We start from the raw sequence: 275299 nt of genomic DNA on the forward strand, positions 1-275299 counted from the left end.
ACGGAGCTACGGCCGGAACCAGGCGAGGAGTTGGAACGGGGGGCTGGTTCTTGATCAGGGTGGCTTGCAACGGGGTGTCACTGCCATCCTTGTCCACACTTGTCGCGGATAGTGGACGAGAGAGGTCGGTGATGGGTGAAATGGATATGATGCGAGGAATCGAACAGAGGTGGTCGGGATACGACGGATTTGGCTGGCGACGAGCTGTGCTCGAAGGAGCGATGGAGCTCTGGAGGTAGAGGGTGGCTTTGTTCTGGAGGCAGGTCCAATTACAATGACGTGGCAAATTTTGGGGAGTAGTTTTTAGCGTTCTGCTGTGACTTTACATGTTTTTAGGAAAAAAATTTTAGTATAGCTTCTAATACGTCGTTTTAGTTTAAACTCTCTTGCAGTCGCCCATTCCGTATGTCATTTAAGGTCTCACGTGTGATCCTCTGTCCATTTCTTTTTTTTCCTTTTCCTTTTTCCCTTTTATCTTCTCCTCGCCGGACATCCTCCACAGCTCGAAATCCTCCTCCACGCCAGCCTCCTCCGGTCCTCTCCCCACCGGCTGGCTCGCCGGAGGAGCTCCCGCAGTCGCGCACTGGAGCTGCCCGCCGGAAAATCTCCAGCGGCCGCCCGCCCGAGCTGCTTGCGCCGCCGCCCGTCGGAGTCCCTCGCGGGGCCGCCCGCCGAGAAGCTCCCGCGGCCTCCCGCCCGAGCTGCTTGCGCCGCCGCCCGTCAGAGATCCTCGCGGGGCCGCCCGCCGGAGCAGCTCGCGCGGTCGCCTGCGGTGCCCCAGGTTTTCTTTCCGCCCCGCCGTCCTCGTCCCCGGTCCCTCCTCCGCGCGCCAGCTTCCTCCGTCGTGCGGCTGGTCTCGAGCTCCCGCGCGGACAACGAAGACGGCGCATCACGCCATGGATGCGGGCCGCTCGTTTTCGAGGGACGGGTCGTCCCGCGAATATTCGCTCGGGGACGTTCGGTTCGGACGTTTGATGAGTATTAAATCTTTACCTATTATTATTAAAGTAAGTAACGTTTCTGCCTGGATTTTTCGTCCGTGGTCATTTTGCAAAAAAAATCCTGACGTTTCGTGAAATCAACCCGCAGTCCACTTTGGAAGAGACGGGGGGCTCGGTTGCTAAAAAGTGCAAAGGGAGGGTGTTAAAGGTGAAAGAGCTTCTCTTTCTTAGAAACAGACATCCCAGCGCCCGTATCCGCCTTCCCCCTCCCTCCCCTTTCGCCGGCCATCTTCGGGGGAGGATGTAACGCACGCCGCCCCCCGCCCCCCGGCCCGCCTGCTTCACCCACGGATCTGCGCCGTCGCCGATCCGAGGGCTCCATCGCTCCCCCCCTCTCGCCCCTCCTCCGTCCCCTTCCGCCGCCCATCTTGTTGGAGCTCCCAATTCGGGGGAGAAGGTATCGCACGCCGCCGTCCTGCCCCCCCCCCCCCCCCACGGATCTGCGCCGTCGCCGATCGGAGGGCCCCATCGCCCCCCCTCCTCGCTGCCTTCCCCCCCTCCCCGCAGCCTCCCCCCTGGTGAGCGGCGCGCGGGGTGGGAGATGGACGGCGGCATGTGGCAGCTGGGCACGGCTGGAGAAGCATCTCCTCCTCCTCCACTTCCAGGAGGAGTCTCCCGCCCGTCGAGAATGGCCACGGGCATGATGGTGCCTCCGTCGCCTCCAGGAGCTCCTCCGCCTCCATCTCCGGGAAGTCTGCGCGGCTTCCGATTTGGATCTGAATCGAGGCTGACTCGGGGCCAGACTCCAGGAGAGTTCGCTGCCCAACCGGATCTGAATCGAGGCGTAATCGGATCGGAATCAAGGTTGCGGTTTTACCTGTATATACATAGCTGCGGGGTCGGGCATCTTGGACGTGTTTGTGCCAGACTGCCAGTAGCCCAGGTCCTCCTCGCCGTCGCGAAAGTGCTCAGCAACACGCGCATAGATCCCCTCCATCGACGCCAACAACTCGTGTGGCCTAGCGTGTTCGGCTTCTTACTCTTCTTCCACAAAAGGTACGTAAGCATTTACTTAATACGAAGCTATTTGGCCTTTAAATTCTGTCAAGCTTTTTTCCCTCGTCAAGCTTTTTTCCCTCTTTGAATTTTGGCATGAATCATCAACTGCTACATAATAGATGAGTTTTCTGAGTAATTGTGATTATCTGGTACTTAATCATGATATTTCTGAGTTCAAGATAACTCTATGTAGTTTATGCCATGTATTCCATGTCTCTTTGTTCTGTCAAAGTTTTTTGGAAACAAACATTAATCGATGAAATCTTAATTATAAAAAGAAATCAATGAAATCTTGAGTACAAAGGCTTTCCATAAGTTTAAGGCAACACATGTTATTTCATAGAATTGTTGGATGTGTTTTACTTAACAAAAATCAACCTGTTATATCTGTCTCCCAAATGTGTCCCAAGTCCATTGATCACCAATAGTTTCCTCTTAGGCCATGATTCCATTGTCTATATGTTTTCAATTTTGTTACTGAATAGAGTTTTTTCAATTTTGCTGCTTTTGCAGAAAATGGATTCTTATAACATTGAATCAAGCATTGCTGATGGTTTAGATTCTCGACCCTTAAAGAAAGCAAAATGTGAACAGTTGAATGATTGCGATCTATCACCATCGCCTCCATCATCCACCTCTCTGGCATCATCATGTGATAACATTGAATCAAGCAATGTTTATGATTTAGATGCTCGACCCTTGAAGGAAGAAAAATGTGAACAGATGAATGATCTTGACATATCACTGTCGCCTCCATCAGCAACCACCCTGCCATCATCATCTCCGGTTAGTGTTTTTCTTGTTCATTTAATTTAGTGGTTTGGTTAATGATTTGACATTTTTATGTTTTTTTTTCAAGGAAAAGATCCTTATATTATTGATTCAATTGTAGCCGAGAAAGTGTCATGTTCTGATTGGATTGACTTTGAATCAGATAATGACAGAAGAATTCTATTAGACGACGAGAAACATCAAAATCATCATGAACAATTCAAAGTTGATCAAACATATGACTATCTCCCACAAGGTATGTTTCTATGATTTTTTTTTCACTGTGTTGTTGTTTTGAACTTTTAACATCACCATAAATTTTTTGATTACTTGCAGATTATGAAATGACAGACCTGGACTACTGTGCTCTAATAACAATAGAAACATCTTTGGAATGTGATATACTTGTGAAGATAGATGACATCTTTGTCACACAATCTCAATTGTCATGCTTGCTAGATCCAAAAAAATTCCTAAATGATGATGTAAGTACTTAAAGTGAATGCTCTTCGATTAACATTTTTTTCTTTTGTAATAAATGTTTTTTATTTGAATCTTTGTAGGTCATCAGCGCGTATATATGTTGCATAAAGTATCAAGCCCATTTAGAAAGTAGGAATGATGTTAAATTTTATTTTGAGAATCCCTTTATTTCTGTAATGCTAAAAAGGGATGGCAAGCTTGGTGTAGGTCAAGATGGTAACCATATCACAAAGATTGTGAGAAACTATCTAAAGCATGAAATGGTAATTTCTATCTCTATAATTGACATGTTTTAAGGTTTGTAGATTTTAATTTCTAACTGTTCATGTCTTGTACTAATTCAATTTTTCATTTTAGGTTCTAATTCCAATAAATATCAAAGAAACACATTGGTATTTGGCTATTATTAACACACAGAAGTGTGAAATACAAGTACTTGACTCGTTGTGTTGGGACTCCAACCGAGGTGATCTCGCCGAAACGGTCAGTTTCTACAGCATTCATACTTCTTTGATATTATAAATTGATCCTACATTAAAATGTATTTTTTCTGTTATTAATAATTGAACAGCTGCAAGGACTACAATTTCATTTGGACATAATTGGAAGGCAACAAAACTTGATTAGCCATAACTGGAAAGACCTCCAGGTTATTTCATGGATAATCACAGAACAACTACAAGAGCCAATGCAGAAAGATGGGTATGTTGCTAAAATATATGCTAACATATATAAGATTATTTATTTTCTTGTTTGGAGTACTCATTGTTTTTTAACCATGCAGCTCATCTTGTGGACTGTTCATGCTCAAGTTTATGGAATACTGGACTGGAGATTCACGATCTCATCCTATTACACAGGTTTTTGTTTTTTATCTTATGGAATAATATAAAGTCAATGACATGCTAATTTTTTACAAGTTCTAATAATGATTGCTACCATGCAGGAAGATATTAATTGTTTTAGGTATAAGTTAGCAGGCATACTATTATGTTGGAAAACAAACACAACACAAACAACTCCTCAAAATATCTCATTGTTGGGAAGTTCAGATGACCAAAAAGAACCCAAGGCAACAGATTCTTTATTAGAGGAAACAAAATACCAATCATTAATGTCTATTCTTTCTAAGATCAGTGAAAATGAGTTAGTTGGCGGCCTTTGTGACTACATCAAATCAATTAATTGTCCAGAGACCTTGCAGTAAGAACCTTCTTATTACTACTGTGTATTTTTTATTAATAGAATAATACAATGTACAACATAAGTATTCCATTTTGTTATTCTATTGAACTTATGATGATCAGATGTTGCATGCTGCATTGCCCCTTGTTATGAACCGAATGGATATAAACTTTGTAGAGCTACTGTGGGTCTTGCTTGTACATATCAGGGACCTTTTAGCCAAAATTTTGTGCAAGTTAACTGTTTCATGGTAATTTGGCTGTGTGTTCCCATATACCATGTTGCAAGTTTCTGGTGTACTGTTCCTCCTGTCATATTTTGTTAATAAGACAATTTTTCTTTGTCTGGACTGTGTAAAGCCATCTTTTTGTCTTAATGCAGAAAAGTATGGGTGAGAAACTCCAAGCCATATTCCATTAGCTTGACTGTCAGGAAGCTGCAAGAAATTCTGAAGGAAGATCTGCCCATGGACCGTGATTGTTTGAATTTGGTTATTCGAAAATTCATGTTTGACGACATCCAAATGATGAAGAAAACCAAAGGAACAATATCAAAGCATTATCTAGACACGAGGTTTTGGGTATGTTCTTATAATCATAATATAAATATATTCTTTTTTTTCCTCAGGTTTTTAACCACTATTTTATTTCACAGATGATTACTGATTTTGGACGACACCCAAACTTCCGTAAAAAGTTAGATGTGGAACAACTCGCAGAAACCGTTTGTAGCTGGCCTGGTGTTAATTATAGTGTTTCAAGATGCAAATTGGTAGACATCACTTCCCTATACCTATAAGCACAGTTCTTGCGATTATAGCTACTAGCCTTCTTGTACATTTTAATGCTCTTGCTCTTGTTCTAACAAATAGCATTTTGCATATTCTTATACCAATAGTACAATTCAATAAAACCTTTATTCTGTTTATACTAAACCAAGATACAAGAACCGTCTATATTTTAGACCCTACTCCACTTGACCCTGTTTACAAATACAACTCAAATGCAAGATATGTGAAGAAACTTTTATGTATTGCTGAATTCTTGCCAAAAGCCATGTCAAAAGTATGCCCTGGCTCTAGATGGACTGAGGATGTTTTCCTATGGCGTCAAATAATCTTATCTGATGTTCCTATCGAAAACAGGTAAGCATTCTTATAAGCACTGTTCAGATGTGGTAGCTTAGGATTGAGTTGAAGTTTGATTTATAAGCACCTGGGTAACACTGCATGTAGATTCTTGAATTTTGAAGGCCAGTTCAGTTTAGCTTTCTGCAGTTATTTATATTTTCATTGCTTTATCCTGAATTTGCTTGTGTCTGTATGCATTTTGGCTGCTATGATATGCTTCATATGCTAGAAGTGGATTTTGGTTTGGCCTGTGCACTCTGTCGCATAAAATCCTGAGTGTATGAGCACATGTATAACACTGCAACCCAAGGCCAATTCAATTTATCACTTCAGCTCTTCATATTTTGTAGCAAACTTCTCGGACAAAAAGGAAATCAAATCATTGTTTTGATGGACCTATGAAGTAACTATTTGGTTTATTGTATGATTGGTTATATTCTCCACCCAAAACATGCACATCTGTTTAAGCAAAAGTAGTTCAATCTTCAGTGTCGAACATATTATGAAAATATATGTATTAGAATACTCACTGATGTTCTTGATGTTCTTATCTTATCAGGGAACTATCCGGTTATCTTGTTTCTCTCTTCATGTGCATATGGAAAGATGAAGAACTACGGTTGCCAATTTTAAAGGTTAGTTTCATAAGAACTTGAAATATTGCTATTTATTATTTACACACTTGTATGACGCTAATTATTAATTGTTTGCATACATATATGCATGTACAGGATGGCTACGAACTAAGAAAGCAATTTATGGCACAACTATTAACTTACAAGGAGAATGAATGTGAAGACAATATGCCTGCCGGTGTTCGAGACTTTCTTAGGTGTATCAATGCTACTCAAAGTTAGAAATAGTTTTGCAAGCACAGAGAATGTATGAGATCATGTTGAAACGGTCTATTATTACCGTTGGACCTTTTTGTTTATAGGAATATTTATTATTCACTCATTTCTAATATGTATCATCAGCTCAGTGAGATGTTGGATTTGTTGAACTGATATGTATACCATACTGGTCCTTACATGCAAAGTAACTCTATCTTGATGAAAGCTCTTAGTTCAGGAGAAGCCAAGTTCCCCCTTTCTTTGATCTATCTGATGTACTTAGAGTTGCCTTTGGTTCTTGTTGAAACTTGAGTGCGAGCTGCTTTAGCACCATTGACCAGTAGACCTGAAAAGGCAATCACCAGGAGGCTAGGATCATACTGTTGGATCCAAAATAAAGAAGGGAGAACTTCTGAAGTGTCTTTTTTTGTCTGTTGACTCATACATGGAGCATTTTATCTTATTAATTTAGAGCAACTGACCTCTTGATTTTCTACTGAAAAACTGTAAAAGTGCCATGATGATTTTAACAGCTTCGGTCCATTTGCTTCCATCAATCTCCCCAGGTTCGTTTGCTTACTGTCAATCCTGCAACAACCAAAACGCTTATGCTATTAATTAATGCATGTCTAGAGCCTGTCAATCTCACTGAATTGGTTAGGAACACATCACTAAGAAATGATGCTATCAGCTGCTTGATACACGCTTGAAATTTGCAGTGCATGTTACATCACACAATAGTCAAGGCCGTTCAACCAAATCAACAATAGCATCAAGATTCACTTAGCCGGCTACCTGGGCTGCTGTAGGAGCTGTTGTATCCCGTGTCCTTGGTGGCTTCGAATGGCCTTGAGGGGCCAAGCGCTGCCGCGTGGGAGTCTGCTGCTTCAGGCCTCGAGCGCTAGCGCTGGTCGGCGTTGGACGGCGAACACCAAAATTGCCACATCTAACCCCAGCCTCCCCCTCCCCCTGCCAAATCGGCATCACCGCCGGACTCTGCTAACCCCGCGCCCTTCTCTGTTTGCCGCCGCTCCGTTCAGCTCTGTTCAAAACCAGGGGCCGACGAGCCCGGTGCTGCCATCGGGGATTTCTGATCCGCTAGCGTCGCCGCGATGGAGCCTTCTCTATACCCCAGATATCTCCCGTTTAGCCGCTGGCACCGGCTCCCCTTGAGTTCCTCTCACCGTCCTCGCATCGCCGCCGCACGCATCCTCCGGAGATTCGGGCGCCGTGGCGGCACCTGCGCATCACGCCGCCGCTCCGTCCGCATCCGGGACCGGCGGCCGGTTCCCACCCCATCGGTCCCCGGAGCTGGACGGCAGCACGAGGCAGCTTTTCATGGCTGGAGGAGCCTCTCCTCCTCCACTTCCAGGAGGAGGCTCCCGGCCGTCGAGAATGGCCACGGCCACGACGCCGCCACCGTCGCCTCCAGGAGGTCCTCATGTCCACCGACGAGATCCCGCCGTCCTCCGATGTCGACGCCATCATCCTCCGGTTCCTACGGCACTTCAGGGACCCGCCCGACGCCGGCCGTGTCGACGGATTGCCAGCAGAGCTCGATTCCGAAACGGATTGGAATCGAGGCTGACTCGGGGACAGACTGCCAGGAGAGTTTGCAGCCGAACCGTATTGGAATCGAGACAGACTCGGATCGGAATCAAGGTTGCGTTCCTACCTCTATACATAGCTGCGGGGTTGTGGCCAGGAGCCCAGGACATCCTCGCCATCGATAATACTCAGCAACAAGCACAAGCTTCTTACTCTACTTCCACAAAAGGTACGATAGGAGCAGTTTTCCAATTCCAAAAACAGGATCATGTGGCTAAGAAATACATTGATCAAAAGGTCAAGTTAGATGTAAGTAGCACTTTTTATCCTGTTCTCTGTTTGTTATATTTTTTCTGCATCTGTTTCATGTTGGAGTTGACACCTGTTTGCATTTTAGAGTGGGACAAAAACAGAAGATTATTTAGAGAATCTTGATAAGGCTCTCAATGTAACCTGTACATTTTGATAGTATCTTAATCTTTTTGAGTTCACCTATAATATCAGTGGTTATATATGTGTTGCTTTAACGGAAGTCCTCATGTGTGCATTTTTTTTTACTGTGAATGTGATATTTTGCATGACTCGTTGCGTCAAGGATCTGGACTGCAGAATATGATATTTGAGTTGCATATTTCTGTATGCTTCATATTACATTATATTGTATAATAGTTGGGAAATTAGATGTATGGTGTGATGATATCACCAGGCACTGATGCTATTAATACTATATTTACACGGTGCTTTGCATGCTTAGACCCTGACCAGCCAATTATAGCGGCCCATGTTGCTTAGGATGGTTAACTAAACCAATGATCAACTTTCGTGAGTACAGGTGAAAAACCGTATTGTATGACTAAGGCTCATTTCTTTTGAAGCCAATATAGACACTGCCTATTCTGGTGTTTGAACGTATCTGAATGCATATAGTTTCAGCCTATTCCTTACCCAAGACTGAAGTGCAGATGCACAACACTGAACTAAGAATTGGTTGGAGAGAATTAGGAATGAGCACCTCATCAACTTGTGGGCTTATGGGAGAACCATGATGGACCCTTATTTCAGCACTGACAGTTGCTGTTTTACCGTTTAGGATGCCAGGAATTATGAAAAAGTTCTCAGCAGTGATCCAGTCATAGATCGAGCTAACAATATAGTATGCCTTTTTGTAGTTTGAAGAAAAACTAAATTTTGATTAATTTATGGAACTTTAAACCATGAGGATTCAATTCTGCTGGTAGAAAAAAAATCCATAATTCTAGATCTAAAATGGGTGTATTTCTACCTTCTGTTAATAAGATGGATTAAATAGCTATGTACAGCTGGAGAAAGGGAATCAACTGAAGGAGCTCTCTTGATGGCAGTTTGTGGACTTCAGGTTCAGCTGATTAGTTACAACCTGTGTTGAGCTTGAGAGGGCTGCAACCATAAAATTGCTCAAAAAACAACCCCATCAATTTCCATTACTTGTAACGAGAATATCAGAGTTTAGCAGTAATGAAGAACCAAACCAAAAAATGATCTGCATTGAAGTCTGAAAGCTTCTTACAAATAAGAATTACCAGAAATTAACAGCTGATTCAGGTGTTCTCCTATAAATTTCTGGTTTTTTCCCATGGCCAGGCTGATACCTGAATATTGGCCAGACTGTAGCATTTGTAATGTGGATAACTTGTAGGTTTTCTGTAAGTTGCCATGTGAGTTCTACCAACAATCGAGTCTTTGCACATCTTGCTTGTATGCCAGAAACAAGTTGTAAAATGTCATGGACTTGAGTGATAAAATAGAAGCTGTTTTCCAATTCCAAAAACGCAGGGAGCTACTGTGTATCCAATTCATAATGCAGTTAAGATCTTTTTTTTGTCTTTCAAAACAAATAATTAGATCATGTGGTACCAGTTGGCAATATGAAATGAGCAAAGCTAATATTTTTGAAATATTGCGTATCCTGAAAACTTGAAGGTTCCATTCAAAAAAGGCAACCTGTTGTTCCCAGAATTTCTTTCCATGATACAACAACATGCCATGGTTTTCCTTACTGATTTACTCGATGAACCTAGGCTAATTCGTTCGTTTCAATCAAGTTTATGTAACAGATTGCATAATAGATATCCTCTCTGAATTTAAGCAATCCCCTTTCATGCTACTTGCAGACAACTCACAAGAAAAGATTGTAAAGCTGCAATAATTGCTTGTCCGTGGACTTCTTACTGGATCACCTTCTCAACATAGCACACACATATAGTTGTCTCCAGCGAGCACCGTATAATCAATGACAACTCTTGGTATGTTGAATATGATTCAAATCTTTTTCAAACCATTAAACACAGAATTAATGTTTCTCGGTCTCATATATTTTCATAATATTATGTATATCTCTTTGCAGAAAAACCATTTGAATCAACATCGCAACTCTTGGATCCCAAAGAGCAGAGAAGGAAAAGAGATAGAGATAGGTATGCACGGATGACTGATCAAGAAAAGCAGGAAAAACTCAAAAAACGTCGTGAAGCCTATCATCAACAAAAAAGAACAAGTACAAATTCAACTCAGATCCAAAAAAAATGCTCAGAGGTGACTGATCAAGAAAAGCAGCAAAAAATACAGAAAAAATGCATGCATGAGAAGGAAAGATATGCAAACATGCAACCAAACCAAAAGAAAGCAAAGTTACAACAAGATTCCGTTAACCGTGCACGACGACGTAACACTCTAAGCAAGAATTCAATTGCAATGGAGAACCCTGCAAATATCGTAACAGATGAAGACTATTCTACGAACACCAAAGTCATAGATGATCTACAATCTAAAAAACAGCCAACAAACATGAAGGAAGGTAATACTCCTAATTGCATATATGACTCTCACAATCAGATAAAACATGCATCAATTTTTACAATGATAACAATCTTTCATGGACAGATATCCCCTATTCAATGTGTCCAGCCACCAAGGATGGAGAAGAACCAAATGAATCAATCATTGATGATGAACCATATGGTAAGGATATATAGTAAATTTATATTCTCATGCAATAGAAAATAGCATATAATTCACATATTTCTATGCAGATGACGATGGAGTTGTATATGAAGAAGACACTGATGAGGAGGATAACATAATTTCTGGTCAAGGTATGATAAACACGTTAAAATATTTTCACATCACAATGTGAGTATTGCTCTAATTTTTTTAATCCTACAAATCATAGCAGAATGGGAAGATATGGAGGTACAAATAAATGAAAATGAGTCAACCGTTCCCGAGCATTCAAACATCAATGATCCATATGACCTCGTCTATAGTAACATACCAGACAACACACACAAGCTGAAACCTGTTCAAAATTGCAAATATTGCGATGCAAAAAAATTTCACCACGAACCTGAAGGCCTATGCTGTCGAAAAGGACAAATAAAACTTGCAAATCTTGAGACACCACATCAGCTCATGAGACTATGGACGAGCAATGACTCTGATGCAATACATTTTCGAAAGAATATAAGGTTTTTCAATGGCCACTTCTCATTTACTTCTCTATACTGTCGCCTCGATAGAGATACAACTACAATGAGAAATAGCGGTATTTACACCTTCCGAGCACATGGTCAAATCTATCACAACATACGCTCATTTGGAAAAGATGGTTCAGATCCTAAGCATCTAGAACTCTACTTCTATGATGATGATCCAACCCTAGAGCATCGTTACCGCTATTGCCGCAAGGAAATGTATGAACAAGACAAACATGTATTACTCATTATAACCAATACTCTACGCAACAATCCATACTCTGAACAATTTAGGACTTTGGGACAGGAAGAAAACCTTGAGGAGTACAGAGTGATGTTGAACCTTGACCAAAGATTGGACCAAAGGACATACAACGCACCAATCACATCAGAGGTAGCTGCAATTTGGGTTGAAGGAAATGAACGGAGGAATACTTTTGACAGAAATGTAATACTACATGGGAACAACAACGAAATACAAGGAATCCGATCATACGCTAGATGCTACGATCCATTGTCTTATCCTCTGTTCTTTCCAAGAGGTGAATTGGGATGGCATGCCGATATCCCAAAGGTTGGAATTACTACGGAAGATGTAAAGAAAGCTCGTGCTAATCAAAATAACAAAAACAATGACCCAGGTAACTAATTCAAATATTAGCCTTCATAGTTACATATACTAATTAAATAATTGCCTATGTCGTTAACAATCAATTCTATTTGTCCAACACAGATTCAAGTGGTAGATTGTGGGTAACCATGAGAGAATACTACTGCTATAAATTTCATGTGCGACCAAACATATTTAACCCAATACTATACGACGGACGACTTTTCCAACAATTCGCCGTGGATACATACATCAAAATTGAGAGCTCACGACTGGACTTCATATGGAATCATCAGAAAGAGATAAGGGCGGATCTATACCAAGGCCTTCTAGATAGCATTCATGCAGGACAAGACAGGGGAGATGCGGTCGGAAAACGGACAGTGCTTTCATCATCATTTATTGGGGGTCCTCGAGACAAGATGCGTCGGTACCTAGACGCTATGGCTTTAGTTAGAAAATATGGGAAACCGGACATATTCCTCACGATGACATGCAATCCCAACTGGGAAGAGATCACGAATGAACTTGAGTTTGGTCAAACACCACAAGATCGCCCTGATCTTGTTGTTCGTGTTTTCAGAGCAAAACTAGAAGAAATGAAAAAGGAGTTGTTAGAAGAGCACATCCTAGGCAAGGTGAAGGCCTATACCTATGTTGTAGAGTTCCAAAAGAGAGGTCTACCGCACGCTCATTTCTTGCTTATAATGACCGGAAAATATAAGCTTACTTGTCCAGAGCAATATGATAGACTAATCTCGGCGGAGCTCCCAAACAAACAAAAGTACCCAGAGTTGTACAAGATGGTTATCAAACATATGATGCATGGACCTTGCGGTACATTGAATAAGAACTGTGCATGCATGAAGAATCGAAAATCATGCAAGAACTATTATCCAAGGCCATTTAACGCTACTACCATTCAAGGCAAGGATTCTTACCCATTATACAGGCGACGTGATGACGGCCACAATGAAATAGTCCGAGGGCACAAACTAGATAACAGGTGGGTAGTCCCATACAACCCTTACCTCCTACAAATGTTCAATTGCCATATAAATGTCGAGGTATGCTCAAGCATCAAAGCTGTCAAATACCTATACAAATACATCTACAAGGGGCATGACCGTGCGTCTGTATGTGTAAATGGGACAAGTGAAAAAGAAGACATCGATGAGATTAGACAATACAGAGACGCGATATGGGTGACACCACCAGAGGCACTATGGAGGATATATGGCTTCGAACTAAGCAAGACAAATCCTCCAGTCATGCAATTGCAGCTTCATCTTCCAAACATGCACATGGTTTCATACCATGGAAAAAAAGAAATAACGGAAGTTATCAACCGCGAAGGTGTTGAGAAGTCAATGCTAACGGCATACTTCGAAGCAAACAAAATACACGAAAAAGCACGAGGCATTCTGTACCGTGATTTTCCAGAACATTATACTTGGCAAACCCAAGGGAAGTTTTGGCAACAGAGGAAAAGGAAAACGTTGTACCAGGTTGGGAGAATCGTCTCAGCACATCTAGCCGAAGGAGAAAGATACTATCTTCGAGTTCTCCTGAACCATGTGAAAGGCACAACCTGCTACGAAGACCTACGAACAGTTGATGGCCAAATATTGCCATCATTTCGTGAAGCTGCAGAGAGAAGGAGCCTCATTGAGGCAGACAACACGTTAGATGATTGCCTGACGGAAGCAGAGTTATTTCGGATGCCATCCTCGCTGCGAAGGCTATTTGCAACAATTCTTGTGTTTTGTGAGCCCCACGACATCCGTGCACTATGGAACAATCACATCGAGGCAATGTCGGAAGACTATCGACGAAACTGCAAAAATGCAAAAATGGTCGAACAGATGGTATTAATCAATATTAGAGAAATGTTGCAATCGATGGGAAAAGACATACGATCATTTCCTCTTCCAGAGATCAACGAGAAAAATGACACAAAAGACAATACACCTAGGGAGATCACCGAGGAAGCCAACATCGAGGTGGACCCTGAGGACATGGAATTGCCTAAACACCTAAATGACGAGCAAAAGGCCGCCTACAATGAAATTCTAACAGCAATTGATAGAGATGAAGGAGGGCTATTCTTCGTAGATGGACCGGGAGGAACTGGGAAAACTTTTCTATACAGGGCATTGCTTGCAACAGTCCGTGGACAAGGAAAAATAGCTTTAGCAACAGCAACCTCTGGTGTCGCTGCTTCCATAATGCCCGGAGGAAGGACAGGGCACTCAAGGTTCAAAATACCATTAAGGATAGATGATGGGGCTATTTGTTCATTCACAAAACAAAGTGGGACAGCCAAGCTACTTCAGGCAGCATCGCTAATCATTTGGAACGAAGCATCGATGACTAAGAGGCAGGCAATAGAGGCACTGGACAAAAGCATGCGTGACATAATGGATATACCAAATCTTCCATTCGGTGGGAAAACAGTGGTATTTGGGGGAGATTTTAGACAAGTTCTGCCGGTTGTACGAAAGGGTACAAGATCACAAATAGTAGATGCCTCACTACGCAGATCTGAACTCTGGAATTGCATGCGTCACATGAAGCTTGTGCGCAACATGAGGGCTCAAAATGACCCATGGTTTGCAGAATACCTATTGCGCATCGGCAATGGCATTGAGGAGACAAACGATAAAGGCGAGATATGTCTGCCCAAAAATATATGTATTCCACGCACAATGGATGATTCCGGACTTGATAGACTCATCGACAACGTCTACCAAATGAACAACACTTGCCTGGAGGATCCAAATTACATCACATCAAGAGCCATTTTATCCACGCGTAATGACTGTGTAGACCGCATAAATCTGAAAATGATTGAACGATTCCAAGGAGAAGAGATGGTCTATCACAGCTTCGATAGTGTAGAAGATGACCCACATAACTACTATCCCCCGGAATTCCTAAACACACTAACCCCAAATGGACTACCACCACATATGCTGAAGCTCAAGATTAACTGTCCAATAATACTACTCAGAAATATCGACCCAGCTAATGGACTATGCAATGGCACAAGATTGGTGGTACGAGGATTCCAGAAAAATGCAATCGATGCAGAGATTGTACTAGGACAACATTATGGGACATGAGTTTTCTTGCCCCGAATCCCGCTGTGCCCCTCTGATGATGAGATGTTCCCATTCCGTTTCAAGAGAAAACAATTTCCTGTAAGACTAAGTTTCGCAATGACAATAAACAAAGCACAAGGACAAACAATACCAAATGTAGGCATCTACCTGCCTGAACCGGTTTTCTCTCACGGTCAATTATATGTCGCGCTTTCTAGAGCAACAACGGCCAAGAACATAAAGATACTAACAGCTGAAAATGATGATGAAGATGAGGACAACAAGCAGGACAACAAAATTGAGCAATCAGAGAAAAATAAGAAAAGGAAAAAAAGGAAGACAAAAGGCGACATGTCAGATAAGAAAGAGGTCAATCAAAAAGACACAACAGATAGATACACGAAGAATATAGTGTATTCAGAGGTCCTCACCAAATAGGTACTGAGCTTTTTGTAAGTTCTATGAGAAATTACTCATGATGGTTTTATGCATGTGTGGACTAACTAAAGTTGATATTTATTATTTCTGTTACAAATAGGCGATTCTCCTGCAAGCAACAACAAAACAACAAACTTTCTGAAAGGTATGCCTTGATTGCTGTACTCGGATTCCTATGGATTTCCTTGCTGTCAAAAAAAGAACTGAAATTGCTATGGATTTGCTTGCTGTCCAGGAAAAAGACAATTGGTGGGAACTATGTAAAGATGCACAAAAACATAGGAATATACTTTCCCTGTCCAATTAACATGTTCATTTTCTGTATTCAATAAAGCTGACAAAGCGTAGGCAAGCAAAAGAGATACTGTCGTTGGATGGTGTATGAATTAGAGACTTTTGCAGAGGTATGTAATCTACAGTTATTTTGATATAATCGAACTGTGACAGTGATGGTAGTGAGCTTAGAAATGTTTTGTTTTATTTTATATGACTAGCAGAGAACTGATTATTCTATATACTGAATTCATTCAGGTTCTAAAGACTTCCTAGAACTCATCAAAAGTGCATTTGTGGTGGGGCCCTGGAAGATTAGAAGTATATCAGTTTGAACTCTAATTTGTGTTCATGTATCATGCAACCTTTATTTTGTGAAGTTTTGCTGAAGACAGGAGTATGTGTCCATCATAGAAATCGAACTACGTTTCCTATGCTTAGGATTGTATAAAAAACTATGGTGTCAGGCCAAGGCTTCGGTGCATTACTATGAAGCTTGGTGGGCAAATGGGCATGTAAGTTATCAATGTGTTTGCTAAATGCAGCATTATCATATAACAAATGGATTCCTCCCATCTAGCTTTATTAATTATAGATCTTTCTTTCAACTGATGAATTCCATTGCAACAATATATGGCATGATATTCGGATACTTTTTTTTGTTGTTGGAACTGCATGCTACTCTGTCACCATAATTTTCTGACTGTTATCCTGTGACCTCTACTCTGCTTATTATTCTCAGGAGAAGGATGTCACTTCATATAGCTCAAGTAATCAGATGGAAAAGAAGCCCAACAGATGAGGTCTGGCTAACTCCTCTTTTCTTATAGTCTGACTTCATATAGCTGTGTACTTAGTTTATTTTATTTCTGACTAACTCCTCTTTTCTTATAGTCTGACTCATGGAACTAAGCACTCAACTTTTGACTTCTGCATAACTTCAGAATGCTGCTTGCTTGGACAATGAGATAAAATATGACCAAGATTTCGACTATCATTATTTTGGTTTTAAGACACTTCAGAGGTCTTATCTGTTGAAACCTGGTGGAAAGGTCAACGAAAGGCCGCAGGATATGTTCATGAGAGTTTCTGTTGGCATACATAAGGATGATATTGAATCGGCTGTCAGAACATACCACATGATGTCTCAGCGCTGGTTCACTCATGCTTCCCCGACCCTTTTCAATGCTGGCACTACAAGGCCCCAGGTACTGCAGTGCCACCTTCAATCAAAAATGTTTTCAGTGTGGAGTGTGGGCTGTTAACTTATGCATTTAATCTCATCCTTCTATTTAATGTTGCGCAGCTAAGTAGCTGCTTCCTTATCTGCATGAAAGATGATAGTATTGAGGGAATTTATGATACTCCCTCAGAATGCGCTACGATAAGCAAATGCACTGGAGGAATTGGTGTCTCAATTCACAACATTCAAGCTACTGGGAGCTACATTCGAGGAACAAATGGTACTTCTAATGGAATTGTTTTCAATGATACTGCCTGTTATGTTGATCAAGGTGGAGGCAAGAGAAAAGGTAGGTACCATCAGTAAGTCAGCCAGGTCCTATTTACATGATTGCTGAGGATTTCTTACAAATACCTTTCGTTAGGTGCATTTGCTGTTTATTTGGAGCCCAACATCTTGATATCTTTGAGTTTCTTGATATAAGAAAGAACCATGGAAAGATAAAAGCTCTTGAACAATAGCACACATTCTTGAAAATTGCCAGCTGCGATTGAATACATTTTGACAATTGATTACTGTCGAAGACACACTGTATAAGAATTGCACTATATATAAGCGCTTGGCATGCTATTACATTAGATTGCCTCATCTGTGAAAAGTTTTTTATGTGACATTTATACGAGGAGAATCGTGTAAGGGATCTTTTCTATGCTATGTGGGTTCCTGATCTGTTCATGGGAAAGGTACAACGCAATGAACTGTGGTCACTGTTTTGTCCCAATGAAGCTCTAGGTTTGGCCGATTGCGATTGCTAGAGAGATGAGTTTCAGAATCTGTACGATAAATATGAAAGAGAGGTAAGCTGGATGCTGCACCTGTATATACAATTTTTTCAAGGTGACCAAAGATATATAATAACCCAGTTATGTGATTTCAGGGCAAGGCAAAGAAAGTGGTTATTATCCCCGTTGAGAATGCAAGGAGGTCAAATATAAGGCCCAGGCCAATTGGGATAGGTGTTTAAGGATTGGCAAATACTTTTATTCTACTTGGAATGCCATGAATTGGTGATTGGCGAGGAGATATTTCCGGGCTCGCGAATGGCGGACTGGTGATTGTGTAGCGAAGCTAACATATTACGAACAATTGAATAATAACGTGAGAGCAAGTAAAGACCCGTAGCAACGCACGGGCATTTCTGCTAGTATAGATTAATTATAAAATTAATGGTACAGATGGAGTCTAATTCGCGAGTCGAATCTATTAAACCTAATTAGTCTATGATTTGACAATATGGTGCTATAGTAATCATTTGCTAATGAATAAATTCGTCACGAATTAGTACAAGATTCTGCAATTAGTTTTATAATTAGCTCATATTTAATTCTTTTTAATTAGTATTTAAATATCCGATATGACACTTTAGTGGTGAGAGCAGACCGACGTACGAGGAAAAATGGGAGGACCGGATGACGTAAAAAATCAGTCTTAGTTTGTTTTTAAAAAAGTAGAGATTCTTGCGAATCTCACACTTCGTTAAAAAAAAATCTCGCCACACAAATTGCACAAACAAAAGGAGAAGGCGCCCTTGGGGATAGTCGTAGGCGTAAACTGCTGTCCGTCAGGCATGACGTAATCGACGGAACGCGAAACGGCGTTCTTATAAAAACCAACCCCGCCCCGTCACGCCTCGTCGGTCGTCAGCTCGTCATCGCGCGGGTAGCTGCCGCCGCCGTCGACGGCTCGACGCCGCGTTCGCGAACGTTCCGGTCGCCTACAAATATCCGGCATCCAAGGCCGGCGCGCCGACGAGGCCAACCGAACTCACTCGCATCTGGAAGCGACCCGACCCGGTTTCCCCTTCCTCCACCAGCTGATTCACGCGCTCGACGACGGGAAGCGTCTGTCTAGGTGCGTCCTTGGTTGCTCAATCGCTCCCACCCTCAAATTCGCTCGCTCTTTGTTTGTTCGTCTTAGTCGGATCAGCGGCAGTATCTATGGCTCAAATTGGCCCGGATGGTTGTTTCTGGGAGTTGAATTTCGCCATTTCGGTCAAATTGGGGGGCTAGCTTTGGGCAATAATTATTTTGTGGGGAGGTTTGGGCAACAATTTTGCTCGAGGGATTGGTGAAATGTCTTACGGTGGCGCTTCCTCCCTACCCTACTGTGACGCAAAGGTGGATTATGCTGTCAAATTGTTTGTGGCCCCCCTACTGTGATTCCAAGGTAGATTAGGTTTTGATGTGGCTATGCATCCTATTAGCAGTGGCAATCGCCCCTCTTTTGGATGGGTGAAGGCTTGATAATCCACAAACTCCTCGTTTTGCTAGTGACAAAATGTGTGAAGTTGGAAGCAGTCTAATAGTAATATCTGTATTGCTAAAAAAAACCTCGACCAGTGGGAGAGACGTCCCCCTGATTTTGTCTTAAGAAAATTTGCCGCGACTCGAACCTGAATATCTGGATTGCTCAACTTGGTTCATGATTGAGCCCGTGGTGTTTGTTAGATTCTCTTGAGATTTCGAGCTTTCTTTCATGCCTAAGTCTCTAGCTTCCTTGCCATAACTTGATAATTAGCATTACCACATTCTTTTGGATGATCTATGAAATTGATAGCATAAGGTGGTCTTGTATCAGGAACAAGATGGAAGAGAGCAGAATAGCTCGAATTTCAGTCACCTGGAGGGGCAGACAGCTTGATGTGGATGCAGATCCAAGTTGTACTGTGAAAGAATTTGGGCAACTGCTGCAGGATTTGACCAGTGTTAAACCAGAGACATTGAAGCTCATTGTACCACAATCTACTAGCAAAGGCTCCAAGTTAATCACACCATTTTCGGATCCTCATTCAAGCTTGTCACTGAATGAAGCAGCTATCAGCGAGGTAAGATGTGGCTAGCGTGCAATATTTCACCCACTCATTGCCAATGTGGCTTGCTAGTGGATATTGTAATGGCAGCTGGCTATCGGAATCATTACGACTGGTTTTTTTTCTTATTACAGGGAAAACCTATCAGAATGATGGGTGTTTTTGATGATGAAATCGAGGAAGTATCTGACAATGGAAAAAGGCCAGATCTACGTATAATTGGATTTGATGAGGAAGAACAACGGCTTAGGCAACGATCATCAGGCAGGCCACAGATATCACTCAAACTTCCTCAGGGACAATATATCTTCTGTGATTTTCGTACACTTCACTTACCTGGGATTGAGGTTAGTCAACCCCCTCCTCCACCTGCTCTGAAGGCTACAAGAAATAGATCCCTTCAATAACAATCACTGAAACATACTTCAGATGTTCCAGAGTTCCTTTACAGTGCCCTGCTTGAATTATGCACACTCTTCCCCTCAATCAGTTGATCTGAGCAGAATGCATTTTTAGTGTTGGCTAATGGTTTGGGGAGCTACATCAGTGTGTATTTTTTGCTGAAAGTTCTGCCTAGGACCGCTTGCAAAGACTGAAAGCTGAACACAAAATTGTTCTAATTGTTCTAGTGTCCAATATAAAATAGTGTTGGTTATAAAACCTTTTCCATTTCATGCCACTATCTCTCTAGGGCATGCTAGTAGAAGACTACACATCTCTAATATGTATGATCCTGGATGTGCAATCAGTCAGTTCTGACTTAAGCTGTTGTACCTGTTTAATTTCTTTTTCTCTGCCAGCTGAATCCTCCACCTTCAGAAGCTCTGAAAAGGATGCACATGCTTGCATGTGACCCTGGTATAATTGCGATCATGAACAAGGTAATGATCTTCAAGAAGTAATCCTATCTCTTAATGGACTTTCATCCTTTTCTGACTTTGCTATTGGTGTTTTCAGCATAAATGGCGAGTTGGAATCATGACCGAAATGGCTCCTGTCGGATATGTAGGCGTCAGTCCGAAATGCATTTTAGGCTTCAATAAGGTGAACATAAGCCATTACAATATGTATATTATAGAAAAATTAGTCGGGCATTAGTTTCTGAAAATATACCTGTGCTTATTATTCATGCATGCAGAACATGGGAGAGGAAATATCTCTTCGCCTACGAACTGATGACTTGAAGGGATTCAGGAAGTATGAAAGTATCAAGAAGACTCTACTTCATGAACTTGTGTGTAATTTTTTGCTTCGCTAAAGATCTCCTTACGATTTTTTAAGTTCACTGTATTTGGGTCTTATGGCTATTTTTCAATTCCAGGCACATATGGTGCATTCTGAGCACGATGCAAACTTTTTTGCTCTTAATAAGCAGGTAATTTTTCCTAGATGCTCCCATCATGTTCGGTTGCCATATCTTTACAGGTCATTTTATTCAATCTTAAATCAGCTTTTAATTTCTGGCAGTTGAATGAGGAGGCTGCTTCCTTGGACTGGACCAAGTCTACAGGTCATATGTTGAGTGGTCGCAAAATCTTTGATTCTTATGAAGATGAATTTGTTCTGGAACCAGGGATAGCTGCTGCTGGTCACAGGCTCGGGGGAGAGTCAAGTTCGCTGGCTAGTGCTCGTGCATTGTCAGGGGCTGCTGCTTATCAACGTTTCTTGAATGCATCTGCAAAGGAGTATCATGTATCAGGCACTGAAATTAAATATAGTCCAGATGTTGTTCCTCAAGATTTTGTTCAGGAAACTGTGAAGGTAGAGCCAGATCCAGATGATGCTATGCATGTTGATTTAGCAATTGTGACATCAGGGTCTCTGGATTCTAGGTTGTTGGCAGAACAGCATACCATTGGCTACTCTGAGCCTGATCCTAATGATGTTGGCAAGCAAAGTTCTGTTGGTTGCCTAGAACCTGATCCTGATGACTCCTCAAATGTTGATATTCTGAACCAGGAGCTGAGGTTTGATGGAAGACAGCATAGCGAACCTGATCCTGATGATGGTACAAATGAATTTGTTCTGGAATATGGAAACAAGATGGAAGTGGATAGTGAACTGACAAACAACATCACAGTTTTGAAGTCTGAACCTGACCCTGATGATTCCTCAAACGCCATGTTGGTCATTGATGGGAAGCAGGGTGGAGAACCTGATCCTGATGATACTACTTGTCTAGTTTCAAAATCTGGAGATGAGACGGAAGTTATAACAGCTCAGCGTAGAAGCTCCGCAGTTTTGAAGTCAGAACCTGATCCTAACGATTGTATTGGTGATTTAAAAAGCAATGAGCTGCAAATGATTGAAGAACCAGTGGCAGCGCTCTGCGCTCGACTCCAGAAGTCCATTGAAATGCTCCGATTGCAAGCAACACCTGCAGAGGCAGACTCCGCTATTCAAACACTCTTTAAGATTATCAAGAATGTGATAGAGCACCCAAATGATATTAAGTATAAGAGATTGCGTAAGGTATAGTTGTCTGTTCTCATTTCTCATTGTTCTTGCAAACTGTCATGTATCGTTCATATATTCCTGCAAATTTTTGATGAATTTTCCTCGTTTGCCACATTTGCAGTCCAATCCACATTTCCAAAGGAGTGTAGCGAACTATAAAGGTATTACTGTTAGATCCACCAGTTGTCACTGCTTTCTAGAGTCTTGAATTGTATTGCATACTGATTGTTTAATCTCTTTTTACTCCAAAACCAGCTGCCATGGAGGTTCTTGAATTGATCGGCTTCTGCGAGGATGTTGTCTCAGATGAGATTGGGCGTGCAGAGACTTACCTGGTATTGAAAAGGAACGATCCTGGATTGCTATGGTTGGCAAAGTCCTCTCTTGAAGTCACTCTGGCTTGATAAAAATTTATATATACTCCATCCTTGCTATTTTCTTTTGTGGATACACTGGGCAAGAGAACTAGGCATTGTTATCATGTACTGTTTTCTTGTATAGGCACTGTTGTATACCTGTATATGAACACACAAGAACAGAATGCTGATTGCAACTTTTAACTTTCTACTCTTTGTTTTGACTGGATGGCTTGCATGTACTCCCATGTGATGTACTGATGAAACCTAACCACACGCCAGCAAGCCAGCAAGGTACCAAGATTGACTGATTGAGGATTTCATTGTACATGCAGCTTTGAATTGGCAGGTCATGCTGCAGTCAAAAATAGTCAGGAGGAGCAATCTTTTCAATGTGGCTGAGCTTCTTATACCTCCATCTCTTCTCCTCTTGATATGCAAACACTTGCTACTAATAATGCATTTATTATGAAGTGTCTAGTTGCCTCTTGCTGTCTTGCAACACTTCAACATGCATCTTTCTTTGAGAGGGATAGAAGAAAGGAATGGTGTAAATGCTAGCCATTCTTAGAGAGCCTTCTCGAACAGCAAAGACCTGCCGGTCTTCCTCCATTTTGATTTTTCAGTTTTCTCCATTTAAATACTGGGTTCGGGTCCTCGGATGATTTGAAGCAACCTTGGTTGCTGCTTCTTTTCATCGCCCTTTCCAGTTTGTTTTAAAATCCTGAGGAAGACAGGCTGGCAGCTCGTTGTCCGGGCAATCTGCGTCTCTTCCCGTCCGCAGATTGTGGTTGACGTTGCCTACATTTGGACCATCTTGGCATCCTGCCTGAACCATAGGATTCTGAGAAAATTTTTAGGAATTCCGTTTCATCTATTCTGGACTGACCACATTTACTTTATGCGTAACAGGAGAAATGGGCAGCCGACGAAATGTTGTATTAAAATCAGTGTTGTATTGATACCATGCAGAGATAGAACCTTTGAATTTGTACGTCTGATACAGAAGCATACCTTTTTGTACCGGTACTAAATAGGATATGCAAGCCGTGCTATACTGCAGCAAAATCAGTAGCACTGCATCAGGATCCAATGAAACTGGCCTTGTGTGCTGCTTGGAGCCTCTGTTAATTCTTTTTTCAAAGAAGGTGATGACAGTTGGCTACTTGCAGTCACGAAAATGCTCATAATTCTTATGGTGTGGGCTCAAAACCCAGAAAATCATTGTTCGAAAAAACCCCCAGAAAATCACGTCAGAATATACATACAAATATCCCAACCAATTAAATTGTTGGCAGAATCGAACTCCGGGCACCAAACACGAGAAGCAAATTGCTCTAACAATTGGTTAGGAGAAACCCAGTTCTTGCAGCAAACTGAATAGTGAATTGCATTAACACAGATTACAAGTTTCTTGAAACATGAAAAATATACGGACTAAAAGGCCAAATATTTCTAGAAGGAAACAATAGCGACCGCTTTTGGTTGCTATGTGCTAGTAGAAATTGATATAGGTCCTGTTTATCTCCGCTTATCTGGGCAAGCAGGATTGTCTGGTAAGCCTGAAATACTCCTGAGGCGGATGATAGCTAAAATGTCCCGAGTAGTAAAGCGTCGTGCATGCCGGAACAGGATTTCATCGAGGATTACCTCGCCGACAACATCATTTCCTCTTCCATGCTGTATTGTCTGCTTGTCTCGACATCAAGTCCTTCCATGATTGACATGTAACGAGCTGCAGTTTGATCCCTATCGTTCCTCCTTGAAGTAGTATTATGATGGGCATATTTCTTTGTAATAACTCTCAAGTTTTCAAGTGTTATCTCAACTTCCCTCGATGTTGAGCGATCTTCTCCATTCAATTTTGTGCACGTTGCCGCTAATGTGACAACTTCATGAACTTGTTCACCCTCCTCCTCCGGTATTTGAGGGTCTATTATGTCAACCAGGTTTCTTTCAGTAAGTAATGATGCAAAATGTGAAACAAGATCGTCACCATCGTCAGATCGGTAGACAAATGGTTTTTTTCTAGTAAGCAATTCTATAAGAAGAACACCAGAACTAAAAACATCACTCTTTTCCCCTGGACGGCTGTAGTCACTCCGGTTTGATCAATCGAGATATACTTTGAAGCTCCGAAGTCTGATATCTTTGCCGTTAAATTATCATCAAGAAGTATGTTAGATGACTTGATATCTCTATGGAGTATTGGAGTTGATGCAGCTGAATGTAGATAGGCCACTGCTTTAGAAATTTCGAGGGCAATCCTTAATCGGTCATCCCATGATATTGATACCGGTCCTTCAACATGAAGATCTTGGGGGCGCAGTTTTGGAGGCTGACCGGGCGGAAGTCCGTTGCCACTATGACGAACTCTTTCTTCGGGAGCAAGACGACGCAGGCGCGGTTCACAGCATCCATGTCTGCGCTCCCGCCATGGAAGTCCCTGAGGAAGTTCATGACCGCCTCCCCCACCACTAGCCAGAACGAGCGGAAGAAGGCCGGCCCAAAGCCATCCGGCCCAGGGCTCCGCATGCTCCACAGCGCCCCCTTAGCTTCCTCCTCCGTGAACAGCTCATCAAGCCATGCCAGCCCTGGAACGGGGGAAGCACCGCCACCACGTCAAAGTCGCTTTATCGTGTCTTGCCTAGTCCCCAGGAGCTCGGAGTAGAAGATATGCAACACACGCTCCTTGCCCTCGTGAGTGTACACAGGCACACCATTGCTGTGGAGGACGGCGATATGGTTGTGCCGGAGACGGGCGGAGGCAGAGGCATGGAAGAACCTGGTGTTCTCGTCTCCAAGCTTACATACCTTGAACGTGTAGCGCTGCTTCCAGTAGATGGCGAGGGCCTGATTTGCAGCAGAGAGCTTCACCTCGACCAGGTTGCGGAGCAAGTGCTCGCCGGCGGTGAGGCGGCGGCGCTCTTCCAGGAGATCCAGGAGGGCGAGCACAATGCGGTAGTTGGAGATCACCGTGGTGAGCCGCCTGCGCTCCCTGGCCCATTTCTTCCTCTCGGCCCGTACCCATTTCAGCGAGCGGACCCGGCGCTGTACAGGTCGGGCATCTTGGTTCTATGGCCTAACCCAGACATCCGCGACCAAGTTGCGATATTGGGCCGCGAAGGCCTAGGTCTTCTCATAGCGGAAGACAGAAGACGCCGGCACCTGGGAAGACGCCGCCACGACGATGGGGACATGGTCCGACACCGGCCTAGGCAGGGAGCTGAGGATGGAGTTAAAGAGGAGGGAGCCCCAGGCGGCGTTGATGAAGGCCCTGTCCAGACGCATCAGAGTGGGCGCGGCGATTGCTCCAGACGCCATAGCACGGGTAAAGATCTGGAAAGTTGCATTCGTTGACCTCTGAAGGAAGCGCAAGTCAGTAACCTACTAGATCAGGCTGGGAAAAGAAAAAAAAACAAAAGTACCACTGCTTCATTACCACGACATCCTTGGGTAACATAAGGATTGCCTTGGTAGCCCTCAGCGCACTGGCAGTGGTTCTTGCAAAAGCTATGGCTGCTGCGGCACGCAGGCGAGGACGCGTTGCCGTGGCACGTCGTGTGGTTAATCCTCCAGTTGAGCACCGCAGGGAGCGTCCACATCTCGTTAACCTTTAGAAGCAGGTCGGGGTCAGTGCTGAACTCGTCCTCCACTACATAGAACCAGCTTGGCTCTCCGTTCATCTGGAAAGCCTGGAACCTGTAGGAGCTTCGTTCCAGTAAGATCTTCGCCTGGCAGCAGTAGGCGCCGGAGCAGTCGGCGGAGCCGAGCATGGCGCCCGTGAACAGCTGGTTGCAGAACGTCGAGCAGGTGCTCACTGTTCGGTTGTGATCGCCCAGGAGGACGGCTCGGTCATCGCACCCCATTGCCAGCAGCCTGTTCCTCCTCGGCGCCAGAGTGTAAAGCCCGCCCTCCCCGAGAGCGCTGCTCCACGTGCCATTTGCGGTGGCCACGGCGCCGGTGGTGGGAGTACCTGCAGGAGTATCAGAAAAGTCGACGTAGCTGCCGTTGGTGCGTACCGTGCTGTTTGCGATGGAGACCTCGAGCACCTGCACGGTGCCGTCGCCGAGGAACAGCTTGTGCGCCCGGCGGGAGCGGTCGCAAGTCAGGTTGAAGCCGGGCTTGAGGTAGCAGCCGGGCTCCACGCCGAACGGGTACGGGATGCTGATGTCGCCGCATCTCCTGGTGCAGCCGTCCGGCGCTACTACCTCGGCCGCCGCCGCCGCCGCCGCGCCCAACAGCAGCGCTGCGGCCACAGCCACCGCGAATAGCGCCGCTCTCCTGCTCGTCGCCGGCCGACCGCCCTCGTCTCCACGCATGCGCGGCGCGACCATGCACTACTGTTGCTACTACCTCAGTATCTCGCTCTAGCTCCACAAGCTTTCTGGATGGTGATGGTATTTCTTCCAGCTTGTATCAGTTCACCCTTTTCGGGCCGCCCCGCCCCCACCCCCCACCCACCCCAACTAAAATTAGGTGGAGACGGTATGCAAAACGCTCGGATGTACGTCCCGTGGGATCGGACGGAGGACATGAAGAGGCATCGGCTCGGGGTGGCTATTTTTCCTCCTCGCGGCTCCGCTTCGCGCTCGCTCGGCTCAGCCTGCGTCGCTCTCCTCCTTGCCTCACAGGAGCTGATTGCGCCTAGAAAATAGATCGAGCCGCCACTTCCACCTCCTTCGTCCTCCTCCTACACCGCCGTTGCGCCGCGGGTTGCCCTCTTGTTTCGCCGCATCAACTACTACCCAAGCGGCCTCTTGGTCTTGGACGTAGACAACAAAGGCGTGCCTGTAGCTTGACACCACGGTCATCGGAGCCACGGGCAGCCTGCCGTCGTGGAAGCCGGTGACGTAGGTCCTACCTGTACCTACATCAACAACGATGATCATAGAGCACATCTAAGCCTTGTCGTACCTAGGGCCATGCTGGATGCTGCCCGGACCTTGTCATCGTTGCCGTCCCCCTCATCGGGCTCTCCCTAATATGAAATATGTTCATGTATTTATGTATATATAAGCTATCTTTATTTAACTAATCATGCTTACAAAGTACATGGATGTTTTGTGTGAAATTTCAGGACTATGGGTGATGCAATTGAGAATGGGCACCGCCACTTTGAGAATGCGCACTGCCAATTTGAGAATTTTAGTTTGTAAAGTAGATAAGCCTTCATTGTTCCGTGCCAAAATTTCTGGCAATGACATAGAGAATTGCAAAGTTGCTTGTTCCTTATTTACATGGCTGCTCTGAGTTAAAGATCTCTGAACTGTTCAGTTTGTAACTATGGTGTTTTAACTATGGTGTTTCGGTAGGTTATTGAATTATCAAGCACTAAGGGAGCATCTTCTGCCATAAGTCCAATATGCACTGATATGCAGTGATGTCAAACAATGTTTCTCTATGTTGTCAAATGTGAGCTGATGCAAAAGGATGGCTTTTGAGCCTGATGCTGTTTGGAAGATCAAGTTAGCTCATGCACTCGAGGTTGACTGCATGAAGATCAAGTTTAACAAGAGGAGGCTGCTGAGCATATGTTCGGTATAAGGATTCACCTCAAAAGGAGGCTGTAGAGTACTGTTATCAGATTTTATCAGATTGTACGGTGTAGTTATCAAATTGTCCAATGTATTAAAAAATAAGATTATTCTGAAATAAACATGGATGTTCTAAAAAATTGAGTTTGACTATCATTTGGATATTCTGAAATACAAGTATGTAAAAAAATAAAAGCAAGACTGATTCTGATGCAACATAATGCATCAAGTAAAATTTATTATTACACCATAATAAAATCTAGGGCAAATAACAAAATCCCACATGCAAAGTGGAAACTTTAACAGCTTAGCACAGTTACATATTTTCATGATTAGATCTGTAACGCCCGCAGAAATCACTAACTAAAATCACCCGTTAAAAACCGTCTTTAAAATCTTTTTACCGCTGAGCTCCCGGAAATCGGAAATCTCCCCGGCGATTTCGCCGTCCCGGTACCCTTGCCGACCCCACCTATCCTTTTTATCTGTGCCCGCGAATCTCGCCGCGTGCCGGTGTCAGACGCCGTGCGCGTGCTCCGACCGCGTGCCGCGAGTGCCGCCGGTCTCTCCCTTTTTCTTTCTCTTTTCCTCCCCCTTTTCCCTTTTCTTTTTCCTCCTTCTTCTTTCTTCCTCTTCCTTCTTCTTCTTCTTCCTCCCTCCTTCTCTCTCCTTCTCTTCCTTCTTCCTGGCACCACCCGTCCGGCCCCAGCTCTTAACTCCCGGCGCCACTGGCGCCACTCCGCCCGGCCTCGCGCGCCAGGGGCACGCTGCCCGGCCTCGCACGCCAGGGGCCCGCCGCCCGGCCGGTGCCACCACGCCGCCCCTCGGGCCGTGCGCCCGACCCAGGCCCCGGTTGCCTGCGCCGCCCGCTCCGGCGTCCGGCCGTCCCGGCCCCGCGCGCCGTCCCCTCCACGCCGGCCTCCTTCGGCCCCGCGCCATACCCCCGCTGCCGGCCCCTACCCCCTCCTCTCTCGCCCGGCACGGCACCGGTGCCGTGCCGGCCATCGCCGGCCGCCGCCCGGACCCCCACCCCCGCACGCCTTGGACCGCCCCTCGCCGGCCTATAAAAGGGGGCGAGCACCTCGGCCACCACCATCACAACCTTCACATCATCCGCCGCCGCCTCCCTGCACAACCGCCGCCGCCCCCTTGCCGCCACCACCGCCCGCAGGCGCCGGCGCCCCTGCCCCTCCTTCGACGACGTCGCCCGAGGTGAGGCAAAATGGGGCCTCCACCCCATCCTCCGCCGCCCGGCCCTCGGCCGCCGCCGGCGCAGCCCCGCCGGCCGGCCGCCGCCGGCCACTCCCCCCCCTCTCTCTTCCTCTGGTTCATGGAAGAAGAAGGAGCCAAAACTCTAAGAATTCCGATCTAACCCTCAAGTTTCCCCAAATTACACATAAGCCCCTCCACTTCCGAAAGAAATTACAAATAGGTCCCTGGTTTATTAAAAATCAGCCCTAACCCTCCATTTAAGCCCCTAATCAATGTTTAACCCGTCATTTCATGCGCCAAACTCCCTCCAATTAATCCCAAATTTTACCACGTCATCCTCCAGAATACTTTCGCCGATCCATATCCAAATTTCCCAAAAATAATCCCTCTATCTATTTTCCGTTCGCGTTTCCTGTTCGGAGCTCACGGTTAAAAATCGTTTCCTCTTTTATTTATTTGTGTGTCTGTTTGTGTGTGCCGTAGATCGCGGATTGCCCGAGGAGGAGCCCGAGGAAGAGTTTGACCGCGAACCCGAGCCCGAGGACCAGTACCGCGAGCCGGAACTCCCGGAAGGCTTTGAAGACGGCAAGTCCAATCTCACCCTTTGATGCATACTTAATACCTAGTTTTTCAAACACAACCTATTGGCCTGTTTTACAAAATGCATATTATTTTATCGCAAGATATGGTTGGATAGCCACCCCTTGATTGTTATGAACATTCCTTGTTGTCCTATGTTTATCTCTAAATACGACTTGCTCTGTTTAGATGATAACCACTGCTAGAACGCTTAGGAACTTGTTACTCAACTACAATCATTATTACAATGGTGTTTTCGGAAAATAAATGTGTGTGTGTGTCCAAGTAAGAGGAATGGCTTTTGGGTTCGGGAAAAAGGATGTGTAGACGGGATGGATAGGTGTTCCTTGTGTGGGATGCCACGTTGTTGTGCTCGTACCTTGGTGGTTGAGTAATGTCGGGAGATATCCATCCTATCATAATTAAGGACCGAGTTGATGTGTCATCTTGCCTAATTCCACTATCGTGCAACCACTCGACCGTTGTATGGGCAACGGCTTAGCATAAATCCCACTAGCTGGATGGTTAGTCCTCCGGGGTGCTGGTGAGCAACGGAAACCCATGGGAAAGGAGTAAGATCTTGGTGACTTGAGTCCCGGTCACGGTCTCCTGAATGAGCCGTGGACCCCTTGGGTGTTCCGTGAGAACTAGCCAGTCTTAGCTAAGGTGGGTAATGGCTTTGTTAGGATCCGTACCGTCACTAAGGTGATTGTGCTACGGTACCCTACTTGTGGGAAAAGTGTACACCCTCTGCAGAGTTAAAACCTATCCGGGTAGCCGTGTCCACGGTATTGGACGAATTACGGCTTGGTCACATAACTAGTGTTTGGGCAAGGATGTCATGAGTGTGTGTGTGTGTGTGTGTGTGTGTGGAATTTCAGAAGAGTCCGGCACTTGTGCCGTGCGCTATGACGGGCGGGGAGTCCGATAGCGATAAAAGCTTGGATCCTTTGTGTAGGATCAACCCCACTCAGTATTTCGGGTATTAAAAGGAGATTTTACAAAAACCCTTTCGAAAACGATCCCCTGCATGTGTTAAAAATTAGCTTTTCCGCAAAATAAACCCTAGCCTACCCTTGTTATACTTGTGCATAAACTTGCTTGTATCCCCCTCCGTGGATGGGGTTGGACTTGTTGAGTACGTTAGTACTCACCCTTGCTTCATTGCTACAGAGGAAGACCCTGAGTTCGTCGCAGAAGACCTCGAGTAGAGGTTGTGTCCGCACCCGACGCTGCCTGTGGTGTTGCCCTGCCCAAGATGCTGCTGCTGCCGTGTAGTCCCGAGTGCTGTCTTTTGGCAGTCGCTTGGTTAGCCGCCGTTGTTTATTTACTGTTTATCGCTGCGTGGCTTTCACGCCCACTCCCTCGGGAGTTGTACGGTAACTGAATTATCTGTCGAATAAATGTGTTATCAGCCTCCTGGGACTGATATTTGTATCACATTTAGTCTCTACTTATGTGGGGACGCTTCAGGTGGTATCAGAGCCGTCGTTGGCTGTAGGACGCGACCTTAGGACCAGATTAGCCCATTTTGACCAAAACAAAAGAATTACAAAATTTCTTCCTACCTTTGCTCTATTGTAAAACTAATTTGTGCCCCGGATCTTTCCAGATGGCCGAGGAAGGATGGGTCAACAGCCACTGCCTGGAGGAGTCTGGTTTTCCCAGATTGTTGTTCGCCTGCATGGACCGCCTTGGGGTTTATGAGCGTCCGGAGTACACCAGCAGGGAGTACGAGGACCGCGGGACCCCTCGGTGTGAGATGATTATCTACATCGGGCGGAGTAGCCGCTACCCGGACGTCCAGCCATGGAATGTGACTGCCACTGGCTTCCGGCACAAGGATACTTATCAAGTGGCAGCCCGGAAGGCCCTCCGTTTCCTGTGCCAGATTTATGAGAGGCACATTGGCCGCACTCCGATGAGGTTCTACCCGCCTGTCAAGAAAAACCGCCCGGTTTGGCTGGCCCGGGTACGGACCTTGGAAGGACGTGGACAGCGCGAGGATGACCCCACTGTGCTGCATATGGCTGCCTACCTTCTCACCTTGGATGAGCTCTACGACGAGCAGGCTGCTAAGTTGAAGCAGCAAACCCGTAGGGCTGAGGACGCAGAAGTTATGGTGAGGAGGCTCCAGGTGAAGTTAGCCGCCGCCGAAGCCCGAGCCGCGGCCGCTCAAAGCAATGAGGCCATTGCCGTTGAGGCTCTCAAGGAGGCTGAGGATCGGCACTCCAAGGAACTGAAGGATGCCCACCTCACCATTCGTGCCAGAAGGAGGATGGTGGCCATCGAGGACGACGAGGCCCCGATCCTTGAAGGAATTCCCATTGCCCCAGGGCCCAGTAAGCGGAAAAGCCCGGATGCCACCCCGGCACCACCACCTTCAGAAAGGGACTCCGAGGTGTCGGATGGAGTGGTTCCCAAGACCCCTCCCACGGGTGGGACTCTGAAGGACGAGGTGCTGGCCCTTCTCCTTCCGATAGAAGATCACTCAGTCCAGGGAGAAGACTCGCCCCGCGAGTAGTATGCCCAGCCAGTATTGCCCAAGGAATGAAGCCGTCATGGTCCGCAGTTTAGAGTTGTACCCTCCAGTTGTGTTGTTGTAACCGGTCGTGTAGTGCGTGTTTTGGCCTTACCCCCAGCAGTGTTGTACCCCCCCGTGGCAAAATAAATAAAATCGTTTGTGTTTGTTGCTTGTTAGTCTGTGTGTTTGTCGACAGGAGGTGGATTCTGTCTCTTCGAAAATACGAAATAACCACTTTAAAGATCACTAAAATCCAAATCATACTCTCATAAAAGTCTCACTCAATCTGCAGATGCCGCCCAAGCGTGCCACCAGGACTTCCCCAAGCCAGGCCCATGCCACCCCCAGTGCAGAGAGGCAGCCAGAAAGGCAAGAACCGCCTCCGGCAGCACTTCCTGAGGAGCAGGAAGTGAGCCAGCCTGAAGGAAGGGGAGAAAGTCAGGTGGGGACACAGCAGCCACCACCCCCACCGGTTATTGATCTGGTTCAAGTAATGAACAACCAGACCCTTCTACTGGAAGCACTAGCCAACGCCATTACTCGCCAGAGGCCCCGCGGGCAGAACATGAATGAGAAGTTGACGGACTTCCTCCGGACCAAGCCACCCACTTTTGGCGGGTCTGTTAACCCTCTGGACGCAGATGACTGGCTGCGTGTCATCCAGAGGAAGCTGGAGCCATTTGGTTGTGAGGGCAGGGACAAAGTTCTCTTGGCTGCCCACCAGCTCACTGGAACTGCCCTAGCTTGGTGGGAGAACTACTGCTCTGCCGCCCAGGATGCCTCTACTATCACCTGGGATGAGTTCGTGACGGAATTCCGTCGCTACCACATCCCCGCCGCCACCATGAAGCGCAAGGCGGATGAGTTCCGTGAACTCCGCCAGGGCAACCGATCTGTGGAGGAGTACACCTTCCAGTTCATGGAGCTGGCCCGTTATGCTCCAGAAGAGGTGGACAAGGATGAGAAGAAGTAGGACATGTTCAAGAAAGGCTTGAACGCGGAGCTGAGAACCCTGCTTACTCCCCAGATCTACCCCGACTTCAACACCTTGATGAACATGGCCATCTTGATTGAGAGGGCCAAGGCAGAAGAGCGGAGGGACAACAAGCGTCGGTTCCTGGAAAACAAGGCGCACCAGCAGGATCGATTTCAGAAACCAAGGAGCTTCGGTCACCCCTTGCCCAGATCCCAAGCTCCCATGCATTATCGGACCCAGTCCCAAGCATCTGGTTCGCATCAGACTGCTGTCCCATTCAGGAGCCAGAACTCTATCAAGGCCCCACAAAGCAGCGCCAGCCAGGTCACCAGCAATGGTAGAGCATGCTTCAACTGCAGAGAGCCAGGGCATTTCATCGCCAACTGCCCCTATGCCAACAAGCCAGCAGCATCAGCCTTGTCCAACTTGGTAGCTGGGCCCAGGGCCACATTGACAGGAGCCAACCGTGTGCCAGCCCGCAGCAGTGGCAACCCCAGTAACAACAACAGCCAGCAGATGAGGCCGCCCCAGCAGTCATTCGGACGAGCCCGCGTCAACCACATCGGCGCGCAGGAGGCTCGCGAAGCTCAGGGCGTGGTACTCGGTGAGTTCCTAGTCAGCTCAGTCTTGGCAACAGTACTTTTTGATTCTGGGGCATCACATTCCTTCATATCCTCAAGTTTTGTGGAGAAACATCATATACCTACAGTACTACTAAAGTTACCCCTATTAACCCGGACCCCTGGAGCCGACATTCAGTGTCGACTAGGCTGTTCCCGGGTAAGGATCAATTTAAGTGGGGTAGAATTTCTAGCGGATCTAGTAGTACTTAAGTCTAAGGGGATAGATGTGATCCTTGGAATGGATTGGTTAAGCCTGCACGACGGTCATATAGGGTGTGCTGATAAAGTGGTGCACTTGACCAATCGAAATGGTGTGCAAGTGACCTGTCACACTAAGGGAAGTGGCCCAGACCCCATGGTGTTCAGCATGGAGACCAAGACCATAGAAGAAGTTCCGGTAGTGAGTGAATACCCGGACGTCTTTCCTGAGGAACTACCTGGAATGCCCCCTGACAGAGACATAGAGTTCGTAATTGACCTTGTCCCCGGAACCTCCCCTATAGCCAAGAGACCCTATAGAATGGCAGCCTCAGAGTTAGCCGAGCTGAAGAAACAGTTGGGAGAGTTACAACAGAGTGGCTTTATCAGGCCCAGCTCATCCCCGTGGGGAGCCCCCGTGCTTTTTGTCAAGAAGAAAGATGGGAGTATGAGGATGTGCGTGGATTATCGTGCATTAAATGAGGTCACCATTAAGAACAAGTACCCCCTCCCTAGAATAGATGACTTGTTTGACCAACTAAAGGAAGCCAAGTATTTCTCCAAGATAGATCTGAGATCGGGATATCATCAGCTCAAGATCAAGGAGAGCGACATTCCGAAGACTGCCTTTGTCACCCGCTATGGTCAATTTGAGTTTACAGTGATGTCCTTTGGATTAACCAATGCACCTGCTTACTTCATGAACCTCATGAACAAGGTGTTTATGGACGAATTAGATAAGTTTGTCGTAGTCTTTATTGACGACATACTTATCTATTCCAAGAGTGTTCAAGAACATGAACACCACTTACGGGTGGTCTTGGAAAAATTGAGAACCCACCGACTCTATGCTAAATTCAGCAAGTGCGAATTTTGGCTTGAGAAAGTGGCATTCCTTGGTCATATCTTGACCGCGGAAGGAGTAGCAGTTGATCCTGAGAAGGTGGAAGCCGTCTCCAACTGGCAGCAGCCCACTAATGTTAGTGAAATCAGGAGTTTCCTGGGTTTAGCTGGATATTATCGGAGGTTTATTGAGGGATTCTCCAAGATAGCCCGTCCCATGACAGAGTTGCTCAGAAAGGACAAGAAGTTCACCTGGACCGAGTCATGTGAGCGGAGTTTCCAGGAGCTGAAGAGAAGGTTGACAACAGCCCCAGTGCTGACCTTGCCAGATATCCAGCGAGACTTCGTCATCTACTGCGATGCATCTCGACAAGGATTAGGCTGTGTCCTCATGCAGGATGGGAAGGTCGTGGCATATGCTTCCCGACAGCTTAAGCCCCATGAGCAGAACTACCCAACCCATGACTTAGAATTTGCAGCCGTAGTGCACGCCCTCAAGATCTGGAGACATTATCTGATTGGGAATAAGTGTGAAATCTACACCGACCATAAAAGCCTAAAGTACATCTTTACCCAACCCGATCTGAACTTAAGGCAGAGGAGGTGGCTAGAGCTGGTAAAGGACTACAATCTGGAAATCCATTACCACCCCGGCAAAGCTAATGTTGTAGCTGATGCCCTAAGCAGAAAGTCCTATGGACAGCCCGGACCCGAGGATGCCCGACTACGAGAGGAAATGGCCCGGTTGAATGTGCATATCGTTCCCCAGAATGCTAGTCGTAGGCTAAGTGTCCAGCCCACATTGGAGGATAAAATCCGAGAAGCCCAGGGTTCAGACCAAGATCTAGTAAAAATCCGCAAGCAGACAGGAGAAAATAAAGCCCCGGATTTCAGGGTAGATGACAAGGGAACCTTGTGGTATAAGAATAGAATTTGTGTCCCTAAGGACGGGGAATTCCGGCAGACCATCATGGATGAAGCCCATAACTCAGCATACTCCATTCACCCCGGATCCACCAAGATGTACATGGACTTAAAACAGAAATACTGGTGGAACGGGATGAAGGCAGACATAGCTCAGTTTGTCGCCCGGTGTGATATCTGCCAAAGAGTCAAGGCCGAGCACCAGAAGCCAGCCGGTTTGCTACAACCCTTGCCTATCCCGGTTTGGAAGTGGGACGAGATTGGCATGGATTTTGTAGTGGGCTTACCCAGAACCCAGAAAGGGAACGACTCCATATGGGTAATAGTGGACCGACTCACCAAGGTTGCTCACTATCTGCCCGTACGGACCACTTACGGTGGAGAAAAACTGGCTCGACTCTACATCGACAACATAGTGAAGTTGCACGGTGTGCCCAGCCGGATCGTCTCAGATAGAGGAACGCAGTTCACCTCTAGGTTTTGGAGGAGCTTACACAAAGCCATGGGCACCAAACTGGATTTTAGTTCAGCTTATCACCCCCAGACCGATGGCCAAACCGAACGGGTAAATCAGATCATGGAGGATATGTTAAGAGCGTGTGTCCTCACCTATGGAAAGGATTGGGAACAAAGTCTACCCTATGCAGAATTCTCATACAACAATAGTTACCAAGCCAGTCTAGGCATGTCACCATTTGAGGCCCTTTATGGTAGAAAGTGTCGGACCCCTTTGATGTGGTCAGAAGTCGGAGAGCGTTCCCTGGTCGGACCAGCTTTTATCAAGGAAGCAGAAGACCGTGTAGCAGAAATCCGGGAAAAGTTAAAGGCTGCACAGTCTAGACAGAAGAGCTACTCTGACAAAAGAAGACGAGAATTGTGCTTCAATGAGGGAGATTTTGTCTACCTCAAGGTATCCCCGATTCGGGGTACGCGAAGGTTTCAGGTGCAAGGAAAGCTAGCCCCTCGGTACATTGGACCTTACCAGGTGTTAAAGAGAGTGGGAGCCGTAGCATACCGTATCCAACTGCCCGAAGAAATGTCGGATATACACCCGGTATTCCATGTCTCCCAGCTAAGAAAGTGCTTGAGAGTACCGGAGGAACAAGTACCGGTAGAAACAATAGACCTGCAAAAGGACCTTAGGTATCAAGAAGTACCTGTCAAGATTTTAGACACTGTCACCAGAAGGACAAGGAATACAGCAGTCCGGATCTGCAGAGTACAGTGGAGCAGGCATGGCGAAGAAGAGGCCACGTGGGAACGCGAGGACGCGTTAAAGAAGGAATTTCCCCATCTCTTCAGGACTCAGTCGAATCTCGAGGACGAGATTCAATTTAAGTGGGGTAGGTTTGTAACGCCCGCAGAAATCACTAACTAAAATCACCCGTTAAAAACCGTCTTTAAAATCTTTTTACCGCTGAGCTCCCGGAAATCGGAAATCTCCCCGGCGATTTCGCCGTCCCGGTACCCTTGCCGACCCCACCTATCCTTTTTATCTGTGCCCGCGAATCTCGCCGCGTGCCGGTGTCAGACGCCGTGCGCGTGCTCCGACCGCGTGCCGCGAGTGCCGCCGGTCTCTCCCTTTTTCTTTCTCTTTTCCTCCCCTTTTCCCTTTTCTTTTTCCTCCTTCTTCTTTCTTCCTCTTCCTTCTTCTTCTTCTTCCTCCCTCCTTCTCTCTCCTTCTCTTCCTTCTTCCTGGCACCACCCGTCCGGCCCCAGCTCTTAACTCCCGGCGCCACTGGCGCCACTCCGCCCGGCCTCGCGCGCCAGGGGCACGCTGCCCGGCCTCGCACGCCAGGGGCCCGCCACCCGGCCGGTGCCACCACGCCGCCCCTCGGGCCGTGCGCCCGACCCAGGCCCCGGTTGCCTGCGCCGCCCGCTCCGGCGTCCGGCCGTCCCGGCCCCGCGCGCCGTCCCCTCCACGCCGGCCTCCTTCGGCCCCGCGCCATACCCCCGCTGCCGGCCCCTACCCCCTCCTCTCTCGCCCGGCACGGCACCGGTGCCGTGCCGGCCATCGCCGGCCGCCGCCCGGACCCCCACCCCCGCACGCCTTGGACCGCCCCTCGCCGGCCTATAAAAGGGGGCGAGCACCTCGGCCACCACCATCACAACCTTCACATCATCCGCCGCCGCCTCCCTGCACAACCGCCGCCGCCCCCTTGCCGCCACCACCGCCCGCAGGCGCCGGCGCCCCTGCCCCTCCTTCGACGACGTCGCCCGAGGTGAGGCAAAATGGGGCCTCCACCCCATCCTCCGCCGCCCGGCCCTCGGCCGCCGCCGGCGCAGCCCCGCCGGCCGGCCGCCGCCGGCCACTCCCCCCCCCCCTCTCTCTTCCTCTGGTTCATGGAAGAAGAAGGAGCCAAAACTCTAAGAATTCCGATCTAACCCTCAAGTTTCCCCAAATTACACATAAGCCCCTCCACTTCCGAAAGAAATTACAAATAGGTCCCTGGTTTATTAAAAATCAGCCCTAACCCTCCATTTAAGCCCCTAATCAATGTTTAACCCGTCATTTCATGCGCCAAACTCCCTCCAATTAATCCCAAATTTTACCACGTCATCCTCCAGAATACTTTCGCCGATCCATATCCAAATTTCCCAAAAATAATCCCTCTATCTATTTTCCGTTCGCGTTTCCTGTTCGGAGCTCACGGTTAAAAATCGTTTCCTCTTTTATTTATTTGTGTGTCTGTTTGTGTGTGCCGTAGATCGCGGATTGCCCGAGGAGGAGCCCGAGGAAGAGTTTGACCGCGAACCCGAGCCCGAGGACCAGTACCGCGAGCCAGAACTCCCGGAAGGCTTTGAAGACGGCAAGTCCAATCTCACCCTTTGATGCATACTTAATACCTAGTTTTTCAAACACAACCTATTGGCCTGTTTTACAAAATGCATATTATTTTATCGCAAGACATGGTTGGATAGCCACCCCTTGATTGTTATGAACATTCCTTGTTGTCCTATGTTTATCTCTAAATACGACTTGCTCTGTTTAGATGATAACCACTGCTAGAACGCTTAGGAACTTGTTACTCAACTACAATCATTATTACAATGGTGTTTTCGGAAAATAAATGTGTGTGTGTGTCCAAGTAAGAGGAATGGCTTTTGGGTTCGGGAAAAAGGATGTGTAGACGGGATGGATAGGTGTTCCTTGTGTGGGATGCCACGTTGTTGTGCTCGTACCTTGGTGGTTGAGTAATGTCGGGAGATATCCATCCTGTCATAATTAAGGACCGAGTTGATGTGTCATCTTGCCTAATTCCACTATCGTGCAACCACTCGACCGTTGTATGGGCAACGGCTTAGCATAAATCCCACTAGCTGGATGGTTAGTCCTCCGGGGTGCTGGTGAGCAACGGAAACCCATGGGAAAGGAGTAAGATCTTGGTGACTTGAGTCCCGGTCACGGTCTCCTGAATGAGCCGTGGACCCCTTGGGTGTTCCGTGAGAACTAGCCAGTCTTAGCTAAGGTGGGTAATGGCTTTGTTAGGATCCGTACCGTCACTAAGGTGATTGTGCTACGGTACCCTACTTGTGGGAAAAGTGTACACCCTCTGCAGAGTTAAAACCTATCCGGGTAGCCGTGTCCACGGTATTGGACGAATTACGGCTTGGTCACATAACTAGTGTTTGGGCAAGGATGTCATGAGTGTGTGTGTGTGTGTGTGTGTGGAATTTCAGAAGAGTCCGGCACTTGTGCCGTGCGCTATGACGGGCGGGGAGTCCGATAGCGATAAAAGCTTGGATCCTTTGTGTAGGATCAACCCCACTCAGTATTTCGGGTATTAAAAGGAGACTTTACAAAAACCCTTTCGAAAACGATCCCCTGCATGTGTTAAAAATTAGCTTTTCCGCAAAATAAACCCTAGCCTACCCTTGTTATACTTGTGCATAAACTTGCTTGTATCCCCCTCCGTGGATGGGGTTGGACTTGTTGAGTACGTTAGTACTCACCCTTGCTTCATTGCTACAGAGGAAGACCCTGAGTTCGTCGCAGAAGACCTCGAGTAGAGGTTGTGTCCGCACCCGACGCTGCCTGTGGTGTTGCCCTGCCCAAGATGCTGCTGCTGCCGTGTAGTCCCGAGTGCTGTCTTTTGGCAGTCGCTTGGTTAGCCGCCGTTGTTTATTTACTGTTTATCGCTGCGTGGCTTTCACGCCCACTCCCTCGGGAGTTGTACGGTAACTGAATTATCTGTCGAATAAATGTGTTATCAGCCTCCTGGGACTGATATTTGTATCACATTTAGTCTCTACTTATGTGGGGACGCTTCAAGATCCTCCAGCGAAATTTAATTTCCTAACTGCTGACTACAATGTGGCGCCTTGATCAACTCCAAGTAACAAACTTGCCTTCTTGCATATATGGGGCAGACATGGTAGAAAAATTTCCAATCATATTAAAGTGTGGCATTGTCGCATTACCATATCCACCTTAGATCAACGGAGTAGACACGATAGAAGAATTAAGATCCTGTGTCATATTAAATGTGCCATATTAAATGTGCGTATAAGTAAATAAATTGTGAAAAGGGTATAATTAGTCTGAATCATGTAGAGTAATTGCTTTGGATCAGCATCTCCATCTCCATTTTCTGCAGCAGTATTTGGATCCTCTCCTGCAGTTGACAAAAAATGAACATAAAAAAATTATTATAGAAGCAACCATAAGGGAAGAAAAACCATCTTGGTAGGATCACTACCTTTCTTCTTAGAACTTTTCTTCTTTGATTTCACTGTCTTCTTTTCAACCACATTTTTGAACCATGCATTCTTTGTGCCTTTTACCACCTGAGGAACTCTAAAAGATATTACACCATTCAATGAGCCTGTGTCACATTCATTCGGAATTAGAGGAACCTCATTTGATTTTTCTTGCATCTTGCTAAGAGAAGTATATGCTTCCAAGTCCAACTTCTCTATAGCTTTCTCCAAATCATCAAGAAGCTCTCTTGATATTGAACACTTCAATGCAATGGTTGTAGCTTTTCGAGAGGTAAGTGCAGCACGTGCTTTCAAATCTTCCTCCTCACTTCCTTGTTTGTCGATATAAAATCCCCTTTTTGCATATTTTGTCTATCTGTTTAGAATATATTCCGATGGCAAACTATACACTCCATTTATATTGAAGACTCTAAGGGCATGCTTGCACAATATACCTATACGACATGGATACCATTTTCAGCAAATTGTATAAAAAAATTACATTACAAATTGAAATGCATATACGTATGGCTTCAAACTTTCTGCAAGAACATGTAATGATAGAATCTACACTGTTGAACACTACTGTTGCTCCATGATCGGATTGCATGTATGTGACAAAAGAATGTCAAGTTGGTCTGTTCAGTTTGTAGAAATTTATGAGACAATGATAATTGTTTTTTAAATTCATCCTCAAACTCAGAATACATCCTTCTTATGTATGATTCCGCTGCGGTGTTCAGCATAGGTAAATCTGGGGCGTAAGTAACCACATCCTTTCGGCGTGAATTAAAGTCTTCATCCAACTCATTTTTGCGAACTAACTAAAACCTTCTCACATTCTACAAGGAGTTCCGAAAGACTGAGTTTCCTATGAAATCTTTTCTTAAATACATTGTTCATGCCTTCACTCCTTTGAGTCGAGGTCATATCTGCTGTAAAAGCATCACGGTACACAACTGCCTAATTGGCCCTCAAATCATATAGGTTTCTCATCCAAGAGTTATCCTCTAGGTTATATTTAGATAGCAACTCATTCCACTTCTCGATGAAGTAAGCCTTCGATCTATCTTCATACACACATCTCTTAAAATCAGGTAAAAACTTATTATCTAACTCGTGAATTGTGAATTACATGCCCGAGATGTTGAGTAGTATTTAAGTAAATGTGCCACAAACGAAGGTAATGGCTTGTATTTGGGAATACATAAGCAATTGCTCCAGCCATGGTCATGTGATCAGTGAAAATTGTCCTTGGATGCTTGCCTGACATTGCTGTTAGGGAGGTTTCAAAGAGCCAAACAAATGATTCAATAGATTCATTAAATATCAATGCAACCCCAAAGATTATCGTCTGCTTGTGATGATTTGTTCCAAGGATTGGAGCAAAAGGCATCTCAAACTTATTAGTCTGAAAGGTAGTGTCAGATGACACAACATCACCAAAGCATTTGTAGTCCATAATAGACTGACCATCTGCCCCAAAAAGATTTGCTATCCGACCATCTTTCTAATCTACATGAATGGCAAAAAAAATGTAGGATCCTATAACTGCTTGTTTCTCAGGTATTCTACCACTGTCTGTGCATCATTGACTTCTAACGTCCAATCTCATTATTGCAATCCATTTTTGCGAATGGCACTTTGTCAGCTCCTTCATAAAACTGATTCATGAACTCATACACCTGGGCTGACTTCATCTCGGCTTCTCGTATCTAGCCAATTAGCATCCTGTCTACTTCAGTGACACGTTGTTGGGATCTCAGCTTGTGCAACTTATCTGGACTAGCAAGATGATGATTATGTTCAGTTACAATCTTTTGCACTGTCTAAATCCCTTCTTTGCTGACACTAAAGTGAACACGAGCATCATAACCCGTTCTTGTAGTGTCTTTTGATGACTCGGTTTGCCGATATCCTTGGCTACTGCAAACTATATATTTCTGAGATATACTACCATTTACTTGACACTTTGTATTGCTCTTTCTAACACTGAACCTAACCTTACCGACATAGGTGTTATACATCTCAACGGCTTCTTCCTCTTATCCAAAACTCATTCCAACTTTAGGAGTGATCCTAACTTTATCTGCCACCTGTTGTAAAATGAGATGATGATTAATTATTCAGGCATGTTATGCATAATCGTACCAAAATAGATAAGTAACATGCGATGTTTTTGTATTATCGTATAAATGAACATGCGATGACCCTACCTGTGATGGCTGCCCTCTGTAGACCCTATGACCACCGTCAGCGATTGCATCATCCTCATGCGCATCTGAGGTTGCCTGCTGTGAGCCTGTATCATGTGCTAGGACACAGGGGGGAGCAACCACGGATGACTCCTCCCGACCCCCTCCTCCTAGCATGGAAGATAGGGTGTCATTGGACTTCGTGACGGGGAATGCCCTCATCTGCGTGTTTCTTCTTCCTTTTCTCCGGCTACTTCATCCCCAAGGACAGCATCCCGAGGTACCGGGTGTTCATGTACTACGTGTCCATGTACAGGTACCCGCTGGACCTGCTGCTCATCAACGAGTACGGGGGCAGCGTGACGGGCAAGTGTGTCGCCTGGGTAGGAGGAGATCACGGTGGTGGTGGGGGTAGATGGAGGAGGCGGCGGCTCGCAGATACGTGAGGGCTACCGTATGCACAGTATGACCAGATGGGGTGTTGTGTGGTGAGGCTGTCGAAAACCCTCGCTCTATTCTACTGCCGAGCCGACTCTCCGAGTCTTGGAGCCGAGCCGAGCCGCGTCCTCGCACGGCGCAAGAGCTGAGCACTGCAGCACCCTCCGACTCTTCGAGTCAGTTGCGTGCGTCGGATGGAAGGGGCGCACACATGCCGTTCATTCAGGGATAAGATGCACGGATGCGTTTTGCATACCATCTCCACCCAATTTTCTTCCCAAAAGTGGGGGAGGATTTGATGGGGATGGTCCCCAAATCCCCCTCCGTGAGAACCAGCCCGGATGGTTGCCGCGTGGCAATGGATTGGATCCGACGCTCGCGCTGGCTCACTTTGCTGCTCTCCATGGCCCGCTTGCTCGGCTCAGCAATCAGCTCACATGCGGAATTTCATCTGGCTCCCAACCCCTGGAGCCGTTCACGTCAGTAAGGTCGGAAGCCAGACGTTGCCGCCATGGGAGCACAAGCCTCTCCGAACGTCGCAGCAGCAGCCACCGCCATGACAGGAGTTCAGAAGAGAGATAGAGGTCTCAACAGTCCACTCGTCGCCTGCCCTTGCACACCACGGAGCAGACAACGCAGGTAGGGCGTCTTATTCTCTGATCATTATGATTTTTCAGGTCATCGATTTGCCCGAACTCAAATGCCGTACCAAGATAAAAGCTTAAGCAATGCTCATAAGCAGTACTTCATCGATATGCAACAACTCAAATGTTACTTGCAAAATCGACCGTAAAACAAAACCAATAACCTACATCCAACAGCAGTCCTGCCTTCCAAACCCAAGAAAACATAAGCAGCAGTTGCAGATCCAACAGCCCTGCCTTTCAATTTCAAGAAAACATAAGCAGCAGTTGCTTATCAACATGTGTACACACAATTTGCTCATGTGGTCTCTGGTCTGCATCAACTCAAGATAACATCAATTGTGTCAGGAACAAGAAAAAACAAACGGCAAAAAATCGAGGAGTATGGCAGGAAACATCAGCTGTAATTCACCGATATGCAAGATCCTGATACATGTGCCTCCAGGTAGAAACGTCCATTGATTGACGTCGCGGCCTCCGGTGAAATTTTTTTTGATGCAGGCGAGGAAAAACAACGCGAGCGTCGCTGGATCTTTGGGATCGGTTGTGCCGACCATAGGGGTAAATCTAACTCCATTTGCTATTAGTTTTGGATGCGTCAATAAATTGGGCATCAGTTTATGTTAGGGGATTCCTATTTGCTACTCGAGTGTTTCAACGCCGCCTGACACTCGATTTTTTTTCTTCTCCACGCGCGGACGTGGCCTGCATCGTCCGAGTCTCCGAGATGCCGTCTTCTTCGTCTCCGGCGAGGGCACTGGCGGGTTGGGCTGGGGATTCGACTTCGGACCGGGGTTGAGGTTCCATTTGTTGCCGGCGGACTTAGAGGAGAGGGTCCGCGGCGGCAGGCCGGCTCGGCGGTGGTGGCGGGCGCGGGGGCGGCGAGGCAAGGCAGCGGGGACGCCGCGCGGCAGGGCGGCGGTGGACATCCGGTGGGCGGGATTGGGGCGGGGGCGAAGACCACGAGAATGAGGGTGGCGTCGGCGGCGGGAGGGGTAGCAAGGCGGCTGCCGGCGCGGGGCTCCGGCGAGACCCTATCCCGGCGCAGCAGGGGGCGGCGCCACGTGGGGCGGGGGCGGCGGGGCAGGACAGAGGAAGAAGGTGGAAGTAACTGGAGGTAGAAGATGAGCACACCAGCTGGAGGTAGAAGACGACCGTGCTTCGTTGGATCTTCATCCAAGGGTGTCAAAATTCGAGTGTACAGCTCCTTTGAAACACTCGCGCACAGTATAGACAGCCCCTTATGTTATTATTGGAGCTGGTTTTTTTTTGTTTCTTCCCCAAACTGATTTTTGCAATTTTATTTTAGGCACTATGCTCTTATATACTTGTATATGGATTAGAATTTTTTTTTTGAAAAACTTCATGTGGTCTATGCGTTCCACAGCTTATTGGGCTCTCTCGTCTAGTTATAGTTGCTTGGCGCGCGTGGGCTGTCCGTATTTCTGTTGTTGGGCTGCTGCTGATTTCAGGATGAAGCTTACGAACGGATAGATAGATAGGGAGCCCCAAAAGAAGGCACAAGGCGGTTCTGCGCCGATCGTCGGTCGGGGTATAAGGCCGACCCCTACCGTCCTACGCTCGCTTCGCCACTGGCCCACTGCTCTCTTCTTCTTCCTCCCGAGCGCCGCCCTTCTCCTGGCTCCATTGCCTCCACCGCCACCACGCTAGCGCCGGCGCGCCCCGCCGACGACATCCACTGCCGCCTCGCTGGCGCCGGGGACGTCCCCGGCGCCGGCGCTGCCGCAGACGACCTCAACCGCCGCCTCGTCCTCTCTCCGCCGCCTTGACCTCGCCGGATCCGCCTAGGAAATGGGAATACCACCCTCCGAAATCCTGGTTCCGCCACTACCGACGCCGGGCCCCGTCCCGGCCGTGGAGGTGCCGGCTGCTCCCGCCGTTCCGACCAAGTCGCGCTGGGACGCGGAGATCAAGGTCTACTCCCGCAAGTACCCCCGCAAAACCCCTAAACCTCCTCCTCCAGAACCAGGCCCCGTCCGCTCTCCAGCTCCCGCCCCCGCCCCTGCCCCTGCCCCCGCAGCAGCCCCTGCCTCCGCCCCCGCCTCCGCCCCCACCCCTAACCCTAATCCCCTTTCCGAAACCCTATCCTCGATTCGCCGCTCCATCCGCCGCGCGGAGGCCGGGGGCGCTGCGGCGCGGCCCGATCCGGTTGCGGCTGCCTCGCCTCCCGCCCCGACGCTGCCTGGGGAACGCGGTGCCTCCACCGGGGACCCCTCGTCGGGGCAGAACCGGGACGGCGGCGGCGCCGTTCCCAATGGCCACGGCGTCGACCGGGCGGCCCTTGCGGCTGAGAAGGCCGAGAAGGCAAGGAAGCGCAGGGTGAGGAGTGAGCTGCGGCGGCGGCTGGCGGGGGAGCTCGACCAGGTGCGGGTGCTATCCGAGCGCCTTAAGGATGCCGCCGAGGCCCTGACACAGCAGGAGGCTTCCGCGCCCGCGCTTTTGCCCCTGGTGGTGGTGCCGCAGCAGCAGGTGATGGACGCTGGGTACGTGCAGTCGCAGTTCTCAGCTGGTGATATGGTGATGCCCTTGTCTGCGCAGTTCACTGCTGCGGTTCCACCTGTCCGCTCTCTGCTGCGCAGGCCACTAACCGTTTCGGTAGTTCATAATGAAGCCTTTGAGATGGAGAAACGGACGCCTAAGGCTAATCAATTATACCAAAAGTCCGAGTTTTTGCTTGCCAATGATAGAATCCCACCCTCAGATTCACATGGGCGCAAGAAATCCAAGCACCACAAGAAGAAACACAGGTCCCTAGGATCCCGTGGCGCAGACTTTGATGCCGAGCGGAGGTTATACTCTCATGCATTCAAGAAGTCCTCATCTCTTCTGAGCCGGCTAATGAAGCACAAGTTTGGGTGGGTGTTCAACAACCCTGTCGATCCAGTTGCACTTGGTTTGCATGACTATTTTACAATTATTAAGCACCCAATGGATCTTGGCACGATAAGGGCGCGGCTTAGCCAGGGGCAGTACAGGAACCCAAAGGAGTTCGCTGATGATGTGCGGCTCACTTTCCATAATGCAATGACATATAACCCGAGGGGACAGGATGTGCACTTCATGGCAGAGCAGTTGTCAGAAATTTTTGAGGCACAGTGGCCTGAGATTGAGGCTGAGGTTAACTATCTCGCATCCTGTCCTCCATTGCCAAAGAAGTTTCCACCTCCACCGATTGACTTGCGCTACCTAGAGAGGTCGGATTCCATGAAACACCATATGGCGTTGGACTCTTCAAGGCCAATCAGTCATACTCCCACTTATAGCCGGACTCCATCAATGAAGAAACCAAGGGCAAAAGATCCAAATAAGAGGGACATGACAATAGATGAGAAGCGTAAGCTTAGCGAGAACCTCCAGAATTTGCCTCCGGAGAAACTTGATGCTCTTGTACAAGTCATTAAGAACAAGAATCTATCAGTTAGGCAGCATGAGGATGAGATTGAGGTTGAAATTGATAGCATGGATGCTGAGACACTTTGGGAGCTTGACAGGTTTGTAGCTAACTACAAGAAGAACCTGAGCAAGCAAAAGAGAAAGGCTGAGCGTGCAATGCTTGCCAGACAAGATGCTGAATTGCGTGCACAGCACTTTGTACAACAACCACAACCAGTATGAGCACTGTCATTCATTTTTAGCAATAGTACTATTGTTTTAAGCAGAACTATTATCAGTACTGAAAACTACTGTTTCATGTTTTGCAGACTCAGTTCACCCAAGAACCTAATGTTGGTGAAAAATCTCCGAAGCAAATTGAGAAAGGTTAGCTCTATTTTCTATCTTAAAAACACATTACAAGAGAACAAATTTAAAATTTTGTTGCAAACAGATTCTATTGCAGGTGAGCAACAGGCAACGTCTGCGCTAGAGCAAAATGGTGAGAATAGACAAAATGCGAGTAGTTCAAGCAATTCAAGCAGCTCCAGCAGTGATTCAGGATCGTCTTCTAGTGGTAATACTTCCCTCAACTTCCCTTGCTGACGTTAAGCTCATAACTGCTGCATGAAGCTTAGTAGTAATTATATGTACGGACATAGCCTGATCACCTACCATTCTTCTGGCAGACTCAGATAGTGATAGCTCCTCTTCAGATGGATCCGATGCTGGCAAATCTTCTTGAGGTATAAGGTAAGTTATGACGATTTTGTGCTGTTACTGCTGTACGTATTTACCTTTCATGCAGTACTCCTGTTGCAAATAATATTGAAAGAGGTAGGTAGTATTTGTACTATGTTGGGTTCCAGTGTTCCACTAGTTTCAAGACAATCTTGACAAGATAGTGTTCAATTTGGCAAAGCTTCATGTCTTCTGTTGATAAGCCTAGAACAGAAGCTGGGGATTGTTTTATGGTCATAGCCCTGGAGCAAGCACCGTGGTTGCTCTCTTGGCAGTTGGCACTACTAAGTACTAACCAGGCTGTGCTTTGTGGCCATGGCAGCAGATGCATGCCTTTTTTACCTGAGAGACCAGGGGCAGATGCATGCCTCATTGGCAATTTGATGTATTTGTGACAACATTGTTGCACCACGCGGTCTCAACCATTGCTGTTTTGCGTAGTCTCCCTGTTTTACCCACTGTCAGCAAAGCTTCACTCTGTTGCCATTATCATTCCTACTAGAATACAACCATGGATTCCACTCTGTCCTGTATAGTGTATTGCAGGCTTAGCTTCAGAACTTTGTATTAACATCAAGAACAAGAGCCTCACCCACAGATCAGTGTACCCCCTATCCATAAACCCTGGCCGTAGGCACAAAACAGCTGACTGTTACTATATTAGATGAATATACAATAAATGCATGCAATCAGCTGCATCGTTGAACATTCCCTTATTCAAGAGAAGCCTCCAGTGGCTCACTGGCTTTATTTATTCGAGCTAGCTGATATCGCGCTAAGCTGCTGAGTTGGCATTACTTTAGAGATCCTCCATCTGCTTTTATGGTAGTTAATCTATTTTTTTGGATGGGATCATAGTATGCCTTGCTGGATGGGCAAATAGCATTACGAGACATTTCCAATTTTACAGTGTAACAAAAGACTTGGTTTGTATTTTTTTTAAAAGAAATCCTTCAGAAATGAAAATCGGAGCCAAATTTAGTTGTTGTAAGGACTTCTCTTGGCATATGGACAGTTGACTATTCTTTATTGGAATTTGGGACATCTGTAGGAGAGGTTCTTCCTGTTTACAGGAAATGCAACATAATTTGCATTAAGCAAACTTAACAAGATTCTTTCTTTCTTTTTATGAGATATACACACTTTGTGATGCCAGAGCCTGTTTTATGAGGTCTCCTAAGGTTCTGTTTGATATTACATTGACTTTTCCAAAACAATCTCTTCCTAATTTTTGGATTTGCCTTTGTGCCGCCATAGCCTCAAAATCCTACTGCAGTTGACAGATTCCTCTAAGTAGTTAGTAATTAGATTCCAAGCGTAACACATCGCATCAATCACAAACTGGTCTAATGTTACAAATTAACCTGGCTGATCCCTTCTAGTGTCAAATAAGATTTGAATAATGTCACAAACTGGTCTAATGTTACACCTGCCAGCCATGTTGGGTCTGAAGTTTTGACATTATGATTTGAATAAGATTTATGTTTACATGGATAGCTTGTCATTTATGGAGATGGGATAAGCAGTTTTGTTCAGAAGCATATTTGGATGTTTGTGTAATCGATGTCGTTATTTCGTACATAATGTAAAAGAAAATCATAAGGTTATTATCGTCATAAGCCATGCAGGTATGACAATCGTTGTCTATCGTAAACCTGAGCAAGTGCTTGCACATCTTAACAGTTAGTCTCATACCATATTTTGTGTCTCCAGAGGTGGACTAGAAATATAGATGTTTTCAGAGCCAATTCTGTAATGGAACAAAGTTCATCCTGTCCTTTTCTTGTTCATCTTAGAGAGTGGATGGCTAATGTTCTATGGACTACCTTTTCCCCACTTGTTTTATTGAGCGCTCTTGCAACGTTTCTACTATTTACCTGAGGCCATTCCTGTTGTAATGTGGGTTACCTTGTTTCCATTCGCAGGTTCAGAGGTTGCTCGAGCAGACAGTAACTGTCTAATTAGCATTTGACATGACAATGGCTCCGTAAGGTTGTACATGTTTAGGAAAACCCCCTGTAGTTTAAGTAGCTTTGTATGTGGATTCACCCGCTGAAGGCAGTAACTTGTAGGTTCCAGGGTATACCGCCTAACAAGACTGGGCTTGTTGCTGACACTCCTTTGTCACTGTACACCGTTGTTGCTAGGAGCCCCCTGGCTGGCTCAGTAGTCTGTACATTAGCGGCATCTTAGTTTTGTTTAGCTGTGTTGATTGAAGTATGTAGGAAGGTAGTTGCTGTCTTGTGCAGAATAGCAGGTAATGCTCAGCTCCAAGTCATTTTGATTGACGTTGCTGTGAATTCGTTTGTTGATGCCTGCTGACAGAGTTTGTTGGTGCAGCTGGTGTTAGCATCATGATTTTATTTTGCGGGTGGTGTTAGCATCACGTTCCTGTTTCAAATGTTACGGAGTGGGGTTCTTTTTTTCCTTTTTTTTTTCCCTTTGCGGGCATATGTTCCGGAGTTTTTGTTTGAAAGATGATAAGAGATGATGGTTGAGCTTTATGGGTCGGTAACAGGGAGGCTCATTGTGGGCCCTAAACACATGCTGTTCATTGTGCAGTAGCCCAACGTGCAACCCGGGCCAACCGAGCCATACCACACGACGCGCACTCTCCCATCCAAGCCGGCGGGAAGCCGTCGGCCGCCGCAGACTCGCCGCCCCGGGGCGGAAACACGCGCTACCCCTATTCATCCCCTTCGCCGCTCTCTGGGATGCTCTCTCGACTCAATTCCACCCCGGGGGCGGCGGAAGCGCAACACGCCGGTGGGATTCGCTACCACCAAGCGGCATCCTCGGGCTGCAGCTGCAACAGCAAGCGAATGCCTCAGTGCTTTAGTTGAGTCTACGCTGCGCCGGCGCCGGCGGTGTGGGGTGGGGAGGATGGTAATGCAGGGGTGATGAGGAGGAGGCTCGCGGTGTTCGTTTATGGCGGTGGCTCGAACTAACAATGATACCCGGAGTTCATTTACCAGTGATGTTTTTTCTTTGAGGTGTTGTGTTGTTTCTTCAATTGTAACGAAGTAGCTTTTGCGAGAGGGATAGAAGAAGGGGGTACTGCAAATGGTAGCCATTATTTTAGAACCCTCTCGAACAGCAAGGTTCCATGGCATCTTCGGTCTTCCTCCACTTTGATTTTAAATTTCTTCATTTAAATGTTGGGTTTGTCTTGTTGGATGATCCTTTGCTAATTTGCTGCTTGAATTCATCCAGCATCATCATTCCAAATTTACTTTCAATTCTGAGGAAGATGGGTGCACATCGTCCAGCCAAGCTGCATTTCATTTACTAGTTTGCAGATTGTGTTCGTCGATGCCTACATTTCAGTGTCCAAATTATACCACATTGCACTCGCACTGCCACATGTCATTGCATGAGCAAGCAGGATACTGAAAACCATTCAGCTGCATTGTCTCAACTCAAGAATACAGAAACGTACAGCATTCTGCTTTTTACTCCTTGGTCCTTCCAGGCTTACAGCAGGCTGGGAAAAAAAATAATACCATGTGATGTTCGATTAGCAAACATTAAGCACATCACTACTTTCTGTAGAGCATTCATGGAAGGAGCTATACAAAAATCAGCAATATAACAAATGCATTTGCCAAAATATTTTCAGAACAATTGAGAGCAAAATCATGTAAGCTCATCATTGTTCATGACCGCATAAGTTCATCGGGGGTAGTTTGCTGACAAAACTATTTCGTCTTCCATTGTGTATTGTCTGCTTGCTTCCTTGTTAACCCTTTCAATTGACATGCAGTGAACCAGAGTATTATGCTCATTATATTCCCTTGGTGTCGTAGTACATGGAATCTGCTTCTTCTTAACTAGTAAGTTTTCAAGTCTCATCTCAGCTTCTCTCATTGTAGGTCGGTCTTCTCTCCTCAATTTAGTACACATTGCCGCTAGTATTGCTACTTCATAGACTACTGCAACTTCATCCTCCATGATTTGAGGGTCTATGAGGCCAACCAGTTTGCCTTCCGTGAGTAGTGAGATAAAATGTGAAACAAGACCATCCCCATCATCGGTCCGATAGACAAATGGTTTCTTTCTTGTGAGTAGTTCTACAAGAAGTACACCAAAACTGAAGACATCACTCTTATCTGTTAGTCGGCCAGTATAATAGTATTCTGGATCAAGGTAACCGATTGTTCCTTGAAATGCTGTAGTGATCCCTGTTTTGTCAACTGGTATATATCGAGAAGCTCCAAAGTCGGATACTTTTGCAACTAAACTTTCATCAAGTAGTATGTTGGCAGACTTAATATCTCTATGAAATATTGGCATTGAAGTAGCTGAATGTAAATAGGATAGTGCTCTGGCAACTTCCATCGCAATCCTCATCCGATCATCCCATGGTAGTGATATAGGTCATTCAACATGAAGATGATGATAAAGGGTTCCATTTGAAATGAACTCATAAACTAGTAATGGGACTTCTGTCTCAAGGCAGCATCCTAATAGCTTCACCACATTTCTGTGGTTTACTTGAGAAAGAACTGCAACTTCATTTATGAATTCATCGATTTTTTTTGTACCACTATCTTAGACTTCTTAATTGCCACAACATGCAGATCTAAAATTCCTTTAAATACAATACCATGCCCTCCACCACCAACCACACGAGCTTTATCAAAATTATTTGTGGCCTTCTCTAGCTCTTCTAAAGTAATTATCATCCTTTCACCAATGTCTGCCTTATGTGTTAGCAATTGCTGCAATAGTAAGCCATGATTTTGGCTGAAATATTTCTCTTTCATCTTCTTCACCTTCCTCTCCTTGATTTTTCGAATTATGAAGGGACTACCAAATGCTAGAAGCAAAAGACTTGTGCCACCAGAGACTCCTAGCCCGATGCCTAAACCTGAAACTGAAAAATGAAACGTGGGAGGGGGGGGGGGGGGGGGGGGGGGGTGTTGTTCAAAATCATGCATTTCGTGCAAGCGAACAGATGAAGTTGGAAGGAATTAGTAACAGGTTCACAAAGTGGCTTGTCACCTGCGGATGAGTTCTTGTATGCAACACATCCCAATTTTCTGGAAGCATTTCCATGTGTTCCAATAGGACATTGGCACTGGAAAGTTCCAGGCAAGTTTAAGCAGATGCCGTAGCACGAGTGGCCTTCCTGGTCCAGACACTCGTTTATGTCTACAATAGTAAATATACAACAGTCATTGATGCGAGCATACGCATATTAGGAAGCAAAGTAACAAATTAAAACAAGAATTAATATACTAGTTGCGGAGGTATGAATATTGTAAGTGTAAGACCATCAATCTGGTTTGCATTCTTGTACGTACCTTGGCATCCATTTGGAACAGAAGCATTTCCATAATAGCCAGGATGGCACTGGCAACTGAAACTCCCATTGTAATTCTCGCAGTGGCCATAACATGGGTATATGTCTGGAAAACGGCATTCGTCGATATCTAGGTACGCACAAAGCCATTGATTTGATTAGGAGGGAATTAATGTTAAGTACTCTACAGTACTAACTAGCTCTGTACTATGCAGATTCATCGTATCATGTATAGGGATATGGTACTACTTGGTACCTCGGCATCCATCCTGGACGTAAGGGTTGCCTTGATAACCATCATCGCAGCTGCACCGACGCCCACGACTGCCAATATTGTACTGTGCTTCTAGGCAGAAACTGTCGGTGCTGCGGCATTCATCGACGGTGGTGTCGTTTCTATATACAGAACCACATCCTGCATTGCTGATTACCCAATCTAGCGTGGCCGGGAGCGCTTCAGGAAAGTGGCCATAAACAACGCCACTCATCTCGTCTGTGTAGCTAAAACCCTGATCAACCAAGTACACGGAACTTGCAAGAGCATAAACTGACCCGTTGAGCTTGTTGATCTGGATGTCGTAGAAATCGTAGCCCAGAACGATGTCTGCCTGGCAGCAGCCGACGCCTGTGCAGGCGCTGCTTCTTTTCTCGACGACTATCCGCCGGTCGGTATCGAGCGGGCAGACAGCGGCGCAAGAAGCGATCAAGCTGTTGTCGTCTCCGCCTCGGAGCTCGACCTGGGCGCCGCAGCCTACCAGCGCCACGCTGCTCCGTGACTCCGACAGGAAGAACGGCCCGCCCCGTGGAAGGCCCCCGCCCCATGGCCCGCTCGCGGTGCTGACACCCACATCGACCGTGTACATCAACTGGCTGCTGTTGATGCGCACCGTGCCGTCGGGGACGGAGATCTCCAGCACCTGCACGGTGCCGTCGCCGAGGAACAGCTGCGGCGGCTGGTAGGAGCTGTCGCAAGTGAGGTTGAACCAGGCGGCGTGGTAGCACCCAGGCTCGACGCCGAATGGGTACGGGATGTCAATGTCGCCGCAGCTCCTGGTGCAGTTACTCCCTGTCCCAGGCCCATCAGGCCTGATGGCGGCCGCAGGAACTGGTGCCGCGCCAGCGAACGGCGGGGGCAGCAGCAGCAGCAGCGAGCCAACTACGGCAGCCAAAGCTATAAATCCTCTACTACCTGCCTTCTTCATGTGTGCGTGTACGGTCAAATGATTTCTCTTCTGGAGCCTTTTCCAGCACAGCAACTATATCTCGTCCGGTCAAGGACACAGAGTTATTACTACTCCCTCCGTCCCAAAAAAGACAGCATAGGGAGTACAATGCTTACCTCCATGAAAGCATGGGCAGTATGGCGCTGTTGTCGTCTTGGCTCAGGAGCGTCAACCCTCTGCTGCCCTGCAGACTGCAGAGCAGCACAACTGCACTAGGGACGGTTTGATACAAGCAGCGACGATTTGGTAATCGGGAGCTAATATGAGGCAGAGACCAGAGAGAGTAGTAGAAGCCAGCAAGGTAGGAGTGGTGTAGTGGTGGGTGTGGCCGTGTGGGGACGGTTAGTCTTGGCCTCTTGGGGTCGTTGGCTCGTTGCCTTTCAGTGAGAGAAGAACGCGCGCTGACTTAGACTTGACTAACCCGGTTTTGCTAATCATGGCGGCTCCCCGGTTTTTCAGTTTTCATTCGCAATTGGGTCTCATCAGAGACCTCGTGCGGCGACTGGTCAAGCTTGTACGCGGCCGGGTGTGTCTCCACCAGCTCCCCGGCGCCGGTCTTGCGGCGACTGGCCAAGCTGCACGCAGCCAGGACTGCAACTAAGTCCATCGGATGACAGCCAGCGGCACAGTTGCATTAGCGGACAGCCGCAAAACCCGCTTAATCAACCTGCACCGCCTGCGAAGCTAGGGGTAACTGTGCTAGACCTGCACGGCGCATGGAGCTTAGGAGATGACTTCGACATGGCAGTTCCGCGCATCGCGCATGGGCACTACGAGAGGGATGGCGCAGTGCTCACCGAGTCACCGGGCATGGCTGAGGCCAGCGCGGACGGTGACCGCGAGGTGTGAGCACATGGTCATCGGCTCAGACCGTTGGCCTTTACGAGCGCCTGCTTCCCTCTCCATCAGGGCAGCTCCACTGCACAAATCGATTTGAAGGCTAGGGTCCGATTTTAGTTTTACACGGTTCAGTAGTTCCAGTGTACACGAATCCCACAGTTGAGTAGAAACAAGAACAGTAAGTAGGTTATGCGAAGATATCATCCTTTTTCTGGAATATGCCTTAGCATGTATTTTAGTAAGCGATACAAAATCTTAATAGGTAGAAGCTGCTAGGGCGGTTAAAAAAACCCACCAAACTAGTGGCAGTCCTCTCCTTGGACTACTACTCCATTGTCCTCTCCCATGACCTGCGGATCCTATTACGTCCACCAGGTCAATATTTTTCAGTAGTGAGACATGATGAGAAATGAGGCTACCATCATTATTGAACCTATAGACGAAAGATTTCTTTAAAGTGATCAACTGTATAAGCAGAACACTTAAACTGAAAACCCCACCCGGTGTTTGTCAGTCGGCCTGTGTGATGGCACATTGGATTCAAATAACCAAATGTTAACTGCAGAGCTGGTGTAGCTACTGACCTAATGTTTGATCAATTGGAATGTACCTTCAGCTGCAAAGTAAGATACCTTTACTATTATACAAGCTATCATCAAGGAGAATGTTCAAAGTTTTGATCTATGAAAAATAGTGCGGAGATGTACCTATCTTTAAGCTCACACCAATAATCAATCCGCTATTTTTCATCCAATGTGATGCTCATGTGCAATATCTCTGATTCTAAAGAACAAATCTTACTATTACTAATTGGAGTCTCCTTTTGAAGCCTCCAAATGAAACCACCTAAGATTCCTAGGTGGACACTCTAAAAAAGAGAGAAATTCTAAAAAAACCAAACATCTGGCTATCAATAGGTAGACTCAAATTATTATAGTTATTGGATATATTATGTTTTCTAAAAAATTACCCACCTATGCTATTATAAAAATAAAATATCTTAAAGTAACCTTCAAAATCTATATCTAAATTACCAACATCTGCCATTATATAAAATTAACTAAAGTAACACCTTAATCTTCATCAAAATTACCCACCCGTGCCATCATAGACAGTATTTAAAATAACCTCCTAAATTTGCAACTAAATTGCCCACCACTCATACTTAAAAAAAATAAAGTAATCCTTAAATTTGTATCTATATTACCCACATAAGTCATTATTAAAAATAACATGAGGTAACCCTACATTTGAATCCAATCACCTTAATTAAAAAGTACACAATAATATATGAGTCTAAATCTTCTATTTCTTACATTATTACTATTGATATAATAACTAAGGTATATACGTATGATGTGCATCACTATTTATAAAGATACAGAGCAAGTGATGAGAATATAGGTTTCTATGTTAAAATTATAGCTCAAACTTAGGGTCCATTAAATAAATTCACGCGCATACCTGTGATGCAAAGTGAAAAGTTAAAGATTATAAATGTGGATAAAAATATTATACAATAATTACTAACTAAAATATATCACAATCGGATGAAGATAATAAGTATATATCTATATAAGTATTGCGTTCGAATATTTAACAAATGAGATGTAGCTCATCGTAATAGTTTTGTAGAATTGTGGTCTCATTTTTTTCATTGGAGATTCCGCATTAGCTCCCACGAGGCACGCTATAAAAAAAGACAAATACTAAAAATTCTCAAAAAAACCAAAAACATCAAACACCAATCCTGTAAACTCTAATAATCATAGTCATTGATCTATTATATTTTCTTTAAAATTTACCACCACTATCATTATGAAAATATTCAAAACAAACTCTAAACCTATATCTAATTACTGAGGTCGGCCATTATAAAAAATAATCTAAAGTACCTTATAATCTTCATCCAATTAACTCATACATATCATTATAAAAGCGTAATTTAAAATGTCATTCAAAAATTGTATCTAAGTTACGTATGTTGTTATTAAGTAAACGCCTAGATGTTAATCTAATTATCTTCATATGGATATAGAAATGTCCAAAAGTAAATTAATATATAACTTTAAATTACTTATTTATGTCATTGTTAATATAGAAATATTAAGTTAAAATATATACACATTATGAGTGTCACCATTTAGACCATTTATACATGTATGTGAGGAATTGATGAAAAATATTAATTTTTATGCTAAATACAATGTACGGAGGTGCGATACAATATGAAAAAAAGTGTGCATGTAGTCAAAAAGTTTATAGATAAATATAGGTACATATTTGTATGAGTATTATGTTAAAGTATTAAAAAATAAAAGTAGTAGGTAAACAATTTTAATTATTAGCTAGGAGTTTAATTTTTAAATAATTTTCAAATTTAATAACTTTTAAAAACATTAGCCCGTGCAGGAGCACGGGTTGATGGACTAGCAAACACAAACGATTCTCTGAACGCAACATCATAGAAAATCAAAAGTAAAATAGAAAAAGAAGAGGGGGACAAGCGCAAGTAACGAAAACCTTTGCCGATCCGTCGAGACACCGTCGGTGTCCAATCCGACGTCCCCCAACGTGTGACCTCCTCCATTGCCCCAACCCACTGTGCTATGCGCCGCCACTTGCGTTGCATCGCTTCCACGGCTCCGCCAATCCGCCGCCGCCTCCACAAACGACCAGCACCCTTCTCGTCTCAGCTGCACTCACTGCGTTCCGTGGCCGCGCCTCGCGTGAAGGGGCGATAGCTTCCATTTGACGCTTTTGGATGGAGGGGAAACTCGAATCCATCCGGCACGGAGGATGCTGAGCATTGACCAAAGCATCATCACCCCCCCCCCAACACGACCTGCTACCTCCACCGACGCGTGTCTCCGAGCCCTAGACAACGGAGTAGGAGGGGGCGTGGCAGGGAGATCCGGCGGTGAAGGAGGGGAGCCGGAAGCCCATTCTCTACGGGGAGATGACCGTCCCGTCGCCGGAGTAGAGTCGGAGAGAACAGGTAGCACCGCAGAAGGTAGACCATCTTGCAAATAACCTGGACCCAAGTTAGGGGGGTTTATGGAAAAAAGTTGATCGTGATTAATAATTACGATCCAATTTAGGGGTTATCTGAAAATATCTAGATCACGATCAATAGTTGTGATCCTGATGTCGTGCGCCGCATCTGATGCGGCCGGTCAAAGAGGGTGCGGCGATAGCCACGCACGGCGGCACTGATGCCGTGCGCGGCCATTAATGGAGGCGAGTTAGTTCTGCTGATTTGGGGATTTCGGAATTTCTGATCTTATCGATTCGATCTCCCCTCCTTCTAAATGCTGATGCACATTCAATTTTACTGATTTGAGTACTAATCGCACAGGTTTGGGCTTAATTGCACGAGCTGATGCACATTCAATTTTACTGATTTGAGTACTAATCGCACAGGTTTGGGCTTAATTGCACGAGTTTGGGTACTGACAGTGCGAGATTTGGGTATACTCGAGATTAACTAACCATAATCACTTAATTAAATATGAAATTAACCCTAATCCGGTACTGATTGGCACACTTGGGTACTGATTAACCACAGCTAGTATCTAATTGGCTAGATGCACATGAAATTCGTACTTAAAGCTCACGACATGGATCTGAATGCACACTGACAAGCACGAATTGATTTAATCGCACATCAACACCTAATCTGCAGGGCTAAAGGCACATTGAAATTGGCCTAAGCCGGATCGGGTGATGTTTAGGGTTCATGATTAGACTAACTTTGACTCTTGATACCAAATGTAGGAAATAACACATTTCTGATTGACGGATCTGGTAGCCTAATTACATGAACATCTAAGATAGTAATTAATCATGACTTAATCTGACTTACATGTAGCTTAGAAGATTCCTTTAAAGGACGCTGACGACCCCGTGCATAGGAAGCAGGCATGATGTCGATCCTGACGAGAAACACCATCACAGCATGACAGTGGCCCGTGGAGGTCTTCAAGTCCGTGCCCCGTGCAAAACTGATTAGGAGAAAAACTTACCTTCAAATTGTTTGGGGTGGAGTGCCCCTTCTTATATAGCACCGGCCGGTCCTTGCGACGAGACCCTTGGTCAGTTTGTCGCCCCAAACCAGGGCAACGTGGGATGGTAGTTAGGTAGTTAACCCCCTTAAGATTTGGTCCTTTGACTAAGCCAATATCAATTCCAACACACCCCTCCCCGCCGCCTGCTCTCGCCACTGTCCGCGGCCGCAGCCGCTTCGCCGCACGATGGCGCTAGGCTGAGAAGGAGCGCGGTTTGAGATGGACCCATGGAGGTTCCCCCGCGCGGCCGCGCAGAGCTGCAGGCCAAGCCGCGGCGGCAACGCGGTGATTGTGTATACGTGTTCAGGCCCCTGGCCGGGAAGGCAGCAAGCGCCTGACTCCGTGTCCATGAAGTAGCTCTGCTCGCTGCCGGTTTTGGGCATGACGACAGGAAACTACTCATCAGTCATCACAATGGTCAATTAATGACCATGGAAGAAGGGGATTGTGCTGGTGTGTCCTGTGCAAATGAATGAGGATGGCCTTCCTTAGTGAACACAGGGCAGCAGTACCCTGACATGTATAATGTCTTCCCTCCATGTTAATTTTCATTTTCTCCATAGAAGTATTCGATTTGGGATGTTGGGTGATAAAGTAACGGATGCTGCTGATTGTGTTCAGGTCTGCAATCTGCTCGAAGTCCTGAGATAAAGATGGGAAGGTGGCTTTGGATATTCGTCCAAGCAAGGTGCTTTTCTTTTCTCCATTTTAGATGATGCTCGTGCATCATTTGATTTTCCAAACTGTACAAGTACAATGATGCCTGCACAAACATTGAAACATGCCTGTACAGAACAATTATTATGCTGCATTATCTCAAGAATACAAAGACAAAACCAGTACTCTGCTTTGAACAGAAAGCAGAATAGGGATAACATATCAGGTTCAGTTAACATATTCTGTTTCTCAAAACAAAAAAGTTAACTGACTGTGCACAAGAATTATAGGCTTTACACATTACTAATGAACGGAAATATGCAGAACCAAAAGCCACACTATCGTATTTCATTAAAGATCTACATAATAATTTGGACGAGAATAAAGTAAGTGACGCTTCTTCATTGCCTTGCTGTGCGCAGAAACATCAGAAATGAGTATACGAAGTGTTGTTCAGGAATGTAAATAAGTCTTGTTCAGGAATGTAAATAAGTCACCGGGATAGGTTGCTGATAACAACATTTCCTCTTCCATTGTGATTGCCTGCTTGCTTCCTTGGAATCTCTATTAGTTGGCATGTAATGAGCTGTAGTTTGATCCCATCATTTCTCATTTGTGTTCCGTTACATGGAACCTGCCTCTTCTTAATTAGCAAGTTTCCAACGGTCATCTCGACTTTCCCTCATTGTAGGCCTGTCTTCTCCCTTCAGTTTTGTACACATGGCTGCTAGTGTTGCCAATTCATGGATTTTCTCCATCTTCCTCCATGACTTGAGGATCTATTATGGTAACCACTTTGCCTCCTGCGAGCAGCGAGACAAAATGTGAAACAAGGCTGTCATTGCCGACAAACATATGGCTTCTTTCAAGCAAGCAATTCTATGAGAAGAACACCAAAACTGAAGACATCGCTCTTTTCCGTTAGTTGGCCCGTGTAATAGTACATTGGATCCAAGTAACCCATCGTTCCTTGAACCGCTGTGGTCACTCCTGTTTGATCAATCTGGATATATCTAGAAGCTCCAAAGTTCATAGTCTATTTTTTTTAACATAGATTCCAATGTCCACTACCACCTTGCAAAATTTTAAATTAAAATTCAACTTATGTAGGGAAACAAGAAAGATAACTTACATTATAAGGTAAATTGGACCAAATAGCAGAGTTTAGGAGGTTATTCGGACTTTCAGTATCCTTGAGGGGAGTAAATCCTGCTGAAATTTCCTGATCAAACTAGTACCACAGACCACCTCACTCTGTGGGCCGGTGACTTTTGCATGGACTGATCCTGATTTGTGGCGAGTTTTCCAGTCATGCATTATACACTACCTTTGTATACACGCACTAACTTTTTCTTTGGAATACGCACGCATTGAACAAGGATGCTAGCTGTAGGAAGTATACTCTGCATGGGATGGAAGCGCTGCAACAGCGGCCAAATGCGAGAGCACCACAAAGTAAGCATAGGTCGGTTACAGAAACTTTTGTTTTTTCTTCCTCGGCTGGTAAGCAGTATGTGGCGCCAGCCTTGATGGCGCTATTGTCCTATACTACGATCCGGCTGGGGGAGGACTTTTGACTTTGTCGCACAACAGTACCAGGACTCCAGGAGCCTGTTCTTGACTTCTTGTCCAACGAGACACACCACCCTGACCATCCCAAGTGTGGTTCTCCCTGTCCTGTTCATTTTTCCATCAAATAGCAGCACTATGGACTAGATGATAGCACGGTGATAGTGGCAAAATTCTTAGGATTTAGGCAAAATTCTTAGGATCCCAATATGATCCATAATTCTACTAGGATTCTAGATCAATAATCCCTTATTTTTCTTATATCACCTGCCAATCCTGTATTTCACAGAGCCAACACAATGCAGAAAACTTAGTAAATCTTAATTTTATATAATCATAATTCCAGGTGTAGGATCAAGTAAAATCTTGTTTTCCTTGCAAAAAAGGTAGATGAGAGTCAATGAGTTTCTTTCAGATAGATGATAACCATTTTGATGGGAAGGTAAAAACACATTTAATAGTTCAATTGCATTGTCTTAAGCATACAGAGATACATCCACTAGTCTAAGGTTTCAACTCATTTATCCTTCTTACAATCGAGTACAAAAGGGGAGAACATTTCACGTTCAATTGGTACACAATAAGCATAGGAACTACTGGCTTTGTAGTGTTTATGCCTGGAATTATGCGAAATCAACAACACACTAAATCTGTATGGAAGCTTCATTATTTATGACTAAATGAATGCATATGCAGAAAGATTACATAACTAATTTCTAGGATGATGAAGGACAAGTAACCATGTATCCATGTGCTACCCACGCTTGGCAGTTAATTATCTGCTTGCCATGCATCATTGTTCAGGCCTGAACAAGAATATCCTAGTTATCTTTATGACAATAAGATTTCCAGTTTCATGGTGTATTGTCTGCTTGCTTCCTTAGTGACCCGTTCAATTGACATTTAATGCGCTTAGTAGAATACTAGAAATGAGTACAAGTTGTTAAGACCAACAAAGTTCATCGTGGAAAACTTGCTGACAACAATATTTCCTCTTCCATAGTGTATTGCCGGCTTGCTTCGTTATTAGCCCGGTAATGAGCCATAATCTCATCCTCATCAGTTCTCCTTGATGTTCTAATACTAATACATGCAACCTGCTTCTTCTTAACAAGCAAATTCTCGAGTGCCATCTCCACTTCCCTCATTGTAGGCCTGTCTTCTCCCTTCAATTTTGTACACATGGCTGCGAGTGTGGCTACTTCCTGGACTTCTTTATCATCCTCCTCCCTAAATACTTGAGGATCTACTATGTCAACTAATTTGTCTTCTGCGAGGAGCGAGACAAAATGTGAAACAAGACTTCCACCATCAACGGACTGGTAGTCATTTGGTTTCTTTCGAGTAAGTAGTTCTACAAGGACAACACCAAAACTAAAAACATCACTCTTGTCAGTTAGTCGGCCTGTGTAATAGTACATTGGATCCAAGTAACCAAACGTTCCCTGAACTGCTGTAACCACCCCTGTCTGGTCAATCGGAATATATCTAGAAGCTCCAAAATCTGATACCTTTGCAGTTAAAGCATCATTAAGAAGTATATTGGAGGATTTGACATCTCTGTGAAATATTGGCATTGAAGCGGAGGAATGTAGATAGGATAGTGCTTTGGAAACTTCCATTGCAATCCTCATTCGATCATTCCATGATAGTGATATCGGTCCTTCGACATGAAGATGATTATAAAGGGTTCCATTAGAAATAAACTCATAAACTAGCAACGGGACTTCTGTCTCAAGGCAACATCCCAAGAGCTTCACCACATTTCTATGGTTCACCTGAGAAAGTACCGCAACTTCATTTATGAATTCATTGATTTCTCTTTGAACTACTATCTTTGATTTCTTGATTGCCACAACTTGCAGATCTAGAATCCCTTTAAACACAACTCCATGTCCTCCACCACCAACTATACGAGCTCTATCAAAATTATCTGTGGCCTTCTCTAGATCCCTTAAGGTAATTATCATCCTATGACCAATGTCTGTGTTGCGTGATATTAACTGCTGTAATAGTAAACCATGATTTTCCTTGAAAAATTTATGTCTCATTTTCTTCACCTTCTGTAGTTTGATGTTACGAATTATGAAGGGACCACCAAGTGCTAGAAGCAAAAGACCTGTACCGCCTACTCCTAACCCAATGCTTAAACCTGAAAAAAAATAGGTAATGAAAGGACAATTCGTGACTTTCGAGCAAACAGAAATATTGGAGAGGACTTTTAATTTGTGAATGATGACAGCTAAGCTTGACCAACTTCAGATTGAATGTAATTTTGTGATGACACAAATCTTTAAAAAATGGTAATAACTGCACATACTGGGGTATTACCTACGAAGGATTTCTTGATTGTAATACATCCACCTTTTGTGGAAGGATCTCCGTAGGTTCCATCATGACACAGACAACGAAAACTTCCGGGAAAATTTTGGCAGATTCCAAAGCATGAGTGTGCTTCTGGACGCTCACACTCATCTATGTCTGCAAAAAGTACATGTAAAACAAACAAATCAAAAGTATGAACAATACACATTCTGTTGAAATGAAATCACGCCATTCACTATGCAATGGTACTACAGTGCTGGCGTTTGTTCAGGAAGCAAAAAAATATATATAAATGAAATTAGACAGATTTAATTCCAAAGCTAAATCTATAGTGCATATATAGCATAGCTTTACTTGACCTGCTACTTACCAGTAAGCTGTAAAAAACAATTTGATTATATATGTTGCCTACCTCTGCATCCATTCGGAATGGAAGCATTGCCCGTATAACCAGTAGGGCACTGGCACATGAAACTTCCTGGTGTATTCTTGCAATCGCCATAGCAAACATAAATGTCTGGAGATTTGCATTCATTGATATCTAAACAAAGACAAGGATATCAGTTAGAGTTCTAAGAAAAGGAAATTAGTTAGAGTTATGAAGGTGTTTTCATGTTCGTGAAGAGAGATAAAAAAAAGTTATGTGACTATTACTGCACCTTGGCATCCATCTGGAACATAAGGATTGCCTTGATAACCATCAGAGCATTGACAACCATACCCACTATGGGAGGTTTGGCACCTGCTATGGTTACTGCGACACTCAGGAACGGACGTATTTGTTGGACACGTCGAGTTTTTAGCAATTATCCAGTCTAGCGTGGCCGGGAGGGCTTTAGGACTGTGGTCTGGACTAAAAACCATGTCGGGCGTGTAATCAAGACTACGGTCGACAATGTATATAGACTGGGTAAAGGGTAATCCGCCTTTAAGCCTGTTGATCTCAATGTTGTAGAAAGAGTAACTCAGAACGATGCTAGCCTGACAGCAGTTTATGCCGCTGTCGCCGGTGCAGTTACTTGCCACAGTACCAATAGTAAAGCCAGGATTGGGCTCCGACAACGGGCAGAAAGCAGTGCAAGAACTGACCAAGTTGTTGTCGTCTCCTCCCAGGATGGTGACCTGCGTGTTGCATCCGAGCACTAGGAGCCTGTTTATGGTCTCCGACAGGAAGTAGGGCCCGCTCCTTGGGAGGCCGCTCCCCCATGTCCCGTTCTTGGTGCGGCCGCCATCATTGAAGGGTAGAATCATGCCGGTGCTGTTGATCCGCACCGTGTTGTGCTGGACGGAGATCTCGAGCACTTGCACGGTGCCGTCGCCGAGGAACAGCTGGGGCGAGCCCTGCCCGCCCGCGCCGGACCTGCAGGTGAGATTGAAGCCGGCGTGGTAGCAGCCGGGCTCCACGCCGAACGGGTATGGGATGGTGATGTTGCCGCAGCTCCTGGTGCAGCTGCTGCCCGGGCCGGTGGCTGCCGCGGCGGCGAACGGCGGCAGCAGCAGCGTGGCAATTGCAGCAGCTAATGCTACAACTCCCACACTACTTCCTACCTTCTCCATGTGTGCGGCGTGGCGTGTATGCAAGGAGACACTGGCACACTTTTTGGGCTCCGGCACACTACTTTTATACCCAATGAGATTGGCACAATAGAGTCTTCTTTCACTGGCCAAGAGGTCTTCGGCTCTTCCCTAACATTAAGATGTAGGTCCCTGATGGTGAGTGGTGACTTTTCTTTTCTTGGAAATGGTCGCCAGGAGCTCTGCGGAACATGAGAAGATACACGGCGGTGACTTGACTTTATGCTGAATTTGTGTGGTGAGAAGTACTTTAGGTCAAATCATGTTTACTATTTGAAACACAGAGGGATGATATTTTTTGAAAATCAGAGGGATGATATTGACAGCTCCTTTGGGAAATCCTTCGATCGAGCACTCACGCGCTACACCGCCCGGAAATGTCCAACGCGCGTGCTGCTCTGCTCGGCTGCGGGCACAAACATCACCCCCGCAGGCGCACACGGCACGGCAGGCCTACGCGCTTGAATTTCTGGGCGGAAGAATTTTTGGATTGGCACCAACTTGAGAGTCTGTCGCATAGTCTAAGCAAGATTCGTCTGAATTTTCTGCGTGGAGGAATACGTACTCACAAAACTATTAGCTGGCTAGCTACTGGCCAACCATCAGATGACCCTGAATTTTATTTTGTGCAATGAATTTCCCAGTTCTTTTTTTTTCTTGAGAATAAGTAGGAGAGCTGCGTATCTTTGTATTAAGAAGAAGGAATTTCCCAGTTCATTTTCACTAGATTTTTTTTAGCAACAGTCGGATACACTTAGCATCTCTCTAAGGCAGATTATATTGTTTTGTAAGGGAAGCAATGCCTGGCAGAGGTTCCATCCAGATGAATATGGCTGATCGACGACAACATCACCCCCCATCGCAAGGGCCTTCTGATGTTGACGTTGAGCATGAGACTACAGCCTAGTCAAGAATTAGGTAATGCTTCTTATTATTTTAGTTGGACCTGTACATTGCATCAAACTTTTAGCTGCATTTTGCTGACTAAAAATTGTAAATTATTTTAAATGCAGCAAATTTGGGGACCTCAAAGAGAGCCAGATGGAACCATCAAATGAAGTTGTTCCTAATCAATCTTTTAAAAGAACATGATGTGCCAGGTTTAAATTCAAAATGGAGCTCATGAATTCAAGCTAAAGATACATCCCATTCTGAATGGATCTCTCCATCACTTCAACAGTTCCATCACAATATGGGTGGGTTGTATGAATGGTTGCAGGTGAAGTTGAAGCCTTGGTGGGAGCAGATGAGCTTGATGCTGAAGAGGTAAATTAATTCCCTGTTTCTGATCCAATGTGATGCTGATGCTATGCTAAATTATCACGATCAGGTGTAGTTCAAGATTCAGGCCAGTCAAATGCATCGTATCAAGAGAATGGCACACCTGCTCCTGCAACAAATGACAGTTCAAGATTGCCAAACGGTGGTAATTCCGATGGCCAATTTCCTAATGAGTTGATTCCATCCTGCGTCGCTATGATGGTCATGATAAAGGTAAGCCATCCAAGCTCTGCGTGTTGTTCAGACTTCAGACTTGGCATTTCCAGCACTCCCACTATGACTTATGGTCTAACGCCGCAGTCCGTACCATTCGCCAGAACTGCACGGAGAAGCAGTGTCACCCTGCTGAAGTCGCGCACATCCTCGATTCATCGCTGTCGGGCTTGCAGCCGTGCAGCTCCCAGAACATCCCGATCTTCAGGGAGATCGAGATGTGTATGGGGATGATCAAGAACCAGATGCTGGCGTTGATACCCACTGCAAGTGGCTAGCTCCACGCCTGCTGCGGGCATCCTAGGAAGCGAAAACCCGGACAACTGTATGTGGCGTGTATTATTTATTTATTTTCCTTTCTTTTCTTTTTTTGGCTGTGGTACAAGGTGTATGTTATTTGTACATTTATACATTAAAGTGCTGAAAAATATGTGCGCACTCTCGCAAGCGCATGTGGTTACCCCAAGTTTGCTGCCTTGTTGATCGTCATGGGTTTTTTTTGTAGGTAATTATTCAAAAATTACCAGCGTGACAAACTGATAACTACTGGGGTCGAATCCTTCAGTCCGTGCATAGCTTTAGACGCGGTTATTATCATGCCATGATTCGGTCCTAGTGCTGAAGGTATTTTCAGGTCCAAAACCACAAACTTACCAGCGACCTGATGGGGATGGTGATTTGACTCGGACTTATGTTACTTCATCTCCCACGAATGATTTTCCATTTCTCTACCTCGGTTCTCAACAACTCATGTCCAATCCGCTTTTTTTGTGGGGGAAAGGAACATATATGGAATCGACTTGACCAAAACAAACACGGCTATGGAACCATTTACTGATTTACATACAAAAACAAAACTTCCTTTCCCCCACAAAAAAAGGAGGAAAGAAGAACACATGGTTCTTTTTTCAGGTAAAAAGAATGGATATATGTTCTTTCACTAAACAGTTCACGAGGATATAGCAAAAACATCACCGGGCATACCTTGCTGACAGCAAGATTTCCTCCTCCATGCTGTACTGTCTACTTGCTTCATTGGCAACCCCCCGAGCTGGCAAGTAACGAGTTGCGATTTCGTCCCCATCACATCTCTCTGATGAAATCAGGGTATTTCGTGGAGAAGGCTTCTTCTTAACTCGCAAGTTTTCAAGTGCCATCTCCACTTCTCGCATTGTGGGCCGGCCTTCCCCATCCAGTTTAGTGCACCTTGCTGCTAGTGCCGCTACTTCTTGGACTTCACCATCTCCCTCTTCCATGACCTGTGGATCTACTATGTCAATCAAATCACCTTCTGTGAGTAGTGAGATAAAATGTGAAACAAGACTGTCACCGCTGTCGGAGTTGTATAAGGACGGTTTCTTTCTAGTGAGCAATTCGACAAGAAGAACACCAAAGCTGAAAACATCACTCTTGTCTGTCAGCCGGCCGGTATAATAGTACATGGGATCTAAATAACCAAATGTTCCCTGAACAGCTGTAGTCACTCCTGTCTCATTGATTGGAACATACCTTGAAGCTCCAAAATCCGACACTTTAGCTGTTAAACTATCATCAAGAAGTATGTTAGAAGACTTAATGTCTCTGTGGAATATTGGCATTGTACTAGCTGAATGTAGATAGGCTAGCGCTCTAGCAATTTCACCTGCAATCCTTAGTCGATCATCCCATGGTAGTGATATTGGACCTTCAACATGAAGATGGTGAGAAAGTGTTCCATTTGAAATGAACTCGTATACTAATAATGGAACTTCTGTCTCAAGGCAGCACCCCAGGAGCTTCACCACATTTCTATGGTTGATTTGAGAAAGAATTGCAACCTCATTTATGAATTGGTCAATTTCTCGTTGTACCACTATCTTTGATTTCTTGATGGCCACTACATGAAGGTCTAATATTCCTTTGTACACAACACCATGTCCTCCACCACCAACCTCACGAGATTTGTCAAAACTGTTTGTGGCTTTCTCCAGATCTGCTAAGGTAATAATCATCCTTTCACCAATATCTGCATTCCGTGATATTAACTGCTGCAGTAGCAAACCATGATTTTGATTGAAAAATCTTTCTTTTGCTTTTTGAGCCTTCCGTAGCTTGATCTTACGTAGTATAAAGGGGCCAACGAAAGCAAGAGCCAATAAAATTGAGCCACAACTGATTAGCAGGCTTATGGTTAAACCTGAAAAAAATTGAAAAATAGTGTTACATATCAGTATATCACACCCATCACTCTTACTTTACAGCACGAAGAGGATTAAATACTGTTGAAGAATGCATTATGTAACAATTTCTCATTTATAAGTAGCACTTGAAAATTAGTCCAATTGAAATTCCCATATATGAAGTTAGTGTACACAAAATCAGGTAATCCATGATGTGGTTGTCACCTTGAGAGGAATTCTTGATCTTGATGCATCCCCCTTCTGTGAAGGGATTCCCATAGGTTCCATGAGGGCACTGACAATGAAACGTTCCAGGCATATTTATGCAGGTTCCATAGCATGAGTGGAGCTCCCAACGTGCACACTCATCGATATCTAAACAAACAAACATACAAGATCATGAATTAAACTACTAGATTGGTAAACCTGTTTTGTCTCAGAAAAGAATTAGTAAACTATTAAAACCTACAGAAGACTTAGATATAACTAAGCAAGTATTAAACTGCCATCACATCAATCTGATATCATTTAAACTTTGTACTGCAAGTGTAAGGAAATGAATCTAGATTGCTTTAACATGCATACCTTTGCACCCGTCTTGTATGTATGGGTTTCCTTGGTAGCCAGCAGAACAGCGACAACGGTAGCCATTGTAAACATAGCTTGTATAGTTTTGACAATAGCTGTTTCTGCTGCGGCATGCAGATGCGGTAGGTGAATCTTTGCATGTTGAGTTGCTGATCACCCAGTCCAGAAGGGCTGGGAGAGTATCAAGAGTTTCAAAAATCAGGCGTGTAGTGTTGTAGGATCCCTCCTCAGCTATGTACACTGAAGACTCTGCATCAAACTCAGAAATATTATTGGGGGGTTGGACTTGGACCTGGATGCTGTACGAACTGTAGCCTTTTGGTATGGATGCACTGCAACAGCCAATTCCGGAGCACTCATTGCGCAATGGGTACTGAAAAGATTGGTTTTTCCCAGGGGCTGGTGGACAGTAAGTGGCGCAGGCATTGACAGTGCTGTTGTCCTCTCCAAGGAGGAGGACTTGGACATTGTTGCATGACAGCACCAGGAACCTGTTCTTGTCTGGTGAGACGAAGAATGGACCACCCTTTCTGAGGCCACTCCATGTGTGATACCTCCCTGACTTGTTCATCTTGCCATCAATGGAAGCGCTAGGACTTGATGGCACGATGCTGCTGCTGTTGATGCGCACTGTGCCACTGGGAATCGAAATCTCGAGCACTTCCACCGTGGAATCACCAAGGAACAACTTGGGCGGGTTATGTGAGTGATCGCAACTGAGGTTGAAGCCAACATGGTAGCAGCCAGGCTCAATTCCAAAAGGGTAGGAGATGCTGATATTGCCACAGCTGGTGCTGCAGTTAGCTGTCGCTTGTGCCGCTGCAGCTGCACGCAATAGCTGCAACAACACTGCTGCAACTACAGCGACCTTGAATACAACTCTCACTCTCCTATTTGATAACTTCTTCATACATCCAACTACTGAGAGATCTTAACAAAGTAATTGTTATGAACTGGTGATCATGGATTTCTTCTAACCTCCATTCTTCCAGCTATCAAATGGTATTTATTTCTTTGCCCAGCATACACTACCCACCGCAGGGAACTTACATGGAATTGGGGAAGCATCCACATGGCTACACGGCATTTGGTGTTCTGTCCTCTGCCAACCAACCACCCCCCCGGAGTGGAAGACGGGCTATGTCTCATCTTCTACCACCTAACCCCCTGATTAGAACAGCACAATATTTTTCCAACGGATAGGACAGAACTTTTGTATTTAAAAGGTGAGGGCAAATTATAATAACACAGCAGACAGATATTCAAATGGGTAGCATTTGCAGGACTTCCAAGGCGTGATGTGTGCAGTTGTGCACTATAGATTTATTATTCAGCTTATGCTCTACTTTTCAGCACGTTGCAGCTTTTAGTCCACAAAGTGAGCACGAGAGTGCGACTAGGAATTGAGGTGCATTTCTGGCAGATTGCAATTTGGGTCCTCCCAATTCAGGTCTAGTCAAATCTCAATAATTCCATGTTTAAAGCTAAATGCTTTGTTCCATTTGCAAGAACAGCAGCGATGAGAGACGACGCTTGCTCAGTGCTCAGGCTATTGTTACAGAAAAAATGCCAAACCGCGAAAAAGAGAGCTGCAGACAGAATAATCCGATCCGACCAAGCGTCTCCGCCTCTCCCCCACACGCGGCACGGGACCTTCCACGACACGGCTCTCCAAGGCATCGAAGATGGAGTGGGCGAGAGGGAGCCGAAATCCAATCGCTGCGGCGACGCAGCTGACAGGCCGTCGTCGTCACCGGAGCAAAGCCGCGGAGTATGGATAGCAGACGGGGGGCAATTTTACAAATAACCAGGACACATATTGGGATTTTAATGCTAAAATTTGGATCGCGATTAATATATTGCCGGTGGTTATAAAATGCTAGGATGGTTCTTAAATATTCAAGACACTTGTCCAGAAGAGTTTTTATGGACTAAGTGGCTATAATGTATCTTGTTTGAGTCCATAACTCTTTCATTTGTAGTCTAAGGGAGTGGATACCCTTGTGCCCCGGTACGATGCCCTCGATACCGAACTCACTGGAGTACGATCCTAGAGGCAGTGAGGTCTAACCCTTTCCCGAGTTCGCGGCTAACGTGGCGTCTCCCAAGTGCTTCTCGTATGGAGGGTGGGCGCGTCGACCTCCGTATCGAGAGCTGCGCGTTTCTTTTTCCCTCTCCGGGACGCGTAAAGTTAAGGTCTTTATTCCCGAGGCTCCACGATAGGAGGGAGAGGCCTAGTGCTCTGCCTCTACCTTTCCTCCCCAAGGTGTGGAGCTTCCGAGTGAGTTCGGGAGACTCCGGAATGCTCCAGGGATCTTCCTACACCCATGGCTCCTCGACCTCGCGGTCCGCGGCCCCCGCAAAGAATGGGGAAGAAGGGGATTGTTCTCCCCGTAGGGAAGAAAGAAGGCTTCCGTAACTCCGGAAGTGTCTCGGCCGAGACAGTCCTTCCGGCTCACGATCCCGGGCCGATTCCTCAACATATATAAATGCCAATACAAAATAGGGGTTTTATGTAAATATACGGGGGTTATGAAACAAATCGTCGTTCGCCGACTCAGCCGTTCGCCGCCGCCAACCCCCGACCGCGAGGAACTCGCCGCGGTGCTCAGAGCGCACCCACTCCCTGCCCGGATTCGCCGCTTTGCATCGCCTCCGCAAGCCCGCTTCCTTCTCCGCGCTCGATCGACAACCCTAAACTCCACCCTGACGTCCTGCCTCTGCGTGCTAACTCATCATTGCGTCTGGCCTCAAATCGGCATCTACAGCTCGGCGTTCTTGCGCCTCGAAACCGGAAGCCGCCAGCACTGCACATTGCGAAAAGAAGAGCTCCGAAATGCGGTCGAGGTTTGGTGAATCTTTCTTCTAAATTTCGAGTTCACCTGCCCAGTTTTAGTTTCAACTCATAATTTCCAGTTGCAGTTGAATGTTAGAATAACAAACCTTGAATCCCAATTGAAAAGTCTCAGATTGCATGTCTCAACTTTTCAAATTTCAGTAAGAAACTGCGAATGCTACCTCTGTTTTGTGGTGAACCATATGCAAATCAGAATGAGTTTTACGGTTTTACACAACCCCAAAGTGTGCACATTTGCAAAACAGAACAATTGATGGAATAACACACTATATTCTCACTAGAATTCTGTTTTCTTGTTGGCCGTTGTCAGCAACTCGGTATGTACATATACTGCCTCTTCAGTTTGGTGAATATTTTGATTGTGACCAAGAGACTATCTAGTAATTTTTTTCATCCTAAACTTATCATCGAGGATAGCGTGCTGACAGCATGATTTCCTCTTCCATGCTGAATTGTCGGCTTGTTTCCTCCCTAAAGAATCCTGCTCTGGTTGTCACATATTGTCCCACAATGTGGTGCCGATTGCTCCTCCGTGCTTCTGTATTATGTGCCTGCAGGCTCTCCAGCTCATCTCCACTTGCCTCATTGTTGGCCTCTCTTGTTGTTTCAATCTGGTGCGCTTTGCCGCAAGCTCAGCGACTTCATCTTTCTCCTCTGTGACCTGTGGATCAATTATCCGTACAGACTTCCCTCCATTAGAAATGAGTGGAACTGTGCAACAAGGCTACCATCGTTACAAGTGAAGACAAAATGGTTTCTTCCTCGTAAGCAACTTTATAAGAAGAACTCCAAAGCTAAAAATGTTGCTTTTGTCTGTCAGTTTACCGGTATAATAATATGTGGGGTCTACATAACCCATCCTGGTTCCTTGAATGCTAGCTGTCACTTCTGTTCGGTTAAGTGAAATGTATCTCGAGGCTCCAAAATCTGATACTTAACTGTCATTCGAAGACTGTTATCTCTGTGAAATATTGGTATTGATGCGGAAGAGTGTAGATAGGCTAGAGGTCTAGCAACTTCAAGTGCAATCCTTAATCGATCATCCCAGGATAGATTGGACGGGCCTTTAGTATAAACATGATGACTAAGACTGCCATTTGAATTGAATTCGTAAACCAGTAACAGCACTTTTGTCTCAAGACAACAGGCGTGCTTCTTCCCAGCCACGGGAAGCCACGCCACAGGGTTGTGGCGCCGATTCTGGACGCCACACCCACCACGCTACAGTGCCGTGGCATCCCATGGCTGGAAACCAAGCCCCAACATCCTCAATATTCTCTTCATAATTTACATTGCAGGCCTTAGAAATCATGAAGTTCTGAAGGTTTTTTTTTCTGATTGGGTTGAAAATTCCAACCATTTTCTGGTAGTTTGCAAATGCAACTTTCTGAGTTCTAATATCAAAATTCCTTGAAAAATGAATGGGTGCCTCTGGAAACAGCCATTTTTTTGCTTATTACGAAAATTGCTAATGCTCGATATTCCAGCATGCCACTGCTACTCTTCTACAGTGGCTTAAGTGAACTGAATTCGACAGTGTGATTGTTGACTATCCAAGCAAAATAATAGTATAGTATGGCACTGGACGTGAACATGATGCCATGATCACCGTTGCAAGCTCGCTGATAACAAGATCTCTGCCTCTATACTGTACTGCCTACTGCTATAGTTGTCACCAACTCTGGCATCGCCTCCTTGACATGTTTGGCCATTCAAATCACCCATCTGCTCTTCCATCCCTGAAATGTAAATGTCTGAACTCTGCAGTCCTTGAAGCCTCATCTCCACATACCGCATCGTCGGCCTGTCTTCTCCCTTCAACCTCAAGCACATTGCTGCTAGGGCGGCCACTTGTTTGGGCTCCTCTTCTCCTTCTTCCATGATCTGCTCATCTAGTATCTCACTAAGCTTATCTTGATTCAGTAACATGACAAAGTGCGCCACTAAACTGACACCTTCAGGCGACAAGTACATACTTGGCTTCTTTCTCGTCAGTAGTTCAACAAGCATAACACCGTAGCTGTACACATCACTTTTGTCAGTCAATCGTCGTGTGTGGTAATACTCAGGATCCATGTATCCGTGTGTTCCTTGCACTCCAGTTGTCACGCCAGATTGATCGATTGCGATGCCTCTCGAGGCACCGAAGTCCGAAACCTTGGCTGTCAATCGATCATCAAGTAGTATGTTGGATGTCTTGATGTCCCTGTGCACCACCGATGTCGAAGCGGCTGAGTGAAGGTAGGCTAGAGAACAAGCAACTTCAAAGGCGATTCGTAGCCGATCTTTCCACGGTAGTGATTTATGAGAGCTTTCATCATGAAGATGGGCATAAAGAGTTCCATTTGGAATGAACTCATAGACCAGTAATGGCACTTCTGTCTCGAGGCAACATCCGAAAAGCTTCACCACATTTCTGTGGTTGATTTGGGAAAGGATTGCAACTTCGTTTATGAACTCATCAATCTCCTTTTGGATTACAACTATTGACTTCTTAATCGCAACAACATGCTGATTTGACAATATGCCTTTGTAGACTGTGCCGTGCCCTCCGCCGCCCAGGATGCGAGCATCATCAAACATATTGGTTGCTTTCTCAAGCTCTTCCAAGCTAAAGATCATCTTTTCCGCGATGTCTTTATCTACTAGTTGTCGAAGAAGCAACCCATGGTTTTGCTTGAAGAAATACTCCCTCTTCTTCCTTGCTCTACGAATCTTGAGCCTTTTGGTTGCGAAAATGGATGCAAGAACCAGAAGCAAAAGGAACATACCGATGCCAAACCCCATCGCAAAATATACTCCTGTGCAAACATATGATCCTCTAATCTCAATCTTGAAATCATCATCCTGCAGTGGACTTCACAAGGTGTGATTCGATCGAACTTACCAGATCCAACATGTGTTCGAGGCCCCTGGCACCCATCTGACACGTATGGGTTGCCGTCGTAGCCGTCGTTGCACCGGCAGACATAGCCGTAGGCGCTGCTCGTGGAGTTGAGGCACTCGCTGTTCCTGCTGACACAGCCGTAGTCCGACCGCTTCGCCGCCGCCGCGCACGACGACTTGTTGAGCGTCCAGTCCAGGACGGCCGGGATCACCAGCCCGGCGGCGTTCCCGGAGGAGAGAAGCGACATCTTGACGGCGAACACGTTGTCCCTGTCGCGCCACCACTCCTGCTCCACCGTGAGCACGCTGGCACCCGGAGCCACCCACGCCGGCCGTGGCGCCGTGGCGTTCTTCTCCTGCCATGAGAACTGGACGCGGAAGGACGTGAGGCCCGTCGGTATGGGCGACTCGCAGCAGCCGACGCTGTGGCACCCGCCACGCCGGAGCTTCTGCTGCTCGTCGGCGGAACAGGACGGCGCGCACGAGCCGAACGTGGCGGCGGCGGCTCCTGGCCGCGACGGCGTCGTCGCCGTCCGCGCGGCGGCCTGGAAGCCGCAGCCGACGAGGACAAGGCTGTTCCGCGCGGCGGAGAGCACGTACGGCCGGAGGTTGGTGGGCAGGATCCTGACCCTCGCGTCGCTGTTGTTGCCGGCGGCGAAGGACCAAGCCGTGGCGCGGACGCGCACCGTGCTGTTCCGGATGGAGATCGCGAGCACCTCCGGGCCGTCGCTCTGGAGGAAGAGCCTGGGCGGCTGGTACGAGCGGTCGCAGGTGACCTTGAAGCCCGTCCGGTGGCAGCCGTACGTGGTGCCGAACGGGTACGGCACGTCGACGTCGCCGCACTTGCTCTCGCAGCCGGCCAAGGCGATGTTCGCCTCCGCCGCCGCCGCCGCCGTCGCGAGCTGCGCCAGCAGCAGCGGCACGACGAGGCTGCGCATCGCTCGTAGCAGATGGCTCTGTTCCTCTGAAATGGCAAGCGTGTGTGCAGTGCCATGGGCTATGGCGGCGCGCGCGCGGCAGCTGGGCAGGACAGGTGGCCAATCCAAAGTCAACCATGCCGGCCTCTGCGACAAACAAAATGACGAAGCTAATGATAAGATCATCTTCAAAATGCATGATTAACTAGTATATCTGGCTACATGCGTGTGTAAACATGAAAGATCTTTACGTGTATTCACACGTACTTCGACAGAAAACTTAGAGAAATTCAGTCAAATTTCTGACCTCAGGATCGTGCTTGAAGAATTCTATCGTCCTTCGCCTTCTTTTTTTTTGAAAGATGTCCTTCGCCTTCTTGTTTTTTTTTTGAAAGATGTCCTTCGCCTTCGTATCTATCAGTTGGAGACTCAGGTTCGACGGCCCTACAGCCTGAAAATTAGCACAGATGACGGCCGCCGGGCAATGAGAGCGAAGCAACCGAACAATGAAAATTCAGGAAAGAATTTAAGTGGACTAGTCATCTACTGTACTTGTAGTGGAACATTCAGAGATAACGCAATCGAAGATAATTCTTTTCCAAGGATATTCATCAATTCAGAGAAAAACTTGAAATTTTCAGTCAGATTTCTGACTTTGAGATCGTGCATGAAGAACTAGTCTATCATGCTTCCCCTTATCTGGCACCTCCAAAGATTTCTGACCCAGCTGTCAGTTGAGTTTAGGTTCAACGGCCCCACAGCCCGAAAACTAGCATGGGTGGACCACCATGTGTTCAGGGAGGGCGCCACAATTCGCAGTCTTGGTTTGTTGGCTGTCTGAATATTTATCGGATATACAGTAGCACTGACAACGACATCTGGTCCGTCGTTCAGAATGTCTTAGGAAGCACAGCGTTACTGTTGGGATTCAGGTGGATGAATGACCAGATGCTTGCTGTAGTCGTGATGAATTGATGACAAGATTAAGGATTTGCTTTCTGATGTTGTTGTTCCTTGTGTTAGCGCCTCCGGCGTGTTTCTTCAGGAATGCTGTGTAGTAGTAGTATCGTTGTTCAGAGTTTGTTCTGTGGAGAATCTATGCTCTAGGCCTTGTTTAGTTCACCCCCAAATCCTAACTTTGGCACTATGTAAAAAGAAGATTCCCCATCACATTAAACTTGCGGTACATGTATGGAGTACTAAATGTAGACGAAATTAAAAACTAATTGCACAGTTTTGTTGTACTTTGCGAGACGAATCTTTTGAGCCTAATTAGTCAATGTTTCGACAATAATTCACAAATACAAACGAAACACTACAGTGTACTACAGTGCTAGCACAGTGATTTTGGCACTCCAAAATTGAGCAACTAAACATTGCCCTAAAGGGCCTCGAGTCACATCTTCAGTCTTCACAAACAGTGTCGCAGGAGCTAAAAGAAACCTATGGAGAAAGGTGGTGATTAACCATGCAGCTGATAAACTAGTATGATCTCCATCCTAAAACCAACGTAACCACACCATGGTCATCTCTAACGCATCCAGAGTCCCGCATCAAGAATATCTCCATCTCAACTCTCACTAAGAGATGAGGAAAGCTCCCTCCCTCCCTCGTCGCAATGGCCAAAATTAGATCCTTGGTTCAAAACATGGGATGGAGCCACTCACAGGCGGGAAATGCAAAGTGAATTGGACACGATCTGCAAGGCCTAGGAGGGGAGGAGGACTAGGTGTGTTACACCTCGGAAAATTCTCCAAGGTACGGTGGCTCTGGCAGGACTGGATGAATGATGAACCTTCCTGGGAGAGCCAGGACATCCCTTGCTCCCAAACGGACTGCAAACTCTTTGCGGCGGCAACCAAGATCACAGTGGGAGATGGCAACAAGACTTCCTTCTGGGACAGTGGCTGGGTAAGTGGACAAAGGCCAAGGGACATTGCACCAAATCTATATCATATCTCCAAAAGGAAGAACAGGACACTATATGATGCAGTCACAAATCGCACATGGATAAGAGATTTAAACCTTCTTCATCAAGGATTTACCGCGCACATATGTCATTGAGTACTACCGACTATGGGTTGAGACCAACCGCCTGCACCTTACGCCAGGCATTCCGGACACCATCACATGGAAATTCACGCCGAATGGAAAATTAGCACACAATCGGCATACAAAGTACAATTTATAGGATCCATGACAACTAATCTCGAGAACCTAATCTGGAAAACATGGGCGCCACCAAAGTGCAAATTCTTCAGTTGGTTGGCCGTGCAAGATAGAATTTGGACAGCAGACAGACTCCAGCGTCGGGGATGGACCAGTAACCCAACCTGCCCCCTTTGTAGCACAGCGTAGGAGACAGGGTATCACCTTTTCGCCGACTGCAGTTTCACACGGCTAATTTGGACGGAAATTAACACATGGATGCAATACCCTAATGTTGATCCAAGCCGCTGGGATAGGCACGACTCCATACATAATTGGTGGACAGCTATGTGGCTAGCCCAGTGGCCGAGGGAAACGGGGGGAAAGGGTTGCGGAACCTCATTATCCTCGTTCTTTGGGAGATCTGGCTAGAGAGAAATCGGAGGGTCTTCCAACACAAAGACAAGACGGTTACCCAGATAACCGACGACATCAAGAACCAAGTTGCGATATGGGTCGCTGCGGGAGCTAAACACTTGGGGGACTTTCTCTCAGGTTGAGTGTTCTGTTTGTACTAGTTGTCATAGCGGAGTTCTGCCTCCCCGTTTCGGGGATGCGAGTGTACAGCTTGTATAGTATGTTTGTATACGGCCTGTCGGGCTTTTCCTCTCTTTTAATATAGCAGCAGCTCTCCTGCTGGCTCGTTTCAAAAAAAAAATAAATGAAGCTAATTTCAGGAGTGCATCATAATTTTAGGATGTGCCATAATTTTAGGATGGCACAAGTGGGATGAAAGCCAGAAGTCAATTGGCTGAGGAGTGAGTATCGGTACTGCTACTGCATCATATAGGAGTGGATAACTTTGCTGTTGGATGGGAATGTGGCGTGAGGATCAGCGCTCCAAGCTCGCAGAAAATATGATCTCTTCCTCGATGCTGTACTGTCTACTGTAGTAGTTGTCGCCGGCATTGGCATTTCCTCCTTGAAATGTTAGGCCGTTCAGTCTATTCACCTGATCCTCTTCAATCACTGAAATGTTAATCTCTGAACCCAGTAGACCTTGAAGCCTCATCTCCACGTTCCGCATGGTTGGCCTGTCTTCTCCTTTCATCCTCAAGCACATTGTTGTTATTTCCGCCACTTGTTTGCCCTCCTCTGAAATATTAATCTCTGAACCTAGCAGACCTTGAAGCCTCATCTCCACGTTCCGCATGGTTGGCCTGTCTTCTCCTTTCATCCTCAAGCACATTGCTGCTATTTCCGCCACTTGTTTGCCCTCCTCTTCTCCTTCTTCGATGACCTGCTCATCTAGTATCTCATTGAGCTCACCTTGATTCAGGGACGTGACAAAGTGTGCCACGAGGCCCACACCTTCAGGCGAAATGTACATAATTTTCTTTCTTGTTAGAAGTTCAACAAGCATGACGCCGTAGCTGTAGACATCACTTTTGTCGGTCAATCGCCTTGTGTAGTAGTACTCGGGATCCAAATAGCCGAATGTTCCTTGTATGCCGGTTGTCACTCCTGATTGATCGATTGCGATGCCTCTCGAGGTACCGAAGTCCGAAACCTTGGCTGTCAATCGATCATCAAGTAGTATGTTGGATGTCTTGATGTCCCTGTGCACCACTGATGTCGAAGCAGCTGCATGAAGATAGGCTAGAGAACTGGCAACTTCAGAGGCGATACGCAGCCGATCTTTCCATGTTAGTGGTTTTTGAGGGTTGTCAACATGAAGGTGGGCGTAAAGTGTCCCATTTGGAACGAACTCGTAGACCAACAATGGAACTTCTGTCTCAAGGCAACATCCAAAAAGCTTCACTACATTTCTGTGGTTATTTGGGAAAGGATGGCAACTTCGTTTATGAATTCATCGATCTCTCTTTGAACTACAAGCCTTGACACTTTAATGGCAACAACACGCTGGTTTGACAGTATGCCTTTGTACACCGTGCCGTGCCCTCCACCGCCCAGGATGCGAGCCTCATCAAACTTATTTGTTGCCTTCTCGAGCTCTTCCAAGCTGAAGATCATCCTTTCGGCAATGTCCTTGTCTACTAGTTGTCGAAGCAGCAACCCGCAGTTTCGCTTGAAGAATTTCTCCCTCATTTTTCTGGCTTTACGAATATTGAATCTTTTTGTTGCAAAGATGGCAGCAAGAACCAGAAGCAAAACGAACATACCAATGCCAACCCCCATAGCAAGAAATACTCCTGGGGAAACATTTCACACTCAAATCTCAATCTTGAAATTGTGATGGTAAAACAAAGGATTGGAGAAGGTGATCGGATCAAACTTACCAGCTGCAATACGCATTCGAGGGCCTTGGCACCCACCTGGCACGTAAGGGTTGCCATTGTAGCCGTCGTTGCACCGGCACACGTAGCCGTAGGCGCTGCTCGTGGAGTTGACGCACTCGCTGTGTTTGCTGACGCAGCCATAGTCGGAGCCCTTCGCCGCCGCCGCGCATGACGAGTTGTTCAGCGTCCAGTCCAGGACGGCCGGGATCACGAAGCCGGTGGCGTTACCGGAGTTGAGAAGCGACAGCTTGACCGGAACCACGTTCTCCCTCTCGCGCCACCATTCCCGCTCCACCACGAGCACGCTGGCGCCGGGCGCCACCCACGCAGGCCGCGCCGTGGCGTTCTGCTCCAGCCAGGAGAACCGGACGTCGAAGGCCGTGACGGCGAGGCCCGTCGGGACGGGCGCCTCGCAGCAGCCGACTCCGTCGCAGGGCCCGTGCCGGAGCTTCCGCTTCTTGGCGCCCGGGCAGGACGGCGCGCACGAGCCGAACGCGGCGGCGTCACCTCGCGGCGCGGCGGCGGCCTGGAAGCCGCAGCCGACGAGGACGAGGCTGTTCCGCGCGGCGGAGAGCACGTACCGGCGGCGGAGGCCGCTTGCGGCGGGGAGCACGTCCACCGTAGCGGCTCCCGTGGTGCCGGCGGCGAAGGACCAGACCGCGCCGCGGACGCGCACCGTGCTGTTCCGGAGGGACACCTCCAGCACCTCCGGCCCGCCGCCGCCGCCGGCACCCAGGAAGAGCTTCGGCGGCTGGCGCGCGCGGTCGCAGGTGACCTTGAAGCCCGCCCGGTAGCAGCCGGAGCTGGTGCCGAACGGGTACGGCACGTCCACGCCGCCGCACTTGCTCTCGCAGCCCGGCAAGGCGATGCTCGCCGTCGCCGCAGCCGACGGCGTGGTGGCGGCCGTCGCGAGCAGCAGCAGCGTCACGGTGAGGCTACGCATCGGCATCTTACGTGCAGTACACTGCTCTGTTCGTCTGAAATTGCAACACGAGGAGGGTTAAACGGCAGCGCGCGGTGGGTAAACCGTCCTGGCCTCCTGGGCTCCTGGCGCGTCAGGAGAACTTTTTGCCAATTCAAGGTGAGACCGTAACTCCGGGCGAAAGATAAATTACAAAGACTTACTGTGCTGATGGCCTAAAAGTCAGATCGAAAATGCTTGATTAAGTTGATTAACCATCTCTGCATATGTAGAGGTGTACGATCTTTTCGTACGGGCAACTTTCAACTCAAATAACAAACAGACTATGTGCGCAACGTAAAGTTTTTCTTTTTTTTTGAAACCTTCCATCCAATCGCTGCCTTTGCCTGATAGTCGAGTAGCAACTCCGCTTCCAGAACCTTCGCAAGACGATCAGGAAACAGCAGCTACGGCGCCTCCTCCACCTTCGCTCAAGAGGCGTATCCAAAGTCCACCAGTAGTTGGCAGTCTGTTTGCTGGTTAGCAGTTGGGAGTTGAGACCGTAACTCCATGAGAAACATAAATTGCAGACTTACAGTGCTGATGAGTTGCAGGTCAGCAAGAAATGCCTAATTTTGCTGTCTCGTGAACAATCTTTTAGTACAAGCAACTTCCACTTAAATAACAAAACGGACTAGGTATGCATACGGTGACGTAAGATTTTTGGAATTTGGCTCCAAACCCTGACACTGGGTGGTGTTTGAATATGAGTATGTCCCTCAACTATTACTGATGCAGGGTTGTAGCTGTAGACACATCCCAAGCTAGCCCCCTACTGCGCAGACGCTCGCAACAAATGGTTTGGAAACTCTTATTTCAGAATTCAGATAGTCCCCCCCCCCCCCCAAGATTAGACGTTTGTAACGATCGTTAGCTCATATAAAGATAAATTTCATCCGTGATCAAAACCTTTTCAAATTATCCATGGATGGGTTAAATTTTGCCCCTTCAATGGATGAAAATTACTCCCTCCGTTCCAAATTGTAGGTCGTTTTGCCATTTCTAGATTCATAACTTTTACTATGTATCCAGACATAATTGTATATCTAGGTGCATAACAAAATCTATGAATTTAGAAATGCCAAAATGACCTACAATTTGAAACGGAGCGAGTAGATATTTTTACACCACCATTTGGTGAATATTGGTATTTTCATCAATTCTTTGTGCGAATATAATTTTGCACCTCGAAATGGAGAAATTGAGTTTTTTTCAATTTACTAAAATTTCGTAATGCAACAGAGAAAATTGATTTCTTTCCATTGAAATGTCCACACCACAGAGATATATTTTTGTAATTTTGCAGTATCGAGATTTATTCCTGTAGTCTGTGCATCAATCAGTATTAGGAATAATAAAAAGATTCTTCTTTTGACTGCAGAATACCGGAAGAAGGGAAAATACTGCTATGCTGTCAACTTCATTCTGTGAAATTCCCATGGATATTTCTAAGAAATAGCACAGATGGGCAAATTTCACGACGGATAATATATTCATTGAGGAAAAAAATTAGGAGCTGCAAACTAAAGGCATAATGGTCTTCTGCTCCTACTTTAGTGTGTAATACATATAAAACCATGATTTCATAGTGTCCTACGATCGATAGCAGACATAAGGGTGCCCCATTGGAAAAAGAGTAAACCATGTTTTATTAATGTTTGGAGACAAAAATTGCCTTTTCAGGATGGCGAGTTGAAGCATGTATAGGTCATGTAGAGGTAGTGAGTAGTACAGCACAAGCAAATAACTGAAGGAGTATAAAGCAAAAATACAAGAGATAAATTTGACAATGGAGCAGGATGTGCTGCCAATATCATCGCTCTAGGCTCGCTGACAGCAGGATCTCCTCCTCCATGCTGTATTGCCTACTGCTGTAGTTGTAACCGGCTTCACCATTGCCTCCTACGTATGCTGGGCCGCCCAGTTCAGCCAGGTGTTCTTCCACCCCAGAAATATCAATATCTGAACCTTGAAGTCGTTGAAGTCTCATCTCCACATTCCGCATTGTCGGCCTGTTCTGTCCCTTCAACCTTAAGCACTTTGCTGCTATTGCGGCCACTTGTTTGGCCTCATCTTCTCCTTCTTCGGCGACCTGCTCATCTAGTATCTCACTGAGCTTATCTTGATTTAAAAGCATGATGAAGTGTGCCACTAGACTGAGACCTTCAGGTGATATGTACACACTTGGCTTCTTTCTTGTTAGTAGTTCCACAAGGATGACGCCGTAGCTGTAGACATCACTTTTCTCCGTCAGACGTCCTGTGTAGAAATATTCAGGATCCAAATATCCATGTGTTCCTTTTATACCAGTTGTCACTACTGCTTGGTCGATAGAGATGCCTCTGGAGGCACCAAAGTCCGAAATATTTGCTACCAGTTGATCATCAAGTAATATGTTAGTTGTCTTGATGTCCCTATGAACCACAGAAGTGGTAGCAGCTGAATGGAGATAGGCCAGAGAACTAGCAACTTCAAAGGCAATCCGCAATCGATTTTTCCATACCAGTGGTTTTTTAGGGTCATCAACATGAAGGTGTGCATAAAGTGTTCCATTAGAAATGAACTCATAGACCAGCAATGGAACTTCTGTCTCGAGACAACATCCAAACAACCTCACTATATTTCTGTGGTTGATTTGGGACAGGATGGCGACTTCATTTATGAACTCATCAATCTCCTTTTGGACTACTGCTCTTGACTTCTTAATGGCAACAACACGCTGATTCGACAATATGCCTTTGTAGACAGTGCCATGCCCTCCATCACCTAGAACTCGAGCTTCATCAAATTTATTCGTTGCCTCCTCGAGCTCTTCCAAACTGAAAATCATCCTTTTGGCAATATCTTTATCTACTAGTTGTCTCAGCAACAACCCGTGGTTTTGCTTAAAGAAATACTCTCTCATTTTCTTTGCTTTACGAATATTGAGTCTTCTAGTGCCAAAGGTGGCAGCAAGACCCAGAAGGAGGAAGAACAAACCAATGCCAATTCCAATTGAAACAAGTACGCCTGCAGAAACATATGGTCCTCAAATCAAAATCTTGAATTTGTAATTGTGTAATGGACCGGCAAGGTAATTGCATCCAATGATCCAACTTACCAGCTGTAAGATGATTTCGACGAGAGCCCTGGCACCCATCCGGCACATACGGGTTGCCGTCGTAGCCATCGTTGCACCGGCAGACGTAGCCATAGGCGCTGCTTGTGGAGTTGAGGCACTCGCTGTTTTTGCTGACACAGCCAAACTCAGGGAGCGTCTCTGCCGCCGTGCATGACGACTGGCCTACTGTCCAGTCCAGAACGACAGGGATCACCAGCCCAGTCACGTGCCCTGAGGAGAGAAGCCATATCTTGAACGCGATGTCTGGCGTTTCGCGCCACCACTCCTGCTCCACTGCGAGCACGCTCACATTGGGTGTCATCCATGGCGCCCGAACTGTGGCGTTCGTGTCCAGCCATGAGAAGTGGATACTCAAGGACGATAGGCCTGTTGGTATGGCCGCCTCGCAGCAGCCATTGCCTTCACACAGGTTGGGCTGCTGGTGCTTCTGCTGATTGTTGACGGTACAGGATGGCGCGCACGATGCAATCACAGCGTCCCCTTGCAGTTGCAGCGACGACACCGTCGTCCGAGCAGAGGCCCGGAATCCGCAGCCGACGATGACTAGGCTGTTCCGATCAGTGGAGAGCACATACGGCTCGAGGTTGGCAGGGATGATCTTGACCACCACGTCGCTCGTGTTGTCGGCAGCGAAGGACCAGATCGTGGCCCGGACGCGCACCGTTCTGTTCTGGACAGAGATCCCCAGCACCTCCAAGCCTGCGCCATCACCCCCAAGGAAGAGCTTGGGAGGGCTGTACGCGCGGTCGCAGATGACCTTGAAGCCTCGCCGGTGGCAGCCATAGCTGGTGCCAAACGGGTAGGGAACATCCACTTCGCCGCACTTTCTCTCGCAGCCATCCAGGGTGATATTCGCCGCCAATGGCGTGGCAGCAGCTGCGGCGAGCTGTATCAGCAGCATCGGCATGACAAGGCTACGCATGGCATGTATGAAACTGTTTGGAAATGGTAAGCAAGCAACTGTGCAATGCCAAGAGGAGTGTGAAAATGATAGTGTGATAATCAGTTACGAGTGTGTGTATATAGTAGTCTAATACTCCCTACATTTTAAAACATAGGACATATTAACGATTGGAAAAGTCAAACTTATAAATTTAACCATCAATGAATCAAATTATGCGCATATTTAATATACAAAATGCATCTATAAAGATTTGTTTTACATATCTCTATAAAATTTGATTTCATGGCAATTAATAATATATCATAACTCATAAGAGAAACGAGGTCAAAGTATACTTTGAAATGGCAAGAGCAGTAGGTAGTTTTGTTTATTGGAAATGGCAAGTGTGCAGTGCCATCGATCAGCGACTAGCATTTTTAAGAGGGCGTGGAGCTTCCGGCATACTGTTAATAAATGAAGTGGGCACTGGATCCAAACCTGGGTTGGCATCAGGCTCAATGACCTACTCTACCAAATGAGCTAGACTCATTCCGTATTGCTCAGGCAGGTAGAAGTGGGCGGGAGGTTAGTAGGCAAGACCGTGTTTAACGTACATTACAGATGATGACAAGTGATTTAATCAGCTTGATGCTTGATTTACTGTCAGCATACCCATAATGCGTTTGGATAAAGGGCTAGTGCAGTCTATGCTACCAATTCTATTAAGTTGTCAGAATGTTTGCTGATTCTTGTGTGATTTTGCTGTTATAGATCCACTTGAACATAACTAGTATTATGCTGAAAATTATTAAAAGAATAAGCAATCCTAAAAAGTCACCGTTGGTATAGGTCTTCCCTGGTGATGTATATCGGAATGGGTCTTCTTGAAGCTTTCAAGTGCTATCTTCATCTGTCTTGCTGAGTTGCTGTAGTGTAGCTCGCTTTTGTCCTTCAGTTAGTACGCATTGGTATTGGTCTTCCTCATCCAGATTTTTTTAGTCTTTCATCTATCACAACTGGGACCAAATTGGAAGACAGAGTCATATCACTGTTAAACCAGAAGATGAATGACTTATTTGTCAAAAAGATTCCAAGAGAAGAATTCCAAAACTGAAAATATCAGTTTTGAAGTCAGCTGACCTGTATAGTACACAAGATCTGCATAACCTATAATTCCTTGAATACTACTAGCTACCACTTTTGTCTGATCAGCTGGAGAGCACCTGGAAGATCCAAAGCCTGATACTGCTGGTAAGTAGCACTCTGAACTTTTGGCTGAAAACGGAAAAGCATCCAACTGGAAAAGAACCAAGAAATGGCGCTGATGCTGCTAATGACTATAAAGTGGCTGTTCATACAGCATCGAGATGGCAAATCTTCTCACCAGAAAGCTTCCAACGATAATCATGATCTTGAACATCAGCATGACAGTCTCTTATCTTCCTTTTTCAACGAATAAGACCTTCAGTACAAAATAGAAGCATTCCTGTACCAGAGCCAATGCTAACTGTACATACTACATACTTGTTAGATAAAAGTTTGCCATGTGATGCAAACTTTCCTCAAGGAAGGGATGTATCTCCAACGGGCAAATCTGAATATATCTACATCCTAGTTGAAGCATAGCAAACCAATCCGCCATCTTCAAATCCTTAGCGGCGCAGACAACGAAGAACACTGCATGCTGTGCTTATTGGGAGTAACTCAACAGCACAGAACCCCCTGTACCTACGATCGTACATCATCTCCTTGTCAGCATCAAAGAAAGCCACCTGTATGCATTCCTGATTCAGCCCCGTCCCCGTAGTACCAGGCAGACCGCGTAAACAGGGTGCCATCTCGGTGGCTAGGACTCCAATGGCCTCTCCCGAAATGGCAGCCCACATGGTGCATCGAGGTTGCAGAATAGGTGAGACCTTCCATGGCCCATGGGGACACCACTTCGTAGACATTTCGTCGAGCAGCTTGCGACCCGCCCGTTCTGGAACAGGCGGACATGTAGCTTGATCAACACAACGTTGGTGCGAAAGCTAGACTCGCTTCACTGCACCTCCTTGCTGGATCACCGGAATGGCAGCGCGCGCGCGCGGCGGCGGCGGCGGCGGCGGCTACCACGCCATTGCCGGTGGAGAGGGGGTCCCGCGGCCGCTTCACGGCGTTATCGATTCGTTCCCATACGACCCAACCCTACACAACGGTCGGTTGAGAACTCGATCCAGACCGCTCAATTTGATCGGACGGCTACCCGTACCTACTCTTCCGCAAAGGACCCCTTGTCCAGCAGACCAGCACACACCTCGCAGTTGGCTCTCGGTGCGGCGCGCCGCCGCCTCGTCGCCGGCGGGCGGCGGCGGAGCTCCGGCGTGGCACCGCCATCCGTCCTAGTACAAAGGTATGCCTGTGGACACCCGTTTAGATTTGCGAGTAGTTCACGCCTTCACGGACCCAAAATTTGGAGTAGTTATCGCTGATTAGCCGTACTTGGGTGAAATTTGTGAGCTGTTCTTGTACCTAGGTTAGCGCCTGTCTGTGCATATTCTGTTTAGTTGAATGGTCTGATTCCCTCATGTACCTGGGATTCTGGGGATATCTCTGAACGATGAACTTGTGAATGATTTTGTTGCCAGCGTTCCCCTAGAATGGCATTTCTTAACCTACCAGGTGATACACTAGATTCTGGTTTCTAGCATTTCCTTATAGTATCATGTGTTCTTGTGCTCATTTAGGTCTGTTGTGGCGTGTTAGTAACAAACTCCTGTGCTATTTTACTCATCTGTATGACTGAATCTCAACTGGAATGTTTTTGGCGAGATATAATGTTTAAAGAAAGATTAAAAAAGAAAAGGTGTCCCCAGTTACTACTTTCTACTCCTAAATCAGGAAGAGGAATTTTGCCATGCTTGAATTGTTCCAAATCTGCGTTTCATTGAAAATTTTGGCAGAGATTTTAGAAACTACACTACACGGCATACCATTTGTGTCCTGAATTCAACATATGGACACATCCTGAATCTTAGAACTCGTCTCTTGTGAATTGTCTGGGATAAGTCCATATTTGCCAACCCCCTCTCTTATTAGTACCTCAACTATCCATACCGTTCAATTTTGACCTCCAGAACTGTTTAGAGTGATTTTTGGTGATGTGGAAATGGATTTTGCCGTGACATGGCATGCCCTTCCTCTTCAACGGAGGAGTTCAGGGCCCAAAAATGGACTTAATCCTTTATTTTCTGTGTGTTACTCGGGTGGTCTAGCTTTTTCTTTCCTTTCCCTGTCTCTCTGCTTAGGCTTGTTTATAGTTAACCTTTTGAACTTAAAGCCAACCGATGGAAAAACTTAGGGTGGATAACCCACTAATATGAACCAATGGAGGTGGTTTTCTTTTTCTATTCGCATTGCATATTCTGCCTGTCCGTCCTTGTCATCAATGCCCCTTATCATACTGATAATCTGATATTCAAGTATATATTTGGTGCTTCAAATCTAATCTAACTCTGTGCAATCAAACAGAGTCAGCAGTTTGAGTGATCATGCTCTTGCTTTCTCGGAGAGCTACTGATTGATGTGCACACATAGATTGATAAATAGTCTTAGCTTTCACTGCAATTGTGTTTTTTAGAGCTCAAAGTTGAAATGATTTTTTTCACTGCATCAGTTTCTTTCTTGTCTCTGGTTATTTGTTTCTAGCTGCTTCCCTGCCTTTTAAGGTTCATTGAATGATAACAGCATCCCTGAAGGCAACAAAAAACATTACATCAGTCTCACTCAATCTGTCACCTAATGACATCACAAAAGTGTTATCTAGCCAAGAAATTCCGAAGTATCAATTGTGGCTTGTTTTGCATAGACCAGGTCAGCAAAGACTTATGGCCATCATTTGCACAGACCAGGGGTCTGTTCGCTTCAGCTTATAAGCCGGCTGAAAAGCTGAAACGGCTGATTTATTGTGAAAGGAAAACACTATTTGGTGGCTGATAAGCCGGCTGAATAAGTTGAAGCGAACAGGCCGCAGGTCTTCGAAGTCTATCTGGGGGCTTGTACATAGATAGCATGAACTGGTCCCCACATTCACCAAGCCAAACTATTGTGCCTTTTTTCCTTCTACCCTGTGCAACGATGTACACACTTGCCATAGCAACTCTTTACTTGTTGCAGTTTCTGTTTTGAGGCTTCTCATGATTATGTTTGCATTGCAACAATTTGTTTCTTGTCTGACTATTTGTCTCTCAGCTATGTCTCCCTGTGTATTAAGGTTGGACAACTGATAGATAATAACTTTGCTCTATACAATATCAACATTACCAACACCTTACTCAAAATGTCACCTAATGACATCTGTAGCAGTATAGCTAGCAGAAACTGTCCAACTCTTTAGCTTATTTGCATAGATCAGGTCTGCAAAGGCACTGTGAGGGCTTATCACTTATATGTAGCATGAACTGATGCTTCACAGCCACCAAGCCTTATGTTCTACTGCTTCTTTTGCCTTGTACCTTATGCAACAATGCACACACTTGCCATAGCATCTCCGCACCTGTTGCAGTTTCTAGCAACAATACCAACACTGGTATCTTCACAAGACATGGCAATGCCTGGTTGCATCCCCACATAAGCATACCTTACCCATTCAGTATCGGCGACGAGCGATGCTACCGTCATGAGGGATTCAAGCTCGTGTGCAACATGGGACAAGACCCACCCATCCTGTACATGAACAGCCCTGAATATCGCGTCGTCAATATAAAGTTGAGTAATAGGGTTCCGTACCTTGACACTCATTTCAACCAATTATTATGGGAGCAGAACTGGTTGCTCAACTTAGATCACAGGTTCTATCATGTATCAGCAGCTCAAAATGTGTTGGTTGAATACCTAAAGTGTCGACAATTCTTGTCACTCTAATGCTGTAACTTGCAGCATAGGCTGGGTACCATTGTGGTTTGAATACCTACTCAAATTTATAGTGTCAACTGTAGACGTGTCATTGCTTCACTAACTTAAGCAAAATAGTAATTCAGTGTGCCTTGTTCTTATCTTTTTTTTTTTTTTGAAACTATACAGCGGGGGAGACCCCCACTGTGGTAAGATATATATTAAAAAGGCAAAGGAAAAAATACTGTACATGGACAAGTGTCCAAAGGCTCCATATTGCCCAAAAAATAAAAAGCCGTCAGGAAGACCTCAAAGAAAGCTAAGAGCTAGGGTTAAATGTGTACATTGTTGACCCAGTTAAGAAAGGTCTGCTTTTTGTTTTCCTTGATTCTATGGGCTTGAAGTCTAGCCTCATCTACAAAATTAGACATCCAGTCTTGTACTGCTGGTCTTTTCCCTTCAAAGATGAGATTATTCCTTTGTTTCCAAATGTGCCAAGTGGCAATTATGAAAACCTCCATGAAGAACCAGTGATGGAACTCCTGTTGAGCCGTCTCTTCAGAATAAAGATGGGGGTAGATAGACTGTCCCAATATCTTACCTGCCAGCCTGAGCCTTATAACATTTGTTTCTTGTGCTTTCTTGCCTCTTGATATCTACTTAAAAGAAGCAACGGTGTTTCCTGTGCTTCTGCCTCCGTGGTCCGTCAGCCCTACGGGTATCCAAATTTGTACAGTACAGAAATTCCAACTTGCTGCTAATCTGTGATGTGTAAACAGGGATCATTGGATTCTGTAACTAAATGTCTCCCATTGTGATATACTGACCCTGATCCCATTAGTTCGCCAATCACCATTGTCACTGGATACTGAGTTTTTGTTTCGATTAATTTCTTGTTTTGGAAGCACCAAGCAGTTCCATTATTTCAGATATGCATGCTCCCTGGTCATCTGGTGGAGTTATAATGATTGAGATTATCAACATTCAACAAGTTCTTTACTTTAAGTATTGACTAGTATCGGTTGACTTCATTTCGACAAGGAATAGAAAGGTCTATGAATTCACGTTTCTGGTCCCATGAGCTTTTTTCCCTATCCAATATAATGGCCACTGCATCTATGAATTCTATGTTGGCACTAAACTTCTGGAAAGTTATCATGGCTTTTCACGCTCCAAGAGTATCATGCCAAGTCAGGAGATGTATAAACAACAAGAATGTTTGTCAGTTATCACTCTAGAATCTAGTTACTTGTGCAAAACGAGCGGTGTTAACAACAAGAATGTTTGGTCAATAAGACACGTTTCTTTTAATTTTCCTCCTGAAGTTCCTTGATGACAATGAGTATATCCCTATTTGTACAGGATTATATAGCATCAAAAGTTCCGTGATTACAATTTTGCGTCATCATATCTGTTGATAGGATTTCGGAGTTATTCAATCTTCAGAAAACTCCAATCATAATCTGGACTATAAGTATACTTCATAGTTGGCTGCAATGACGACAACAACAGTAGCAGCAAGTAACTATCCATAATTTACAAAGCACACTAGCCTAGGTTCTAACTATGCAACATGTTTGTCCCTTTTTGACCCTTGCTATAATCACCACGGCATGTCCAAGATTTCTTTTACTAACCTAGTTTATACAGCACGACCATCTTAGTCTCCAAGGCTGATCCACCTTCCATATGCATTCTCTCTTGGCCATGCACATATATGCACATGTTGGCACACCAAACAGAGGTGTTCATTCTCTTTAACCGCCCCAGTTAGCCAATCCTCCGGATGAGGGAAGGGAGAAAAAAGATGTGCTTTTTACAGTGCTGTTATTCTTGCCATCTCAAGGTGATCTTGGACAGGGTGGTGCCGAGCTGCCTGCAGAGCCAAGGGCACGGCGACAGCCTCGCGGCCGCGGGAACTGAGGCGAGGCAGCTCACCCTGGAGGAGATCCTGTACCCGCCACCGAGCTGGGAGGTTGAGGGGACGCCGGCGCGGTGGAACTCGCCGAAGGTGTGCCCGGTGAACCTGGATGACTTCTCCGACGACGACCGCTCCGAGGGCGGGTACTCGCCGGCGGCCGTGGACGAGAGCGTGTCCGTCGTCAGCAGGGCGTCGATGAGGAGCCAGCACAGCGTGTCCAGGCGGGTGAGCTTCAGGTCGCCTGACGAGTCCGACGTGTTCATCATCCCTGCGAGAAGCGAGTGGGATGATGAGGTGGGTGAGGATGATGATTGATGATGAGACGAGTGACGGTGAGTGTGAACAGAGGGAACGGTGAGGACAGGATTTCCTTGCTATTTCGTCGCGCGACAGACAGTTTCTGATGAGCTTACAGTTTGAAGAACAACTGGAGAGTTAGAAGGAATATCATGTATTCATGTTGTAGGTTTTACTACATTTTGCCTGTCGATTTTCATTGACCTTTTTCTAAAGAGAATTGAGCTTTATTCCGACAGTAGTAATTTTCGGAAGAAGAAATACTCATTCATCCATTATTAAAGTTTTAATCATTGACTGTGATTGGTATGCTAACAAAAAGCAAACGGGTTCGAACATAAAAAAAATGTGTTGATCCCTGGCCTCATGTCGTGAAGAGAGCATGTGCCAGATCGTCTGTGTTGATCCTTGGCAACTCCAACAGCATGGCTATTTTTTTTCCTTCATTTAACTATCTAACCAACTTTGTCATTTGGCCAGCGTGGGATCCATATTTGTCATTTGGTCAGCGTGGGGCAATATTTTGCAAGTCGGATAGGTTGGTCTTTCGGTTAGCGTGATTTTCAAGTGGATTTATCAAATTTTAAGGCCTGTTTAGTTCCCCCAAACTCCCAACTTTGACACTATGCAAAAAGAAGATTCTCATCATATCAAACTTGCGGTACATGCATGGAGTACTAAATGTAGACGAAATCAAAAACTAATTGCACAGTTTTGTTGTACTTTGCGAGACGAATCTTTTGAGCCTAATTAGTCAATATTTGGACAATAATGCACAAATACAAACGAAACGTTACAGTGTGCTACAGTGCTAGCACAGTGATTTTGGACACCAAAATCAGGCAGCTAAATGATGCCTTAACTTAGAAAAGGGATATGATTGCGTTGTTGGAGTTGCTCAAACAGGAGCAGATCCTTTGGCCTTCAGCCATCATCCACAGTTGTACACATTGCAAGCTGCAACGAGACGACGCGGCAGACATTGTTGCTGCTGACATGCTGTCCCGTGTGTGTGGAGAGAATGTTGTCGGTGCGCAGAGTTTCGGGCGATTCGTTCTAATGGCTGCGCGGCCCGGGCCCACAGACCCTCACCAAGCCGGCAGCCCATCCACCGTGGAGCGATCCACGCACGATACGGGCCGTGCAATCACAATATTCTACGTGGGTTCCGGCCCAAATGGTAAGCCCAGCAATCAGCCGAGCGGCCCGCTTCCCCAAAGTCCGGCAGCGTGCCGCTCGCCGTGACACGCGCGCGAGCCAACGGCCGGCGAAGGCGCGAAGCAGCGGCACCGATCCGTGGCCTCGGCGCCCCGCCCACTTCGCGGCGGGATTGCAAGAGCGGACGAGGAGGTGCCACTCGCTCTCCCCTCCCGTCTCGTGCGGATCCCCGAACAAACCATCACACCAGCTAGCCACGCCACCACCACCACCACCCTCCCTCCTCCGCTCCACTCACACCGATAGCTTCCATGAAACCACCACCGGTTCACGGGCGCGTGTTCTGATCCGTCGCCCCTCCAGGAAAGAGCTTGGGGCGGAGGAAGAGGAGCTTGGTTTGCCTAGCTGCGGTAGAAAGGAAGCCAGTCGAGATGGAGAGCTACCTGAAGGAGAACTTTGGGGGCGTGAAGGCGAAGCACTCGTCGGACGAGGCGCTGGGCCGATGGCGCAGCGTCGTCGGCGTCGTCAAGAACCCCACGCGGCGGTTCCGCTTCACCGCCAACCTCGACAAGCGCTCCGAGGCCGCCGCCATGAAGCGCTCCAACCAGGAGAAGCTCCGCGTCGCCGTCCTCGTCTCCAAGGCCGCGCTCCAGTTCATCCACGGTATACACACATTTCGTCCATCAACCTCCCCTTGCCAGATAACCTTGTAGATCACCGAGCAAGAATCCTCCCAATTTTTGCAGGCCTCCCGCCGCAGGCCGACTACGCGGTCCCCGCCGACGTCGCGGCGGCGGGCTTCGGCGTGTGCGCGGAGGAGCTGAGCTCCGTCGTGGAGAGCCACGACGTGAAGCGCCTCAAGTCCCACGGCGGGGTGGAGGGCGTCGTGTCCAAGCTCTCCACATCGGCGTCCGACGGCCTCCCGGCGTCGGCGCGCAAGCTGGCCACGCGCCAGGAGCTCTTCGGCGTCAACCGGTTCGCGGAGGCCGAGCCCCGCAGCTTCTGGGTCTTCGTGTGGGAGGCGCTCCAGGACATGACGCTCATGATCCTCGCCGCCTGCGCGCTCGTCTCCCTCCTCGTCGGCGTCGCCACCGAGGGCTGGCCCCACGGCGCGCACGACGGGCTCGGCATCGTCGCCAGCATCCTCCTCGTCGTCTTCGTCACCGCCACCAGCGACTACCGCCAGTCGCTGCAGTTCAAGGACCTCGACAAGGAGAAGAAGAAGATCACCGTGCAGGTCACCCGGGGCGGGTACCGGCAGAAGCTCTCGATCTACGACCTCCTCGTCGGCGACATCGTCCACCTCTCCATTGGAGATCAGGTGCCTGCCGACGGGCTGTTTGTGTCCGGGTTCTCGCTGCTCATCAACGAGTCGAGCCTCACTGGCGAGAGCGAGCCCGTCGCCGTCAACGCTGAGAACCCGTTCCTGCTGTCGGGGACCAAGGTGCAGGACGGCTCGTGCAAGATGCTCGTCACCACCGTCGGCATGAGGACGCAGTGGGGCAAGCTGATGGCCACCCTCAGCGAGGGCGGCGACGACGAGACGCCGCTGCAGGTCAAGCTCAACGGCGTCGCCACCATCATCGGCAAGATCGGCCTCATCTTCGCCGTCGTCACGTTCGCCGTGCTCACCCAGGCCCTATTCTGGCGCAAGGTCTCCGACGGCTCCTACTTCAGCTGGACCGGGGATGACGCGCTGGAGCTGCTCGAGTTCTTCGCCATCGCCGTCACCATCGTCGTCGTCGCCGTCCCCGAGGGCCTGCCGCTCGCCGTCACGCTCAGCCTCGCGTTCGCCATGAAGAAGATGATGAACGACAAGGCGCTCGTCCGCCACCTCGCCGCCTGCGAGACCATGGGATCCGCCACCTCCATCTGCAGCGACAAGACCGGCACGCTCACCACCAACCACATGACCGTCGTCAAGGCCTGCATATGCGGCAAGGTCAAGGACGTGGGCAGCTCGTCGGCGGAGACCAAGACCTTGACCTCCGACCTGCCGAGCTCCGTCGTGGCGATGCTCCTGCAGTCCATCTTCAACAACACCGGCGGCGACGTCGTCGTCAACCAGGACGGCAAGCGCGAGATACTGGGCACGCCCACCGAGACCGCCATCCTGGAGTTCGGGCTGTCGCTGGGCGGTGACTTCTCCACCGTCCGCAAGGCGAGCACCCTCATCAAGGTCGAGCCGTTCAACTCGGCGAAGAAGAGGATGGGGGTGGTCATCCAGCTCCCCGGCGGCGCTCTGCGAGCTCACTGCAAGGGCGCGTCAGAGATCATCCTGGCATCGTGCACCAAGTACATGGACGAGCACGGCAACGTCGTCGAGCTTGACGGCGCAACCGTGGATCACCTAAAGGCCACCATTGACAGCTTCGCCAACGAGGCGCTTCGCACGCTGTGCCTTGCCTACATCGACGTCGACGAGGGGTTCTCGGCAAACGATCAGATTCCAATGGATGGGTACACCTGCATTGGCATTGTGGGGATCAAGGACCCTGTCCGTCCTGGCGTCAAGGAATCGGTCGCCATCTGCAGGTCAGCAGGCATCACCGTCAGAATGGTTACGGGTGACAACATCAACACGGCCAAGGCGATTGCGCGGGAATGCGGCATTTTGACTGAAGGTGGCGTTGCCATTGAAGGACCAGACTTCAGAGTCAAGAGTGAAGAAGAATTACAGGAACTGATACCGAAAATACAGGTGAGTTGGTCGACGTGCTAGTTACCTTTGCCTACCATTTCTGAGGTCATCTGTCAATGTGCTCTGATTTTCATGAGTCAGGTGATGGCAAGGTCTTCGCCACTTGACAAGCACACATTGGTCAAGCATCTTCGGACTACATTTGATGAAGTTGTCGCGGTGACTGGTGATGGCACAAATGATGCACCTGCACTTCATGAAGCTGATATTGGGCTTGCAATGGGCATTGCTGGAACTGAGGTACTACTATATTTATCTCATTTTCATAAATTAAATGCTAGAATTTATTTTTTAAAAGTATGACAAATATTGAGTTTATGCAAAGTAGCAATGTAATTGGTAGCTATAATTTTCAGCATGTTTTTTCTTGCACTATTCTTTTGACATCAGTGTAACATCTATAAGAAGAGTAATACTATGAGTTGAACTATCATCCACTCTCCAAAAAAAATCCATACGCAGCTCCAATATGATTCCTTATCTTTGTGTGAAGGTCGCAAAAGAGAGTGCCGATGTTATCATTCTTGATGACAACTTCTCCACTATAGTCACTGTTGCTAAATGGGGTCGATCAGTGTACATCAATATTCAGAAGTTTGTGCAGTTTCAGCTGACAGTAAATGTGGTTGCTCTCATTGTAAACTTCTCCTCGGCTTGCTTGATAGGTACTTTTCGGAAAGCTGATTTTTTTTCTTTTACAATTTTTTTTTGCCACAATGCAAGTTTATCTATGATATAAATACCAGAATGGTCCCTATTTATTTGCAACAATATTTCGTATAATCATAATTTGTGTCATTATACTAATATAGCAAATCTTTGAACTTCCTAAGTTTTTTAAACGAATTGAACTCCTAATCTGTTTGTTCCGTAAGTTGTTTCTCACTGTTCTTGTACTCTGCGTGTTCATGAAGGGAGTGCTCCTCTTACTGCTGTGCAATTGCTCTGGGTCAACATGATCATGGACACACTAGGCGCATTAGCATTGGCCACAGAACCTCCAAACAATGAGCTGATGAAGAGAACTCCGGTTGGGAGGAAAGGAAACTTCATCAGCAACATCATGTGGAGGAACATCATGGGACAGGCCATCTACCAGTTCCTTGTGATCTGGTATCTGCAGGCTGAAGGGAAATGGCTCTTCGGAATCAAGGGTGACAACTCCGATCTAGTCTTGAACACAATCATCTTCAACTGCTTCGTATTCTGCCAGGTAATGTGGCGTAAGTTCTTCTTGCATTTGTTTTTTTCTGTATTTGGCCATATATATATAAGGCCCGTTGGATTTACTTCGTGTTTCTTGCTGGAATTATGGCATTAGTTTCCTTACGAATAACTAACAAGGTTTCAGCAAAATACTAAGCTACAATAATTGAGATTACTTGGTGCAAAGAACTTAATATCAGAAAAATATAGGATTATTCCACAGAATCCCTACTAAGAAAGGCTTAAAGCAGTACTTTGATACTTTCCACCGTCAAAAAAATGTATGATTAGTTGATCTGGCAAAGTATGATTAGTTGATTACTAGAAGTTTCAAATGTTCGCAAATACTGAATTTTTATCGAATATGCAAGAGAATACGCAAGAGAATAAGCAAATTTTCATTCAATTTTATCGTGCAGAGCTCAAGTAAATTTTTCTGAACTGTGCAGGTTTTCAATGAGGTGAGCTCAAGGGAGATGGAGAGGATAAACGTCTTCGAGGGCATCCTAGACAACAACGTGTTCGCCGCCGTCCTCGGCAGCACCGTGGTCTTCCAGTTCATCATCATCCAGTTCCTCGGCAGCTTCGCGAACACGACCCCTCTCACGTTCACGCAGTGGATCACCTCCATCTTCATCGGCTTCATAGGCATGCCGATCGCCGCCGCGGTGAAGATGGTCCCGGTCGATTCCGTGTAGGAAACACAGCTAGTTCCTGTCAAAATTCAGAAACTGAAGCCCGGCAATTTTGGCCGTTGCCATTTGCATAACATAGCTTGCTTTCCCTGTGTAATGCATTTAGGTGAGTCACTGAAAATTTACATTGCTTTTGATATAGAGGTTGAGCCAGGGTAACGGGCCTGATTATTCGAAGTGTTGATGTTGAATAGGATCATGTAGCTTTTGGTATTTCAATTTTTTTCCCCCTGTGTTTCCTTTGGAACTCTGGAATTGTATATGGCTCGAGATGTTTACACCAACGAGTTCATTTGTGGATTCTACAATCGGAGCATGAACTTGCTGCTGTTTTCCCGTCACAAGCCCCATTAGCAACTGGAGCAAGCTCTGCGCGCCGCCCGTCCGCGGCCTGTGCGCCGCCGTGCCACCAGGCCGCTGCTCCGTGCGGTGCCCGCGGGCGCGGGCTGCTCGCCGGGAACGCGTTCGCTACCCCCCGTATCCATGCATTTCAGTTCATCCGCAGCCAAACCGAGACCCAAAAAACCTGAGAAAATTCATGGAGGCCGAGGGCTCAACTGAGAATCACCGTGCCAGGTTTCAGATCCAGACTCGATCCACACCAGGGGAACAAAACCATGGAGCTCATTCGTTTCTCCTGTTTTCAGTCTTCCTTTTGCCATTCCTTTTTCTGAACCTCGCAGTCGCTCCTGTTCCTAGTTCAGTCTGTTCACCTCGCCGGATCGCTCGCCGTCCATGGTCTCGAACTCGAAGTCTCGAACGCCAGAGACAACGACGCAACCGTTCAGGATCCACTCACACCGACGGGCCGGAGCGCGCGTGTCGCTGGCCGATCATGCCGGGGGCGCAAGTACAGCGGCAGACAGGCGGCGCCGGTCTGGGGGGTGCTGTGGGCTGTGGCCACGCCCTCTTGTCACGGGAATATTCATCCCGTTTGGGACCGCGGTCACTCCCTCTAAACTGTTATTACAGAAGAACAAAAGAACAAAAGATGTTCTACTGGGCAAGCACTGCAAGACAAAGCTAAGTGTCTATCAGATCCTGTGCTTTTCCAAACATCATTCAGACTGCAACAAGGAGAGGCGAAGCTTTAATTTTTGTGTCTCCTCGTCCAGCCGGCGTCGCTCCTCCTCCTTGCTCAATATCGCCATCTCTGCATGAATGAAATTATACGATATATGCCTACGTTAGGAGGGGTCACCACTACATTATTAAAAACAAAATCGTTTCTTAATAGCCATAAGTTCCAGCTTATGCAGCTGAAGAGAAAGACATAGAATGATCTGGTTTTGTTATCCATCCCATCTAACACTGCACCCTCTCTTGAAAATCTTCAACTGTTTTTGTGTCTACTGCCATTCAAAAACATCTTTGCAAAAGCACCAGACAAATTGTGCCATGGCACATTCAAATATTATATGATCTGTGCTTTCTAGCCTCCAACACATTTTGCACTCGATATCCCCAGGCCAATTACGTTTAGCTAGATGTTCCGCAGACTGAATTTTGTCATTGCACACTTGCCACATGAAGATCTTTATCTTTAGTGGAACATTGGAGGTGCGGTGAGCTGAGGCCTGCAGATGCAGATTCAGCTAGTACCTCCGTGGATTTATGTGGATGAGTAGTAAAATGGGTTTATAGCACATCAACGGAGCTTCAATTGCGAGTAATTGATGTAGAATTTAACAACGATGATGAATTTTGACCAAGGGCGGAGGGTAGCTTTGAGGTCAGGGAAGAGAGGAACGCACGAAGAAGCCTAGTGCACCAGCCAGGTGAGGAAGAAGATAAGCCTCGACTAATAAAAAATAAGAAAAATAGAAAAATAGAGAGATGACAGGGCCACAAATAATTATTTTATTAAATTTTGTGTTTCACAAACTTCAAAACATTGATAAAATCATCTTTTGCTCATACTCATCAACCAAATGAGCTATCATTAGCCACAAGGGTATATAGGTCATTTTACAATCTGAACACATAATCACCCACAAGTAATTAGGGTTGTCAAACTTCCAGCAGATTTTCAGAAATCCAAATTCTCAAACAATCAGATTCTCACGTAAGCTCAAACAAACAGAGCCATTCTCATGTAAGCTCAAAGGGCCATTTTCTTTCGCGTCCCCTCGCCGCTGGGGGAGCCCGGAGTCCCGTCGCCATCAGGGACGACGTGCCTGCAGCCGCGGCGGCCTGCCGGGGATCTCTCCTCCGGTCACGCGTCTGCATGATTCGCGAGTGAAATGTTCGGCGGACCACCACGCGGGCACAGCCATCAATCATAGGGCTCGCAACCGCAACGATCAACAGCGGATTCTTGCATCGAGTGTATCTCATCTCTGCATGTTTAAAACCTATGCAAATCATTGATGTGTGCCAGTTGCATTGTCTTGATTCTTTTGCTCAGTCACAATCAGTCTGCTCCTTTTCAATTCAAAAAAATAAACAATCAGTCTGCTACTGTGTAGAATCCCTGCCTTCTTTTGCTGAAATTGTAGGGTGAACTGAAGACTGAAGAGATCACTGTGTTTTCTGTTCGTGCATGTAGGCCGCCCCTTATCCATTACTACTCGCACTGTCGGCTGAGCCTATCTTTCAGTCAAACGACTATTACCCGCTTGGGAAAGCTGCAGGCGTGTGTAAAAGAGCTTTTTCCGCGCCTGCCCTCAAGGCTTTTTTCCTTCTCCGCGCCAAACTGCACACTGGCACGTACGAAAGCGAGGTCGGTTCGTTGTCAAAGCGCGAGTGTGTGAGACATGACGGGGATGATGAAAGAGCTATGGAAGCCTTGGCTTTTCGTTCATCGCCACGGCGCTGCTGATGAAGTGCTGATGGAGACGGCCGTGGTGGACGGCAGGAAGTCAATGTGGTCTCTGTTGAAAGCCATGAGAAACTTTTGAGCTACAGCTTCGACAAGATGTGTGTATACTTTGTACTGCAAACTGGAAAGCAATGATTGATCCATCTGTCAAAACCAACCCAACTAAATTCTACGACAAGACAGGCCAAGATGGTCAAAATTTGCACAAACGACACGTTCTGAGAGCGAGAGAGAAAGATCGATTGGGACTGAAATGGAGCACGTTGGAGTGTTGGACTAGACTATCCCGGCCTAAACCGAGTAATAGTGTAAACGCTATAAGGGCAAGCAAAGAAAGGTTTCCAGGTCTCAGGTCTGCAACCCCTAGCTAGGACGCTACCGATTTTCCTGCGGCGGTGTCAGTAGCGCAGCAGATCCTGAACCTGAAGTCAAAACCGGCAGCGCAAGAACGCAGGGTACGCATCGTAATCGGTTAAACAAAGGCGGTCGAGACGGCGACGCCATCGTTACGCCTTAATTACTAGTTAATGCCGATCCACGTTTCGTGCTGCATATGCTACGGCCTACGGGGTCTCTGCACTTTGTATATAGTTTCTCCTCGCGAGCTTGGTCGGGGGAGTGCGCGAATCCCGAGGACAGCAAGGCTATTGTTGCAGTACTTAGTCTGGTTGCATAATAGTGCTCGTGTGATTTTTTTATTCTTCTTGGGCTTAAGTAGGAATTTAGTCTAAGCTAATATCTCTTTGGAAGACATTTCAGAAGCATATGTAGGTTGCTGAATTTGTTGAACAACCTAACCAAATTCATGTCCTTTAATGCTTTTTTTAAAAAAAAGAATAATTAGTTGCTATAGTAGTGGTGTGTTCAAAAGGAATATGTAGTTGCTGCATTTCAGAAGACTATTTTGGTACAGAACAAGTTCACTGAGTGCATTGAGCCAAAGAAGTTCTAAGTTGCGTACAATTCAGGTAAGTTGAGTGAATTGACCGGTCAAAAAGAGCCTACATGGGGTAACAGGAAAAGGGAAGTATGAACAGTGCTGATGTCAACCTGTCACTGACAGGGATGTGATGCAACATAAGAAGGGCAAAGGAATAGTCTATATATACGCACATTATTATGTGGTTGTTAGGGCACAAACAAGTTTTAGGTGTATAGCTGTACGCCATCAACGCATTCAAACACAAACAAGAAGAATATTGGCTAAAAAAGACCTCATATAAGCTACATGAATAATTCTAAAAACTGGCTCTCATCAGCAAATCACTGCTCAATCATAGCAGCTATCCATCCCCCAACAGAAGGCGAAGTGCTGGGATGGTCCATTGGACAAGACCGGAGAGTCTCAAGACTGCACGCAAAAAGGCACCTAAAAGACAAAAAGTACTTGCACATAATGTTTGCTCAATGATTCTTTGCAGGAACAAGACGTATCAAGTTGGCACTGCAAAAATGTGTTCAGTACTGCTCTGTAGATAGATCTTGTTCTGCACGAGAAATGCTTGGCACTGAAAAATGAATGGAGAATCAGGAATTATATATGTGCATGCAGTACACAGTAACTGCATTGCATCACAAATCTAAACAAACAAGATAGAGTAGGAAGAAGAGAAGAGGCTTTGATCAACAGTTTTCTGACGTTCAAGCTTTGATTGAAAACGGACAATATCATGGTGATGTTGATGTTTGGTCTTATATGTGGGGCAATCCAAACTTCTCAGCAGCTAAAGCCTAGAAGTCCTTAATTGGTATCAGGAATGTCAATCCCATGATCCAGTGGCTGTGGAAATCAAAGTGTGAAATAAAGCATAAAGTTTTCTTCTGGTTGGTTCTCAAGGATCGGGTAAATACAAGGGATTTCCTACGTCGGAAAGGCATGACCCTGGAATCCTACACTTGTGACTTATGTATTCTTCAGAGGACAGAAACGGTTGCTCACCTCTTCCTACGGTGCAATTTTGCAAGGGCTTGTTGGGTGTCTATTGGGATCACGGTGATATCTACAATGTCAATCTTGCAAATCCTCAAGAGAATTAAACGGCAACTGAACGTATCTTTTGCCATGGAAATAATTATCCTAATGACTTGGTGCATCTGGACAACAAGGACTGACAGGATCTTTAATGATATCAATCCTATGATAGAGGATTGCCGAAACAAGTTCATAACTGAATTCGCTCTTCTACTTCACAGAGCAAAGCATAGTCTTTTGCCCCAAATGGAGAGCTGGCTTGAAGCCCTGTAATTTTCCCTTTTTGGTTTCTCTCTTAGTTGTTTTCTCTTCTGTTTGCCTGTTTATTTATTTGTAACACACTTGTATTCCCTATTTTATTTATATAATCAGTAGGGGCTTGCCCCTCCTGTTTTCTTCAAAAAAAAAAAAGAAGAGAAGAGGCAGGGTTTAGGATTTCGCAAGCTAATCACTCAAGAATATTGCATCAATATCTAAAAAATGCATATCGAAAAAAATTAGACTTGTAAAATGTAACATTGCACTTGATTGAGCTCCACATATTGCTAAATCATGACTTTATACATAGATATAGAGAATCCATAGGACCATTTCGATCTCCAGTGATCGATATATAATATTCTTGAAACAGTAAAAGACAAAGCTACAAATAGTTTGAAGAAAGAAGCTAAAGGAACAACAAAAGCAGCAACAATCACCAAGGAGAGGAAAGCGAAAACGACTCTGAATTGAGAAAAATGCCTGGCTTTCCCGCATGCCAAAATCCGTATCGTGAATCACGGCTTCTTCTTCGCCAGAACTCTCTCCTCAATCCGTCGAGCCGCTGGTTCGCACGACGAGCTCCATGGCTTTGCTCCGAAGAACTGAGAAGGCGAGGAAGAAGAAGAGGTCACCGGAGCGACGGCCTCTCCGGGACGGGGAGCGAGGAACGGCGGCGGTAGAGAAGAGACGGCAGGTCGCAAGAGTTGGTGGCAGCATTGGCGTCCTCCTCATCCTTCTTCTTCTTCTTCATGTCCTGGTGAGTCTGCTGCTAACTCAGAAAGCACCGAGAAAGCGTGTGTGTTAGAGAGGGATAGAGAGGGAAGGGAAGGTTTCTTTGCACTAGAGGCCAGTGCGCGGTAGATTATAATACTAGAGGTTTTTAAACACACAACGTAGCGAGTTAGCAAGGGCTCACACCAGGATCTTCTGTGGGTGCATACATGTGGCACACCTGAACATTTACACGATCCGCTCATTCAAAGCTTAAACCATGAACAGAAGACGTACTCACGTACAACATAGCATATCGGTAGTTTCGTCCTTTGCCTAACATCTAGGATCAATATATATAGGCCATGTTTGGATTAGGTAGAGATTATGAAAATCTGGTTTATGGCTTATGGATGGTTAAAAGTTGGATTATAAAAACTGGCTAGTAAAAAATTGGACTTTTTTTTGGAGCCTTGGTTTGTAGGCTGATTGCGGGATTATAGAAAGCTAAATGGTTAGATTATTATTGGATGGACTATAAATTGTCCTATTTAGATCAGATAGAGTTTACAAAAACAGTTTTTATAAACTCTAGTCAATCCAAATAGAGCTTACAAAAACAGTTTTTATAAACTCTAGTCAATCCAAATAGAGCTTTAAAAACCTGACTCGAGACACTGAAACTGAAATGGTAGTTCTACCGATTCATGTAAAAAGATCAACTATAATTACCAAATTTAGACATTTGACAATAAATACCGAGTCATTGACTCATAACTTGTACTAGTAAATTGATAATTTTAAAAATATTGTCAAACCTGTCATGGTTCATTCATTGCATGAACAAAATTATTTGACTCAAAAGTCAAATTTCCAACTCTAATTGTTTGTGTAGGATAAATCTTTAATTGTTTGTGTAGGATAAATCTTGCTTGTTTGCATTCTCCTAGGACGGAGTGGAAGACGTACAGATGCAGAAGATCTAAGTTCATAAAGAGAGATAAGGAAGAAGATTGTTCCCACAAGTAGCTAACCGAAGAACGGAGCTCTAAGGCTTTGGTTTGTTGATCAAAGAGATGGAAGTGGTCCAAAAGTGAAAAAACAGTGCCTTTTTTCCACGCTCACACATGGGCCCATTCTTCCATCTTTCCTACACAGTGAAAGGAGGCATGAAGTCACGAAGTTCTCTTTTGCCGTTAGGCTTAGCAATTAGCAGCGGTGACTTTTGTTTTGCCCTTCAAATCTCTGTTTAGGAAAAGCTAGCGTTCATGGAACAATAGGCATGTGCTGTTGACCATGACATCCACCTTGCATGTGGGGTCAAGCACCAGCCAGTAATTTTGGAAGAATAACATGTGTAAAACCCAGCCATTTTATATTTTCCTCTGAAAGCACCACCTTGTTTCATAGGTTTCGCACGGCAGTCTGAGTTTCTGAGCATGTCAAAGTTATGAGAAAATATCATATCATCCAATCATTCTTCTATACTACTTTTAAAAAAAATTTCATCTATGCTTCATCAATCCAATAAAGATGTCATCAAAATTTTATAAATATAGATTAACTACCAATCACATGTATCTATATATGTCCAAATATTATGCAATCATTTTTGGATTCTCTAGGGTTGCTCTCAAGCAGGGATGAAGCTAGAAAATTATCAAAGAGGGGGCCAAATAATGGTATCCTTGTAACAAAACAGCACAAACACCTAAACATTCAACAAAATTACTTTGTATATACATCTGTATATAAGGTTATAGATGAGCCATAAGGGGGCCATGGCTCCCCTTGGTCCCCCTACTGGCTACGCCTCTGCTCTCAAGAGATCTAACCCTTGCTTTTGACTTGAATACGACTATTCGAATTATGGAATAGCCGAACTAACGATATCTAAAATAGTGCTAAATAGTGCTAGCCACATATAGGAATCTATGGTAGTGTTGGTGACAACTCCAAATGGTAAAGTATTATAAGGTCACGTATAAAAGAGGGTTGAAGAGGTGGCAATGCTTACACATGATAAAGAAAAAAGCAGAGAACTTTTATATATATAGTTGTCGTGGATCTTAATGTTATGATTTAACGATAAAAAATGTGGATACTTTCTTCTTTAGGAGAAAAGACATGGAAAAACATTGTGCAGCATTAACAAACAAGAGGTTGCAAAATTGCTCAAGATAGAAAGGATTATCTCTCTTCAACAGCTAAATTGGGTCCACATCACTATGTTCACCATGCTCACCCTCACTTGAAAGAGTATTGCAATTTGCAAGGGACTCCTGACGTAAATTGAAAAGGAACGATAAGCATTTCAGACCTCCATTCCACAACTACGAATGAGGAGGAGGGCAGCGGCAAAGCCCAAGGCAGAGTTATCAGGCCCCTGGTCCACCGTGCACCGCACCACGCGCGGCACAGGTGACACCGTGACAGGCCCGCCTACGGCCACGGCCGCTTTGACCTCCGACGCCGGGGGCCACCCGCCACTCCCTCGCCTCTGCGCCGCATCACGTGCAGCCCCCCGGCCCCGCCGCATCACACACACCCCGGGGGGGCCTTGCGGTCATTTCGTCCGCCCGGCCAACCAGCCACCGCCGATCGTCGCCGTCTCGGGTGGGTTCGCACGTGCGGGTCTTCCATGGCCGGAGCCGCCGGTCGGGCGTTCCCGGGACCGAGTCCCACGACATCGGCCCGGCTCTTCCACCGATGGCGCCCGCCCACCCAAGCCCGGCGCGCGGCAGCTTCTATTCCGACGCACGCGCCCATCCCCATGGACCATGGTGCCATCCAGCGTGCCGTTGGAGCAGCAACCACCGGTGGTCTCCGTGCCTCCGAGAGCCTGGAGGTACGTAAACGCAATGGACAACAGCACGGATTGCAGTGCAGGGGATTGCCTTGTTCGCCATGTTGAAAAGGCACCCACTGCACTCGGTCCAGTTCTGATTCAAGATGTCGCCCTCAGGTCTGCTTGTAAAACATGAAATTTCACTGGGATTTGTGCAGTCTTTCACTCTTTCCTACAAAACATTCCATATTCGCGGAGCCTGAAAGGAATCCAAGCATTCCAAAGTCCAAACAAAGCTTAAACTTGCCAAGAGCTCTGCCGTTAGGCGATGCTATTTGTCCTGCAGTATACTAACAGAAATACAGAATGTTCAGAATGCAAGTCGGAACATGGAACCAACCATGAACCATACAAGGATAGCATAGAGAGAAAGCTGTCCACAAGAACTCATTCATTTTCTCATTTCTGCTGTCTCGGGCTCACAGCAATCTTGTCCACTGTAGGATGTTTTCTCAGACACAGTTACCACTTACCAGCTTAAGCAGGGCATGAAGGCAACAGTTATAAAAAGCAACGCGCCAATGACAACATCGGAACCAACCCCTATCAACCTAAGCAATGCAGAACCTCAGCGTACTCTAAAGCCGGCCGTAGAACATAACTAGCTCAAACCTAAGATGAACTGAGGCACATTAGCAGCTATCACCTACACAACACAGTAACGATCTCACAGGCAGGTCATTCACAAGCAAAAGTGGGCTTCTTTTTTCTTCGGTAATCTAGTAATCATCGTCTTCGATCCAACCATTTGATGGCCCTTGATGGACTGCCGGATGTCCCATGCCTTGGGATAGGAACTGACGAGAGGTGTTGCAACCTTGCCGAAAGCGCAGTCCGGGGAAGGTGTTTCTTGGTGGCAGAGTTCTAGCATTATGTCTGGCTGCAGGCCGCGACTCCTCTGGCTGCTCACACGGGGAGTCAGCTTCGGGTGTCACCTCTGGAGGTGTAGTGTCTTCCGTCAGTTGATGCTGCATGCCAGCTGCAGGCCTGTCCACCGGTGGTGCATCGCTCAGCTCACCCTCCTCCAGGATTGGAGAGTCTTCCACCCTCCAATATTGAACTCCAGCTGTGTGTCCACCTGCCTGTGATGAATCTTCAAGCAAATGGTATGGACCAGCAGCTGATGTTACCTCGTCACAATCAGCAGCAGCAGCTGGTTCCTCTGGCAGTGCACTTCCAACAGCATTACAGGCTTGGGAGTTGGTGTCTCCATGCTTTGAGATTGATGAAGCTTGATCTTGTCTTTCACAATCAGTTTCTGACAGTGAAATGCTCATATCGGATCCGACACCCATTTCTAGAAGATGCGCATAGGTCGGATCACTCCTTCCTGGGGTTTCATAGTTGCAAGGCTGCCGTGATCGGCCATTGGTATCATTCCAGTAGTCCCCTAGTGAACTTGTTGGGTCATGGTATGTGTCAGACAATAGCTGCTCCAAAACAGAGGCGGGCGGGATGCCTGCACCCTCTGCATCATCCGTCTCCACATGCCCTGCGGCTGGTACAGATGGACCATCAGCTACCTCCCTCTGCCAATCACCAGAGAATGCATTTTCGCTGGGGAGGTGCCCCATTGATTTGGCGATCTCTGAGTGCCTCTTAGCCCAATCACTACGGCTCCACAGAGAAAGCGGAGGTGGTGACATGTTCCATTGTTCCATCACCTTGTTCTCAGCATCAAGAGATCCGGGCAGATAGAATGACTACATAATTTGCCAACAGAAAGTGTCAGTTAACAATATAGCAGCATTCTGAAGGTAAGATCTATCTCAAGGAGACTGTCCAGAAGTACCTTTCCCGAGAGCTGCTGCGAATCCTGCCATATTAGCTCATATGGTGGGTATTTTTTGTCCAATCTATCCAACATCAAAAATGGTATTAGAGATCAATTGCCGCAAAAAAAAATGCAGATATATAGTGAGAGAGGACACCTTTCAGTTTCCTTGGGAACAATAAGTATTATAAGCTTTGGCTTGAAAGTGAGGGCTTTGTTGATGAACTGGTTTGCAAGAGAGGCTTTAAAACCAAAGGGAGGATTTAACCCCATGATCTGTAGATTACAACGGGTGTTGAGCATAAATAGCTGAGACACTGTCTCCAATGGGATGAGAGCAATTCATGAGTTACTGTGATCATACCAATCGGCATCCTGTCGGCAATTCATCTGGTTGAACAGTCATCCAGTCTCGTCTCTCAAAACTAAAATCGTTCTAGAAAATTGAAGATAATGTTCTACATGTCAGCTGCGCTAGATCATTTTAACAGAGCAAGATTTGGAAGGAAGCAGCAAAAGCTATCAGGTTCTAATTGAGGCCTTCTCTAGTCTGTACCTTAATCAAAACTTAAACATCAACATATATGGTTGATTGACTGTTTGTTAAATATTAAAGACACGATTAAACAAACAAAAAAACGGCCAATGCAAAAAATTGCAGGTGTACTACCTTTGGTTGAATGAGATCATAATTTTTGTAGAAGCAATTTTTTCCAGAACCTTCTAACTTTTCCTTCAATAACAAGCTAAAATCGTTTGAACCACAGCAAAAGTCAACAACCTGTAAAGAATAACAATAGACGGCACTGTAAGGTTCATGACAAATGGCATTTGTTATCTATTGTGATCAGTTCTGCTGAACAGTAAATTTTGAAAGCTCGTGTAAAATGAACGCAGGGATAGAAATCAACAAGCTTCTTTCCTTGAGCATCAAAACCATTATCACAAAGATGAATTAAAGCAAGATATTCAAAGAACAGAAACATGCTATAATATCTGCAATGAAATAGAAGCATGGTGATTAACCTACATGTGGCCCATAAAGTTGTTTGCAGTTTATTGTAAACTGAACTAAGATGTAAAAATTGCAGTCTCTCTCGTAAAGTGAAGAACTGCCACCTATGACAATGTTTCTCTTAAGTACTGCTATTTTCCAACATTTTTCAGCTATATACTAGATTGCCAGAGTCATCATTCTGTACCTAGACCTAGGAGTCAAAATTCATTATGGATAGAATATATCATGTGCAATAGCCTTTTCTTCGTCAGAGAATATTCCTTCATCAAATGAACTGAGCAAAATGTATTGCATATATCATGAAAAAAGAAAATATAAAAAAAGGATCACAAGGCAGCACATAGCTTATACATTCATCAGAGCCCAATCTTATACTATAACTAAACAAGGGCCAGCCAAATTTACATGATAAAATGAGAGAAGATATTTACCGTGTCACCACTTTGAATATACCACTGTAGCTTATCAACAATCTGCACATATTTACAGGAGTTACTTTAATAGCACAAAAAGATACTGCATTCAAAAAAAGGAATTGAACTAGTGCATACATTAAAGTCAGTTCCAAAATGGTAAATAACAAGAAATTAGCCTGAAGTCTAAAAGCTATGTGTAAAAAGTACCAGTATAACACGGAATAAATCTGCCGTCAGTTGTACAGTGTTCTATATATATAACATTATAAATGGAACCACACCTAAGTTGACCTAGGAAGGTTCCTGTTCCTTGCATCAAATTCTTCCCAAAGCTACTACAGAATAGTGGTTTTAGATAAGGATTATTTGATCCTACAACCACAATAGATTTTTGTTCAATTCTCGTATTCAAGGCACAGTATCCAAATGCAACAAAATGATGTACTGAAGACAAACATTCAATGTGGATTCCAATATTCCAGTTGTGTAGAAAAGCATTGTCCTACATTAGAAGACACTATCATTTATATCAATGCTCTTAATCAATTTACAAAAACATGTTCAACTCCACTGAATTTATTACCTACTATAAATTGGAATACAGTGTACAAGTCATTTTTCACATAAGGAGTACTCCCTCCATTTCAAATTACTATTCATTTTGGCTTTTATAGATACATCACTTTTGCTATGTATGTAGACATAGTATATGTATAGGTGCATATCAAATGCTATGTACTTAGAAATGCCAAAACGAATAGTAATTTGGGACGGAGGGAGTACAAAGTTTGCAATTGGCTATAATTTAACAGTGATGTCAAAACTTATCAAAATTGAGTGATCCTAAACTCCAAACCAAACTGGCAACCATAGTACATGTACTCAGAAAAAAGAATGTTCAAATTATGTTCCAAATTCGTTTTTGGAGTATGGATGCCAATTTGTCAGTCCAACCACATGTCTACCTGTAAATGTTCATGATATAACGCTATCCCAAAGTGATAGTGTGATGCATTGCTTCCAAGAGAACAGAAAAGAAAAGATCGACAAGTACAACATAAAGATAATCATGTCTTGTTTTAAGCACTAATAGTTGCACCTACCAGCTGGAGTTTATCCAGTTTCGTGAAGTGGCGGCCATAAGATGTATAGCGCATGCCATGAAGAAACGGTGCGAGAAATATGTTCAACTTGTTCTGTGGACAATAGCTCACGTTATAATGGATATTAAACTTTAAAATTAACACAAAAAATGCCATGTTTCACCAGGCTTAACCACTCATTGCACCTTTGCATATGTCACTATACACAATAAAAAATATTCTACAACTATCTAGTGTTGTAATCAGTTTATCTCAATGTTTCAGTAATAACCCCTCAAGAAAAAACGATGCTTGATGCCTTTTACTTCTTACAGTCTTCATGGTAGTAATAAGGTAACCAAGTCAAGTAGTCTAAAAAATAAGAACTAGAACATGAGTACATTAATATATGGATGCAATCAATTGATGTGTATTTGTAAAAGAACAGTACTAAACCATAATTTGTGTAAGAAAAACAGAGCAACCAGGAGGAAATTCCATCATTTCCTTGTACCTTCCACTTTGCAAGTTGAAAAAGATCACTAGGTGTGCAGACAGATTTCGCATCTTCTATGCATGCACCATTTTCCAGCATATGCAGAGCAGCTTTAACAGCCTGCACGGAAAACACATAAGAAACAACCAAATCCACGGCAGTTTTTCGGTTCTAAGTATAGCAAAGTACCTCAACAGATCTTTCCACCTTTCCCAGTGTAATGTCATCGGCATTATGCAGATGTGGTGCATGTGTAGATGGTACCACTAGCTTTTTTTGTACATCCTCCATTGTAATAGCAGCTGAAGTTTTTTGTGCAAACTCATATATTCTAGAGAGAAGGGCGGTGTCAGTGGATGCAGATCATGGAAAGAAAAGGGGTACAGCAGTATTAACAAAATCACAACTCGAACAAATACTGGAACCACATAATGCCACGGTTGCATTCACACAAAATATTTGATATGATAATTGGCACAGAAATAATCATAAACAGAATAAACATGATGGTTATGATCTGAGAGCTTTAAGCATAGCTTTTCACTCATTAAAGCTTCTTAAGCTTGTAATAAATGACAGTTCCGCTTGTGTAACATGACAGTAGCACAGAGCAAATCTTAGGTTTTTTTTTAATAACACTGAAACAAATATACACAAATTCCGAAGTATCTTAAAGCAAAAGAAACTGAGCACCCACTGTGCTAACAAACATAACTCATTGACTTCTCATAACCTCCAAAACATGCAAACACTGAATTAACAGAGTTATCAACAAAAGTATATACATAAGTTTTCAAAAAGAAAAGTATATACATAGTTGTTCTTGGAGTTTCTTTATACAGTGATTCCAGTAATTTTGTGTGTGGAAAGTTGACACCATCAAAACTTTATTTCGTAACTGAAGAAATGCATCTGAACAAGAAAGTTATCCGTTCAAGAGAATAAAAAGATCTGAGTGATAGAGAAAACGAAAACAAACAGCAGTAAACAGAGGGATAGCCTTACCTCATATCAGTGTATCTGTCAATCTCAGGGAATGAGCTAAATGGGAGCTTTGACATAACTACTGGTTTTTCCATAACTACAGATTTTTCTCCAGACACGGGCACTTTCCTCCTTTTATTCATAAAATTGCTGAATGAAGAACGTTTCACCATACCAGAACATCTTTTAACACCAGGCAACGGAGCAGAAGGAAGCTCATCAATACGCCGTATCTTCACTATCTTTTTGTTCATTCCATTTACATAACTGAGGGGTTTCTTGATAGCAGCAGGTTTCTTGATAGCAGCAGGATCCTCAGGAAACTTGATATGATTTCTTGCAGGGGTTCTATGTTTTGGATCAATATCATGCTTCCTGGACAAATAAAGTCTAGTCAGAAACTCATTGGTTAATAATCAAATTAGCAGAGCTAATTAACTGCAGAAAACAAATCATACAGGCAATATATCAAGATACGATTGTTGGGAAGAAGATCTTCCCATGCCCTTTGGAAAACACATTGACCACTCTCAGTGATGTCCTCTAAGGCAATGTTCCTGTGGATAGGTCAATATATATTGAGATGACTGTAGATGGAATGCAAACTTCTATGGGAAAATATGAAGAATGAAAAATAAGTGTTTAATGCCTTGGCAAACATCTTCTATGATATGCCTTCGGGCACCGCCGACAAACAGCAAACTGCAGTTCCTTGACCTCTTTGTTTTCACCGTACTTGCAGATGTCACATTTGTGGAGCGGACAGGCAAATTTTGCCCCACTGGCTATCTTTGATGTATACTCAGTTGTTTTGGCTTCATTTTCAGGGAAGAGTAACTGGGCAACACATTTAGCATGATAGAAGTAACCACAAGTTGCAGAAGCACATGGAAACACCTAAAAGAAATAAGGATGTTAAACAAAAAGCCTTGAGAAGCATTTGATGGTACAACAGAAAGAAGCACTAGTAATAATACCATATTTTATAATTATACTTTTAAAGTTATCAGCCAATTAGTCTATGAATGATTTTTCACGAAAGGGATTAACCTCGGGAGGATCAGTTTTAGCTGAACCCAAACACCCACAAGCAAAACATTGATATCTTTCGTACTCACAATTCTTGCATATAAAAACTTTCATCGCCTGTAAATACGCATAATTCATCAAAGGATGCCCACAGCAGATTAGACGATATATTAAGTCAATAAAATTAACTTGTTCAATGTGAAAGGATCATGATAGGTACATTGAACTGCTGCCTGCTGTAGCCTAAGGTTGCACAACCGTCGCCTGAATCTTTAGTTGCATGAAACGACCTCAGACACCTGCCTTCACAGCTGCAGGAAATCGTAGAAAAAGCCCACTTCATGAATCAGAAACAGTGAATGAACATTACAAGAGGGTGTTATCTAACATGAAAATATAATCATTGATGTTACATGCCATTACAAGTAGAATTTGGTGTGTGTTCTCTTCAAAAATTACAGCAGACAACTACAAACAGGATATTAATGTTGGACATAAAGGTGAAAAGTGAATCTATTGAGATCATATACAAACAATAAACTCATATTAGGTAACAAAAAGAATGTAAACGAGTTTCAAACATAACCAAGAATTGTTCAGTGAATCATCAATTTCGTTACCTCACATGTCAAATAACTTTAAATGAGGCTGCAAAAAGGTCCAAATCAGCTACACTAAAGAGCTGGAAATTTCAGGCCAATGTATCTTATTCTTGTCAAACTGCAATAGTATAGAAGTGCAGGCGTGCAGCTGTAAAACAGAACTACAAAGCTAGATACCACTACATTCCCTTTTAAATCAATTTTACACCCACAGTCTATTTTTTACCATAATAACTAATGTGTGTATAAAATGTAATAACAATAGTTCTACCATTGATTAAATCAGTCATGGATTGGAGCGTTCTGAGTGTTTTTCATATCCACATATGTTGGATGCGAAGTTCGGTTCAAAGTAGATAAAAAAGAGGAAGAGTGGACACGCACCTTGCAATTTCACCTCCATTATCACATAGGGCACAAACTAAATCAACATTGGAATAAGTCTCTTCATCAGCATGCCCAGCCATATCCCTGTAGTCAACAACTCAAAATTCTTGTATGTCTTTTTTAATCTTTATGAAACCTGTTAAGGCACCAAAATAGTACACATTCAGCATCATTTTGAACTAAGCAAGTGCTCCTTTCACAACTCAGGTTCATGAACACAGGACAATATGCATATAGATTTATGACACTTATTCCTTGTTAAGTCAGCACGAGACAACAAAAGGGTTACATAAGCCCTCAGCGAAATCACTTAAATTGAAACACCAAAAGCACGAACTGCAACTAACAAGCAAAAAATCATAGGAACATTCCAACACCCTGCAGCTCCGGAAGTCAAAATGCTGACAACATAAAAGGCATAACAACTTGGGCTCAGTTTTGCATAAACTCTTTACAGCAAAATTCAATTGAGACATTGGCATTATCAGGCCACCAAACAACCCAGTTCTGCTCAAGGGGAGTGAATAAACTCTAGGAAATTTACGACATCATAAAGCCTTCAGACTGATGGGATCTCCCAGTATCCAACTCGAAGCATAAATGCAGCCACGGGTACATGGCCGTTAATACTACCCACGACCTAACGAACGATCATTAACTCAGAAATTTTCGGAAAGAAAAAATAAAGCGACGAACCCCACGCCCCTAGGAAACCAAACACCGCTACTGTTCGAAGCAACTCAGGAGAGAACCAGTGAGAATCACAGCGAGGAGACACCGGCAAGGCGGGGGAAAGCCGCCGGTGAGCTGCAGCTCAACCAGGGAAAGGCACCACCACGGAACCACCGCGCCCCGCCGCCGCTGCTCCAAGTCCGCAGGCGGAGGCGCCGGTGAAGTCGGAGCCGTCGACAGGAGCCGGGTACCGCGGCAATCGATCGAGCTCCCTAGCACCCGGGCACCCTCAACCACACAAAACAGGCAAAATTCACAGTGCACGCAGAAATTTTTTTGAAGCAAAACAACTAGAAATCGCTTGGGCCACACGCACGGTACTAGTAGTTCCTACGAACCGACCAAATCAAAACTCCAGATCAAACAGACCAAAAACTTTCCACCCAAGGCGTGCGCCAAAACCCCACCAAACCGCCAGAAAACGCACCAAAAGAGCCGCAAAACGCAGGCATTCCCCACCGATTCCTCCCCGGAAGCACCTCAACCCCACTGGAACAAACCGATCGCCCAACACCCAAACTTTGCAACGAAACAAAAATCCGGAAAAAAAATAGCCACAAAAATCATTTCGCCCCCCAAAAGCCCCCGCACCCGCGAGAACCGTCGCAGATTAAGCAAGCATTGCCCGCCGATTCCACCCTCGCGACCCGGCCGCGAACCAGGCGATCGCCCTCGGGCCGCGCGGCGCGAAATCCGCACGGAGCACGCAGAACCGGGCGCGGCGGGTTCGTCGAGGGCGCGTACCTCCGCGGAGCCGCGCGATTCGAGCAGCCGCACGCCTAGCCTCGCGGCGGGGGACCCACGCCGGAGCTGTGATTCCTCGGGAGGCAAAAACCCCAACTCCGCCCAAAAACCCCAACTCCGCAGCCGCAGCCACACACCAACACCGCCCTCTGAGCAGCGGAAGCGTATGAATATGAGCAAAGCCGACGTGGGCAGCGCAGGAGGAGGGTCACGAACGATTTATGCTCTCCCCCCTCCCCCTCCCACCACCTTGTCGAAACCTCACTCGCTGTGCCACCCCCCACCTCACTGATATGCGGGCCCGACTTCCTCGGGGCCCAAACGCAGTGAACCGCCGCGGGCTGACGCCGGGTGCGCATGCGGAGTGAGCTTCTTGGGGAACCCACCTGTCATGCGACGTGGGGTGGTTGGGTGCATGAACCCGCTGGTGCGCCTGGTGCTGCTGCCTGCTGCGCGCTCCTCCCGAGCAGCCCGCCTCCGGCCTCCTCCGCGGCCGCCCCCTGGCCCTGCCGCGGCGCGGCGCGTGATCCGTAGAGCGGCGGCGTCCATTTGGGCCGGCGGACTCGCCGGAGTTGATTGGTGGCCGTCTGATACGAGATCTTTCGTCGCGAATCCGGTGCCTGGCTCCTGACGCAACGTCGGTTTGGGATGGGAGTGGGACCCTCTCTCCTGCGTGCGAGCTGCGAGGGGCAGGCAGGCAGGCCGGCGGGCGGGCGGCCGGCCGTGCATATCCGATCGCACGGCGCAGGTTGGTGGGGAGGCACGTGAAATTACCGCGGCGATTTCACCGTGTTGCTTTTGCCGGTGCAAGGGGTGGCCAGGGGCAGCTTTGCTGCAGGCTTTTTTTGATCTTCCAGGATTCCTTCCGTTTTGGAGAAAGGGACGAAGGCGCGAGACGAGGCCAAACGGCAGCGAAAGCTCGGGTTCCATGTGGCCGTGGTTCGTGCGCCGCTGCAAGCCGGCAACGAGCCGATGCCGGTCGGACAGTGGCCAGGGGCGCTAGCTGCCCGCACGGCTCCGTTCAACGAGCATTTTCTTCCTTCCTGTCAACCAAAGAGGGCCAGGAAATCTAAAAGGAGTAACGAAGGGAAGGCAACACACTTTCTAAAAGGAATTTCGTATGAGGCAAGTCTACCTCTCTACCCTTTCTCAGGTTAATTTTCTCTACCTAAACTTCTATTTTGATGCGCAGGCCCAACGCTCCACCCTAGTTGGGACTTTGGTATTCCAGCATCCGCATCCGTCTTTCAATGTCAAGGTCACTCTGAACGGTGATTTTTGCGGAAGCTTACCTAGTGCCTGTTCTCCCATGGAGATTGGCTCGGAGGAGATGAGAGGTGGGAGAGGGAGAGGGAAAGAGAAGGGAGGAAAAAAAAGTGTAACGGTGCGGCTCGCTAGTCTATTTGCGTTTCCCCGAACGATCTACCACCCACCACGCCACGCTTCCTTAATGTGAATCCATTGGTTGAATCCCGATCTTTCGATGAGAGGGGAGGGAAAACTCGATTGGTGGATGAAGACGACGTTCACGGCTCGACTACAGCCTTCCAAGGACGCTGCATCTTAGCAACCGATATACCACGTTCAATGGTTGTCGCAATCTTGTGGAGCGCGACACCCCAATTACTAGGGCACTTGTCCTGCAAGCAATCGAAAAACTAGCAAGAACAAGTAGGATAAGTACTGAATTACTAGATGTAAATGAAGGTTTCAAACTCAATCTCCAATATGGTGGGGTTCCAAAGACAAGAAGACGTGCGGCTAATTCAGCACGCGCGCTTACAAGTAAGTAGCAAAAGCTAAACTTCATCTAAACAAAACCCGAGTGTTCCTGGTGGCGGCTAAGGGGTATAAGAATGTGGGAGGACGACCACAAGGGTGTTGGGGTCGTGCTCCAACCCTAGGACGTGTCCCTAATGAACCCAACTTGATACACGGCCCATTAGGTCAAAATAAGGCGACGCAGCACCTTGGACAGAAAAATCTCTTGGTAGTAATTTGATCGTTGCGACCGCCTCGGAACTGATATGGACATGAGTTTGGATCTATATGAAAACAGACTTCATAAGGATTTCATGAAGTACTTGAACGTCCCAATCCGAGTCCGTATGCAATCGTGGTGAGCGTCACAAGTTGGTGTTGTTCTGTAGTCCGAATCCAGCCTGCGCGAATTCTTTTCCCATTCGGTCTTCTCCCTGATTCCTGATGGTTGAGTTGATGAGCACGAGCGCGAGTAATGGGACCAGAAATTATACTTGTGTCGGCATGGATGTATTGTTGGTGTTGATGTCCTCGTCACCTATTCCTACCTCCTCACTCCATGCATATTGTTGCTGCGAAGATTAGACAAGAAAGAATGCATAGGGCGCATAGAGGAGGGATGAGATATGGAACACATCATCTTACATGTGGAGCTAACTATAATGAGGTGACATGTAAGAACTAGAGGTTGGTTCATTCTTTCCATTGGAAACGCATTAAGAGATCAGCAAAGAAACCAAATACATGCACATAGTGAGTTAGTGACTACCAACAATAACGCGGAGCCTAACTCGGTTCGTTAGATTGCTCTCTTGCTTGTTTGTTCAACAATAAGTGCTTTTTTCTCTCTATTTCTCAACATGCTTGCTAAACGGATTTCTTCTTAGGCAGGTCAAACCCTTTCCCAATTTCTTTAGCACAACTTCTATTTTGAGGTGCTCACTGGATCCGTCGCGTAGCCCAAACCAGCAAAGTTAGGTTGCTTTTGGACATGGTCGGCGAGGAACGAAAAGAAGTGGGGACAAAAAAGAAAGCCCAAATATGCATCGGGTATTCTGATCCGATGGCCAACAAGTACCAACATCCCATCCCAGCGTAGGAGCCTCTCCTCGACTTCGATTGACTCTACCTCTGTTAGCCCCAGGACTGCACAACTTTGCCAAGGCGATCATGAGGCAATGCAAAGCAGGACACCATTTCAAGATGATCGAAGACTCGAAGTTGCATGGGAATGGGATGATGCTTTTTACACGAGTAGTTGAGGGCTGGGGCCCGGGGAGGCTGCTGGGACCTCTCCCTTCGCGACGAAGGCACGTGAAACTGGATTACCGCGGCGAATTTTACTGTTTGCTTATATTTTCAAAAGAAAAAAAATATTGTTTGTTTTTCCCATGCTAGGAGCGCAGCTTTGCCGCAGCCTTTTCCATTGCCAGGATTCCTTCCGTTTCGGAGAGAGACGATAGGCGAGGCTAGTCTGCAGTCCGCAGGAAAAAGCTCCTCTTGTTTCTCCGGTGGTTCCTTCAATGAGGCAAGGCAATCCCCATCCCTATTCCCTAAGGCAACTTGGCACGGGCGCGCATGGCGCAGCTTCCACGGGGCACGGGCGGTCGGGCGCTGTGCGCGGCGGCGCACGGCTTCGGCACACCCCGCCGGGGCCCGGGGGCCCGCCCGGGTCTTGTCCAACGGGCGCTCGCGCTTTCTTCTTGCTGCCAAGCAAAAGGGCAATACGCTTTCTATTCCAAGGCGCTTCGCTGGCCACTTGTTTTAGGAGAACAAGTACATTAGAAGGGTAGTTTGCTTTTGGGCATGGCGGACAAGGAATGAACAGGAAGTAGGGGAAAACAAACCGGGAATGCACGCGCGATCGCTGCCGACAAGCTGCGCCGCCCCGTGTGCCGCACGAGTGTACAACTTTAGCCATGGCCCATGGTGATCGAGCAATGCCACGAAGATGGCAGTGCCAACTGGCCGGACTGGTCATGTAATTGTAAAGCCGCGAGGTTATTTACGGATTATGACAATGGATGATGCATTCTTCGGGGCGAAAGGTTGGAGAACGGATGAGCATGGTGACACGAAAAGGTAGCATGGGGATGCAGCAGTGCACACACAGAATAGCTTGGAGTACTCAATAGCCTGGCAATTTTGCACAGTGGCAGCGCAAAGGCCTCTCGTGTAGGAGTGTAGCCAAAGCCAAAGCATGGTGGAATCGTGAACGCGTGATTCAAGCTAACATGGGGGATTGATTACCGCTGCTTTTTTTTTCTAGCAGGACTTCAAGTAAATTTACCAATGAGTCGCGAAATGCTATGGTTCTTCCTTATGATTTCTGAAGTTATTCAGAAGTAATTCGTCGAGATTGTGCACCTTTTCTTATTTATCCAAAAAATACTAAAAAATATTCTAAAGTGCAGCCGGATAGATCCAATTTATTTTTGAAATAGACAACTCGCACACACTCCCTTTCCAAAAAAAATCAATACACCAACCACTACAGTTAGATTTATTAGATTTGTTGCTAAAATATCGGTATTAAGCCCAAAACTCCCAGCGAATGGCCTGTGAGCTAAAAAAATGAAAGGACTCAGGAGTGAGTTCGTCCCAAGGGTGGGGGACGAGGGCTCTACGTGTCTAAGCAGAAGATGGTTGAGTTCGTCCCAAGGGTGGGGGACGAGGGCTCTACGTGTCTAAGCAGAAGATGGTCAAGCCATTGAACCATAAAGCTCAGTAAGGTCCAGCTTTATAGTTCTGTTCCGTTACGTTACAGGATATAACAGGGCTACGTCCCTTTGATTTATTTTCAGTGCCGCGTCCCTTTGATTTATTTCCAGTGTGCTATTATATTTGAGCGCCACCTTCGACTTTTTTTTACTTTATTAGGGCATTTTTTCCCGAGTGACACTAGTTCTTAACTGACTGCTACTTTTTTTTGACTTTTTTGCTGGACACGTGGTTTAAAGTGGGATACTAACATGTGGGCACTTGCAACTTAAAGTTTGAAGTTTAATATACTAATATATAATTTTTAAATGTGATCAGCAAGATATGCCCAACAAAAAAACACAAGTGAGAAGGAATTTGTTATTATAGAAATTTGAGGAAAAAAACACAAATCAGTAATAATTAAGTAAACTACAGGTCTATTTGATCCTCAACTAAACAACATCAACCACCTTAAAATAAATCATCTTCTCGTGAAGACTTGGAGTACCTGTTAATAATAAACATAGAATTGTAGTAAGTTTTAGAAATGCTGGGATGTGGAAAAGGAAGTGTTAAAAGTGTTGAATATTATAATGACTTTGACAAGATAATTATTGAATAGTAAGAGGTTAAATTTCTAAAACTAATGAACCTAATGGTGAAAAATTGTTGACAATAGGTTGAATTTAGAACAGTAGAACCTATTTCTGTAAAATTGTTGGACCTTCATATGTAGCGGTAACTAAAAAATGTTGGAAACTAGAAATGTTGTAAACATTCATCAAAAAATTGAACATATAGTAAGTTTTAGAAAATGTTGGGATGTGGAAAAGAAACTGTTAGAAATGTTGAATATCATAATGACTTCAGTAAAAGGCTAAATTTCTAAAATTGATAAAACTAATGGTGAAAAATTGCTGAACAATATGATGTTGAATTCAGAACAGTTGTACCTATTTTTGTGAAATTATTGGACCTTCATATGTAATGGTAACTAAAAGATGTTGGAAACTAGAAATGTTGGTTCCAGAACACGTATCTTGGAAATGAAGTTCCAGAACTAAAAAATATTAATTCTCCAAACAAACTCCAGAACTATATGATCCATAGGATTATAGTCAAATGAGAAACAATAATCATCATAAATTGATCAACATCTCATGAAGTATTACTCCATCTGCTAATTATAGATATAGGATTAGTCAGTTTTAATTGAATTATAAATGTTGCATCGCAATACTAAAAATATTGAAACTGATAATATAAAATGTTAAGTTTCACTAATAAAGTTGCTGGACAAACAAATGAAAATATTGAAATTTGACTATATAATGTTAGGTTCAAGGAGTAAAAATGTTCAACAAAACTACTAGTAATGTTAAATCTCAAATATAAAATGTTGCATTGAAATACTAGATATGTTGAACCATTCCATCATAAATAATGAGACTTTAAATATTAAATGTTGAATTCTATTCGTAGAGATGTTAAGCCTATTCATTGGAAATGTTGAAAGTTCAAACTCAGTATAAAATGTAGGTCCATTGGAAATGAAAGAAGCTGAGAATATAAAGAAATATATGATAATTAAAAAAGTTAAGATCAACAAAATGTTGGTGAGAAAAATAGTTTAGAAAAAATTTGGGTCATTTATGGAAATGTTAGGAAACCTAAACAAATTTAGGGATTCATCATAACTTTAAGAAGGAGTTGAAGACTGTCAAAAAATATTGAGAAATATTAAATAGATGTTGAGCTCCATTAGTAAAGATATTGAACCAAACCATCAAAAATGTTGAAACTAAAATATAAAATGTTGTGTTGCAATATTAAAAATGTTGAACCCACAAAAAATATTGAAACTGAAAATTTAAAATGTTGAGGTTCACTAATAAAGATGTTGGATAAAAAATGTTGAAATCGAATATGTAATATTGGGTTCACGGAGTATAAATGTTGAAACAAACCACTGGTAATGTTGAATATTAAATATAAAATATTGGGTTAAAACACTATAAATGTTGAACCATTTTATTGAAAATAATGAGACCGTAAACATAAAAATGTTGCATTATATTTGTACACCTGTTGAGCTTATTCATTGAAAATGATAAAACTGAATATAAAATATTAGTCCACTAGAGATGTCAAAACTAAAAATATAGAGAAATTTATGTTGGTTAAACAAGTTAAGATCAATAAAATTTTGGTGAGAAAAAAGTTTAGAAAAAAAATGTTGGATCATATACGGAAATGTTAGGAAACCTAAATAAATTTAGAGATTCATTATAACTTTAAGAAAGAGTTGAAGACTGTAAAAAAATGTTGAGAAATATTAAATATTGAAGATTGTAAAAAAATGTTGACAAATATTAAATAGATGGTGAGCTCCATTAGTAAAGATGTTGAACCAAAATGTTGAAATCGAATATGTAATGTTTGGTTCAAGAAGTATAAATATTGAAATAAACCGCTGGTAACGTTGAATCTTAAATATAAACTAGTAACACCAATGCATCATGTATTGTGAATAAACTAGTAACACCAATGCATTGTGCATAAATTACTCTGAAGTTTGAACGCAGGACGTCCATCTCACTGATATTATGAGCTACTCCAAAAGTGAACATGTGGCGGAACTGCCCAACTTAAACTGGTTTAAATGCGCCTAATCGCTGTCGGGACAGCAATTATCCGAAACGCACTTAAAACAGCATAAGTCCGGTAGTCTGTCGAGTGTCCCTAGGACTCCTCGAAAGATCCACGACATAATATTACACCAGGATTGCTTCCACGATGGGAAAGCATCAACAAATATTACATTTTTACATACATACAAGGGGTACGAATTATTACAGACCATAGTTTGAAATAAACTTAACAGTGCAGGTTAGAGGGGTTCTAAGAGTTTAAAACATAAACTGGTCCAGGTGAAAGATAAACATTTAAGTTTTATTTCTAGGGTATTACGAGACTCGTAACAATACCCTAGTTTTTCGGGGCTTCCTCCTCTGCGGACTTTTACTGTGGCTCTGAAACAGCAACGAGGGATAATCGTGAGTACGGGGTACTCAACAAGACTTACCCGACTAACCAATATAATAGCTTTTCTGGAACTACATGATAGCTATTTAGTGTACTGGCTGACTCACCTTTTGCCAAAAGAGCTTACTAACAGTGAGACCTTATCTTTATCTTTTAATTCAATTGAGTTATTACCTAACCAGTATAGATGATGACAAAGAGATACTTTTGCAAATAGTAGGAAAATTAGGTCATACAACAAATTAATTTCGGAAAGACATTGCATTCATGAGATTATACTACGATGCTCAACAGTGACCAAGTGCATTCATAACCGAGAATTGCGGCGATCCGGATCAATTTACATCCTGCAGGAGAGCACCCTGATCACCAGCTATGTACAATTGTCCGGGTCGTACATAACAACCTTTCAATTAGCATGCCCAAAGATTGGGAATAAGACTACCCAAATCCAGGGACGCACCCCCACATGGGACCCCACGTCTGGCCCGATCTCCATGTGAGTTTCAGGCTACGCCCCTGCCAATCTCCAGCACGTCAAGCACGGGTACGAAATATTCCCGATCAGAGAGTCTACTAACCTACCGGGCTTTACTGGTCCCATACCCAGTAAGCAACCAGGTGACAATCACTTGATCAAAGGTTAAGACAACGATCAGGCCTTAACCAAATTAATCTAGCAGACAGAACTAACATCTCTAGCTTCTGTCGGCTTTCCAGATTTCCAAGCTATCCTTCCATATCTAGCATGTATGACCCAACATTTTTCCTTAAGGTTTGGTAACCAAGTTACTTTAAGCATCTAAGCATTGCTAAGCTTGGTTTACTTACTACTTACTGAACAAGTGGCAAAGATGTCTTAAAACAAGGTAAGATCATGCACAAGAATGGGTTTCAATCAAATCCTAGACTTGATGCATTCATAAAGAAATTAACCAATAATTGGACACATGAAATAATAACTCCAAAGTAGATAGGTATAAATGCACCAGGGCTTGTCTTGATCTATAAAAATGTTAGCGCTGTCCGACGGACTGGCTTCACAGGGGATCAATTCAACGATCTCCTCAAACTCCGAAGGTCCTTCTGATAATTCCAAGAATTCCTCTTCAGGTGCTTCGGTGTCTACGATATAACATGCATGGGCTAGTGATGCAACTTTTTTGAATACAAGACTATACAACTTTCCTTCATGATAAAGTTGCAAGCCAACAAGTGACTACACAATTTATCATGATAAAGTTGCAAGCCAACACACAAAAACCTGAAGAGATTAACCCAACATTTTTATTTTCTTTACTAATCCTACCTTAGGCTTTTTCTTTTATTTTTAGAAAATATTATAAATATTTTCTAGTCTCAAAACTTAACTCCTATGGGTTAATAATAATTTGTGAATATGAAAACATTTTTCCATATTTTATGCATTTAATAAAGGTTAAGTATTTATTTAAATACCTTAATGAAAAGGCATTAAACAAATACCTAAATTTTTATTATTTTTCCTAAGGTATAAGAATTTTAATGCATAAAGGAAAATAAAACAATCCTAACAAAATTGGTTTTCCTAGAAATTTCTGTGATTTAAATGGTGATACACGAATTTAATCTATTAATCTAATTTTTATCCCAAAACCCCGGGCCTAACTTTCTCACTCGCCCCCTCTCTACCCTCTCTCACTCGCGCTGGGCCGCGGCTTAGGTCCACCTTCTCCTCTTTTCACTTTTACCCGCCGGCCACTGGGCCCACTAGGCCGATTTCTCTTCCCTCCTCCTTTTCTTATTCCTTTGCCGGCCCAACGGCCCACCTTTCTTTTTCTTTCCTTTCCTCGGCACCCGGCCTGCTAAACCGGCCCACGGCCCCTTCCTTCACCGACCTCCGCACCGGCACCTGGGCTTGCTGGACCCGGCCCACGCCTCACTCCTTCACCCGGTCGGCCCTCTTCTTCCTTCCTCCTGACGCGCGGACCCCCGACGCCAGCGCCTTCTTCAACCTCACGCCAAAACAGAGCGCGGCAGGGGCGGCGCGGCTCGACGGCCGGCGCCCCACTGGCGACGAGGCCGGGCTGGGGAGGCATCCCCAAGCCACAGCGCACCCATAGGCGGCGGCGGCCCCCCGGGAGATGGCCGGAGCTAGCCTCTCCACGGCGGCGGGCGGCGTGATCGACGGCCGTCCGTGGCCAAGCATGGCAACGGCGCCACTCGGTCCTCCAACTACCCCTACAACTTCCTAGTGACCTACGGACCTACTTAGGACAGAACACCCGAAGAAAGATAGGCGGCAAGGAGAAGCTCACCGTGAGCAGGAGGTCTGGCGGCGGCGGGCGGAAACGGCGACGGCTAGGAGCTCGCCGGCAAGGAAGCTGGAAAACAAGTAGGCTAGGCTGTTGGCAAGGTGTTAGCGGAGGTGTGGGTGAGAGGAATCGAGGCGGGAAGCGATGTGGCGGTGGAATTAGCTCGGCGGCAGAAGCTTGGCCATGGACTGCGGGCGGCGGTAAAAAGATAACATGGTAAGAAGTGACGGCGGGAGCGGTAGTTATGCGAAAGTTTCACCGCGCGCATGGGCGACACCGTGGCCTAGGTGTAGGCTTGCGTGGTGAGGAGGTGGCCCTAAGCGTTGAGCTGGATAGCGGGCAAGGGCGCCGGCGGCGACACGTCTCGGCCTCTCTATTTTTCTCCTCCCCCTTTCTTTCTTTCACTTGAACTTTCCCCACGGCCGATTTTTAATTCGATGGTCCACGAGTCTCTTAAGCAAAGTTGGAGATAAACTCGAGCACTTTAATTCATATATAAGCTTTCACCCAAGATAAACATCCCAAGGTCGACATTTTTGAATTTCTTTCTCGAGCCAACTGAATGTTCTTAACTTCCTGATTCAGTTCGACAGGCCCTGTTCATGGCCATTTACCCTTCTTTTGGTTCATTTTTAGTGGCTTAAACTCATTCCCCATAGTCCAAACACTAACCATTCGTGCTCTACAACTAACAGGGATTCCATTTTGCTCATAAACACCTATACCTCTTGCACTACATTTCTCTGAATCTTGCTCCAAACATAGCCACTTGCTGCTATTTCAAACTTAGAGAAAAAATGCAGTTTCAGTAGTTAAGCCGATATTGCCAGAGTACTGACTTTGAGCCTTAATTTGAATTTGATTCCTTCACTATTCCTGATCAACAACACCCTGTCAAACACGTCCAAGGATCATACTTCATTTTTGTGTAGTTGCCTTTGTCCACTTACTTGGAAAGTTTGGCAGAAATAAATTTCCAAGTTGGATACTTGCATTGTTTTTCTGAAATTCTTATTTTCAGATAGTGAACAGTGCTTACTTGATTTTTGTTTTTCAATTGCTTTTCTTGAGGGGTTTAGGCCTAGGATTAGTCTCCAATTTTAATCCCTGAAGTTCTAAGCACTCTCAAGCCTCCATTTCATATTTTTGCTAAATTTTTCCGAATTTAAATTCCAAAATTCAAATTTTGGTCAAATTCGACTTGGATTTGACTTCCTGTCAATTTCCTTACTTTTCTCCACAATTCACCCTTAACCTTTCTTTGTCATCTTTGATTATCAAAACACCAGGTGTTACAGAACACTAACACACTGAATGCAACACACAAGTCACCAAACGCAATACGTAAAGCAGCAAAAACATCACAGTTAGCATCAACAACGATTAGCTTGTTAAGTTATTTGAGTGTTCAACTCAACAGTGCAATCGAGCCCAAGGCAGTCCATGGATTCAGTTCAAGCAATCAATCAGTTAGCATTTCTATCAATTCTAGCAATATCACATCAATCAGAATTTCTACATGCCCCGAACAATAGCAGTTCATCGAAACAGGCCAATTTGTTGGCACAATTGCAGTGATGTGAGCAAGCACTAGTTAGTTTTGTTGTTGTTGTTGCGGGTTACCAGCAAGTAGTAATATGCCCTTCCTCGTTTCACCTCCTCCTCCGTCCCTAATCTTTTCTCCTCTCCCTCGCACCCAACGCCTGCGCTTGCCCTTGATCCCGCCCGCGGCCAGAATTACGCGCACCGGCCAGGTGAGCTCCATGGCCATCACCGCGAGGGACGTCCTCCCGATGCTTCCGCTGATCAGGACCGCGGCATCGCAGGCGCCAGCGTCAGCGCCGGAGCCCGCCTACTCCTCGGCAGCCTCGTCTTCGACGGTGCCGACGCCGGCTCGGAGTCGGTGGCCTTGCCCGCGCCGGGAAAGAGGAAGGCAGAGGAGGATGCGAAGGCGGGAGGCCAAGATCAGGCGGAGGAGCCCACAATGCCGACGTCGGAGGGGAGCAGGCTATGGGTGGCGGCCGAGTGCTTGCCGGCACCGCGGAAGCCGGCGTGGGCGCCGGAGGCGACGCCGCCCGCCGCCAAGGTTGCTCAGCTTCTCCGCCGCCGAGTCGAGCAGCGTGGACACAACCGAGGGGATGACCTTGATATCGGATTGGAATGAAACGGAAAACTCGAGAAGAACAGGTAAAAAAAGGTCTAGAAACCTAAGCCTAGCGAATCAAACGGTCGAGGAACTACACCAATGTTAAGGTTAGATGGAACTTTTTTTCCAGAAGATGGATAGGATTTCCGGCGTGTGATGAGTTTCCCGTTGACGACGACGATCATCTTGGGCCAACGTCTTTTTTAGAAATGGGAATTTGTTGATGCCGTTTTTTGACGCATATCAAAAGTTGGCGTCAAAGGGTAGTAGAGATGTTGATGCGTGACAAAGGAGCAACGGCTAGTAAAATCGGCCGATGGAGTTACAATAGTTCAACTGATGGAATCACAGAGGTTCGGCCGATGAAGATAAGAGGGCTCGGCCAATGGGAGCTGATGGGATCTAGCCGAGGCAAGCAGGAAGGTTCCAACCGATCGGAGGTGTTGGAGCTTCGACCGATAAGAGGCAAAAGAGTCTTGATCGACGAAGAGGTTGCAAGATGGTGGATATAAGGGTTGGCTAATAGAGTCTAAGTTCGTTTCCAACTCTTGTACGAGTCGTTTTTATTTAGAAAGTTTGTTTGTTTGTTATAGATATTGCATTGTGTCGTAGTCGACCAGGATTAGGAGTCTTGAGTTTGGGATATAAATAGAGACCCTGCAAGGTCTGAAAAAAGATGTACACACCAACAAACAATTTACTTTTAAGTCAGCGACTTCGCCAAAGTTCTCTTTTTCTTCACGAGTTCTTCCAAGCTAGTAGGGCTGCATCATCTTGATCTCCGACTAGATTGTAAGTTCCACATTTATCGAGTAATTTTTAGGCTTTTTCTTCCGGCGCATCGCTGTTGTTTCATCTAGATTTATTCATCAAGTTATCGATATTTGCTAGATCTGTAAGTTTATTTGATTAAATCTTGTTGCTTTAGCTTTTATCATCACTATCCAGCTTGGAATAGATTCCGAATCAGTTTCTTATCTTGTTTTTCAATCAAGAACTGTTCTATAGCCGACTAGATCTGTTTCAAGTGTTGTTCGCGTAGCATTGTTTAGGTTGTGTTTCGACAGTTGCTTTGCATTGATGGCGCATACATCGGCTGACCTAGCCGATTGTCTTTTTCTGCATCGGCTGCCTAGCCGTTTATGATCTTCTGGAGCTTATCGGAACCCCAGCCGATTCGCTCTCGAATTTAATATCTTCTTTGCCCTTGATAATTGGCAGGTCAAATTGACTGGTACACCTTGAATCGAGAGGATTACAACCTGTACTTGAGCGAAGCAGATCTCTCTAGTTGAGATCTGGTTTCGTGTGTTAGTACGCGAAGTTCACCGCTCCATTTTTACATCTACAGAATTTTTTTTTTGGAAAAAGGATAGATGGGCCAATGGCACGTCATTGTCGGGAGGGAGTAGCCCAAATCATCAGAATATAAACAGCCCAAGACAGCGTAGCGACGACCGGCCCGTCAACCAACAGGCAAACGGCGCCCAGCAACCAACTCCTCGCTCCGCACTCGCCGTGGCCCGTCATCGGAGAAGAGAGGCGAGGTGACGCCGCCGCGGGCACCCTGGAGGCCTGGACTTCACCCGCGCGCCGGCGGCTAATCGGAGGGCCTCCGTGATCCCCTAATCCGGTCACTCCCTGTTGCCGTGCGCCCGTGCCGCGTATTTCCATCCCAGTTGTCCCCTCCCCTGTTTTTCACCTCCTATCGCCACTGCATCTTGTCCCAGTTGCTCCCTACCCCAATCTTGACCTCTCCATCTCACACGATTCATGCCCATGGTGGCAAGAAAAGGCTGTGCAGGATTGTCCTCAGATCTAGTCCTGATGCCTAGCAGGCTAGCACGACAGGAACTAGGGGAGGTTAGAGACAAGCATATGCTGAAAAGCTCCGATCGTTATTCAGAGAAGAGAGGCGAGTTCATAAACTAATCTTCAGAGATATGGGGTAGTTTCACGTTCAGACACATTCTGCAGAGGATCAAATAACCGCATGCAATGGAAAAGTGAAGTTTCAGGTGGAAGACTACGGAGTTTCAGGCAAAAAATAAGATAGATGATCACGGTTAATTCATATACTTGCATTGCATGCTGTTCCTGACAAGTCATCAGAATCTGTTGTCATGTAATGTAAGGACTAAGGAGTGATGACAGCAGTTTTATCAAAGAATTGAATGCTGATCGCCAACTGCAGTGAGCAGTTAGCCCAAGCCCAAAATTTTACTAGCCAATTCAGTAGCCAAAGTATGCTGTTAACTATTAATCGATTCAGTCCTGAACACAATCGCCTTGGCTTTCAGCATTATGAAACAAGCATGATAAGTACCACTGTACCACTCACTAGCTCTAGGTATTAGAATTATCACTGGCATGTCTGAAATATTTTCTGCATACACGCATCAAGCCGAGTATCAACGGGGATTAATCATAGAAGCATATGATGCAAACACTCAACAACTCGATCCTAACACAATGCCTACTATATGTCCAAAAGAATGAATCCAGAAAATCCATATAAAATTAACACGGGGAAGCTAAGCCGAACCCTGTGCTTCAACATGGTCAGGAACTTCTGATTCTCACCACAAGAGCATCAAGCCACCTGAGACAGCAAGGACCAAGTAATTGACGATGCTGACACTGACTTGGTACGATGAATTCTTCTCCTCCGCCTTCGCCTTTGCACTCGCTGCTTTCCCTGAGGTTGGGCTGGGAGCGACATCAGAGGCCTTGGCATCTGGTGCAGGAGCAGGGGCTGGAGCAAGCGGGGGGTCGCTCTTGAAGATTTGCATTGGCAGGAGAACCTTGTTGACCTCATACACTGCAACCGGGCGGGTTGAGTACACACTGCTGCTGATCTTTGGGTTGGACCACATCGACTTCACTTGGACGGTGCCCATGTCGTAAGTAATGTTCAGCGTGTACTGTGAGCCAGCGAAGGTGGTCACCGGATTGAGGGTGCTCAGCTTGTTGAACTCAGCCAAGGAGTAGTACTTGGGGAATGCGTGGTATAGGATCAGGGACTTGAGCTGGTCCTGGGTGAGGTTGGCGAATGTAGTCTTCTTGAGTGCGGCGAATGCAGAATCCTTGGGAACAAAGACAGTGATGCCCTCTTTGGTGTTGTTTGCCTGGTTTTGAAAGGTTTCGATGACATTGGTCTTTTGCAGGTAGTCCAAGAAGGTGTGGAATGGACCGGCCACACTGAGGAGGTCTGCGAGGTCGACATGGTGTGGCGCCGGTGCCGGTGCCGGGGAAGGTGGAAGGATTGGGGATGCTGGAGCAGGAGGACTCTTGGCCTTCTGAGCAATTGCTGGTGAGGAGAGCACAATGACTAGCATGGTCACAGTAAAAATTCCGGCTTTGAACCCCATCATAGAATCTGATTGCCTTCACTTCACTGAATCAATTCCCTGGAGTCATGCAAGAACAGGGAGGCATTAGACACAGAATATCTCATGATACTTTCTTTTTGTTTATAATCTGAATAACTAAATTACCAGTTTTTCAGGTTTTGCAAATTCTAAACTGATTAGCTGCATAAAAACAACAACAAAGAAACAATGATGGGGATAGAGAAAGATAGCAAGTACTGAAGGTGCTAGCCAGGCATGAAAGATCTAAATTGTTGTTCCAGTTCTGAAATTGCAGGATGGTAACTTCATGTTCTTCAATTTTATGCAGTTCTCAGTAATGTTCATACATGGGATGAATATTTAGCTTTGATTTTAAGGAGGGTGCGGACTGGAGCTATAACCTCAACTTCCACAACCTAGAGATTTAGCACTAGAAATCAATCAAAGATAAAGAACCTGGCTGACTAGTGGTGTTCAGATCCTCGTGTGGCAGATTTGAGATCAGTAGGAGTGAGCACAATTGGAATAAATAATTGATATACCTTTCCCTATCACCAAGAAAGACAAATGCAGGTGCCCCAAAAAAAAAACATTCAAGGCTCGATCTGGCCGAATTGACCAGCATTATAGAACTGTCAGATGCCACCTACCAAATCAAAACGCGACATAAACTAAAACACATGAACGGAATAGTACTACTACTGCCTCCTGTAGATCTCAGCAGCACAAAAGAGCCGAAATCTGAAGAAGCCCCCAAAACTAAAGACGGAGCTCTAAATCAAAATTTCTGAACATTTGCGCCAGCTTGAAGGAAACGGAACACAGAGCACCAGGAAGATCTGTTCTTCCTCGGGTCGGGAACTGAGGAACCAGATCCAAATGCAACTGCATGGCGCACTAGATCACTAGCACAGCACACTGAACTGTAAGCGCCTCTAATCTAGCACAAAATCCTCCAAATTGCAGCACACGGAGGCCAAGAAAAGCATAAGAATTGAGCATTGCAACATGGCGTTCGATTGCAGAGCCAGGGACAGGTTGAGGAGGAGACTGACCTGAGCAGAGCCGGAGCGGAGGAGTGAGGCCAGCAGCCGCCGGGCAGGACGAGGAAGAAATGGATGGGGGTGGTGGGATGGGAGGAGTTAAGAGGGAGTGTGTTATATAAAAGGTGGTGTGTGTGGGGATGGAGTAAAAGATAATGAGACCTTGGTAGGGTGGCAGCTGGTGATGTGGTGAGGAGGAAGAGGGCAAAGAGGCTGAGGGGCAGAAGGTACCTAGTGAGGGTGAGGCAGTGACTCACATGCCAGCTCTCACTCTCATGCTTTCCTCGAGCCAAAGAGTTTTTTTTTTTTTTTTGAAAAACAAGCCAAAGAGGTGAATTGTGAACTGCAAAGCACCATAATAAAGGGAGCCAGGTAGGCTTTCAAAAAAAAAAAAAGGGAGCCAGGTAGGAGCTAGCTGCCATTTCTGTCCTGTCTTGACTCTCTGTAAATCCTTTTGGTCATGATTAGTGGTGATATTAGCGTCCCTAAACTACAATGAGGCGGTGATAGCTTTGCAATGCTTGCAAGCGAGGATGCCTTTGGGCTTTCCAATCAAGTTGCTTGCAAGTACTAGTGAAGAGAATTCTTGGGAGGAATTTCCCAGTGGTAATCACCTTTGCTTTAGTGCAAATAACAAAAGTGAAAGAGCTGGAATGTGGTGATCCAAGAAAAGGGGGGTGAGAAGTTCATGTGATGTACTGACAAAAGCACAACTAATGTGGCCCTTTTGGCCTTTTCTTCTGTGGGTCAGGATGCCTCCAGCTTTTTCACAGCGTCACTGTGCCCAACACTACCGGCTCATTTTTTTAATAATGCAGGATTATCGGAAGATCTCCACGGGACGATGTGACAAACACACTGTCTCTGCAGTTTCCATGGGAGCAGAAACTGCAGGAGCTTGCGATGCTGTTCGCCAGTTCCAGTGCTTGTTGCTCCGGAGAATTTTGCGACATGTGAATGTCTGAACGGAAGCTTCGGTTTCTGGAGGCCGCACATGTTTGGTGGCCACAGGTAACAGCCTTTCGGCTTTCGCAGTGGTGTCGGCCGAGTTCATCATACACGCAAAATGTACTTGATATTCACATCATCACATGTTTTTTGTTTTCATTTTGTTTTCTTTTTAAGTTTATAAGTGACAAGTGCAGGTCGGTCTGAAACTCTGAATACGACATCGCGCTTTTCTGAAACTGTTGCTTCCAATAATGGTGCTCCAAGAAATGGACCGAACAGGATCGAGGTGTAGCAAGCCTGATGTGATTACACGAAGTCGCGGCCAATGTGATGCGAGACAACGAGAGGGTGGAGACGGCGACGCCTGCGGTGTCGGTGGGGCGGGACGACCCGTTGTTGCAGCTCAGCTCGTGCCCGGCGGCCCACTGTCGTTAGCTTAATTGAGCGCCTTCTCGAGGGAAATGCAGGATAATCAATGGCTGTCACGGTGGTTGGTGAAGCCGTGAAGAACCTTAATCATGAGAGGGGAGCTGTCAGGCTCGTTCAACTGGGCGAGGCTACCCAAGCAGAATCATGGTTTTGCCAAGTACTCGTGCCGCTTTACATCCATGTTCCAACGCAAGATCAGTGGAGCAGTGTGCTTAAAAGCTCGTGTATATTTTACAGAGCAGATACAAGAAAACACTGCGAGCGCCATGTGTTTGGGTGAATTTTGGTTTTCGAAGTTGAGAATGTACAATGCAGTGTCCTCTGTATTGCTGCATACTGAACTTCCCGTCAAATTGAGTTCGCGTGGTTCACGCATCAGCAGGAACCTGAACTTGCACGTCCTGTTTCGTGGAGACTGCTGAGTGCTCAACTTGTTCACGCATCGTTCAGTTCCGTTCTTGTTCTTGACCCTGCCACTTTGTTAGAAAGATGAATGCTTCGTGTTCGCTTCAGTCTGAAGAAAACAAAGTACTAGTGTACTACTATAGTGGAGTGCCATTATACTATTCCGGCTGCCATTAATAACACATGATAGCACTCACTTTTTTTTTCCTTGCAACTTCTCTCGAAATCTTGAACACCACAAAAAAAAACTCCGGTTGCTGATCTCGTGGACCACTTCACTTCATGTGAGCAGAGACCTAGGTTTCCGTGCCACGAAATAGTAGGTTTTGTGCCTCTTGCGCATTTTGACCAACCGCAAGGTTTTTACTACTAATCTACTATGCAGGAGCAGAGACCTCCACTCTTTGCAACGCGCTGCAAACTGCACATTGTTCTGCTTGCGTTTCTGTCGGTGCTGCGAAAACGTCCACCTCTCCTGCCAAAAACCACAAGCTCCGTCTGAAACCACCATTTCGTCTCCCTCTTTTTTTTTTCGGAAAAGAAATCAACAAAAGCCAAAACAAGCCACTAGTGATAAGAAATCGGATCATTATTAATATAATTTGCAGCATAAAATAAAAAAAACACAGGCAGCTCGTGTCATGTCCGCGCATGTGGCGAGCGAGCAGTGTGATGACCTGATTGATCCGCCAGCGCGCGCGCACTCGCGCCGTCGGGGGAGGAGGAAGAATATCGCCGTGGAGACGTCGCTTGCGCGCAATCATTGGCCGGTGACCGGAGAACCACCGGATCGGGGTCCGAAAGCGAGCGCCCCGAGCCCCACGATGCGAGAGGCGGGGAGGAAACCTGTAGGCCGCCGCCGACGAGAACGAGAGGTGCCGCGCGACCTGGGGTTTGCGGGCGGGACGTCCCCGTCTCGAAGCCGATCCAAGTGCATCCGTGAAAGCGAGGAGAAAGCAAGGTCCCACTAGCACAATCTCTCGTGCAAGACATGCCTCATTGGCGTCCGTCCTTGGTTGCCACGTCACTCCTGTCAAGACTCAAGAGGCGAAGATTCCAGACGCCATGGAACGTACATTTTAGCTCTGAGCACCGACACGCAGTCGGGGGGCATACGGATCCGGTCGTTTTGGGTACGAGTTGTCAGTCATTGTGTACGGGGCGCGGAGAATCAGACGCAGGATTAGGCTGTTGCCGGCAAGGTTTGACGCCGATGCCGTATTACTGACGCGGTGAGTAGCAAAACACGGTCGGCTGTAAAACGCGCGGGTGTGCATGCCGCGGCACCCGGCCGGGTCGCCGTCGTGTTTGCGACGGGGCGAGCGAGACGCGCCGCTGCGCGTGCCGTCCTGCGGGCATGAGCTGCGCGCCTGTGTGACGGCTTTGGCGTGCACGGGGGTCGCGGCCGAAACCGGTGGCGTGCGCCTGCCCGGCGATTTTCGCAGGCGGCGGCCTCCGGCGGACGAGACAGATTCGATGGGCCTGGCGCTGGTGCGCCTTGGCGCTCCCGTGGGCCGTGGCTGTTTCCGTCCATCGAAGCGCGCGCAGCTCGCTGCTAGCGGGGTTGTGGCTTGGGACGGCGGCGTGTTTGTTATCCACGGAACCTGCGCGGCGCCATCGCAACACAGATCGTGCTCGTATCTCTCTCTCGCCGACGGTCGATCCCAAGGCCCACTCGCCCACACCTTTGCCTTGTTGGGCTCGTGCAGCTTCGATTCCGCCGGCCGGGCGTTCATCTCCCATCGCCTGATCGTTCGTGTTGGGCGTCTACCGTGCACATGCACCTCTCTCGGGTCTCGGCCATCACTGGCCAAAATACTTCGGACTAATACAGAAGTGGGCTGGGTTGGGTTGGATCGGATTCTGCACAGTGTTTGATTCAAAATATGGTGGGTTAGTTTCGTCGCTAATAAGGAATATACCTCGTAGTTGCGGGTCCGCCCAAAACAAGCGGGCCACGCCAACCCACTTCGCTCCCCACACACGCCGGTCCTGTTTGGTACAACGGTGGGGAGAATTGCTTTTCAAATAATCTGCAAAAAATGAAAGAAGCGCCTCCCTAATAAGCGGGTTTGATCGAGTTTCTGCGTTTTAATACAAATGGGTGCGATGGGGTGAAGCGCGGTAAAAAAAAAGCTGAAAAAAGTGCACCTTGACTGCTGCTTTCAGATTTCAAGCTGTTCGCCAAACTCCATCGCTGGGGGTGAAGGCGAGTGCGGTAGAAGGTGAGCGAGCCTCCGACTGAGCACGACGATGTGTGTGCAGGCGCCATCGGACAGTGCGAACATAGGCGACAGGAGTCTGCGGCTGCGCGGGTGGCACGGGCACGCCCCTGTAGCGCGGCTCCATTCACGGACGGCGAAGCATGCGGTTGCAGCGGCTCCAAGCATGGACGTTGGAGCACTGCATGGTCGCAGGCGTACAGCTTGGTTATGACACCAGTGGGGAGGCGTGGGGCGGAGCAGCTAACTTGGTGCTTGGATTTGATTTTAGGGAAGAGCGTAAGCTTGTCGTGCGGCAATAGATCGATGGGAGAAAGATGATGACCAGTTCATGCATGCTTGATTTGATGGGAGCAAAGAAAAATTAGATGGGCTTGGTACTTGCTGTTGCTGCTAGCTTCTTGTTCGGTGTGGGGAGAAGCAAGGGGTAGAGAGATTGGTTTTCTTTAATGGCGGTCGGGAAGAACAACTGGGCAAGAAGAGGGGAGGGAGAAGATGAGCGTGAGAGGATGACAAGTGGGTTTCGTGAATGACAAGTGGGATCCATACCTGACGGTGTCTAACTGTGTTAAAATATCATTCATCCTATCTATCCTAACTCCTCCAACCAAATAAAAAACTGGAACTAACCTATCCTCCTCAACCAAACACGAAATAGGTTCAACCTAACCCACAAAATGGGAATGGAACCGATCCATTCCACTTAATCCCAAAACCAAGCACATGCTTGCTCCACAGCTCCTGAACCTTATCCTTGTTGGGAGAGCCGCCTGTATACCATAAGCCCTAGCTACCAAACCTCAATTAAGCATACAGTTTTTTTTACAAAAAACACTCGGTGCTTTTGGCAACTTGGACTAAAAACACTAACTAGGCCATTTGTTTTTCCAAATGCACAAATACCAGCTATGCCAATGAATTAGGAGAAGGAAGGGCACTAACAAATATGGAGAAAATAAAGATTGCAGACTTGCAGTAACAGCTGAGCCAAAGACCTCAAGAGCAAATGGATAATTATTTGTGTAAGGAGAATGGCCCTGGACCATAATAATTTCGGTGATTAATGACAATATAGTTATTAGGACTAATGTGTTTGCAAGATGTACCTTTGTAGGTGCTTTATAGGTCCCAAAGATAAATTACAAAACCATCAAAATGAGAAAAAAAGAGAAAGACTTAGAGGAATTTTATTGCATCCAAATGATAGCAAAAATCCAGATGATGGTAATGAAGCTGGGACAAAGACACGTGAAAACTTGAAGCGAATCCTACTGGAAATGGGCACCGACACATTCCACATACGGTGACAATTGGCAAGATCACCGAATCAGTCGGTGACACGAAGAACAGTAGCAGGACCAAGGACATGCACTGTGCGCACCGACACATTTGGTGGACATAGTGAACCTCCGTCAAATTAGTCGGTGAGGATCAGCTCAGCTCAGCATCAGCTCTAGAGGTTTTGGAGCAAATATTATCACTCACCGATTCATACGGTGGGACCAACATCTAGGGCAGTGAATCAATCAGTGAAGGAAGGCAGTGGAAGAAAGCGGCTCATGGTCACCGACTGATTCGGTGATGCCCTCCATACACATCGTCACTGAATCAGTCGGTGATGCATGTGGGGCTTGGGTGTTAATTGCCTAACGACTAGCTGAGGTGGCATGCATCGATTCATTCGGTGCTACCCCTGCGCACCACCGAATCAATCCGTGATACGTAGAAAGTTGCAACAACTAGTTCTTGGAGTTGGGGCTATATATAACATTGCTCGGCCATTTGAAGTGGGTTAGAGCTTGGAGAAGTTATAGGCTTGGTTCTCACATACACACAAGTGATCTATCCACCAAAGTGCTCAAGAGAAGATTAACGTAATTAGCATAAGGCTTAGATCTTGATTAATGCTAATCTAGGCCTATTAGCGCATTGCTTCAGGGATTAGCCTAGAGTTAGGCGAGGTTTGCACACCTCATTTGTTTCAATACTTGCGCGCACCAAAAGTTGTAAATTCGGGGTTTGTAAGTCTTGCGAGACCCTCCAACCACGTTTGTGGAGTAGCCGCCGGTGCATGTGATAGGGAGGAGAGGCCCTAGGAGTTTTGCCGAAGCTAGCAAGGAGCATCAGGGAAAGGCTAGACAGAAACCCACTTGCGTGTGGGGAAGACCCGTTGGCTATCCTACAGAGTTACTTGACCAGAGAGTTTATGCCCTTGCGTGGGCATTCCCTTTGAGAGGGGCTCCAACAACGAGGAGTAGTGTAAAGCTTTACTTTTCGATACCTCGGTAAAAATCACCATGTCGCCACGCTGGAAGTTTGCCTTCTCTACCTCATTTACCTTCCGCATTTCTCATTGCACTCACATTTCGTGTTTAACTTTCCTAGAATTGCCTTGTGTAGTTTATAGGATTGGAACTAGGGTGCAAAACTCTTTTACGGTAGAAATAGCAACATATAGAAAAACCTAATGCATATCTAGATAGAAATTGGAATATGTTTTTATACGTGCTTGGAGTCTTAGTTTCTAGAACACTCTTAGAATGTCACCGTCCCTTCAACTTGCACCTCTAGACATTGTGGCGCATACTCATCTGTTGCAACAAGGGACCATCAAGCCTAAAAAAGGGCACGAAACGAGTGTCAGCACGGAGAAAATACCAACAAAACCAATATATATGTTCAAAAATGGAAGGAAAAACCAATGCTGAAACACAATACAAGGGCCAAGCTTCTAAAACACTGATTTGCCATCTTAGCCAATATGTTGATGTTGAATCAAAACATCACAAAGTTAGAGTGCATCCAAACTAAACTAAGGTCTAGCGACATTAGTTACAAGTTCTAGCGACAACCAAACAGCACCGAAGTGTATCGTGCCTGAATAATGAGTAATAAGCAAAAATAAAACAATTGATTATATGAGAACAAGTGCAGGAACACAAACTTACACCAATCCGTAGTTCTCGCTTCACCATCCAAATAGGCAATGTATCAACACAAAACATGATTCCTTTATTCCTACAAGAGGCAAGGATTCACGTTAGCTTGGATTTACAGGGAAAAGTTCTTTTTTAGTCCCAGCGTATCAAAGTTAGTAGCATGTGGATCAATCAATATGACGATCACGTCAACTCCTCGAAATAATCTCTGAAAGCTAAACAAATAAAGGCAGACAGATTTGAGTGCTCAACTTATTACCAGTATTTGCGATGGCAACAAGTAAAGATATGATGGATGAGTGTATGGGGGCTTGCAGGCGGTTTTTGGAAAATGTCTCCATCGCTGGCTGCAGTCCAGAAGCCTGTACCTAGGTCATATTGCTCAAAACGAGCCAGCCCTACAGAACCAGGATCGACTGGTGGCAAGCTATGCAAGCAGATGATACAGTTAGGCGAAAGCGAAATGGAAGGAAAGCTCTTACTCCCATTGTTAGGCGAGTTTGAGACACAGAGACTTCGTTCACTGACGAACAAGGTGTGGTCACCGATGCTCGTTATGGGCTCAATCTTTCCGCTGACTAGGTCTGCAAGTCTGTAGACTACCAGCTTTGAACGAGAAACATCATTGTAGGCAACTAGCAAGAGCTCTGAGCCACATTCCACAAAGCTGAGCGTGTAAAGAAATTTGTCCATGGGACATTCGGCAATCTTCTCCGGCAATGGAAGACGAGATGGCCCCTCATCGGCGTCTGGGCATGGTGGGTTAAGCTGGTAGATGTACACCTTATGTATGTCAACAGACGTGAACTGCAATGCGTAGAGCTTGCCTTGGAACGACACGGGTTTGAGCAAAGGTTTGAGCTTCCAGGCTGAGAGGGGTCCAGCGTTGGTCGCCGGCGGTGGCGTAGGCGACACGGTGCGGGAGGTTGAAGGCCAGCATGACGGTGACGGCCCCGGTGGAGCTGACGGCGATGGAGGTGCAGACTGCCATGAGCCTGCTGCGCTTGCTCTGCTCGCTGGGTTCCATCTGTGGCAGGAGGGACGCCAGCGGCGGGAGCTCGGCGACGTCGCCGGTGAAGGGGTGGAGGAGGCGGACGGCGGTGTCGCTGTCGCGGTGCAGGAGTAGGAGCCCGTCGACCGAGTCGAGGACGACGTGGCCGTCCAGGAGTGGGAGGTGGGCGCGGGCGAAGGCGCCGGTGGAGAGGTTGAAGAAGCGGACGAAGCCGCGGACAGTCTGCATACTTTTTTCCTGCTCACTGTACAAGGTTGCTGGCTTGATGGAGACCATCAAGCTTGGTGGTTTCCTGCATACTTGCAGTTCGAACGAGCGCTCGATGACCCAACGCTGGTGCCACACACCACTAGGCGCGGCGGTGCTCGCGCTCCAGTGGTGGCAGACGGCGCGGAACCGCACGTAGTCCTGCAGGTCGCCGGCGGCCAGCACCCGCCACCCGATCAGCTCCACTAGGTCCCCGTCCAGCGACGCCCAATCCGGGGACACCTTGCCGGCGGCGTCGCTGCGCGTGAGGCGGCGGAGCGTGCTGCACTGAGTAGTCATGGACCCGGCGGACAGCACTTGGGGAACGCCTGCGGCAAAATCTTGCTCGATCTCCTCCGCGATCGACGACGGCGGATCGATCCGGTTCACGAAATTGCCGTCCTTTCCAAAACACCAAGGGTGTGAAACCAATGGGGATCGGATCGGATCGGATCGGATTAGATGGGGAACCGACTTGGAGAATCCATCCGTAACGTTCGGTTTTAGGGGGGAAAAAAGGAAATCTGAAAACAGCTCAAAGGATTCGAGAAGAACTCTGAACAATTTAATGTCTTCCTCTTTCTCGATCGACTCCGACGGGCCGGAGTCTCCAACGCACGGGCATGGCTTGTACAGTTGGACGTGTTCGGTTGGCACTTGCTGCGTCAACGGTGTTAGTCCATGGCAGCAGCGCCTTGGTCTCCGCCGTTGTTTCTTTGCGTTTCCACCGCTGAGTTTTCCGGCAATTACCGGGCAGCCGGCTGCGGCTACGTACGGGCTACCACGCAGGAACGTGTTTGTTTATGCCTCCATTGGCGTAGCAGATTACAGTCAAACAGATTCCACTCTACAGTCTACACACCACCTTATAGCCTACTACTGCCCCAATTGCCAAATAGGTGAGGAATAAGTCTGAAAAATTGAAAATCCAGATGGTGTTGCTCTACATGTATTTGAGGATATTTTCCCAGAGTCTTCTTTTTTTGATTCCTTGAAACAAGCTGTGATGACATCTAGAACCGGAGCCAATACTACGCTACCCTCAAGGCCACAACAAGATACGTTTAAACAATTCATGTTGACATTTACCTGACGGAACATCATTTTTAGTGATCCATGGTAGCCCACAAAATTTTAAGAGTTTTGTTAGACATCTGTTGACATATTTTCGGGGTCGAAATCTGTCACATTTCATACCTTCTTCTCCGGCGTGCTTCCGGCGAGCTTCATTCCTTCTTCTCCGTGTCCGGCAATCTCCATTAGCTCCGGTGGGTTAGGACTTCGGGTTGGGGGTTCCGTATTTGGGGGATCGGTAACCCCGGCTGTAGAGGAAGCTCCAGGGGAGGCCGGCAGCCGGCGGTGGTGGCGGTGGGTGGGCGGGGCGGCGAGGCGGCGGGGGTGCCGCCAGCCGCGGGTGGCGGGGATAACCGGTTGGTCTGCGGTGGCGGCGGGGGCGAGCGTCGCCGAGGGGTTAGCGAGGGAGTGGGCGAAGGGGCAGCGGCTCCGGCGGCGCCGCCGCCGCCGGGAGCCGGGCAGGCGGCGGTGGAGGCGGGGGAGCGTGGCTCGGAAAGATGGGGCGTCGTGGAGAGAGAGAGAGATGTAGGAGGAAGCAACGGCGGTGAGGCCACTGGCAGCCCACGCTGGCGCTGGGCACAGCAACATCCAGGTTGCAGGGAGGCGGCGGCAGGCTGGGGGAGGAAGCAAGACGACGATGGGTCGCGTCGGGAGCCAGGGAGAGAGACGACCAAAGAATAAGGTCCTCTCGGTGCTTATTTCAGCTGTGGATGGACCGTAGGATTTGGATCCAATGGTTCGAAATCTGACAGATTTGATGCCCAGATTTCTGATGACAGATAAATAGACCCTTCCAAATTTTAACTGATGACCAAATTTAGTCTATGAGTTTGCCCGCTACATATTCCATGATTAGTTAAGGAAAACATATATATTCAATGGTTACAGAAGCAGCGAGTTTTAATACCATGAAGATTTTAATCTTTTTTTTAAAAAAAAATAAAAGATTTGTATGCTCCTCGGCCCTTTGAAGATTTTAATCCTCAAAAGGTAGCTTTGCATGCCAAATTTCTTAACCCAATAGTATCTCATCTGCATTTGTTGATGCAGGGATCTCTACGTACGTAACCTGCATCTGAAGCTAGTATGTGCGCGTCAAATGCGCTGGCTATTGTACGGTCGGTCCTCACAGTGAAGGAGAGAGTGAGGGACACCCAGTCACGGTGTGCGAAACGGATGCAGACTTGGCCCCAAGGACATTCGCTGGTTGCAGGCTTGCTGCAGCCGCAGGTTTTCAGAGCAAGAGGTCAAAGAAAGCCAGAAAAGGCCGTGGTTTTCAGAGCAAGAGGTCAAAGAAAGCCAGAAAAGGCATGGTCGCATGGAGGCACCAGCGGAACCATTGTTTTTGCCGTGCCAGCTCTAGCGCCGACCCGCCCGCCTTCATGCCGACACATACTTCCCCACTTGTGAAGTTCTAGACCTTGTTTAGTTGGTCAAATTGGGAGGTGCCAAATTACTGTGCTGGCACTGTAGCACACTGTAGCGTTTCGTTTGTATTTATGAATTATTGTCCAAACATTGACTAATTAGGCTTAAAAGATTCGTCTCGCAAAGTATAACAAAACTGCGCAATTAGTTTTTAATTTCATCTACATTTAGTACTCCATGCATATACCGCAAGTTTGATGTGATGGGGAATCTTCTTTTTGCATAGTGTCAAAATTGGAAGTTGGGAGTGAAGTAAACAAGCGGCTGTTGCCCAGCGCCGACTCGGCATCTGCCGCGCGCATTCTCGATGTAGCGAGTGCCGAGGAGACACGGTTGCACGGGCCACACTGACGAGTGACGACGGAAACTTCGCGTCGTTCCCAAGCACACCGCTGCCACACCGGCGACGGCGCAAACACGCACGCGCCCACGGCATCTTACCGACGACGTCAGAACCCGTCGGCCCGACCCAACCGTCAACAGAAAACCGTCGCCCTGGACGCGCCTCCATCGGACTCGAACTGGACCGCATCGCACTTGCGAGCCTATAAAAACTTCCCCAACGCCATCGCATCTCACTCCTCAAGCCAAACCGAGCCAAGCTCAGTAGCTCGCATTCCCACTCACACAGTCACACGACGAACACATCCCAAGAACAGAAAAGAAATCGAAGATGAGCGTGGAGATCCTGGACGGGAGCACGGTCCGGAGCTTCGTGGAGGACGAGGGCGCCTTCAACTCCTCCGTGGACGGCCGGTTCGCCGCGCTGGACGCCGACCACGACGGCCTGCTCTCATACGAGGAGATGGCCGGGAAGCTCATGAGCCTCAGGGTCCTCGAGAAGCACTTCGGCGTGGACGAGGCAGCTCTGGAGCCGGATGAGCTCGCCATGCTCTACCGCGGCCTGTTCGCGCGGTTCGACAGGGACGGCAGCGGAGAGGTGGACCGGAACGAGTTCCGGGCGGAGATGAAGGAGGTGATGCTCGCCGTGGCCAACGGGCTCGGCTTCCTCCCCGTGCAGATGGTCGTCGAGGAGGGCAGCTTCCTCAAGATCGCCGTCGACAGGGAGCTCGGACAGCTCGCCAAAGCTGCCTAAAGCTCACACAGTCACCTGGACATGGACTGATGGATCACTACTCGCTCGGAGTAGTATAGATTACTAAATTTTGAAGTGTCGTAATTGCAATTTTTACATCGAGTTACAGTGTTACTACGAAAATATGTAGTGTATTTCATCCATGTTGTTTATTTCATTACCCAAGGATATCATACATGTAATTGCAAGAATAATTTATTGGAAGAGAATTGCTCCGATTATTTCTATGGCTACTCCAACATGTTCTATGGTTTTATTGCCATCTGATTTATAATAGCAAACTAGGATACGATGTTTAAACTTTAAAAGACATGGATGTATTTGACAAATATAGCTCATAATTCCTTTTTTTCTAAAAGTACGGTCCATGAAAAATAAAATTGTATATGATAAATACAAACCAAAATTATTTTTGCAAGTCCTAATTAGGAGAACAAGTCCATCAACCCGTGCTCCCGCACGGGCTAATATTTTTAAAAGATATTATATTTGAAAATATTTAGAAATCAAACTCCTAACTAATAATCAAAATTGTTTAACTACTACTCTCATTTTTTCAATACTTTAACATAATACTCATATAGACGTATAGTTATCTTTGTCTAGTCATAATTGATTTTTAATTAGTAATTACTCCATACATTTTTTCATCCACATTCACACTTTTGTCATTTTGTATCGCACCTCCATACATTGCATTTAGCATAACAATCACATTACTTCCTCACGTACATGTATAAATGGTCTACATGGTGACACCCATCATACGTATATACCTTAACTTAGTATTTCTATATTAACAATGGCATAAATAGGTAATTTAGAATCATATATAGTTTCCTATTGGACATTTCTATATGATGCACATGAAGATAATTAGATTAAATTTAGGTGTTTACTTTAGGTTATTTTCAGTAATGATACACGTGGGTAACTTAGTTACACATTTAGAATGGTATTTTAAGCTATGCTTTACAATGGTATGCATGAGTAATTTGGATGAAGATTATGGGATTACTTTAGATTATTTTTTATAATGGCAGAGCTTGATAATTTAGATATAGGTTTAGGGTTTATTTTAGAATATTTTCGTAATGATAGTTGTCGGTAACCTTTTAGAAAATATAATAGACCAATGATTATGATTGTTAGAGTTTATAGGATTCACGTTTGATATTTCTGATTTTTATGAGAATTTCTAGTATTTGTCTTTTTTTTTTCTAATGTGTCTTGTGAGAACTAATGGGAGTCTTCAATGGAAAAAAAATAAGGCCACACTACTACAACACTATTACTTGAGCTACCTCTCACTTGGTAAATATTTGAACACAATACATATATAGATATATCTTCATCCCATTGGGATGGATTTTAGTTAATAATTACTCTATAATGTTTCCATCTACATTTATAATTGTTAACTTTTCACTTTGCATCCCAAGTATGCGCATGAATTTGTTTAAGGATCCTAAGTTTGAGCTACAATTTTAACATATAAATCTATATTCTCATCACTTTCTCTATATCTTTATAAATGATAACACACACCGTGCATATATACCTTAATTATTACATCATATACCAATAGTGTAAGAAATAAACAACTTAGAATCATAATTTGGTGTATATTTTCAATTAAGGCGATTTGGATTCAAATTTAGGGTTACCTCATGTTATTTTTAATAATAGCATATGTGGATAATATAGATGCAAATTTAAGGGATTATTTGAAGTTATTTTTAAGTATTAGTGGTAGGAATTTAGTTGCAAATTTATAAGGTTATTTTAAATTATTTTTATCATGGCAGAAGTGGGTAATTTTGATAAAGATTAGGGGGTTACTTTATTTTATATAATGGTAGAGGTGGGTAATTTAGATATAGATTTAGGGGTTTACTTTAGGCTATTTTCATGATGGCATAGGTGAGTAATTTTTTAAGAAAATGTAATAGATCCAAAAGCTATGATGATTTGAGTCTACCGATTTATGGCTAGATGTTTTGCTTTTTTGCGAGAGTTTCTAGTATTTCTCTCTTTTTCTATAGTGTCCACCTAGGATCCTACGTGGCTTTATCTGGAGGCTTCAAAAGGAGCCTCCTCCAATTAGTAAGTGTAAGATGTACGGCCTTCGACACCAAGCGCGGTTGCAATATAGTGAAGATCAAAAGAGCTGATGAGTCAAGCATACCAAAAAGTGGAGATGCTTCTTCGTATCTAATGGATGGTCCTTTAGTTTACGAATAATCTATTGAGATGTTTGTTGATACTTGATACTTAGAAAAACTTTTGTTTGAATTCATGTAGTGTTGCGTACTAAATGTAATAATTGTGTACTGGTTCCTCCTAATGAGAGAAATGAAGCCGCATTTTCTGTTCATTATCTAAAAAAACATATACTATTTTACAGTGAGTAGATCATCTATGGAGTTTATTACTCTTTTGATTCCAAAACCTTTGTCTCGATGACTCTTTAGTCCCAACCAGGGGCCATCATCAGCGTGGGCTGGCTCTTGAAGATTTGCATTGGCAGGAATACCTTGTCGACCTCGTACACCGCAATTGGAGCTCTCGCATACAAGGCATTGATCATCTTCGTGTTAGACCTCACCGACATCACTGTGATAGTGCCAATGTCGTCGGTGAGGTTGAGCGTGTACCGTGAGCCGGCGAAGATGGCCACAAGGTTGCGCCTGCTGAGCTTGCTAAGCTCAGGCAGGGAGTAGAGCTTGCGGAGCGTGTGGTACAGGAGCAGGGACTTGATCTGGTCCTTGGTGAGTCTAGCAAGGGTGTTCTTCTTCAGCGATGCGAACGCGGAGTCCTTGGGGACGAAGATGGTGATGCCCGCTTTGGTGTTGTTCGCCTAACTCTAAAAAGTTTCGATGACATTGGTCTTTTGCAAGTAGTTTCAGGAAAGTTTGGAATGGACTGGCCATGCTGAGAAGATCAGCAAGGTCAACACGATACACTAGGGATGGCGGATCGATCGGGGACTGAGGAGCAGCTGGATTCTTGATCTTGTGAGCAACTGCTGGTGAGAAGAACGCAATGGCTAGGACAGCCGTGGTAAAAATGACTTCATTGAACACTATCTCGGTGTCTTCACTTCTCTAGTCCAAATTCCTGTGTTCATGCAAGAACAGTGAAGCATTAAACACCAAACCTTATGCTATTTTTCTTTGTGTAAATATCATCAACTGAAAACTGCATATCTCAGAGTCATAAAAGGACCCAAAAACGAAGAAAGCAGAAACTAGCCACGAAATTAAACATTCTCAGAGCTAACACAAAAATTGAACAGCCCTTGCTTCGACTTACACTAGGAAAAGAAAAGCAGGATGTTGAGAAGATTTGTGATTCCTCCGGTCAAGAACTTTGGAGCCAGGTCCAAATGCAGTAATAAGCCTGAAGCTTCTCTAATCTAGCTTGCAAACCTCAAAAGTGCAACGTGTGGAGGCTAAAAAAATCTCTATCTCTGAGCATTATTTCAAAGGCATCGGATTGCAAACTGAGAGACACCAGCCTATGGAGGAGGTTGACCTCTGTAGAGAATGGGAAGGAAGGCTCTCAAGGCAGGCAGATGGCAGCGCAGCAAGAAGCCAAGAAATGGAGTGTGAGGAATGTGATCGTGGAAGTCAATGAGAGCGTGCTATAAAAAAAAGTTCAGATCATGGTGTGTGCGCGGTGCGGGTGCGGGTCCCATCTTACTATTACTAATTGGAGCTCCTTTTGAAGCATCCAGGTGAAGCCACCTAGAATTCTTGGTGGACACTCTAAAAAAAGAGGGAAATCCTAGAAATTCTCAAAAAAAGCAAAACATCTAGCCATCAATCGATAGACTCAAATCATCATAGCCATTGGATCTATTATGTTTTCTAAAAAATTACCCACCTATGTCATTACAAAAATAGCCTAAAATAACCCCCAAATATATATCTAAATTACCCACCTCTGCCATTATATAAAATAAACTAAGTAACCCCTAAATTTCTTCAAAATTACCCACTTATGCCATTATAAACAATATTTCAAATAACCCCCCAAATTTGCAAATAAATTTCCCACCACTAATACTTAAAAATAATTCAAAGTAACCCCTTAAATTTACATTTATATTACCCACGAATATGCTATTATTAAAAATAATATGAGGTAACCCTACATTTGAATCCAAATCACTTAAATTAAAATATAACCAATACATGATTCTTAATCGTTTATTTCTTACACTATGTATATGATATAATAATTAAGGTATATAGGTATGATGTGTGTCACCATTTATAAAGATATAGAGGAAGTGATGGGAATATAAATTTGTATGTTACAATTATAGCTCAAACATAGGGTCCATTAAACAAATTCAAGCGCATATATGCAATGCAAAGTGAAAATTTAAAGATTATAAATGTGGATGAAAATGTTATAGAGTCATTATCTGTCACAATCGGATGAAGATAATAAGTATATATCAATATAAGTATTGTGTTTGAATATTTAACAAATGAGAAGTAGCTCAAGATAATAGTTCTGTAGGAATGTGGCCTCATTTTGTTTCGATCGGAGTCTTCTGTAGGAATGTGGCCTCATTTTGTTTCTATTGGAGACTCCACATTAGTTCTGAAGAGGCATCAGACACGTTAGAAAAAAAATACAAATCCTAGAAATTCTCAAAAAATCAGAAACATATAAACTCTAATAATCATAATAATTAGTCTATTGTATTTATTAAAAATTTACCCACCACTATCATTATGAAAATATTCTAAAATAAACCCTAAATCTATATCTAAATTACCGAGCTCTGCCGTTATAAAAAATCTAAAGTAACCCCATAATCTTCATCCAATTTACTCATGCATATGATTATAAAGAAAAACTTAAAATGTCATTCTAAATTTGTATCTAAGTTACCAATGTATGTTGTTATTAAAAATAATCTAAAGTAAACATCTAAATTTGTATCTAATTATCTTCATGTGCATGGTACATAAATATCCAAAAGTAAACTAATATATGATTCTAAAGTACCTATTTATGTCATTATTAATATAGTCATGATGAGTGTCACCATGTAGACCATTTATACATGTATATAAGGAAGTGATGAAAAATATTTTTTATGTTAATCATAATGTATGGATGTGCAATACAAAATGAAAAAGTGTAAATGTGGATGAAAAAGTGTATAGAGTAATTACTAATTAATAATCAATCACAACTGGATAAAGATAAGTACACATCTATATGAGTATTATGTTGAGGTATTGAAAAAATGAGAGAGTTGTAGGTAAAAATTTTGATGATTAGCTAGGAATTTAATTTTTAAAGAATTTTCAAATATAAAATTTTTTAAAAACATTGGCCTATGCGGGAGCACGGGTTGATGGACTAGTAGCTGCAAACGGGCCAGTGCTTCGGTTTCACATACAGGGATTTTCAAAAACCAAACTCCATGCACATGGTTAGCCTCTCACGCCCACCTTGGTCGTATACCATGTGGCCACTTTCTCAACGGCTTGATCTTTTACTTCCACCTCTCATGGTCCATTTTAATTCCGGTAGACCAGCACTGTGGACTTGCATGTGCCTCCCCTCAAGTCGGCGCCTGCTCATTTATGCATTAACAAAGGGTTTCAGTTTATGGCAAAAAGAATTGATCAAAGAACAAAAACTTTGAATTCATGCTAAAACTTTTGATTTGTTTGAAAAATCTTTGGTTTTGAAGGATATAACATCCAGTTTGGATGGCGGGCTTTTGATTGACAGCCAAAATTTTATTATTCGAGACCACAAGTTACAGCTGCAAACAAGCATATGGATTTAGGGAAAAAAAATTATTTGAAGAATGCCGTCCACCCTCATCCGCAGCAACCGTCTCCCAGAGAGAGGGGGGGGGGGGGGGGGGGGGGGGGGGGGGGACACGGCTGCACGGGCCCAAAGAGAAAACGTACTTCGCGTCGTTTCCAAGCTACCCACCAACACCCAGCAGCATCCTACCAAGTACCAACGTCAAAACCCGCAGGCCCAACCCAACCCGTCATCAAAAACCGTCAGCACAAACGCGCCTCCACAGACTGGCTGGCTGCCTGGCTCCACCGCACTCGCGACCCGCGAGCCTATAAAACCGGAACGACCGATCGCCCTTGCATCTCATCGAAATCGAGCCCCAAACCAGAGCAGACCATCCGTTCATCACTCACACTCACACGTCCCAAAGAGCAAGAACACAGGAAGAGTTCAGACATGAGCGTGGAGATCCTTGACGGCAGCACGGTCCGGAGCTTCGTGGAGGACGAGAGCGCCTTCAACTCGTCGGTGGACGGCCGGTTCGCCTCGCTGGACGCCGACCACGACGGCCTGCTCTCCTACGAGGAGATGGCCGGAGAGCTCATGAGCCTCCGGGTGCTCGAGAAGCACTTCGGCGTGGACGAGGCCGCGATTGAGCCCCACGAGCTCGGGGCGCTGTACCACGGCCTGTTCGCGAAGTTCGACAGGGACGGCAGCGGCGAGGTGGACCGTGACGAGTTCCGTGCGGAGATGAGGGAGGTGATGCTCGCTGTGGCCAACGGGCTCGGCTTCCTCCCCGTGCAGATGGTCATCGAGGAAGGCAGCTTCCTCAAGGTGGCCGTCGACAGGGAGCTCGGCCAGCTCGCCAAAGCTGCGTAAAGCTCACAGTCACATGGACATGGACTGATGGATCACTACTCGCTCGGAGTAGTATAGATTACTAAATTTTGAAGTGTCGTAATTGCAATTTTTACATCGAGTTACAGTGTTACTACGAAAATATGTAGTGTATTTCATCCATGTTGTTTATTTCATTACACAAAGACATCATACATGTAATTGCAAGACTAATTTATTGAAACAGAATTGCTCCGATTATTCCTATGGCTACTCACACATGTTCTATGGTTTTATTGCCATCTGATTTATAATAGCAAACTGGGATACGATGCTTAACTTTAAAAGATATGGATGTATTTGACAAATATGGCTCATAATTCCTTTTTTACTAAAAGTACGTGTTGGGTAAATATTAACAACCTCTTTATGCCCCTTAAACAATAATCATAGAGGCTCAGGCCCACCTGCAGCAACAGAGACCCCCACCGATCCTGCATGGGCAGGGAGTATTCCACTTCGCCTCACCCGGTCCCAGGGTCGGACACACCCGACCCCCCGCTAGCAAAACTCCGCCTCGCCCGACCCACGGTCCCAGGGTCGGATGCGCCCGACCCCTCGCCGCAAGGCTCCGCCTCACCCGACCCCGGACGTAGGGGGTCGGACTCATCCGGACCCACAGGACAAGAATCCGCCTCGGGCGCAGACCAGTAGACGAGGGCGCGGATCTCGTGGGCCCCCACCAATCTCGCCATAAATGCGCCGCGGCTCTGGCGCGCAGAAAGGCGCCCGCGCTCCTCGACGTGACCCGCCACAAGTACCCGGACGGAACACTGTAGCCACGACCATACAGGCTACAGCGGCCGCGGCCTCCCCTGTTCGCCGTAGGGCACTCATTACATGCGTCCCCCGGCACAGGAGGGAGCGCCGCCCGTTTTCGCGCTTAGTCCGGCGACAGGGACATGACGTCCGCGCCTCCCGGTCAACATGAAGGGCTACAGAGGACGGACGTCCCCCACGACGAGCACAGTTGCGGCGGCCAAACATCATCATCGTGCCTGGCAACGACGGTCGACCAGAGGATCGCCGACAGGATCCAACGGGAGTCGCCCCCTCCGGCGGCCACGCTGACGGGAGACAAAGGCCGGAAAGGAAGGCGGCGACCTGGGGACTCGGTCTTTTTCCCCATGTTTGACTTTACTTAGCTTATCTCTCTCACTTCTCCGAACATCTGGCTCACCTGTAACTCTTGTGCTCTCCTTGCACTATAAAAGGAGGACCAGGGGCCCCGAGACAGGGGACGCTCAAGCCAACAGAACCCACATCCTCTCCTCACGAGCATCAGTGCACACCCAAGAGACTTGGGACCAGCTCCCTCTCTCACCCGTTTGTAACCCCTACTACAGGCCTCGCGTGAGTAACACGAGCAGCTCCTCATACTGGACGTAGGGCTATTCCTGTCCGAACCAGTCTAACCCTGTGTCCTCTCACGCCACCATCCGAAGCCTTACGCGCATAAAGTAAATTTACTTGTCGTAGTCTTGATCCCCAAATCTCGACAACGACAGTACGGTCCATGACAAATACAATTGTATTTGATAAATACAAATCAATTTTTTTCGAGTCCTAATTAGGAGAATGTACTGCCTTGGACACCGAGTGCGGTTGCAGTACAGTGAAGATCAAAAGAGCTGATGAGTCAGGCATACTGAATAATACGGGAGATGCTTCTTCGTGTATAATGGATGGCTCTTTAGTTTACAAATAATCTATTGAGAGGCTTGTTGATACTGTGTATAATGGATGGCTCTTTAGTTTACGAATAATCTATTGAGAGGCTTGTTGATACTTAGAAAAACTTATGTTTGAATTCATGTGGGGTCGCGTACTACATGTAATAATTGTAATGGTGTACCGGCTCCTCCTAACGCGAGAAATGAAGCAGGATTTTGTGTTCATTATTAAAAAACATATGCTATTTTACAGCGAGTAAACTTGATCATTTGTGGAATTTATTACTCTTTTAGTTCTAACACCCTTATCTCGATGACTTTTTAGAGCATCTCGAGCAGTCCCTCAATAAATATTTTCCAATAACTAGTTAATAGGGATATCCCAATACCACTTTCACCGTTATTGGGAGAATTGCTTCTGCAGTATCCCAATAATCTCATCCCAATCCAACTACCGTATTGATAGAGTCACAGCTCCTCCTTTATCTAGGAAGAGTTGGGGTGAATTATTGGGTTATCCCAATAATTATTGGGAAAAGGGAAAGGTAAAGGGAGACTGTTGGAGCACTATTTTCTTATCAACTCTCCCAATATGTTAGTTGGATCGTGGAAAGGGAGACTGCTGGAGATGCTCTTAGTCCCAACCAGCGGCCGACGTCAGCGCATGTTGGCTCTTGAAGATTTGCATTGGCAGGAGATCCTTGTCGACCTCGTACACAGCAACTGGAGCTCTCACAGACAAGGCACTGATGACCTTCACGTTGGACCTCATCGACATCACTTTGATAGTGCAAATTGTCGTCGGTGAGGTTGAGCGTGTACCGTGAGCCGATGAAGGTGGCCACAAGGTTGCGCCTGTTGAGCTTGCCGAGATCAGGCAGGGAGTAGAACTTGCGGAACACGTGGTCCAGGAGCAGTGGTCCTTAGCGAACCTTGCAAGGGTGTTCTTCTTCTTCTACGCGGCGAACGTCGAGTCCTTGGGGACAAAGATGGTGATGCCCGCTTGGTGTTGTTCGGGCTCTAAAAAGTTTCAATGACATTGGTCTTTTGCAGGTAGTTCAGGAAAGCTTGGAATGGCCCGGCCACGTTGAGAAGATCAGCAAGATCAACATACCTTGGTCATATACCAAGTGGCCACTTTCTCAACGACGGCTTGTTATTTGACTTCCACCTGTCATGGTTCATTTTGACTCCAGTAGACCGATACCGTGGACTTGCATGTGCCTCCCCTCACGTCGTCGCTTGCTCATTATGCATTAACAAAGGCTTTCAGTTTATGACAAAATGAATTAATCGAATAATAAAAACTTTGGATTCAGGCCAAAACTTTTGATTTGTTTGAAAAATCTTTAGTTTTGAAGGATATAACCTCCGGTTTGGATGGCGGGCTTTTGATTCACAGCCAAAACCTTATTATCCGAGACCAGAGGTTACAACTGCCACGAGCATATTGATTTAGGGAAAACACTTCTGAATCGATCATAATCCATAGAAATTCATACCGCTCTTTAAAGAAGCAAAAGGGAGAAGATGCCACATCAAAGATCAGGCTCCATAAAACTATAAGGATGTATAATAGAAGTGATGAGTGTGGAAGGCTATGGGTATGGCATAACAAATTGGCATAGGTGTAGAAAAAAAAATAGCGAGTGAGCAAAAATCGTAGAAAATCTCTTCATTTTAGAGCTGGTGCACTCCCAACAGGGGTAGGATATCCACATCGCCCGCTAACCCGTTAACCATCCGATCTGTTGAGCTTGCAATAATGACCATCCGATGCGGGTCCGGTCGGCCCATCAACCGTCGACCCGAGTCTTCACGAATTCTCTCCAGCCCGCTCCACCTGCGTCTCAATCCCCCAACCAGGGAAAAGAACGCCGCCACGCCGGCGCATCCAGCCTTGCCGCTCCGCTATGGAATGTCCTTGCCACCTATGCCGCCGCTACCGCCTCCATGCCACAACAAGGCAGACGCATTCGCTCTTTCTCCTTCCTCACGCGCGACAACCTTCTCCGCCCATATCCCTACTGCCTCTGTCTCCCTAGAACTCAGCACGGGCAGACAACTTCGATCCAGGAGAGAATGGCACTTCACATGTTTGGCAACGGTGATGTGCTCCTGCACGGCGAGGAGTGGAGCAACCTCCAATCGTGAGTACGGCAACCTGGAGCGCGCACTGGGCACGCACCCTGAAAGATGCGCGCGTTGCGATCCAACACCTTGCGATGCGCATCGGCGAGCCCATGGGAAGAGTAGACAATGGAATGACCGGCAAGGGCCGAGTACTGTGGCGTCATTGCGTCAATAACGCTACGAGACGGTAATGGTCCTGCTGCTCCCACTCTGTCGGGTGAGAGCATCATCGTGAATGACTGGAACACGCTGCAGTAATCTGCTACAACAAAATATTGGCGAGGTACCCAAAGCACAATACAACTACTTCACCTCCATAGAACATGTACGCATGTCACAACCCTATATTATTATGCATGTGATATGTTGCCAAGTCTATCTCTGTATTTGCAAAAAGAAAAATGTTGATAACTCAATATTGTGCATAATAGTCTGAAGAGTAAGGTGAACGGAATTAACTACACTTATCAGATCAATCCTCTTATTAATTATATTTATAATACTATTCATGAAACTGCGTACCTCTGATTTATATAACATGCTACAACTTATCAATATTATTTAGTTTAATTAATCTTTGTTGGGAAGTTTGTATCGAAATTGTTTCTTTGAAATTCAAAGTTAATTTAGCTATCAAATGTTCAGTGAAGCTATAGGTCATGGATGTTGAAGAGTGTGTGCAAGCAGAGTTCAGTATGGATATAGCTAACAAAATATCTGCTACATTCTTAGTGCAAGTAGAAAAAACATGCATGAAACCCACGTTTGTACTAATCATAACAAGGTAGACTTGCCAAATCTTATCTATAGCAAAAAATACCGGAAAGAATCTTTGTATGATAACTACTAGGTCAACATCATTTCCATCAATAGGAAATTCATCCCGCAGAAGTAAAGTCAACTGATACTTTCATTCCATTTGTTAGTCCGCTCGAAATACAACTCAGCTTGAGAAACTTACGCAAAATGCAATCATATTGCCAGTATGGTTTGTGTTTAAGGTATGTTGATTTTCTTTTCCACATCCTTACTTCCTTTATAGAATTGGAATTGGGTATACGCAAATTTATCTCATCCGTAATCTGTTACTGACACTGGTTGTTTGTTAAAATGGAATTTTAGCACATATCTAATAAAGTAACATACCTTTTTCTACAATAAAATATAATAATACATTCTTCATATATCTACCATTGGAAAATCTAAATGGGTCAATCTGGCATCCCAAGACGCAGAATGGTCAGAGGCAGAGCTTTAGAAAGTGCTGAAATTTTAAATTGTCGGAGCACCTTGCTGAGAAACTTTTGGAGCAGGTTTGAGCCTCTATCTAAATTCGTTATCAGAGGTAAATGACACAAGAAGGAACACTCACTTTTGCCTAAGTTAAATGGGATCTAATGTTGAAGCATATGGATATGAAAATTTTCAAACAACTTCTGTTAGTTTCAGTGTATATATGGTAGTTTTTATTCTTTGATAAACATTATTGTCCTTCAGCGCACAAACTGATGTGTTCTTCATATACCTCTTTTGTTCACCTCGTAAAACACAAGACACCCCATGCGATAGGAGTAATTATGGAAGCAGCGAAGCTATGCACATAAATAGTATCAATTTATTACTACTATCAAAAATGTTCAACAATCAACTCATTACAATTTTGCGAGTATGCTCTCGGAACTAATTTACCATGTACCAGCCACATGTCATTATGATGCTTCAGTTTTATTTTGCCTAGCTATGCTACATGCTCTGCCAAATTTCTAGTGACTAATTAGGGATGAGAAAAATAAAGTTTCACATTAATTTGCATGGAAACAATTTATGTACAATAGTGTCTAGTGACTAATTAGGGATGAGAAAAATAAAGTTTCACATTAATTTGCATGGAAACAATTTATGTACAATAGTGATATAATGTCAAGCATAGATGAGGAGACAAAGGCCAATCCCAAAGTCTATTTAATAATCCACACCCTCCAATTCGAAATATCTATCATTACTTATTTTTTCCAAATTTTAACCAACAATATTATTTAAGTAATTGGTTAAATAGAGTGAAATGAGTACCACTTTGAGATTGAACTACGAGACACATTATTTAAGAATGCCGTCCACCCTCGTCCGCAGCAACCGTCTCCAAAAACCGCCCCATGGTGCCCAACCTGTCAGCACGACCCGGGGCACACGTTTTCTCAACATGCCACTGCCACCAACCCAGAGAGGAAACACGGCTGCACGGGCCCAAAGAGAAAAAGTACTTCGCGTCGTTTCCAAGCTACCGACGTCAAAACCCGCAGGCCCAACCCAACTCGTCATCAAAAACCGTCAGCCCAAACGCGCCTCCACCGCACTCGCGACCCGCGAGCCTATAAAACCGGAAGGAACGACCGATCGCCCTTGCATCTCATCAACCTCGAGCCAAACCAGAGCAAACACCACTCACCCGAACACGTCCCAAGAGCGAGATCACAGAGAGAGTTCAGACATGAGCGTGGAGATCCTGGACGGGAGCACGGTCCGGAGCTTCGTGGAGGACGAGCGCGCCTTCAACTCGTCGGTGGACGGCCGGTTCGCCGCGCTGGACGCCGACCACGACGGCCTGCTCTCCTACGCGGAGATGGCCCGGGAGCTCATGAGCCTCCGGGTCCTGGAGAAGCACTTCGGCGCGGACGACGCGGCCGTGCAGCCCGACGAGCTCGCCACGCTCTACCGCGGCCTGTTCGCCCGGTTCGACAGGGACGGCAGCGGCGAGGTGGACCGTGACGAGTTCCGTGCGGAGATGAGGGAGGTGATGCTCGCCGTGGCCAACGGGCTTGGGTTCCTCCCCGTGCAGATGGTCGTCGAGGAAGGCAGCTTCCTCAAGGTGGCCGTCGACAGGGAGCTCGGCCAGCTCGCCAAAGCTGCCTAAAAGTTCAGAACAGGGCACAGCAGCTACTTGCTGTTGATTGCTAAACTTTGATGCGTTTCGTATTTGTTACCGCTATTTTTTACATTGAGTTACAGCATTTTCTACTAATTCATGTACTTGCGCTTGTTCTGTAATTACTTGGAGACATAATTTGGGCAATATGATTTGTGAGAACTATGTTTGGAAATACCCGAGTTACACGCAGACAGTTCCTTAATTAAAAGCTGCAGTTCACAAAGTTATACTCCTTAGCACAGCCGAGTGTGAAAACTAACTTTACATACACAGAGAGTATAGCCAATAGTTACTGCACGCGGCTGCTCTGCCAGTGCCAGGCGGCAGAGGCAGACAGAGCTGCCCGGTTCCGTTTGTTCTGGCCGTCGCTGGCCTTGCTTTGCCTTGTGTGACTGTCGTGTCGGTGCGCGGAGCTCAGATCCTGGACGGGATCAGAGGCGTGGAATTCGACAGGTACGCTGCCGCGGCCGCCACGCCGCTGCCGAGCTTCACCGGGTAGCCCACGTCCTTGAGCACCATCTCCACCCCGCTCAGGCACCCCAGCAGTTGCAGCTGCAGAGCAGAACAGTGAATGTTATTTCAGATTGCAATGCAGGATCGACGTCTTTAGCAGAACAGTGGAAGCATACGAACCTCGTTGAGGTTGCCGAGATGGCCAATCCTGAACACCTTCCCGGCGACCTTGTTGAGGCCGAGCCCGAGGCTGAGGTTGTACCGCTTCCAGGCGTGCTTGACGATCTCGCCGCTGTCGATATAGGGCGGCACGACGACGGCGGTGACCGTGTCGCTGAACCACTCCTCCTTCTGGGTGCAGTTCTTGAGCCCCCACGCCTCCACTGCCAGCCTGCAAAATCAAGATTGGTCGATGGAGCAGCCTCCGTTCATGAGTTCATCCACCACACTGCGTCGTTTGCATCGAAGAAAGAAAGAAAGAAACCGATGCAAGCAGAGCAGAACAAGGCGTGCGCACCTGGTGGCGGTGCCGAGGCGTTTGTGCCTCTTGAAGACGTTGTCGAGGCCTTCCAAGAAGAGGAGGTCGAGCGCGGCGCGCAGGCCGTAGAGGAGCTGGATGGAGGGCGTGTAGGGCCAGTAGGAGCCAATCTTGTAGGACTTGAGGTAGTCGTTCCAGTCGAAGAAGACGCGCACGGACTTGGCCGTCTTGCTCGCCTCCAGCGCCTTGGGGCTGGCGCACACGATGCCCAGCCCCGTCGGCATCGACAGCGCCTTCTGCGACCCCGTCAGCGCCACATCCACGCCCCACTCGTCCATGCGGAAGTCCAGCGCGCAGATGGACGACACGCCGTCCACCAGAATCAGCGCCGGGTGCCGGTACGTGTCTGCGTAGATGTATATATGTATATATATAATTATATATATGTGCGATCGGGAGTGAAATGCATGGAGTATCGGAGGAGATCATGGACTGACCGAGGAGCTTGCGGACGGTGGCGAGGTCGTTGGTGACGCCGGTGGCGGTCTCGTTGTGGACGATGGCGATGGCCTTGATGGTGTGGGCCGTGTCCTGGCGGAGCTTGGCCTCGAGGACGTCGAGGTCGGCGCCCCGGCCCCAGTCGCTCTCCACCACGTCCACGTTGAAGCCCAGGCGCTGCTGCTGGTCGATCCATAGCAGGCTGAACTGGCCGATCAGGAACGACACGATACGGTCACCCGGTGACAGCGTGTTCGTCAGCGCACTCTCCCACGCGCCCGTCCCTGCAACGCGAGCCACGACGAGTGTGCTCAGTGCTCACACGATCGAGCTGCTACAATGTGCATTGACATCTCGCTATGAACACGTGCAGATGAAGAAGATTATTAAGGTACCGGTGGTCGGGATGATGAAGGGGGTGCCGGTGGTGGTCTTGAAGATCTTTTTTACGTCCTCGAGGAGGATCTTGGTGAGGACGGGCACGGCCGGCGAGCGGTAGTCCTCGTTCTGGCGGTTCATGGCGCGGATGACGGGGTCCGGGATGTTCACCGGGCCCGGGACGAACAGGTGGGTCCGCCCAGGGCCGTACACGTAGTCCGCCATCTTTGTTTGCTGCAGTGGTGTGACTGTGTGAGTAGGCAAGAGACCAGTCAAACACACAGCAGTCGAGGTCGGCCCAGCCCCGTCGGCATATACCTGCCAGGGCATCTAGCGTGAGCTTTCTAATGGGCCTAGGTAGAGCCCCACAGCGTTTTTTTTCCACGAATAGGCCCATTAGCCCTCCAAAGAGCTGCTCGTTTTCTCTGAAACCGTTCTATTGCGGTGTTCTTGTGAACACAAACATGCTTTTCAGGATGTAAATTATGGCAAAAACTAATGTAAATAGTAAGAATAGTAACATGGTAAATTGTTTCCTATGCGTAAAAAACCATTTTATCTTCTTCTAAATTGTTCTTACATGTGAAGCCTGTTAGCTAATTGATCCTTAAATCGCTTGCTCAAGGGCAAAAGCCAAAAGGGCTTCAATACTGTCATCGTTTTTATCGAAACCAGCAAGAGATAAGATCCTTCCTGCTCATGCAAAGGTTCATCAACTATAGGTTGTCCCGATGCCTCCGAGCTACGTCAGTCAACCACGCAAAGGCATGCCTAGCAGCGACAATATTCAGAGAGATAACTTCGTTCGGGATAAAGACAAACATTCAGAGACAGCCAGACAAAGCCAGCTCGATCAACTCATTCTTAAAACCAACGAACAGAAACTTCTCCTGTTCCTTCCTAAAACACAAATCTTTCGCAAATTCATGATAATCTAGACGGCACCATCATCGCTGATTAAAATTTGCTCGGAGAAGAAGACGAGGGTGCACGCGCATACCTGTGCTGTTCTGCTGTGGCTTGCTCGCAGACCGCAGGGAGGAGGAAAAGGAGCCGCGCACGTATGTGAAATACGGGAGGCTGGGGGGAGGGGGATTGGGATGACGACGCCTATATAGGAGCCAATGTCCAAAGGACGGTCCTTTCGTGGGCCCCGCCCCCGTCCCGCGTGGCAGATAAGGCGCCCTGGCGGGAGAGGCCCTCAGAGCTCCGGCCCCCGGGGACTGGGAGGAGGGGAGTGGCTTGCAGCGCTCCAGCGTCCGCGGATGACGCCGCAGCCGCTGCTGCCCAATTCTTTTTGAAAGTAAGGGGTGCTTGATATTTGAGCTCTAGTTGATGTCACATCGAATTTTTAGAAGCTAATTAGAAGAATTAAATATAGATTAATTATAAAACTAATTATACGGATGGAGACTAATTCGCAAGATGAATTTATTAAGCTTAATTAATTCATGATTAGCACATGTTTGCTGTAGCATCACATTGTCAAATCACGAACTAATTAGGCTTAATAGATTCATCTCGCAAATTAGTCTCCATCTGTGCAATTGATTTTGTAATTAGTCTATGTTTAATACTCCTAATTAGTATCTAAATATTCGATGTGATAAGAACTTTAGTCCAGACTAAAGAACCAAACATCCCTAAGGCCACCAAACACCCCCTAAGCTCCTTTTGGAAGGCCTCCCGCTTCAGCTCCTCCAATGCTCCCGCCGGAGCCTAACGGTCCATGAAAAATGAAAAATGGCTCCAGCAGAGAAGCGAAATCGCGTTCCCTGGAGCCATTCATAAAAATATAGAAGAAGTTATTTTGCCAAATAATTTTCAAAACAGCTTTAACTCCACCAAAAAAGTTGCTCCATCATAGAAGCCACAACCAGAGCTGTTTCAGCCACAGCGACAGTCCTATAAAAGGAGTCCTAATCTGCTGCCCAATTCTTAAGGGCTTCTTTGCCGCAAAGCGAATCATTGTCCTACCTGTCTCAGTCATGTACCGGTTCGTCTATTCAAGAAATGGAGTTCATCTTTTCATGAACGATTCAAAAACATGCATCGATTCATGCTTATAAAAAAAGGTCCACATGGATGAGCGGATGGAGGTGACACGTACGGGTTAGCTCGGCTCCAATGGGTGCCAATCTGCAGGCGACGGCCGCGGATGCGGCCACGTCACCCCTCGGCGCGGCACGTTATCCCCTCCCGCTTGGGCTCGGCGGTGTCCGTGGAAACCCAGCACCATTTTTTTTCCCTTCCCGTGCGTCGTCGTCTTTTTAGTTATGCAAACGACAAAAATGATTTTTGAGCAGGCCTGAAAAAGAAAGAGAGTTCAGAGTTGAATTGAAAACAAAAGAAAATGATGGGAAGGGGGAGGTAACAGCTAGTGCAGGTGAGCTGTGAATGTTCAAGTGAGGGCATGAGGGCGGAAGTGTCCATGCTGCCTCTGCCGCAAATCTCAATCAAGCAAAATATCCTACCAAAAAAATCAGGCAAAATGTATGTAGGGGCCGCTTGTACGCGGGCCACACGTTGCCAAGCCGCAGATGCGGCGGCAAATTCTTGAGCCACAACTTTGGCCAAAATCATGAAGAAAAAAAGCTGCCACAACATAACCTTTGTCAGCAACCAGCTTTTGCGGCGGCGCCACACTTGTGGCGTGGTGGCTGTGCGTGGTCAGCAACCAAGCACCCGTACACGTTTGTTGAATCCAGTGCAGTGTTTCTTGTGCGAGACATTGATGTTTCAGAGACAAGTAAAATGCACGTGCGTGCCGCACGTGTTTAAAAAAAAACAAAAACATGATTTACATTTTACTTTCATAAAACAGACTCGGACTACTGATATATTTATTTAATCAGCATAAATAGCAAAATCATAGAAATTATCTAAACGTATTATTAAATCAAGGTTTAAACTACTTAAATTGCCAAGTACTTCAACAGGATGAAAGTACCATGATGGCTTTTTTAAAACAAAGTGTAGACAAAAAACAGGTGAATGGTTTCTTACTTTAGTTTTCTCTTTACTCCTCTCCAGCTCCTTCCCTACTTCTACCTCTTAACCCTATCATTCCACCCTGATCATTTCTCACTACTCAATTTATTTATTAAGATTGAACATGCATCCATTAACTTAAACTGATGACAAATTGTCTGCCACCAAGTTAATTACATCACCAGGTAGCACGTCAGGCCATAACTTAGACATCACCTGGCATCAAACTCACACCCAAACCAGCTAAATAATGTGCTATAGAATTACAAGCGAGGAGAATTACAACCAAGTGCAAAACAGAGAAGGCTAAACGAGCATCATTTATCATCTGGTACAAGCACACCATGTGAACTCAATTAAGAAAAGACATTTCCTTCATTGGGTATTTCCGCCTTCCATGACCAAGAATACCATCTCTAATCACAACAAATGCCACAGAATTCACCAGAAAACATAGGAATAAGGGTTTAGAGGAGGACATGTATGTGCCCCATCCCCAAGCCAGGACGTTTGAATATGGAATCAGTAAAATGGAGTGAACATGAGAAGGACTGTAGGTCAGGCTTACATCTAAGAAACCCATCATAACACTCCAGTTCCAATCCTGATTCAGGTTTGGTGGCTTACTTATTTTTGCCCGACATGCTTGCAAGAGATCATCAATTATGGCTACCAACCTTATCCTCCTAGCCTACCATGTCATGGGAAAAATAGATTATGTCAATCAAACAAATCTGATGAAAGATGAACATCACAAAAATGATGGTGCAGAATGGAAAAATATATTTAATTGTATTAGGCAGAATCAAGCACCTGCACCACATTCCTTCATACCACCAATCAGATGAACACCTTGATAGAGATGAGTGCAGAAGATGCAACTTGATGGCTCCACGCAGGGATGCTTGCTCATGTTGCCTACAAACACTAATACTGGCATATCACAGCTCTGTTGAAAACCATCAGTGTGGCTGCATTTAGAAAATCTAATTGGCACGGATAAACTGAATTTATGCCAGTGCTATAAGCTAACTAAAAGATTAGCAAAATCTAAGAAACATTAAAAGGAACAGGTTATAGGTTTTTTTAATCACTCAAGCAACATAGCCAGCTACACTTGGTGAAATGACATAAGTACAAACATAGCTTAACTTAATCACTACAATGCCCATCTATGGTCTCACTGTCTCCAACTAAAATAATCCAACGCATTAAGCAAAACAAATGAACCTACCTATTTGATCAGAAGTAAAATATATGGATGATACATCTAAGTATTTGAATTGATAAGCATGCATTATTCTGATCAACAAGCTAAGAAAAATACCGAATATAGTTTTCGAACAGGCAAGGCTTTATCAATATACTCCTGCCTAATATATCTAATATACCAGGTCTATTTATTTTGGAACTCATGCGTGCATCCATGGTTGATAAATAGTTTTAGAAGTAGATTTGAAGGTAGTTTATTTGCTCCATTCGTGACACTTAAAGACATGTTCATTTGACTACAGAGTATATCCTAATGAAAGTACAACAATTTTAATTGACATACCGCAGGATGCATCCCATTCAATGGTCCAAAACCATTTCCACAAAAATTAGGCATCCGGGGCAATGAATGCATATGATTTGAACTTGTAAGCTGTTAAAGTATGCTTGATATTCTCCTTATTTCTACGATATTTATTATTTTCCAGAATGCAAACAATTCCATCATGTACTGAGATATAGAAATATGGAAGTTCTACTTAATCATCCAATGTGCCTAAAGATAGCTCTTTTTATAAAGTCGGCTCCTATACAGGAAGAGAGCAGATGAATTAGTGAATCTGAGCAAGACTAGTAATATGAAACCAAATTATCTCTTACCTTGATTCAACATCCTGCCTCAGATAGATAGCATTAGCTATAGGACAGGCCCAAGTTGCTATTTCTCCTGCAGAAACTCCTCCAGAAACTGACACAAATGACGATCAAGAACACCAAGAATAGGGGAACATGACTACAACAATAACGCGAGTAAATTTCACAAATCCAATCAGGGTGTCGTCTTACCTGATGTCATCATGTGATGCAAGGGGCCTCAGAATCGGCATTGGACATCGCCCTGGGGAAGCATCCATGGCGGCGGCTGCACAGAGGTCGGATTAAGCTGCTACCAAGGCGAGCGCGCGAGGTGCGGTAGTGTGGAGGAGGCCACGCCGGTGGAGGATGAACAAGCGTGGGGCAAAGGCGGTGAGGAGCTCCGTCGTGCGGTGTCTTGGTCAAGGCGTGGGGCAGCGTTCATAGAGGGAGTCCGGGGGAGGCCGGACTGGTCAGGGAGTGTAGGAGAAAGGAGAGGCGGCGCAGACGAATGGGGAGGCGATGGCCGATGGGATGGGCGTGACAAAGAAGGAAAGAGTGAGGAGAGAGTAGCCGCGATCGGCGGGCTGGATTGACGGGCGGGACAAGCGTGGGTACGCGAGCGGGTAAACAAAATCACCAGTGATGTGGTCTTCTCGATGTGGCTTTGATGGTAGGGGGATCGTAAATGGAAACCTTCTACCGATGATCGATGATTGATTTGTGATTTGCTTGGATTCCGACATGGTCTATTTGGTAGGGATATTGGTAGTTTACAACCACAAATTTGGAAAGAGTACATTATTAAGGCTGATGATGGATTCATGGTGAAAAATTTGAGGATTGCGGTGGATAAGTCGGGCGGGTTGGAGAAAGCGCGGTGTCAAAAAAAAAATTCGATTTTGGCAGAATCATTTTCCTTTGGTTGTTTTTTCCATCTCCCCCTTCCTGTCACACCCCTTTGACCTGCGCAGTGGGTCCAACGTGAGAGGTATAGGAGAAATTGTTTGCGTAAAATATATTTTCAATTATTTTGGATCTTGGATCTTTATAAGTACACATGTAGCCTTTTTGTCCGGTTCAGTAAATTCAGCTCGCTTGTCGCACGCATCAGATCGGGCCGAGACGGCCGGAGGATCAATTTGGCCTCGCAGAATAGCTCGGCCTGGTGTGTGTTGTGTAGTGTGGGTATGGTTTCGATTTCTTGGATTGTCACGTGGGCCAGCCCATCAGCCCAGGCGTGGAACTGGGCCAAAACTTGGATCCACGCGAGCGTCGGTCCATATCTAGTAGTACTAAAACGTGAACTGCGAAGTACCGTATACGTCACTTCCTGTGTATCGTATTTTTCACTGGATACAATGCGTATTCTGAAGCGTATACCCAATACCCTTTTGTAAATGCTGCCTTTGGTGGATTAATGGGTGATGCAGCAGCACCGTTGGTCTGTTGAAGTATAGACTAGCAGTAGTAGCAGACTAGCAGTCGAGGTTTTATAAATCTAGTGGACAGGAAGGCTCTGACAATTGTGGCAAGGGGGCCCGGGTCAGACACGACGAGGGTCCAGGAAGAACAAACATAGAAAAGGCGCAAGATCCTTTGCAGGCTCCCACCAGACTCCCTCCGTTCGGCAACCACGCACTACAGCCAATGGTGGTCGCCGTCTCGTGATCTCGTCGTCGACGTCGACCACCAATCTGCCGAGCCCAGACTCCACGTCTCACCGCGAGATCAGGTTACCCTCTGCTCTGCTCCGGTCCGGGTCCTCCCTCCCGGTCCCGGGCTGGTTTTCGATCGATCCCAAACCCATAATCCTTTGGCGTCCTGTGACGACAAGAGAGCCAAGCCATGGACGGATTGGCCTGTAGCGTAGCGTTGTGGATTCATTGGCGGTTCAATGATTGCGTCGACCCGTCCGACGTCTGGATTCCGGCGGAGGTGTGGTGCCCGCCCGCGCGCGCGCCTCGGAACACGCGAAATGGAGATGGGAGAAAGGACGAGAAAGCAAAAGGGCAGGTCGGGGTGTCAGGGCACACACAGCGGGGAGCGGGCAAAGACCGTGGACCGAGATCCCCCCCTGTTCGTCGGCACGCGCCACGCGCGGCGCGAGTGCTGTGGCAGGCACGCTGCACTGCACGCACCAGCTTCGCTACAACTCCCGTACAGCAGAGACCATCGTCCTGCTGCTTTCTTCCTCCTCCTCCGTCCCTGTTCAGCGGACTGAACAGAACAGATGCGGAGAACGCCGGCCTGGAATCGAAGTGGGGTGTTGTGGCGATAACCGCCGGGTCAAAGCAGATCGCCGTCACCCCACCACCAAACTCCAGAGCAGCATGTGTCTGTCGACTCGATCCTGCTCGGCCGGCACGACGGTGGGAGAGCTCACTGGTCACTGCCACTGCTGGCCCACGGCAGACGGCAGTGCTGCCGCGCGCGCTTCGGCCGCATCGGATGCCCGCTGCTGGTCCGCGCTGACACGTTTGCTGCCGCGGTGCAGTGATGTAACCGGTCGGTAAGACTTACGCCTGCAGGCAGAGGCAGCAGCACAGGCACGGCTCCGCACACGGCAGCGGCTCGGCACGGCACGGCAGTGGCAGAGACGGGGAGGCGCGGCAGCAGGCGGCCAGGCGAAAAGCGCCGCGGCCTCGCGCCCGCGCGTGCTGCTCCGGCCGTCAGAGGCTGGCTGGCGTGGAGCGTGGAGTGGAGGTGGAGGCGTGCGGCGGCAGAGCAGGTGAGCGGCCAGCGCCAACCCCAAGTGGCGCGGCGGCCGGCGCGCGGGGCGTGCTCCTCGCCTCCCGGGCGCGCGTGTGGCTGGCGCGCGGGGCCCCTGGGGCGGTGGGTGCGCGCGGGGGAGGGTTTGGGTCGGGTCGCGCAACTACCGCGGTGGGGGCGCGCGGCGCACGAGGACCGCGCGCAGGGAAGGGGGAAGGTTGCGTCCGGCGGGGGCTACCGAGCCTCCGGGCGGTGTACGGTTTATCCAGCCAGGCCAGCCATCTGTCGACCCGGGGGGCTCGGTGGCTCGGTGCCATTCTGCCGATCTGGGAGGGGCACATGTGTCTTGTTCGCGCTTCATGGCGGGCCGTTTTTTTGGTTTGCACCTTTGGCTCGGGGGCTTGCTGGCCTCGGCGGTTTCCGGCTTTCATCAGCGCCGCAACATTCAGGGCCCTTTGCAAGGCTCGAGTCCCGGCTTCTCCTGCGACTCCAATTGAAATTCTACCAAACAATTTGATCAAAAATAACTCCACTCGTGGAGCACTACAAGAGCCGGAGCCGTTTTACATGGAGAAATCAGAAAAAAAAGTGGCTCCACCGGCTCCTCTAAGCCGGAGCCCTACCAAAGAGGACCTGAACAGCGCTTTGCGGCGCGCGACGCAGCAGCCAATGGGTCCCACGCGGAGCACGACCATGTGCTGACCCGCACAAATGTTACGCATATAAGTTATGTATATTATATCATGAAAGTTGTATTATGAATTTATCACCTAAATTGTTGTTAAGAAAAAAGTTATGCGTACAAGTTGTGCGTATAGGTTAGAGCTTTCCAAAAAAACAAAATTCGAAGTTATTCTTACAAATTGTACTTAGAAGTTGTACACATAAATTCTACATGCTATTGAAGTTGTGCTAAAAAATTATCTTATAAAAAAGTTATATTTACGAAGTTATGCATCGAAATTATGTGCATAAGTTATGATATTTCGAAAATGAAAAGTTACAGGATTTAAAACTTTCCCAAAATGAAAAGTTTGGAAGCTGTCGGGAATCGATGGCTGGAATGTTGGGAATCAATGGCGGGAAGCCATCTTAGCGTGCGCTAATTAGGAAAGCCCCGTCAGCGCCCCAACAACAACATGACGGAGGCAACTAGAATGCACACAAACTTCCGACTACCTATGCTGATTCAGAGCGTTCGCTCCATACCTTCATGGCTTCGTGATTGTTTTTAGTTAGGTTTTACAATTATGAAAGATTAACGTGATAATTAGAAATGATAAGGCATGGATATTTGCTAGCCATCCATCTTTTAATTGACTATCATATCACTACTAGACTTTCCAACTAAGACATATGGTGGTTGTTTGTCCGTCTGATCATTTGATAGACCATCGTGTTTAGAGGGTACTTGGGAGATAGGATCCTGTCACATCGGATGTTTGAACACTAATTAGGAGTATTAAATATAGGCTAATTACAAAACTAATTGCACAACCCCTAGGCTAAATCACGAGATGAATCTATTAAGCCTAATTAGTCCATGATTTGACAATGTGGTGCTATAGTAACCATTCGCTAATGATGGTTAATTAGTCTTGATAGATTCGTCTCGCGATTTAGCCTAGGGGTTCTGCTATTTGTTTTATAAATAGCTCATATTTAGTCATCCTAATTAGCATCCGAACATCCGATGTGACATAACTAAAGTTTAGCGCTGGTATCCAAACGTCCCTCAATTCCCTAACTTCTAAAAGGACATGCACTATGACGTTGGGTCCTATCTTAAAGATGTGCTCAAAGTTTTTTCAAGATGCTTGTATTGTAAGTTTAAGAACCTATCTTGCCTTTCAAATTTATGGGCCTCGTATCATCCTGCTAAAAAAACTTCCTAAATTATTTTATAGTTGTGTATAAAGTCTTGCTCTAAATTTTCAAGCAAATCTATGGTAAATGTGGTTGGTTTTACACAAATATACGGGGCAATCGATCAAACGAATCATATACCTTTCTATGGTTTTGCAAATGATTATGCAACATGATGTGAATATTTAAAACCTTCTTATGTTAATAGTAATACCGGTATGATATTACATTATATGGTGTTTTGGTGTTACTTTTTACATGGTTATTTGGGGATTTATTTCTACATAGCTTATGGTATTCTACTATGTTGCTCTCTTTAACCATTAATTGAAGGCCACTTCACGTCCCTTATGGTATTATCCGCCTATTGAATAATTCAATCTATCGTAAAGCATGTAACGTAATGCAAACTATTTTTTAAATATCGTGGGAGTTTGCAAGGCGATAGTGGTGAAAAGGTACGTGCATTGTCTCGACGTCACATAACCTTTTGCATGGCAACCGTTTTCTTGGTGACTTTCTATTGGGCAACTCAACTCAACCGTTACCTGGAGCCATGCAGTGTCCCACCGTCTCTCCGAGGAGCGAGGATATCTAAGCTCTCAAAGTTACACCTATTTTTCTTTCACTTTTATAAAATTCAAACATCACCTAACTTTATCTACTCGAAGATATTCACCATTCGAAAATTTGATAAGTGGTTACACATGAAACCTCACCCATTCCGAGTTCCGCAGGTCAAGATTATTCTTCGGCTCTTAAAAGGATGGGATCCATGAATCGATCACGCTCCCATTTCACTCACTAAAAGGTCCACTCCTAGGTTACTCTCTCACCAAAAAAGTTCAAACACGTCCACCGGAACCCAATCTTGAACATAGAAGAAAACTGAGGCGTGCGGCCGCAAAATCGCCCCTCGTCTATCCCCATCCGGACCGGAACCGCAAGCCCAGCCAGCGGAGGAAGCCACAAAACCAAGGGCGAGGACGCCTGAACCACCGCGAGCCCCCCAACCCACCACCCCCGAAACTGAAACGCGCCTCCCCCGCAGGGAGGGATCCCCCCCGTCCCCCCACCCATTTCAATTTTCAAAAGCGCGTGGAGGCGCCGCACCACCGCCTCCGCCGCCGCCGAAGAGAGAGAGAGAGACAGAGGATAGGAGAGGCCCCGCCCCCTCCTGATCCTCGCCACCCCCTCCCCTAGCCCCGATGTTGTCCGACCAGGAGCTGGCCCACTACGTGGAGTCCATCGTCCGCCAGACCGCCGCGCAGGGCGGCACCGGGATATCCGCGGACTCCGTGGTGCGGCAGCTCGGGGCGCAGCTCGGCGTCGACGTCTCCCCCAAGGCGCCGCTCATCCGCAGCGTCCTCGTCGCGCTCCTCGGCCCGGCGGCCGCGGCGCCCGACCCCGCCGCATCGCGGAAGGACCCTTTCGACCCCGCGCCCACCGGCGCCGGCGCCGGCGGCGGTGGCCGAGCCCGCGGCGAGGCTCCCGCGCAGCTGCCCTTCTCCACCTCCGCCGCCGCGGCGTCCTCGGCCTCCGCCCCCGCCCCGGCGCCGGCCGTTCCCCACTTCTTCCCGCAGCAGATGCAGTCCTACCTCTCCGCCTCGCAGCAGTACCAGCACCAGCAGCACCGCCACGGGGCGCCCCCCTCGCCGTTCGACACCGCCGCGTCGTACCGCTACGGGCATCAGCCCTTCCCGCAGGCGGACCAGGCGCAGCTGCAGAGGCTCGTCCAGCTACAGCAACAGCAGCATCAGCAGATGGCCGCGGCGGCGGCGGCGGCGGCGGCTGCATCTGCTGCGGCAGCCACTCCGGGCGAGAGTCCCCGTGCGGCGGCGGCGCCTGCTGGCTCGAAGAAGGACAGGTGACACTTCTCTTCATTCCCCCTCTTCGGATTAGGGTTTGGAGGATCTCCGTCCTCGTGCGGTTACAATTAGATGGAGTAGCTTCTACGCGAAGCTAATCTCCTAAAATCTCTTGGATGTGAGTTTTGTTCCCTTTTCAGATTTGTTTGGTGGATTGAAGTGGGATTAACTGTAAAAGCTTACATCTTTTTTGGGTGGTCACAGTGTCTGTATCGTGGTACGGATTCGGGATTGATTGTTTCTGGTGGACTGAAATATTTTTCAGGATAGGAGTGATTAGTGGGGTGGGATGAAGTGCAAGGAACTTGTTGTCTAGAGCTCCTGTTGGTTCATTTGAGGAATTTTGTGGTGCCATGTCTACTTGTACTAGACATTTAATGTCCATGGTTCCATGATTAGGGGAGGGAATCACATCTAGTGTACCTGTGAAAACATTTGAATGCTCCCGTAGTAGTAATGGATTTCATCATCCCCATCAAAATGTTTGCTTTTCAAGCAACCAGTTTCAAACAAAGAAGCTTATCCGTAACTGTCATTGTGCTTAACAGATGAATTTGCACAGTGGGTTCTACGTTTAGGTATCTAGCTGGAACTAGAAAGGAGCCTTTCTGTTTGCTATGCTTAATAACTTGAAAGGAATTTATGACACTTTACATGTACTGAAACCATACTACTTACTATTCAGCACACATCAAACTGTCTGCATGTGAGAATGTTCCTGATAAATCTCGAAGGGAACTTCCCTCCCTTGGATAATACGAGATATCGATGTGTCCCCTGTTCTCAATTGTCAGCTGTCATTTGCTGGTAACTTACTGTCCTTTTTGTGTTAATGTAGCAGTGCTAGTGCTGGAGCAAAACGAAGAGGTGGCCCAGGAGGATTAAACAAAGTCTGCGGTGTGTCTCCAGAGCTGCAAGCTATCGTTGGTGAACCGGCCATGGCTAGAACTGAGGTCTATCTTTCTGGCCCATCTTTCTAATATCTTGTATAGATGTTTACATCATGGCAGAAAACCTGACATTGCTGTTAATCAATGTAGATTGTTAAGCAGCTTTGGGCATACATTCGCAAGAACAATTTGCAGGATCCTAACAATAAGAGAAAGATCATATGCAATGACGAGCTCCGATTAGTTTTCGAGACTGATAGCACTGACATGTTCAAGATGAACAAGCTTTTGTCTAAGCATATACGTCCTCTTGAGACTACCAGTAAGATTTTCTCCTGCCACACCATAGCTAAATTGTCGCAAAATGATCAATGTTTTGTTTACCGAACATATGGTCCAAATTCCTGCAGATGATTCGAAACGAGAATCAAAGAAATTGAAGTCAGAGGGTGGTGAACCTATTTCTCCTGTTTCTCCTGTTGAAACTGATGTTAAGCAGCTGCCCTTTGTCATTTCTGATGCTCTGGCCACCTTTTTGGGGACTGGAGAAAGAGAGATGCCCCATTCTGAGGCTGTTAAGCGTGTCTGGGACCACATTAAAAGCAATAATCTAGAGGTCAGTGGATGATTACTACCAGAACTGTTATGTGCTACTGTCCCTCTTTGAAATGTTGTATGCAATATTAAACATCTAGTGGGCATTGCAAGTAATTTTGTCCAACCTTGGAAAACTATGAAAGATGAAAGGAAATGTTTATCTCTGCTATATAGTACCAGAATGTCATTCCAGAAAAGAGGACGCATATATTATTTTGGAAAGTTAGATTGCTATCTCACTAGGAAGAAAATGTGAACTCATTGATATTAGTAACTGCATTATTTGTGCTTTAGACTGATCTTGTCATACCTGAGAACTTTTCTTATCCATGACAATTTTTGTTGGTTGGACTGTTGGACCCCTGTTTGATAAATATTGTTTTTTTATGAGGTAGATCCCTTGCATGCTGTTTTCTTTCTTAGATTTGGGTTTGGTTGGTGGCATAGTGGTTGTTAGTTGACCAACTAGATGCATATGGCTGTCTCTATATACAAGTTGCTGAGTGTATATATCCATGTGCTTTTTAATTTTGGTACTTGAAGCACTGGTATATGGGGTCAGCATAATTTCATATTGTGTCACATCCTATATGAAAATCATTAAACAACATGCTAGTATGTGCATGTTGCTTGTGTATGCAATTTGGTTTATTGTCTATCCTTTTGACCTATGACAAGAGTGAAGCATAAGCAAAGCGTGTTCCATATAAGCCCCCTTTTCGCTTTAGCGTTTTCATACGTAATTGACCAGTAATGATTTTGCCACCTAAAGCTTTATGAATGACAAATCGGAACAAAAGCAATAGGTGAAATATATTATTGGCTACCCATAGTCTGGAACCTCACTCTTGTCCTGGTGTAATATAATGCACCCTTCCTTCTATTTCCCCACTACATTCTGTTTCCTTTTTCATTTTGTTGTCACAGAGATAAGCCGAGAACATTGAAAATATGCGTTCTAGGCTGCTTACATATCTAGATGAAATGCTTTTGTTGATGCTAGAAATTTCTAGGAAGGCATGTGTTATGGTTGACTCATTTAATGGCGGAGCTTATCTTCCTGTGAGATTTTTTTAATTACAGTTTACAATAAGAGCTTGCTACTCTTTCTGTAAGTAAAATAAACTATGCTATATTGCTAGGTGAATTGCGTCAGTTCATATTTGCTGGTTCTCTTCCTTAGTACATTGTTTCAATGTGATCTATTTTCTATATAAAAGCAGATTGCAGATACTTGTACAATCACTGGTGTCTGTGCAAAAGAAGAAACAGGTTGGTGGCCTAATTGGTTTTCTTTTCTTGTTTTGTTACAGGATCCAGAGAATTCCACAGTGATACTTTGTGACTCGAAACTTAAACAGCTATTTGGATGTGAAAGTCTTACTGCTCAGGGTGTCTCAGAGTTGGTTTCAGATCACCTTTTTAAGCAACCTACCAAGATCTGACTGGTTAGTTATTTGACTCTCCTAAATCCCAATAGCATCCCTTATGTATATGGGGGCTTGCCCTGCCTAGTACTTGACTACTTGCTGGAGAACATCCATCCTTCTGCAGTTGCTTGCTTTCAAGTCCTAGTTTACCCGTTTTAAATATGTTGCATTAGTAAAAGGAGTCTATTGAAAGCGGTCGACTTGGTACTGTAAAGCTTTGACTTGACCAAATTTAATTGTTTTTATCTCACCAGATTTCTTGCATTAAGTGCCTTGACTGCTGATCGTTACCATTTCTTTTATTCTGCAGCTTGGTATTAGCTCGTTTGTCTAATATTCTAATGCAGAAATTGGTGGTGGTTTAACTTTTGGCTGCAGACAAAATGTCCTCTGGGCTCTGGGCTAACATCCTGGTAGTAGGCACTGATGAAACAACAGAAATCTGCTGAAAGTGTTTGTTAACTATTTCTTATTGTTGGGCTGGTTTACCTGTGAGAAATGGTGGCTAATCTCTTCACAGTAGCAAGGAATGGGAGTTGTTACATAGTCTAGCCTGAATGTCTGATGCTCGCAAAAGGTCAGACGTAGTAGTGTATCTGACTTTCTAGTTTGTTAAATAGAAAGCAGTGTCAGAGCGAAACTAAAAGGACAGCGAGAGCTGATGTACTTTGCCTGATGTAAATTCAGCTATCGTAGGTGCGTTTTCTGGTAAGAAGTTGCTTTCTCGTTTGCTACCTGAAAGCCTCTTACATTGCTAGTCCTTAGTTGACTTGAGACACCTGTACCCCCAATATTATGTTCCTGTGGGTGATACCTAACTTATACAGTTATCGAACGATCATCTTTTGCTCCCCTGTTCATTGGTAATCCTTTATCACATCCATCTTGTGCATCAGCACTAGTTGCAGTTTACATCCAACAACCGCCGCACGATGGTTGGCTATGTCCAGAATTTGGTGTTTCTGTTTCTGCGTGATGTGCTGATGATTTACAAGAAGCTCTGCTAGCTGTACAACAGTGGATAACTGTGTCTTGCTCTCCTGAGCCTACAAGTTCTTGAACAGGGCGTAGAACAGTAACATGACCACCAGACCAATGATGACGCAGAAAATTATCGTGCTGGTCTTTTTCTCGTCAAGAGTACCTTCAGGCAGGACCTTGTTCACAATAGTCAAAATCACTGCATCCAAATTCTGCAGTCACGAAAGAGAAATCATTTGCTGTTAGCATTTTGCAAAAAAAGAAAGAAAGAAATGAAAGTGATTGCTATGTTGGTGGTAACTTTGTTTCAGAAATCTGTTATCTGTTTGTTATGCTTGCCTGCTGGATGATCCCAAGAATCCTCTGGAGGAGTGGCACGCAGGTCTTGTTCACTTGGCTGCAACAATAGGAAATCAACGCGATTCAGTCCGTTCTTTTGATCTTTCAGCAACCCTAATCCCTAAAGCTAACTTTGTCCCATGTGCAAAGGATTTGTTCCTAACGCAAACCATGGTTTTTACTCGGAAAATTGACGGTAAAATGCCAACAAATTTACCCAAGGTCTCAGTTTAGCCTGACGCTAGAATTGTTACCTGATGAGCAGGAGGCCCCTGTAGACGTGCGTGGTGGAGACGTTGCAGTCCAGGTCCCATGGCAGCTTCTGCCCCTTCCATTCTGCAGAACAAACGATCCCAGAGCTTCAGTTTCGTGGTCCATTGCTGAAACTGTCAAACTGACCAAATGTTTGGTTCAACAGAAGACAGACCTAGAGACCATTTGACACCCAGGTCGAAGCCCGTTTCGTCCGGCGTCGGCTTGAGCACGAACGACACGTGGTGCCGGACCATCAGCGCGTGGAGAAGCAGGAACATGTCCTGCCAACAACGGCACGGGTCAGGAACTCAGGAGGATGCAGGGTTTGCAGGCAAGCGATGTCAGGTAAGCAAACTCGATGCAGCACGGAGGTGTTTGTACGAGTTTTTACTAGTAGTAGCATTTAGTGCTGATGTATATACGGTCTCGTTTTTTACCTTGCCCAGCTGCGAGACATCGATGGACCGGAGGTTGCTGAGGAAGTAGAGGCACTCGTCGCCGATGAGCTCGAGCAGCTCCCTGACGCTCCGGTTCTGGATGGCCGAGTTCAGCTTCACCATCCTCATCACGGTCCGGAGCCCGTCGCCGCCGCCGCCGCTGCCGAACAGCCCTCTCGCGCAGAATTTGCCGGAATTCCTTCCTGCTCTGCCCGTCTTGACACGCCCCGGCCATCTGCTTCCTGGGCAGTCATGGTGGCGCTGCACCGATGGAAGAGGAAGGAGGCGGCACGGCAGAGTTGAATCCATCGAGACCGCAGATTAAATCCGAGCCAGCTCTGAATGTGAAATGGATGGGATTGCAGTTGCAGGCGTCTTATACGTGACCGAGTGGGTTTTGGAGTTTTGGTGAGGAGGCGATCCATGGCCAGGTTGCAAGGAAAGGATAGTATGCGATGAAAGAATAGCAGCCATGCAAGGATACATGCCTCCAATGTGTAATATTCACACGGCTGCAAGGTTGGGTTGCCAAGGTAAGTAAGGAAGGATGCTCCCCAAACGTGGCTTGGTTGGGACGATGCACAATGGGTAACGTACCTATATCAGCTATGCCCTACTCCATTTGAAGCTTGGGCTGCTGGGCAGCAAGTTTAGGGGACTGGTTACTGCTTGCAACTGTAGATTGGGTTCAGTCTATTCAGTTCTAAGATGGTTTGTTCGATGTATGAAGTTCCTAGTTATCTAGGGGCATTCGTATAATCGTGTTTGTCCCTCCTTTTATCATTTTCATTTTTTATCGCATTTGTTTGACGGAATGTTGCCAAATCCAAGTTGAAACTATATAAAAAAGTTTCAAATTCAAACGTCCCAATTCACGTTGATATATTTTTTTAATTTGGACAAGTTCTGGATTTTTCTAAGCGAAGCTGTCAAATTATATATATACTTGAAAGTACTAAAATTGAATTAAAGTTTTTCATGGACCCTTATGCTTCCTTGGTTGGGCCGGTTTGACTCAGTCTGCACCTGCACTCTTTCATTTCATAAATCGCTGGTACTTATTTTTCATAAATTATGAGAAAACATACTAGACAGAGAGTAATGTAGAGCATGCAAAATAAACATGACCCCAGTATATAGCACTATCTCCATCGCTATATTTGTTAAGGCAGAGAGTAAATTGTGAGTCAGATATTACTAGCTAAATATCCTACACACAACTAAATATATATAAAAATAAAAAGGGACATGTGCCCAGCCCCTACTCACAAAAAAATACAAATAGAAAGGGAAATGTTGTGGATTCATCAAGACCAACCCACTGACAAATATGGCTATCTAGTTAAAATATTTTTGCACGGACTTGATCGCACTGTCGCTCATCTAGAACTAAGGTTCAGTCTGGTCCCTGCTGGTTTGCAGTGAAAAAAAGGTTTAGTCCGAACAAAACTCCAGGTGATTAAAGGTTAGCTAACTCCATACCATGTTTAGATCCTAGGACTAAAAGGCAGATGGGAGACACATAAAGTTCATTTTTATCCTTTCTTTTTACATGTGTGGGAAGAGATAAAGTGGAGGGCTACTCTGGTCATTTCTCGGACGATTGGCTCGTTTTAGCTATTTTTAATCTAATTAGGTGGGCTTGGAGGACTAATAATGGACTAAAATTAAATTGGGGTAGTCCCTGTATGGATCAGCTAATGAATTAAAGTTTAGACCTAATATTTAGTCCATGGATCCAAAATATGACCTCAATCCACGGCGGCTTATAGGATGCTTGAAATGGCACCGCTTAAGTCATTTGCAAGACTCTGCTAAAAGAAGATTCATCACTAATGGGCTTAAAGGCGATGGGTTTAACCGTGTAAGGAAGGGGATCGGAAGGCCCAAAAAGAATAGGGTCATATATAGATGCCAGGACGGTTGGGTATCACATCATCACTCGCCAGGAGCAAAGCCACGTTGGATTAGGTTGGTGCACTGGCACCGGGTAGGAGAAAACATTTAGTACTATGGCCCTTTTTGACCATACAAATCAGTTTCGTTTCTACTGAGCTAAGAGTGTTGTGCACCACATAGATTTTATGCTAGCTTTCGCCCTTGTATCACACATTCACACCACGTCGGTTTAGGGAAGTGACGTTGCGGCGAGTAGCGATGGCTAGGATGCAGGCAGAGATGGGTGTAGCCGTAGCCGGGTGACCGGGCAAGAGGAAGACAACGTTCAGTGCCCTGAAGAAGTTGAAGAAATTACGAAGGCCATCAAACAGCTCGCACTCATCAACCGATCTGGCGTGTGTTTTGCGGTGCTTGGACCTTGGAGTACAGTAGGGCTTCCTAGCTTCTCTCAAGCTGGATGGTTTCAACTCAAATTTTCTTTGCATTGACGTACTGTAAATCGTTTTTCACACCTCACAAAGTATTTTTTATTAAAAAATCGCAAATATGGCAGCATTTACATTTTTCTTTCAAAAAACAAAGAATTCAGATGTGAATGCAACCGGGAACTACTCAATCAAAACGAGAAATTAAACAGCATGCGTTTTTTTTCCAGTAAGAAACAAACCACACCTTGTACTACTGGCTCCACGACGACACAAATGTTGTTTTTCTCTGAAAGACTGAAACAGAGCACTGTCATGGGTAATCTCTCCATGACGATCAGGACTGAAGAAGGCAGGCAGACCTGAACACTCGCGTCCAGCTGCCGCACGCCACGCCACCTCTGCATCGTGAAATTCCGCGCCGCCACTGTTGAGCAAGGACTGCTCGCGGGTCCCGCCGCCGCCCATGACCTGTTGCCACATCAGCGTCGCTGGCGGCCACGGCTCCCATGAAAGCGCCTCCCAGATCTCTGCGGCAGCCACTCCATGGCCACCGCTGTTGCTCCCCTCTCATCTCTTCAATTTTCATCAGAAAAAGACGCCATGCTCACGAACACGGCAGAGTTTGAGCTTCAGAGACTCTTCGGCAGGACCGATCATGGGCGTGGCGGTGCCGATGGGGCCCTTAATCCTGACCGCCGCCGGCCATGCTGATTCGCGGCGATTTCGGCACCAAATCGATCAAAGCCCTACAGTGCACGTTGGAGGTTCGGTCCGGACTCTGCCCCCGTGCTTTAAATCCTGCCTGTTCTTATCATTTTCTTCCGACAAAGGTGCTAAGCGATGCTGTGTCATCCGTCCGTCCTGATTCCGGTCCACGCTGTAAAGTAAGCAGAGGACGCGCACAAGTCTGCATCGTCCCAAAATCACCGTGAACGGCTGTCTAGGTACTACTCCGATAGTCGATTGCTGCATTGACACTGTTCGTTGCCTGCCCATTTTCCACTGCCTCTCAAACTGAATTTCAACAATCAAAATTCAACCACACCGTTTTGAACAATGTGGTAAGTTTGTTTCTCTTTCTTTTTGTGCTATTCACATGGTCGAATTCTGCCACCAGTTGCTGTCTGAGCAAAGCAACATGGTACATGATCTTGCTCATCACCACGCCCATCAACGGTTCATACGCGATACGTGGCGTACATGCACGGCCGGACGAGGTAGCTAGCCGACGACGCCGATTGGTTCTTCCACGGCGTCCATTTGTCTTCTCCTGGAACGGGAAAATGGGGAGCACGAGCTGAGCCAGCTCGAACTGATTCATCGATCAGGCGATCGACGCTGACGATGCAGCGGAGAGCTTCCATTTTTCTACGCTGGCTTTCGGGAAAAGGCGCAGAAAGTTTAGGTGATCCAACAGCGGAGGTCGCGCTCGCTCCATCTGCCGGAATCATTGTTGCCCACGGAACCGGAGGCAGCCACATGCGAGCACTTCACACCCCAAAGACGAGAGCTGAGCAGCTCCCGTGTTAGCTGTAAAACTACCTCCTCGTAGCTGTGCGTTTGGCGACCTCTTCCATGGCATGCATGGATATACACGTAGGATAGGATGGCCACAGTAGTTTATTTACTGCCACTAGAAGCTTCGGTCCATGAACTTTGTTAATTACGTTCACCTTCTCCTCTTTTATATAACTGCTAAAGTTTAGCACCTGTCACATTAGATGTTTGAATCTAATTAGGAGTATTAAACATAGGCTAATTATAAAACTAATTACATAGATGGAGTCTAATTCGCGAGACGAATCTATTAAGCCTAATTAGTCTATAATTTGATAATGTGGTGCTACAGTAACTATCTGCTAATGATGGATTAATTAGGCTTAATAGGTTCGTCTCGCAAATTAGCATAGGGGTTCTGCAATTAGTTTTATAATTAGCTCATGTTTAGTCCTCCGTATCCGAACATCCGATCTGACACTACTAAAGTTTAGCATCTAGTATCAAACATGCCACTATGACTCTCCATCCGCAAAGTTCACGATCAAATCCTACTACTGGAAACGATCAAATCCTACTACTGGACTGGATGGCATCATGTCTCGAGAGAATCCTCGTTGGCATCATTGCGTCGCGATACGATCTTGACGTTCCCTTGTGCATCGTCGACACTTCAGCAGTCTATGCCATAGACGGCATTCATTCATTCGTGTGTTTTCTTTGTTTCTAAGTGAATCCGCCGGTAATCTGCAGATCGACTTGATGAACAGTTTGTGTTGCATACCTGCCAAATTGACCCTAGCTAGCTAAGCTACTTCGATGACACACGCTAGCTACTTTCACTGTAATGCGTGTTGTCACCCTCTTCGATCGACGCCCCCCATCCGAGAGCGCACATTCTTCGGCTGCTGCTGCTGCTCAACAAGTTGCACTGTCTTCACGCCACCATCGAGTGCCTGCCGACGCTCCCGAAATCGATGCCCATCGATCGATCTCTCGATCCTACAAAACAAAAAGATTAGAATTTCCTCCTCGAAAGGCGCGCTTGCCATCGTGGCCCGGCCGGCCGGCCAGCTCTGATGCCCTTGGCCTGTTCCTGACAGCCACTCGCCGCCGTCTCCCTGCTTCGACCAAAGCCGAAAGAGATACAGTGGCAGCTGTACCCGCGTTACTCTGATCTGGACGGACCCTAGCAGCGTTAGCATCAGCGTGCATTGCATCTTCCCTCCTCTCATGTGTGCATCATGCATGGATGGGCTTGAGCTCGATCAGGGCCATCTTTTGATCCAGCGGAGCAAGTTGCCCTGAATGGACGTACGATTCGGGAATGAGATTGCATGTAGCCATGTGGAGCTCCAAGATTCATACTCTTTTTTTTTAAAAAAAAATCTTTCTGCAATGACCATTTTGGCCTTGGGGGGCTCTATATATAGCCCCTCTGCCTCAACCCACTGCATCAGTCACAACACAGCCACACACGCGATCGATCACACTGGTAAAAGCTCTGCTTAGCTCGGAGCTTCAGTGCTCATAACACACACAGGTCGGTCAAGCTCGGCAGCCGCAACTCAGCACCAATGGCCACCGTCGAGGTAATGCACTGTGCCTTCCGATTTGATTCTCCAATCTTAATTTGATCTCTGCATCTATGATCTATGTGCGACCGAATCGATCATCTGTTTCGATCGAGGGTTGCATTGCATATGCAGCAACGGATCTCGGATGGATCAGCGTATGTTGATGCGTGATGCTTCTGATCGTACTGAACGCACACGTGCTCATCGTTCCTTCCGTGCGTGCGTGCAGGTCCAGGTCCCGACCGCCACGCTGCCCGTCGAGGAGGCTCCGGTGGTGGCGGAGCCTGTCCCTGTCCAACCAGCCGTCGTCGCCGAGGAGGCCCCGAAGGAGGAAGCCGCTGCTCCGGTCGTGGAAGAGACCCCGGCCGCGGAGGCAGCTCCGGCCGAGCCGGAGGCCGCCAAGGAGCCCGAGGCGGAGGCTGCCCCTGCCGAGACTGATACCCGGGAGGTCGAGGCAGTGGCTGCTCCGGCCGAGGCAGAGGCCAAGGAGGCAGAGCCCGAGGCGGCGCCGGCCGAGACGGAGACCAAGGAGGCAGAGCCTGAGGCGGCGCCGGCCGAAGGTGAGACAAAAGAGGCCGAGCCTGAGGCTGCCACGGCCGAGGTTGAGGCCAGGGAGACCGAGACGGAGGCTGTCGCAGCCGAGACGGAGACGAAGGAAGCCGAGCCCGTGGCAGCTCCGGCTGAGGCCGAGACCAAGGATGCAGAGCCCGAGGCAGCTCCAGCCGTGGCAGAGACCAAGGAAGCGGAGCAAGACGCTGCAGCGCCGGCTGAGGCCGAGACCAAGGAGGCGGAGCCAGCTGCTGCCGAGGCCGAGGTAGAGGCCGCACCGGTGGTCGACACCAAGCCCGCCGAGGCAGAGGCAGAGACGCCCGCACCGGCCGCCACCGAGGCCGAGGCGAAAGAACTGGAGGCCAAGGAGGAGGCAGCGCCTGCTGCTGCCGCCGCCGCTGAGGAGGCCGCGGCGCCGGCAGAGGCCGAGGCGGCAGCAGCCCCTGCTGCCGAGGCGGTCGGCAAGTCCGAGTGAGTCCAGCGGGCACGTCCCGCGCGCGTGCGATCGACGATCTTGCTGTCTCGTGCCACGCACGGCACGGCGCCGGTATATGGTCGCGGCCTTCGTGGGCGCGTCGCCGCCGCCGCGTCGGCGTTCGGGTTCACGTTCGTGTCATAGCTACGTGGGGCCGCCCGTAGTAAGGGGCGTATCGTGCGTTGAATAATGTATCCGTGTGTGTTTCTGTGTTTGTGGGGTTCTGGGGCCCGGCGTCAGCGCTGATGTGGCGTGGCTTGACGTTGCGGCGCATTGGTGGGGACGGGCCTTGGAGCTGTCTGTCGTTTGATTATGCTGGTTAATACGTGTACCGTGAATGTCTGTGCTGTATTTTTCTTTGTACTAGTTAATCAATCAAGTTTTTTCCATCTTTTGAAGTGTCACCATATGAGTCAAAATCACAATCATGCTATGTCCAGCTTTGTGGCAAGCTTGGTGCTTTCTCGAGTTGTATGTCTGAATTCTATGGTTGTACGTGCACACCATGCTGAATTCCTCCAAATGGCATAAGATCACCGATCACGGAAAATTGTGCGGAGAGAGCTGTAGTATGCGTGTACTCCATTCAACGAAGTACGTCCCTCCCCCCCGCCCCCCCCCCCCCCCCCCCCCCCCCTTTGTGAGAGGATGGTCGGTCCAAGTCCGATAATAAACAGCCTAACATGGGCTCTTGTTTGGGGTGGAGTCGTCTTTGGACCCGGCCCATCCGAAGCCACTTTGCAGGACACAGCTGTGTTTGCAAAAGGGCTGGTGGTACAGGGGATCCTATTTAGCTTCCGGAAGTTCATTAAGCTACATGAATATAAAGCCCATTAGGTCCAAATACTAATTGCATTACTCTCCACTAATTGCATTACCCGTGTGCAGGGTCATGTTCCTAACACATGCAGCGGTAGATTCATCATAACATACAAATTTTTGTTTATTTTTTGTTTATTCATTCTTCTAATTGTCCAAGCTATTACCCAATTATAGGATAAGATGTACGGTGATGTGATTTTTAACACGAAGAGTTTAGTTCAACTCATTCTGAAAAAAATCCAGCATTCTGATTATACTATTTTCACATTTAAGCATAAAAATTGAATATATATACTTACAGTGTTGAAGTAATGCAATCAACATTTTCAAATGCTAGGTTTAACATTTTCTCAAATTTAGTTCAACAATTTCGATAGACTAGATCAACATTTTATGTATAAATGTTGAAGCAATATGTCCAAAATGTTGAAGTAGTTATTCAAAATGTTGAAACAACACATTCCAAATGTTTCAAATGGATTTCAAAACAGATTAACGGTTTAAGAAAACTGCATTTGAAATTTGAAACCCAAATGGGATTCTCCTCCATCTCCTCCATTTGATCGCTGACGTGTGTTCTCCATTTGGCGGTGGACGGTGGTTCGAGCGTGCTAGAGAGTTAGAGCTAAGGAGGGATTAGGTGCATCGAACGGATAAAAAAGCTCGCACGAATCTTCAACACCGGAAGCCCGGAAGCCACGTAATAAACGGACTTCCGCAAGTCGTATAGGATCTATGGGTGGTACCGGCCGTAGGGGGCGATATAGCTAGGTCTACCCTAATGGGCTCGGATGGGGGCGTGCGTTTTCCGTGTCGCAGTGGCCCACAATGCTACAGTCCACCCTGCATCCCGTCCTGCCGGACCACGCTCCTCGGCTCCTGTCGCGTCAGCTGTCACGCTCCCCTGTGATCTCTCGGTCTGGGCAACGGTGCCGCCATTAGCTAGCAGCCTAGCACGACCTGGTGTCTCCGGCGCCGGCGCTCGCACGGCACAGCTTTGTTGACGCTGTACACGACCGGCGAGCAACACTAACCGACCAACCGATGAGGGCGACGATGATAAGAAGAATGGTGTGGCTAACCTTCGCAGTAATGGCTGGTCAATTTAGACGGGGCACATCACACATCGATTAGGAGGCCAAGGTTGTGTACGCATACGCATAGAAGCTAAGTGATTAGTGACCCATGATTGAAGAAAAATACCGTGAGTATCGAAGAACTGGTCGCATTCGTTGCACTAACGATTAACGACTAGGAGTAGTAGTTATTCCCACCGTTTCAAATTGTAGATCGTTTTAATTCTTTAGATACATAATTTTTATTATTCACTTAGATATAGTGTATATCTAGATACATAATAATATGCTAAAATATTAAGATAGTAGCGCTACTAGGCCTCGAGCTCTTTTCCGCAGCTAGCCGCCTCCGGCCGAGCGCATGCAGACACCGACCAGTGACGCCCGCGCCGTCGCGTCGCGTCGCGTCACGTCGCGTCGCGTCGCGCTTGTCGACAGTCAATCCTCATGGCACCTCTCGCGCGGAACGGAAGAAAAAACGTAACTGTACAGGATAACGCGCGAGCTCCCAGCAGTCTCCCACGAGCCCACGACGAGGATTGCAAAAAACTGCAAGTGGTTCGAGTGGCAGAAATGATTGGAACGATACCCCCCTTTAATTCGCGGCTTTGCCGACGAGCTTATGATGAAGTCCACAAGTCGTGCACTCAGGCCGTATTCCCTTCGCTAAGAAGGACGAGATCGACGACTTAGACCGGTGACGTACGATCGATGGCACGCGTGCATATAGATGAACCAAACGGGCATCATCATTCGTGATCTCCGACCAGGTACGAGATGTTTCTTTCGATTTGTCCCCGCACGTACGTTGACGCGATCTCCGGGGTCAAGCCGAGCCCTAGTCCAAAACGTGGTGCTTCCATGATGCTTTTTTTCTTTTGAAAGTAATGCTTCCATGCATGGTGCTCAGGTCCACCTTTATTCTCCATTTCATCGATGCTCGTTGGCTCGCGGGTGGCCTTGGAGTGGGGGCACGCATGCACACCGGTGACGAGAGAGTAGTCGCTGTCGGCGTGTACCCGCCCTTCCCCACATCGCGTGAGGAATCGCCGTGGGCCGTTTCTTACTACCGTCGGCGAAATGGCACCGTCCCAATCCACTACCTTGACCGTTGGAAGCCCCGGCAATACTATTGCTGCTCGTTGTCTCGTCGAGGCAGCATACGGGTAGTTCAATTCTCCTCCAGCTCTCGGTGCCAGCACTATTGCTGTCGTGTGCTTCTGCTGTGAGAGCGCTAGTATTGTGTAACCGGCACCCAAGGCCATTCCTCGAGTAACCATCAGTCATGGTCATCTCGCGATCCCTCTCCCTCCCTCTCGCTCTCCCTCTCTTCTCTCTGATAGAGTTCCCATGCACTAAGATTATTTCATAGTCATGTTTCCAAGGATGCCACGTAAATAAATTATCATTTAACTTCACACAATGTACAATTTAATTATTTGCTGTTTTCAAGACTACATGAAAGACAGATTATCTTAGAAATAGACAAATATTGTATACATGGTTTCATCCTCATTTAATAAGAATGAACTCCATTAAGAATGATATAACTGCACCTGATCCTTGTCCTTGACGCGGGTATGTTTGTTTGGGCTTTTACTATTGAGAAATGGGTTTTTATGGGTGGCAAAAAAGCTAGCTTTAAAAGAAAAGTAGAAAAAGGCCATTCATGTATTGGCTTTTGAATAAATAAAATGGATAACGTATGTAATGCCTCTTGAAACAACATCCTACAAAAGTCATCAAAGCACCTATTAACTTTGATTTTTTGCCTTCTAATACAAATCCGATTTCTACTTCTCAAATCCTATTTTTGAAGGTTTTTTTTTCATGTTCCAGCTTGTGGCTTTTGACTAAGTCAACAGCACAAAAGCCAAAATAAACAGGGTCATAATTGAGCTTACTTGCCTATGCACACTCCTAAATTCACCAATTTGGAAGCCCATTAGATCATTTGTTATGGCAAACATTGCCTATACATATTGTATGTTGAAATTGAGGCTGTTTGTGATAATCTGCAACTTTGGGGGCCTCATTACCATTCTGACATTTTAAGGGGCAGCTAGGAGTGGTAATGGATCATGATCCTTATACCTCCTTCACAATCCAACTCAGCCCTATCTATTTTTAGCTCAAAATCATATATTATTATGGTCCAACCCTTATTGAACTCGATCCTTAAATTTGCTAAGCTAAATTAAAGAGCCCTTTACCATCTGGGCAGCCCCAACTCGAACTAGATCATACTGTTCTGTTCTTCACCTTGGGAGAGAGCTAGGGTCAGGGAGAGGAGAGGAGAGACTTAGATACACCAGATCCATACAATAGAAAGTGAAATCCATAGGATTTGTAGCCTCTCCATTCTTGTTGGCTCTCATATCTTGTATTGCTTATTCATGCAGTGTCACCGCCCCCTGGTGGTTTTTCCTCGCAAGAGGTTTCCACATAAATCTCGGTGTCTACTCTTGATTTGATATTTTCTTTGCCAGATGAGTTGATTAAATCACCATTTTGATTGCTATTGATCCATATGTGAAGTGGTTACTTTTATAGATGATGAGTTGGCATGAGAGACATATGTGTGTTCTTTGATATGTTAATATGAGATGATGTGGATTGATATTCTAGTGAGCTCGCTGCTGCAAATATTTTCTTATTGAATCATTGGATGGCTTGTGGTTTGAAAGTTTCAAGCATGGTTGCTGTTTTGTTCATGCAGACAAGATGTTCGATGAAATGTTTATGACAAGTTAGTTTGCCTATTTGATTATCTTGCTGCTCCATTGTTATCACAGCTTAGTTCACACCCCTAGTGATGCTGCTTCTGAAGAGATATATGTATGAGGAGATATATGTATGAAACACTCAAATGGTAGATACCTTTTCAATTTCTTAAACAAACAAGTGAGAAAAGTCACCTAAACAACAAATCACTGCATACACTAAAATGTTTTAAGCTTATCCCGAGCATCAATGCTAATGTCGAGATTAATTCCTATCCGGGCCGCTGAGCTAATCGATATGGATAGGCGGAGGGTAAATGCCGATTCCAAAACGACCAGACCCGGAGCTTTGCTTTTTGTTAGAGCAGTACAGTAGCTGTCCCCGCCTTGTGCTAGTAGTGGGGAGGGAACAAATTGAGATTACTGTCAGATTAGCAGCCAGTGCTGTAGCGGATCAAGGATCATAGATGCCATCCCCATAGCGCACAGTTCTGCGAGACCCCCCACGGCCCCACCACTTTCGAGCGAATTAGCCGCAGCTGAATGCGAGAAAGTGCGCCGCGCTTTACAACTGCCTGGCACCATGGCTTCCCAGTTTCAGACTTTCTTTTTGTTTTTTTTTTGTTTGAGATGAGCTTCAGACTTCCAGCTCTACTAGACTACCATATAAGAAGTCAAAAAGGAGCTGAACCGCAAAACAGTATATATAACCAGCGTAACCTGTTTTTGCTAAATTTCATATCCCAAATTTTGAAATTTACACGATGCATATATCGAAAATTCCGATTCAGTGATCCACCTGTGGTAGAGGTAGTAGAGCAGCCTGTTTTCTTTGTTCTTTTGACCGGATAATGATTTCCAAGCCTTTGCTAACGACCATTTCGAGCACTGTCAGCAGTAAAAAACGACCAAAAGACTACAAAAAAGGAGGCAGGAGAACGAACAAAGCGTGTACTGCCAAAAGGTGACACACACCCACACCGCGTGCGCGAAGGGCCGATTCGCGAGCTCCCCCAACCCGGCGGTACGGGTACAGCGTGCTCACGAGCGTGTCGCTGCGGAGTGGGCCCGCCCTCAGGGCTCCACCTTGCTGCGCGCTGACACGTGGGACCGGCGTTTGAACGCGGCCGCGGCTACGGAGGCCGTGCGCAGCTGCTTTATATGCTCCCTGCTTAAAAAACAACAGGCGCATTCCGAATTCCCGTGCTCTGCAGTCTGCACACTGCTCTGCTTAGAGCTTGCCTCTCCTCTCCCTTCCATCTGTCTCTTCTTCTCAATCCCCGCCGCTGCTCCTCAATCCTACCCGTGCGCCGCGGGAAGGTTCTGGAAGCTCTCCGGAGATGAGGAGGGGTAGAGGACATGGAGGAGGAGGGGTATCCGCGTCCCTCGCCGCGCTGCTGTGCTGCGGCTGCGTCATGGTCCTCGCCGGCGCAGCCGCCGCGCAGGGGCCCCGGTTTCCCTCCGCGTACAAAACCCTAAGAGGTAAGGCCCAGCCACCCGCAGCTTTCTGCAAGCTCTGCTTCGCTTCGTGCTCTTGTTCATACGGGAGATGAGGTGCGTGCTTCCGAGGGTTCTGTACGGCAGCCGGCGAAGCCGATGGGGAATTTGTGGGTGCTTGTTCTAGAGGCGGAGAGGCCCATAGAGGCCATCCCCTTTTGCTGAGGATTATAGGAAGTTTTCTCTCAACCTTAGTTAGTGGTTACACGAAGTGGAGTGCTACATCTTGCACTACAGCTACTGCAAGTCAGCAACCACCTTTTTTTTTTGGGGTGGGGGTTTCAAATTTGTTTCGTTCGAGTATTAAAAAAAAAATCTTGTTTCGTTCATTCGTGTGGTCAAGCCTTGTCAAATTAATTGGGTGATGGTTTGAGCGGATATTCTCTAACGGGAATAATCATGTGCATTTGTCGTGCAGGTGATGCTCCACGAGTTGTGGCCAAAGGCGGGTTCTCAGGAGTGTTTCCCGACTCCAGCTCAGATGCCTACTCCTTTGCGTTGATCGCCAGCGCACCCGGTACAACTCTGTGGTGTGACGTCCAGCTGACAAAGGATGGCGTTGGAGTCTGCCTTCGGGACATAAACATGAATAATTGCACCAACGTCGCCCACACTTACCAGGCGAGAAAGCGGACCTATGTCATCGATGGCGTGCGGAAAAATGGATGGTTTGCTCTGGACTTTACCAAGGATGAGCTTCAGTCTGTTTTTTGTGAGTATAACAATATCATTGCAAACATTTCACTATAGAGCAATTGGATTCCGTAAGCTCTGTACATCTCAGACGTGTAGTAAGTACAAACTAATAATAATTGGGTATACGCATTAGCAGTCTTTACTCTTTAGTAGTATTTTTCCCTCACAAAGAAAAAGACTAAGTATGCGCAGACATGCCCCTGGACACACCACCAAGGTCATGAATCTTGAAACAATGTAACGTATTATGATTTTCGTTGTGTTTAGTTTTATTTTATTATTTTTAACTAGTTTCACATTATGGGCTTCCTTTCTCTCTCAAGTTGTGTGTACTCATTACTCAAGCATTTGTGCTTTTAGTGCCTTATAAATACTTGCTGAAAGTGTGATGATCTAATGATGTAAGCTTCTTTACTCTTAACTGATTATCTACTATTTTGAGCAGTAACACAAGCAATTTGGTCTCGCACCGACAGATTCGATTCTGTTGGATATTCTATCCTCTCTGTCACAGACTTGCTGTCCATTGTCAAGCAGCCTTCTGTTTGGTTGAATGTTCAGGTTGAGTATTGTCCTTGTAACTTGGAATTTGTTGTTGCTAGTGCTACCTTCAAAAGCTGATTTCTATTTCATGTGTGTAGCATGACACCTTCTACAAAGAACATGGTTTGAACATGAGGAACTACATACTTTCCATCCAAAAGCGTGTATCTGTGGATTATATCTCGTCACCTGAACTTGGCTTCCTCCAAAATATATCTGGAACAGTTCGTCGCAAAACAAAGCTTGTGTTTAGCTTTCTTGATAAATCCCTCTTGGATCATTCTATAAACCGAACATATGGTTCACTTTTGAGTAACCTAACGCTTATTAAGTCTATTGCATCTGGCATAATGGTCCCGAAGACATACATTTGGCCAGTGACAAAGGATAACTATCTACAGCCGTCCACATCAATTGTCGCCGAAGCCCACAAAGCAGGGCTGGAAATATATGCCTCTGATTTTGCAAATGATAGAATTATTCCCTATAACTACAGTTATGATCCATTGGCAGAATACCTAAACTTTATCAGCGATGGTGGCTTCTCTGTTGATGGTGTATTGTCAGAACACCCTATTACTGCATCAGAGGCTATTGGTAAGTTACTAAGTACATGTTAAAGACTCAACTATAATACTATAGATTGGAATTGCAGAGTGCAAAATAATCTTACCGCACTTTAAGATACGGTTGTGCCCATTGCGGAAATTTTCTTAGGATGATATTTGTGAACAAATAAGCAACATGCTCTTTTTAATGCCTTTGAATCTCCTCATCTGCAGGTTGCTTCGCTAATCTGAATTCAAGTAAGACTGGTCATGGTATGTCTCATCTCGGTGTAAGACCTACCTTAGTAGTTTTACCATGATGGTTGAATGTATTCTATTAAAACTCAGTTTAATTGTTGTAGTGTTTTTATACAGGGGAACCCTTAGTTATCTCGCATAATGGTGCTAGTGGAGATTATCCAGACTGTACGGACCTGGCCTACCATAGTGCAATTAATAATGGCGCAGATGTCATTGATTGTCCTGTTCAAGTGACAAGTGATGGAGTTCTTATGTGCATGAGTTCCATTAACCTGCTTGATACCACGAATGTGCAGGGAACAACTTTCAGCTCTCTTAGTTCTGTTGTTCCAGAAATTCAGGCTACAGCAGGAATCTTCACATTCAACCTTACTTGGGATGACATTAATAGTAGCACCTTAAAACGTGAGTTTCTTTTGTATCATTATGTAGATAAATTGTTGTTGTTGTTTTCTACCTAAAGTAAATGGCAAATAACATTATAGATGCAAGAATGGCTTACAAAAAAGCACAACCCATTAGTAGCCTTTTGACTTGCTCTTTTCCTACAGCCAAAATATCTTCCCCAGTGAGTGATTATTATCTTGTAAGGAACCCAAGGTACACAAATCAAGGGAAGTTTCTGAACTTATCTGACTTTCTAGCAATTGGAATGGATAAGGATTTGTCTGGTGTCATGATCATCATTGAGGTGATAACTTTTGCTTGAAGTTTTGGTTATTTTGATATGACCCATAGGGTTAATCTTTATAATTTATACCTGAATTTTATATCTCTATTATGAGTATGTGACAGTCAAAAGTTTACCAGATAGTAAACTTTCAATATCTTGAAGAATAATCAATATAATTTATTTTAACGAAGAGCTCATGATCTGTTTTCATTTTTTATATTTGTAAATGGTATAGCTTGCTTAACTGTTGTCATCTCGATGAGTTCTATATCTATTATAGACACACTGAACTTGTACTTGTATAGGCCTCTGGGATTAGATAATGGAAAGACACTATTTGTTTCTCATGCCCTACCACATATTCTATTCAGCTTTGCATATGACAAATATCTTGACTTATCTCAAATAAGTGGAGTTCTTTATTCATATATCATTCTATCTTTTGTACTGCAGAATGCTGCATTTGTGGCAAAGTCATTAGGAATTGACATAGTTGATTCTGTAAATGCTGCCTTAAGTGCTGCTGGCTATGATAATCAGACTACCAAGCAAGTTCTGATCCAGTCGAAAGATAGTGCTGTTCTTGTCAAACTGAAGCAGCAGAAAACAAAATGCAAGCTTGTTTACACTCTCCCCTTAGGCATTGGGGATGCTTCTACTTCCTCATTAGAAGCCATGAAGAAGTTTGCTGATGCTGTAGTTGTTGATAGGAAATCTGTTTTTACCTTAAGTCAAGCTTTTGCGATCCGACAGAACAGTCTTGTGAAAGATCTACAGTCAGCAGGGCTAGCTGTGTACGCACAGGTGTTCCGGAATGAGTTTGTATCACAACCGTTGGACTTCTTTGCAGATGAAACTGTTGAGATCAATTACTATGTTCAATCATTTAATCTGTCAGGCATCATAACTGACTTCCCGAAGACAGTCAGAAGATACAAAAGTAAGTCTCGTTTGTCATCCACATATAGTGGGTCGTGATTTTACTGCTTGCATCTACAGGGTATGATGGAAAGTAGCATGGGAACATAGCTAGTTGTGCTTAGGCCATTTTTAAAGCCTTCGCAATGGTGGTGCCATTTTCCACTCCACTGTCATGTAGCTTGTGCGATATCAAAATTTCGAGTTATGATCCCACATTCACCCTGCTTTTGCCATAAGATTAGGGAGGTGATTATTCACATTCTTTCGTAGGGTTAATCTATTATAGTATTTAATTAGTAGCTGCATTATTTACTCTCCTGTTTCTGACATTTGCATACTCTTGTATTGGCAGAAAACACCTGTACAGGTTTGGGAAATGACATGCCCAACTACATGCAGCGCATTGACGTTGGCTCCCTTTACCAGTTACTTCAACCCTTCAAAGCCCAGCCGCCATCTGTGCCGCCAATGCCGACACTGAATGCTTCAAGCGTGGAGGAGGCACCGCTTCCTCCTGTTGCGTCAAGAAATGGGCCCGGTGGTTCCTCAAGTGGCGCCGAAACTCCTGGTGCGCCTCCTTCTGCTTCTCACAAGGCTACTGTAAGTACTGGCGTGCTGTTTGTAATGGTTTTCACAGCTCTGTTGATCTGAGCAAACCATGAGGCTGTATAGTAGGCTGATCTGAGCATACCTTGAGGCTGTATGATTCAGGCAAGCTTCGACCGATGTTTTGGTGCTCCCAAGCACTTGTTTCTGTAGCTGTTTCAGTATGTCCCTGCATATTCGTTTCCACCTGTATAAATTCCCCGGTAGAAATGTTACACTATTCAGCGAGCATTGGTGTTATACATTGCTAATGGAAGCCACAGTTCCTGGTGTTTGCACATCACTGCTCTGCATAGATCCTCATACTGAGCTAAATGACACGGTACATGTTCAGCAAATTGGCAAGCCTTACCCTTACGCACATAACAAATTTTCCTGATGTCAGTTAAAAGGTGAACATTTCTTAGGACTAAGCTTTGTCTCCTAAAGTGAAGAACAGCCTAAGAACATATTGCAACTATGATCTCGGTCACAGTATCAACTATCAAACATTAGCATATAAGATAGAGCACGACTGCGGAGGACAATCCTCTGTATGTACAACACTACATTGAACCAGGAAGCAGCAGAAGCTATGACGCACCAAAGCCGCTGCTCACATGTTCCTGAACGATCACACGCAGCCGGCTTTGCATCATGCTGGATGAAGTGTAAGCTGGCAGATGGAGGTGGTAGAAGCAGGTTTGCGAAGTGGGGAGATGGTCGCGGGAGCTGGAGGCCCTGTATATGAACAGCCTGCACCCCAGTCCCCAGAAACCATCTGACGGCAAACATTTCACTGAGGTCCAGAAGAAGAGTAGCCTCCCCTGCTGTTCGACCGTCATGTTTTCCACGGCCTGGCATGTAAAAAAATATTTATTTTCATGAAAAATATATCACTACATATTGCTTTGTCTTATGTCTACACAAAGGCATCATTGGACAAATGTGTTCCATTTGATCAAAATTCACTGGCTTGGAAGAGGTAAAACCTTCTAGTTAACTTTTTTTGAACATTAAAAACCTTCTAGTTAACTTACTCAAGATAGAGTTAAAGAGTTGGGCTTACCTTCCAGAACCATTTGATTTGGCGATCTTTTTCTTTGTATCCACGGTAGTCAGTATGAGCTCTCCACTGGTTCACATCTATAGTGCCCTTGCTACCACCCAACATCTGATCAAAATCTTCATTATCCAAACTCGCAAAGAACTCTGTCCAGGGTTTCCATTTGTCGAACATAGTACGAAATCCTGCAGCAAAATAAGCTAGTTGACGTCTGGTGCAGTTCACGAACCTATCTTGAATCAGCAGATCGATGTACTTGCATCTATTCTCACTAGTAACAGCAATATCTTTCCCTCCAGGGAAGAGCTCGGTGACTGTCCTAGACCCCAACACCTCATCTTCTCGAACAAATGTTAGTTCCAATGTGTTTGAATCCACAAGACCCGGATCCATTTCTAGGATCTTTTTGCAGCTTGCATGCAGGGATGGATCTGTGTCCGCAATATCTTCCAGTGTAATAGGTCTCCCAGCTAATTGCAAGAATAATGTCCGGTCAAAGTATACTCCCACATGTATTTTGTGCCTCAAGGCCAATGCAATCATCCGCCCTGCAAATTCAAAGTACTCCAGGTGCAGTGGATCCACAACAGATGCTGCAATGCAGATGTAAGTGCAGAAGGTTAGAGTGATGTCAGAGGGACAATAGTGTTACCATTATTGAGATTTGGGAACCTCAAATGGTGTATGCACCTGCTCCTATAGTGACATGCATATGGTGCTTTGATTGCTTGTGGTATGAATGCAAAGATCAAGTAACACAGAGGAAAACAGAGTTATCTTGGATTAGAAAACAAAACAGAGATAATATTCAGTAAACAAAGTAGCTAAAATAACTAAATATAAGGAAACTGAATCTTGTCCTTGAAAAGAAACCATCTTAAAAGAAAGATTCAGTTCAAAATAAGAAGGATACTAAATTACTAACACTATCTTTTTGAAGAAATGCACCAAAGCTCCCTAAGAATCAGGAACACTAGACTGAAAATTGTATATTGTTCACCTTATGTCTCCAGTTTAAAGCTATGGGTAAATTGACCCGTGTGTCTAACAAGTTTCACTGTAAAAGGTTCGATTCCTGCAATCCGAATTGGCCAGATTACAAAAATCATCTTAGCATGTTTGAGCTTCATAATTTAGCTATTTGATCGATGGTTGCAATATTGATTAACATTTTGACCAACACAAGCAAACTTACCGGTCAAGTTCTTATATTTTACAAATGGACCTTAGCGTAAGGATATGCTTGTGTTCCTCAGTACATTTACATGACCAATGTTCACTAACCTGACTCGAACTAAAAGAGGACAAATGTCTGAACTACCTGTCAAGTAAGCATCTCTGTATTGAAGAAATTATCACGACAATATACTAGAAGAACAGTCAGGATTGTACAATACAATGAAACTGATATTCAATTTCATCAGATGGCCGCTAGAAGCAACTCACTTGGATTGATGAAAAACCTTCTCCTGTCATGTGGACACGCTGAGAAGAGAACAACGCGTGGGTTGAACAGCGCCTGACACACCAAGCAGAACCACTCCCTTAGCACGCCGGGACCGGTGGCTTGCTCGTGCTTGAACGCCACAGACATGGCAGCGCGTAGCTCCTGGGGCGTCGCATGAACAATGTACCCGAACGAGTCCGGCAGCAGCCGCGCCCGATCGACAAGCAGTTCGTAGGGCGGCGGCGCGTCGGTACCCCTGACGAGTTCCAGCAGCATTGCCATGGCAAGGTGCCTCCGTGCCTCGAACTCGAGGAGGTCTCTGTGCCTGGTGATCCAGCGGATGTTCTCGCTGAACTCGCTCCCGGCGCTCAGCACGAGCGCGGTGACTGCTCTCGCGTGCGCCGCCAGCGTGGCTCGCATAGCGTGGTGGAGATCCGGCCAGTCGTCCAGCTCGGCTAGGACGGCCCAAACGCTGTGCAGCGAGGCCGTCCACTTGGGCAGCGCGCTCGACGACGAGGTATGCCTGTGCCCCGGCGGCGGCGGCGGCGGCGGCAAGCTCATCTCGAACCTGGCCATGCAGTCTTTAACGCTCCTCAGCAGGTATTCCAGTATCTGGCTCAGAAGCTTTCTCCAAGGCTGAATGCGGTCGTCGTCCAGCTCAAGCACCTGGCGGCGCAGCACGGACCAGAATGCCTTGAACTCGACCAAGTTCCTCGTAGCTGCCGCTGGGCGGCTCCAGCAGCTCCTGTACGCCGTGGCGATCTCTTGGATAATACCTTTCGCCATCTCCCCAGCAAGCCGGGTCAACTGCTCGGCCACCCGCCGCCACGACACGCCGTGCCAGCGCTCCGGCGTCCACTCGGGGTCGGAGAGCACCGTCGCGAGCATGCTTCGCAAGGCAGTGTAGAGCGAGTCGCCCGTGCGCGCACCGGTGGCGATGGACCCGCAGAACTCCAAGAGCACCGGCGCCGTCCACGCCCTGACAATGCCCTTCCCCGACGGGGCGTCGGGGCACAGGAAGCACCGGATGGCGCGCTCGGCTACGGCGCGGCGGTGCTCGTCGTTGGAGTGGTAGAGCTGGACGAGCACGCCGGGGGCGCCGCTGCGGAGGAAGATGTCCAGGTGGTCGGCGACGGGCCCCAGGGCGCTGTGCGATCTCCTCTGTTGGGCGGCGCCGGCCGAATCGAGGAACCTCCTGACGAGCTTCTCGAGGGGCGCGGCCTCGTGCGGCTGCTGCTGGCCGCCCGTCGCGGTGGCGGCGACCCTGGCCGCGGCGGTGATCTCGGACGCGAGGCGCCACGCGTCGGCGTGCGGGGTGGAGAGGAGCCGGTAGGAGACGTGGATCGTGGCGTCCCAGGGGAGGCCGAGCTCCCCGACCGTCGCCCCGCGCGGGAGCTCCCGGCCGGCGTGGACGGCGCGCAGCTCGCCCCCGCGCGGGGGGACGCCGTTGCCGAGGCGGTCGAGGACCGAGCCCACGGTGTCCTCCCGCCGCGCCCGGATCACGGTGGTCCGGGAGTCGATGTTGCGAAGCAGGAGCTGGACGGCGGCGGTGGGCGGGGCGCCGTGATCGGGCTCCGACGCGGCGGCGCCGGGCGTAGCCATGCGGTTGCGTGTTCACTTGGGGCTGTTTTGGGGGTTTTGGTGAGTAGGGGAAAGTCCGATCGAGAGCACGGGACTGGGGGCCTAGTTTTTTGGGTTTTTTTTCCCCCGAAAGACCAATTTGGGGGCCAATTTCCGTGTGATACTCGAAGCGACCACTGAGCGAGGATAACTTCGCTCTTGGTATAAACGACGCAATCACAATTCACAAAGCTGGAGGCTGGAGCCCTGGATGGGTTGACAATTGACATTCCTCCCCATCAATCTTACTGGCTGGGAGTTTGCGTATCACTACTGATTTGCAAGGTGGACCACTTGTGTCAATCTAATCCTTCAGCAAATTTAACTGATTATTATGTGACTGGAAAAGGGCAAAAAGTTTTTTAAGTCAAATTAGCTGCAGAACACATAGAATGTGCTCACCTCTTTTTTTTTTAAAAAAAAAACGGAATCAAGTGAAGGTTCCTGCCTTTAGGTTGAAAGGATCATGTAATGTTTTTTGTTGCTGTCAAATGTTGGACGATGAAAACAAAGGGTATTTTTAGGGCTATCTGCCTATTACTTGGATGTTTTAGGACCATCAACGTCTGAATTTTTTCGGTCACAAGATGGAAATCCAATAGTCCGGGTGCATCTTCAACCTCGCCTCCATCCTATCCCCCCCGCTCCTAGTCAGATCCACCACCGCCCCTAATGCTATCAACTCGTGATGCTATCACTCCAACACCGCCTAACCGGCCTCCTCCACCACCCGCGGCCTGTGGCGGCTGCCGCTTTGCCACTCCACCCACCAACCACCACCTCCGCCAAGCAGGTGAAAATCACAATCCCAAAACCATATGGAATTTAATAATTACCAAAATTATCCATTGATCGATGATTGTATTTGTATAGTTGTATTAGAACTCTCCTTATCATGCAACGGCCCATTTTCTACAGTTTTGTTGCAAAAGCATCCCTATTTTTCATAAATAATACTACATTGTAACAAACACATGTAGTATCTAATAAAACGTAACCAGCAAACTCTCCAATTAAAGATACATGGAAGTAGCTTCTCATTTGACCACACACAAAAGAAAAGATACCATCACAGGACACTTCTACATGAAGGCAGCAACCTGCATTTGATTCAATTAAATAAAGGAAGTGATATTCTAAGCTAATTTCTGCTCCCTGTTCGTAGTAGTAGTCAAATGACTGATTAAATATGCAGAAAATGGAGCCTACGAGAGCTAAAGATATGTTCTTTTGGCAGCGATACCAACTCAAACAATCCAAGATTAAGAAAAGAATATAATCCCTGATGAAAAAAGAAACAGATGTCAACACATCCAGCTTGTTATTGAGCCGTTTAGCAAGAAGTTATCCTCTAACGACAAGGATTCTTCCGTAGCATAATAATGATGTATCTTAGAGATTAAAATTTTTTGTATTGCAACGTTTCACTCAAAGACTCCAACTCATATTATCGTTGCATGAACACCAAAATGGAATAAATAAACACTGAAAGTTCGACTGAAATCTTAAACATTATCTTTGCTGTTTGTTCCTTAAAATTTCAGGCAATTTACGTGATTGCGGGATTATAAGTCAAGATCAGCTGACCTCAACTCCAAGTAACTTACCGGACAAATTGATAACTCTAACATTTCCGGCCCACCAAGCAAAGCCGATGTGGTTTCTTGGTCACGACCAACTGAAACGAAAGTTCAATTAAAGTGCTACTAGTATCTCTTTGTAGAAAGCTTCTGCTGCGCAACATCGACTCCCGCACCACCGTGATCCGGGCGCACCGGGATGACACCCTGGACTCGGTCCTCGACCGCCTAAGGAAGGGCGCCGTCCGCAGGGGCGACCTGCGCGTCCGAGATCGCCGCCGAGGCCAGTCTCGCCGCGGCTGGTCAGCAGGACGCCGCCGCGTCCCTGGAGAAGGTCGTCGCGAGGTTTCTTGATTTCGACCGAGCCGCCAATGCGTACTCTGGCGGCTCGTGGGATTTCGACGACCACCTGGACGTCTTCCTCCGCAGCGGCGCCCCTGTCCTGCTCGTCCAGCTCTACCTCTCCAGCGACGAGGCGTGCCGCGGCGGAGCCGAGCGCGCCATCCGATGCTTCCTGCCCACCGTCAAGGCGTGGACGGCGCCCTTGCTCTTGGATTTCTGCGGGTCCTTCGCCGGCGGCGCGCGTGTGGACGACCCGCTCTACACTGGCTTTCGGAGCCTGCTTGCAACGGCGCTCTCCGACCCCAACCGGACCACGGAGCGCTGGCGCGACGTGCCGCGACGGCGGGTCGCCGAGCACTTGACCCGGCTTGCTGGGGATATGGCGAACGTTCTTATTGAAGAGATCGCCGGCGACGAGCAGGTGCTGTCCCACACGTCGGCTATGAAGAACTTGGCCGAGTTCAAGATCTTCTGGTCCGTGCTCCGCGCGCAGGTGCTTGAGGATGATGATGCCGGCACGCCGCGTCGCCCGACGAGGAGGGTACGGTGGCGACCCCTGCTGAGGAGCGTCAACGATTGGATGGCTATGTTCGAGACGAGCTTGTTGCTGCTGCGCCAGCAGCACGGCTCGTCGTCGAGCGCGGTGCCCAAGTGGACAGCCTCGCTGCACAGCGTTGTTTGGGCCGTCCTGGCCGAGCTGGACGCGTGGCCGGATATCCACGAAATGGTCGGAGACACGTTGGAGGTGCACGCGACGGCGGTCGGTGCACGCGACGGCGGTCACTGCGCTTGTGCTGAGCGCCGGGAGGGAGCTGAGCCAGAACATCCGCTGGATCACCAGGCACAGGGACGTTTCTCGAGTTCGAGGCGCGGAGGCACCTGGCCATGGCGATGCTGCCGGAATCCGTCGCCGGCAGAGACGCGCCACCGCCGCACGAGATGCTCATCGTTCGAGGTTGCTCTCCGACTCATTCGGGTACATTGCTCTCGCGACGCCCGGGGCTCTTCGCGCTGCGGCTCTGGTAGTGGCGTTCAAGCACGAGCAAGCCGCCGGCCCTGGCGTGGTGAGAGAGTGGTTTTGCTTGGTGTGCCAGGCCCTGTTCAACCCTTGCCTTGTTCTCTTCTCACCGTGTCCGCATGACAGGCGAAGGTTCTTCATCAATCCAAGTGAGTTTGCTTCTCCTGGCCTTCTGATAAAGTTCTATGTCGGTTTGTTTCTACAAGATTGGCATGATAATCTTTTCAACACATAGGCACCAGTGGCCCTCTTTTAGTTTGATTCAGGGTAACAGAGGCAATGGTAAAATCATAAGAACTTCATCAGTAAGTTTGTTTGTGTTGGTCAAAATTCATCCAATGTTGCAATCATGCAATAAATATTCAAATGGCTCGATGACGAAGCAGTTATCTTCAGTTTATTCCTGAATTGCGCGGACCTTCAATGCATTTCTACAAAAATGTAATATATTTTTTTATAACTGAAATTTTCTTTTATGCCGGTTTCTTTTCTAACCATAGTTAAATGTTCTTCCATTTAATTATTTTTGCTACTTTTTTGTCACCGAATACTTTTAACTGTTTCACCCTGTTTTTTGTTTCTTAAACCAAAGATTTACTTGTTTTCAGTTCTGCACTATGTTACGGATGTTTGAATTTATACCAATTGATTTGTGTTGCACACGGACCCACGATACGAGCCACATGCTCCCTCGTGTGTCGTGGGGCGTGGCTTCATTGGGTACATGTTTGCATTCACACCGCAATCAATCACAAACTCCCAATAATGTTCAAGGTTCCTTTCGTACCTTTCTAACCTTTTGCATTTCCATCCGTATTGCAGCATCCGTCGTGGATCCACTGCACCTGCAGTACTTCAAGTTCGCAGGACGGATGATTGCATTAGCCCTGAGGCATAAAATCCATGTGGGAGTTTTATTTGACCGGACATTATTCTTGCAACTAGCTTGAAGACCTATTACACTGGATGACATTGCGGATGCAGATCCATCCTTGCATGCCAGCTGCAAGAAGATCCTAGAAATGGATCCGACTCTTGTGGATTCAGACGTGTTGGGGCTACGATTCATTCGAGAAGTCGATGTGTTAGGGTTAAGGACGGTGACTGAACTCTTCCCAGGAGGAAAGGATACTTCAGTTAATAGTGAGAATCTATATGAGTACATCAATCTGCTAATTCAAGATAGCTTCGTGAACTGCACCAGACGTCAACTGGGCCATTTCGCTGAAGGATTTAGCAGCATGCTTGGCGAAACGATATCTCAGACAGCGTTCTTCGAGAGTCTGAATGTTGAAGATTTTGACGAGATGCTTGGTGGAAGCAAGGACAGTATAGATGTGAAACAATGGAGAGCTCATACTCACCACCGTGGATACAAAGAAAATGATGGCCAGGTCAACTGGTTCTGGAAGGTATGGCCGTCTCTTTAACTCATGTGTCTTGATGAGTAGTAAGCTATGTAGATGATTTAAACTGTTTCGAGATGCTGAATTTTGATCAAATGTAATTAACAGACAATTATTCAACATATGATTCGAGTAACAATTAACAGAAAATCTTTCGCATGGCAGGCTGTGGAAAGCATGACGGTTGAACAGCAAAGGAGGCTGCTCTTCTTCTGGACCTCGGTGAAGCATTTGCCGTCAGATGGTTTCTTGGGGCTCGATTGCAGGCTGTTCATATTTAGGGCCTCCAGTTCCCGCGACCATCTCCCCACCTCGCAAACCTGCTTCTACCACCTCAACCTGCCAGCTTACACTTCGTTAAGCATGATGCAAAGCCGGCTGCAGATGGTCGTTCAGGAGCATGTGAGCTGCGGCTTTGGTGCGTCGTAGCTTCTTCTGCTCTCCGATTCAGTGTTAAGTAACTTAATCCTCCGCATTTGGAGTGTATCTTGTATGCACTGATTTTGGATACTGTAACTGACATCGTAGTAGCGGTGTGTTCTTAGGCTGGTCTTGACTACTTTAAGAGACATGCAAGTCTGTCGCGAGAAAGATTCATCCCAGGTTATTACATGACATCATGTAAAAGTTTCTTGTTTGGGTTTAGATATTGTTGACCTCATGTTTGTTTTTATATTTTTTTTTAGAGTTCGGTAGAGATAGTGGGTGTGCTTAGTTCCCAGCCGTGGCTCGCTACGCCACGGCCGGCCGTGGCACCGATTTTCATGCCACAGTCTGTGGCGTGGCGTGACGTGGCTGCAGACCAAACATGCTAGTATTTAGATACAGATATTAATGTCGGATTATCTTTGTTATAAATGTGGATAAATGTGCGAATGTGGGATGAGTCAAAGTCCGACAATGTTGTCTACAAATATTTAATATTAAGTAAAATTTCACTACAGGAAACGTCAAGTTTCCCTGCTGTTTTCTTATTTCCTTGGAAAATGGTGATGCTCCTAGGGAAAGTTTCCCTAGAGTGCCAATTGAAAACCGACTAAGAATTCACTCTCTAGTAGGGAAGATTGAGGAAGGTGATACCATTTCATGCCACATGTGCACCCTGTTGGCATATAACCTTAGAAACAATTAGTAACAAAAAAAGTCTTTCGAAATTAACCTTAGAAACAATTAGTAACAAAAAAGTGTTTCGAAATTACAGCTCCTGCACCACCCCAGCTATCCACGCCACCAAAATTTCCCAATCCCACCACTGAATTCTAGCTCGCGCCTTGCTATCTTCCCCATGCAGCACGCTGCCGCCAAATCCCTCTCTCGACACCTCCGTCTTGTCACCTCCTCCAATTCCTCCTGCCAATAAAACCCTTCAATTCCAGTGCCTCCCTAACCCTTGAATCCCCGCCTCAAAACAATTCTACTACCGTCGAGATAACTCCATCCCTACCGTCCCAAGCACCAACCACTAGCCATGGCTAGGATGGCCCACCCCCATAACCCAAACTCTAGAAGAGAGACTCCAAGCCGCTGCCACTCAGATCGAGGTTGGAGGAGGAGCTTGTGTCCATGAGGAGGGGGAAGGAAATGCATTATTTGCGGAGAAGACAAGGGAGCTAGATCTGTTCCTCTGTTGTTAAAGGAAAGGAAGCAGAAGACAAAGGAGATAATTCTGTTGTTCTACAAGGCTTGGAGGTGAGAAGGAAAATTCTTTGATTTTTGTGCTTTGTAGATCTACATATGATAAATTCTAGTGCACTGCAAGTAAGGAGCTTCACTTGGGAGAACGCAAGGGAGCTCGGTCACTGCCGTTGTTGTTCAAGGAAGGCTTCAATGGTAGGAGATCTTGGTGTTGTGCAAAGGAAGGAGAAGGCAAGGGAGACAACTAGGCTTGAAGGTGAGAAGGAAATTTCTAGTGTGCACCGACTATTACATGTTTCTATTGCTTTGGGTGTTGATTTGTTTAAGACGTATTTGTGATCCCAAGGCAATTGTTTGATCATTAGGTAGAAAATTTAATTGTCACTTCCCTCTACCTCATCGAATCATTTTTCATCCTGAAATGTCATCCATCGTCCCATTGCCCCGACTCCACTCTCCTTCCTTATCTTCAACACCTCTTGCCACCAAATCCGATGCCACTGTCTAATCCCACGATAACCTCTGCTTTTGAACGCCCCTGCTGTGCTCACGCAGCAGAGCAATCAGATCAATGTTTGAGGCACAGCTTAGGCGCTCACACCACTCGCCCGGAGTTGTGTGCTCACGGCACAAATGTTTTGAGGTACATAGAGAACAACAAATCCACACGCGCGCGCGCGTGCGCGCACACATACTAATCAGTATGTTCCGAGAGAAGAACCTGAGAGACTGGGATGAAATGTATTCGTTGTGACACACAAATAATTAAAAAAATGAAAAAAAGATATATCTCCTTTATAGCTAGTTGAAACTTACTGTTTCATCAATCACCATTAACCGTTGAATCTAGATCCAATAGTTCAAATCTAGCTCTTCTTGGTCTCTCCTTTATCTCCTCCTCTTCCATCTTCCTCGCACGATGAAGACCCATTGTGGCACTACCCGACTTATGGTGCCAAACGTCCCTCGTCACCACTGCCCGACTCCCAACGCCAGATGCCCCGTCACCACTGCCTTCCACTCGGCACAAGCAGCCTCCACCGCTCCTATCCTTCATCATCCGACACTAACCTGTTGGAGCCAGCAAGGCTCACCACCACCATCGCCTGTTTTGGTGGCACCCTTGCCGCCTATGCTCCCCCGCCGTCTTTCCCGCCTCCACCACTAGCCAATGAGCCGCTATACGTTCGGAACTCCCTCTAAGCCTACAATCTATAGGTAATCCCCAACCCCAAATTCCCAAATTTTAACCTCAAATACCCATCCGTATTCAATTTCTTATAAAATTGCCAAGATCGATGGATAAGTAAAATCTTAATTGATTGATAAGGAGTAAATCTTGAAAAAAAAATACAAATTTCTGCTGGGATCCGCTAGCCCACCCGCTGGCTATTGTGCCCATGGATTCCTCTTTCAAATGGTATAGTAATTGAACATACCTTCCAAAACCAGCCGATTTAGCATTCTTCTGTTGTGTGTCCGATCGTTGATGTACTCGGTGTGTGCCATCCACTCTTTCCTAGCTATGGGATATTGTACCACAGCATGTGATCAAAACTTGTGATGTCTAAGCTCTCGAAGAGCACTTTTGGGGATACCCAGTCGATGAACATGCTACTAAATCCAGCAGAAAAACTGCTTCGATGACATCTTGTGCACTCCACGAAGTTATCCTTGATCAGCAGGTGGATGTACTCGCATATGTTCTCGCTGGTAACAGAGAATCCTTGCCTCCTTGGAAGAACTCAATAGCCTTTCTCGACCCTACCACCTCAACTTCTCAAGAAAACTTCAATCCTAGAGCATCTGAATCAACGAGACATGCATCCATTTCTAGGATGTACTTTATGCATCAAGGCTAATCCAATCATCCTCCTTGAGAAAAGCAAGGGACTCATGCGTAGTGGATCGAGATCAAATGCTGTGATGGAGAAGGAAGTGTAAAAGCAAAAGAAGAATTAGTACATGGAAGGAAATGTAGAGGAATTAGTATATGGAAGTACAACGAAGATGCGTACAGTACACTCACACCCACGCGCGCGCACGAAGTGTACACCACACTCGTACCCACATTCACACACACGCATGTGCCATGTGCTTCTTACACATGCTAGAATTTTACACGCACAATGTGACACCCGGCCCAATATGGTTGGCCAAGTGTGGCCCATGAGCGCAGTTGCGCATGTTTAGTACCACCTTGCTAGTTGAGCAAGGGTGGAGCTAGCCATAACACCTTCGGGTTAACCCTTTTACACAAAGCGAGGATGAAAGTGTAAGCAGGGTGCTATGTGTACGTGTGCCCACCTCTCGGAAGGGCTGGGTGGTGCGGCTTTGGAGGATGAGGCGTTACACACAAGGGGACTTAAATTACGGGAAATCTAAGTGTAAAGACCTTTCCATTTAGACTTAAATCAAGAGGCCCCAAATTTAGAAACCAGATCACTAGAATAAGAACATCCAAAATAGGGGGAAAAAGTGGAAATAAGGAGGAGGAGGAAGCAAAATCGGACAACAAATCCTAGGGAGATCCAACTCCAGCGACCTCTTCTTCTCTGATGAGCACCTCATCTTCGTCGGTGACAAGTCCAACTCCAGCAAGCTCTAATTTAGGTTGAGGCTAGGGATTTAGGTTAGGGTTTAGGGGTTTGGGGTTGGGAAGGGCATCTATGACTATCAGATTTAAAGGGGAGGTCGGGGTAGTTGTGAAGGTAGGTGGCAGGGGAAGCTCGCTGAAGTGGTTATGGGAGGGCAAGGCTAAGCTAGCGGGTGCCGATGGTGGGTGTGGGTAGTGCAGTGAGGCTTCACCAGATGCGACTACTAGTGGTGGTGAGGGGGGAATGCGGTGGGGCTAATGGTGCCAAGGGCGGCATCGGAAGGTCGGTTGGGCGTTGGGATGCTTGGGCAGGGCTGTGTTCAGGGTCGCGAGAAGATGATGAGAAGAGGAGTTGCACTAGGAAGATGAAGTGATTGGGAGCAAGCAGCAAGCATTTATGTGCGTGGGCTAGGGCTCTCCGTATATCCCTAACGTGATAGGTTATATAAAGAGGGAATGTGTGAAGGGTGTATGTGGAAAAATATGAATAATTTGTAACAAGAGTCTATGTGTGTGTCTTACACATGCTAAAGTTTCACTACATAGTCATCCCCTTCCTGCTATAACGGACAAAATGTCATGCCAATATGCCTTGCGAACGCAAGAAGAATTGAAGAAATTAAAATAACATGCAATGCTTAAGATCATCATGAGAAGCAAAACTCATCTGGAGCGGATCAGGGAGAGCAGATACTCAGATGAATCCTAGTATCCTGGGAAAGCCTGAGCTCGACAATTGTTGCCCTGAGCTGGAGCACCCAGCCAGCGTACACACGACATATAGGTCACCACTGCGGGCCAGGGGTTAACAAATGCGGTTGAGCACCATAAGATGGATCACTATGGTTCAGAAGTTATGTTGTGTACCAGGAGTTGGATTTCGCCGATCGACTTGAATGAGGAGGTCAGTTGCGGAGTACCATTTGAGGCAGGTGGTAGTAGACAAAGCCATGTGCACTTATCGGTTGGAGAGCAAACTTTGAGATGACCGATTTAGATATGCGCTTCATTCACGTGTGTGCGTGAAACACAAATTCAGTGTTCTCCTTCCCTAACTTGTGAAAGCATCCCTTTACATTTTGTCTTGCCTCTGTGTTCCTTAGACTTCAAACATAATGATTTCTTAGCTTCGAAGTAGAACCATACAGTTTTGAATTCGTAAAAGGTAGAGCTTTGAACCTCTTTTGTGCAGTTTCTGGTCAGAGAGTCAAGTCCAAGAAGGGACCTATCCAAACATGTGCTTCACACATGTGCGTGAAATACAAACTCATGCACTATTCCCCTTCCCTCTCATGTCAAAGCATCCCTTTCCATTTCATCCCTCTTTTAAGTTCCGCTATTTCAAAACACAATGATTTCAGAACTTCAAACTCAAATCATGAGCTTTGAACTCCTAAAAGTGTGTTTACACGGTTGGCAATTAGATATTGAAGTCCGAGCCTATCAATTCTGATGTTTGCTTCGCACATGTACATGAAACACAAATTCATGCACCATTTTCCTTCCCTTTCTTGTGAAAGCATCCCCTTCTACCCCGCCTCTCTATTCTCTACTCTTTCTTTGCAGCTTCAAACACAATTAATTTCATAACTTTGAGCCAAATCATACAAGTTTGACCTCATAAAACTATAACTTTGAACCTCTTAAATTTGTGTTTGCTCTTTTATGTCATTGAAGATTCTAATAACCTACACGATATTTCAACCCCTCTAGTGTTGGACCAACCGATAGGTTATCAGAGCACTTCGTTTAATTCACGTGTAAGTTCAATTATCAGGAAAAACCTATTCATTCCTCTAGGTGACATCTTGATCCTTTTCAACAACGACATGGGCGTCAGGTATGCAAAGGCAAAGGCGGACGGGATAGATGTGAGGCTGATAAGGAAGTGGTGCACCATGATCCCAGTGGCCCATGTCGAGCGCCTTGAGTGACTGTCTCTTGCTGGGAGCCGAGCAACATGGAGGTAGGCAAGCACGTAGGTGTCCCTCCAGAAGGCGCCCACCTTGATCCAGGAGGCTAGGTGGAGCTGCTCCCATGTCATCTCGTGTGTTGCCTTCACCACGCATAAGGTGACAAATGGGAACTCAACCTCGAGTTATATCATCCAGGATCACTGACACTTGCTCTGCTTCACCCTTGTCGGCATCTGCCATTGGGGATAACTATATAAACAAAAGGTGAGGAGAGAACGAAAGATATAAGATTAGGATAGAGACTGCCATGTGGGGCTGACCAAGTAGGTTGCCAGTAAGGATGCGTGATATGGCACCACATTGGACAAAACCAGATTTAAATCGTCTGGAGAGGAAATTCACAGTCACACGATAGTCAAGGGTTCAAATAGACTTTTTTCCAAAAAAAAACCACGGTAACCTCAATATCTTATTTTGTTCTGATGGGCTGAACTCACCAGGTAGGTAAAGATAAGGTAACACAACTCTTGCAAAGAGGGCTGCTCCGTGCACTCCGTGATGGCATTGTCTGCACCATGCTCACCAAAGCAATGTGTAACCAAGCCCCCTCTATCTCCCATCCCAACCCCCTACTCATAACCACACATCCCCTTTTTTTCTATTTTTATTAATATATGGACCTCACCCTTATCGAACCACCTCCTTTCCTTTTTCCCTTCTCATTTTTGCCTTGTACATAAAATCATACTTATATAATAGGGATTTATATTAAAAAATTACATAACATAAATTTACATATAGAAATTAGAATATGGTAGGTATATACAAAATACATAACAAAATTATATTAAACATTTTTATATGATAAATTTATGTACAAAAAGTTCATTTAAAATATTTACAAATCATATTTATAGTAAAGAGATTTGTAAAAAATCATGGGTGGAAACTTATAGAAAATAAAATATCAAAAAAAGTTTGGAGAACACCAAAAAAAATGAAAAAACTAAAGCCAAAAACTTTGGAGCATAGATTTTGCAGACAAAAGAATACCAATTTTGTGTAGCAAAGACTTGTGTGTGTAAAAGATTTGTGTATAAAAAAATATATAGAAAAAAGGGGAAAACATACCACCACCGTGCACACCGCTCCTATCATTGCTCCCACACCGCCACCACGCCGCATCACTCATGACGTGTGGATCCATTGCTGCCTCCTTGCCATCGTTTGCTTCACAACAATCTGTTGCCGTCACGACGCATCACTTACCATGCATGGATCCACAACCTCTCACGACGCGCAGATCCGCCACACCTCTTGTATGCCATATGCGTGGTCAATGCTGCCTTCCTACGATCCTCCACGTGTAGATCTGTTGCCGCCACAAGGCATAAATCACAACGCGTGGATCTATCATTGCCATCTCCGCTCAAATCTGCCACCACAACTTGCAAGTCTCGTGGTCGATTTGTTGCGCCACCTCCCTCATCCCCTACTGCTTGCTAGATTTGCATGCACCCCTCGACCTTGGGAAAGAAACCTATCCTCTCTAATTGCAAGTGATTGTAATGGAGTCTCCTTCCTTTTTCAACTAGTAGTCGCTGGTGATATATTTTATGGTGTGGGGGCAGGTCCTCGATCGATGCACACAAAGGATTTCATAGGAGAAGGGTACAGAGGATTCCATAGGAGAAGGGTACAGAGGAAAGAGAAAGGAAGGGTAAAAGAAGAGGAAAAATAAGGAGAGCGACGTAAAACGTGTTTTTTTTTGGGCATTCAGAAACTGATAGTGGCATGGGTGAGGGTGAGGGAGAAGGATGGGAGAGGCACAGCCAATGCGGGGAGGAAGAGAAATTCGACCCATTTAGGGAGGAAGAGAAATTCGACCCATTTAGTCTTTGGCCGCAGGATATGGCTCGGCCCGCGCCTGATTCTTTTATTTTCCTACAGTATAAAACTAAAAATAGCACAAGGAGAGGGGTTCAAACATAGCCCTACAAGGAGTAAGGGAAGTTCCCACCACTATGCCACTAGAGAACATGTGATTATTTTAAAACATAGTTTGATTTACACCATATATTTATATAACTATGCTTGCAGCCATGTCCTAGTTTTTTCTTCTTTTTTATTTATTCTTTTTCCGATAATACTAACTTTATTTTATTTTATTTATTTGTCTTTCTTTTTTGTTTTCTCTCTCGCTTTCTTTTCTTTTTATTTTGTATATTCACTTGTTCGCCATTTGTATATATATTTTATTCGCCTATAAGATTGAGTTTTCGAAGCCTTTGTCATTTATTTAGAAAAATTTGACATGTGTGGAGCCATTTTACTCATTTTGTATACTAATTTGTTAGTGATGTTAAATCTTTTGTTCTCTTTGTGACTAAATTGTTAGCCAATAAGAATACCTTGTTCACAATGTGGACACGTTAGTTTCCATGTAGAATAATTTGCTCACGTATAAAATTATTTATTTCATTTTATAGACTAATTTGTTCATGATGTTAAATTATTTTTGCTTTAAAGACTAAAGTGTTTGGTGACGTGGATTCATTTATTTATAATATTTAGTTTCTATTGTTTGTCACATACAATAAAATATTCTCAATGTTCAATTTCTATTAGTAGTGTACTATTGTTTGTGTGCCATGTTTAACATTTTTGTTCGTGGAAACGAAACATTTTTTTATTGTTTAAGTACTTGTTTGAAGTAGTCATAATTATCTATGTTAAAATTTATTTCTTAAATATATTTCTAGGTATAGTCAAGCGTGACTATGTTTTGAAAATCTTATCGTATGAAATATAATGGTGTAATCTTAACTTGGATACTTGCTTTAAGATTTATGATTTTTTTTAGTTTCAACTTTATATGCATGTGGGATGATATCATCAATTTTAATGTTTCTTGCATGTACTCGTTGCCCCTCACTCTCCTACGACAAAAGATTGTGTTGCCTTCACCTATAGCTAATCCCTCCCGTGGAGAGGGGGCACATCATTTTTTTGGCAATGGATTTTCTTCAAATTTGCATGCACTAAAGTTCTTTTCATCTTTTAAAGTTATATTAAAAAATAAGCCCATCAGAAAAAAAAGATTTTAAAGCAAACAATTTTGGTTGCGCCTGGCATACTTAGTGCGACTACAAAGCTACGTTGTTGTTCGTCTAACTAGTCGCTTAGCCCAAGTTAAAAAATGTTTAGATGCTGCAGAATATCTGCTTGTTTTTGTTTAATATAAGCCCATCAGAAAACAAGATTTTAAAGCAAACAATTTTGGTTGCGCCTGGCATACTTAGTGCGATTACAAAGCTACGTTGTTGTTCGTCTAACTAGTCGCTTAGCCCAAGTTAAAAAATGTTTAGATGCTGCAGAATATCTGCTTGTTTTTGTTTAATTGTATGTCTAGCACTTTAACCCTTTTAATTAGGTGTTTTAAACAGTATCTGACCGACCGTTAGCGCTTAGGATACCACACACGCACATGCCAAACTAGCATGGATCAAGGAGCCGCACTAACATAGCGATTTTATCGCAGCGATTCATCTGGCGCAATAGAGCTTTCTAGTCACGCTACTATGCCCCGTGCTTTCTATTAAAATTTTTATTTCATATAAGTATTTTTAAAATATTAATAAGAATGGTTAAAAATAAAAAAAAATATTCAAGGTAGGACGAGGAATACAAAGTATGTCTCCTACATATTACGCATGTTTAGTTTCTATTGAAACTGTTTATTTTCATTATCTTGTTTGGAAGAATTCCTCATGTAGTAAAACATTTAGCTAAATGGTTATAGTTGTGCACCTATATTTTTTTTCGAAACACATTATCATATACACGCACACACACTCAACCCTATGAATACACACGCAATCCTACAATTATGAGCACTTCCAAAAGACTAGTTGTGCATCCATTTTATTAACCAATGTACGAAATAGCGAGCGCTATAGCGGTTGCTGCTAGCTGCCGCTACAACAATATTGTACTAATTAGCGGGCTGTAGCGGCGCTATAGTGGGCTATAGCGGTTGAGCATAACTCTACGCTAAATCCTGTAACCCGCTATTTTGTACATTGTTATTAACCGACCAGATTAGGCCCCGTTTGGCGGGGCTCCGGGAGCAGCTCCTCGAGCGGCTTCTCCCGAAGCCCTGCCAAAGGGTGCGGGACGCCCGAAATGGCTCCGGCTGCGCCGGCGGAGACCCGCGAATCCCGCTCTCAGGAGCCGTTTCGAGGAGGCGGAGCCAAAAAACAGGCTCCCGCGGCTCCTTCTCCTCGTTTCCCACCCTCTCGGGGGAGGACCCGTAGGCTGGCGGAGGCGCCTCCGGGCGGGCGGCGGCCGACGGCGATGGCGGGGGCGGAGATGGGCGGGAGGTAGAAGTCGGCGATGACGGGAGGCAGACAACGGCAACGGCCGGGAGGTGGGGGCGGAGGCGGCTAAGGGGTGGTCGACGGCGACTGCGGGAGGTGGAGGCCGGCCGCGGGAGACCGGGAGCTGGGCGGTGGGGGAGAATGGATAGGGAAGACCGGAAGAGAGAGAAGAATGGGAGGCCAGCAGTGGGAGGAGAGAAAAGAAATAGGAAGGGAAAAGAAGGAAAATAAATAGAAAGAAAAGAAAAAAAAAGAAAAGGAAAATGTATTATGGGTACTTCCTCTTATCTAACCATTTTAAACTACGAGGAAGAGCCGTTTTGCCAAACAATTTTACAAAAGGGCTTCAGTTCTACCAGAAAAGCCACTCCACTAGAGGAGCCAGAGTCAGAGCCGTTTTCAGAGAAGCTGAAGTCGTGCCAAACTGACCCTTAGTCTACGCGTGCTTCTAGTCAAAGATCATGCTAGACTTGTACACCGTAGAAATTTGGAATGGAGGGAGAGAGGGAGTACCATTTGTATTGTAGAGTGTTTCTGAAACTGACTTTTCTTAAATTTTCTAACATTATACTTTTTATACTTTACCTTATACGAAGATATGAAAACCTTGTTTCTAAAAGTACAATTTAAAATTTTACTAAAAATGTAATTAAGATTTTAGTGCCTATTTCTATCCCGGCAACACCGCCGCTGCAGCACGCTCCGCGTGACGGCGTCCCCCACGCCCTCGCCGCGCGCTGGCCTCCGCAACGGCCCAGCCATCGCCTGCCTCCGGTCCGGCCCTCCGCCACGCCCTAACCCTATCGCATTTTCCCGCCTCCCCTGATTCAGCAGCCGCACCAGCGGCGGCGGTGCGGATCCACGCAAGCCGCACGCGGCACGCTCGGCCCCTTTCTCCCTTCCAGCCCGCGGCTTGCGGCACCGTCATCGCCGCGCGCTTGTCCACTCCTAACGGTAGCTCCGCTATCTGGCTCCGCCGGCGCCCACAGAGTCGGCCCCGCCTCTACCACGCGGACTCCACACTGCAACTGACGCACATCGCAGCAGCAGAGCAGAACACTCGTCCTCAGGTGACGCATTCTTTGCCAACACCGTTTTTCTTTATTTTTAGTACCACTCCATCTTCTGAAATTAGATAGCTAACCGGTGCGTTGGGTGTGTGTTCATGTAGAAACTTGCAATTTGATATCTCTACTGCGGATTCATGAGTTCAAGCGGTGCTGCCGTTTTGGTACGAACAAATCAGTGAGCAATATTGGTTTACTTTCTGTTGTTAGAATGTTTTTCCTTATTTATTTTGAAAAAAATGACATTATAATACCAGGCTGGGAATAAGGAATAGATGACTTAACAAAATAAGGCATATGTGTAAACATCACTTTATTATATCCAAAGAATTGAATGAATGTTTTGATCTTAACCAACCATGGAATTGCTTCGTGAGGAAAAAACGATTTCAACATGAACATTGAACAGTACAATTTCCCCCAATTAAGCAAAGTGAAATAAAACGAAAAAGGAAATAATTAGGACAGGAACTCTGACGAGTACTGTAAGGCAAAGGATTCCTAACAACAGAAAGTAAAACAAGAAAATATGGGAGTTATTCCACCACCAGAGTTGGCAGTCACGTTAATGTTCTTGAACATAACAACACCTTAATGTTTTCATATTTGCAGAACGTTGAGCAACTAAGGAGGCGCCATCACTCATTATCGGAATTGGTATGTTATCATTTATCTGTCTGATTTCTTCTTAGTACTCTATGGATATTCTCTTGGGGTGTTAAGAGTTCTTCCACCTATCCTTTCACTTGCCACAGACTTATGCAAGGGATGAAGATGCAAAACTCGAGACCACACGGGCAAGGCGTAAGAACCTTTTTCTTTCTCTCCCTTGGAACATTATTCGTATCATGAAGGGTGCATTCTACCCCTCACATGCTTAGTTATTCTATAGGAATGCAATAAAGCAGGTAAAATGTGCTGTCTTAACTCTTAGTATTTTGACCTTTTGGTTTTGCAGTATCAAACATCCTCAAAAGGCATGAAGATTTGAAAGATCGCCTTTCGCGGTACTCCTTTAACCTTGCGAGAACTTCTCATAGATGCAGACCAGCTTACTATTTAAGATAATTATCGATTTATTGTTTAGGTCCTTTGCCATGTATTACAATAGCAAATTCTTGTTTCTTTATTCAAATTGAGAGCTTACTGCAAACTGCAAGCTAATAACTTTTGTTTCCTTTTTCTCCTTTCCTTCTTCCTCCACTGTTCAGCCTCAATTCAACTGTATTTTTCTAAATCTGTTACAAACTGTTGCACCTCTTGTGATGGTGCTCAAATTGTAGTAGGAAAACTAGTCAAAATGAATTTTAGTGTTTGCTAGAACCATGAATGCAAAAGAAAGGGAGAAGCTGAAGTTTATCGGTACTAAATTTATGTAAATGTATTTGTATCTTTACTGATTTACTGAAGTGTGCCGCTAGCTCATTCATGAAATTCCTGATACTCAATCTTCCAGAAAAATTAAAAAAGAACATTACTGCATTTCAGTTATATAAATAAGCCTAGTTTGCTTTCTAATGCTGCAATGCTAATGCTATCGTTTTCTAGTGGGCTTCTTTCCTGAGGCTAATGATTGTAGCATTGTTGGCATTAGCCCAAGGAATGTTATCTTCTGCAGAAAGATCCCACTACTTTCTATTTGATATTTTAACATCTATAGTAGAGTAAATACTTTGTATTGTCAGATGAGTACTGCTACTCAAAACACATCCCCTCTAATCTGTCATTCGTAGGATTTTTTTTTTGTATCAATGTACCTCTAGCCATATTCTTGATAGTCTTTTGGAAGTTAGCTACTTAGCTGTGGGCATTTTGTACTGGATTTCTTATTTCCCTCATTTCTTTTCCTTCACTGCTTGTTGTGTAATGCATTCAGCTCATGTTCTGAGAAATTTGATACTTTGTGAAACTGTTTGACATCTTAATTTCTTATTCTAGGGATTCCGATAAGCTGATTTTTGAGCATCTTCAGAAAGAATTTGAGGCTGCTCGAGCTGCTCAAACTGAAGGTACACTTTGCAATACTACATTGGATCTTTGTTATCTAGTTCTTTTGGAAGTAAGCTTGTCAGTATGTATGTGGATATAGGGCATGTGTGAGCTAATAATACCCTTTCACATGTATCAGTCTCCCTTGAACTTATGGCAAGATGAAACTATTAACTATGCTTCATATCATTTTTAAAACAAACTGTTTACTTCTGAGAAGAAGTGTTGAATAGATTATTTTACCTGCTAACCTAGATAGATCCTGCACAGTTTAGGAAAAGGCATTTGTTGATCATTTGGCGAATATTTGTTCAATTAGAACTTCCATCATAGGTTTCAAGTTTGAACTTTCATGTTCTGACAGTGCAGTTGAATCTCATGTTGCTGATAAATTTTGACAGTGCGTTTCTTTGGTGCTGATCAGTTCAACAGACTGGTAAAAAAATTTAATAGCACACTACCTATGATTTCATTTTGAATATCTCTGGGTTTGGGATGCACAATACCACTGTACTGAATACCTTATTTGAGAAGTTCTTTACTGCAACTGAAGTGGTGCAAGCTGTTCGATGAACAGAAGCATCATGCTGCTATAAATGGAAGGCATGATGCATTGAACAAACTGTGTTAATGTGCTGTAATTGTAACTTTCTTTAGATGGTTTGGACCTTTGAGTTAGCTGGGTTTGATCTGTAGATCACAGAGATAGAGATCAACAACTATAGGTCTATACTCTATATCATAAACTCTCCATGTTGGAATACAAATCAGTGTTGTCCATTGATTAGGCCTAAAGGTATATGCTTTCTTCAAGTTGGGTCTGGATATAATATTGCAGGCAGGTTTCTACAACACTTAAAGTTGGCTCTGACGCAGCTCTCCTGCATGTTCGAGAAAGAAAAAAAGTTGGCTCTGAAAATAATATTGTTGGCAAGGCATAGTTGTGCATGTAGGTGGAAGGAAGCCTTAGCAACACATTAGTGTTGGGCAGGCTAGGATAGTTTTGTCACATTTCCTGCAGGTATCAGACCTCTACACAAATTCATTTTGATCGGGATGATTGCATAAGTACCCTGAACTCTAACTGCATGTTTGTCCCCCTTTTCTAAGCTTTGCACCATTACCCCTTCTTTTCCAAGTCAACCCACTATTGCCCCTGTTTTTTTTTTTTGCCTTTTTTGATAGCAACACAAGGGCCATTGGTGCATTGTCTTGGTCAAAGTAGGGCAATGGTGCAAACTTGAAAAAGGAGGGCAAACATGCAGTTAGAAATAAAATTGGGGCAGAATTGCGAATGGCCATTTATCAAAAGAAACTAAATGCATAGTGTAGTTCAGTAGGATAGGCTAATAATATGCCTTGCTTGTTTGCTGGTTTGTCTTGTAATTCTCTGTACTGCTGGCATAATCATCGTGCTTGGTTTTTACTATATGTAGCATTTAACATTCTAATACCAGCATCACAACATTGTTGTGCTTTGAATCTTATTGTTCTCTTGGAGAATTGCCAACACCTTTTTTTGGCCTTCTGTAGAGATTTCAATAGATGATGATGAGTGGAATGATGGTTTGCTGGCTACCATCCGTGAAAAGGTATTTAATGTGATTCAACTGCCTAATTTTCTCATTTTCATGCACCTTCTGTGAATTATGAATTTTTGTTGAGTTTGCTCAATCTCGTGTTCACGTAGACCAGGTCCATATGGAGGCTGACAGGAAGGCCATGGCTAACCAAGTAAATGTTCCAGCAGATCTTCCATTTCAATCAAAGACTACATATAGGATTAGAGATAAGGTGACATGCTCTCCAGACCATTGACTTTTTTAATCTAGCTTTTTATCTGCTTAGCATGCAGGATTGACTTGCTTCTATCTAGCTTTATGCTGCTTTGGTAGGATTTTTTTTCTCCTGGTTGATTTGCTCGGGTTAGCCTTTGTTATTTCCTCATGCACTATAATTGTTCAATTTTAGCTCTACAGCAATAAGAGATGGCTAAGTTGGGATTGGGATTTAGTGGCATATTACATGGCCCTTGTCATCGCAATATACTAGCCAGTGATTGTGTTGGCTGGGTAGTGGCAGGGGCGGATCTAGCGGTGGGGCGGGCGGGGCTCAGGCCGCCCCGCCCCCGCCCCCCCCCCCCCCCCCCCCCCCACCACCACCGCTGCTCGGACAATGGATCCCCCCCTTAGCCCCTCCTTGATTTTTTAGGAAGAATGAAGAAGAAGGTAAGGGATGGAAGGAAGGAGAAGAAGAAAGAGCCCCTCCTAACCTCATGAGCTGGATCCGCCACTGGGTAGTGGGTAGTGGTGTTTATGAGTTGAATTTTTTTTTCTGTGACTAGAATTAGCATAACCTTCTATACTGGTTATCAGTTACCACCACAACCAATCTATTTGTCATTTGTGGACTTTCAGCTGCCTTATAAATTATGCCAGCTCGTACATGGCTGTGATGCCCTTATGAATTAGCGTAAAACACATGTTATGCTGCACCATCATGCTATTGTTGTTTTCCATATGAGAGTCTCATCATGGGTAAAGACTAGGATTGCTAGATTTAGTTTTCCTTAATCTGTCAGTTATTCTAGCGTATCAAAACTAAATCTCTTCATTTTAATAGGTTATCTATTGCTTGGATGGAGCAAGAATTGGCATACAGTATGAGACATTCTTTGCTGGTGAGTACCCTTAATTTTTTAGTTCCATTTTTTCACGCTAGTAGATGGCTTCTCTTATTTGAAACTTTTTAAGATGCATAATGTTTCTGTTGGACATAGCAAGCAGTTGTGGAGACTCCAGTGTGTAGCAAACTATGGCAAATTTCACTTTAAACTATAGCATAATTTTTTGCACTATGCACATGCAGACCTGTGATATTCTGACTGATAGGAGCAACTAGTTTAGCTCAAAAAGGTTGAAAGAGACATGATACATCTCTATCTCCAAACACATGATTTCACATAGTAGATCAACATGTGCAATTGTGCATTTTGCAGGTGAGCCTTGCGAAATATTTCATTGTGTTTTGGTAAGCAAATCATTCCTGGAAAAGATGACTGTGATTGAGCACACCTTACCATTCTTTCTGCCCATACGTGAATTGGAAAGTGATCTTCTGTCATCTAATGCCATTGTATGTTTTCTGACAGCGGTTTATTTTACTATAGGAATTGTGTGTAAAGTTCTATGTGCTAACATGCTTTCCCTTACAGAAATTTATTGATCATCTTGAAGAAATTTTACAGGCTTATATTGACAGGAGAGAGCAGGTCAGTATCAGGCTATCAGTTATTAGGAGTCACTCCCACATGTAACTTATCTGTAATTTTTATATTCAAAATTCCTTATATTATATTGTGTAATGCTAGAAATTACATAAGAAAATTATTATTCACCTCTGCTACAGTAATTTGACTTGCGCTCTATCTTGTTCAAACGATCTAGTTTAGGTGAGGCATATGGATATGGTCTGTTCAACTGAGTTGTCTCTGTCCATGTTCACCTGAGTAGAAAGATTTAAGATGTTTATTGTCTAGGCTAGTGTCTAGTGCAAACTCTTGGCCAGGCAGCAGCTTATGACACTTGTTGCAGTTATTAGTTTCAGAAATGAATAACTATACCAGATCTCTGTTCTCCATAGTTGGGAGCATTTTATGTATATTTGGACTTCGGTTTTTTAGTGTTCTTGTTCTACATATATATGTGCATTTAGCCACTGTGTATGGCATATGAATCTTCAATTTTTGCTCATGTCTAACTGTGTATAAATTGACCAATCCGTTGTACTGGTTGATTTTTGGTTCTGTTCCAATATCTAAAATCGTAAACCTGTATTAGAAAAGAATAGAGATGAGTGATGAGTCATGGCATCCCTTTTTCCTTTTGCCCAGGATGCATTCTATAATTTGGCCTACCAACTGTTTTAGAATTTTTGGCTGTAAAGATTGTTAGTAGGCTCATGTGAAAGCTGAAGACGGATAGGCCATACAGCTACTGCAATGTGTTTTGTTTGACAGCAGATTGTTAATTATAATTTTCTATTTGATGTTCAAGGTCCGTCTTATCAAGGAGCTCTATGGGAACCAAATTGGCGAACTGTTTCACAGTCTTCCTTACAATTTGATAGAGTTCGTATTGGAGGATTTTGAGTGGTAAGGATAATAACTGCTAAAGCTAGGATTTGCATCAGTCAAGTTCTGTTATGTTTCGAGTACAGCCTTGTAGAATATCTACAACTAGCAGTCTTTCATTTTTCTTTTGCTAGCACCATCTTGAATGCTGCCTACTTATTTTAAACGTGCTGACTGTTACCCTCAATTTTCATTGGCCCCTGGCTTTAGCATATGTAAGCTGCATGTTTTACCTCTTCTAGATACTGAAACGTGCACCTGTTTGCCACTTGAGCAGCAAGGTTACAGTCAGTATCCGATATTCGGATCTAATTCTGACCCTGCCAAGTCAGGCAAGGGTCTTGGCTTGGCCGCTTCGCTCGTCAAAGAGAATATCCACACGAAGCAGCAGCACGTCAGCTGCGCAGCTGGTACCATTTCGCCTTCCATACGCCGAGGAAGCACTCAAGACCTTGTGCCTACCAGAAGGTCCCAATCCTGCCCCTTGTCTTCCACCTTGCCATATAGTGTACATAGCTTTGTGCGGAACTTGTTCTTATCTGTTTCCTCCCTTCCTGTTCTGTGTTTCAGCGTACGCGGACATTGTGCTGGACCTACCCAATGCTCTGAAGAGGAGCTTGTCCTCTCAGCACAGCGACTGAATCTTGTGGAGGATGCTGATGAGACCTTAAGGTTTCTAGACTACAACATGGAACATGTGTTTAAAGATGTTCGTAAGTGTTAGTATAGGCTCTGCCGCTCTAGTTTTTGACTGACTTCAATCCTGTGGAAGCACCAAGACTGCTGCAGATTGAAGATGCAAACCCAGAGGAGGAGGACGCATGGCGTGACGCCTGAATATGGGTTGTCAGGATGTAAAATCTTTTGCCTGGAGAGAATGAGAGGGGGTCTGCAGTATCTTGCATGTTAAAACTTTGTAGGTGCCTTCCGTGCATGACTTGTAACTGGGGGCGTTGGTTTTCCTTCTGTGCGAGGTCGTTTGCCTAGGTACCCAGACTCTGAAATTTCCGTTCAAAACTTCAAGTAATGGAAATGGGGGGTGGCCTCGATTCAAAAGGAAGTTCCTGTGTAAGCAAGGCAGGCGCGTTTACCCCTTATAAACCGCTCAAAATATTCCAGCTACTATAAAAGCCTAGCAAGAAGATACTGTAGTCAAGGTACAATTGTGTCAATTGCTGTCACTGCTGCATGCTTCTAAGCTCGAAACAACATGCGTAACTGAGACTGCAATTTTCAAAAGAAAGTATGCTACTTTTGAATTTCCGCAAGGAGTTGGCCACAGCAACGGCCTCAACCAATGCACAAACAGGTAAACTTTCATTTCGCTCGCCGTCGACACCACCTTATCGCTCCGCGGAGCGGAGAAAATCAATCAGCTTGACGAGGACAGGGCAACAAGGCCACAACTCATGCCGAAAGCTTTCCCGATTTTTCAAAGCCAGATCGGATGCTTTTGTTGTAGCCTTGTGCGGTGTGCGCTGCGTCTTGCGTTTCTACGTTTTCAACAAGCATGCGATTTGTTGCGAGTCCAAATTAATCACAGTACTACTTCTTACGTATGGTATGGGGATGTTACGGTTCAAACTTTTACGTTGATGGACAGAGCATCCTGCGTGTGGCTTTCAACTTTCCATTGCCGCTCGCAAAGTGTTGCCGTCTTGGCTGGCTGACCGGCTGAGCTTCCCTCGACCGGGAATCAGATCTGGTGTTGGAACATGTCCGTGTCTCAGAGGCCGAGGTCTCTCGCGCTGGCGCTGGTTGGTGGCGACGAGACGGAGCCGGCACGGCTGCACGCCGCTGCATGATTGACCACCGTGTCGGGCGCAGCCGCACCGGGCGTCAGATCAGATGGCGCGGATCGAATCATCCAGCCGTTGTGTCCATGGTGCCCCGTCAGGCTCGGAACGTTCTGGAACGGCCCCGGGGGAGACACGTAACCGAGAACCAAGCTAGCTCTCGCGGGCGGGAATGCCAGGCCAGCAGACACCGCGGGGACCACGGCACGATGGACCATTGATCGAGCAAGCTCGCTCGTTCGTCCCAGAATATCGGAGCGGTGTGGCGTTGAGGTGGAGCCCGGCCGCAGATTCCCCTAGCGAGCAGGTGCTCCATGATTGCGTTGCAGCGGCATACTGGAACAAGAGATGCGAGGTTAGGCAGGGATTCTCGACCCAAAACCGGGGAAGGAGAGCGAGATCTGGGCCGATGTCGCCTGTCACGCAAAGATGCTCGACGGCGAACGCCATTGCGCAAGGCCAACAGTGACGTGGCCTTGCTCGATCCGGGAGCGGTTACGCTGCCGAATTGCGAGCATCTCAGCATTCTCATCTCCATCTCAGCGAGATGGGAACAAAAGCCCCAACGCGACCGAGCCCTCTTCGCCTCCGGCCAGCTGGCGTCAGGAACAGCGAGGCGTCACACGCCGTGGGCAAGGCAGCGACGCCGCCGAGAACGCGCGGGTGCGTCAGGCACCACCGCACCGGCTGCGTCGCCGTCGTCTGCGCCTCCACGGCGCGGCGAGGCGGGTCCGGACTGATATTTTCCGGAGGTGGGGGCCGCGCGTGCTGCCGGCGTAGCGTCGCTGAGCTGATGGGAGCGGTGCGCGGCCGGCCAATTGGCAGGCAGATCAAGATGGAGACGATACGGTGCGCGCGTGGCCCCCGACCATGGCTCCGATGATTGCACGGCGGCCGGCGACCCTTGATTGCTTGCCCACACCCCGGGGCCACGTAGGATGAGCTTGTGGCGCGCGTTTGGTGACCGGTCGACGCCGGCCTGTCCGTGTCCACATTAGCTCAGATAGTTTCATTGCATTATGGACTATGATCTAGGTTGGTGCATGCACGGGAGCGAAAGGAATCGCAAGATATTTGGATACGTTGCTCATACTCGTGGTGGCGATAAGCTCTTACGTACTGGAACCTAGTGCTTCAGTCGTCGTCGACGCCGAATTTTCTGGAGATCGAGACGGATCGCGTCGAGGGGCCGGACGGACACTGTGTTTGACGCGTCCTAGGTTACTGCAAATAAACGCAAAAACCGTAAAAGGATCTCTCCGATGGGCACGTGTCCGCCGCATGCGTCGCCCAATCGAGCAGGTCCGCTCAACGCGCCGCGGCGGCCCTGCCATAACTGAGGGGGTGTTTGACGTTGTGACGAAGGATTAAATATAAATTAATTATAAAATTAATTATACAGATGGAAGCTTCGTCTCGCGAATTAGCTTCCATGTGCAATTAGTTTTGTAATCAGTCTATTTTTAATATTCCTAATTAGTATTTAAACATTCGATGTGACAGGGACTAAACTTTAGTTCGTGGAATAAACGAGGCCTAACACATGGCAAACCATCGCGGTGAGACCACGGATTCAGAATCACGCAGTTGCTGCTGCCCATTGCCAGGCAGTCCCAAACCAGTGACTAAGATAGTTTCTATAGCATTAAATAGCATGCCATGTAAAAAAATGATGTGGCATGAGAGTTAATGAAGGGAGAGAAGGAAATGGTTTCTCATGCAAGAAATCATGTCTACACACAAATCAAAAAATAAGGAAGGAGGATTGGAGAGGAAAGGAGAGAGGATTGGTTGATACTTTATTTTGAAAAAACGCTAATATAGTTTTATATCTAGTGTTTATGCGACATGCCAGGTATAAAAACTACGTGTTGCCTTGTCCTCGCGGATTCGGGTCGATCCGAAACGTCCGACGTGGCGCGTGTGCTGGTGGGACCATCCCGCCACGTGGACACTTAGCCGGTCGCCTCCCGAATTCCTGGCCCACACAGCCCCACATTTGGCTGCGCCGCGCCGGCTTGTCCTGCTGCCTGGCCAGCCGAGGTGAGCAAGTTTTCTGCGCGATTCATGTGTGTGATTCGCCGGGCAAATTTTCCGTGCGATTCATGTGGCGATTTGCACAGCCAGATCAGCACGCTTCTCCGGCTATTTAAGCTCCGCGCGGCGCGCGCGCGGATATAAAGCCAGCCACGGCGAGGGAGCTCGACGCAGCCTCCACGCCTCAGAACAGCCGGGCAGCGACCACCCATCGGCCGACCGACCGATCAGCCGAGCCCGGCCCGCCGGCCGGTCACCGCGGGCGATGGACAAGCACGGCAGCTTCGGAGGGAGCTCGTCGTCCGAGGACGTGGAGGCGCCGCTGCTCCTGCCGCCGCCGCCGCCCGGGCGCGACGACGGGGCCAACAGGAAGGACCGGCCGGCGGCGTGGGTGCGCGCGGTGCTCGCGCACAGGTACCCGGCCGTGGCGTCGGGCCCCGCGGCGTGCGCGGCCGTGTGCGCGCTCGTCGACCTCGGCCCGGCCCACCGCGGGGCGCGCAACATGCTCGCCGTGCTCGCGTGGGTGTTCCTCTGGTGGGTCACCGGCGCCGTGCCGCTGGCCGTCGCCTCCATGGCGCCGCTCTTCCTCTTCCCGCTCTTCGGCGTCGCCGGCGCCGACGCCGTCGCCAAGGCCTACATGGACGACGTCATCTCGCTCATCATCGGCAGCTTCATCCTCGCCCTCGCCATCGAGCACTATCAAATCCACCGCCGCCTCGCCCTCAACGTGCGTCCGCCGTCCTGCCATTTCTAGCTGCTATCCATACATGGTTACCCACATGGCTAGTTACCTCCTTACGTGACAGATGAAACGTGAAACTGCAGATCACGGCGCTGTTCTGCGGGGACCCGGTGCGGCCGCCGCTGCTGCTGCTGGGGATCACCGGCACCACCTTCTTCGTCAGCATGTGGATCCACAACACGGCGTGCACGGTCATGATGATGCCGGTGGCGACGGGGATCCTGCAGAGGCTGCCGCGGGGCGGCGCCGGGGCGCCCGGGTGCCAGGAGGAGGAGGAGGAGGAGGTGCGGCGGTTCTCCAAGGCGGTGGTGCTCGGCGTGGTGTACGCGTCGGCGATCGGGGGGATGGCGACGCTGACGGGCACCGGCGTCAACATCATCCTGGTCGGGATGTGGTCCACATACTTCCCGGACCAGGAGCCCATCACCTTCAGTTCATGGATGTCCTTCGGGCTGCCCATGGCGCTCATCATCTTCGTGGCGCTCTGGGTCACCCTCTGCTTCATGTACTGCTCCAAGAACACCGGCAAGGCACTCTCTGCTTACCTGGACAGAAGCCATCTGAGAAGAGAGCTCAGCTTGTTAGGTAACTACTTCTGTTCCTAACTTTTTTTGGTGTTTGTATAAAGTTTTCCTTTATTTTACTCGATAGAGAGGCAGCATATTTACTAGAACATTGACTGTCACTGTAAAAAATAGTATTGCTAGTTGAACGATGTCGTCATCATCCAATTTTTTTTTTTCCATCATGCTAACAATGTGACAGATCAAGACAAATTGCTGTAAGGTCTCAGCATTTGGCTCTGAGTAGACCACATTGAAATCCATGAGTTATAGAACAAACAATCATTAATCCAGTGCGATCAAGGGAATAATTGTCTCATGAGATTACTGTTCTGATCTATGACAGGTCCAATGGCTTTTGCAGAGAAGATGGTCTTGGCTGTGTTTGGGGTAAATTCCATTTCTTTGCCAGCACATGTTCTATGAATTTGTCTGATCAAGTTTCTGTTCAAAGATGGACTGACACTGTATTGTATTCAAATGACTACTTGCTTGTTGGGAACACACTGAAATGGATAAATTTTGCAGGGTCTAATTGTGCTATGGATGACCAAGAGCCTGACAGATGACATACCTGGGTGGGGAGCTCTCTTCCACAACAACGTTGGAGACGGAACAGTCACCGTAAGTACGCAAAGATATCAAAGTTATCCAGCTATGTATGCATCACCTCTCTCACACCTCGCTTGCAATTCAGATCATGATGGCTACACTGCTCTTCGTAATCCCAAGTGGAAAGAACAAGGGCGAGAAGCTGATGGACTGGAACAAGTGCAGGAAGCTCCAGTGGGACATAATCCTCCTCCTCGGCGCAGGCTTCGCCATTGCTGACGGCTTCAGCTCAAGTGGCCTGACTGATATCCTCTCTGACGGGCTCAGGTTCCTGAAGGACGCGCAGACGGTGGTCATCGTTCCTGTGGCCTGCGTTGTTGCTGCTGTCATCACAGAGTTCACGTCTGATGATGCAACCACGACGCTGGTGTTGCCTCTGTTCGCGGAGTTGGCGAAGTCTATCAATGTGCACCCGGTGTTGCTTATGATTTCTGGAGCAGTTGGGGCTCAGCTATCATACTTGTTGCCTACTGGATCACCGTCAAACGTCGTTGGGTTCAGTACTGGCCACATTACCATCAAGGATCTTGTAACTACCGGGCTACCCCTGAAGATTGTCGGAATCGCATCTCTGACAATCTTGCTGCCAAGTTTAGGTAACAGCTGCACAGATCACCATTAAGAACTATTCAGGAAATTCGGGATATGTTTCTTAGTTCTGATGCTCTTCTTGCTTATGTGATTATGCAGGATCACAGATTTTTGGCACAAACAGCAGGTCCTAGGAGCACGAATGCAAATTTTGGGTTGTTCATCTCTCCTGGTCCAGTAGTCTATTTGTACAGTAGTTTCCTTATGTCACATTTGTCTCCTAGTTGAGGCTATGGGGTAATATTCTCTGATTTGTATAAGAGTAAGTTATACTCCCTCCATTTCAAATTGTAGATCGTTTTGGCTTTTGTAGGTTCGTAGATGTCGCTATGCACTTAGATATATACTAGGTTTAGATTCGTAGCAAAATTTATGAACCTAAGAATGTCAAAACGACCTGCATTTTGGAACGGAGGGAGTAAGGATTAAGATTTGTATGCAGCCACTGTGTGAATATAGTTGAAATGCGCCGATTTGATCAGACTTTGGGCCTGAAGAGTGCAATGATGTCTGGTGGCTATATTAAGAATATTTCAATAATCTGAAATTCGGAGAGGAAATATAAGGAAATTCAGTGCAATGATTTGATCAGAAGCCTAAACTACGAAAAAGACAATACAAGTCGACATGAAAAGGAATAGAAATGCACAGAAACGCTGACCCGGTGAATCAAGTCAATGGGAGAGCAATATAATTGGATTTCACATTACAAATGGCATCCTATTCCAAAACTTCAGCACACGAAGGGAACGGATTTCAAAATTTAGAAATTTCGATCAATTGTTGGAAAGATGAGTATCCTACCAGTGCTCTTCAGTTACGAGCACCGCCCCACCTCCGTGATGATCTCGCCGGCGGCCGCCTCGGTGAGATCGGCGACGCCTTCCTCGCTTTGCAAACTGGAAGGACAGGGACAGAGTGAACTGCGCATCACGGCCGTCCAAAGTACAACAACCCAACTTCAGAGCCGTCCGATCAGCCCAACGACCCCAACCGGTTTCCACTTTCCCCGTAGCAACCGCTACCGAGTGAGAGCCCCACGCGGCGACACCCCCTCGATCTACGGCGACCCCGGCGGCGACGAGCCCTCCCCGGCGGCCGCCACGCCCGCGGATCGCCGGCGATGATGGCCGGCCGCGCTCACGGCCACCGGAACCGCCTCCGCCGCCTCATCCCGCGGGTCCTCCTCCTCCTCTTCGCCGCCTACGCGGCCTGCTTCGCGATCTACCTCCTCCTCCATCCCCACCACCCGTCGCCGCCCGACCCCACCCCACGAACCGACGTCCGCGACGACGAAGGCGTCCGGGCGCCGCCGTCCTCCCAGAAGCCGTGGCCGCGCCTCCCGTCCTTCCTCCCCTGGGTCGGCGGACCCCCACCGCCGCCGCACACCTGCGAGGCCTACTTCGGCAACGGCTTCTCCCGCCGCGTGGAGGTCCTCCCCGCGCGCGGCGGGGGCGGCGGGTGGTTCCGGTGCCACCACAGCGAGACGCTGGGGAGCTCGATCTGCGAGGGCGCGCGGGTGCGGCTCGACCCGTCGCGCATCGCCATGTCGCGCGGCGGGGAGCCCCTCGAGCAGGTGATGGGCCGCGCCGAGGAGGAGGAGCTGCCCAAGTACGAGCCCGGCGCGCTTCAGGTGGAGGGGCCGGCGGCCGGGAGGGCGGCGCCCCTGGTGGACGCAGCGTTCCTCAACACCTACGTGCCCACCGGCGGGATCGAGATGCACACGATGAGGGCGCTGCTCGAGTCGGCGCGCGTTGTGCCGCCCGGTGAGCTACACTGCTCCCAGGTACTCTTTGCCTTGATATCTAGCTGGTTTGCTGGTTGATGAGAAATGGATTGTTAAAAAATTTGTTTATCATGCATGGAAAACCAATGCATTGGGAAGAGTAGAGTCAGCTCAGTGTTTGATTTAATGGAAGTCTATTCGATCCAGGGCTCATGTAACTATTGAGCTAATTTGATATTTTTATGAAAATTTAGAGCAAATGGAAGTCTTGTCATTAAGGCTTTTCAGGCTAACTCCAGAGCACATAATTGCCCACTTATGCCCACATTTGATTCTTTTTTTCTAAAATAACTGTGAGTCGACTCTGAGGAGCCCTGAGGACTGGGATGTAGAACAGACCAGCAAGCCCTTCAAAAAAAAAAGAACAGACCAGCAAGGTAGGAATATGAAACATATTCAGAATTAAGATCTGCAGTGATATGAATTATTGCTTACATCTTAACAAGATTAGGAATAGAAATAAGATCTAAATATGAACTCTGCATCCAATCTATGTCCAAAATCGAAACCTAAATGGAAAGAATCATATTCTAACATCTAAATGTATTACTCAACAAAATGAGGGCCCTTGGTGATACCTTTTGAGATTCAAAATTGTAGCCTCTTATTGGATTAGAGATTTTTGACAGAGGACCATGTGACTCCTGTAGAAGCAGGCATTTAGCTTCATCTCATGACATTGATCATTATACCATGATATAATTTTGAGCCTGTGTTTATATTTCTTATCATTCCTTTATCTTTGGAACTTAGTAATTCCTTCTTAACTGTGTTATGACACTTGTTATTGCAGTGGGTTGAAGAACCAACACTTCTGGTCACTCGTTTTGAATATGCAAACCTTTTCCACACAATTACAGACTGGTACAGTGCATATGTTAGTTCCAGAGTTACAGATTTACCAAACCGTCCTAATGTAGTTTTCGTGGATGGCCATTGCAAGGTATGAGATGCACTATGCATTTTGTTATTGGTTCAATGCATTCTGTTTGTTGCATGAGTTATGGCCAACCAATCAGTTTCTTCAGCTATTATTGGGGTAAACAACATTGGTTACATTTTGTATTCTTGATCTTTAGCTTGGTTCATGCATTGATAATGCGCATGGCCATCTTCCTGTTTTTTCCTCGTTATTTTGCCGTGTCTGCTTCTCATGTTTGGAAAACAATTGCAACCAGAAGCAGTCCTGGATCCGCTCGCCCGAGCTGTCAGTTCCTATGTTCTTTTTTTTTTTGAACGAATCAGTTCCTATGTTCTAAATATGTGGAAAATAGCACATCTATATTTTTGGCAGCTAGCCCAGTCTGCCCTGATGCCTCAGCCAAAGCTTTTGTCAGTCATACTTAACTTCCAGATTGTATTGCTCCTCCATCATGTGATTTTATTTCAGATTTAGCATGCATAACTTAATGTGATACTCAACTGCTAGGTAGCAGCCAACTTTTTTGTCTATACTAAGATTTGTCTCTGTTTTCTCTCTCTGTATATTCTTGTCAAAGTGACAATGTGACCTTATGTCCACAGGCACAATTGGAGCAAACATGGGAAGCACTTTTTTCAAGTGTGACCTATGCTAAGAACTTCTCTGGTCCTGTTTGTTTCCGACATGCCATTCTTTCACCTTTGGGCTATGAGACTGCCATGTTCAAGGGGCTTAGCGAGAGCTTCAGTTGTGAAGGTGCCTCTGCTCAGACCCTGCGAGGAAAACCGGACTATGAGAAAACAGCAAGATTATCAGAATTTGGAGAGATGATTGTAGCTTCTTTTGATCTTCTACAGGATGACATCATGTCATCCAAAAAATCAAATGGGCTCAATGTTCTCTTTGTTCGGCGAGAAGACTACTTGGCCCACCCACGCCACAGTGGTAAGGTTGAATCCAGACTAAGCAATGAGCGGGAGGTGTATGATGCAATTGAAAAGTGGGCAAAAGGTCTGAAATGCAAAGTAAATGTTGTCAACGGTCTTTTCGCCCACATGACCATGAAGGAGCAACTCCGTGCTATCCTGGAGGCTTCAGTAGTAATAGGGGCTCATGGGGCTGGTCTAACACACTTAGTCTCGGCTACTCCTGATACAAAGGTTCTCGAGATCATAAGCAGCATGTACCGGCGCCCACATTTTGCTTTGATCTCACAGTGGAAGGCTTTAGAATACCATGCCATAAACCTCCCAGGGTCATATGCTAGGATCACAGATGTCATAAGTGAGTTGAGTAAAATACTGACAGGTCTTGGATGCTGACACAGAGGTTACATACTGGTCGTGCTAACTGCATTGATTCATACTATTTTAATTGGAGAGGGTATTGCACTTGCACAGATTATTGCTATCATTGCTCCGAGAACCAAAGCATTTCCAGTTCCAGCAGAGTTTTAGGCTGCCAAATGCGGAACCAGGATCTGATGACACGAAATCCGACCCAGATTGTCCACTCCATTGTTGTATTCTTTTCCAGCTTATAGATTCATCAAAACTTTGAGTGTTGAGTATGGAACACGGCATATGTTCTCCTTTGTGCATGCTGTATGATTCGCCCAGTTTTGTACTTCTGTCAAGCCACCGAAGCGAGATCGGCAACTCCCAATGAAAATGTAAGATGAAGTGAAATGAAATGTCGCCAGTGGATCACAATGCTCTTGCTCTAGCGAACTTTGTTACTTTTATCTGCTAGGATTATTATTGTAGCCGTATTATTGATGTGTGGATTATTATTGTTGCTGGGATTATTATTGTAGCTGTATTATGGATGTGTGGATTATTATTGTAGCCATATTATTCTAGCAAACTGATGTGTGGATTCTGGTGTGCGCGCTTCGACATGCTACATCGAAACTTGGTATATATGGCTCCCTACTGTGCTAAGCAATTGAGCTGAAAGCTGAGGGAGGAAGAAGCGTGGATGGTTGCCCTGGCTGTGGGCACTCTGGTCACATGCCGTTTATGGTATGTAGTTCCTCCTGGCTATCGCAGTAGCAAACACATCACTAGGTTATGGTTTACGATATGAGACGGCACACATCACAACAAGGTTCATGGTACGAGAGGAAGAAAGGAATGTTAAGAGTATAAACATAAGAGCCAGGAGGCATTAGAACTTTTGTATCATTAGATATGCGTGCATTTGTCCTTCCTTGCCCACTATAGTCTATGCTATGCACATATGCATCTCGCCACGTACTTTAACACCATGTACAATTAACTAGGCTATTACTGCAACTACAAATGAATGGACTCGCTACCTCCGCCTCGATTAACAAGGCTATTACAACTACTACAAATGAATGAACTCACTACCTCTGCAGCTCTGCCTCTATTTACAGTAGTATGACTCGCTCACTTTGATTTCTTTCTACCAAAAATTGAATCCACGAAAGAACTCTGGTACCTTATCTTTGGCTTCGATTCTGATTTCATCTTCATATCTTCTTTCATAATATTTTGCACACATAAGTTAAAGAGAGAATTCCTTATTTGAATGACTCAATTCCTTTCTTGATACTGAAAAATTTTCTGTCCCTTATATGACACCGAGTTTTAACTTTCATACCTTATTTGACATTTTCATTTCTTCTATTAGTTAAGTCGGGTGAAATGAATATCAAATCACCTCCAAAATTCATTAAACCTTTTTTGGTTATAGAACAAATAGAGATGAACCCATTTTGGTTAAAAACGCATATATACCTTTGCAGTTTTCAAACTAAAATTCATCAAATTTGGCTATGTTTCAAACATATTTGAATTTTATGGCACCCAAATACTTTCCAAAAATTATGGGAAAGTAATTCAAAGACATGGGATGTAGTAATTTATAAAATTATTTCCGTTCATAAGTTGCATAGAGAAATATGGGGTTCTTCTAAAATTTCCTAAATTTCACATTCTTCATAATTCTCAATGCAACTTATGCTAGGAATTAATTTAATAAAAAATTATTTTGATATTGTAACAACTCCAATTAGTTTCAAAAGTAGCTTAATCTGGTCGATTTTAATTTTAAAACTGTATAGGTACATGCATATTTTTAGAAACAATGGGCTTATCTTCATTTTTTATCACGGCAAAAAGTTTATGGTTTTGGGGGGGGGGTGATTTGGACATCGTTTCGCCCTAGTTAACTGTCAGAACTGTTGAAAATGTCAAATAAGGAATGAAAGTTAGAACCTGGTGTCATATTAGGGATGGAAAAATTTTCAATGTCAATAAGGAAAATTGAGTTATCTTCCGATATCATATAAGGAATTCACTCAAGTTTTTAATAAGACATTCTCAAAGGTCAAAAAAAATTTATATAAGGACATCGTTCTCAAAAATCAAAACAGTAGGCCTACCTTCAACTTAGACACCACTTCATCCATTAACGGGCGCTCATTAGGCTCATTGATTGTGCACTCGTCTACTAATGGAAGTCTAGAGCACCTTGTTGGGCTCGACTCGATCCTTTCATTGAGTACAAGTTCTCCATGACATTTCCAAAGCATAATACGTCATATTTCTCTTTAGCTTCCACTGTTCAATTGCAATACAAAGATGAGCTTGTAGTTTTCAGAAGTGTCAGTAGGCACCAGAACACACATGACATTTTCATGGCCAATATGCCGATGTCGCTTTCCTAAACCTAACACTTACATGGCAAATATAATTAGCACTACAAGATAACAATGAATCTACTCTACATGAAGTGTACTCCCTCCATTTTTGTTTGTAAGCCGCACATGCATATCAAGATTCAAACTTTAAAATCTTTGACCAATAATTTAGCCAATATTTTTTAATTTTTATAACATAAACTTGGAATGGTTAGATTCATAATCAAATGTACTCTCCAATGATCATAAGTTTATAACCATAAAAAAATATAATATAAGATAAATGAACGGTCAAAGTGTAATTTGGGAGACCGTATCAAGTTATATCATGCCTTATATAAAGATAAATGGAGGGAGTAGTTTTTAACTTGGCTCCTCCTCTGACTAATGTATGGACATCAATAAATACATCTTCACATACAAACAAAAAGAATAGGACTATTCTGAGAAATATGCATGAGATATTATATGAAAAAGGAATCCTGATGTAAGAAAGTCCAACAACCTGATTAATAAAGTAGCTAAAGATTCTAGGGCCTTCTCTTTCCCTGGCTCTTATGCTATGTCAAAAATCTTTTCATCAATCACCATTCTTCTAAAGTTATGTATGATCTCCCAATGAACTTAATTATATACTATCTATGTCTGTGACTAATTGAAGACCAATAAATTCTATTAACCTTAGAAACAACATGCACTTAGCTTCTTACCAGTATCGTTCACACTGAAAATGCTCACTCTCCTATCCTCAAAGTACACCATCTTCTGATCTCTTTTTGATGTAAGACCAAAATCAGCAACTTTAACCATTCCATCCAAAATCAACATAATTTGTTAGTTAAAAGTCTGCATCGTTCCAAAGTAAAGCATTCATCAATAAAACATAAACTACCGACCCACATAAGGATCAAATTCCTAGATTGTATATCCCAGTAGATGAACTCAGCTAAATGAACAGCTCTTAATGCTCTAGTAGCACCAATCAAAAGCGCATCCAATTCTACTTTATTGGAGGTTGCTCCCAGCAAGATAACTAGTCAAAATAAAAGGAATTAGAGAATTTTGAAACCTCAAATATATACAAGCTATAAATTTTATTTATGCTTGTATCCTTTCAAGTCCCTCTTTTCTCTTTCATAAACACAGGTATAATAGTTTTCAATATCTGTACAACCCACCAATTTTATCACATTTGTTTGTGATATTGTACCAAATGCTGCAACTTCTTGCTGCAATGGTAGAGATGCCACAGTTTATTGTTGATAGCTTTATGCCATAAAAAAAAGTATAGGCAAGAAATTTAAGCATTTTATAGATCATGTAATGGTAATTTATGTTATAGATATGCCAAAGCCAAACATATTAGGCACGTCTTACATAATGATAGAATCCAGATTGACAAAAATAATGGAGAGTTCCATAACCAGGTGATATGACTATTTGCATTTGTATTTGCAGAATGGCAAATTTCCACCATACCATTAAGCTAGAACTCAGTTGCCAAAAATACTATCTAAGGTCTAAGCTCAAATTTCCACCATACCATTAAGTTAGAACTCAGAAGCTCGAGAAGTTCACTATTTCTTTGAGCTTTTGACTTTTCACACTGAGAAGTTGCTAGGAAGCTTAAATAAACAGGCCTTTAGATGTTTACATAATATTTTTGAGCATCATGTCCAAAATTTCTATTTCATAACCCCAATCTAGTCATCCATCTTCAGATTAATTAGAATAATAATGTAAACATTAACTAGATTTATTATTACCTTACACATTTTAAGGCGGTACTCATCTTTGAGTTTGGAGATCTCACTGCAACTTTTTTAGGGCAGTCTGGATATTTCTTCTCTTTTAGCTTTCCCTCATACACCTGCCCAAAGGCTCCAGGCATTCCAATCATCCTATCATCTGAGAAATTTTTCATGAGCTCATCAATTCATTACTGAAGATAATGAGTACTGTCATCCTGAAGTCCTGATACGAAATTACAAAAGTAAACTATAACAACCAGGTCATTAAAGCTTAGGAATGGCTATTAAAGTGTTAATGATAAAATTTGGATGATAAGAAGGTATTATGGGCCAAAGTCAACTTTAGGTCAAATTTGACCAAAAATGCAAATTTGAGATTCCAAAATCGAAGAAATTTGACAAAAATATGAAGTCAAGCCTTGAAAATATTTAGAATTCAAAAGAATCAAATTGGAAGTCAAATTCAAGTCATAAGCATCTCAAATTCATAGTTAAAGATGGGTTGACTTGGAAGTACTGTTCCTGGTCTGAAAATACAAGTATGAGATTAGTATCAACTAGTCCACTTTGGATTTAAATTCTGCAAGAATTTTCATTGAAGCTGGGAGATGTTTTGGAACCCAAGTGGACTCTGATCTATAGTGAATCTATTGGACATGCTGTTGGCCAGAGAAAACAAAGAATCCATATTTTAAATAGGGTTCAAAGTTTGAAATTGGTACAGTTTTCAGCTCAGCTACTGAACTGAGTTAAGTCTAAAACAGTGTGGAGTATGCCACTTTGAAATTCAATTCTGGAGAATGTTTCATTTACACTCTGAAAAACTTTGGATCCCAAGTGAATTATGATGACCAGTAAACACCCTGAGCTGGACAAGGAAAGAGAAGGATTCAAATTTTTTCAAGGAGCTCAAAGTTGGAATCCTTCAACTCAAAGTTGGAATCCTTCACTATCAATTTAATTGATAGAAACTGAAAGTCTATCTCCATTCAATCCTAAGGACAGTGCAAAATGGTGATTTTTAGCTTGAGATTTTGGAAGAAATTGTATGTAATAATTGGGCTTTCATATGCAAAATGGAACCCCTGTCCTATGGTTAACAAGATCCAGTAGTTGTTGGGCAACAAAAATTGAGTTTGAATGGTTGAATGGGGATCAAAGTTGACCCTCGTGCTGTCGGGTGGTGTCTGACAAAACTGAATGGAGAAGGGCGATTCAGTGCTAACAGATAGAACCCTAGCCCGACATTGGAGTTAAAATTCACAGGGATGGAGTTTTTGGCAATTGAGGCAAATCAATAAAATGTAGAGCACATGATTCTCTGCAACTTTGCTTAAAGGATACCCGGGAGCTTGAATTCCAAATTGGTCGCAAAAGTGAGTTGACTTTCGGGTGTTTTGGGGAAAGAAGAAGGGAAGAACGTGGCCGGCCGGGTGCCACACAGTTGTTCGCCATTGATGTCAAGAGCGGCGCTGCCGTGCCACGCGCCGACCAAGGCAAGTCACACGAGAGCAACCAAGCAGGATGGACGTGGCGGTCGAGAGGGCGGTAAGTTTTCGTATAAATTACCTTCCCGCCGGCGAGAGTTATCCGTTTACCGTGCGCTATGTTTTCACCGCACCTTCCCCAATCGCCGGTCCACTCCGCCATCATCCCACCACCGCCAGCAAAACCACCCTACCAGAAACACCACCATGAGCTCCTGACCCAGGCCCGCCAGCCGTTGTCCAGTCACCGTCCTCACAACCTCGAGTCACCACCGTTTTCTTCTTCGGTTCTGGCCACCGCTCATTTTGGTAAGGGTGCCGCTGTGGAGATGACTTGTGCCGGAGTTCCGAGCATTGTCCAAGGGTCTGGGTAGGTCACGCATGAGCTAAGGATGGTGTAGGCCTCGCTTGTTGGCTTGGAGCTCCGTCGGGTTGGCCGGAACACTTGCGTCGTTGTGCCCCGTGCTTCGACCATGGCCGCCACCATGGAAGGGCTTGCTCCGGCCACAGTTAGCTCGGGTGGAGGGGTGCACTGTGCTGCTTAGGTCGTAGTAGAGCTGCTAGTGTCGCTTGTTGCCTTAGGGCTGCTGCCGCCTGTCTTTCGATGTTTGCCGTCGCCATCCACCCAACCACCCCAAGAACACCATCAGGAGGTGCGGAAGGTTGTCGCGAGTCATGTGGAGGTGTCCCCGCCGCTGGCGAGCTGTCGCGGTTAACCGCCGGCCCGCTCTCGGTCAAGGCTAGGGGATGGGTATGTGGACCCGTGGGTCGCGCGTTAGTGAGTGGGGGTAGGCTAGAGGCGTGTGAGAAAAGTTCGGAAAGGGGGTTTTCAGGATAATGTTAGTTTTTAATTTTAGAAAATAGATTTAAATTCCTGTTTTCTTATTTAATTCTTTATAATTTATAGAATTGTCCAAATTTAGTGAAACCAATGTTATTAAGTGTATTTTATTTCCTTTATGCATTAAAAATTCTTAAACCCTAGGATAAAAATAATAAAAATTTTAGTATTTATTAATGTCTTTTTATTAAGATATTTAAATAAATACTTAATATTTATGAAATGAATAAAATTTTGAATAATGTTTTATTATTCACAAATATTCATTAATCCATATGAATTAAGCTTTTCAGATTAGAAATTATTATAAACCTTTTGTAAATAAAAAAATGTTTAAGTTAGGCTAGTTAAAGAAATTAAAATTTTGGGTTAATCTTTATGGGTAGATTAGTGTTGGCCTGCAACTTTATCATAAAGATAAGTTGTATAGTATCTTGTTTTAAAAAGTTTTGCATCTCTAACTAATGCATGCATCCTATCGTAGACACAAAAGTCCCAGAAGTGGATTTCTTGGAAGTATCCGAAGAGCCTCAGGAATTTAAAGAGGTTGTGGAATTGATCCCTTGTGTGGAAGGATCTTCTGTGGATACTAACTTTTTTTGGATCAAGGCAAGCTCCGGTGTATCTAAGCCTATCTACTTTTAGAAATTATTATTCATGAGTCCAATTATTGGTTATTTCCTTATGAGTGCATTAAGTCTAGGAGTTGATTGCAATCTACTTTTGTGCATGATCCCACTTTGTTACAGGACATCTTTGCCAGCTGTTCATTTATTTTAATAAACATCCTATGCTTAGCAATGCGTAGATGCCATTAAAGTAACTTTGTTACTCAACCTTTAAGGTAAATTTTGGTCATACATGTTAATCAAGGAAAATAACTTGAAATGTTGGAAAGGTGGATAGAATAGGGATGGTAGTTCTGTCTACTCAGTTAATTTGGTTAAGGCCCGTTCGTTGTCTTAACCTTTGATCAAGTGATATTACCTGATTGCTTACTGTCTCTGGGGACCAGCAAAGCCCGGTAGGTTAGTTGGCTCTCTGATTGAAAATATTTCTTACCCGTGTTTGGCGTGCAGTGGAAAGGCAGGGGCGTAGCCTGAAACTCACATGGAGATCAGACCAGACGTGGGGTCCCATGTGGGGGTGCATCCCTGGGTTCGTGCAGTTATATTTTCGATCTTTGGGTACGGCTAATCGAAAGGTTGTTATGCACAACCTGATCCATTGTGCATAGCTGGTGATAAGGTATCTCCTGTAGGATGTAAATCGGTCCGGAACGCCGCAATTCTCAGTTATGAATGCACTTGATCATCGCTTAAGCATCGTAGAGTAATCAAGTTGAATATAATATTTTTCCTGAAATCAATATGCTATATAACTTAGTTCCACCTTTTGCTCAAAAATATTTTATTCACCTAGAACGGTTAGATAAGAACTAATGTGAAATAAAATGATAAAACTAAGATCCCACTAATAGTAAGCTTTTCGCAAAATGTGAGTCAGCCAGTACACCATATATCATACAGTATTTTAAACCTACTAGTCGGGTCAGTCTTGCTGAGTACCCTCGTACTCAGGGGATCCCTTCTTATTGTTTTCAGAGGCACAGCAAGGGACCACTGAAGAAGAAGTCCTGAAGAACTAGGGTGTTCTACGAGTCTATAATACCCTAGAATAAAACTTAATTGTATAATTATTTGCCTTGGACTGGTTTTATGTTCAAAACTCCTAGTAATGGTCTAACTTGCACGGTTTGTAATAATTCGTACCTCTTGTGTGTACGTAAAAATGTAATATTTGTTGATGCTTTCCCTTTGTGGAAGCGATCCTAATGTATGGCTATGAAACACGTCGTGGATACTCGACGGACTACCGGGCTTATACTATTTTAAGTGTGTTTTGTATAATTGTTATTCCGACAGCGATTAGACGTATGCCATTTAAGTTGGACGGTTCCGTCGCATAAACGCCTTATAATTTGGGGAGGGAAATATAAGCGCAAAGTAGGGGTGAAAACATAGAGAAGACCAGATGCCGCGTTTCACATTGATTGGTACCTAGCGTTCACAGGGAGAGCGCGGGGGCAGCGTGTAAGTCCGGTCAAGTAAATCCAACGCGCAAGCAGCAGCAGCGTAAGAGCGGAGACGGAAATCCATATACAATATGATGCTACGTTTCAATGAAGCCGAAAGGTTCTCGGATCAGTGGTAGCAACGGCGGGCGGACAGTCGATCGAGATGCAAATTGCAGCTACCGACACTGCGAAACCCTACGGCATGGTAGCAGCGGCATAATTTCAGAGACGAAGAATATTGCGAGACAAAAATTACAGAGAATGATGCTGCATTTCATGAGGCTGAAAAGTTCTTCAGATCCATGGTGATTCACCTGGCGCTACAAAATTGCTTTTGGCCCTCATATTGATCTGTAAGTCAGGCTTTTTTTTCTTCCACAGTTTTTAAGCACGTGTGTCACTGCTTAAAACTATGGAGCATGTTCCTTCCTGTGCCTGTAACAACTTCAATGGTTTTTTTAACAGTAGTTTCCACTTTCGTCCTCAGACATGCTCACTTTTGGCAATCATCATAATTCCGAAACGTATAAACGATGCATTTAAAAAAACTTGACCAGCCTGGCATATAGCATCAAGAAGAGAATAGACACCTAAATTCAATTTGGAGATACATTTGCCAACTGAGCTAGGCTCCTGAAGAGATGCATACGAGTAATCAGCAGTATTTGATCAACTTGTTTTGTTCTGTGGCAGGTGACCGGTGCAACCTTGCAAAGTTCAACTCACCTGAGAGATTTGCAGGAGGCTATTCGCTAGCTGGACTGGATGGATGGAGAGGTGCAGGGGGATGCTCGACCGTTGTAAAATGTGGATGGAGATGTTCACGTTTTCTGTTATCTCATGCCTGATTCTTATGTGCTCCATATACGCGTAATGTATGCAGCAGTAGGTCCCAGACAGCCTTGGTATTCAATACTGATTTAGCAGTTGCAGCTAAGCGATGTAATTATATTCATTAATCTGCAATGTTTGAGACCTGACCAGTATGCTTTTTCCCGTTGATGTGCTTCCTCTGTTCAATCTGCATGTAGAATCAGCAGATCTTTTTGTTTGCTGCGGTGACTGTCTAGCGCTTTTCATCAGCAGATCTTTTTTGGCCCATGCCGCATAGTTGGCGGGCCCTTCTGTTGATGGGCGTGCGAACGTGAGACTGGCATGGGCCGAAATCACTGTGCAGTGGTTCGGATGTCATTGGGCTTGCCTGCCACTGGGGAACTTCAGAGGCATTGTATACCATTTGCCGAACAGGAGCTTGCAAGATTTTTACAGAAAACAGTTCAGATCACACACTGATCCTTCAATAAATGCATTCACAAATCGTCTCTCAGGATCCCCATCGTACGCTAGAAACTTTTCGCCAATAGATTGCATGGTAGCACTGCTAAATTGTCTGCAGAAGGACACATGAATGAGTCCTGACGAACATGGATCATACATGTATGTCACTACATGCACTAGGTAGTCACCGGTGGACATGGCTATCAGGCTTCTGGCTTCTGGCTTCAGGCAGTATGAGCCTTCTGCAGAATTGCAGGCTACAAACGGCAGGAGCTCACCTCACAACAGGCTTATTCGGGACACCTGACCATGAGACTGGACAGCCATAGCCCCCACCGAGCTCGAAACACGGCGACCATTACAAGCTGTTGCGATGATGCATTATTCTTCATCATTCCCCACACAAATTCAATTCTTGCTCGGATCAACACAAGAGAAGAAACTGGTCTGAGGCAAATAACAGGACAGGAATGAATTAAAATGTGATGTCTGTAGGGAGATTGAGAGACGGAGAGGCAGGGTGCAGCTGCCGTGCATTCTCTGCCATGGGCTTATAAATGCCATCCCGGCCCGTGTCCAGTCTGCCTCTTGTCCTTCCGTGCAACCACCACAGCACTATGTGCGCATCACGCCACCAGTGCCTTGTTCTCCGGCCACTATTTCCAATTCAATGGCCTCACTGTTCCGGGTTTATGATTATACCTTGAACCCACTCTGTCTGCCCGGACATCCCTCTACCATATGATCATATATACTCTCTACCTGCTTGATTATATCGGGGCACCACGTACAACGCCCAATGTCCACACACCTTCTCCTACCACTATCATATCACTGAGTTATTATGAAAGGATCCGTGCACGATCTCATTGACACGTGGTGCTTCTAGCAGGAAAAAAATAAATAAGAGGAACGGTATGGTACAGATGGATTTAATTCAGAATTGAATCCGTGTTAGGCGTACAGACGACGTGCTCATCGATAACGCATATTCTTGCGAAATTACTACCCTTACACTTACGATCAGAGATCCCTCAAATCATATAAAGAAATAAATGGCACTTTGGGTTATCTCAAGTTAACCATTTCAAAACATTGTTTCGTACTACTCATGACGTGTTGAGTTTTGTTTTTTCTTTTTGTTTAGAACACGTTGGTTTGAATATTTGAAAATGATGCATCTGTACCAAAATGTAGCTTTATAATAAAAAAACATATCTTTAATAATTTGGTATGTTTAAAGAATATTTTGTACAAAAATAATAAAATTGTGTTTTCGAGACCATGTCAATGCCAAAACATTGTTTACTTATTATCGGAGGGAGGAGTACGCTCGTCCCATGCGCGGCGCCGTGTTAGGATCTCTGCTTGCTGGACCGCCGGATTATGCACAGGGCAGCGGCTAGCAACCCTAATGAATTGGAACAGTGGCCGGTTGGTCCGTCCGGCCGATCAGGCCGGCCACTACGGTACACTGTACGAGTGAACAGTCCGCATACTTGATTTGAACGCTCTCGGAGGGCCTTCACCTGTGCCGAAATGGGCAGCCAACAGGCAAGGCATGCCCGCACAGTGCACGTCTTCAATGCTGTCTAACCACACATTACTACACTTGCTAGGGCACTGCGTACTCTCTCATAGCTCTCCTCTCTGCGTCATTTTCTCGTCAGGCGTAGGTCGATGAATGGGTGGTGTGTGCGTCACATAGTTGCTCGATCGACACTGAAATTAAAGCGAAGTCGATCGATCGAGCAAGCGCGGTGAAAAGTTACAGTGACAGCCTCTGTAGTATTTCTACACCGATCGGAGGCTAGGCCAAGACTGCGTAAGCCGTCCACATTTTTAATTGTGTTCTAAGTAAAATTATTTTAAATTTAATTAATATTTGTAAAGAATATCCATTTTTTGAATATTTGATGCGATGGATTTCAATACCCATCTATAAAGTTAGTTAAACATAGTTTAGTTTGATATATTAACAACTAAGAAGTCTTTATATTTGTCAGAAAAGTATATTTTTCATCCTCAGATGCGCACCTTCATTCCTTATGTTTTAATTATTGCAGATCAAACCTTTAATTAATTAAATTGGTATAACAATTATCCCTACATCAGCTTAACAACGGATTAACTAATAGTTAATTTGGACGCTGAGTTGAACAAATCACTGCAACGGGCTAGTGTGAACCTGTTTCGTTAATTTTTCTGTGAGAAGTTTCCCTTTCTCCTTTGTTGCCTCCCTAGCTCTCAACTTATCCGCGTTGGGTTGGGTATAATTGCACCGGAGGCATAGGAAGAGGATGGAACCACCCGGATCATGTTGTTGCCGACGCCATGCATCTGTCCCAAGTGCTATGTAAGAAAGTGCAACTTCCTTAGATGGTAGAACCATGCTCAGCTTTAAGTCTACAAGATTTTGTCATGACGCTTAAATTTTGTCATGGCAGACCGCGCTGGGCCTAATGATCTTTTTTGACATGACTAAGTAGCTAGTGATTAGTGAGTGCTTGCATGGCCTAAACCGCTATCAAATATTATTAAATTGTTGTTAAGTTAATATGTGGATGATTAGCGCACTCATTTCGTTAAGAGATTGGTTTGCACCGGTTAAGATATAAGGGATGAATGGTACACTTTTGTCATACTTGAAGGAAAAAAAAATGTTTTTTCCTATATTTGTATACGGAGGAGTATATGTCTGGCGCCTAAGTGCCGTACACAGTTACATATGCAATGCTCGAGGGGGTTACTTGATCCACTATAATCCACGGTTGCAACAAGTCATAATAAGATGGCTATGTAAGCAAATGTGACCGTGCGAAAAAAGACGGATAGGTTTCCTGTGCCTGATGACCTGCATATACAACGCACCTGGCCGGCCGGCATATTGCATGCGTAGCATACATGCAGTAGTTTTTCTACGCCTGCAGGTACCAGTGGAGAGGCTTAGGTAAATCACAGTCACACACACACACAGGACTACAGGATGTCTGCTGCTCGCTAGTGTAACATCAATGTGCTGTTTGCCTTGCGTACTGCCTGCACAACCGGCACCTCCATGTATTCAGATCTGAAAAGGAATCGATCGACACGCATGTACCCCAGATTACAAAAGGCCGACCGGACTTCATTGCCCCAAAGCATTCGCCAGTACGGTTCGTATGTAAGTCTCGTTTGCCACGGTTTCGTGAACCGTGAACAGTGATATACCCATGAATGGCAGGAAAAAAAACTACTCCGTGAGTAAGGTCAATTTCAATGGGAGTTTCACCAGAGTTTCATGACATTAAATTCAATGTCACGTCAGCAAAATTGTTGACTTGGCAAGCTAATTAATAGAGAGAGTTTCCTCAGACGAGAGAGGAGTTTCATTCCCATAACACTTATCTGGCACAGTTATCTAGTTCTCAGTCCAGGTAACTATGCAATGAAACTATATACTGAGACTAGCCTAAGTCCCAAAACGATTCTTCGCTCCCTACCTACCCCTAATGCCCCCCCCCCCTCCAAAAAAACAGTTTCAGTTATGGATGAGGAGGAAGAAGAAAATAAGATGAAGAAGGAAGAAGAAAAATAAGAGGAAGAAGGAAGAAGAAGAAAATGAGCCGCCCTATCCACATATCCTGAATTTAACTGGCGCTATTCATCTTATTAGCACCTGAAATCGTGATGTTAATTTTACGTTGTATTCACGGTTGCGCCACGTGTTGTTGATTAGTCCATTCATCCTAGTAGTACCTGCAATCGTGACGTTAATTTTACGTTGATTAGGATAGAGCATGAGCCAGATAAATTAAATCGGACCCCGCCGCGCGACTTATACTGGAAATGCCACTGAAACAGGCCATACAATCCTGATGGACATTATGTAAAAAAAAATGCAATCCTGAAGGATCATGATCGAAAGTCAAAGTACAACGCTGCTGCTAGTTCCTAGCAAACCGCACGCGCGGGCGGTTGGGAGTTGGGACCCCCGGAATCCCGCTTCCAACGCAGCATTCCACCCCGTTCGTTCTTCCCATGCTCCCGAACAGGCTGCTACACGCCTGCACGCGCGGCGCCGCCGCGGCCGCGGACGATGAGACCCGGTGTGAAAAGCGGACGCCGTGGCGAGCCGGCCGCGCGCGCGGGATTAGCCAGCAAGCACACGGCGAGCTACGAGGCGAGGCGCGGGGGCAGGCAGGCAGGCAAATTCCTAGATCAAACCAGAGGGAGGAGCGGAACCCCCTGCCGCGCGCGGCGGGGCAAGGCGCAGAGGTCTCCGCGCACGCGTGCGCGCCCGCAACAGGAATCGAGCCTTCCTTCCCTGGCTCCCTGCGGCCTTCGGGATGGCGACCCGACCGGGGGCCGCGCGTCCCGAGGTGGGTGCCGGCGGGAGCCCCGGCCTGCGCCTCCCGGCCCGAGCAGATCACGCGCCCCGGCCGGGCGGCCGGCCGGCTCCCCCTGTCGCCCCGCGGACGACGCGGCACACGGGGGGCACGAACGCGCGCGGCACACGCGGGGGTAGATGCGGATTTCGGAGCGGATCGGAGGAGCCTGGCTTGCCGATCAACGACCATGTAATGTCTGGATGGAAAAGGCGTGGGATTTGTTTAGTGCCCGTGTGTTGTGGCTTGGCTTGGCCTTTGGCAATTCCGTTCTGCATGCGTCCGGTGTCTCTTTCCTTCGAGCCGTTTCTTGGCTGGTTCGTTCGGAGTGTGTCCCTCCCTGGTGGGTGGTGGCCAGCCTCGGCGACCGCGAGACCACATGTGGACATGCATGCTGGATTTTGGTTCACCTTTTTCTGTCCGGGGTGGGGGTGTGTAAAGTCGGCCGGAGTACGTCGGGGTAGTACAATACTCCATATAGCGTGTTGCTTGGCCCCACCACCTAGAACTACAAGTCAACGGCCCGTGGGATGTATCAGTCCTTCAAGTGGAGTTTGGCATGCTGTGTCCTGCATGAAACCAAAATTTTCTTTAACGGCGTAAATTTCATTTCACTGTACATACATTGTATTTTCTTAAAACTAATCCCCACTCTCTTAATTACTAGTAGTTGGCTAAATCAGCCGGCCATTCATGATCTAACGACTCTTATCTTTCCTTCTTTTCTGATTCGGTGACAATTCCATTTTCTTCTAGTTTTGCGACAACTTCTCTATTCACCATATATAACATTACGTTCACCCGCCCTATTGGCTTCTTAGCGGAGGCATCTCGCCATCCTTTCCACGCACGCTAACCAATCCATTTTTTGTGCTTTTCTGCCGCCGATACTAGCCACCGATCTTCCTCCACTAGCCTAGAAATGAAACCATGATCATTACTTTATTAAAAAAAACACCATGAGCATTATTACTTATGAGCAAATAAAAATGTTACGCATTTCGCCTAGAAATAAGTGATGTTAATTTTGCGGTTTTGTTTCAGCATTTTAAACTTTTGATTACAACCTAGTCATGTGTTATTTTTTCATTGGTAGGTGTTGTCATTGTCATTGGTAGTGTTATCGATAGCGAGATGTTTGTGGTTATTTCGTCAATCTCAAAATATGTCAGCCCAATCTCTTTGAGTCTCTCTATCAGACGTGGTGATCTCATATGGTAGGATAATTGATCTCATAATCTCTCATCTCATAATGGTAGGATAATTGATCTCATAATCTCTCAGACGCGTAAGTGAATGTTTATATCTGAATATTTTTAGAAAAATACTTGAATGCACTTAATGGTCGTAACTCTTATTAATGTTTTTATAGGTTGTTGTATCACTTATTTCGTCCTTTATGACCTACTACTTCCGTTATAAAATGCAGGTCATTTTAGCTTTTCTAGGTATATAAAATTTACTATGTATCTAGACATAACCATATATTTAGGGGGTGGTATCCAAACACTCCCTAATGGCCTGTTTGACTCCTACTTGCTAAAGTTTAGCACCTGTCACATCGAATGTTTGATACTAATTAGGAGTATTAAACATAGGCTAATTACAAAACTAATTGCACAGATGGAGTCTAATTTGCAAGACGAATCTATTAAGCCTAATTAGTTCATGATTTGACAATGTGTTGCTACAGTAACCATTTGCTAATGATGGATTAATTAACCTTAATAGATTCGTCTCGCGAATTAGCACAGAGGTTCTATAATTACTTTTATAATTATATATTTAGTCCTTCTAATTAGCATCCGAACATTCGATGTGACACTGCTAAACTTAGTTTAGCCCTAGTATCAAATACCCCCTAAATAACCCGATCCCTGGCAGCACCTTGCTGGTATACCATCCATTACAACTCGAAGTCTATGCTCCGGCTTCCCTATCAAAATACAACCGTAAGAACAAAGCTACTCCACATAATTTATTAACCCTGCTGCTGCCTGCTGTCTCCCTCACCAGTCACCACATCACTCCCGCTTTCTCTCTCTCTCTCTCGACCTCCCACTATAACTACCCCTTGCCAACCACGGCACCTCACCCCAAACCAGCAGTAGCCAAGAACAGAAGTAAAGCTGCAGGGAGAGTGAGTGTACTAGAGCAAGAAACCACCCCATCCATCCATCGATCCTTCCATGGAAGACCCCTACACGAGCTTCTTCAAGAACCCCTACTACTACTACACCACCTCCTTCCCCGCTGCCCCGGCTCCCCATCTCCCTCCTCCCCTCCCACCGTACAACGCCCTCTACCCCGGCGTTTCCGCCGCCGCGCCTCAGTACCCGGCCTGCTTCTTCCAGTCGCAGCCGACGACGCTGCCGCCTCTCCATGACAGCCCTCCCTCGCCTCCTCTCCGAGAGGCGCTGCCCCTCCTCTCCCAGTCGCCCACGCGCGGGCACGGCGCCTCCCGGCCGCACGTAGCGGCGGACTCCGACGACGACGCCGCCGCCGATGACTTCCTGCGTGAGGTCGTCGTCAGCTCCGCGACCCATTCTGCGCGCGCGCCGCTCTTCGCCGACCTCAACTGCATGCCCTCCTGCTGCGACGACGGCGACCCTATGGACGTGGAGGCGGCCGGGGCGGAGTCCACGGACGACGCCGCGGTCGCTCTGCGCATCGGCCTGCCGGCGGCGCCCGTAAACGGCTGCGGCGGCGCGGAGGCCGACCTCCTGTCCGGGCTCTCCGGCAGGGCCTGCGGTGGCATGGAGCCCGAGGAGGATGAGGAGGAGTGCAAGGTGGACACCGGCGCCGGCGACGGCGACGAGGTGGTGCCGCTAGGGTTCGCGTCGACGCCCATCGGGAGGCTCAACAAGGGGCAGTACTGGATCCCGACGCCGGCGCAGATCCTCATCGGGCCCACCCAGTTCTCGTGCCCCGTCTGCTACAAGACCTTCAACCGATACAACAACATGCAGGTCAGTGCCATGCCGGCATGCCCATGCTCACCCATACCTAATAAATCCAATTGTTCTTCTTGTTCCTGCCTTGCTGTGCTGGTCCTGTGTGTTCGTCGTCGTCACCTAGTTTGGTTCTTGGATCGATTGGCCATCATGTTCCTGTCCGGCAAGGTAGCTTTGGAGCTAGTTGCATGCCATGAAACAGACTCAAGCCCAGAGGCTGATGCACAGTGGCTGGCTTTTGCGTGATTGAACTAGACTGGCATGCCAGGGGAAGCCATGCATGCAGGCATGCATCTTTATGCTTTTCTTGGGTGCTTGCCTTTTGAAGATTCATATGAGTGGTGTGGGAGCAGTGGAGATCCCAGGGAAGATTTTACCTTTGCTTCTCTCTCTATCTTAGCTCTGATCCATCTGGTTACTTTCTAGTTTTCCCAGTACCAGGCCACTAGCACACGGTGCTGATCACTCATGGGTCATTGGGGGCTCATGAGATTTGGCCAGATATACGGGTTGGTTCAGGGTCAGGCTTTCATGGTTTGGAAAGCATAAGATTGTGTGGCATGATGGCCTGCCGCATGGCAGTCTACTCCCGCACCCCTCCCAAGAACACAAAGAGATCTGCAGTGTTCTTCCTGTAGCCAGCCATAGTGCCACTCTGGTTGCGCTTCTTTAAAGAAGCAACACCAACACAAAACACACACAAGCAAAGGCTTTCATCAGTTGCCAGAGTAGTAGAGTGTAGAGCCCCTCAAACATCACTGCACCTTCTATGGTTGCAACTGATTACCACTGCTGCAAGAAAAAAGTCTGTGCTGGAGAACAAGGGACTGGGGTTCATACAACTGCAAACAACCTAGCTAGGAGTACAATTTGAAACATGAATATACACCATACAGTGCAAGGCATCAGTGGGTTCAGTGCATTAATAGCTATGTAGACCGTAGACCCACATGATTACGCCACCAAACACTGCTTAAATGAAGAAAATTCAACATGTGATATGATTTTAAACTTGCCTATAGTAGATAGCTCCATTTCCATTTCGACATGAATATTGTTGCTCATCTCCTGCTCTCGATCTGATCAATACTCGATGCTGCAATGCAGATGCACATGTGGGGGCACGGGTCGCAGTACCGCAAGGGCCCGGAGTCGCTGCGCGGCGTGCAGCCGACGGCGATGCTCCGGCTGCCGTGCTACTGCTGCGCGCCGGGCTGCCGCAACAACATCGACCACCCGCGGGCGCGGCCGCTCAAGGACTTCCGCACGCTGCAGACGCACTACAAGCGCAAGCACGGGCTGAAGCCCTTCCTGTGCCGCAAGTGCGGCAAGGCCTTCGCCGTCAAGGGCGACTGGCGCACGCACGAGAAGAACTGCGGCAAGCTCTGGTACTGCCTCTGCGGCTCCGAGTTCAAGCACAAGCGCTCGCTCAAGGACCACGCCAGGGCCTTCGGCCACGGCCACGGCGCCTTCGGCTGCAACATCGACGGCGGCGCCGACGGGCTCGATGACGACGACGAGGGCGCCGTCTCCGAGATCGAACAGGACTGCGCCGCCGCCGCTGCCTGCGGCCGCTCGGCGCGGTGATCGTCGCCGATCACCGTCTTATTGCGTTGGCATCTCTATATGCTTACGCGCCGCGCGCCGCCACACATAGCTAGCTATATATGTTGTTCTTGTTAGTTGCTGTTGCCTGTTGTACGTGTCGTTGTCGACGCCCGGCCGTCGTCGTTGTTGCTTTTGCTCCATCGAGTAGTACTAGTACGTTAGGGTTCTGGAGGTCGGTCGATCGCGTGACCTCCTGATCGATCTCTACTAGCTGGTTAATTAGTTCGCGATAAGTCCACAAGGACTCAAATGTTGGAATGCTGCTGGACTGCTGTTGGGCGATCTTGATCGACCATTTGCCACATTAACTCATGGAATCAGCAATTCAGCACGTACTCATGCATCTTCATCAGTTTCGTGTTCTGTCTCTTAAATCTCAATTAATCAAGAACATCCCGTTTTCAAAAAATATATTATTGTTGCAATCTACTTGGTCACAATTGGATGATAAGCTTATTGTGTGTAGTGCTTGCCCTTGTTCTCTTACCTCCAAACTCCCAACTTTAACACTATGCAAAAAGAAGATTCCCCATCACATCAAACTTGTGGTACATGCATGGAGTACTAAATGTAGACGAAATCAAAAACTATTTGCACAGTTTTGTTGTACTTTGCGAGACGAATCTTTTGAGCCTAATTAGTCAATATTTGGACAATAATTCACAAATACAAACGAAACGCTACAGTGTTGCTACAGTAATTTGGCACCTCCCAAATTCGCGAAGTAAACAAGGGTGCGATCGGTATGGTAGAACGAATGACTACGTCCATGATGTCTGACAAACCGAAATGGGGGAAATTTCCCCATTCAGCTAACCTATCCTCAGCTGCACGTATAACGGTGTAGGACAGTATTAATGGGGAGCTACCACTGGGATCTCTTCTCCTCGGCATTGGCAACGCATGGATCCCAGTTCGATCGTCGTCATCGATGTCACTCATCTCTGCATGTGGAAAAACTCTGAGCCCATCACCTCTCTACTGTCCCAGTCAAGTTTCTACTATGGATGGACAAGCCCCTTTCTGTGCAAACACATAGACCAACCTAACCAAGTTCACATAGCCTCAGGCCCCTGCAGTAGCTGCTAGTAGGACATATGCACCTCATTCCAGGTTTGTGTGCCCTGCAAGGAGGAAGCAGAAAAGGCGCTGATAGGTAGCTATAGAGATAGGACATGGAGTAGTACTGCATGCACTTCCTGTCTTTTTTGTAACTAATAAAATCGTTGAGAAAATGTATCCGTTAGAAACTTAGCGGCATGCAAGTCTTGTTTTCTATACGTTCGACACAAGACTCATCTAATTGAACTAATCTGAATATCAAAGAAATAAAAATGGGATGCAAATAAGCTATGGCCGTATTTGGATCCACCTCAAATTGTGAAGGTTGGCTTATAACTTGTGGGATTGTAAGAACTAGACCAAAAGCTGCCGTATGGATGAGTTGTAGCTTCTAAAAAGTCCCAATGCATATAAGCTGGTAAAAGATAGGGAGAGGTAGCTTTTAAAAGCTGGGTTCCACAATCTCAGTGTGCTGATCCAAACAAGTCTTGGTAGTGATTCAAAATTGCTCATTATTAGTACCCACTTACATCTATCATGATTATTATACCTTCTTCAATTAATGCAATAATACGTAGGCACAGAGCTCCCCTACGTGTTCGAGAGAAAAAAAAACTAACTCTACAACATCACATCACACGGTTCAAAATTACAAAACCCACAGAAATAGGAAAAAAGTTCAAGTGTTCCGATGTAGTATTTGGGCCTCCGGGTAAAACAAAGCAAGCGAAACAAGAATACATATACTTTCCGCACTCCTTTTGGCGAGAGGATCAACTTTTTGGGCGCACTCGATATATTGCGGGAGATGGCCGACCAAAGTATGTATAGCCAAAGCTTGATGGATGGAACATCTCATACATCCCATGAGGAGTTCGTGTCAAATGATGAGCTTTTCCCACGTCGTCTAGCTGGATAGAAAGAAGGGTAGGGATGGACAGCGAGCTGACCAGAGCCTATTTCTTAGAATTGTATCTGAACTGAACCTTTTCTTTTAATACTAGTTGAAGTGCGCACACTGCAGCCTTAACGGCTGCAGGCATGGAGGAACAATAGCTTTTCTCTGCCTGGTCGATCGGAGTATTGGAAAGAAACAGCAAGAACCATATCTAGTTGTTGTCTGAAATCAAGGCTGCATGCCTACCAAGCAAACTCTAGGTTTTTACTACTGACGGTTGGTCACAGTGGGTGATGAGGAAATTGCAGAGACATGGCCATCGAACACAATTAATTCTGATGTCTCCGACAGAGGGTGTTTTGTGCGAGAACCATTTTCTGACCTGAAGTTATTTCATAGTGTACAACTTATACACAGCACTAGAGCAGAGGCCTGTGGTATGACATCACGATCATTGTAGCAAACCTTTGCTGGTGCACTGTTTTGTAGTGGATTTTCGGCGTTGTACCCTCGTGTGATTTCCCCGTACATATGTTGTCCACTTTTGAATATATGACTCTGATCTCCCCTCACTCCATTAATTGCTCAATCTAGCTTTGTGAGAGATGCTGTGCCAGCCTGAATATCCATTGTCCCTAATTAAGGTCCTCTCTAGGAAGGCTCCCGGCGGCTTCATCTCCCTGCTACAGTATTGTGAAAAGACAGACAAAAAATATTGGCTTCTCAGCCACCATGTTACCATGGTTAATTTTGGGGAAGAGAGGAAAAAGAGCTTCCAACTACAATGGTACGAACAATGCTGGCTTGCGCGGAGCCGGAGCTGCTCGAAGCCGCACAACAAGGCCTTTAAGCCTCGACTTTCTTTTTATAGTTTTGGGGTCCTTTTCTATTAACGGTTTAAATTGAATGAACCCTCTCCCTAAAATAAGTTTGGATATAGTGGCAAAAACAATGCTAGTGCATTCATACTTGAATAAATTTAGTGGAAAGGTTTATATTGTGAAATATTAGTTAAATAAATACATATATATTCATGATTGCGAATTTCATTTGATTGTGGATACTGACAATGTTTCCCGGCCCCATCTTTGGAATTCATGTCTACTTCTTCCTTTCTTTTCAAATTTACATTGCATGTTGTGGCCCTTTTTCCTCTATCTTATAATTGTTTGCAAATCAGTGGTTCCGTAACAGAGTGCATGCGCTATTAATTTGGAGCAGGAGCCAAACAGCTTACACGGTTACTCGTGCTCCCATGGCAATTAACCGCAGATAATCATGCATGGGCAACTAGAGCATTAGGCTTCGATGCTGAAATGCTTAAAAATCCTAAAATTGAATTATTTGTGGGACAGAGGAAATATGTGTTTTGTCTTCTTGTGTTCCGATGTTTTTTTAGAGATTTCTTCATCTTTTTGGAACAAAGTACGTGTAGATTCACAGCCACCCAATGAAAGGTGTTACCTTGGCCCATAGACGTTGAACGGAAGAGGCTTCAAATGCGGTTCTTATAGCCCTATGGGACATGTGGTGTTGACAGGGGCGGAGCCAGGATCCCCTCAAAGGGGGTGCTGACACTCTTAAACTTAAGCTAGGCTCATGTTTTATGTGCAAAAATTGAAGATTAAAGACTAATACTACATGAATGTGCATGGCCTGCAGGGGGTGCTGCAGCACCCCCTGCAGATCCGCCCCTGGGTGTTGATGTAAGGATAGGGGCAACTCGATGATACTCATCTTTAATTTTGTTATGGTTGGTCCACAAACGGTGATAGCAGGTTCTTTAGGTGGTGGTGGTGGTGCCATCGTCGACCATGAAGATGAAGTGCCTGCAGGACTTTTATGCATCTTTTATTTATTTTTATATATACATTGGTCGCTTTTGTAAAGATGGTTGTACTTTTGTTTTCCTTTTGCCGATGAAGGCTAGATATCCCTTTAAAAAAGATATACAGTGCATTGTGGCTGGTAATGGTCCACCTCTTACGTTTATTTTCGTCCAAATGTTGTAGGAAGACAAGTACTTTGTGTCACCCCATATTCACATAACAACATCACAAAACTAAACCATAACTATTCATAAATATAAAGTTAATCAAGTCATTTAACATGACCTGATTCCTTCACGTATGTGCTACTGTTTATACATTTTGTGACGGGTAGTAATTCGTACTCTCTCTGTTTCAAAGTGTAAGGGTTTTAGCTTTTTCAAATATCTTTTTCTATGCATATAGATATATGTTAGTCTAGTAAAATTTATGTATCAAAACTCTTATAATTTGAACTGGACGGAGTAATAATAAATCTCTCCACACATCTCATGTTCAATTTGATATACGTGGCGTGTGTAGGGCACTAGCACTGGGGCAGGGTGGGAGAGGGAAACTTGGGGTTGGGGCATGCAAACTGGCTGTTTGAAGGGTCACCTCACAGGAACAATCCATCCATCTATCTATCCGTCAATCAATCTAGTATCACCTGTGGAGATAGCTGGCTATAGCTCAGCTCCTGAGATGAGCAGGCGAGCAGGTGGCCGAGTGTGAATGGACTGTGGATAGGCCGGCCGGGCATATGGCCTTGCCCAGGATAGGAGACAGCCCAGCAACGTGACTTAGACTCCACCCTTCCCGATCCTGCACTGTCCTTTTCTCCGCCTCCGATGTCGTCCCATCCCCCCTTCTGTCCATGTCGCCATCTCTCTCTCTCTCTCTCTCTCTCTCTCTCTCTCTCTCTCTCTCTCTCTCTCTCTCTCTCTCTCTCTCTCTCTCTCAGCTAGCCTCTACCAGCCACCTGCGTACGTATACTTCATTTCATGCAGGTCAGCCATATAATAGACCTAACTGATGACAATACCTCGTCGCAGTACTAGTACCGTGTTACAACCTTGTCTAATCACCATCCAGCTTATTAATCCAGGCTTTGTCGCGGAAAAGTTGGGCAGAAACGTTCACATCCCCAACATGCATGCCAACATCGACGACGATCACCTCGAAACTGCCTAGGATTAGATTATCTCTCACATCCGATCCGGACGGAGGATCGATGAGTGCACATACAGCACAGTCATGGATTAATCACTGAATAATGAACCTACTACGCTATGCTAGTCTGAACTGAAAAGGGGCCTGAACTTTCCCTAATCGCCCCCACATGCCTGCAGGCAGCGTCGTCGTCAAACCTTTCTGCACAATGCGTGTTCCATGATCGATCGATCTGGATCACAGTACCGTCTCGCGATGCGTGCGCTTCATGATCGTTCTCTGGGAGAGATCGAGGATCCTTCTCGGCAGATGCCTCGAAACTGCGACGATGCATGCATGCAGGCATGTCGAAATGCGCACGGGTGCACGCGTGGTTTACCTGGCTGCAGGATTGTCGTAGTAGCACGCAGTACCAACCTACCAACACATATCCCTTTCTTAAATTCTCTCTGCGCCGGGCCTTGCGTACGTGCGCGCGCGCGCGTGGTTAGATTAGTGGCGACTTGGGTTAATAATAATATAATAATACTAATACTAATACTCTATTAAGAACATCTGGGAGACCAGGAGAAGCAGGGGAGGAATAAAAGAGCGACGCGCTGCCCCCCCCACGCCCTAACAGCGCAGGAACAGCCCTGTCTCCCCCGATCAGGTTCACGAGGCACTTTTCAGCTCCGCCATTTGCATTGTCTCTCTCTCTCTCTCTCTCTCTCTCTCTCTCTCTCTCTCTCTCTCTCTCTACCTCGTCGTATCAGGCACCTAACCAGCTGCTATTGTTAGCCCTAACCCAGGTCCCCAACAACAAGCTTCATTTCTTAAAAAAAAACTAAATCCTGTGTTAAGTTCAAACGAGCCCTGATTAATTGCGTCATGTGTTAGTGGCAGTAGTACTGAATCTGATCGCACGCATGCTGCAGGTGCGCACTGTGCTCCGACGGACAGGAGATGGATCGAAACGCATGGAGCACGTAGGAGTACACGGCGATGGCGCACGCACGCACGTACGGTAAGGTTCCACCGGCGTAGTAGGCTGCCGCGATGGCCCCCGCCACCGGCCGGCATGGGAGGGGAGGCAGATGAGCTCGAGTAAATGCCCGTCTCGGCAAAGAGGGTGGTAGTACAGCGTACTGGCTGTACTGGAACAGTGACAGCCCAGTAGCCGCAGCAGCCAGCAGCTCAAGTCGTCCTCGATCGAGGGGGCACTGCATCTGCGTCTGCGTCTGCATCTGCGAGCGAGACCGACGGCAGGGAGCGGAGGAAGCCGGAGTAAATGTCGCCACTTACCACCCCCGCCTGTCTCCCTCAGGCTGGAGGTGAGGTCGCGTGATGGTGATGAGCTGATGATCCATCGATCCATGGCTGGTGCGGCCTGGTGGCAGATCATCGCGCGCGCAGGTCGTCGCAGCTGTAGCGACAAGCAAGCAAGCTGCGAATTAATGGCGAGCGGCAGCAGGGCGCAGGTCGAGAGGGGGTTCTCGAGTGTGACCAGGCCGAGGGAGAAAAGCTGACAGGAACCAGCCCGGAGTGGCGTGAGAGGAAGGGAGCTGTGCAGGGCACTGCTACTGCTCCGGCCGGCTGCTGCTTCCCCTCTCCAGATCGCATCGCGGATTTGGGGCTGGCGCAGCATATGGGATAACTAATTGCATGCACTTCTTGGAGAAGCGTCGTCTCGTCTCAGGAGGACCACGCCATCATGGTCCTCCGGCGGCCGGCCGGGCTGCTGCCCTCTCGTCTGCTGAATAAATGCATGCGCTTCTTATTAACGCTCATCGCAGATTCACAGGACAGGCAAACTGTAGGCAAACAGTTTGGAGTGTCGCGAGAATTGTTCGTCCGGCGTTAGTGTATTTGCAGCAGCCAGCAGTAATCTTCAGATTTTTTTTCTTTCGATCTTCAGGTTATTTTGTCGTTGGATTGTTTGAACTTTGAGAAGAAGCCGGCTGCTGCCTTTTAGGCCCTTTCGGCCTGTAGCGGAGAATTTATCGCTGTACTGGACTGGATCGGCCCATGATGTTATTGAATGGGAAAATTTGTAGCCCAGTAGCCCGACCGGTGGTACTAGGCCAGCAATTGGACCACCGGCTATAGATGGGCCCATTTCTGTTGCAAGGAAGCGCAGCAGCTGCTTCCACAGCCCACGAAGAGAGTGAGGGGAGATTATTTTCACTGCATCGTTCAGACTTCAGACTCTGAAACTCGCAAGCACCGTAGCAGAGGAAGAGCGAAGAATGCAGAGTAATATACATGTCCAAAATAATTCCATCCTATACAAAACTGATTATTAATTATATATTACACCGCAAAATTACATTGTTCTGCTCAATTACTTGCTACCTCGATCTCCCGTAGACGCACGCACTTACCGCTGGAGACGCAGTTAGCTCTCGGCTGCCGGCGGCGGGGCGCCGGGCTGGATGGTCCTGAAGGACTCGTGCAGCCGCCGGAGCACGGCCTCGTCGCGGCCCCACTCGGCGTTGGGCGCGGTGACGAAGTGCGCGTACAGCTTGTTCCGCGCGCACGTCACGGAGATGAGGCTGTGCGCGCCGGCCCCCGCCACCTCGTACTCGTAGTACACCTGCCCGTCGCCGTCGGCGCGCTCCGCCGAGCGCACGTCGTCGGCGGTCGCGATCTGGTCCTGCAGCCCGACGTCGGAGAGCGCCAGGTTGTTGAGCACGGCGTTGAGCGGCGCCAGCGCGCGGATCCCGGACAGGAACGTCAGGTACTCCTTCTCCGACCGCTTCCGCGGGTTGAAGAACTCGCTGTCCGTGCCGTTGGTGCCCTTCTCCACCTTGGACACCAGCCGCTCCTTCCACCCCTCGGGCACGTCGTACACGTACTCCGCCGTGTCCTTCTTGCTCGCGTTCCCGCCGTACCCGCCGTAGTTCGCCGCGCTCGCCGCCGTCCCGTAGTACACCTTGAACTCGGGGTCGGCGCGGGATGGCGCCGGCGCCGGAGACAGCAGCAGGAGACCCGCCGCGGCCGCCGCGACCAGCGTGGTGGCGAGGGGCGGCTGCTTGCTGGGCGGCAGCCGCAGCGCCTGCTGCTGCTGCGACGAGGCGGTGGAGGTGGGCGCGGTGGTCAGGGGAGGGGACGGCGCGCGCGAGAGGAGGGACGGCGGAAACATGGTCACGGTGGCGGCCGTGGACAGTGACGCGCTGCGGTGGCGGTGCGGCGAGGTGGTTGGCGCGCGTTGGGTGTGTGGTTTTCTGTTGGGGACGAGAGGATAGAAGGGATCACGTGGGCCCGCGGCTTATCCGGTGGGACGACATGGCACGGACACTGATGAATCGCGAGAGCAGAAAGATGTAGAGGCCTCGGTGACTTGGGCGGAATCCTACATTGCGGCCCAGTACTAACCCTTTTGCATTTTGGCCTTGGTTGCTTCCAGGTCCTTTATCGGATCGGATAAGGCCCATCTTTTTTTTGCAAACCCATCATGTTTGTATCGGATAAGGCCCATTATGTTTGTACTGGATCCAATTTTTAACTGGGCCTTATATAAAACAGCCCATAAGAATCATATTAACGGCAGATGAACCACATTTCAGTTTTCTTTTTGAATGCATCTGAGTTTTCTGATTTCTGATGAATTTATATATTACATAATCAAAAGGCGACATCAATTAACGGCGCGTAAATCTGAACTTTTTCCGTCAGTGGTAGAAACGGAACCGGTGGCTACACACGGCCAGATCAGCGACGCACATCAAACTGCGCTCAATTTCGTGCCCGAACCACCACACCACCCGTCCGTCCGACCTGGCGAACCCACGCAAAAGCCCAAACAAAAACCCAATAAAATCTCACCTCGCCTCCGCGCAGTCCAGCCAGCCCCCGTCGCCCACCACCCCAATCTCCACGCGTCGCCGCCGCCTGCCGGCGAGTCTATCCCCCTCCGCCACGCCGCCGAAGCTTCCCGACCCCGCAGCGGTTCGGATAAGGCAGGCGGTCGCCGCCAACACGCCCTCCTCCCGTTCCCCCACCCCTCCCCGGCCCCGGAACCGCTTCGGGCTGGATCTAGGGTTGCGTGGGGAGGAGTTCTGGAAGCCCCCGCCGCGATGGACGCGGCGGACGGTGGCGCCAGCTTCACCGCCGCCGGCGAGGAGCTCCTCCGGGGCCGCGTACGGGAGAAGCTGCGCGAGTTGATGATGAGCGAGCCCGACACTTCCCTCCTGGTACGATGCCGCCGCTTGCCGACTCTATTTCTACTGTGTCACCCCGACTCGCTACCTTCGCGTTTTAGTGGTTGATTTCGGTTGTTTGTGAGCTCTAGATTGTGGTGGAACTTAGCTAAAAGCGTATTGCGGACTGGCTACAATTCTAGATAACTTGTGCAAATTAAGCGACTGTGCCCGTGTACAACACCTATTGCTGCAATCACTAGCGTAATGTGGTTAGATCTCAGTTGCTTGTATGTGATGGCTGGAGTTTTTGTTTGTTTAGGCTGAGTGCTGTCTTTTTCCCCCCTTCAATTTGGTGTGCCCCACTCTATATGTTTAGTTGCTTCGACGAACTCAGCTAGTGCAATGGATTGGTGGACTACATGCACTAAAACTGTTGAGCTATCATGTTCATGTGCAAAATACACGTATGAGGCCTCTTCTTAACTGAGAAGACCCTCTGTTCTTAGGGGAATGATTGAAAATCAGGATGAGATGCTAGGAATTGTTTGTTCAGTGCCGGGTACCTATAGCTATACTTGGACAGGCTAATTTGTTTGTGAATTAGTTCTGCCTCAGGTGAATGTATATATCATTACAAATCAGAATAACTGAATTTGGTGTTAATCCAGTGCAGTGCTGTTGCATGTTGCCTATGGTGTTTTTGATGCAATTGAGAATGCAATAGTAGAATAGACCATAAGGATGAATGAGTTTCCTATCCTTCCATGTCGGCATATGTTATGAGTCTTTACTACCTTTTTCCATTCATCACGATTTGTACTATTTATCTACATTGAGCCCTAAACTTGTACCAGTAGTAGTCAAGCGTGCCCAAAAAACAGATCAGTATGCACTCTGGCAGAGAAAAGGGAAAAGAACATATGAAATAATCTGCACGGTCATTGCTTTGCTTATGTATTCACTTCCTCCGATTGGAAATAGATATAATTTTTCCCTTTCCCAACTTTTTTCTCAAAATACATGTCATCCTATAACTTCTAGGCATTTTTTCCTGTTTTATTCCTTCCTTGCTCTTAACAAATTTTATCACTCTCGAAAATAAATGACACCACTTCCAATGTAGCAACAAGATCATTTTACCATCTTTATTAATCTTTGTGCACAACTAAACGACATGTATTTCGAATAGGAGGGTGTAGTACTATTGATTGCCGTGTATTCACTTTTTGCAACCATCATTCTCTTATCCTATTTTTCATTTTCATTGTATTACGTTGGAGTATTTCGAGAAAAAGCAATAAGTGGACCTCTGTTGCTGTATTAAGTGCAGGATTATGTTATGGTCTTGCTCAAGAATCGAAGATGTAAGGAAAAGGCCATAAAGGAGCTCCATGTGTTTCTAGGGGATGACAGTGAAGCATTCGTTTCCTGGTTAGTACTCATAGCATATGTTTCAATTTTTGTATTATTTGTTTATCAACTGTCTGAACCATCCCTAATATATTTAACATGCAAATATTTCTTATTGTAATTGGTAATTCACTTATAAGGATGCTATAAATAATTGGGAAAGGTGGTCATGGGTCACCCCACTTTTAGGGTAGATAGACAAGTGGCATTGTATGTGTCACATACTCACACGGTTCACTGTTTGATATTCAGACAAATATGTTCATATTAAACAATAATGAAATAAGGTTCTGATGCATTTTCCTGTATATGGAGTGGAACTAGAACTAACTCTGGTAGCAGCAGAAAGCACATTAGATATTCTATGATATCGATATATTTGTAATACAAAAGGGCCTAGTGAGCATTGAATATCCTTTGGAGTCCGAATTATGTGTTGCAAATCGTCTAGTGTCCAAAAGTTAGGCCACACAGGGCTCCTTACATAGCCTTAAAGTTTACCTGCACCTTGGTACCTTTGCCTCGTAGACACCCTTCGTTTAGATCAACGCTTATAAGCATAACCGTTATTCAAAACACTGAAGATCACCCCCCCACCCCAAAAAAAAAACAAAAACAAACAAAAACCATTTTCATTTGAATCCATGCAGTCAATATTCTTAATGAAGCTATAAAATATATTCATTGAAGTTGCATTCTTGAGACCCTATGTAAGTTTTTAACATCGAATGGAAACAAGAATGGTGGAGCAGTTTTTACTTTCGAGATCGGATACAATTGTATACACTGGGAAATGTGTACCCTTGTCATCCTTTTCCCGAGCAAAGCAGTCAACAGTAATGCATACCCTCCCGAGTTGATTCGACATCATAAAGGCTTTCATACACATCATAAAGAGAAAAAAAATGGTGGCTTTCATATCATATTATCATGCAAAATGAATATTCTACTGTATTGTTGCGTTTGTAGGTTGTGGGAGCATCTTTCTTTACATTTGCACCTTTATGTGCAAGCACAAGAACAAAATCAGCAGCTTAAGGATGATGAGGCCCCCAAAGAAGTATCTGAGGCCCCCAAAGAAGTAGCTGGAAGACCAAAATCATCAGATGCGCTCCCAGAAAGCAAAGGTCAAATTCATTCTGTGCACACAACTGAATCAAGTACAGCCACTAGGGGACGAAATAAGAGGGAATGGAAAGGAATTGGTCGGGACGGTAATGAAAATTTTCCACTTCGAAGTGTACTAACTGATATTCTTCACGGAGAGGAGAAAAGAACACAAAAATCCAATGAAATACGACACCCTCTATCAAAACAACAGAATGGCAGGAAGCGTGAAAGGGATGATGAGCCGCAGCAAACAAAGGTGTGATGCATACCTATGATCTAGGTCTCAATTGCAAACTAATCTAATAGAATGTCTTATTCTGTTGACCAAGCTGATGGCTAGTCAGCAACATTGTGCTTTCATATATTCTATTTTTACTTCAGCAATATCTGTGTTCTGTTCTTTTATGGTGTGCCTTTTGCTCACAGATTTTCTATCCGTTGTAGCTAAATGTTAAACTATACCTCTAGATTGGATCTACCAAGATGCTGTTAGCTCTGAATTAGTTGCAAGAATGTGGTGGAAAACTGTAGCATAACCATTTTTCAATTTCAACAATCAAGTCCCAGCCAAATATTTATTGTCAACTTACAACCCAAATATTTGTTCATCATGAAAATACACATGAATTTTGAAAGGTTGTCTTCAGTGGGTTTTTCTTTGATTAAACAACCGGCAAAACTTGCAGTTCCATGAGTTTTGGAATGCTGGAAAAGTCTCGATGTAGATTGTCCAGTTAGTTTATCAACTTCCGTTGATAGTTTGTACTGAGTTTGGATAATGAAATTGCTCGTTCGACTACTGAGTGATGAGCATGACACTGCTTCTAATTTTCTCTTTATGCCATTTATAGGTCCGCTCAGATATTCTTTTCTCCTCCATTATATTCTATTGTCTTACAATCACTCCTTTTCTTTGTTACCAGAGAGACGTCTCATCACGTCCCATGATTGGTGGTGGTGCTTCCCGCCGTCTTCTACAGTTTGCTGTTCGAGATGCAGTAAAAGCTGTACAGCCAACCAGCAGCTCTTCTGAACCAGCATCCAAGCGTCTGCGCTCTGTGGTTTCCACAACTTCTGCAGAGAACATGCATGATAGGAGATCAGAAAGATCTCAAGACAACCTGAGCGATAGGACATCAGCAAGATCTCAAGACAACCCGAGTGATAGAAGATCAGCAAGATCTCAAGATAACCCAAGTGAGAGAAGATCCGAAAGAACTCGGCCAGTGTTACAGTTACAGGGAGCTGCTTTAGCTCTTAGAGCTGCAGCGGAAGCTGCTGCAGATTCCACGAAGGTTAGATCTACTGGAAGTGTTTTCAAGCGATTGGGTCATGGGAATGTTGTGAAACAGCCATCTCGTTCTCGTGAAGAGAAGAGAGATTATGAAGATTTTGAACCAGTTATGGCCGTAGATGAACGGGATTCTGATCGATATGTTAATAATGAGGAATCCGAAGAGGAATCTGGAGAGCTGACCATTGCAGATAGGGTAGCTGCAATGAATGTTGATTTGAGCTCTGAAGATGATATGGAGCGAGATGAGGGGATTTCAAGATACCAAACCTGTGTGTCACCTGACGGTGCTTTTTCATCATTTCAAGACAAGAAAGCTTTATCGGCAAAATGCAGTGGTGAACTTGAGACTGATGCAATAAGGCCTTCAGGTGTTATTGACAAGGAGCGATCTGTTCCTTCATCAACAGAAACAGCAAGTAAAGCTGTGCCTATTTCTGTTGATGTAAATACGGTGGTACCTCTCAGTTATGAAACTCCTAAAGATGTTCATGTTGTGGAGAAGCCTTACACACCCATGAATTCAAATGCCACCAGTGTGGCTACCAATGCCAAAGTAAGCATTCTCATATCTTGAGCAATCAATTTTTATGTATAAATTTCTTCCTGCACCTCACTTGCAGTACTTTTAAGTCACTCATTTACTATGCATTTTGGTCAGGTTTGTATTGTGTGCTTATGATTCCTAGCAGATATCCTTTTTGGCTTGAATGACAATCCAATTCACAATTCTTAATCAAGTTGTGAAACGAGAGTGTAGCTTTTCCTTTGAATTTTTCCATGCTAGTATTTACACTTTACAGTAAAAAAAAGCCTAGTTACACTTATTGCTACTTGAATGAAATGGCAGAGCAGTAGGAGCTCATGGGTAATCATGTAAGTTTAGTATTGGTTGTATGACTTGCCTGTATTTTTACTGAACTAAATTGGGCTAGGTTACGTATTTGCACAGAATCTATCTAATCTGCTTATCTCTTCATGACCACCTGTGGGCACATGTTTGCATTTTCTTCCAGCAGATGAACATTAGATGAAAAACAGTAGCCGATATCTCCTGCTACACTGGTTTAGTGTCGTATACAGAATGGCACATCATTTCATTTTCCATACCATCTTCTTGATTATGATGATCATTAGTTTTGCTTTCCATTCTTTGATCATTTGTCCTGTATTATCTTGTGGGTACGCCCAGTACTCCTTGGGTACATTTTCCCATGACTGATACTAAATTTCATGCAGGAATCAGGTCATGCAGAAGTCCAAAAGGATTCCCAACGGGCTGCACCATCTGGTATGCCACATATATAGGATGCACTAGTGGCCTTCTTTCCTTCATGCACTCTAGTGTATTCGTGTCAATCTTCCATCTGGTTATCTGTATCTAATTGCTCCTATCGGTTGTGCCATTCCTTTCTCCAATTATTAAAAATAACACTGATACATGTGGTAACACGACTAGTTTGCTCACCTTCCCTAACCATTATTAGCATTAATATCACTTTTATTGTAACCTACCCAACTTGCATGGGATTAAAAGGCTTAGTTGCTGTTGCTGTTGTAATATCACTTTGTTGCCCCTTGTCCATCATCTTTCCTAACCAGAAATGTGCAGTTACTAGTAACACAATCTGCAAGAATTTGTTGTTTTTTGTCATGTGTTGATGGGAAAATACACTGGTTATTTTAATTTGCTGTCCAAGTCATTAGTACAATCAATCATCAGTACTGGTTAATCTTGATGACATTGTAATTTATCACTCTATAATTTATCTTGTCTTGTTCAGTTGCAGTTTCATATAGCACAGCACATCCAACCGAGGATGCAGATTCAAGAACCCTCTATGTTAGCAATGTGAGTATCTTTGTATTCTAATCACCCTTATTATTTCATGCCATTAGATTCTTTTACTTACCTCTGTCAAATTATTTGAAGGTTCACTTTGCTGCGACCAAGGACTCATTATCTCGCCATTTCAACAAGTTTGGTGCAGTACTGAAAGTAGTCATTGTCACTAATGCTGCAACGGGTCAGCCAACAGGGTCAGTTTATTATTAATGCTTGTTGTAGCTGGGATAAGAATTTTGTCATGCTATTTTTTACTTATACCAGAGAAAGATCCATATCTAATGCATATGACCACCTTCACTAATTCCTATGATGCTAACACCCTCTGTTTTGAGACCAGATTAGCTCAAAAAGTTCTCAGAAAATAATGTTGATGCTGTCATAATTTAAACAATAAATAAGTATTTTTTTTGACAAACAATGATAAATGGAAAAGAGTAAACAGAATACTCCCTCTGATTTGAAATTCAAGTTGCTTAGAACATTAGCACTCCTACATTTTTTGTAAAAGTATACTATTTTAAGTAGAGTTATGTGTTATGAAAGTATTTTCCTTGATGAATCTAGTTAATCAACCATGTCTTGTCAACAAATCTGTCTATGTAACTGTTTGACCTACTAGACTTAAACAACCTACATTTGGAATCGGAGAGAGTAACTACTCAACAAATTTCATCTTTCCCCCTTTTCACACCAATTGTGTACGCTGTTAAATGACTTCAAGAAGCACCTGTAGTCAAAGATATGATATGATTTGGGCAGTTGAAATTTTGAACTGTTGAATTGATGTTCATGACTTCATGAGCTAAATTTGGTTGAATAACTGCAACTCAACAATAACATTCTTAATTCTGATCTTAGAGATCTTTATACAGTTCTTGAAGATAACTTAATGATTGTCTGTCTTCTATTACAGATCTGCCTATGTAGAGTTCTTACACAAAGAATCAGCTGAACGAGCTCTGTCATTGAATGGCACATCATTTATGACGCGTATTCTCAAGGTAGGATGGTTCTTTATCTACTACTTATCTTTTGTTATTATTGATTTTCTTGGCCCATATGGACTGGCATTGTCTGGTGCTTGGGCAGAGGATTAATAGATGATAATTCTCTTAAGTATTTCAGTTTTGTGTTCATTGGCTTTTTCTCTCTAACACATGTACTGCTCCATGAATGTTGAATTCGTTTTTTTTGTGCTGGTCGTCATTTTGGATTCCCATCAAACTAATGACAAAGCTTCTGAGTTTTGAGTGTGCAATAAAGGTGATGTTTGCGTTGTTTTTCCTTGTAATGTAGGTCGTCCGGCGAAGTTCTCATGAAGCTGCTCACTTTTATGGTTGGCCTGGTAGTGGACGATCATCATTGTATGGTAGGCACAGTAGGATGGCATACCCAAGGGCTGTTCTCCCGGGCGGTTCCTTTAGAGGGCGTGCTCCGATGAAACCTGGTGCTAGAAGTTTACAGTGGAAACGTGAGCCTTCAGGCACTGATTCAGGTACGAAAACTGACATGAGTGTGCCGCTATCCTCTGAACAGGTGCTCCCGCCTGCCACATAGAGGGAGCATATTATAGTTGAGCTGATAATCAGAACCAATCGGTATCTTGCTTGTTGCCCCTAATGGTTGAATCTGGACAGCATGCTGAGAAGATTGTTCCTTCATGCTGCACTGTAAAAAGTCTAAAAAAAAGCATGAAAAATACAAAAAAGTCAAAAATAAGAAAATTGGGGAGGAGTTTGGCATCAGATATGATGATAAGCTATCATGCTGGAGTTGGTCCTCTTCGCAATATGTGAGAGTAGGCTGACATACTCCGCAAGCAGTTTTCCTTGGACTTCAGCCATCTGAAAGAGGATCATTCACATATGCAGTGATCACCACACTTTGGTTGTGTTGGTGGTCTCTGGACAAGGATTGATGAACATAATGCTTCGCATTGTGGGATGGAAGATGCTTATCAAGTAGAACAAGATGAGCAGATTTTGGACAAGATATTTACCAACGGTATCATTGATGTAAGCCTCAATTGTATAGCAGTAACCTATCTATTTATACTCTTTTCTCTGAATCAATCTCTTTCCCAGCAAAAAAAAAAGGAAAAGAAGGAAAATAAAAAAAGGTTCTTTTTCCCTCATGAGTTTTATTTGTTGTACCGGTATGATTTTTTAGTTGGACATTCATTGTGTCAAACAATTTTACAATATATTCTGTGTGGTCTATAATGAGATTGAGCATGTTACTTGACTATTGCATTTTCACCTTAACATTTCAATCAAATTTTGTTAGTTACAAAATCCAGTTTAACACTTGATGGATCACTTTCAGTTAATTCTCGTCATCTCTTGCCTTGTTTCTTCTGGATTTAGGGCTGGGCATACTTGTCCTTTGCATCTGTCCTGCAGCATAGTCTGTCATTCATTGATGCTGCTGCTCTTTTGATGGTGCCATGATGCTGTGGACTGTTTGGCAAGATATCTGTGATTGGAAATGGAATCGCTAGATATCTCCTCGTGATTTTAGGAGGCTTATATCTTACTTCCTCCGTTCCAAATTACTATTCGTTTATTTGTTTTGACTTTTTTAGATACATCATGTACCTATATGCATATTAAAAAGGTATGTATTAAACGAATAGTAATCTGGCACCGAGGGAGTATATTTTGCATATAAAAGGTATGTATTAAACGAATAGTAATCTGGCACCGAGGGAGTATATTAAAAGGTATGTATTAAACGAATAGTAATCTGGCACCAGAGGGAGTATATGCAAACTAGCCGCTAGTTGTTCTCTGACTGTTGAGCCATGCTTGGGGGAAAGGAAATTGGACGCTTCACTTTAAAAGAAAAAAAAACTTTTCTTTTCTTTTCTTTTCCCCTTCGTTCGAGTCATAATGCTTTGTGTGTGTGTGGTGAACAGCTTTATGGTGCTGGAATGGTTGCGTAAGAGCAACCATTATGCATTTCTGTACTCCCAAGTATTCGAGCCACTTTATGTTTAAGTATGGGCACGGGTATATTACTTGACATGTGCACAATGCATGGGCTCTTCCCCAGCTTGCAATGTAGCTATATGTCTAAATCGCCCATGCGGCTGCAGTAATCTCAAGCCTGTAATCGTATTCGAGCAGGAGACGCCGTCCACAAGGCGTCAGGCTTAGTGCTAAACCGTGGAAAGTTCCTGCACTGCGAGCACGGGAAGCGTGTCGCATTGGGAGTAAGAAGACCGCGCAGCTAGTGGTTCTCCAACGCAGCCGAGCGTCACGGTTCTGTCATCACGGGAGTATATATTATGCTGGGGGTAATACCTTGCGGACGTCTTAAAGTTAAAGATAACCCAGTGGCATCATTGGTGATAACCCATGGACATGGCAGCATATATTTGGCTCCCGGACTACTTTGCCTTGGGGTTTGACGGGTACACTTACCAGAAAATGTCGAGGGTCAACACCTCATTCCACGAACTGATAGGGCGATGAACCTTTGACACGGAGGGTGCTTTGCTTTCAGTGGGAAAGCAAGTGTGCATTCGCCACGTCATTCTGTTGTTGTGTGAGTGATAGCGCCATCTTTGGAGTTCCAGTTTGGTTCGTTTTAGAAATAGCTTGAGGCAAGTATTACTCCATCCGTATCCGTATCAAAGTAATACGCTTTAGTTTTCTCCTGATTTAAATTTATTTAAGTTTAACTAAATCTATAAGAAAATACACCAACATCTAGAACATCAAATTAGTGTATTGAATTTGGTTCGTTTTCAAGAACGCACAACAGCAAGTAGGAGTAGTTGTCGTGCACAGCAACAGCTCAACGAAACCTAGCTTCTTGCAGCATTTAAGATTTAACCAAGTATTATATAGCCCCTAACAATAATAAAAAGGACCATGATTAGTTGATCTTTCTGCGCCCTTTCAGTTCAATTATTTTTTCGGGAATTTTTTTTTGATTCTTCCCCTTGTGCCAACATGTTGATGCATGTGTCGCGGCTCTGGCGTGGATGGATGTTTAAAAACAATATCATGTTGGATTTGGTCTCCCTGGCCCTGACCCTCCTCCCCCTCTTGCGAATAGCTTTAGGTGTGATTTAAGTCTTGTTTGATACTAGAAGCTAACCTTTAGTTCCTATCACATTAGATGTTTGATACTAATTAATTAAAAGTATTAAATATAAGTTGATTATAAAACTAATTGCATAGATGGAGGCTAATTCACGAGACGAATCTATTAAGCCTAATCAATCTGTGATTTCACAATGTGGTGCCACAGTAACTATTTGCTAATGATGAATTAATTAGGCTTAATAGATTCGTCTCGCAAATTAGTCCACAATTTCTGCAATTAGTTTTATAATTAGCTCACGTTTAATCCTTCTAATTAGTACGAATATTCGATATGGCAAGGTCTAAACTTTAGTCGAGAATTCAAACAGCTCTCAGGATTCTCCGGTGATAAAGATGCCTAAAAAATCATGCTACTTCTTTTCTTATAAAAAAGCAGCCACTTGAGCGGTCACGTCGTCCTCCTCCTTGGAGTTGGAGGCGATAGAACCGGATTGTTTTTCTATTTTTTTGGGCAGGTGATGAATGGATCCTGTGCTTCTCTGCTGTGTGGGGGCAGCCCACTATGTGTGCCATCGCCACACCCTGCAATAAACAAACAAATCCTGTGGTGGTGACTCGAATAAGCATGGAATTAGTCGGCAAAGCTCGCGTGGACGGAGAAGCCACGGCGTGGCGTGACCCTTTCTAGCATGTAATGATGTTGCCACTGCACAGGACCTTTGCAGAAAACGCGCATCAAGTCTTGTTTAGAACGTGGCAATCTCCCCCCCCCCCCAAAAAAAAAAAAAAAAAAACAGAAGATTATTTTTGTACCAAAAAAGAAAAAGAGTTATAGAAATCAGATATCTGAGGTTCGTGCCATTTCATGTAGGGCTCCCCAAGTCCCAACCTGTATCACCCTGTGCAAAAATCAGAGCATAGATTGTCTGCCTGAGCTGTGATGTGGCAGGCTTCATAGCTGCACAGCAACAGAAAGTACACTTCAGCTGAGGAGAAAAAAAGCACAGCTTCATCTGCACGTGCGCAAATACACACACCTCACGGCTTCACCGCGCCGCTCATCCATTGCATTACCGGTGGAGTTAACGGCGCCGACTAGAAATACTAGGCGGGGGCTCTCATCGGCGTGGCCTCATCTCGGCCGCCCGGCGCGGTTCGGCGCCGCAGGTCTCGGCGACTCGGCTGTCGTGCACGCTGCCAAACGCTAATCACGCAATCATGGCTGCACGTACCCCCCCCCCCCCCCCCCCCCCCCGGGGGGCATCATCATTGTCGTCGTCGTCGTCATCGACCCGCCGTTAGGTAGCCAAGCCCTCCGCGCATATTTTTCTTCTTCTTCCATTTTTATAATCACGGTAAAACCTGCGTGTGCCGAGGGGTAAAAAAGGTTTAATAACCACGGTTTCGGCAGCGATCACGTGCTTAGTGGACTAGTGGAGTTGTGCTAGCAATCTAAGCATGCACGGGGGACATGAGGAGCAGGTGGGGTGGGGTGGGGAGACGGCAGAGGAGGAAGCAGCTGGGCTGCCGCGCTCGTGCTAATCCGCAGAGCCCCAGCTCATCCGCGGGGCGCGCCTGGGGATGGACAGCGACAGCGCGGTGCGCGACCGCGCGGACGCGGCCCGCGGCTCGGCCTCGGGCTCGGGCGCGGAACGTGCGGTGAAAGCCGGGGGGACGCGGGACGCGGGGGTGCCGTGCCGAGACGCGGACGCAGACGGCTTCCCGTCCCGGCCTGGCCGCGGCTCTGGCTGGCTGGCGGCCGGCTCCACCACCCACCCAGGCGGCCGGGACCGGGGGCAGGTCGCCGATGCGCGGCTGAAGGCGACAGCGAGCACGCAGCCCACCACTGCCTCAGCCAACCAAAACGGCTAACGAGGAAGACAACCCCGCGCCGCCGCTCCCCTCCTTCTCGTCCCCGCGCCGCTCTCCTCCACCGTTTGAGGTGGCCGCCACCCTAACCCGACTCCGTCGGGATGCTCGCCGTCACCCCCCGCCTCCTCTGCCACCCACCGACTATCTTCCGCCACCTGCGGTCGGCGGCTCCCGCCGCCTCACCACCCCACCCACAACCCGTCGCCGCCGCCGCCCAAGGCCCTCCCTCTACAGCTGGAGGTCACAGGAGATCCCAACCCTGGCAACCCGAACTCCAAACTCACTCTGAATCCTACCCCTACCGGCAGTGAGCCCCTAATCCTGAACCCTAACCCCCTTTCCTCTGCTTGCCCCCGCGCCGCCTTCCTCCTCCGGCTCTGTCGGCTCCCGTTGCCACCACGCTCCGCCGCTTTAACCCGAGGGGGATGGGGAGGGGGGCGGCGCACGGACGGATGAAGAGGAATGAGCTAGACGGAGGAAGAAGAAGGATCTGACAGGTGGGACCCGCGGAACTATTGCTGACAGGTAGACCCACGCATATGCGACATATAGTCGCGGCGCCGGGGGCACCCCACTGCCGAAGCGAGGCCACACGGGTGGGCACGCGCCGCCATATAATAAGGAGGGAATTCTTTATTTGACACTCATATAATGAATAGTTTCTTTCTTGACTCTCAAAACTTTTGGAAAGTATTTTTATGCTCTAAAAATTCACATAATCTTTAAAAGTAGTGTATTTTGATGAATTTTAGTTTTAAGATTTTAAATGATATATATGTTTTTGTGTAAAATGAGTTCATCTCTATCTTTTATATCATAAAAAAGGTTTCATGAATTTTAAAGATGATTTGGATATCATTTTGTTTAGTAAAATAGGATGGAAGTATTCACAGTTCACCTGAGTTACGTGACACAACAAACGGGAGTGTAAAATGAAGAACCGGTTCAAGTTAGCGTCAAACAATGAAAGAAAAATTTTGCTAGTTCTACTAGCGTCAAATAGGAATCGCCGGGGTCGGGCGGCAGCTTCGGTGGTTTTCCCGGCTCGCTTCCCTGCCTTTTCCTCTGCTGGTTTTCCCGGTGGTCTCTCGGGTGCGCCGCGGCCGTCCGGTCAGCTTTGGGCGGCCGCTTGCTCTTGCTTGCCCACGCCCGGGGGGAATCCCAATCACTGGCGGGCGTGACGTGGCAACTCTACCGACTCGCGGTCTGACCGTTTTGCCCCTCGGGGTATGCACAGCGTGAGCAGCAGGTTGGCGGCTGGCTCCCGGCGGCGGGTACGGTCGTGGAATCTTGAGCAGAGACTAGTTTCACTGTTCACTGCAGCCGGTAGAAACTGGATCACATCGAATATTCGAATATTCGATAATAATTAGGAGGATTAAATATAAACTAATTATAAAATTAATTGTATAGATGGAGTCTAATTCGCGAGACGAATCTATTAAAGCTAATTAATCTATCATTAGCAAATGGTGGCTGTACCACCACATTATCAAATCATGGACTAATTAGGCTTAATAGATTCGTCTCGCGATATTATCAAATCATGGACTAATTAGGTTTAATAGATTCGTCTCACGAATTAGATTCCATTTGTGCAATTAGTTGTATAATTAGACTATGTTTAATACTCTTAATTAGTATTAAACATCCGATGTGAGATGTGCTAAAGTTTAGCAGGGTATCCACACACCCCTAAGAAGCATGCCTCGCCATTTGTAGAAGACCATTTGGCATCGCACGACCCTTTTTGTTGAGGTGGGAATCTTTTAGTGAAAAAGAGATGCTGCGCTCAAAGTAGGTTCCAAGACGTATGTCACAAACGTTCCACTGTGCAACGTAACCATGTACGAAAGGATCAATCGCGACTTGCTGCGTATTCCTGCCAAATACAGCACAATCTATACCACCAAACTTGATTAAATCCTGTCAATTGCTGGTAGTGAGTATAGGTATAGCTAAGCTAGGCGTATAGCGCGGGCCAAAAACTCACCATCCCAAACACCGTACACGCGAGTCCACGACCACGACCTACCGATCGCTGCGATCTCCGTTTCCTTGCTTGCTTCCTAAGAAAAAAGAAGAGACCGCCTCAACCTTCGCCGGTTTTACCCGGCACGCAGCAAAAAGTCAATTCCATTCCACTCTCTCTCTCTCTGCGTTAACCGAGTCCACCCGTGTGCGGTGCGCCCGGCGAGTCGGCGACTCCTCCAACCGACCGCGACAGCCGACAGGGGGCCACGGGCGAGCGGGCAGGGGCAGCACCGCCATTTCGCGAAAGCCGCGCCAGCGGGGTGGAGGCGGACGCCGGGGTCGGACGTCGCTGTCGCGCGTCGGCCCGGGGAACGCGTACGCCGCCCGTCTCCTCCTCCTCCTCCCTCCCCGCGCGATAAAAAGCCCTCCCCGCCCCGCCTCCCCCCAACCCATTTCCTCTCCCTCAGCTCAGGCCAGGCCGCCGGTGTGCCTCCGCCTCCTCCTGTGCTCTGCTCTCCTCCCCTCCCCGCGGCCCCGCCGGATCGCCCAGAGCCGCCGCCTCGCTGCCGGATTCACACCGAGCCGTCGCGAGGCTCTACACACACACCTATTTTCTCATGGCGCAGCGCGACAAGAAGGTGGAGGAGCCAACGGAGCTGCACGCGCCGGAGCTCACGCTCTGCGCCAACAGCTGCGGCTTCCCGGGGAACCCGGCCACCAAGAACCTGTGCCAGAACTGCTTCCTGGCCGCCTCCGCCTCGGCCTCGGCCTCCGTCTCGCCGCCGTCGCCGTCCCCTTCTACTACCACCGCGGCGTTCGACAAGCCGTGGCCAGCTGCGGCCTCCGCCTTCTCTGCGCCAACGCCGCTGGCGGTGGTGGCGCCGTTCTCTCCGGCCGTTGACCGGCCGGCGGGGGGGCCCGTGGAGTCGTCCTCTTCCAACAAGGCGCCCCGGACGTCGTCGGTCAACCGGTGCCATAGCTGCCGGAAGCGCGTGGGGCTGACGGGGTTCCGGTGCCGGTGCGGCGAGCTCTTCTGCGGCGCGCACCGGTACTCGGACCGCCACGACTGCAATTTCGACTACAAGGGCGTCGGCCGGGACGCCATCGCCCGGGAGAACCCCGTCGTGCGCGCGGCCAAGATCGTTAGGTTCTGAGAGGGAGGGAGCATCGGACGGAGGACGCCTACACCGATCCGCAGAGATCGATCGATCGTTGGATCTCCCTCTCAAGTTCCCTTTTTATTTCTCTTTTCTTTCTTTTCCTTCTTTACAAGAAATTTAAAGGTGACCGGTCGAGCGAGGGTGTTATCATCGTGCTGTTCTTGAGGATCCCATAAAGAAGAAGAAGAAGATGAAGGAAAAAAGATGGAGCAGATCATGGGAGGCATGGCAGGCGGGGAAGCAGCTACGAGAGGGATCAAAAGCAAGAACAGTGCGATGATAATGTTGTTGTAGCGGTGGTTGGGGGTGGAGGGGAAGAGATAGGGTTGGTTTGGTGTGTTGTCCTACTACAAATCACAATCTTCTATTTAATTCTCTCTCTCTCTCTCTCTCTCTGTATAAAATTAAATTATAAATTGGAATCTCCCTATTGCCCAGCTTGAGCTACTACCTCCTTGTTTATTCAATTCCAGTGGTGGCGATTTGTCATGACAGCTAAACCATTGATGTTTGTGGTGCTCCGTGGTGGTTGGATGGATGGATGGATGGATCTGTTCACCTCTCACCAGCCTGTTGATTGGTACGTGCACTTGTGTATTGCTCGCCGTCTAACCCATCTTTTTCAATTGTTTTTTTTGTAGACATTGCTGCCTTGAGCTTATCTTGTTCCCCTAGGCGTTGAGTACAAAATTGTACAGTAGTTGGGAGAGAGAGAAAAAAAACTCAGAAAGGCATGACCAAACCCTGGTGAAAGAAAGGTCCGAGCATCCATCCATCAAAGATTTTTGTTGCAAGAACAGGACGCCCCCCGTTTGTCGCAGTAGGCGGGCAGCTGAGTGCCGAGTTAGGTCGCCGTGACGTCGTCCCGAGGCCGGCCGGCCGCAGAAAATTCGCGCCGGGCCGGCCGGCCGGAGGTGGAGGTGGAGGTGGAGGGGAGGATCTTTTGCCCGATCCCCCACCTCCACCGCCGCGTCCGTCCACTACCACTTGCCGCGATGCGCAGCGCAGGTCGGCGGCGTTTTTGTTCTATTTTATCTTAGCTTCTAGTGGCGCGAGCGGGCGGCCGATCGATGGATGGATGGATGGATGCCATCGTGGACGCCACGCGGCCCAGGCTGGATCGGAACGGGACGGCGCCCGGGCGGCGGGCCAAGGGATCTTTCTTTTCCCCCGCCTTTCTTCCCCGTGACGCCCTGGCCTGGTCGCGTTTGGCTGGCCGCCACCTCCGGCAGGCTGCGAGCCGCGCGCGTCCGGGTTCACCGTGTGCTCCGCTCTCGATGGTGACCGGAGGGCCTACGGAAATTGCGTTCTTGATCGCTGTCCGTCACTGTTACCTTTGGCGCTAGATACGTCGTATCTTGAACAATCCGTCACAGGCTCGCAACAGGTATTTTTTTACAGAGATTGCAGATTCACGTGACACTGGCGCTGACCTGTTTTCACGTACGTCCAGTTCTGGTGCCCAGTGGTTGTAGTTTCAGAGGAACATGGTGTGGCTATACGGGGTCTCTGCGATTGGCTGCGAGGTGGTGGTGATCCAGAGAGGAGAGAAAATTAACTGTTGGTGGGCACAGCTGCTCAGGCAGGCTTTTCTCGTTCTTATCTTTGCTCGGATCAAGGACGACGATCGGGTGCGGAAAACAAATACCTGAGGCCTTGAGTACAATGATTGGGACCGGGGAGCTGGATTGGCCGATTGGGGATGCACACCGATATGATGCCCGGCCTTTCGGACAGCCCTAAAGGGCAGGTTCGCTGAACCTTTCGCTGTTGCTTGACATCTCTGCCCAGCCGAGCATCTTTCTGCCCCGTTCAATTTGAGGCTATATGTTTTCCACTTTTCTCTCTGGTCTGGTGTTAGGAGGAGGGGCTTGGTGGCTTGGTGCAATGGAACTTTTGACAAAGTAGCCCATAGGCCAGTGCAAAGACCGAGATCCTGCTAGAAAGAAATACACAGTGAGTCATGAAGGAACTGGAAGAACTCAAGAAGCGAGCGGAAAGCCGGCGGTGTATGGACAGGGAGAGCTCCCCTCACTTTCATGCAGTATTTTGGTTTCAGTGCGGCCATTCATCTGGGTGAGCACCCAAATACTTCGCAAGCCTTTGAGCCCACTTGACCCCGCCGTGCTTGGTTTTATAAGTTTCATTGCTGCCAAATTGCAATGTTCGGATGTTCCCCACTCTCTTTACCAGTGTTCTTTTTTATCAGTTTAAGGTTTTTGGAGATTAGTCTTCTTTGTCATTTTTTATTAGGTGCCAGGGCTGTATCTTTTTTTTTTGCCGGATTTTATAAGGAAAACACTCAAATACCACGCTCATGTGCTCTCAACCTTTAATTAAGCCATCATCCAAGTAGTTATGAAAAACTTATCATCAAGTCCTAACACACAATTTTAGGCCAAACAATGAGATGTTACAATGACAAAGGAAAAAAAGACCAATCTTAGCTCATTATGTTTACTCTTCTACATTCGAGGCTTTGACCGCACCTTCCCTGAAAAGGGATTGTAAGTACATGTATTCATATAGTTAATGATGTTCCATTGTTTTTTTATATCATCTTCATGACTAAAAGACGTGACAAGAAAGCCAACTAAGCACATCTCATTTTAGCATGAGAAAAATAGTGTGCGTGTTGTATTTGCATTACCAAAGTGGATATGGACGAAGCCAAACAACAGAAATTATATCATGCAGCTTACATATCAATGCCAAATAATAAAAAAGTAGAAACTTAGTTACAAACTAAATAGATCACAACCGAAGCTTTGGGTGGAGGAGGGGGGAGCCGCCTCGTAGGTCCGTCCTTGAAATCGGGTGGCACTTTCATTGTGAATGCTGATCTTGTGGGCAGGTTGCAATCCATATAGGCAGGAGCGTTACTCTAGATCTCAACATGAAAAAAAAAAATTTAAAGCAACTCCAAAAGAATACGTATCCTACCTCTAATACCTTGTTTAGGGAGAAGAAAGAAAAAAACTCCAACAGCTCCCCAAAACTTCCCCA

General features: G+C 46.1%; 30 protein-coding genes, 5 long non-coding RNA genes and 5 pseudogenes across 47 annotated transcripts in view; 23 read left to right on the plus strand and 17 right to left on the minus strand.

Moving 5' to 3' along the window:
* The first annotated feature begins 2866 nt into the window (after positions 1 to 2866).
* Positions 2867 to 3503, plus strand: LOC140223037 (uncharacterized). Its single transcript, XR_011898417.1, has 3 exons — positions 2867 to 3027; positions 3108 to 3256; positions 3335 to 3503. It is a non-coding gene; the product is annotated as an uncharacterized lncRNA (long non-coding RNA).
* Positions 3504 to 3610: 107 nt separating this feature from the next.
* On the plus strand, positions 3611 to 6534 carry LOC117861453 (uncharacterized). Its single transcript, XR_011898534.1, has 6 exons — positions 3611 to 3737; positions 3826 to 3956; positions 4039 to 4457; positions 4821 to 5019; positions 5094 to 6203; positions 6300 to 6534. It is a non-coding gene; the product is annotated as an uncharacterized lncRNA (long non-coding RNA).
* Positions 6535 to 10679: 4145 nt separating this feature from the next.
* Positions 10680 to 15610, plus strand: LOC140223254 (uncharacterized). Its single transcript, XM_072294778.1, has 7 exons — positions 10680 to 10782; positions 10869 to 10946; positions 11018 to 11080; positions 11161 to 12099; positions 12192 to 12746; positions 14004 to 14325; positions 15391 to 15610. Exons 1-7 carry the CDS (start codon positions 10680 to 10682, stop codon positions 15608 to 15610), a joined length of 2280 nt encoding a protein of 759 aa, XP_072150879.1.
* Positions 15611 to 15849: 239 nt separating this feature from the next.
* On the plus strand, positions 15850 to 16984 carry LOC117862192 (uncharacterized). Its single transcript, XR_004641911.2, has 4 exons — positions 15850 to 16014; positions 16142 to 16398; positions 16626 to 16686; positions 16778 to 16984. It is a non-coding gene; the product is annotated as an uncharacterized lncRNA (long non-coding RNA).
* A 668-nt stretch (positions 16985 to 17652) lies between these two features.
* Positions 17653 to 18188, plus strand: LOC117862193 (uncharacterized). Its single transcript, XR_004641912.1, has 2 exons — positions 17653 to 17923; positions 18004 to 18188. It is a non-coding gene; the product is annotated as an uncharacterized lncRNA (long non-coding RNA).
* A 557-nt stretch (positions 18189 to 18745) lies between these two features.
* On the plus strand, positions 18746 to 22959 carry LOC117861085 (uncharacterized). Its single transcript, XM_034744560.2, has 10 exons — positions 18746 to 18977; positions 19704 to 19950; positions 20070 to 20282; positions 20736 to 20816; positions 20893 to 20979; positions 21074 to 21169; positions 21257 to 21310; positions 21403 to 22407; positions 22514 to 22553; positions 22648 to 22959. Exons 2-10 carry the CDS (start codon positions 19711 to 19713, stop codon positions 22794 to 22796), a joined length of 1965 nt encoding a protein of 654 aa, XP_034600451.1. The 5' UTR covers positions 18746 to 18977; positions 19704 to 19710; the 3' UTR covers positions 22797 to 22959.
* Positions 22960 to 24153: 1194 nt separating this feature from the next.
* Positions 24154 to 27085, minus strand: LOC140223255 (wall-associated receptor kinase 2-like; annotated as a pseudogene).
* An 18636-nt stretch (positions 27086 to 45721) lies between these two features.
* LOC117860680 (uncharacterized) lies at positions 45722 to 50615 on the plus strand. Its single transcript, XM_034744058.2, has 5 exons — positions 45722 to 47772; positions 47865 to 47922; positions 47990 to 48112; positions 48225 to 48288; positions 50202 to 50615. Exons 1-4 carry the CDS (start codon positions 45955 to 45957, stop codon positions 48278 to 48280), a joined length of 2055 nt encoding a protein of 684 aa, XP_034599949.1. The 5' UTR covers positions 45722 to 45954; the 3' UTR covers positions 48281 to 48288; positions 50202 to 50615.
* A 1035-nt stretch (positions 50616 to 51650) lies between these two features.
* Positions 51651 to 56491, minus strand: LOC117860679 (wall-associated receptor kinase 3-like; annotated as a pseudogene).
* Positions 56492 to 62380: 5889 nt separating this feature from the next.
* On the minus strand, positions 62381 to 66381 carry LOC117860776 (wall-associated receptor kinase 3). Of its 2 annotated transcripts, XM_034744151.2 has the most exons (4): positions 64922 to 65900; positions 64675 to 64803; positions 64269 to 64418; positions 62381 to 64089 (listed from the first exon to the last, which is right to left on the minus strand). In XM_034744151.2, exons 1-4 carry the CDS (start codon positions 65817 to 65819, stop codon positions 62897 to 62899), a joined length of 2370 nt encoding a protein of 789 aa, XP_034600042.1. In that variant the 5' UTR covers positions 65820 to 65900; the 3' UTR covers positions 62381 to 62896. The 2 variants fall into 2 exon arrangements, with proteins under 2 accessions (XP_034600042.1, XP_072150497.1); XM_072294396.1 differs by lacking the exon at positions 62381 to 64089 and having other exon boundaries at positions 64279 to 64418; positions 65352 to 66381.
* Positions 66382 to 68131: 1750 nt separating this feature from the next.
* Positions 68132 to 71478, minus strand: LOC117860778 (wall-associated receptor kinase 2). Of its 3 annotated transcripts, none has more exons than XM_034744154.2 (4): positions 70076 to 71478; positions 69716 to 69865; positions 68662 to 69507; positions 68416 to 68590 (listed from the first exon to the last, which is right to left on the minus strand). In XM_034744154.2, the coding sequence occupies exons 1-4, from the start codon at positions 70986 to 70988 to the stop codon at positions 68568 to 68570; spliced, it is 1932 nt and encodes a 643-aa protein (XP_034600045.1). In that variant the 5' UTR covers positions 70989 to 71478; the 3' UTR covers positions 68416 to 68567. The 3 variants fall into 3 exon arrangements, with proteins under 3 accessions (XP_034600044.1, XP_034600045.1, XP_034600046.1); XM_034744155.2 differs by lacking the exon at positions 68416 to 68590 and having other exon boundaries at positions 68739 to 68876; positions 68974 to 69507; positions 70076 to 71477; XM_034744153.2 differs by having other exon boundaries at positions 68132 to 69507; positions 70076 to 71474.
* A 2867-nt stretch (positions 71479 to 74345) lies between these two features.
* Positions 74346 to 76880, minus strand: LOC117860777 (wall-associated receptor kinase 1). The gene is made up of 2 exons (XM_034744152.2): positions 75823 to 76880; positions 74346 to 75736 (listed from the first exon to the last, which is right to left on the minus strand). Exons 1-2 carry the CDS (start codon positions 76757 to 76759, stop codon positions 74541 to 74543), a joined length of 2133 nt encoding a protein of 710 aa, XP_034600043.1. The 5' UTR covers positions 76760 to 76880; the 3' UTR covers positions 74346 to 74540.
* Positions 76881 to 79778: 2898 nt separating this feature from the next.
* Positions 79779 to 81086, minus strand: LOC140220063 (wall-associated receptor kinase 3-like; annotated as a pseudogene).
* A 32-nt stretch (positions 81087 to 81118) lies between these two features.
* Positions 81119 to 82135, minus strand: LOC117861925 (wall-associated receptor kinase 2-like). The gene is made up of 2 exons (XM_072294779.1): positions 82115 to 82135; positions 81119 to 82033 (listed from the first exon to the last, which is right to left on the minus strand). The coding sequence occupies exons 1-2, from the start codon at positions 82133 to 82135 to the stop codon at positions 81119 to 81121; spliced, it is 936 nt and encodes a 311-aa protein (XP_072150880.1).
* A 1711-nt stretch (positions 82136 to 83846) lies between these two features.
* LOC117860779 (wall-associated receptor kinase 2) lies at positions 83847 to 88331 on the minus strand. The gene is made up of 2 exons (XM_072294545.1): positions 85248 to 88331; positions 83847 to 85156 (listed from the first exon to the last, which is right to left on the minus strand). The coding sequence occupies exons 1-2, from the start codon at positions 86188 to 86190 to the stop codon at positions 83961 to 83963; spliced, it is 2139 nt and encodes a 712-aa protein (XP_072150646.1). The 5' UTR covers positions 86191 to 88331; the 3' UTR covers positions 83847 to 83960.
* Positions 88080 to 93534, plus strand: LOC117861926 (uncharacterized). The gene is made up of 2 exons (XM_034745444.2): positions 88080 to 88543; positions 92884 to 93534. The coding sequence occupies exons 1-2, from the start codon at positions 88080 to 88082 to the stop codon at positions 93257 to 93259; spliced, it is 840 nt and encodes a 279-aa protein (XP_034601335.1). The 3' UTR covers positions 93260 to 93534.
* A 953-nt stretch (positions 93535 to 94487) lies between these two features.
* Positions 94488 to 99825, plus strand: LOC117861375 (calcium-transporting ATPase 2, plasma membrane-type). The gene is made up of 6 exons (XM_034744914.2): positions 94488 to 95062; positions 95146 to 97100; positions 97182 to 97340; positions 97594 to 97765; positions 98015 to 98313; positions 98756 to 99825. The coding sequence occupies exons 1-6, from the start codon at positions 94831 to 94833 to the stop codon at positions 99002 to 99004; spliced, it is 3066 nt and encodes a 1021-aa protein (XP_034600805.1). The 5' UTR covers positions 94488 to 94830; the 3' UTR covers positions 99005 to 99825.
* Positions 99826 to 107978: 8153 nt separating this feature from the next.
* On the minus strand, positions 107979 to 117049 carry LOC117859694 (protein ENHANCED DOWNY MILDEW 2). The gene is made up of 16 exons (XM_034742860.2): positions 116879 to 117049; positions 115400 to 115538; positions 114634 to 114724; positions 114435 to 114530; positions 114034 to 114281; positions 113843 to 113941; positions 113406 to 113759; positions 112590 to 112731; positions 112419 to 112520; positions 111926 to 112018; positions 110838 to 110879; positions 110059 to 110169; positions 109753 to 109824; positions 109546 to 109664; positions 109407 to 109470; positions 107979 to 109317 (listed from the first exon to the last, which is right to left on the minus strand). The coding sequence occupies exons 2-16, from the start codon at positions 115480 to 115482 to the stop codon at positions 108334 to 108336; spliced, it is 2700 nt and encodes an 899-aa protein (XP_034598751.1). The 5' UTR covers positions 115483 to 115538; positions 116879 to 117049; the 3' UTR covers positions 107979 to 108333.
* Positions 117050 to 131174: 14125 nt separating this feature from the next.
* LOC117862100 (fasciclin-like arabinogalactan protein 7) lies at positions 131175 to 133421 on the minus strand. The gene is made up of 2 exons (XM_034745611.2): positions 133236 to 133421; positions 131175 to 132237 (listed from the first exon to the last, which is right to left on the minus strand). The coding sequence occupies exon 2, from the start codon at positions 132199 to 132201 to the stop codon at positions 131407 to 131409; it is 795 nt and encodes a 264-aa protein (XP_034601502.1). The 5' UTR covers positions 132202 to 132237; positions 133236 to 133421; the 3' UTR covers positions 131175 to 131406.
* A 6250-nt stretch (positions 133422 to 139671) lies between these two features.
* LOC117861501 (uncharacterized) lies at positions 139672 to 143264 on the minus strand (annotated as a pseudogene).
* Positions 143265 to 144489: 1225 nt separating this feature from the next.
* LOC117861354 (uncharacterized) lies at positions 144490 to 145246 on the plus strand. Its single transcript, XM_034744890.2, has one exon. The coding sequence runs from the start codon at positions 144603 to 144605 to the stop codon at positions 145023 to 145025; it is 423 nt and encodes a 140-aa protein (XP_034600781.1). The 5' UTR covers positions 144490 to 144602; the 3' UTR covers positions 145026 to 145246.
* A 2249-nt stretch (positions 145247 to 147495) lies between these two features.
* LOC117861927 (fasciclin-like arabinogalactan protein 7) lies at positions 147496 to 148232 on the minus strand (annotated as a pseudogene).
* A 2928-nt stretch (positions 148233 to 151160) lies between these two features.
* LOC117862020 (uncharacterized) lies at positions 151161 to 151922 on the plus strand. Its single transcript, XM_034745529.2, has one exon. The coding sequence runs from the start codon at positions 151269 to 151271 to the stop codon at positions 151689 to 151691; it is 423 nt and encodes a 140-aa protein (XP_034601420.1). The 5' UTR covers positions 151161 to 151268; the 3' UTR covers positions 151692 to 151922.
* A 5983-nt stretch (positions 151923 to 157905) lies between these two features.
* LOC117862078 (uncharacterized) lies at positions 157906 to 158613 on the plus strand. Its single transcript, XM_034745592.2, has one exon. It carries the CDS (start codon positions 158004 to 158006, stop codon positions 158424 to 158426), a length of 423 nt encoding a protein of 140 aa, XP_034601483.1. The 5' UTR covers positions 157906 to 158003; the 3' UTR covers positions 158427 to 158613.
* Positions 158614 to 158621: 8 nt separating this feature from the next.
* Positions 158622 to 161408, minus strand: LOC117862076 (serine--glyoxylate aminotransferase). Of its 3 annotated transcripts, none has more exons than XM_034745589.2 (6): positions 161249 to 161408; positions 160266 to 160482; positions 159870 to 160154; positions 159412 to 159778; positions 159075 to 159285; positions 158622 to 158993 (listed from the first exon to the last, which is right to left on the minus strand). In XM_034745589.2, exons 2-6 carry the CDS (start codon positions 160471 to 160473, stop codon positions 158856 to 158858), a joined length of 1209 nt encoding a protein of 402 aa, XP_034601480.1. In that variant the 5' UTR covers positions 160474 to 160482; positions 161249 to 161408; the 3' UTR covers positions 158622 to 158855. The 3 variants fall into 3 exon arrangements, with proteins under 3 accessions (XP_034601480.1, XP_034601481.1, XP_034601482.1); XM_034745590.1 differs by having other exon boundaries at positions 160266 to 160496; positions 161249 to 161397; XM_034745591.2 differs by having other exon boundaries at positions 160266 to 160566; positions 161249 to 161336.
* Positions 161409 to 163328: 1920 nt separating this feature from the next.
* On the minus strand, positions 163329 to 165750 carry LOC117860277 (uncharacterized). 4 transcript variants are annotated; one of them, XR_004641434.2, is made up of 4 exons: positions 165298 to 165750; positions 165112 to 165178; positions 164053 to 164157; positions 163329 to 163930 (listed from the first exon to the last, which is right to left on the minus strand). It is a non-coding gene; the product is annotated as an uncharacterized lncRNA (long non-coding RNA). The 4 variants fall into 4 exon arrangements; XR_004641435.2 differs by having other exon boundaries at positions 164053 to 164166; XR_004641433.2 differs by having other exon boundaries at positions 165112 to 165199.
* A 4940-nt stretch (positions 165751 to 170690) lies between these two features.
* On the plus strand, positions 170691 to 175307 carry LOC117861126 (uncharacterized). 2 transcript variants are annotated; one of them, XM_034744628.2, is made up of 6 exons: positions 170691 to 171529; positions 172372 to 172483; positions 172571 to 172742; positions 172831 to 173036; positions 174331 to 174465; positions 174826 to 175307. In XM_034744628.2, the coding sequence occupies exons 1-5, from the start codon at positions 170871 to 170873 to the stop codon at positions 174460 to 174462; spliced, it is 1281 nt and encodes a 426-aa protein (XP_034600519.1). In that variant the 5' UTR covers positions 170691 to 170870; the 3' UTR covers positions 174463 to 174465; positions 174826 to 175307. The 2 variants fall into 2 exon arrangements, with proteins under 2 accessions (XP_034600519.1, XP_034600518.1); XM_034744627.2 differs by having other exon boundaries at positions 170692 to 171529; positions 172369 to 172483.
* An 81-nt stretch (positions 175308 to 175388) lies between these two features.
* LOC117861127 (uncharacterized) lies at positions 175389 to 177002 on the minus strand. Its single transcript, XM_034744629.2, has 5 exons — positions 176460 to 177002; positions 176195 to 176303; positions 176022 to 176103; positions 175768 to 175825; positions 175389 to 175640 (listed from the first exon to the last, which is right to left on the minus strand). The coding sequence occupies exons 1-5, from the start codon at positions 176766 to 176768 to the stop codon at positions 175494 to 175496; spliced, it is 705 nt and encodes a 234-aa protein (XP_034600520.1). The 5' UTR covers positions 176769 to 177002; the 3' UTR covers positions 175389 to 175493.
* Positions 177003 to 181719: 4717 nt separating this feature from the next.
* On the plus strand, positions 181720 to 183275 carry LOC117862269 (uncharacterized). The gene is made up of 2 exons (XM_034745802.2): positions 181720 to 181875; positions 182090 to 183275. The coding sequence occupies exons 1-2, from the start codon at positions 181861 to 181863 to the stop codon at positions 182882 to 182884; spliced, it is 810 nt and encodes a 269-aa protein (XP_034601693.1). The 5' UTR covers positions 181720 to 181860; the 3' UTR covers positions 182885 to 183275.
* Positions 183276 to 188683: 5408 nt separating this feature from the next.
* Positions 188684 to 193528, plus strand: LOC117860616 (glycerophosphodiester phosphodiesterase GDPDL3). Its single transcript, XM_034743958.2, has 9 exons — positions 188684 to 188987; positions 189421 to 189714; positions 190144 to 190259; positions 190340 to 190838; positions 191024 to 191062; positions 191165 to 191455; positions 191602 to 191741; positions 192177 to 192663; positions 192997 to 193528. The coding sequence occupies exons 1-9, from the start codon at positions 188846 to 188848 to the stop codon at positions 193293 to 193295; spliced, it is 2307 nt and encodes a 768-aa protein (XP_034599849.1). The 5' UTR covers positions 188684 to 188845; the 3' UTR covers positions 193296 to 193528.
* A 51-nt stretch (positions 193529 to 193579) lies between these two features.
* Positions 193580 to 197496, minus strand: LOC117860615 (E3 ubiquitin-protein ligase UPL5). The gene is made up of 3 exons (XM_034743956.2): positions 195742 to 197496; positions 194299 to 194888; positions 193580 to 194086 (listed from the first exon to the last, which is right to left on the minus strand). Exons 1-3 carry the CDS (start codon positions 197342 to 197344, stop codon positions 193823 to 193825), a joined length of 2457 nt encoding a protein of 818 aa, XP_034599847.1. The 5' UTR covers positions 197345 to 197496; the 3' UTR covers positions 193580 to 193822.
* Positions 197343 to 202381, plus strand: LOC117861929 (uncharacterized). Its single transcript, XM_034745445.2, has 4 exons — positions 197343 to 197383; positions 199180 to 200451; positions 201125 to 201714; positions 201874 to 202381. The coding sequence occupies exons 1-2, from the start codon at positions 197343 to 197345 to the stop codon at positions 200423 to 200425; spliced, it is 1287 nt and encodes a 428-aa protein (XP_034601336.1). The 3' UTR covers positions 200426 to 200451; positions 201125 to 201714; positions 201874 to 202381.
* Positions 202382 to 212935: 10554 nt separating this feature from the next.
* On the plus strand, positions 212936 to 220482 carry LOC117861487 (uncharacterized). Of its 2 annotated transcripts, none has more exons than XM_034745054.2 (14): positions 212936 to 213304; positions 213406 to 213465; positions 213914 to 213958; positions 214057 to 214105; positions 214260 to 214308; positions 215240 to 215310; positions 216824 to 216882; positions 216986 to 217084; positions 217913 to 217970; positions 218289 to 218320; positions 218505 to 218561; positions 219346 to 219443; positions 219700 to 219890; positions 219993 to 220482. In XM_034745054.2, the coding sequence occupies exons 2-14, from the start codon at positions 213439 to 213441 to the stop codon at positions 220061 to 220063; spliced, it is 906 nt and encodes a 301-aa protein (XP_034600945.1). In that variant the 5' UTR covers positions 212936 to 213304; positions 213406 to 213438; the 3' UTR covers positions 220064 to 220482. The 2 variants fall into 2 exon arrangements, with proteins under 2 accessions (XP_034600945.1, XP_034600944.1); XM_034745053.2 differs by having other exon boundaries at positions 212939 to 213304; positions 218289 to 218425.
* A 2820-nt stretch (positions 220483 to 223302) lies between these two features.
* LOC117860920 (tonoplast dicarboxylate transporter) lies at positions 223303 to 226244 on the plus strand. The gene is made up of 6 exons (XM_034744354.2): positions 223303 to 223982; positions 224081 to 224582; positions 224907 to 224950; positions 225089 to 225184; positions 225258 to 225768; positions 225863 to 226244. Exons 1-6 carry the CDS (start codon positions 223521 to 223523, stop codon positions 225895 to 225897), a joined length of 1650 nt encoding a protein of 549 aa, XP_034600245.1. The 5' UTR covers positions 223303 to 223520; the 3' UTR covers positions 225898 to 226244.
* A 499-nt stretch (positions 226245 to 226743) lies between these two features.
* LOC117860921 (beta-1,2-xylosyltransferase RCN11) lies at positions 226744 to 230337 on the plus strand. The gene is made up of 3 exons (XM_034744355.2): positions 226744 to 227549; positions 228343 to 228492; positions 229074 to 230337. Exons 1-3 carry the CDS (start codon positions 226887 to 226889, stop codon positions 229791 to 229793), a joined length of 1533 nt encoding a protein of 510 aa, XP_034600246.1. The 5' UTR covers positions 226744 to 226886; the 3' UTR covers positions 229794 to 230337.
* A 15701-nt stretch (positions 230338 to 246038) lies between these two features.
* LOC117859973 (zinc finger protein WIP5) lies at positions 246039 to 248856 on the plus strand. Its single transcript, XM_034743177.2, has 2 exons — positions 246039 to 246911; positions 248004 to 248856. The coding sequence occupies exons 1-2, from the start codon at positions 246132 to 246134 to the stop codon at positions 248481 to 248483; spliced, it is 1260 nt and encodes a 419-aa protein (XP_034599068.1). The 5' UTR covers positions 246039 to 246131; the 3' UTR covers positions 248484 to 248856.
* A 6809-nt stretch (positions 248857 to 255665) lies between these two features.
* Positions 255666 to 256690, minus strand: LOC117860416 (thylakoid lumenal 19 kDa protein, chloroplastic). Its single transcript, XM_034743683.2, has one exon. It carries the CDS (start codon positions 256567 to 256569, stop codon positions 255823 to 255825), a length of 747 nt encoding a protein of 248 aa, XP_034599574.1. The 5' UTR covers positions 256570 to 256690; the 3' UTR covers positions 255666 to 255822.
* A 546-nt stretch (positions 256691 to 257236) lies between these two features.
* Positions 257237 to 266022, plus strand: LOC117860415 (uncharacterized). Of its 3 annotated transcripts, XR_011898437.1 has the most exons (10): positions 257237 to 257620; positions 258900 to 259000; positions 259949 to 260345; positions 261013 to 261939; positions 262623 to 262674; positions 263168 to 263235; positions 263317 to 263423; positions 264146 to 264233; positions 264529 to 265247; positions 265599 to 266022. XR_011898437.1 is itself a non-coding variant. In XM_034743681.2 (9 exons), exons 1-9 carry the CDS (start codon positions 257504 to 257506, stop codon positions 264787 to 264789), a joined length of 2118 nt encoding a protein of 705 aa, XP_034599572.1. In that variant the 5' UTR covers positions 257237 to 257503; the 3' UTR covers positions 264790 to 265479. The 3 variants fall into 3 exon arrangements, 2 of the variants coding, with proteins under 2 accessions (XP_034599572.1, XP_034599573.1); XM_034743681.2 differs by lacking the exon at positions 265599 to 266022 and having other exon boundaries at positions 264529 to 265479; XM_034743682.2 differs by lacking the exon at positions 265599 to 266022 and having other exon boundaries at positions 257238 to 257620; positions 258895 to 259000; positions 264529 to 265479.
* Positions 266023 to 271566: 5544 nt separating this feature from the next.
* On the plus strand, positions 271567 to 272740 carry LOC117861320 (zinc finger A20 and AN1 domain-containing stress-associated protein 11). The gene has a single exon (XM_034744852.2). It carries the CDS (start codon positions 271751 to 271753, stop codon positions 272285 to 272287), a length of 537 nt encoding a protein of 178 aa, XP_034600743.1. The 5' UTR covers positions 271567 to 271750; the 3' UTR covers positions 272288 to 272740.
* Positions 272741 to 272888: 148 nt separating this feature from the next.
* The window catches only part of LOC140223053 (uncharacterized), a 10450-nt gene continuing 8039 nt past the window's right edge, over positions 272889 to 275299 (plus strand). The window contains exon 1 of the mRNA XM_072294417.1: positions 272889 to 274369. The gene's annotated coding sequence lies outside the window, so the exon portion shown is untranslated. The remainder of the gene's footprint in view (positions 274370 to 275299) is intronic.

The sequence above is a fragment of the Setaria viridis genome, chromosome 6 (assembly GCF_005286985.2).
Source record: "Setaria viridis chromosome 6, Setaria_viridis_v4.0, whole genome shotgun sequence".
In the NCBI taxonomy this organism is placed as follows: domain Eukaryota; kingdom Viridiplantae; phylum Streptophyta; class Magnoliopsida; order Poales; family Poaceae; genus Setaria; species Setaria viridis.

What these genes read in the sequence shown, in the direction of transcription:
- LOC117861929 (XM_034745445.2), top strand. Translation starts at nt 197,343, where the DNA reads ATGCGGTTGCGTGTTCACTTGGGGCTGTTTTGGGGGTTTTG. An exon ending in GGGCTGTTTTGGGGGTTTTG is followed by an intron (nt 197,384 to 199,179) that starts GTGAGTAGGGGA and finishes CGCCTAAGGAAG; the next exon opens with GGCGCCGTCCGCAGGGGCGA.
- LOC117860778 (XM_034744153.2), bottom strand. Translation starts at nt 70,988, where the DNA reads ATGAAGAAGTTATCAAATAGGAGAGTGAGAGTTGTATTCAAGGTCGCT. An exon ending in CATACAAGACGGGTGCAAAG is followed by an intron (nt 69,866 to 70,075) that starts GTATGCATGTTA and finishes TTGTTTGTTTAG; the next exon opens with ATATCGATGAGTGTGCACGT. An exon ending in GATCAAGAATTCCTCTCAAG is followed by an intron (nt 69,508 to 69,715) that starts GTGACAACCACA and finishes AATTTTTTTCAG; the next exon opens with GTTTAACCATAAGCCTGCTA.
- LOC117861375 (XM_034744914.2), top strand. Translation starts at nt 94,831, where the DNA reads ATGGAGAGCTACCTGAAGGAGAACTTTGGGGGCGTGAAGGCGAAGCAC. An exon ending in TGGGCATTGCTGGAACTGAG is followed by an intron (nt 97,341 to 97,593) that starts GTACTACTATAT and finishes CTTTGTGTGAAG; the next exon opens with GTCGCAAAAGAGAGTGCCGA. An exon ending in ACTGCTTCGTATTCTGCCAG is followed by an intron (nt 98,314 to 98,755) that starts GTAATGTGGCGT and finishes TGAACTGTGCAG; the next exon opens with GTTTTCAATGAGGTGAGCTC.
- LOC117860779 (XM_072294545.1), bottom strand. Translation starts at nt 86,190, where the DNA reads ATGCGTAGCCTTGTCATGCCGATGCTGCTGATACAGCTCGCCGCAGCT. An exon ending in TCGAAATCATCTTACAGCTG is followed by an intron (nt 85,157 to 85,247) that starts GTAAGTTGGATC and finishes ATGTTTCTGCAG; the next exon opens with GCGTACTTGTTTCAATTGGA.
- LOC117861925 (XM_072294779.1), bottom strand. Translation starts at nt 82,135, where the DNA reads ATGCCGATGCGTAGCCTCACC. An exon ending in TGCCGATGCGTAGCCTCACC is followed by an intron (nt 82,034 to 82,114) that starts GTGACGCTGCTG and finishes CCGGGCTGCGAG; the next exon opens with AGCAAGTGCGGCGGCGTGGA.
- LOC117860776 (XM_034744151.2), bottom strand. Translation starts at nt 65,819, where the DNA reads ATGGAGAAGGTAGGAAGTAGTGTGGGAGTTGTAGCATTAGCTGCTGCA. An exon ending in TGTTCCAGATGGATGCCAAG is followed by an intron (nt 64,804 to 64,921) that starts GTGCAGTAATAG and finishes GTCTTTGTTTAG; the next exon opens with ATATCAATGAATGCAAATCT. An exon ending in AATCAAGAAATCCTTCGTAG is followed by an intron (nt 64,090 to 64,268) that starts GTAATACCCCAG and finishes ATTTTTTTTCAG; the next exon opens with GTTTAAGCATTGGGTTAGGA.
- LOC140223254 (XM_072294778.1), top strand. Translation starts at nt 10,680, where the DNA reads ATGGAGAACCCTGCAAATATCGTAACAGATGAAGACTATTCTACGAAC. An exon ending in TAACATAATTTCTGGTCAAG is followed by an intron (nt 11,081 to 11,160) that starts GTATGATAAACA and finishes AAATCATAGCAG; the next exon opens with AATGGGAAGATATGGAGGTA. An exon ending in GGAAGGACAGGGCACTCAAG is followed by an intron (nt 14,326 to 15,390) that starts GTTCAAAATACC and finishes CGCGCTTTCTAG; the next exon opens with AGCAACAACGGCCAAGAACA.
- LOC117861320 (XM_034744852.2), top strand. Translation starts at nt 271,751, where the DNA reads ATGGCGCAGCGCGACAAGAAGGTGGAGGAGCCAACGGAGCTGCACGCG.
- LOC117862100 (XM_034745611.2), bottom strand. Translation starts at nt 132,201, where the DNA reads ATGATGGGGTTCAAAGCCGGAATTTTTACTGTGACCATGCTAGTCATT.
- LOC117860680 (XM_034744058.2), top strand. Translation starts at nt 45,955, where the DNA reads ATGGGAATACCACCCTCCGAAATCCTGGTTCCGCCACTACCGACGCCG. An exon ending in TCCGAAGCAAATTGAGAAAG is followed by an intron (nt 47,923 to 47,989) that starts GTTAGCTCTATT and finishes TGTTGCAAACAG; the next exon opens with ATTCTATTGCAGGTGAGCAA. An exon ending in TTCAGGATCGTCTTCTAGTG is followed by an intron (nt 48,113 to 48,224) that starts GTAATACTTCCC and finishes TTCTTCTGGCAG; the next exon opens with ACTCAGATAGTGATAGCTCC.
- LOC117860415 (XM_034743681.2), top strand. Translation starts at nt 257,504, where the DNA reads ATGGACGCGGCGGACGGTGGCGCCAGCTTCACCGCCGCCGGCGAGGAG. An exon ending in ATGAGCCGCAGCAAACAAAG is followed by an intron (nt 260,346 to 261,012) that starts GTGTGATGCATA and finishes CTTTGTTACCAG; the next exon opens with AGAGACGTCTCATCACGTCC. An exon ending in GAACCCTCTATGTTAGCAAT is followed by an intron (nt 263,236 to 263,316) that starts GTGAGTATCTTT and finishes AATTATTTGAAG; the next exon opens with GTTCACTTTGCTGCGACCAA.
- LOC117862020 (XM_034745529.2), top strand. Translation starts at nt 151,269, where the DNA reads ATGAGCGTGGAGATCCTTGACGGCAGCACGGTCCGGAGCTTCGTGGAG.
- LOC117861354 (XM_034744890.2), top strand. Translation starts at nt 144,603, where the DNA reads ATGAGCGTGGAGATCCTGGACGGGAGCACGGTCCGGAGCTTCGTGGAG.
- LOC117859973 (XM_034743177.2), top strand. Translation starts at nt 246,132, where the DNA reads ATGGAAGACCCCTACACGAGCTTCTTCAAGAACCCCTACTACTACTAC. An exon ending in ACCGATACAACAACATGCAG is followed by an intron (nt 246,912 to 248,003) that starts GTCAGTGCCATG and finishes GCTGCAATGCAG; the next exon opens with ATGCACATGTGGGGGCACGG.
- LOC117861926 (XM_034745444.2), top strand. Translation starts at nt 88,080, where the DNA reads ATGGGGACACCACTTCGTAGACATTTCGTCGAGCAGCTTGCGACCCGC. An exon ending in CCATCCGTCCTAGTACAAAG is followed by an intron (nt 88,544 to 92,883) that starts GTATGCCTGTGG and finishes GATCTTGGACAG; the next exon opens with GGTGGTGCCGAGCTGCCTGC.
- LOC117861127 (XM_034744629.2), bottom strand. Translation starts at nt 176,768, where the DNA reads ATGGATTCAACTCTGCCGTGCCGCCTCCTTCCTCTTCCATCGGTGCAG. An exon ending in ATGTCTCGCAGCTGGGCAAG is followed by an intron (nt 176,304 to 176,459) that starts GTAAAAAACGAG and finishes CGTTGTTGGCAG; the next exon opens with GACATGTTCCTGCTTCTCCA. An exon ending in GGGTGTCAAATGGTCTCTAG is followed by an intron (nt 176,104 to 176,194) that starts GTCTGTCTTCTG and finishes TTTGTTCTGCAG; the next exon opens with AATGGAAGGGGCAGAAGCTG.
- LOC117860777 (XM_034744152.2), bottom strand. Translation starts at nt 76,759, where the DNA reads ATGCGCAGCCTCGTCGTGCCGCTGCTGCTGGCGCAGCTCGCGACGGCG. An exon ending in TCGAACACATGTTGGATCTG is followed by an intron (nt 75,737 to 75,822) that starts GTAAGTTCGATC and finishes ATGTTTGCACAG; the next exon opens with GAGTATATTTTGCGATGGGG.
- LOC117861085 (XM_034744560.2), top strand. Translation starts at nt 19,711, where the DNA reads ATGGAAGAGAGCAGAATAGCTCGAATTTCAGTCACCTGGAGGGGCAGA. An exon ending in GCATTTTAGGCTTCAATAAG is followed by an intron (nt 20,980 to 21,073) that starts GTGAACATAAGC and finishes TCATGCATGCAG; the next exon opens with AACATGGGAGAGGAAATATC. An exon ending in GAGTGTAGCGAACTATAAAG is followed by an intron (nt 22,554 to 22,647) that starts GTATTACTGTTA and finishes CTCCAAAACCAG; the next exon opens with CTGCCATGGAGGTTCTTGAA.
- LOC117859694 (XM_034742860.2), bottom strand. Translation starts at nt 115,482, where the DNA reads ATGGCTGGGCATGCTGATGAAGAGACTTATTCCAATGTTGATTTAGTT. An exon ending in CGTATCTTGATATATTGCCT is followed by an intron (nt 113,760 to 113,842) that starts GTATGATTTGTT and finishes TTATTTGTCCAG; the next exon opens with GAAGCATGATATTGATCCAA. An exon ending in GACAGATACACTGATATGAG is followed by an intron (nt 112,732 to 113,405) that starts GTAAGGCTATCC and finishes CCTTCTCTCTAG; the next exon opens with AATATATGAGTTTGCACAAA.
- LOC117860920 (XM_034744354.2), top strand. Translation starts at nt 223,521, where the DNA reads ATGGACAAGCACGGCAGCTTCGGAGGGAGCTCGTCGTCCGAGGACGTG. An exon ending in AAGAGAGCTCAGCTTGTTAG is followed by an intron (nt 224,583 to 224,906) that starts GTAACTACTTCT and finishes GATCTATGACAG; the next exon opens with GTCCAATGGCTTTTGCAGAG. An exon ending in AATCTTGCTGCCAAGTTTAG is followed by an intron (nt 225,769 to 225,862) that starts GTAACAGCTGCA and finishes GTGATTATGCAG; the next exon opens with GATCACAGATTTTTGGCACA.
- LOC117860416 (XM_034743683.2), bottom strand. Translation starts at nt 256,569, where the DNA reads ATGTTTCCGCCGTCCCTCCTCTCGCGCGCGCCGTCCCCTCCCCTGACC.
- LOC117862076 (XM_034745589.2), bottom strand. Translation starts at nt 160,473, where the DNA reads ATGGCGGACTACGTGTACGGCCCTGGGCGGACCCACCTGTTCGTCCCG. An exon ending in CTTCATCATCCCGACCACCG is followed by an intron (nt 160,155 to 160,265) that starts GTACCTTAATAA and finishes CTCGCGTTGCAG; the next exon opens with GGACGGGCGCGTGGGAGAGT. An exon ending in CGCCTCGGCACCGCCACCAG is followed by an intron (nt 159,286 to 159,411) that starts GTGCGCACGCCT and finishes TTGATTTTGCAG; the next exon opens with GCTGGCAGTGGAGGCGTGGG.
- LOC117861126 (XM_034744627.2), top strand. Translation starts at nt 170,871, where the DNA reads ATGTTGTCCGACCAGGAGCTGGCCCACTACGTGGAGTCCATCGTCCGC. An exon ending in CGGCCATGGCTAGAACTGAG is followed by an intron (nt 172,484 to 172,570) that starts GTCTATCTTTCT and finishes TAATCAATGTAG; the next exon opens with ATTGTTAAGCAGCTTTGGGC. An exon ending in TTAAAAGCAATAATCTAGAG is followed by an intron (nt 173,037 to 174,330) that starts GTCAGTGGATGA and finishes GTTTTGTTACAG; the next exon opens with GATCCAGAGAATTCCACAGT.
- LOC117861487 (XM_034745053.2), top strand. Translation starts at nt 213,439, where the DNA reads ATGAGTTCAAGCGGTGCTGCCGTTTTG. An exon ending in CGAGACCACACGGGCAAGGC is followed by an intron (nt 214,106 to 214,259) that starts GTAAGAACCTTT and finishes TTGGTTTTGCAG; the next exon opens with TATCAAACATCCTCAAAAGG. An exon ending in ATATTGACAGGAGAGAGCAG is followed by an intron (nt 218,562 to 219,345) that starts GTCAGTATCAGG and finishes TTGATGTTCAAG; the next exon opens with GTCCGTCTTATCAAGGAGCT.
- LOC117860616 (XM_034743958.2), top strand. Translation starts at nt 188,846, where the DNA reads ATGAGGAGGGGTAGAGGACATGGAGGAGGAGGGGTATCCGCGTCCCTC. An exon ending in CGCGTACAAAACCCTAAGAG is followed by an intron (nt 188,988 to 189,420) that starts GTAAGGCCCAGC and finishes TTTGTCGTGCAG; the next exon opens with GTGATGCTCCACGAGTTGTG. An exon ending in GACAGTCAGAAGATACAAAA is followed by an intron (nt 192,664 to 192,996) that starts GTAAGTCTCGTT and finishes TTGTATTGGCAG; the next exon opens with AAAACACCTGTACAGGTTTG.
- LOC117862078 (XM_034745592.2), top strand. Translation starts at nt 158,004, where the DNA reads ATGAGCGTGGAGATCCTGGACGGGAGCACGGTCCGGAGCTTCGTGGAG.
- LOC117860921 (XM_034744355.2), top strand. Translation starts at nt 226,887, where the DNA reads ATGATGGCCGGCCGCGCTCACGGCCACCGGAACCGCCTCCGCCGCCTC. An exon ending in GTGAGCTACACTGCTCCCAG is followed by an intron (nt 227,550 to 228,342) that starts GTACTCTTTGCC and finishes TTGTTATTGCAG; the next exon opens with TGGGTTGAAGAACCAACACT. An exon ending in TCGTGGATGGCCATTGCAAG is followed by an intron (nt 228,493 to 229,073) that starts GTATGAGATGCA and finishes TTATGTCCACAG; the next exon opens with GCACAATTGGAGCAAACATG.
- LOC117860615 (XM_034743956.2), bottom strand. Translation starts at nt 197,344, where the DNA reads ATGGCTACGCCCGGCGCCGCCGCGTCGGAGCCCGATCACGGCGCCCCG. An exon ending in AAGGTTTTTCATCAATCCAA is followed by an intron (nt 194,889 to 195,741) that starts GTGAGTTGCTTC and finishes TCTGCATTGCAG; the next exon opens with CATCTGTTGTGGATCCACTG. An exon ending in AAATCAAATGGTTCTGGAAG is followed by an intron (nt 194,087 to 194,298) that starts GTAAGCCCAACT and finishes TTTACATGCCAG; the next exon opens with GCCGTGGAAAACATGACGGT.